Genomic DNA, 288,358 nt, shown 5'->3' on the forward strand with positions numbered 1-288,358 from the left:
ATACACCACATCCACAGCTTGACCCTCATCAACCTTACTAGTCACATCCTCAAAAAACTCGATAAGGTTTGTAAGGCATGACCTACCCCTCACAAAGCCGTGTTGACTGTATTTGATCAAGCCATGCTCTTCCAGATGGGAAATATGGTTGTGAACTGGACCTCAAATGAGGAGAACAATTACTAGCAAAAGCAGATAGACAGTATTGTCTGTAGGGCTCATCTCGCCCCATATAGAGAAGGCACATGAGAAAATGCCAAAATGATTTTCACTTTGGCACTTTATCAATATGAAGATGCTGACCAGTACATTTTATTTCAAAATAGTCAATCTGTTCTTCCCATCAGATTACTATGAAGATAAAAATCGTGAAAGATTTTTAACTCAGCTGCATTATTTTGCATTCTTAAGAGCCTGAAATCATGCCTTCTGTGTGTATTACTTTGCACAGTGTTTCTTGAACTCAAGTTTCAGGTACTAGTTGCAACATCACAGTTTAAGATTAGAAAGAAGTTTGTAAAATGTGGAAAAAGCACAATTTGCAATTCTACAATAATAGTAATTTAGTTGTTGTTCTCAATTGCTTAATCGTGCAAATGATGTTTTATCAGTGCTGATTTGCTGATATATTTCAGCACCATGTAAATAAACTTCACCTTGAATACCCTTTGTGGGAATGGGGGTACATTATTTAAATGTGGACAGCGCATGAGAGAGGATGTTAAACATAACCAGTAGATTTGTTTCTGAAAAGTTCTGCATCATAATGTTTGGTATGATCATGAGCCATTGAGTGGTCACTGCAAAGTTTTCTTTTTCTGGATGATCAGGGTTGGAGAAAATCTTCTTAAGTTCTGCTCAAAGCCAGGTCCAACGTACAGCAGTCCTGTTGGAACTAAATGTTTCAATATGGCACCCCTGCATCATCTGACATGACTTATGCACCGACAGCCATTTAGCTTTCGTGACGATACCTATGCATAAACAAGACACCAGAGGATTCATACTCTGTGTGGGATAATTCCTCACGGTTGTTAAAGAAGGGGAACAAAAAATACCTCACCAAAAATTACACAGTAAATTTGAAGGGTTTTTCAGGAGTAAAGTGAGCAGAGAAATTGTGCATCGATGTCTGCATCCTCCAGAAATGAATAAAAATATTTTACACACTGACTACTGTTACTACAGAAATTAGTACTCTCTACAGTAGGCTTTAAAAAGGCTTTTTGATGAGTAAATGGATAAGATTTCACCTTGAAAGCACTTTATGATTTACTAACCAGTATGATCATTCATTCATTTTACATCAAATGTATGCGTACATTTGTACAAATACTCTGGGAACCTTGAGAGTACAACTTGTTATTATATTTTTTCTGATTTTACACAATTGATGATTGAGAAGACACAATGTGCCATTCTGGTATTGGCGTATTTACATATTACCTAAACACTGGTGTACTGTTCATAAAAGTGCTAATATGGTTTAGTAAAGTAGAACCAATGCTGAAAATAATGTATTTGTATAGAGGAAGGATAACTAATGTTGGAAAAAGACCTTCATGTTGTAATTTGTGTTTTAGCAAAAATTCTTTAACAGTGACAGTAGTTTCACTGTGATTGTGTTTATGATTTGGCAATATAATTCTATGGTGTATTATAATTAATCCCATTGTTCTGTTCTAAGAAATAATCAGAAATATTGCAATGAATTTTCTAATCATTAAAGCAGATGACTAATTACAAGAGAAGGAAAGCAGCATTTGATGTCAGGATAACACAGTGTGGACCTGGAGAAACACAGCAAACCAGGCAGCATCACAGGAGCAGGAAAGCTGACGTTTCGGATCGGACCCTTCCGGCTCCTCTGATGCTGCCTGGCCTGCTCTGTTCCTCCAACTCCACACTGTGTTATCTCTGACTCCAGCATTGGTAGTTCTTACTATCTTTGTTGTCAGGATTCTGTTTTATTACAACATATTGCTGAATAAAAGCACATTACTAAGGGGAACAATCCAGAGATTTATTTTAAGTCTCTTGCAATTTCTGTTGAAAGTTGCAGAATATTTCTTCCTGCTTGTGAGGGTGATCCATTCAATTCACCATCGTCTAACAGTCTATGAATGTTCAAAGATTGGCTTTGCTAAGGGGATTTGTCTTTAAAGACTTTGCTTCTTGTATTCAAAACTGTGATTCAAATAAAACTCACTGGATAATTGTTAACAAAATAATCTCAGCAAAGTGTAGGAATTAATTGCTAACATTGAAACATGAACCTGAACTAAAATTTAATATTTTTATTGAATAGTGGTGTATGTTTTACCCCTTGTTGCAAATCTCCTTTGTACTTTAGCTATTTATCAGATTCCCTACAGTGTGGAAACAGGCCCTTCGGCCCAACAAGTCCACACTGCCTCTTGGAGCATCCCACCCAGACCCATTGCCCTACAACCCACACATCCCTGAACACTACGGGCAATTTAGCATGGCGGATTCAACTGGCCTGCACATCTTTGGACTGTAGGAGGAAACCTTACTAAAAAAAATTGCATAAGTGAATAAATGTACCTTTCTGAGCAGTGCATTGTTAAAATGCATTCATTTAATTAGCCCTGTTTTAGTAATTTATGAATATTATTCAGAAGAGAAGGGGCCTGGTTTTAATTGTTAAATTCACTTTTATCACTCGTTGATGCTTTACCTCCTTTGTTATTTGCTGTTCCAGTAGGTGAAATTCCATGCTTCTTGGGTTAATTTGGACTGTTAGCATGTTAATGTTATGCTGAATTCTCCCAATAGCCTTGCAATAGTTGTAAAAACAGTAAAATTCCCCACTGGTTTATGTTGTGGCTGTACTAAATTATTGGTGATATTCCATCTCTCTTGTTTGACTATACATAAGAATACTGTGAACGTTTTTGGTCCCCTGATCTAAGGAAAGATATGCTGGCTTTGGAAGCAGACCAGAGAAGGTTCACTAGGTTGATTCCAGGTATGGAGACATTTTCTGAGGAGGAGGAGTTGAATAGTTTAAGCCAATTCACATTGAGGTTTAGAAAAATTAGAAATGACCTTACTGAAACATACAAAATCTTTAGTTTGTTTCCTTTTGTGGGAGAGTCTAGGACCAGAGGGCGTAATGTCACCCATTTAGGGAAGACATGAGGAATGTCTTCTCTGAGGGAATAAACCTTAGGAATTCTTTGCCGCAGACATCTGTGGAGATTTGCTGTTTAAGGCTGAATTGGACGGATTTTCAACCAGTCACAGAATCGGGCAATGGGGAAAAGGCAGGAAAATAGAGTTGAGGATTATAAAATCAGCAATGACCTTTATTGAATGGCATGGGCTGAATGGCCTTCTGATCTTACTTATTATGAACATATCAATAGTTTACTTGGTTCATATAGAAATGTCCTTTATGAATAAAATGTATGAATTTATTATGTAACATGTCAAGTTTGAAATTTCACAAAATGCTAATTCCCTTCAGTACTGTATGCAAATTGACTGACTCCTTACAATTGCAGCCTATATTTACATTTACAATTAATATTACAATATACATTCAGATTTCAAATCAGATGTTTTCTGACAGGAATTTTATATCTGTTGCAACCCCTTGATATGTAATGGAGAAAGGATCTTGGTGGCCTTTGCAAGTTCAGCTTTAATACTACTATAATAAATGAATTTTCGCTTAACTGATTCTAAGTTTTAATCTGCAGTTTGAGAGGGAGAAGGGAGAATTGGAAGTGTCAGTATTGCAGTTGAATAAAGGGAACTATGGAGCTATGAGGGAAGATCTGGCCAAAGTTCAATGGTACAATACCCTGGCAGGGATGGCAGTGGAACAACAATGGCAGGTATTTCTGGATGTAATGCAGAAGGTGCAGGATCAGTTCATACCAAAGAGGAAGAAAGATCCTAAGGGGAGGCAGGGGTGGCCGTGGCTGATGAGGGAAGTGTTAGGGAGTGTATAAAGATAAAAGGGAAATATAACATAGTAAAGATGCCTGGGAAGCTTTTAAAGAGCAACAGCGCATAACTAAAAAGGCAATACACGGAGAAAAAAATGAGCTATGAAGGCAAACTGGCCAAAAATATAAAGGAGGATAGTAAAAGCTTTCTTAGGTATGTGAAAAGAAAAAATATGGTTACGACTAAAGTTGGGCCCTTGAAGTCAGAAACGGGTGAATTTATTATGGGGAACAAGGAAATGGCAGCAGAGTTGAATAGGTACTTTGTATCGGTCTGATGCAATAGTGGCTGAAGGACCTCGGGTAATGTACGAACTGAAGGGAATTTATATTAGGCAGGAAGTGGTGTTGGATAGACTGTTAGGTCTGAAGGCCGATAAGTCCCCGGGACCTGATAGTCTGCATCCCAGGGTACTTAAGGAAGTGTCTCTAGAAATTGTTGACGTGTTGGTAATTATTTTCCAAGTTTCTATAGATTCAGGATCAGTTCCTGCGGATTAGAGCGTGGCAAATGTTGTCCCACTTTTCAAGAAAGGAGGGAGAGAGAAAACAGGAAATTATAGACCGGTTAGCCTGACGTCAGTGGTGGGAAAGATGCTGAAGTCAATTATAAAAGATGAAATTACGACTCATTTGGATAGCAATAACAGAATAGGTCAGAGTCAGCATGGATTTACGAAGGGGAAATCGTGCTTGACTAATCTTCTGGAATTTTTTGAGGATGTATCTATGAAGATGGATAAGGGAGAACCAGTGGATGTCGTGTACCTGTACTTTCAGAAAGCCTTTGATAAAGTCCCGCATGGGAGATTGATGAACAAAATTAGGGCACATGGTATTGAGGGCAAAATACTGAGTTGGATTGAAAATTGGCTGGCTGACAGGAAACAAAGAGAAGTGATAAACGGGTCCCTTTCGGAATGGCAGGCAGTGACCAGTGGGGTACCACAAGGTTTGGTGCTGGGACCGCAGCCATTTACCATATATATTAATGATATAGACGAAGGCATTAGAAGTAATATTAGCAAATTTGCTGATAACACAAAGTTGGGTGGCAGTGTGAAATGTGAAGAGGATGTTATGAGAATACAGGGTGACTTGGACAGGCTAAGTGAGTGGACGGATGCATGGCAGATGCAGTTTAATGTGGATAAATGTGTGGTTATCCACTTTGGTGGCAGGAACAGGAAGGCAGATTACTATCTCAACTGAGTCAAGTTAGGTAAAGGGGAAGTACACTGAGATCTAGGTGTTCTTGTACATCAGTCAATGAAAGCAAGCATGCAGGTACAGCAGGCAGTGAAGAAAGCTAATGCCATGTTGGCCTTCATAACAAGAGGAATTGAGTATAGGAGCAAAGAGGTCCTTCTGCAGCTGTACAGGGCCCTGGTGAGACCACACCTGGAGTATTGTGTGCAGTTTTGGTCTCCAAATTTGAGGAAGGACATTCTGGCTATTGAGGGAGTGCAGCGTAGGTTCACGAGGTCAATTCCTGGAATGGCGGGACTATCATATGTTGAAAGATTGGAACGACTGGGCTTGTATACACTTGAGTTTAGAAGGATGAGAGGGGATCTGATTGAGGCGTATAAGATTATTAAGGAATTGGACACTCTGGAGGCAGGAAGCATGTTTCCGCTGATTTGGGAGTCCAGAACCAGAGGACACAGTTTAAAAATAAGGGGTAGGCCATTTAGAACTGAGTTGAGGAGAAACTTCTTCACCCAGACTGTGGTGGATATATGGAATGCTCTTCCCCAGAAGGCAGTGGAGGCCAACTCTCTGGATACTTTCAAGAAAGAGATAGATAGAGCTCTTAAAGATAGTGGAATCAAGGGTTATGGGGATAAGGCAGGAACAGGATACTGATTGTGGATGATCAGCCATGATCATAATGAATGGTGGTGCTGGTTTGAAGGGCCGAATGGCCTACTCCAGCATCTATTGTCAATTGATTCTGATCCTATCTTCATTTGATGACTGTGCAATTATTACTTTACCAGCACAGTTGCAGGCTAGTGATCAGCAATTTCTGTATTTCCTGTACTCAAAGGATGTTTAGTACTAGCCTGAGTTTGACTAGTGTAAAATTTAATGAGATGAGTTGCCATGTTTTTTTGAGCAATATACCATATAAGCATATGAATCAGGAAAATGAACAGGCAATTCATTCCAAGTTTGCCTGACCATTCAACAAGATTACAGCTTAATTGATTATAAACTTCTATTCAACTCTCCTGCCTACTTTGACAACCTTTCAACCCCTAATTTAACAGTAATCTATTTATCTCTGCCTCAGTAGTAGTCAAGGGTCCTGTTTCTCTCATTTTCAAGTTCAGGTTTCTAAAGACTTAAGACCCTCAGAGGGACAAAGAAAATTCCCAATCTTTGATTTAAACGGCCAGCTCCGATTTTTTAAAAGACGACCTCTAGTTCCAGATTATCTCGCAAGAGGAAACATCTTGTCAATATCTACACAGGCAAGATTGCTCAGGATTTTATATATTCCAATCAGGTTTCCTCTTTGTTCTTCTAAATTCAACATATACAAGCCTTGTATGTCCAACCTTTCCTAATTAAACAATTCACCCAGTTCAAGTATTAGGCTATTAAACAAGCCAAGCCTTTAGAACTCAAAGGGAAAATAGGATTGCATGCTTTCAGCTAAATTCTGACTTTACTTTGGGATTGGATAAATAAATTGGAAGCTTTATGCAGGTTGTTGACCTTCTGACATAATCAAACACACGATTCAAAAGTAATTTAAATTCTTCAAAATTATTTTCACAGAACTATTTTGCCAAATATGAATAATGCTTGTTTTGGAATTAATAGCTTCTGAAATTGGCCTGAATCAGGGTGCACACGTATCCCCTTGCAACCACATTTTGATTTAACCCACTCTCCCTCTCCCTACTACCCCCTCCTTTTGATGTTTTGCATTGCCATTCATGAGCTTTGCAGGCAAATCAATTGGAAAACATGAGTAATTTACTGGTGGTTAATAGAGAATGGAGAAAATACACCATAGCAATTTGTTGATGAGAGAAAAATGCTCAGTTGTGTGTAAGAGCATTTCTAGATATGAAAAAAACCATCTACTATCTGAATTTTTTTTAGCACAGAACATGTGGGTTATTCCCCAATTAGTTTTGATCTTTCACATGAATTATATTCATCAATTAATTTCTGCAGTTTTGCCTATCTGTAACTGATGTAGATTTTAGTAATTTAAAGTCATGTGATTCAGCTTAGCTCCACTTGACAAAGAAATATAACATGGAATTTCAAATGAATGAAGGTAACAACAGGCCTGAGATGCTGCTTGGCCTGCTGTGTTCATCCAGCTCCACACTTTGTTATCTTGGATTCTCCAGCATCTGCAGTTCCCATTATCACATGCTAGATGCCCCTGTTTAGCTCATTTCCATTTCACAGAATCAGATCTTGCAGATCATTAAAACTACTGGGGAAAATGTTGGTACTTTCAACAGAAGAAGGTAAGAGGAGAGTTACTGCGAGAAGGGAACAAAATAAAAGTTTGCAATTTTAGAAGATCAGCTAAATATTTGACTAAATCTAATCTTTGTGTTAGAGTTAACTTTGTAACAATAACTTTTTTAAGGTTGTAACTGTATAATCCTTTAGAATTATATCACTCATCACAATTTATTGTCTGAATATATAACGGATACCTCACTGTTTCACTCCTCATACACATTGAATAACTAAAGTATTACCTTTGCAATATGTTTGATCTCCTGTAGAATAGAATATCCTTTATTATTATGTATTGCGGTACAGGAGTACAGTGAAAAGTTTTTACAATGGCTGCCTCTTGGTGCCATCTTAGGTAAAAATCTTGGATGCCAAAGAGGAATGGAAGGAGAAGTAGTGGCATTACTTACAATGTCTAAAAAAAGTTAAAGTAAGATCCTGGAAGGGGGCAGCAGATTGGTGATGCTGATTGGCTGGCATGGGGAAGATTTGAACCAGTCACTGCTTCCAGGAGATGGTTTGCGGAGAGGCTGTCATCAGGTGACAGTATTTGCAGTGATAAGTAAGGGTAAGTGTTTAATAAATTTTCTATCCCAATAAAGCTGTTTAAGAAATGTCAGTCAGAGGGGTTAAGTGCTGCTTATAAGACATGGGAGATCCATGATGCTTCCAGTGTCTTGGACGACAACATCTGCAGGAAATGCACCCAATTGCAGCTCCCCACAGATCGCATGGATAGGTTGGAGCAGCAATTGGATGCACATAGGAGCATGAGGGTGATAGAAAGCCTCATAAGCAGTAGTTTTAGAGATGTGGTGATACTCGAGGTACAGACAAATAGATGGGAGATCAGCAGAAGGGGCAGGGAACCAGTGCAGGAATCCTCTGTGGTTGTTCCCGTTACTAACAAGTACACTGTTTTGGATACTGTTGGGGGATATGACCTATCGGGGATAATGGCAGCAGCAGCCAGACTGGTGGGGGCTGGCTCTGTTCTTAGTAAGGAAAGGACAAAGAGCATTAGAGCAGTAGTTGTATGGGACTCAATAGTTAGGGGTACAGATAGTCCCTTCTGTGGACAGAAAAGCGACTCCAGGATAGTATGTTGCCGCCCTGGTGCCAGGGTCCAAGGTCCAAGATGTCTCTGAATGGGCTGAAAGCATTCTGAAGGGAGAGGGTGAACAGCCAGAGGTTGGGTTACATATTGGTACTAACGACATAGGTAGGATGAGTGACGAGGTCCCGCAGCAGCTGTTTAGGGAGTTAGGTCAAAAGTTAAAAAGCAGGAAGTCCAAGGTTGTAATCTTGGTATCACGTGCCAGTGAGGCTAGAAATAGGAAGATAGTACAACTCAACACGTGGTGTAGGAGGGAGGGTTTCAGATATCTGGACCATTGGGATGTCCTCTGGGGCAGGTAAAACCTGTACAAGAAGAATGGGTTACATCTAAACTGGAGGGGCACAAATATTCTGGCTGAGAATTTGCTGGTGTCACTCGGGAGGATTTAAATGGACTTGGCGGGGGCTGGGAACCAAAGTAAAGGTGAATTGACTAAAAGGGAACTAGAGCAAAGGGCCAGTAAGACTCAGAGGAAGAGCAGGCAGGGTGTGGTTGCTGATCAAAGTGGGTCTGGTGGACCAAAGTGCATCTGTTTCAATGTGAGAAGTGTAACAGCTAAGGCAGATGAACTTAGAGCTTGGGTTAGTATTTGGAACTATGATGCTGTTGCTATTACAGAGACTTCGTTAAGGGAGGGACAGTATTGGCACCTTAACGTTCCAGGGTACAGATGTTTGTGGTGGGATAGAGGGGGATGTAAAAGCAGTGGGAGAGTTGCACTACTTGTTAAGGAGATAATCACAGCTGCACTGTGGGAGGACACCTTGGATGGCTCATACAGTGAGACAATGTGGGTAGAGCTCAGGAACAGGAAGTGTGCAAACACAATGTTTGGGGTTTACTATGATCTTCCCAACAGCCAATGGGAAATAGAGGATCAGATATTTAGGCAGATTTTGTTAAGATGTAAATGTAACAGGGTTGTTGTCGTGGATGATTTTAACTTCCCATACGTTGACTGGGACTCAATTAGTGCTTGGGGCATGGATGGGGCAGAATTTGTAAAGAGTATCCAGGAGGGCTTCTTGAAACACTATGTAGGTAGTCCAACTAGAAAAGGGGCCATACTGGAACTAGCCTGGTAGTGGAAATGAGCCTGGCCAGGTGCTTGACGTCTCAGTAGGGGAGCAACTTGGGAACAGTGATCTCAATTCAGTAAGCTTTAAGGCACTCTGAGATGATGGGAACTGCAGATGCTGGAGAATCCAAGACCACAAAGTGTGAAGCTGGATGAACACAGTAGGCCAAGCAGCATCTTAGGAGCACAAAAGCTGACATTTTGGGCCTAGACCCTTCATCCTGGGTCTAAGCCCGAAATGTCAGCTTTAGTGCTCCTAAGATGCTGCTTGGCCTGCTGTGTTCATCCAACTTTAAGGCACTGATGGATAGAGATGAGTGTAGTTGTCAGGTAAAGGTGCTAAATTGGGGAAGGCTAATTACAACAATATTAAGCAGGAACTGCAGAATGTAGATTGAGGCAGATATTTAAGGGCAAATCAACATCTGGTATGTTGGAAGCTTTCAAGTGTAAGTTGATAGGAACTCAGGCCCAGCATGTTCCTATAAGAATGAAGAATAAGTATAGCAATTTTAGGGAACCTTGGATAATGAGAGACATTGTGAGCATAGACAAAAAGGTAAAAAAAGCATTTGTCAAGGATAGGAGGCTGGAAATACACGAAGCAAGGAGTCAGGATCGCTAAAAGTGTCATAAAAAGTCATTGGCCAACAGGATTAAGGAAAATCCCAAGGATTTTTTTACATATCTAAAGAGCAAGAGGGTAGCCAAAGAGAGGGTTAACCCACTCAAAAACAGGGAAGGGAATTTTTGCACGGAGCCAGAGGAAGTGGGTGAGATATTAAATAAGTAATTTGCATCAGTATTCACCATAGAGAAGGACTTGGTGGATGATGAGTCTGGAGAAGGGTGTATAGATCATTTGGGTCATGTTGAAATCAAAATGGAGGAGCTACTGGGGATCTTGAAAAACATTAAGGTAGATAAATCCCCAGGGCCTGATGGGATCGATTCCAGAATACTGAAAGATGCAAGGGAAGAAATTGCTGGGGCCTTGAGAGAAATCTTTGTTTCCTCACTGGCTACAGGCAAGGTCCCAAAGGATTGGAGAATAGCCAGTATTGTTCTTTTGTTTAAGAAGGTTGGCAGGGATAATCCAGCTAATTACAGGCTGGCGAGCCTTATGTCGGTGGTAGAGAATTATTGGAGAGGATTCTTCGACAACAGGATTTACTCCCACCTGGAGATCAATGGGTATATTAGTGAGAGACAATATGGATTTGCGAAGGGAAGGCCGTGTCACTCTAACTTGGTTGAGCTTTTTGAGGAAATGACGAAGATGATCAATGAAGGTACGACTGTGGATGTTGTCTACATGGACTTCAGTAAGACCTTTGACAAGGTCCTTCATGGCAGACTGATATTGAAGATAAATTCGCACGAGGTCAGAGATAAGCTTGTAAGATGGATAAAGCTGGCTATTTCATAGAAGACCGAGGGTAGCAATGGAAGGGTACTTTTCTGAATCTGGGGCTGTGACTAGTGGCATTCCTCGGGGATCAGTGTTGGGACCATATGTTTGCAGACGACACGAGTTGGTGGAATTGTGGATAGCAATGAGGACCGTCAGAGGTTACAGCAGGATGTAAGATTGGTTGGTAACTTGGGTAGAGAGATGGCAGATGGAGTTTGAGCTGTAAAAATGTGAGGTAATGCATTTCAGAATGTCCAATCCAAATGAAAAATATACAGTAAATTGCAGAGCCCTTGTATCCGGATGTACAGGTATACAGGTCACTGAAAGTGGTAATGCAGGTGGAGAAGGTGGTCGACAAGGCATATGGCATGCATGCCTTTATCAGCCGAGGCAGTGAGTTTAAAAATTGGCAGTAATGTAGCTTTATAGAACCTTAGTTAGACCGCGTATGGAATATTGTGTTCAATTCTGGTCGCCACACTACCAGAAGGATGTGGTGGCTTTGGAGAAGGTACAGAAAAGATTTACCAGGATGTTGCCTGGTATGGAGGGCATTAACTATGAGGAGAGGTTGGAGAAACTTGAGTTATTGACGAATAAATGAATAGGATGGGAATAGAGGGATACGGTCCCTGGAAGGGTAGGGGGTTTTAGTTGCAATGAGTAGCATGTTGGTGCTGGCTTGGAGGACCAAAAGGCCTGTTCCTGTACTGTAATTTTCTTTGTTCTTTGTAGTTATAATGTAGTTAAAGGATTGACATTACAGTCCAGTAAAGAATTTCAGATCGATATTACATTGCAGCAGCTCAGAGGGCATGTGGTCTGACCACCCGCACCAGGCCCCAGTCCAACAACAGTCCCACTCTGCCAGACACTCAGTTGCACCAAAGCAAGCTACGCTGCTCTAGGCCTGGCTTTTCCTGCCATGGATCTCCAGGACTCGTTTCCTCTTGCACTGCTTCAAGGTTCGTTCCCGTCATGCTGCTACGGTACACGCTTCCCCTCATTGCTCTGGGACATGCTTCCCCTTGCACTGCTGTGAGGACTACTTACCTGAATGCTGCTCCACGCCTGCTAAAATGAGTAGGAAAAGAACAGGTGGAGCATGGCACTCTGCTGCCATCTTGCGAGAAGTATTAGTTTCGTGTAGTTCTGAAGTTATAAGCAATTTTTCTCCTATATTCTTTGTCTTAAAAAAAATCTTGTTCAAGGTCCCCTCAACTATAGAGAGAAAAACATTGTTTCATGGTTGATATCTAGAACATACTTTCACTGATGTGGGATTTTCACTTTATTTAACAAGGGACTGTCACCAAGTGCGTGAAAATTGAGATGCTGAGCTTGAAAATATCAATCGTGATAGATTCAGTAGATATCTTCCTATCCCAATCAAATGGACAAAGAAAATATTACATATCCTCTCAGAAAAGAGCCATAAAAATAAAAATGTTATGGACCAGACCAAACTGCCCTCAAACTATATTAAGAAGGTAGCCTAGACCCGAACTATTTTTTAATCTTAAAGATAAGTGTGAGGCATTGCATTCCAGAGGCAATATGACTGCTCAAATGAATCAACTTTAAGCAAAATGCACTTTTTTTATTTTTACACTTCAATTAAATTACAGACAAAATAGAAAAAAATTGGTCGTACTGTAACTCTATAGAAATGCTTAGCAAAATTATATATAAGTAACTAATACAAATTAACTGCTCCAATATAGTAACATCCCATAAACACACCCTTGGAAAAGGCAAATTCAGTAAACAAAAATCTCACATGTATTTCTAGCAGCTGGAAGAGAACCCAAGCATTCAGTTATAACAAAGAGAGGAATAAGAACTTATACATCCAGCTTCAAGACCCTGGTAACTACAGAAAACTAAAGCTAAAAATCCTGGTTCTATGGGAGCTTGACCCCACTCATTCAGGCTGCTTCTATTGTTCCAACATTTTTTTAAAAACCCAAGACCTCACAACTTGTTTACTTTGTCTTTGAGCAGACTGTTTGACACGTGTCTCAACCTTTCCTCGTTTAAAAAAAAGGACAAAATTCACTTCTTAAAGCCATAGCATCATCACACCTGCCCCTTTAAAAGAAAACCATCAATACACAAATACAGCTTCATTTTTAAAAACTTTAGCCTAATGCTATTAGTACACAACAATACATATACATTACATTGATTCTAAGCATGCAAAAGTTCATGGATGTATTCCTTCTTAGTCCAGTTTTTCCCACCACTGAACGCCTCTAGTTTCCTTCATTAAAGTCACAATAACACATTGGCAATTATGTTCTCTTGTCCTGCCATGTGTAAAGTTTTTAAGTGAATGCTGCGATAATGAGCTCCAACTAAACCGTCTGGTATTTGTCTCCATAAACTTTTAGGAGTAATGATCACTACGTACACTTGTCTCAGTTGCTCATCAACCACATTTTCAACTAGGCCATGATCACCATCGTCTAAATTGGTAAAGCTAGAAATAAAATATTCATTTACTACATCTGCAATATCCTTTGTTGCAGTGAGTAACTTATCCTCCTTTTTCCTTGTGGGACCTATCCTTCACTGATTTTGTACTATTAATATGTTTCGAAGAACATTTTACTATTTATTTTAACTCAGTCTGCCATCCTTTCTTCATGCTTCCTATTAGTCTTCCTTAATCCAGTCTTAACCTCTGTCTTGCATTTGAGATAATCTTCCTGATTTCTATTGCTACTATTATACCAGTATGCATCATAAGTCTCCTTTCTCTTTATTTTCTTATCAATAAACTCAGTCACTTTGAATACTCTAGCTTTCTCTATTTATTTCTTGTGTGTATATACCTAGCTTATACCCTATTCATCTTTCTTTTGAAATTCTTCCATTTTTCATCCACTGTTTTAACCTCCAAAATGCATTTTCAATTAATGTGCTCCAATTCAAATTTGGGCTCATAAAATCAACCCTATTCCAGTATGGGATCTCAATCATTGAGAGATTTTTATCCTTCTTCATCCTAATATTTAACATTATAATGTAATGATCACTATTTCCCAAATACTTCCCCACTGTGATGTTCTCCACTTGGCCTGCCTCATTTCCTAGGAAAAGATCCAGCAAAGCTCCCTTCCTGCTAGGATTGCACAAATATTGTTCCAAGCAGTTCTGTACCCATTGTAGGAAATACTCCCCTTTCTGTGCCCCACATTCTATCTTTTACCCAATCTTCTCCAGGGTAATTGAAAATCACCAACTATCACAACTCTACGGTCCGACAGATTTCCATAATCTGCCTACAAATGCTCTCTTATTAGTATTTTGAGGTCTATAATAAATACTCAACAATGTGCTTCCTTCTTGTTTTTTACCTCCAACCATATAGATCTTAATTCAGGAACTGCATCTCATTCGAGGGCAACAATACTATCTTTGACCAAGATTTGTTACACTTCCCCCCCTTTCTATCCATCCTGTTTCTGTTGAAAACCTTATAAAGAGGGATGTTAAGCATCCAGGCCTGTTCTAGTTTGAGCCACATTTCTGACAATGCTGATATGTCATATCCCCCTAGAACAATTTGAATTCCAGTTCCCCAACTTTTTTCACTATACTCCATTCATTGACATATACAATTGAACCCTGTCCTTATCTCTCTCTTGGTCTTTTAAAGGCTACTGTTCACTGTCAACACTGAAGCCTTCCTTCACTTCCTTTTCCTTATTCACATATTCTCTCTTTTGCCCTCATTAGCACATCCAAAATGAGGCCAATTAGTCAACCCACCCACCTGTCTTGAAGTTGAACTCCTCCCCACAACATTATTTACTCAATCAGCCAGGAGATCAGTTCAATTTCTGTTCAGGTGAAGCCCATCTCTTCTGGACTGCTTTCTCCTTTCCCAAACATAATCCCAAATTCCCAAACATTTCAATCCCTCCCTTCTACACCATCTCTTAAGCAAAGTATTTACCTGCCTGATCTGCCTTTCCCTAAATGGTGACACACGTAGCACAGGTTGTATTTCTGAGATTACTACCCTGGATGTCCTAAATTTCATTCTACTTCCTGACTCCTGAAACAGATCCTGTCAGACCCCCAAGCTGTGAACACAAACCACCCCATTCGCATCCCACATGCTGTTGGTTCACACATGAACCATAAGCACTTCTAATTCACCTCTTTCTAGACATTTATCCAGCCATTCTGTTATGTACTGAACTCGTATCTGAGAGGCACAGACCATACAAGACTCACGGTCTCAGCTGAAAACTAGATTTTCTATCTGTTCAATTTTTGAGTCACCCACCACTACTACATTACTAATCTGTCCGCCAGCCCCCTCTCTTTTTTCCCACAATAACATGTGACATCACAGTATTATGGTTTTGCTCAAGTCATCCCACCCCTCAACTCTGTTGTGTTGCTCATTAAATAGGCATGGAGAAAACCTGAATTTCTGATGAAGGGTCTAGGGCCGAAATGTCAGCTTTTGTGCTCCTAAGATGCTGCTTGGCCTGCTGTGTTCATCCAGCTCCACACTTTGTTATCTCGGATTCTCCAGCATCTGCAGTTCCCATTATCTCTGATCATCTTTAATTTGCTGTGCAGCTGGAGAAGCCACATCTTACATCTCCTGTCTTTTATTAAATGACGTTTTCAAATCTGCTGTTTTCCTAACTGTGCTGCAATTAATGAACATATTTTTAGAACTGCTGAAAAGTTCCTGTTGTTTCAGGCAGTGTTCATCGTTTGACAGTTGCCATTTTATAATTTGAATTCCATGAGTTCTATGTCTCATCACATGTGCATCATCACCTTCACTCTGTGTACTTCCTTGAAAGTCCCAGGGCTGTAACATGTAAGGAAGGAGCCTCATGATATAGTGGGTGAGTTGTCACTATTGTTACCAAAGGCAGCTGGGACTTCCAATGTAGTCCACATTCCACTTCAGTGGGAATAGAGATGCAGGGTCTGTGGAGACTAGCGGAGACAAAATGCTCCTAAGGGATGTAAAAGATTCCAGCTCATGAGCCATTAAAAAGGCAATTAAGACAAGTATCTAAGAATCATTATTGAAAAAAGTTTTTTTTTAAATTGGCTCATGAGTCTAAACAATGTCTACATTAACTGTTTTCTAAAGAAGGGTCCCAACCCGAAACATCAAATTTCCTGTTCTCTGATGATGCCTGACCTGCTGTATTCCTCCAGCTTCATACTGTGTTGTCTATAAATTAATCAAGCTCCTTCTTCAAATACACAATTGCTTTTTTGCAGGCTTCTGAAATGCAGTGTTAGCATTACCTATCTCTGAGTCAGAATATCCAGGTTCGAGTCCCATCTGCCCTCGAGGTATGTCATAGCACTATCAGATTGTTTAAAATAACTACAACTGACCTTTGAACTTTTTGCTAGTAGTTATGTGTGTTCTGCATACATGGCCATTTGGCAGGAAAATATTAGCAGCTCACGAAGCAAGGCTACTTCTTTCTCTCTCTCTCTCTCTCTCCCTTCCTCCTCTTAAGTTAGGGATCTGTCTGCTGAAACTTCATTATGCCACAGAAGATAGACAATTTCAAAGGAAGATGACATTTTATACAACTGCATTTTCAGAAACTGAAGATGCCAGCTGAGAACCTAAAGCTTTTGGATGTTTGCCTCCAGTCATCTGAACAAGCTGTGAACTGTTTTTTTTATTCTTCTTAAGGATTTTCATTTTGGCCAATATAACCTCTTTCATTCTGTAATTTGTATATTTGCATGTGTGTTTCAAATCAATGTGTGTTTGTGCAAGAAATTGCAAAATTTGGGTTGAATTTTTAATATATTTAGTATATTTACCTGACAAGTCATGTCAAGGATCTGCTATTGACCATTAAAAACATGTTTACCATGGATGAAAATAATATGAAAAATGTATTACAATACAATAATTAAAAATTCTTAAGTCTTAGTATAATCAGAGAATTACTAAAAAAAAAATCACTGGCATATGCACTATCACCATTTTACTTGTATATTGTTTCTTTTCTCCAAACAACTTCCTGACAAAATGTAATAATCTATTGTAAATATTTTGATCAATGTTTTGTTCTGAGATAATTGTACAGTTGAACTTTCTCAATAAAGCAGTAAGAATTTTTTCAGTGTAATGCATTTTATTGGTCATACTTTAATTCAGAGAGGATCCATTGCAAGAGACAGTTCCATTACTATAGGTTAAAGTGAAACAAGAACATCAGTTAGGATATATTTTAATTAGTAGTATCATAAAATTATATTTTTAAAAATCATCTTACCAAACAAAAGTTTATTTCACCGATGACAGCAGCAAAAGAATATTGCACAAGTAAGAGTACTTCATGACGTATGTCCATAACATTCAACATTAATTTATAAATCAGTTGTTAATATTTTGGGAAATAAGACAGGCAGCTGAATTAATTCATCATTCTAGCTGACTTCAATCTTGCCATTGAAGTATTAAAAAAGGTACGAGCCCGGAGTTTTGCTGAATTGGGATGAAACAGGATTGGCAAGGTGGATAGTCCAACAGGTCTTTATGCGTCATTCAGAGGGACAAAATAATGTTTTGATCAATTTGATCTTGATAAAACTTCAGTCAGAACTGGCTGAAGGAACAGAAGAGATGAAGAGAATGCAGACAGGAATTTATATGCTGGGGTTTCTATCCCTCAGTTCATTTTCATACGTGCAATGTGTGGTAAGCACACTTTGAAACTGTATTGTGAAGGCTGACAGTTCTCTGCACAAAGCTGAAGCGTCAATATATTTGGAGCCTCTGAAGTTGAAAACTTGCTCTGGCTTCAAGCAATATTTCATAAACTGCTTTGATGTGCTATTCTGCAAATTGTGAACATCAAAGAGGCAGTTAAACACAGCACTGATTTAAGGAATCAGTGTGAACTTTTCCTCAATGAATTGAATTGCTGTTTTAAGGACTGCAATCTTTATGTTTATGGTGATGCTAACTATGGCATACAAATAACAACTGGACTGAACACCAGTACTTCACCAGAGGTGCACTGACGATGTCAGCTAACAGGGTGATGAAACACCTGCAATCAAACACACCAGATTGGTGAGCAAGTCTACAATGTCATCCACAACCCAGGCTACAAATCTTCTCAAAAAGAATTGAAGTCTATTGTCCATCATTCACAAACAAAGGAACCTCTCTCAGGCTCTCAAAATCATGACTAAAGCATATTGTTGACTACCCTTGACTTTATCAAAACTTTTAAAAAGGCTAAAGACTTGGCACTAAGTGCAAACTTATTGCAATATGACAAATCAGGAATAAAGAACCACTGGGGTTTTTATCTAATAAACTAAACTTGTATCAGAGGAAGTACTCTGCAGTAGAAGAGGAGACTTTGGGATTATTTCTAACCCTTCAACAGATAAAAGTCTATGTTGTTAAGATTGTTCACATTGCTGGTAAAGCTAATATCATGGTAGGTGCATTCTCCAGAATGTAAAAGTGATTGAGTGCGTTAAGAATTTAGGGGAAATATGATAAAGATTATATAAAACTCTTATAAGAAATGTCTGCAGGTGAATAGTTTTACAGCATGGAAAGAGGCCTTTTGGCCCATGATATTCTCACTGGTCATATCTGCTCTAGTCCCATGTTCCAGCACTTGGGCTGTAGTCTTGTATGTTATTGTATTTCAAGTGTAAATTTAAACTCCAAATGTTGTGATGGTTTTTACCTCTTCCATCTTTACAGGCAGTGAGTTCCAGATATTCACTACCGTCAGGGCAAAAAAAAATTCTTCCTTAAATCCCTTCACAATCTCCTGCCTCTTACTTTAAATTGATTTATTTTGATTTGGTTTATTATTGTCACATGTACCTAGGCACAGTGAAAAGTTTTTTGTGTGCGGTATTGGCATATCTTATCCACAAAGTGCATTAGGGTAATGGAAAAGAGCTAAGAATATAATGTTACGGCCACAGAGAAATAGCACAAAGAGCGAGGTCAACATGAAATTAAAAATTTAAGTCTATTCAGAAGTCCAGTAACAGCGGAGAAGAAGCTGTTCTTGAATCTATTCATATGCGTATACAAACTTGTATATCATAAATCTATGCCTTCCAGTTATCGACTCTTCCACTAAGGGGAAAAGTTTCTTGCTACCTGCTTTATCTGTGCACATAATAATTCTGTATACTTCAGTCAGATCCCCACTCAGATGTCTCTGCTCTAAGGAGAACATACCCAGCCTTTCTAGTCTCTCTTCTTTTCTGGATCATTCCAGCCCAAGCAACATCCCGTTGAATCACCTTTGCACTCTCTCCAGAACAACGGTTTGGTGATCAGAACTGTACACAGTACTGTAAATGTGGCCTAACATCTTGTACAGCTCCAACATAACCTCCCCTGTACTTGTATTCAATATCTCAACCGATTTTAGACAAATATCCCATATGCTTTCTTAATCACTTTATCCAACTACTGTTGCCTTCAAGGATCTCCGAACATACATATTAAAGTCCCTCTGATCCTCTGCACTTTCTGAGTACCTACCATTTATCATCTACCCCCTTGCCTTATTAATCTTCCCAAAATGAATTACTCATTGTTCTGAACAGCTGCAAGTCTCATATTTTGCTGTCTATGTGTCACATTCCATGCATTTTGAAATGACATTTCAACTCTCCTAACAGTGAAGGGCATGTAAAGATAACATTTTTTGGGTGTAAACTAGAAAGTTGGGAAAGCTACCACTTTAAACCAAGAAAGCTGTGGAAGGAAACCTTTCAGCTTTAAAAACAAGTTACTGGAACTTGTTATGTCTACAATGTTGCTTCAGTCAACCAGTGGGAAGTGAATTTAGACTCATCACCTCAATATGTATATGCTCATGGCAATTATTTCCCAGAAAGTACTTTGATTAGTTTTTCAATCGGCCAGTTAGTTTCAGCATTGTAACAACTACTTGATCCATGCAGAAACATAGTTGTGGGGTCAGCATAGTAACTATCTTGATTTGTTCATATCACTTGTAATTATCACTTGATTAGTTTCTGGGCAAACGGTTATAGTCCCGTATGTACACAAAGAGCAGAAACATCTACTGCAAAGAGAATGCACATCAATCTCTCTCTCCCGCTCCTGTCTGGAGAAGTAACAGAAAATCCCCAGGCAGATGTTTTTCCTATGAATCCCTTGTAAACTGCTCTCACTGAAAACTGTCTGCTGAAAAGATAAAGAGGAAAACTCACTTTCAGAGACACTGAAAAGGGCAGATCCTCAATCAGTGAATGAAAGACAGCAACAGTGTGGAAACAACCTTCGCTCATCACCAAAGAAATGGAAGAATGAAAAAAAAATCTGTAAGCAAAACTTACTTACATCTGTGATCCATATTAGTATTATAACTGTGCTTCTCTCAATCCCAAACTCCATAAGACCATAAGACATAGGAGTGGAAGTAAGGCCATTCAGCCCATCATGTCCACTCTGCCATTTAAATCATGGCTGATGGGCATTTCAACTCCACTTCCCTGCACTCTCCCCGTAGCCCTTGATTGCTTCTGAGATCAAGAATTTGTCGATCTCTGCCTTGAAGACATCCAACGTCCCGGCCTCCACTGCACTCCGTGGCAATGAATTCCACAAGCCCACCACTCTCCAGCTGAAGAAATGTCGTCTCATTTCAATTTTAAATTTACCCCCTCTAATTTTAAGGCTGTGCCCACAGGTCCTAGTCTCCCTGCCTAATGGAAACAACTTCCTAGAGTCCACCCCATCTAAACCATACATTATCTTGGAAGTTTCTATTAGATCTCCCCTCAACCTTCTAAACTCTAATGAGTACAATCCCAGGATCCTTAGCCATTCATCATACGTTAAACCTACCATACCAGGGATCATCCGTGTGAATCTCCGCTGGACACGCTCCAGGGCTAGTATGTCCTTCCTGAGGTGTTGGGCCCAAAATTGGATGAAGTATTCTAAATGGGGCCTAACTAGAGCTTTATAAAGCCTCAGAAGCACATCGCTGCTTTTCTATTCCAACCCTCTTGAGATAAACAACAACATTACATTCGCTTTCTTAATCACGGACTCTACCTGCAAGTTAACCTTTAGAGTATCATGGACCAACACTCCCAGATCCCTTTGTACTTCTGCTTTGCAAATTTTCTCACCATTTAGAAAATAGTCCATGCCTGTATTCTTTTCTTCCAAAGTGCAAAACCTCACATTTACTCCATTGAATTTCATCAGCCATTTCCTGGACCACTCTCCTAAACAGTCTAAACCTCTCTGCAGCTTCCCCACCTCCTCAGTACTACCTGCCTGTCCATGTATCTTCGTTTCATCTGCAAACGTCGCCAGAATGCCCCCCGGTCCCTTCATCCAGATCATTAATAGACAAGGTGAACAGCTGCAGCCCCAACACTGAACCCTGCGGGACACCACTCGTCACCGGTTGCCATTCCAAAAAAGAGCCTTTTATCCCAACTCTCTGCCTTCTGTCAGACAGCCAAGCCTCAATCCAAGCCAGTAGCTCACCTCGAACACCATGGGCTCTCACCTTGCTCATCAGCCTCCCGTGAGACTCCGTATCAAAGGCCTTTTGGAAGTCTAGATAGATAACATCTACTGGGTTTCCCTGGTCTAACATACTTGTCACCTCTTCAAAGAATTCTAACAGGTTTGTCAGGCATTACCTCCCCTTACTAAATCCATGCTAACTTGTTCTAATCTGACCCTGCACTTCCAGGAATTTAGAAATCCCATCCTTGACAATGGATTCAAGAATTTTACCAACTACCGAGGTTAGGCTAATCGGCCTATAATTTTCCATCTTTTGCCTTGATCCTTTCTTAAACAAGGGGGATACAACAGCAATTTTCCAATCATCTGGGATTTTCCCTGACTCCAGTGACTTTTGAAAGATCACAACCAAAACCTCCACTATTTTCTCAGCCACCTCCCTCAGAACTCTAGGATGTAGCCCATCGGGGCCAGGAGATTTATCAATGTTTAGACCTTTTAGCTTTTCTAGCACCTTCTCTTTTGTAATGCCTACCATATTCAACTCTGCCCCCTGACTCTCCCTAATTGTTGGCATACTACTCATGTCTTCCACTGTGAAGACTGACGCAAAGTACTTATTAGGTTCTTCAGCTATTTCCCTATCTCCCATCACTAGCCTTCCAGCATCAATTTGGAGTGGCCCAATATCTACTTTCGCCTCTCATTTGTTTCTTATGTATTGAAAGAAGCTTTTACTATCATTTCTAATATTGCTAGCCAGCCTACCTTCATATTTGATCCTCTCCTTCCTTATTGCTCTCTTTGTTATCCTCTGTTTTTGTAGCCTTCCCAATCTTCTGATTTCCCAGTGCTCTTGGCCACTTTATAGGCTCTTTCTTTTTCTTTGATATATTTCCTGACTTCCTTTGTCAGCCATGGCTGTCTAATCCCACCCCGGATAATCTTTCTTTTCTTTGGGATGAACCTCTGTACTGAGTCCTCAATTACACGCAGAAACTCCTGCCATTATTGCTCTACTGTTTTCCCCGCTAGGCTCTGCTTCCAGTCAATTTTCGTCAATTCCTCTCTCATGCCCCTGTAATTACCATTATTTAACTGTAACACCATTACATCCGATTTTGCCTTCTCTCTTTCAAACTGCAGACTGAACTCACCGTTCCCACACCTGTAATACTTCTGATTTGTCTTGTCTCTCTGCATCTGTTTATATGAGCACAGGAACTTTAAAAAAGAACAGAATTTAAGGTATAGAATGATAACTTAGCAATTTGTTGTTCTTTCCTGCTGTTGATTAAAAATCGCTTGGTTATGATAAATACTTATTTTCTTGGAAAGAAAAAAATACCCTGCTGTGCACATTCTTTTAACCAGAATCAAGACAGTTGAGTAAAATTTGGTAGCACAGTGGTTTAATCAAGTTTTCACATTTGTGATGACTTTGAGCAGCGGGGCATTATTACCAATGTACTACCCTAGTGACACACAACAAAATAAACTGAAGCACACTTTTCGAAACAAAATAATTTAGTTAATAAATTGCAATCACCCTTAAGTGTGTATATAGATTTGCTTTGCAGAATATTTAGATTGAAAATCCTTTTGAAGCTATTATTGGCTCTTCGCAGTAAGTATATTGGTTTTGATACCTGAATTGTTAAAATCTCAAAACTACTTTCATTACATTGTTCATTTTTTAAAATGTATCCAGAAATGCTCTTACACAGAACTGAACATCTTTTTTTCATCATCAAATCACCTGTGGTTTTTTTTTCACCAATTAACCACCACCAGTAGATCACCCATATTTTCAATTGAATAATTTATGTACAAAGCCCTTTTAAGGGCAATATTCATTTGTTTTATTAATATTACATTTAATTGACATCATGTGGCAAATGTGGTGACCTGATTGCTACAAGCTTGGTGAACATTGAAATGCTATTGTACAATGTTGCTTCAAAAAGCAGTCTGAGCTGTTGAGCCTTCTTTGAGTTATTGAATTCCTCAGTCCAGAAGGCTAATATGAAATTTAAATGTTTCCCAAAATCTAAGGCATGGAACCTCAAACAACTCACTGAAGTCCTGTTCACACTTCTCTAAATTCTCTTAAGTTCCCTCTGATATCTCAGCAAATTGATATAAGCAATTTGAATCCTGCAGGTCATCACTACGTATGTACGGATGTGGGTGGTTGTGATGGGTAATGGACGTTCTTTAGCAGTTAATGTTTAAGAGACATGTTAGATGTAATGTAATAAATTATCTATTCCAGGTCATGTATAAGACAGACATACCAGTTATTTTTCCTGTGAAAGCAGAATTCTTCAACTATTAAAAAAGTAGAAAAATGAATCAATGATAAAATAATTTTATTGTCAATTCAATAAAAACTTACTTCAAATTAGTGTCTCAATTCCAGAGTGTTTCTCTGGAAGAAGAGGACAGATGAATTGAACTCGACATTTGTGAAAGTCAATAAGTAGTTTCAGATTCTGTTTTATCATGGAAGATTCTACCAATGTTTTGTCTGCTTGTTAGGGCATAACAAATAATTCAAAAAGACTTATAAATTTTAATTTGTGTATCTTGAAACCAAAATTGGATGTTTACATGCTATTCAGGATATTTGAATTTCTTTTGATTTCTACATAACATTGATTACAGGAATTAGGATGTCATGTTGTGGCTGTACTGAGTCCAGTTTTAGAATACTGCGTACTATTGCCTTTCTATAAGGAGCATGTTGTTAAGCTTGAGAAGATGCGGAAAAGATTTACAAAGATGGTGCCAAGACTGGAAGAATTGTGTTATAGGGAGAGACTCAAGAGGCTGAGTTTTTTGCCCCTGGAGAAACAGAGGCTGAGGGGTGAGCTTAGAGTGGTTAATAGAATCATGAGCGGCACGCATAGGGTGAAAGCGAAGGATTTTTTTCCAAGAGTGAGGAGTCCAAAGCTAGACAGCACAGGTTTAAAAGGTGAGACAGAAAAGATTTAAAAAGGACCCAAGGATGCATACAGACCGTAGTGTCTGTACAGAACGAGCTGGCAGAGGAAGTAGTGGAGGTGGGTACAATTACATCATTTAAAAGGCATCTGGATAGGTATACGAATAGAAATAGTTTAGAGGGATATGGGCCAAATGTTGACAAGGTCAGAATGGGATGTCTGGTTGGCAAGGTCGAGTTGGAGCGGAGGGCCTGTTTCCGTGCTGTATAACTCTGATTCTATAATGGCAACCACTGTCCACAATCCCCATCATCTGGGCAAAAGAGGAATTGCAAACCATTAATGATCTTTTGCAGAACTCATTCACTCATTTTACACACTAAATTACAAACATTTATACAGTATCAGGATTTCTTCTTTGAATTCAAAGACATCTTAAGATGATACTTGGATATTAATCCTTCCAATTTTCCAACAAGTTCTATTTTGAAGTAATTAAGTATAATTTTCCACAGGATTTAAGCAAGTTGATTTTTTGTGTTGACTCAGGAATACATTTTGAGACAACATACAGAAGCTTTATCAATGCAGAACAGAATGAGACAAGACTCAACAATGAAATATATTCTTTTGCTGAAACAATGGAAAATATGCAAAAGATAGTCAGGCTTATTTAATTGACACTGATTTTTGGGCATTCAAGTTTATATAATAAATTTAATTGGTATCCCAAATTTTGTCACCTCGTTATTTTGTGACAAGGGAAGAACTCAGTGTACAAACTGGTCAACCATCTTACTGATAGCACTGCTGCCTTTAGGTGTAGCAGGTTACGGATTCTCCTTGCTGTTTAATCTCCTGATTAATTGGAGATAAATCTTCCCAAGACTGAAAATGATTTTCTTAATCAACATAATGTAATTAAGTCACAAAATGCAGGATATAATTGAAGATCATGAATAAACCTACTTCATTGCATAATTTTTGTTGTTTCAGAAAAAGAACAAGATTTGTAGTTGATTCTCAACTAATTCCATCCTTCATTAACAAATTCACTTTTATATGGTTCCTTAGGACTTAACACAAAAACTCTTACTCTTCTAATAATGTTGTTGTTCAGTTACTTGAAGCTGTAAAATAGAACCTGCTAGAAAAATATTTGAATATTATTTTAAAACACATCCAACTTAAGAAATCCTGAATCAAATATTTGCATTATAAGAAGTAAAATGAGGAGCTCTTCTAAGGACAGGGACAATGTAGTGATGTTAGCAGCTTGAATGTCCTGCTATTTTACCTACGATTATGTGCTGAGGTCAGCCTCAAAGATCCAACATAATGCAGTTTCAGGGCAAGATTAAATTACCAGGATAATGATCATCACAAAGGCAGTCGATGATGAAACATCTTCGAAGGGAGTTCCAAATCTTCAATAACAATGAATTGGAATCTACTGTAAAGGAGACAAATTTTTAGTGAGATTTGGTGACCCACAAAGTCATTGCTATCTGGGGTGTTACTTAAAACCAAGATTGTGCCTTGACCATATATGCTTTGTCCAGTGTTTGATCATAGTTTGCCTCTTAACCCAGATTGAACTCATAATTCTGGGTGCTAGAACAGCTGTGTGTATGTAGACTGATCTACTTTTGGAAAAACCATAGAATATTGAGTTTTTTTCCCCCCCCTCCTAGTAAGTACCTGTCATCTCAAAAATCATTTACTGATCCCTAACCAGATCATAATACTAGTCACGGGTTTTCTTAAGTGGCTAGGGCTCAGATTTCAGTATATTTGGTTGGAAGCTGATTGCTCCTTCTTTGAATTTGTGAACAGGAGCAGCATCATCCAGAGTAAATAAATAAAGTTCACTCACCCAAAACTCTTAAGACATTTCACTCATGAAAGTAAAATGTATGACAAGTAAATTGAGATATTTGAGTCTAAACCATTTTTTAAATAAAGTAAAGGCTGATGTTCAACTCTATTTAGAATTTGCTGCACTATTACTGTCTTCAAAAGTCTACTGAATTCTGACTTCAACTGGTTTAACAAATTGAGGAGAGGAATTTGCGAGACTTACACCCGAGACATTTCTTCATTCATATCTCCTGTTTTTAAATGGTAATCTTTTATTTTGAGACTGTGACTCCTCACTGTAGATAGGCCAAACAGAAAATATTTCTCAGTATCAACCCTGTGAGTGGCTATGTAAACAGTGTAAAATTGTGAATTTGGGGTGACTGGAACTCTACTGTAAGTTCTCAAAGTTGAAATTTAGTTTAACATTTTAAAACATTTCTGAACAGTGTTCATGCTTGTCAATGTGAATGGTGAGTTACTCAGGTAATCACAGGCAACATTCTCCAGATTTTGATTGTATTTGAGTATTTTTAACGATAAAATTAGGATCAAGTCTTGACGCAGAACACACACTAACAGTATTAGCATTGACAGATGATAATATTAATGTGCACTGCTCAGTGTACTGGTTACATTGGTTACATGCTTTATGTCTAACAACAGCAACTAGAAATGAAAGTGGTCACCAATATATGGATTCTATAAATATGTAGCCCTCTTTAGCTATTAAAATAAATAATAAAAACCAATTCTATTGTACATTATCTAACACTGATTTTATTTGGTTATGCAAAAATTTTGACAATGAAACAGTTTCCAGTAAAAATGCATTTAAAATCAAGATTCCACAGAATACATCAAGCACATCCCTTATAAAGATATAAAACCAAACCAGGTGTTGTGTATGCATAACAACTGTGCTATTTTAATGCATAATGCATGTTTGACTATACTCTGTGGCACTAAATTACAAAACTAAAATTCAGAAAATAACTTTTTTGGCAAACAATTTTTTTCCTGTAGGAGCATTTAAAAGCAGCTACAAATTAAGGACTTTTCCATCCATTCTTATATAGGTAACAGCTGTTTTATAAAGACTATTAAAGTAGGCTTTTCTCCTTGTAAGAAAATGCCTTGAATTAGCTCTAGATGGATTAAAACATTCTGCAACTATACTGCTTTTGGGCTATACTTAGAATCTATATACAACCTCTTTTCTCTACAGTCCTCTCAGTAGTGTATGTATGCAGACTTACTGATTTTCCTGATTAAAAAAACAAGTCTGTTAAGATTTCAGTCAATATTCATTCTGAGGAACCTACATCCAGGTGTCTTCTTCCCAATTTAATCCAAAAAATTTGGCAGTGATGAAAGCCACTATGAATAGAAATGCTAATCTCTCAATTTTCACCATTATTAAGTACACAACTTTTTTAAAATCATGTTTTATTATTGAAAACAACTGAAAATTCTATGTTACCTCTTCATTTTAGCACAGCACAGTATGAAAATAAATAACAATTGGAAACACTTGTAAAATGTTACATAGAAATTTACCCAAACCATATAAAAGAGGAAGGAGCTATGCTCAATCCTGGAGTCTTGCTGACCTTGGTGAGTTAGCAGGTAATGTGCTACAAATGGATTCAGCACTCAGTTCTGGAAATGAGAAATAAAATTCAGATTGTTACCTAGTGAGTACAGCAGGAAGGTGCATATGAAGTTAAAACACTGGATTAAACTCCAGTGTTCTTCATTATCAAAAGGCCAGAGTTCACACATTATCAATACTGGCATGAGAGTTGTTACGTGCGAGATGTTGGAGTTCATGGAAATGTAACCAAATGTGAGTTATCATTAACAATGAAGGAAAGAAAGTAGGTTATTCTTTACGTTTTTACACACTGAAAATAAAGTATGTGTGCTTATTTGAAGATTAAATACAAAGTGTAAGAATAATGTAATAAAAAGGCACTAAGAAATTGTTACTGATATGCTTCAAGTATAATGATGAAAATAAAAGGAAAAATTTTTTTATAAAACCTTGAACCACATAGGTTTACATGTGCTTGAAAGTGGTCCTTAGTACGAAGCTCATCATCCCTGATGGAAGATAATTAAGCACCATTGCAAGAATGTTAAATAAAAATAAGTATGGACACTTCCATCTTGATACACAAATGCACATCCATCAGATTTACAAATTACAGTTTCCCAGAATTTTGAATTAAACAGAACATAAAACTATATCTACGGGGCATGATTACTTGTGCCAAATACTTTCAGGAGTTTGTGAAGAATATTCTACGAATTTCATTGGCCACTCATCATGGGATTACATTGCAAAACTAGCTATAATGGGATGGCATTTAGTGGTACCTAGTGATATTACAAACATTACAAATGTAGATTGCTGTGAAACTTCTGAGTTCAATCTACAGTTCCATTCATGGTTTAGTTAAGTTTAAAAAGGCTTTAAAATAAGAAGGATAAGACTAAACAGATGTTATACTACATTATCAAGTACTTTTTCCAGTCACGCAGAATGTTTGTCAGCAACAGAAATATAAAAATATTATTCAAATGTAACCTAAATGCAAATGACAAAATGTTGCAATGCCCTTAAAAATACAAAGTAAATACTTTTGTTTTACATTTTAGAGCCAGCAAATGACTAAAATTTGATTTAATTCACTCTTTATTTAGTACATTCAGAAATATATAAAAGGTTAATATACTTGTGACATTGTAACATGGAAGCTTTGCAGGGAGTGTGACAGATTCATAAATCATAATCACAACAAACAGTAATTACAGATATCTTTTACATAACTGAGAACACATAATGCACTTAAAAAGGTGCAATATTCTGTGAGTTTGTTTTAAAATACATTTGAAGTATCGTGTGGTGCAACTGTGAAGGAATAATCAACCAGCACTTAGTTTTACTGGGGTCAATGATCCAATTCTTGGACTGCAGAGTTATCACAAACACCCATAACATGAAGCTTAAGAACCTACTTCTCAGGTATAATTGACAGTGCCAAGTCATTTTAAACCTTAAGATCTAAGCAGGCATTAAGTATCAAAATCTCAACTCCAAGTTTTGTAGTAAGTTGAAACAGTTTGTAAATTATAGCTTATATTCTACTTTAAGGGGGGGAAGAAATGGTTGTTGAATAGATAATTTAATCTGGATCCACCAACTCCAGCAAAAATGCCTCAGTATGCAGCAAAATGAACTCTGTTTTTCATTCACTGATACATAATCACACTGTTCAGAACTGCATCATTTGAAGATTTTCTAAGAAACCAAAGTAACCCCGCATAATACAAGCGGTCTTCTTGAACGAAAAAAGGCATTCATTTTATTGGAAGCTGTTTTTTTTGTGGTGGGGTAAAGAGCAAATCTATTTGTAATTTTACACAACCAAGCCGTTTTCTAATATAGCCCTATGTTTTACAATCCTCCAGACTTCGACACATTTTGTGATCAGTTCTTGGATCTTCTGGCTCAAAATCTGTTTCATTAGGCTTTGTAAGCTGGAAGAAAATACAAGTTTGTTAACATCCCATTGAAAACTTTTTCATTATTTCAAATTATAGTACAAATAGTACCAGCCTTTGAATCCTGTGGCAAAGTAGACTATTCAGCCCAATGTTTCTGGACTAAGTCCTCAACACCCTGGCAAACCTGTCATTGAACAATAGGGTAATTTAATGACAAGGCTTGACAGCTATGCCAGTTCCTATTCTTGTTCAACATCTGTCCAGCACACTTTCTAGCAAAGGTCAGTGGACTATTGCCAATTTACAGATTAGTTCTCCAGATCTCAGGGTCACAGCTACAGTTGCGGCATCTATTTTCCTATTCCAAATGAGATCCTCACCATTGAACTTTTTTCTTACTTGGTGGTCTCTGAGCAAGTGACAACAAGGCAAAATCTGTCAACATTAAACCCAAATTTCAGAGCAATAAATTGATCATTTAAACAAGTTTTAATAAAAAAAAACATTTGAAGTCTAAAGTAGCAGACCAAACAAACAAAACCATTTTTTCCAGAAGACTTTTCAGTTAAGAAGCAGTTCTAGACAGAATCATAAAATCACCACAATGCAGGAACATAAGAACGTAAGAACTAGGAGGAGTAGGCCATCTGGGCCCTTGAGCCTGCCCCGCCATTTAATAAGATCATGGTTGATCTTTCTGAGGCTCAGCTCCACTTATCTGCCCACTCACCATAACCCTTAATTCCTTTACTGTTCAAAAATTCAGTGAGGTAGCTTTAACCGCTTCACTGGCCAGGGAATTCCACAGATTGACAACCCTTTGGGTGAGGAAGTTCCTCCTGACCTTAGTACTACATCTGCTTCCCTTTGTTTTCAGGCGATGTCCTCTAGTCCCAACAACCTCCCTGCCTCCACTTTATCTATTCCCTTCATAATCTTATGTTTCTAGAATATCTCCCCTCATTCTTCTGAATTCCAATGAGTATAATCCAAGTCTACTCAGTCTCTCCTCATAATCCAACCCTCTCAACTCTGGAATCAACCGAGTGAATCTCCTCTGCACTCCTCCAGTGCTAGTATATCTATCTCTTCTCAAGTAAGGAGACCAAAACTACACACAGTACTCCAGGTGTGGCCTCACCAGGACCCTATACAGCTGCAGCATAGACTCCCTGTTTTTAAACTCCATCCCTCGAACAATGGCAGACAAAATTCTATTTGCCTTTTTAATAACCTGCTGCATCTGCAATCCCACCTTCAGCGATTCATGCACAAGGACACCCAAGTTCCTCTGCACAGCAGCATGCTGTGATTTTTCACTTAATTTAATTTCATTTAAATTTAAAACATAGTCCAGTTTGCTGTTATTCCTACCAAAATGGATAACCTCACACTTATCAACATTGTACTCCATCTGCCAGACCTTTGCCCACTCACTTAGGCTATCTATATCCCTCTGCAGACTCTGTCTTCTGCACACTTTGTTCTACCACTCACCTTAGTGTCATCTGCAAATTTTGACACACCACACTTAGTCCCCAACTCCAAATCATCTTTGTAAATTGTAAAACAATTTAGATCCCAACACTGATCCCTGAGGCACACCACTAGTCACTGACTGCCAACCAGAAAACACCCATTTACCCCGACTCTTTGCTTTCTATTGGTCATCCAATCCTCTATCCATGCCAATACATTACCTGTAATACTGTGCAACTTTATACTATGCAGCAGCTTTTGGTGTGGCACCTTGTCAAATGCCTTCTGGAAATCCAGATACACCACATCCACAGGTTCCCCGCTGTCCATCATGCAAGAAATGTCCTCAAAAGAATTCCACGAAATTAGTTAAACATGACCTACCCTTCATGAACCCACGCTGGGTGTTCCCAATGGGACAATTTATATCCAGATATCTTACTAGTTCTTCCTTAATGATAGATTCAAGCATTTTCCCCACTATTGAAGTTAAGCTAACTGGCCTATAGTTACCTGCTTTTTGTCTACTTCCTTTTTTAAACAGTGGTGTCATATTGGCTGTTTTCCAATCTGCGGGAGCCACCCCAGAGTCCAGTGAATTTTGGTAAATAATTACTAGTGCATTTGCTCTTTCCCCCATCATCTCTTTTAGTACCCTAGGATGATTTCATCAGGGCCAGGAGACTTGAGTACCTTTAGCCCCATTAGCTTGCCCAGCGCTGCCTCCTTCATGACAATGATAGTTTCTAGGTCCTCACCTGCTATAACCTTCTTGCATCAGTTTTTGGCATGTTATTTATGTCTTCCACTTTGAAGACCGACTCGAAATAACTGTTTAATGTCCCAGCTATTTCCTCATTCCCAGTTATTAAACTGGCCTTCTCATCCTCTAAAGGACCAATGTTTACCTTCGCCACTCTTTTACGATTTACATATTTAAAGAAACGTTTGCTGCCTGTTTTTATATTCTGAGCTAGTTTACTCTCAATCTATCTTACATTTCTTTATAACTTTTTTTGTGGCTTTCTGTTGGCCTTTAAAGATTTCCCAGTCTGCTAGGTTCCTACTACTCATTGCTTTTCTGTATGTGTTTTTTTTTCAATCTGATATTTTCCTTTATTTCCTTAGACATCCATAGCTGGCTCTCTCTTTTCCTACAGTTCTTCCTTATCGCTGGAATATACTTCTGCTGAGCACTGAAAAATTCTTAAAGTCCTCCACTGTTCCTCAATTGACCCACCATAAAGGTTTTGCTTCCATTCTACTTCAGCTAACTTTTTCCTCATTCCTTCATAGTCTCCTTTGTTAAAGCACAGGATATAGGTACTGGATTTAACCTTCTCACGCTCCATCTGTATTTTAAATTCCAAAGGGACCCTTAGGTTCGTCAAGTCCACACCAACCCTCCAAAAGGGCATCCCACCCAGGCCCATATCCCCTCACATCTCCTTAACCTCACATGGGGTTTTTACTATAGCTAACCAACCTAACTGGCAAAGCAAATTAAAATAAAAACGGCCAAACCACTTAACCTGCACATCTTTGGACTGCCGGAGGAAACTGGAGCATCCAGAGGAAATCCATGCAGACATGGGGTGAACATTTAAACTCCACACAGACAACTGCCCAAGGCTGGAAAAAACCCAGGCCCTTGGCACTTTAAGGCAGCAGTGCTAACCACTCAGCCACCGTGCAGATGATGACAAATCCACTCACCTTGTCTACTAGGAAGGGTTGGCGAGACCCGGGCCAACTGAAGGTACATATAACAAACGTGGATCTTACATTTGACTCTGAAGATGCAGACTCTGAGATAGCCTCAGTGGAATTTCTATGCAAGTGGGGATAAGCAACAGGTGGCTATTCAACTTAGGATTCCTTTCTCCAACAGATGGCTATGCAGAAAACTTGGTGGTGAGGTGAGGAGACAGAAAACAGGAAAAGTGAAGACAGACAGAGAGGAGAAGGGTTCCTGCTACTGCTCTTGTGCTCCCTCTCCTTAACAAATTATCCGAAGCTGCACCTTCATCTGGCCCCTCTTCCTGACTCACGCCCTGGTTTGGTCGCTCTTTCCGAGCCATGCCTTGCCCTGTCACCACCCCAAAAGCCCACGCCTCACCTCGTGCCCCTCTTAACCCTCCTTACCATCACCTTGCCACTCGCACTCCCACTCCCCAAACCTCCAATACCACTACCGACCTGCCCCAACCATGATCTCTACCTGAACCAAAGCTGCAGTGCAGCACTCCTCCACTTTGACTACCTCCCAAGGAGGTGCAGGTATCCTACCCATTCAGGTTTCTTTTCTCTATCACTGTTGCTGTCATTGCTTCTAGCGCACAGACCTTGGGCTGAATGGAATGACTCAGGTTTGCACTGCTCTTTCATTCAAAGGCTGTTTCTCTCTTGCATTGGCTATTGATAGGGTTCCTAACAAAGCTGCCAATGATCAGATGGACAACTCCCTGCAGAGTCTGCCACTTCTAATTCCTGTATTTGGAACACGGGTCCTGAGCTGGATAGGAAGCACATAAGAAGGGCGGCCTGGTGGCTCAGCAGTCAGCGCTGCTGCCTCACAGCGCCAGGGACCCGGGTTTGATTCCAGCCTCGGGCGACCATGTGCAGTTTCAACATTTCTCCTCACGTTTGTGTGGGTTTCTTCTGGTTGCTCTTGTTTCCTCCTACAGTCCATAGACGTGCAGATTAGGTGGATTGGCTATGCTGAATTGGCCACAGTGTCCACGGATCTGCAGGCTAGTTGGATTAGCCGTGGAAAATTCAAGGTTACAATGATACAAAGGCAGGGGTGGTGGGAGGCTGGATTTGGGTGGGATGCTCTTCGGAAGTTTGGTGTTGGCTTGATGGGCTGAATAGCCTGCTTCCACACTGTAGGGATTCTATGAAGAACATAGCCAAATTTGCAGATGATAGAAGTATGAGAGAAATAAGCTGGAGGGAGATACAAACAATTTACAGAGATATTGATAGTGTGACAATACGGTGCCTTTAAGAAAGGTGTTCTGTGCTGTTTTCCTTGCAAAAGGGTATTGTCACAATGGTAGTGAAATGTATCCTTCAGACAGACAGTTGATGAACTGCTTTTGAGTTCTCTCTGGGTGTTTTGTAGACGAAAGAATCACGAGTGGGCAGAGTCACTGCTCACTGGAACCAAAAAGGCATTTAACTTTGCTTTCAGTTTGTGGATGAGAAAGTTTCTGCTAGCTGCTGGTGCTAAAAGTTCGAGTTCTCTGCTGCTACAGTGAAGTCTTAGTGAGATTTCCTCTTAAAATTAAAAAGGGACACATTGTTTTATTCTGCTAGACTGAGGAGAGACAGCATGAGATGACTAACTGTTTCGCTGAATTGCATTTTTTGCCGAAGCATGCATATATTGGATCCTGCCTAGGCTGGAACAGTTGGTGATTAGTGGTTAAATAATACGTTATCTTGTTATATATTTCAACAGAGTAAAGTTATATCAACTTTTCTTTTTTCTGTATTCTTACAACACAGTTAAAATGTACTTTGATTAAAGCTTAGTGGTGGACCAATCGAATCCTTTCTGGATTAAATTCTGGATTAAAAAGCCTGACACATGCTTTTTAAAATTACAAAAGTTAGGGTCTAAGCTATCTCTGTAATGGATCAGCATTGGCAGATGTTACCATAATAGTGGGGCTCCTGCAGCATAAAGAATCTACAATGAAGAGAAACAAAAGCCATTTGAAATTCTCTTGAAAATTTGCAACAATACAATCTCACAGCTCATAGGTACAAGCAGGTCTGGTATGGTCCATAAGAATGGCTTAAGTAAATGGGTAAAAAGTTGGTAAATGGAATATAATGTGGAAAAGGTGATGCTGTTCATCCTGAAAGTGAGAACCAAAAAAAAAACTATTTAAACAGAGAAAAAGGCGCAAAAATCTGCAACACAAACGGACTTGGGGGTACCTGTGCATGGAATACAGAAAGCTAGCACACAGGTGCAGCAGGTAATCAGGAAGGCTAATGGAATGTTGACCTTTATTTCAAGGGAGTTGTAATATAACAGTAGGGAAGTCTTAGTACAACTGTACAAAGTGTTGTGAGGTCAGATTGAGAGTACTTAGCAGGCCAAGCAGCATCTTAGGAGCACAAAAGCTAAGAGGCTGCTTGGCCTGCTGTATTCATCCAGCTCCACACTTTGCTATCTCGGATTCTCCAGCCTCTGCAGTTCCCATTATCTCTGAGAGTACTTGGTGCTGCTTCGGTCCCTTTATCTAAGGAAAGATTATTATTTCACTGGATACAGTTCAGAGAAGGTCCACTGGGTGATCGCTATTACAGAATAAAGGTTAACCGGGCTGGGACTCTGCTAATTGGAGTTAAGAAGAACAAGAAGTAACCCCATTAAACACAGGATTCCTAAGCAGCTTGACAGGATAAGTGCTCAGAGGATGTTTCCCCACATGGGAGAGCCTCGGACAAGAGGGCACAGTCTCAGAATAAAGGGCTTCCGATTTAAGACTGAAATGAGGAATTCCTTCTTTAAGGGTTGAGTGACTTTGAGCCGTGCACCACAGAGAGCTATGGGGGAAAAAGTCCTTGTGTATACTTAAAGCTGAGATAGATAAGTACATCCCCTTGTTCAGTCAGGAAATCAAGGGTTTTGAGGGAATCACAGGAAAGTGGTTGTGAGGAATGCTGGATAACCATAATTCTACCGCTCCTGTTCCTAATTCTTATGGTCTTATGGTTTTGTTTTGTTTGTGTTGTCAGTATTATCTCATCGTTCTATTTGTCAGTAGAATTATTGATGAGATTCAATTTTTAAGACAAATATACCTTCAGAAGCCTTAGACTTACCATATGTTGCTCTTCAGATGGATTTGCATCTACAGATGTTATCACAATAGTGGGATTTCTGCAGCATAAAGATTCTACATTGGAGAGAAAACAAGAAGATTAAAATTACTGCATTCACTTCCACAAACCTCCAATTTGCACTGCTGACTACATTACAGTCTCATAGGTCACAGGTACAGGAATGGTTTGTTTGAAGCCCTGGTGTTTTCCATAGGTTTCTAATTTTTTGACATGAACCCAGACAGTGAGTGCCAGCACAGAGTATTTACAGCACAGCATTTGAGCCTGAACCTCATGTATACACACTTACAAAGAGAGATTAGAAGATAGTGGATGGATCTCTGATGAGAAGTGGAAACCCACCTCCTTCTTTGCTAAACTCATCTAATTTAGCAATGGAGGGATTTAATAATTTTATTTAATATTTAACTTTATAATGTTTCCACTTCACTTCATGCAATTAAGCTGCTGAACAAAACTACTCTCACAAAACAATAAACCAAGCAATATGCCAATAAATGTCTTGGTTCAGTGGTAGCACACAGTGTTCTGAGTTAGAAGGTAGGGTTTCCAATCTTATTCCAATGCCTGATGTTAATTATATCAATTGAAATTGAGTACAGACAAGTGGAAGGTATTGATTGGACAGTTACTTGCACCCATAAAATGAGTTACTTCACTTTGCAAATAAATCAATTCCATGCAATTTCTTGTGTTTCTTCGTTTATCAAATGGATTTCAGGATTAAAATAGCTGACTACATAATCAAGACTGCTCAGTGCAGTAGCAAGGTAGTGCTTTCTCTGCAAAGATGCAACGCTTCGGATAAATCTTGAACCTGTCTTGATATACAAGAAAAAGGTACATTCGCCATGCAGATGGCCTAAAGGCCCTCCACTTCTTCCTGTCCCGCAGGCCCAACTAGTCCCCCTCCAGTGATACCCTCATCCACTTAGCCGAACTCTTCCTCACCCTCAACAACTTCTCTTTCAATTCCTCCCACTTCCTACAGAAAAAGGGGGTGGGCCATGGGTACTGACATGGGCCCAAGCTATGCCTGTCTCGCTGTGGGTTATGTGGAACTCTCCCTCTTCCGTAGCTGCACTGGCCCTAAACCCCACCTCTTCCTCCGTTACATTGATGACTGTATTGGCTCCACCTCGTGCTCCCACGCGGAACTTGAACAGTTTATTTATTTCACCAACACCTCTCATCCCAACCTTAAGTTCGCCTGGACCATCTCTGATACGCTCTCTCCTTCCTGGACATCTATTTCCATCTCCGGCAACCACATGGAAACCGATATCCCGTTCAAGCCCACCTACTCCCACAACTACCTCCCACCCACTTTCCTGCAAAAATGCCATCGCCTATTCCCAATTCCTTCGCCTCCACTGCATCTGCTCCCAGGATGAGGCATTCCACTCCCGTACTTGTCAGATGTCCTCGTTTTTCAAGGACCGCAACTTACTCCCCCCTCAGTGGTCGAGAATGCCCTTGACCATGTCTCCCACACTTCCTGCAACTCATCCCTCACACCCTCTCCCCACAATAACAACCAAAACAGAATTCCCCTCATCCTCACCGACCTCCGGATCCAACGCATCATCCTCTGGCACTTCCGCAATCTGCAATCTGACCCCACCACCAAAGACAATTTTCCCTCCCCACCCTTACAAGCTTTCCGGAGGGACCACTCTCTCCGGGACTCCCTTGTTCGTTCCACACTCCCCTCCAGCCCCACCACACCCAGCACTTTTCCCTGCAACCGCAGGAAGTGCTACACCTGCCCTTATGCCTAACCCCCTCACGTCCATCCCAGGCCTTAAGATGACTTAATACATCAAGCAGATGTTCACCTGCACATCTGCTAATGTGGTATACTGCATCCACTGTTCCTGTTGTGGCTTCCTCTACATCGGGGAAACGAAGCAGAGGCTTGGGGAGCGCTTTGTGGAACACCCATGCTTGGTTCACACTAAACAACTGCACCTCCCAGTTGCGAACCATGTCAACTCCCCCTCCCATTCCTCAGATGACATGTCCATCGTGGGCCTGCTGCAGTTCCACAACAGTGCTACCTGAAGGTTGCAGGAACAGAAACTCATATTCCGCTTGGAAACCCTGCAGCCCAATGGTCTCAATGTGGATTTCACAAGCTTCAAAATCTCCCCTTCCCCTACCACATCCCAAAACCAGCCCAGCTTGTCCCCACCTCCCTAACCTGTCTTTCCTCCCACCTATCCCCTCCTCCCACCTCAAGCCCCACTCCCTTGACCTATCCATCCTCCCTGGACTGACCTATCTCCTCCTCAACGCCCCATCTACACTCACCTTTACTGGCTCCTTCTCTGCCTCTTTGACCTGTCTGTCTCCTCTCCACATATCTTTTCCTCTATCCATCTTCTATCTGCCTCCCCCTCGCTCCCTATTTTTTTCAGAACTCCCTTCCCCTCTCCCATTTTTGAAGAGTCTCGGCCCGAAACATCAGCCTTCCTACGCTGATGCTGCTTGGCCTGCTTTGTTCATCCAGCTCTACATCTTGGTATCGACAGTTAACCCCATTTAAGGCACATTGCAATCATGTTGTAGGGATGTTCCCTGAATATTCTTGCTTTATGTCATTACTACCAAGGCTCTCTGGCCCTTCTGCTCATTTCTTTCTTCCATCAAGCAGCCACTTGCTGTTTCCATTCCTGACCATGCTGCTTGTCATGGGCATTGACAAAAACTGTGGTTTTTTTACCTTCTTGAGCTGCAGCCGTAAGGACTTCCTGTGCTGGGTGAAGGATGGTAATAACTGTTCAGCAGTGTACTTTCAGAATCAATTTGTTTAAGAAGTCATCCCTTGAGAATCAGCTTTTGTTGTAAATCACTTCCCAGCTTGGTCATATTTATGCCTGGGATTAAAAATTCAAGCCAAAAAAGCAAACTTTTGGCCAGTGTCAGGCCATCCAGCCCAAGTTAAATCTTTCTGGGACACACATTAATTCTATGAGAAGAACTGGTGTTGTCCCAGTGCAGTGTGAATATAATCAATGTTCCATTAAGGAAGTTAAATATCTCGTGTGAATTCATCCAGGTTATCAACTCCCATCAGTCATAATTAAATTTGAATGAGTATCACACTTTAATACTAGAAATCAGCATAGGTGGCATGCCTTACAGCACCAGGGATCCAGGTTCGATTCCATTCTTGGCCAGCTGATGGTCTGCATGTTCCCCTGTGTCTGTGCAGGTTTCCTCCTACAGTCCAAAGATGTGCAGGTCAAATGCACTGGCCATACTAAGTTGTCCAGTGTCTAGGGAAGTGTGGGATGGATGAATTAGCCATGGAAAATGCAGGGTTACAAGGACAGGTTTGGTTGTATAGGTTTGCTTGGGATGTGTGAACTCAAGGGACCAAATGGCCTGTGGGGATTTGATGATATTCTTCTATAGAGGCATCCATGCAGGAGGCGAGGCTGTATATCTCTACCATTGGCAGTTTAATTAGAGTGAAAATGCACAAATCTGGTCCTGACATGCAACAGCATTGAAGGTCTGAATGTTCAGGACGACATGAATTATTTCACTGTCACATGTATTTGGGAAAATACTATGGTAAGTGTTTTGTCACTACCCTCTGGTGCCGTTTTTGGGTTACAAAATGAATGATCTTCTGTTCAAGAGACAGAAAAACAAAGGCAGTAAAGTAAGAAATAATGCTCAACTTTACAGTCCTTCTTGTTAAGCACAGTTCCAAGTTTTCTTAAGATTTCCAGGTTGCCTTAAGGTGTTCCAGTTTCTGGGCTGCAACAAGTCACCAATCTAGGCCGCAGGAGATCCTGTCCCCACTGTGACACTGCTAAAGAGTCCTGATCCGGGTCCATCTCACAGTCAAAGCTGCAGCCTCGCCCGGAGTCCCTGTTCCGAGCCTACCACAATGGCTGCAGCTACTGTCTTTACCATGAGTCCCACTCCAGCCCTTTCTGTGATGACACTTCCTCCGCCGCAGAAAAGAAAAAAAAAGGAAGGAGAAAGAAGGATGCAGCTAACCTGAAGCAGACGGACTCGGGAGCCCAAATGCAACCTACCTTACAGGCACTGCTGATACCTTTCGTAGAAAATACAGCTCAAAAAAATTTTATTCTTACTTAGTGGATTAATGCAGTTTAATGTTAAAGCTGTTTATTTTACAATATGCATCAACTGGGCAACTTCAGAAATGCTGAGATGATATCCCTAAACAATGGTGAAGTCAGTCAAGTCTGTGTAGAAAGTTCCATGTGACCTGAAGATGTTTCTATTATTCTGCCAGATCGTTCACAATTCCTTAACAATGGTAATATCTAATCAGATTTAAGTATGAAAAAAATTTGCATTATGTATAAACTTAGTCAAAATGGTTTAGCAGTTATAAATGTATAATTGTCAGACTGTTGTACAACTCTAATTCAGACAGCAGCAATGTTTCTATGCCATAACATAAATACTTTACATAAGGTGTGTTTTATGACTTGGTCTTACAATTGTTCAAATGTGCACCATTAATGTGTTTAGAATTACAACAGTTTTAACACGCAGCTTTATTAGAGATTAATGATCAATCATAAATGCAAACATCCACACCCCTTAATCTTACACATTTAAAACTAAAAAGGATCAACAATCAAAATTGACTGACCTGTATTTTTTGGAGAGAGGCATTTATCAAGGAACAGGCAACACACCTCACTGGGGCAATTCTTCATGCTTCCTGCTTTGGATAGGAGAACCTGATTGGAACATATTAATTTTTCTTATAATCAAGAATTTAAACACATTTAGAACCATTCAAATCTGAAGCACACAACATGGTCATTCAGGCCACTGCATCAAGCTACCTTTTACCAGCACAAGCCAAAACAAAACCTACTGTTCTGGTTTCTTTCACATTGCTGTATCACCTGATGCTTCAAATACATATCTATCCCTAACTGAAAAATGGAGTGTTCTCCCCTTAGAGCATTACCAACGTTGCCAAATTCAAAAAAGAATTCTGAAGATGATGTCTGAAACATAATATATATGGGCCCTACTTTTTCAATTGATCAGTAGTTGAAATCTAATGGACATCCCACTCAAGTATGGACTGTCCGAGATAACTAGACAAGAGGAAAGGATATTTTGGCATTACTCATTCCTTGCAGATCAAACCAGTGGAATATAAAGAATAAAAAAGTGAATAATTCAAAATTGTGAAGCTGCAGTCTACATTCGTAGTAAAAGCAGAAAAAGATTACAGGGATGGAATGATTTGGCATATAGTGTCGTGTTACTATGGAAGAGAAGTCAGGATTATACTGGCCATGCCAACATCAGTTATACAAGAAACTAGGTTTAATAGGCTTGTGGCAGCTAAAGCTGACTACCTATTTGCAAGCTCCGTGCGTGGTGTGCACGGAGGAGTAGGTAAAACTTTTCCACGCAAGTACAATCTTTAAAGGCATTGGTGGTTACTCTTCTGCAGGTGTCTCCATATTTTGGCACTTGCTAACCTCTGCCTACGATTCTCTGTCTAGGGCTGCATGATGGCTCTGTAGTTAGCACTGCTGCCTCATGGTGCCAGGGACCTCAGTTCGATTCTATCCTCAGGTCTGTGTGCAAACACCACATTTTTCCTGTGTCTGAATGGGTTTCTTACAGGTGCTCGGATTTCCTTCCACAGTCCAAAGATGTGCAGGTAAGTGGATTGGCCATGCTAAGTTGCCCATTGTGACAAGGGATGTGCAGGACAGGTTGGTTAACCGTGGGAAATGCAGGGTTACAGGGACTGGGGACTTCTGGGTAGGAAGTTTTACAGTGGGTCAGAGTGGGCTTGGTGGGCTGAATGGCCTGCTTCCACACTGTAGGGATTCTATTTTCTAAATGGACTGTGTTCTGATGGCAAATTGTACAGTATTAGGTAAACTTCAGGCACAGATTGCTTAGTTCAGACTCAAATATGGGAGTAAGTCTTCCAAAATATATTGTGCCCAAAATGAAATGGAGAAATGGAAAAATACCTGGCAAAAGGTTGTCCTTCTCAAACTGGGGCAAAATGGGAACTGCTCTTACTTCACTCACCTAGCCTACATCTTATTTGAGAGTGATTAGCGCCAACACAGAAACAGTGTTGCTCTTCTCAGGACAAGCCTCACTTAAAAAAAACAAATTGAAGTTCGTTTTTAGTTTTAAATCTTTAGTTCCATTTCTGCGCTTCCTTGAATGCCGTGGTAAGCTACCAATAACTATAAAAGCAAATATACTGTAACAGGATATATAATAAATATAGTAAATCTCTAATAATTTAAACAAAGCAATTAAATAACCTTACAAAACAATATTTTTGTAAAAATGATTTTGACTTAATTTTAATTACACAATTTGGAAATGAATAGATTATATTTCAATTAGTAATTATTCAAAAACAATTTACTTATAATACTTTACATACCTCAGAATGTCTGACAGAGAAAGGACAACATTCAAGCTCATCGGCATTGTTCGTTTTGTCTTTTTCTAATGGCTGTTGGTCATCCTCCTCTTTCTTTCTTGTTTTGGAAGTACACACCTTATAATCTACAATTTGCTGAGGCATTTTTGAATGGTCATGCTCTGGACACAGATCTTTGAACTGTGACTGAAGAAAATTCAATTTATCTTCATTTGCATCCTGAGAAATTAAATTTGTTTTATCTAAACTAGTCTCTTTACATGGTTTTGACTCTAACTCTGCTTGAAGAATCTGCAAATCTTGTTTGAGGTTCTTTGGACCTAATGCAGAATTTGAACTTTCAGATAATCCACGCTGATCACTACAGATACTGTATTCTGGTTTTGGGACAATGTCCTCTAATCTTGTAAGAACCACTTCCTTTGTAAGTAATTGTCCAGAGACAGGATAAACAATGGATTGCTCTGACATTGTCATGCATTCTTGTGAACACAGTAATCTGTCATTGTGGGGAATTATTAAATCTGAACAGAGTTTTGATTTAGTCCTGGGTTGTTGATTCATATCACCAGTATTAGAATCTAACGGACTTGTTACAGTACATATTTGAGGAACAGGGGATTCAAAGGCGAGATCAAAGGGGAGATAGGAGCATTCTCTTGGTTCTGCAGAATCATTTAGATAATCAGTTAAATTTCCCCACAAATCATCAGGTAGGTCTATAGAAATGTCATTAATTATACTTTGCTCCTCTGTACCTTCTATGGGAACAGTGTGTTGCAAATCAGCCTTTATTAAAGACTTTGGATAAACATAAAAGTTGCTGGACTCGGAGGTGCTATGAGTGGATGCACTTTTCAGAAGGGTACTATCCGAAGATGAAAATTCACATTCGTTGTTACTTTGAGTCATTAAGAGTTTAATACATTTTGGAACAGAATCATCTGTCTCTTCAGAACCAATTTTCCACTCACTACCATGCTTTGATATATCAACATTCACTGAATCCAAAATTTGAGACTTTCCAAGTTGCTCGTCCCAGAAATTATTTCCTGAATTTTGCAGAAGACATTTCTGACAATCTGCAGGAGCCACTGGTTTCATAGATAGCTCTGTTCCTACAGAACTGCTATGGCATCTGGTGATTCCATCTTCTGAAAATGCTGTTTTATCCTCTCTTGGTGAGGCTTTCCATATTTCTTCAATTACTCTGGAACTTAAGTCATCCTTCTTTTCAGAAAGGCCCTCTTGACAAATTCCAAAAATGGGATTCCATTTTCCTGCTTTCATCTCATCTGTTTGAATACCATGTTTTGTTACCTCTAATTTTTCTTTTGAAGTCACGACAGGAAGTTCAATTAAAACACTATCATCCAACTGTAAATATTCACTACCAGGGAGCAAACTAAGAAGGTCATCTTCTGAACAAGCAGTTGGGATGTCTGTACTCATGTTTACACTCAGCTCTATAGGGTACGTTACTGTATCAACATTCCTAAAGTTACCAGATTTACATAATGAAGACCACGAATTACAATCTTTTCCAAACATGTTTGGAAAACAGGATTTATTTTCACCAGCATCATCACTTTTGGTGGCAATTAACTTAGAAGAATGAGGTGGTTCTAAAGAAACACGTTCTCCTTGTGAATTACTATCCCAATTAGTAGTTTCACCAGAAAATACAACGTCGTCTGGATTTTTTATAACTGAAAAATAAGACTCTCTCTCACTGATTTCTGAAAGTTCTTGCCAACACACACCTTTATCTGACAAATCTTTGGAAAGTGATTCTGCTCCTGTCTTACCAATTAATGATGATTCAGAAGTGGATGACAGCCAATGCTTAACTTGATTAGTGTTGAGTGGATTTGTGTAGGATATACTTGAAGTTAAAGCTTCCACTCCACCTGCTGTGGGGCCATCCTCCCATATATTCAACGGTACGCCATCCAACATTGCACTTCGTTCCCCTTCAAATCGGGTTAGATCTTCACCTTTGCTTCCAATAAGGTTTAGGATTCCACTGTCTTGTTTTAATTCAAAGGCACAAGAATCCATTATAGATTGATTCATATCTCCTTCACAGATTAGGTCTACTGATTTCTTAAGATTATCCAGGGAATCTAAATTTGATTTAGAACAATCTAAAATCTCATTTAATTCACCTTTATCAAGTAATGCTGGAATATCAACAAAGTGACCATCAACAAATGCACCCGTCCAGAGGTAATCTGTAGGACAAGTGTCGTCAATGCACAGATCTCTAATGGACACTGGCAATTTTTCTAACAGGTCAGTATCAAATGAAGGTACATTGCTCTTGTAAGCAGTTTCTAACTTACTTTTTAAATTGTTAGAGACGACATTGTCTGAAAGAGGCTCAGTATACCACTGAGGTTCTTCTTTAAATTCCTGTCCTTCATCTTTAAACTTCAACTCTGCTGCAGTGTTCAAATCAGCACTTTTTCTACTTACAACTTTGGTAGACCTTTTCCATCTTTTATTATTTCTTTGCTTGTTCAACCCGTTACCTTTGCCAGTATTTTTCCTTAATGAGGGTTTGTCAGTGGAGCACAGAGATGCTCTAATTTGATTCTCCTTTGATGTCTGGTTTCTTGCTACCATCCATCTCTTGCACTGGCTTTGTGGAAATTTGGAAGTTTTCATTTCCTCAGCGTTCTCGTAAAAGTCATTTTCAGCTTCGCTGGAGTCAGAGGAAATTGAACTTGAATGAGTTGGTGCTTGTACAGAATGACCCTGCATCGATTCTGCTTTGTCTAAGCCCAAGATACTGCTCATCATCTTCTTGGAAGATAACCAGGACTCAAAACAGACTGGTAAAAACAGACTTTGTTTCAACTTGGAGATATGTTCAATTTTATGCACAGGCTACAGAAGCATTTAGATTAGGGAAACACGCTTTGATTTTCGCAAATCACTTTTCCTTGCGATAGTGAAGAATTTTCTCAGTCTTGTGGAAAGACTTGAATACACCTAAAAATAAGCATTTGAATAAATATTAACTAGTGTTGCAGAATTTTACTGCAGTTTTTATTTTGTAGGGACACAGATCAGAAATATATTGGTAACAAGCAATTGAAAGAACTTGAAGAATCAAACCAGCTGGAGGAAATAAAACCTGATGTATTACCACTGTTGATGATGATTTTGACAACTGTGTGTTTCGGGTGTTGGCAAGGCCACACCTGGAAGGTCACATACAGTTTTAGTTCCAATATTTAAGAAATGCTGTTCTGCCTGACAACAGTTCAACAGAAATTCACTAGACTGATTCCTGGGATGAAGGGATTGTCTTATCAAGGATGACTAGGACTTTATTCATTACAGCTTAGAAGAAGAGGAACGATATAATTGAAACTTACATGATTCTGAGGGGGCTTGACAAGTTAGATGTTGAGAAGACACTTCCACTAATGGGCGAATCCCTAACTAGGAAACAACATTACGGAATAAGGGGACACTCATTTGAAACAAAAGGAATTTCCTCTGAGGGTAGTGATTGTCTGGAATTCTCCATCTGAAAAACCTGTGGAGGCTAACAAAAACAAATTGCTGGAGAAACTCAGCAGGTCTTGCAGCATTTGTGGAGAGTTAATGTTTTGAGTTTAGTGAACCTTCTTCAGAACTATACCTTTTGTTTCAGATTTCCAGCATCTGCAATTCTGTGTTTTATTTTAGTTGTGTAGGCAGATAGATATTTAAAATATCAGGATGCTCACAGGTTAGCAGATTAATCATGATTTTGTTCAGTGGTGGGCTAGCTTGAGGGTACTGAAAGGCCTACTCCTGTTCCTATTTCTTAAGTTATGCAAATAATATGAAGTTGAGGCTGTTATTGGGTCGTAATGGTAACAGTTGGCAGCTGAAGAGTCTATTTTCAAGATTCTTGGTTTCATAGGCTGATTAAAGTCCCTCTGTCCCAACTCCCTCTTTCAAATCTTTTGCAGCACTCAAGAGTAAAATACTCTTCCTTTACTTTTAAACCTGCACAAGATATTCTTATGCTGTGACTCTAGTCTTCAGCAGCCTAATAATAACACACAGGTTAGTGTTTGAGGGAATGTTCTCATTCTACAGATCAGTGACATGGCAAAACCAATTCAAGAGATTTTGATGAAGTTCACAACGTAATCACAATCTGCTGTTTAAACTACCTGAATCTATTTGATGTGATACTTTACCAACCCTTTACAATTATTGTTTCTTGGCTTTCTATTGAATTCTGCTCTCGCCTCAAAAATCACTAAGCTCTCAAAGTAGAAGCTTAGAAATTCTGATAGCTACAGAGTCACAGTAGCAATGTAGCCTTGAACTGCATGTCAGGACGATGCAGAATCCCTGATAGGGCTGACTTTGTGTGAATTGCCCGAGAAATTTACTTTCTGATAAGTAGACGGAACAGAATTGTTTAAGTACAAGATACAAAAACAGATATATACCAAACAGAATGTTACCATCCTTCTGTCATGATTCTGTCTCTCCAGAATCATACAATAAAACTTTAGAATAAACAATGGCAAAGGTCTCAATACAGCAATGCAAGCACAGGCTTACAGTTTAGGATCCACCATAACTACTCAAATGTGTTCTTAACTTGTACCATTTCATCTTTTATAATTGCTCAACCATTGCAAACTTCTTCAGCCACAAGCCTTAAGCTTCAATTTCCTTCCTAAGCCTGTCTTCAGTCTCTCTTTCTTACTTTAAGACAGTTCTTTAAAATTTCACTGACTTTAAATTCAAAGATTGCTCACCTCACATTCAGGACTGGATTAGCAGAAGTTTCCTCGGCTAAATTTTGAGAAAAGGTCACTTCCTGCTGTCAGTGACTTCTCCAAATTCAATTTTCTGGTCACCTACTCAATCCCTCTCCCTGTGAGCTGAGAGGCTTCACCAGGCCGTTCACAATAAATGTGGGACATGCATAGCCAGCCTTCATGTAAGCATATCTATAAATTTTACACTGGCCCAACCCTCACGGACACAAGTTCCACATGCTTACTAGCCAATAAAAGATTTCCCCAAATTCCTGATCGTAATTCTTGCTAACCACCATATTTCCCAGGACCTCAAATGTTGTTCTCCCTGCAGGTAGGAATACCTTTTATCTGGTCTATCAAAATCTGACAAACCTAAAATTATTTTACCAACTTAAAATAAGTTAGACCCTCAGCATTTTATTTTCAGCAGAAAGCTTCCCTGTATGTTCATCACTTCATCACAGATATTGTCTTGCACTTCTGGTAGCATCGTTTTAGGGGCAGTTGGCTCCAAAAATTAACACAAAACCCTACAATATTCCAACCTTGTTCCAAACAGACAAAACACCTAAATTCTAGTGGTGAGCCAAGAGTGACCACTCTTGACATCAAATAAGCAGCAATCAGGGAACACTCTCAAATGGCTGGAATCATAGCTTTTGAGAAAAAAAGACTACAGTTCTTGGAGACGAAACATCTTAGGCCCGAGGCAATGATGCAAGAGTTCCTCAATGGAGTGTCTTAAGCCCAGTCTTCAGTTGTTCCAATGAGAACCTTGCCTTGTGCATGTGATCGAAAGCAAAGATATAGAGCGATAATTGCATATCAGTTAACAGCACAGTGTTCAATACCATTTGTAAGCCCTCAAATCCAGAAGCAAGCCTCAACAACACAGGCTCGGACTTATAAGCAGCAATTAAGATTCATATCACAGAAGTGTCGAGGCAATGATCATCTCCACAAAGAGCAAATCTAACCACTACCTCTCAATGCTCAACGGCATTACCACTGCTAAATCTCTAAACACTTCTGACCATTGATCAGAAACAGAAAAGTGGTATAAATGGACTATCTGCATGAGTAGGTCAGAGGGACGGAATTCTATGGATAATAGCTAGCCTTTTACCTCCAAAAAAAAAGCTCATCCACTGTCTTTAAGGCACAAGTCAGGAGTGTGATGGAGTCCTCCTTGTCGCCTGTAGGAATCCAGTTCCAGGAAGTTTGATGTCATGTTGGATAAGCATTCGACCTGATCTGCACCCTGTTTCCACAGGCACACAATGGTAACAATGTATATGCGATGCAGAAATTTAACAAGGCTACGCTGACAGCAGTTTCCAATCTCATGACCTCAAGAAACTAAAACAGAAACTGCAGCAGGTGCATGAAAACATCACCACCTGCAAGATGTTTTCCCAACAGCAAACACCAACCTGACTTGGATATACGTCTCTCTTCCTCAGCACTGGGTTAAAAACCTGGAACTCTACTTTAATGGCATGGCTGGACTATCAATAGTACATAGACTTCAGGGATTCATGCAGTGGTTCATCAGCATCTTCAAGAGGAATGAGTAATAAACGCTGGTCTTGCCAGCAAAGGTAGATATCTCTTGAGTGAATGTGGAGGCGGTGGCCTAGTGGCATGGTAATCTAGAGACTCAGGCAATTTTTTGAGGAGCCTGGTTTGAATCCCACAATGGCAAATGGTGGAATTTGAATTCAATAAAACAAAAATTTGGAATTAAGAGTCTAACGATGATCATAAAGCTGTTGCCAACTGTCAGAAAATCACATCCATTTTATTAGTTATCTTTAGGAAGGAATCTGCCGTCCTCACCTGATCTGGCTTTCATGTGACTCCAGACACTCAGCAATGTAACTGTCTCCTAACTGCCCTCTAGGCAATTAGGGATGGACAATAAAATGCTGGTCTAGCCAGCGATCCCCACATCTCATGAAATCTATCTTCTGAATGCCTGTATATCCCTATAGCACGGTTGTCAGAACCGTGACCCGTACCTCAAATGTGGACTACGCAAGATTCCATACAGGCTTAGCACAATCTCTCTATTTTTTTAAATTCACTTCTCTAAAACTAAATGCTAGCCCTCAGCTTCAATTTTTTTTTTGTTTTTATTAAACTGAGTTATTTTTATTGATTTGTTTTCTTGTGGTTCCATTTACATACTTCTTTGCCAAGTAATATGTGATCTTTTGTACCAAATGCAATGTCTTATACTCATCTATGTTGAGATGAAGTTACTTACTTTATACTCAACCTGCAAGTTTATATATTGTGACGATACTGTGGTTTTAGGAGATGTATTTTGTCCTTTTTTAAAAAAAATGGAGAGAGCCAAGACAAATGTGACAAGCGGTCTGCTTAAAACCAATAAAGTAAAAAGCATGTGAGGCCTTGGGTATTTTAAAATTGGAATAGAAGCAACCTGAATGGACGGGGTTAAGCTTGCTTTCAGTAGATGTTGGGGTTACGAAATCTGCTACGCCTATCTCTCTCTGCCACAGCTCTCTTGCATTCTCTTCCCGCTGCCTGAATTGCACGCAAGACAATCTATTTTACCAAATCTGGTTTTGCCAATGGTGCGTTTGAGACGTTACTACATTAGAACAGTTGTTGTTTATGTAGTTAAATAATCTAATATTCTGTTAAGTTTTCCAATAGAGTTCAGTTATTACAATTCTTTATTTTGCCTGCTGCAAGCTGGTAGTTTGACCAATCTAATTGCATATGGAATGAGATACCTAAACACTTGCCTTTAAGAAAACAAGTTAGCCTAGATCATACCTCCTTGACGTGTTTGGAGGGGTTTTGGTCTGGTTCATAACAACTGTAATATTCCTTGTCAATATTGATGAAGCATTGTGATTTTGCATCATTTGCAACTTGGAAAACATGTTTTTCATTTCAAAGTCTAAGATGTTCTATAAAGCTTACAGCTTTTATGAAGCCTTTAGTCATCTTCCGTAATAATCTCTTAAGGGAACTTGGTATCAAAGTGTGTTTGATATTACTCCAATGAAGCAGCTTAGAACATACTGCATAAAAGTGCTATGTAAATTCAATTGGTTGTTATTGTAGCCTTTACCAGTTTTTCCACTCTAAACTTTAATGTCAGAATGAACATTGTTCAAATACCAAACCAAAATTGTGAACAGTATTAGCATTCCAATACAGCAATCTGATTAATGAAATACAAATGTGCACTGTAATATTTCGCTATATTTTAACTTGGAATGAAAGACTAAACTATTGAAAAGTTAAACTTCAAATTTCTACAAACACTAATAACATTTGGCTTTGATCTTTTTAAAAGATTCTCAAAACAATTGCTTCAACAAGATGTGAAAATAAAACCATGAAAATGTTGTCAGTTCCATAATAAAAAGTAAATTTTGGCTAACTTAAAGCTGTAAGTTTAAGCTGCAAGAAGAGAATACAGTGCATTAATTGAATAAAAAAACACATCGTATGAATAAACTCACCTCTCTATTAAACCTTTGACTGATGAAAAAGCTTTGCTTTCACCTTACTTGACTATGTTTGATTGAACTGTTTTTTGTTCCTCTGTAAGATACAAAGTGTAAGTTTGTAAATTATTACTTTTTTTGCAAAATAATTAATCCAGTTCTAAGAATTTTTTGGCAGTACTCAACATAACACAGGTAACTAAGTGGCACAGAAGCTCTTAAAATGCCTAATTCGATCTCTCAATTTTCACCACTAAACTGAATCAGTTACATAAATTTCATGAACGTTTAAAATAATACTTGGTGTTATAAGATGATAGTCCAGTAACACACTTGAACAACTGGATAAGTGTCGATAATTTTAAATTGCTTTTCAATAAAGTGGCAGACATTAATGGATATCTTTCAATTTGGCGCACAATTTATCAAACAAGATTTTAAAGACTGATCCTGTGAAGATGGACAACACCGGCACAAAATTACGTGCATTAGACTGGAAGAAATGCAAGACAGAAGAAAAAAAACTGTCACTTCAAAAAATATTAAAATTTTGTGAACTTTTGTATCTAATACTTTTGAAGTAGCTATAAACAATTCAGGAAGATGCATTTATGCCACAGAGATTCAACAAAAACTGAAGATGCCAAGTGTGCAATTTCTAAGCAGCAGCTCCACGTGTTTACCATGGTTAACTTAAATTTAGATTACATACCATATGCATGTTGAATAACTGATCACTTTGGTGTCTGAAAATTGGAAGCACCAATTAGGTGGGAGCTAAATATAATCATACTATGAATTTCAACAACTGAAATAAACAATTTGATCTTGGATGTCTCAACATGCCATATATTTTGTCACCAGGATACCAAACACCATTGTATGCGTAAAAGACTCAATCTTTCCTAATTAGTCTAATTTAGCTTATTTTCAAGCAGATAAAAATTACACAGAACAGCTTGACCTAGAATGAAAATGAAGTTAAATCTAATACACTTGCCAAATAGAAAATTAACATTTTTGAATTTAGTGCCAGAAGTAACAATTGGTGACTGGGAAACTACCTACCACTTTTAAACTGATGAAGTCTGGGTGTCACAAGTGTGACACAATTTCTAGTTTAAAAAAAGAATCAAGCAGAGCAATCAGTTGGCAGTGTAGTGATTAAATGTCAAATGAGCATGCCAAAAATAACTCCCAGTGTTTGTGCCAAATACAAGGGTATACATTTCTGCATTTGTCATGAGGCATTTAAAATGGTGTTCTTATAGATAAAGTAACACAGAAGTGAATTAGACTTTCACTGTAGCTTAACTGATGTGTCACAGCAACATATTGTTCCGCGGAACAAGTATAACAAAGAAAAATGTAGTAATTACTCAGTTACATAACATGTACTGCTTGTCCCTAACATAGGCAATGCAAAGAATTCTGCTTTTGCACGCTCCTTTTGGTGCTCCTCTCGTATCCAAATCCACGTTCTTTTGTTTTTGTTATGTCAGTTCATTTCTTGAAGTTGCTCGCGTATAGACATGCTGGCAAATTTGTGGCACCATTGATCTAACTTGTTTGAGAGATGCCTGCTTTGTGTAGAAAATCTGAAGTTCTTGTATCTGACCAAATACCATCAAAGTCATTCAAGCTAATGCCTCTTTAGAAAAATATTTCATACCCACCCTGTCTTTCACTCCTAATCTCTGCGTGACCATATAAGCATCATCATGCCTTCCACTCAGCCAAATCTTCATCGTACTCTAAAATCACCCTAGAGGGCAAAGACACCCCACAGTTGTTTCCTTCACAACTAAAAGCCCACTCAACCCTCACCTGCAACTTTGACACATTAACTACAAATGTTAACAGTTCAGATTTCTTTGTTTCCATGGTTGAGATCACCCATTCACCCACATAGCTGTGGTGAAAACATCAATTTTCGAAGTGCAAATTGACTGTAGTGCAGTATCATGGGAATTCCCAGTGTGGAGCTGCAATAATGTCACCAAGCTGTCTTCATGTAAGGTGGTGTTGGAATCTGAGCCAGGGGCTCATCCGCTCTGCCCACTTTTTCTTTTTCTAACCCAACCCCCAACCTTTACTGGTTCTGGTTTTCTTTTTTATCTCTTATTTCACTTATCGCTGGGTTGAAAAGCTCAGTTGTGGCAAAAGCATTGGCAGCAGTTAGTAAGCCCAACATGGACTCAAGTGGGCCCAGCACAAACTTGTGGTGGCTGAGAGTTTGGATTCTTGGCTTCTGAATTGACAAGGCGGTCCTAGCGCCAACTCATGGTTACTGCGGTGGTGGTGAGTCTGTGGTCCCAGCAGTGTTTGCACCCAGTGCAGACTCATGAAGGTGGGTGGCAGAGGAGAATTTGGGCCCAGTGTAAGACCTGATGACATTGACAGAGCCTGCATTATTGAGACAGGCTGGAAGAGGACTCATGGCAATGGCGGGCTTGGGTTTAAGCTGGTGCAGTACACAGCAACATTAGCGGTGTCTGCAACGGTGTGGTCCAACCAGGACTCTGTGGTGATGGCATCGGTGAAGACGAGATGGCACAGAAGAGTGTCAACTTCTGTTCCAGCAGTGGTGGCATGGCAAAGGGGAACTTGTGCCTGCTCAACAGGCCCATGGCACTGCACTTAAGAAAGGCTGTAAAGGTCAACACTTTTTGCTTTATTTTGCTTTTATTTTTCTGTGCTTTAAGATGACACCAGAGTGTGGTAACACTATACAACATTTTTCATTGTATTTTGGGACATTATACAAGTGATGATTTTTTTAAAAATTGAAACATTAGATTAGATTAGATTCCCTACAGTGTGGAAACAGGCCATTCAGCCTAACAAGTCCACACCACCCCTTGAAGTATCCCACCCAGACCCATTCACCTATAATCCACACACCCCTGAGCACTACAGGCAATTTAGCATGGCCAATCCACCTAGCCTACACATCTTTAGGCAGTGGGAGGAAACCGGAGCACCCAGAGGAAACCCACGCAGACACGGGGAGAATGTTCAAACTCCACACAGACAGTCGTCCGAGTCTGGAATTGAACCTGGATCCCTGGAGCTGTGAGCCTGCAGTGCTAACCACTGAGTCACCGTGCTGCCCCCTTAAATTTAGTTAAAAAGAACTCTCAGATGCCATGAAATGACAAGTATAATAATCAAAACCCATTTTAATCTTTTCATTAAAGTGAAATAAATGTTGGGAAATTTAAGGGAATGAAGTAATTGAAATATCATGAACAATCTGTAAATATGCTTTAAATCATTTAAAAAGAATAACCAATTATAATGGAGACATGTAGCAAAATTTAGCAAGCATAACTTATATTTTAACTGTTTACTGTCTGCACGGGAGCTATGCTGTCGTCATTCCTTACTGCACTGCCAAGGACAGCTGTAGCAGGTAGAATGGTTAGCTTGAGGATAGAGAAGGATATTTTCCTCCCTTGTTTGGTCCCTCACCACCTGCCCCAGAAACAGGCAGCTGTGCCCTAAAAAATTCCATCAGCATTAGCCCTACTTAACTATCCTTGGTGAAGCTGTTTCTATGCTCACCTCTGACTTAATATCATAAGATGTTTTAGGGTTAAGTACTAATATTGAGGTCACCCAGGCCAATGACTTCCTGAATGTACAAATCTCTGGTAGGTACACTCTGACACTGAGACATATTTAGGGTACTAGTGGTGCTTAGGAGATTGGCTGTTAAGTCAGGAGTCTGAGAGTATGACTTTATCAGTCCGTTGTTCAACTAGTCTATGGGACAGAGCTTCCAATTTTTGGTGCAAGCCAAATAAGGAGAACTTTGCAGACTTGACAAGGCCGGCTTTGCTGTTGTCTTTTTTGGTGCTTAGGTTGATGCTGGATGATGCTGGATAATGCATCTCGTTTCATTCCTTTTACATTTCAGAGCGGTTTGATACAATGGAGCAGTTACTCAGCCATTTCTGTTGCCATTTTACAGTTAGCCACATTGCTGTGGACCTGGAGTCAAAAGTAGGCCAGACCAGGGAAGGAAAATCAGTCATCCTTACCTAAAGTATGTCAGTGAACCAGATGGGTTTTTAGTGACACTTTACATTAGCTGCATGGTCACCATTAGAATAGATTTTGACTCCTTCATCTGAATTTAAATTCCATCAGTTACTATCATGGGCATTCAAAAGCAAAAGATCATTGAGGGAAGTGCAACAGCTACTGGGGCATCTAATCCTCAATGTTGCCAAGAAGCCCTTCACTGAACTATTCTAAGAAGGCTCCATGGACCAGACAAGAGGAGTAAAGGCAAAATATTCCAGATACCGGAAATCTGATGTAAAAACAGAATGCTAGAGAAACAATGTAGCGTCTGAGCACGTAGATCCAAAGTAAACAAGGGCTTCCATGTCAGCTTAAAGAGAAGTACAGAGAGCCACAGACTTCACTCTACCTTGCTTTGGTGAACTTTCATGAAAACATCTGACACTTTGAATGGGGCAGCTCTCAAATAGAAGTTAGAGAAAAAAGGTTTCCCCTCTCAAGGTATGTAGTTTCATACCATCCTACCATGGCATTAGTTTGACGGCTCCACTTTGAGTGGTATTGAAATTAAGGATGGAGTGAAACATGGCTGTGGTTTAGACCCTTCTGTTTTGTATCTTTTCATCTGCTCTCCAGACCTTTACCTTCCCTGCCAACAGCAGAGGAGTACATCTCCATTCACAGTCAACAAACTCCTCAACCTATCAACACAGTCAAGAAATATCCTGAATCCGAAATTTTCAGAATGCTGCTGTAGCACTGGTTCCCAAATAAAAGGCCAGCTCCAAAGCTCACGAATCATAATGCAATGTTTGCTTCAGATGCCCCCTCAAATTCCAGGCCAATATCCATATCAATGTATCTAATGTCCAGAAAAACACGTGTACCTAAATTCACTCTAGTTACTGGCCAATTCTCTGTTGATTTTAAATGCTTGTGAAAATCTAGCTCATGGTGACTGTTAATATTTTAGAAAAATGATGTTTAATTCTAGAAATATTGCAGTTGTAAAGGTAACACAATTAAAATACTGGGCTTTAGCAACTGCCAGCTTATCAAAAGAAATGGCAGTTCACAACGTTTCCCATGTTTGTTCAAGAGAGTCAGAATAGAAGAGATGCATTTTCAAAATAGCAAGTGGGCTTATTTAGTTGTACAAATTGTAAGTATGGGATAATTAGCTTATAAGGTCAATCTAAGGACGTCCCAGCGCAGGCTACTACCAGAAGATTGATGGAGCTTAGAAAGCATTGCCAATTTATCTGGGTTTGTAGATATTACGTTGTAGTTTGGTTCTTGTGTGGCATGGAGCTCACAGAGTGAGCAGAGAAGAGTACAGCACAGGAGTAGGCCCACCTGAAATGTGATGTCTTTCTAAACCAAAACCTTTTGCCTCTATGTGGTCTGTTTCCCTCCATTTCCATTTATTCATATATCTGCTAAGATGGCTCCTAAATGTTGCTACTGTATCTATCTGCACCAACTCCTTTGGCAGTGCATTCCAGGCACCTACCATCCTCTTTGTAAAATACCTGCCTCTCATATCTTGTTTAAAATTGCACCCTTTTAACTTTAACCAATGTCCCCCAGTAACTGATATTTCTACCATTGGAAAATGACTATCCATTCCATCAATGTCTCTCAATTTTGTAAACTTCTGTCAGGTCATCAGTCATCCTTCGACGTCAAGTGTAAACAGACCATATTTGCCCAATCTCTCCACATAGCTAATACCTTCCAAGTTGGGCCACTTCCTGGTAAACTATTTCTGTACCCCTCCCCAAGGCCTCCTCATGTTTCTTGTAGTGTGGTGGCCAGAACCGTACACAATATTGCAAATACGGCCTAACTAAATTTCTATACAGCTGCAACATAACTTGCAATTTTTACACCCTATAGCCTGATCAATGAAGGCAAGCATGCCATATGCCTTCTTAACCACTTAATCCACTTGTGTTTCAAGGGAAACACAGGGAACTCTGGGCCAAAAACAAAGTTGCTGGAAAAGCTCAGCAGGTCTGGCGGCATCTGTGGAGGAGAAAACAGAGTTAATGTTTTGGGTCTGGTGACCCCCCACCTCAGAACTGATGGCGGCTGGGAAAATGTCAGTTCACGTGCAGAAAACAGGGAAGTGGATGAGGTAGGGAGTAAACGATAAGATAGAGCCCAAAGAGAGAGAAAGACAGTTGGACAGACAAAGGAGTTGTTAATGATCAGGCTGGGAGGGTGATCAGTTGTTAGTGGGGAGTGTTAGTGACTAACAACAGGAGGGGTGTAGTGGCAGGCTATATGGTAACAAGGTCTGGTGTGTGGGGTGGGGGGCTAAGACACGGGAAAATTTAGGCCCTAAAATTATTGAACTCAATATTGAGTCTGGAGGGCTGTATGGTCCCCAAGTGGAAAATGAGGTGTTGTTCCTTCAGCTTGCACTGGGCTACATTGGAACACTGTAGCAAGCCCAAGACAGAGATATTGGCCAGGGAGCAAGGTGGTGCATTGAAGTGGTAGGCAACAGGTAGTTCAGGGTCTTTCTTGAGAGCAGAACATAGATGTTCTACGAAGTGGTCGCCAAGTCTATGCTTCATTTCCCCAATGTAGAGGAGACCATATTGTGAGCACTGGACCAATATGTCTAGACCCATCTATATATTGATGCCCCAGAGTGTTCTGGTATTTACTCCATACTTCGCTCCTGCATTAGACTTTCCAAAATGTATCACATCATATTTGATGGATTAAACTTCATCTGCCATTTCTGTACATAAGTCTCCAACATTAAATCACAAAATTAAGTGACAGTCAGGCCTGTACTGTAACTACAGTAAAACACTAGGTTCATCAATGATTTCATGGAAAGGAGTGGCTTAATCTTAATTTGAAATTTACGAAGAACAGAAACTAGAAAGATTGTAAGATTGCTTAGTCTGAAGCTACTGGGAGAATCAGGACTAGACTTCAAGACACCTCAAGTGTAAACACAAGTAATCAGAGCTACTTGAAAGTACTTAAAAAGTAAAGTAATCAGAGCAAGAGTCTGAGGCCTCCACATTCAAGACAAGGGAATTGAAAGTTTTATGAAGAGTATCTGAAATTGGGGAAAATATTCCAGAGGACATGGCATATTTCAAGTTATCTAGTTCTGCAGGATTCACTCTAAGACCTTGTGTCTTGTAAGGGAATTAGTGGGAATATACTAACAAGAGCAGGCCATTCAGCCTCAAAACAGCTGTCATTCAATAAGTTCACAGTTAACCTATAACTTTACACCTCCATGCTTAACGAGAATCCATCTAGCTCTGCCATTAAAATATTCAAGGACTCTAGAATTATCTTTTGGCAAATTTGTTGGAAGCAAAGCCTCATGATCCTTAAGAGAAAAAAAAGATTAGTCTTGTGTTTTAAATGGGTGACTCCTGATTTAAGAAGTGTTCTCAAGATCTAGATTCTCTGAAGAAACATCCTCATGACATCAATGCTGCCAAAACCTTCTTGATCTTACATTTCAGCTAAATCATGTCTTACTCTATAAAATTTCATTGATAGAAGCCTAGCTGGCTAAATCTTTCCTTATAAAATAACATTAGTTTGGTAATGGCCTTAGGGCAGGTTCTGGTGTATTTATATCTTCCTTAAAAGTGACCAATACGGTACATGTTACTCCAGGTGAGCTTCATATTTTTTTAATCAATTCTCCTTGGGATAAATGCCAACATTTCAATGGCTTTCCCCTCACTACTTGTTATACCTGTAAACTGATCTGAAGGTGTTGGTGAACTTGAGTGTACAGCGTATAAAGTGATAATCCATGTTAATTTTTTTTATACAATACAGATTATTTTGTCAAAAGTAAGCAAAATCTTGTGACATGGTTTTGTTGGTTAAAATTAAGTATTTGAGTTTCTTTTTCAATGTTAAAAGTCACTAAGCAGATCATAACACAAAGGAAATTATCTTTGGTATTAAGTAGAGAGAAACTGGTCAACTTGTGTCTGAAATTTGACATCACAAAATCACCACAGCAGATGGTGGAATTTGAATTCAATTAAAAAAAAGTCTGGAATTGAGAATCTACTAATGGCCATGAAATCATCGCCGATTGTCAGAAAAAACAATTTGGTTCATGAATGTCCTTCTGGGAGGAAATCTGCCGGCCTCACCTGGTCTGGCCTGCATGTGGTTCACTCTCAATTGTCCTCTGAAATGGCAAAGTAGACCATTCGGTTGTACCAATGGCTACCAAGTCTCAAAGAAATGCAACTGGAAGGATCACCTGGCATTGACTGAGACACCGGAAAAGGCAACAGCAGAAACAGTCCTGTCAACACTGCAAAGCATGCCTCACTAACATTTGGACGCTATTTGGGAGAGCTGTCTCACAGACTAGTCAAGCAACAGGCTGGCATTGTCTGTAAGGTATGGCTACATCCCAGACATCACCACCACTCCTGGATATGTCCTATCTCGCCAGCAGGACAGACCTAGCAGAAGTGGTGGAGGTCAGGAGAGTGTCGCTCTGGGAGTTCTCAACATTGACTCCAGACCCCATGAAGTCTCATGGCTTCAGGTTAAACATAGACAAGGAAACCTCCAGCTAATTACCACGCAGCTTCTTCCCTCAGATGACCAATCAGCGCTCCATGCTGAACAACACTTAGAGGGAGCACTAAAGATGGCAAAGGCACAAAATGTACTATAGGTGGGTGATTTCAATGTCCACCACCAAAAGTGGCACGGCAGCGGTACTACTTATTGAGCTGGTTGGGTCCTAAACAACCAGGGCTGTGGCAGATGGTGAGGGAACCAATAGGAAGGCAAAACATACTTGACTTCATCCTTACCAATCTGCCAGCTGCACGTACATCTGTCCATAACTGTACCAATAACAGCAACCACTGCACAGTCCTTATGGAGACAAAGGCCTGCCTTCACACTGAAAATAACGTTCTTTGTGCTGTGTAGCATTATCACTGTGCTAAATGGCACAAACTTCAAACAGATTTAGCAACTCAATACTGGGCATCCATGAGGTGCTGTGGGCCATTAACCAGCAGAAGTGTACTCCAGCACAATCTGCAACCTCAAAGACTGACATATCCCCCACCTCAACCATCATCATCAAGCCAGGTTCTATGGAGAGTGCAGCAGGGGATGCCAGGAGCAGTACTGGGCATACCTAAAGATGAGGTGTCAACCAGGTGAAGCCACCAAACAGGATTACTTGCATGCCAAACAGCAAAAGCAGCAAGTGATAGAGCTAAGCAATCTCACGACCAACGCATCCAATCTAAGCTCGGCAGTTCTGCCTCATCCAGACATGAATGGTGGTGGATGATTAAACAACACACTGGAGGAGAAGGCAGCTTCACAAATATCCCCATCCTAACGATGGGAGAGCCCAGCACATCAATGTGAAAGATAAGGCTAAAGTTTTCACAGCAATCTTCAGCCACAAGTGCCAAGTGGATGATCCATTTCAGCCTCCTTCAGTTGTTCCCAACATTACAGATACGAACCTTCGGCCAATTTGAAATCGGTCCATGGGGAGTCAAGGAACGGTTGGAGACACTGGATACTGCAAAGCCTATGGACCCTGACAATATTCCGGCAATAGTACTGAAGCTGTGCGTTCCAGAACTTGCCACTTCCCTTGCGAATCTGTTCCAGAGCAGTTACAACACTGGCATCTTCTGGACAATGCGGAAAATTACCCGGGTATGTCCTGTACATAAAAAGCAGGATAAATCCAAACTGACCAATTACCGCCCCATTAGTCTACTGTTGATCATCAGTATAGTGATCAAAGTTGTCATTAACAGTGCTATCAAGCAGCACCTGCTCAGCGACGCCCAGTTTGGGTTCCGCCAGGGCCACTCAGCTCCTGACCTCATTGAAGCCTTGGTTCAAACATGGACAAAAGAGCTGAATTCCAGAGGTGAGATGAAATCAACTGCCCTTGACATCAAAGCTGCATTTGACTGAGTGCGGCATCAAGAAACCCTAGCAAAACTGGAATCAATGGGTATCAGAGGCAAACTCTCTCGTGGTCACAGCCATATCTGATACACAGGAAAATGGTCATGGCTGTTGCAGGTCAATCATCTCAGCTCCAGCAGTGCCTCAGGGTAGTGCCTTAGGTCCAAACATCTTTAACTACTTCATCAGTGACCTTGCCTCCATCATAAGGTCAGAAATAGCAATGTTCACCAATAATTGTACAATATTCAGCACTGTTTATGACTCTTCAGATACTGAAACAGTCCATGTCCAAATGGAACAAGATCTAGACAATATCCAGGCTCTGGGCTACAAGTGGTAAGTAACATTTGCATGACACAAACGCCATGATCTAACCATCACCAATAAAAGAGACAATCTAACCACTGCCCCTTGACATTCAATGGTGTTACAATTCCCTGAATCCCCCACTATCAACATCCTGCGAGTTATCATTGATCAGAAACTCAACTGGACTCACCACGTAAATGTGGTGGCTACAGGAGCAGGTCAGAGGCTAGGAATATTGTGCCGAGTAACTGACCTCCTGACTCCTCCGCCGTCTACAAGATACAAGCCAGGAGTGTGATAGAATACTCCTCACTTGCCTGATGAGTGCAGCCCCAACAACACTCAAGAAGCTTGACACCATCCAGGACAAAGGCTGCTTGACTGGCACTGAATCCACTCCCAACACCACTGATACTCTCTATGTACCAGCTACTAGATGCATCTGTCCTCAGATCCTCAGACAACACCTTCCAAACCCACGACCACTTCCACCTAGAAGGACAAAGGCGGCAGATTATATGGGAACACCACCAACTCCAAGTTCCCCTACAAGCCACTCACCATCCTGACTTGGAAACATATCACCATTCCTTCACTGTCGCTGGGTCTAAATTCTGGAATTCCCTCCCTCATGGTATTATGGGTCAACCCGCAGCAGGTAGACTGCAGTGGTTCAAGGCGGCAGCTCAACACCACCATCTCAAGGTCAATAGGGACAGGCAACAAATGCTGGTTAGCCAGCAATGCCTACATCCCACAAAATGAATAAAGAACAAACTAAAACAAAAACAATTACAATTACACAAGCACTTGTCTATCAAACAGATGCATAACCCTCAACACACAGCACTGGAAGCAGTCCAAGGTCATTGCCTGCAAACTTACATACTAATTCATCACTTCTAAAGTAATAATAGTGTGAAAGACCACACCTGCAATGCTGTGAACAGTCTTCATCCCTTTATCAAAGGGAATATACATTGGCATTGGAGGCAACCCAAAGGTTTAGCTGGTTGATCCTTGATAATAGAGGGACTATCTTCTGAAGACAAGTTGAATAGGTTGGGTGTGCACTAAAAGAATGAAAGGCAACCTCTTGGAAACATATTTTTAGAGGGGTTGACAAGGTAGATGTGGAAAGATTGCTTCCCCTTGTGGAAGAGCTCATGAGCACATTCTTAGAATAAGGGGTCATCTATTCAAGACAGATGACAAGGATTTTTTTTCTTTTACAGGGAAGTGGATTTGTCAAATTCTTTACCACAGACAGCTGCTGAGGTTTGGTCACTAAATATATTCAATGATTTTTAATCAGTAAATGTATCAAGGGTTATGAGGAAAAGGCAGGAAAGTGGGGTTGTGGATTACCAACTCAGCCATGATCTCATTGCATGGCAGAGCAGACTTGAAGGGCCGAATGGCCTACTTCTGCTTAATGTCTTCTAACCCTACTGCAACATTAATGTAAACTGAATTAAGGTCTCCATTAACTAATCATAATGTATTCAGTTATTTCCTTTGGCATTGTTCATCTGGAGTCAGCAAAAGATTCTACAGAAAACCTTGTGTATAAATCAACAAGCATTATGAGATGCTACACATTTATTTACACTTCATTGTAATCTTAGTGAGCATTACGCTTTTGTGCTCTGCAAATGTTTTTGACAGTGAAAACCTTATCCGATACAAGAGTGACCTTTTGGCAAAAATTGCACTGTGACAACACCAGCAAATTTCTGAAAGTGATGAATTTGACTGAAACATTCTCTTAAGGCAAAAGTTTTCCAGCTGCCCACCTCTTGCCCATTGACATTAGGAGAACTGTTGATCTTAAGACAAATTATTTAAACGAAATGTCTCAAGAGAATGTTAGAACATTTTCTGCAAATGCCAATATGATTTATGTTCATCCTCTGGTGGGATACGTTGACTGGGTGCTTAATAATTGATTTGGAAAATAAAGGAACAATGAAAAGAGTTCATGTAAATTGTAGGCTGTGGGTGCCCTACCTTAAGTGGTTACATTAGAAGGCAGATTCAAATCAAGGGTGGAAAATGCATCACATTACATGCAGCAGATATCCAAATGTGAATTGCTAAATTTACTTCAACCCAACAAATAATGTGACAACATCTGTCAATCTAAAATCCACACAAACAAAAAGTAGCACATTAGATTCAGAAATTTGTTAGGAGACATTCATATACTGGATTACCTGTATGCACAATTTAGAAAACACACATTAACTGGTTTAAAAGCACTGAATTAAATTTTAGGTTTTTAACCACCTCTTTTTAATCTCCATTGAATATGTTAATTTTAAGTGCTGTTACGCATGCTGAACTTTAGAAGACAGAGAATTCCAGAAAAAGTACCTCTGAATAGATACAAGGGTAGAGAAACTGAAACCTAGAAGTGCTGGATGCCTATTTTAACATCTCTTCACAACATTCCAGAGCGAAAACAGCTGCTAAATAAGAAACTACTGCTGTGGGAAACAGATGGGAGTGTTTCATACTAATGTCCGAGGGGGATGCTCATGAAGTGTTTGGTTTTTGTTCAAAAGAAACAGAACAGGCAGAGGTCTTAAAAGACTTTAGGCACGCAGAGTTACCTATGTTTGTCGAGTTGATAATAAGCGTAGCTGTGAGACCTCAGGGTTAATGCACTGATTGCCGAAGGACCTGGAAATCTGATGCGACATTGTGGACAAAAGTGATGCTAGAGAATTGGGAGTGACAGTGGAACCATTCCCGTAATGCTGCTTATCTGCCAGGAGTGCACAGTGAAAACGTTTCATAAGAATTTTTTTGCTTGTATTACATAGTACAGGCCTACTATGAAACTGTAGGAAGTAATATTAGATAGTAATGATTTTTTTCCCTCATCTGTATCCAATCTGCGTGAAAAACAATTTCTGAGAGGCACTTTTTAAAAATCTCTAGGGCAAGTATGTGCTAATAAAATAACTCCCAGCAGCAAGCTGGGTTATTCAAGTTAGGAAAACAACCCTGATGGTAACAAAATACACTGATCTCACATTTTAAAAAAAACTGATCTTGAGAATAAGAAAACACAAACTGTCTGTGGCACTTCTTAATTCATGTTTGATCCATACTGATTTTAGTTTGTTACTGTAAAAATCTTGTCTTTCAGTTCTGAGCATTGCTAAGGAATTTCTCTGTTTTAAATGTTTGGGAGTCACTATGTGGATCCTAAATTCAAGGCTCTTGTAAAATTGACCCAGAGTTCACACGATCAGCATACAGGAATTTTGTATAGTTTTTAAACAAAAAAGATCTCACACTTTTGCAGTGTTCAATGAAAAGTTGACAAGACAGTTTGCATTGGTGAGATGCTTTTGGAAACGGATGACTTGTTTGTGGTTGTAATGCACTAACTAATAGAAGGTTATTTTGAATCATCTATTTGGCAGGAGGTCAACTTAAAAGGAGATGCTTAAAAACCGAAGTCTTTTTAAAAACCAAAGTCTACAAGAGCAAGATTTTGAATCTTAATAGTGAGAAAAGTTCATGCTGAGAGTATTCAGAATTAGTTGATCTTCAGTTACATAATCAACATGTTTGGTGCCAGAAAGAGCAAAACCTGAATTGGGAAAAGATAAAGGTTAAAAATGAGAAATCAGAAAATAAAAAGAAAGAATTGAAACAAGCAAAAGTTTGAACTCTAAAAAGAGAAATGAGAAAATTTGAAGTGAACAGGGAAAACCTTCTATTATGTATATAGTATTTGACAGTAAAATTTGAAAATGTCTTGGAATAAACTCTAAGTTTGATTTGGCAAGGAATATTACCTCAATATCTAAAATCAGTTGAGGAAGGAGGTGAATACATTGTCATGAATCTGTTATGGCCAAGAGACAAGTGGATTATTTTCCTGTCGGGTATGTTTTGGAGATTATACATGTTCTGGGTATCATCAGAAGCTGTTCTAAAGTCTATGAATGCAGTCACCAAACAAAGTACAAGACGTAAAAAAGAATGAGGGACTCATGGAGACCTTAGGAAACAGGAGAAACTGTGTATGATCCCCAAACACCCCCACCCCATCGCAAAAGGATGCTGTGGCTGACCATATCTAAGGCTGCAAAAGGGATGAGGAAGATTCATGTGCCATGCTCATCAGCACAGACTCAGTTTAAGTTGCCTACGTTGCCACAGAAATGCAAACCTGAATTGAGAGATTCAAACAGCAATGAAACACCGGGGGAGAAAAAGGTCAGAATGGAAATGGGAGGTAACATGTTCATGGAGTGTGAAGAGGAAAGGGAGGCTACAAGAGCGAGAGTGAGAGCGATGATGGGAAATAGAAGAAAAACCAGAGAAAGACATACATTAGCAAAATCCTTGTGTAGGCAGGCATTGAGAAAGTATGAAGTTGGTGGTGAGGGCTATGATAGTATTAATACAATCTATTGAGCTAAGTGATTAAGCAATTCAGAAGTCTCTCATTTTTACTTTTAGAGGCAAGAGTGAAAGAAGAAATAAGGATATTTTAAGTGTGAAACTCGAGGTAGGCTAGGGAAGGGCAGTACGCAAGGGATTTCAAAAGGAATGAGCAAATACATATGACTGACTGCAATCGTCTTCAACTAGAGAGGCAAATTCGTAAAATCGCAGATATCTTTAAGAATGATAGGATTGCAATGATGGCAGATTTTAACTTTCCAAACAGACTGGGACTGCCATAGTATTAAGGGTTTGGATGGAGATGTAGAAGAGAATTTTGATTTAGTGTGTGCATGCATCTACAAGAGAAGGAGCAAACCTGACCTTCCCTCGGGAAATGAGGCAGGACAGGTGACTGAGGTGTCAGTGGGCGAACATTCTGAGGCCAGTGATCATAATTCTATTAGTTTTACATTATGAAAAAGGATAGGCCTAATCTGAAAATTAAAGTTCTAAATTGGAATAAGGTTAATTTTGACAGTAATTACACAAGAATTTTCAGAAGTTGATTGATGGAGGCTATTCACAAGTAATAAGAGGTTGAAAAGTGGGAGGCCTTCAAAAATAGCGCAAGTCCAGAGGCAGTAGGCTGCTGTTATTGAGAGGGGCAAGGCTGGTGATGTAGGAAATGCTGGATGACTCAAAAATTGAGGCTCTGGTTAAGAGAAAGGCAGTGGCATGTGTCAAGTATCGACATCTTGGATCAAGTTAATCCATTGAGGAGTATAAGGCATTAGGAGTATACTCAAGAAGGGAAATCCAGAGGGTGAAAAGGGGAAATGAGATAGCTTTGGCAAACAGGGTTAAGGAGAATCCAAAGAAATTCTACAAATACATTAAGGGCAAAAGAGTAAGTAGGGAGAGAATAAGGCTGCTTAAAGTTCAACAAGACTGTCTATTTGTAGAACTGCAGGAGATGAATGAGATACTAAACGAGTACTTTGGTCAGTATTTACTGTGGAAAAGGATATGGAAGCTACAGGACTTGGGAGAAATAGTGATAGCTTGAAAAAAGTTCATATTACAGAGGTGGTGGTGCTAGAGGTCTTAAAACACATAATGGTCGACAAGTTCCCAGGACCTGATCAGGTGTATCCCAGAACTTTGAGGGAAGCTAGGGAAGTGATTGCTGGGTCCCTTGCTGAGATATTTGTATCACTGATAGCTATGGATGAGGAACTGGAAGCCTGGAGGGCGGCTAATGTAGTGCTATTATTTAAGAAAGGTGTAAGGAAAAAACCAGGGAACTATAGACGCTGATGTCAATGATAGGTAAGCTGATGGAGAGGATACTGAAGAACAGTGTTGATATGTATTTGGAAAGGCAAGAACTGATTAGGGATAGTTAACATGGCTTTGTGCGTGGGAAATCGTGTCTCACTAACTTGACTGAGTTTTTTGAAGAAGTGACAAAGATGATTCACGACGGCAGAGCAGTGACTATTATATAGATGGACTTTGGCAAGGTGTTCGACAAGGCTCCGTGTGGTAGACTGATTAGCAAGGTTAGATCACATGGAATCCAGAGGAAGCTAGCCATTTGGATGCAAACTGGCTTGAAGGTAGGAGACAAAGGGTGGTGGTGGAGGATTGGTTTTTGGACTGGAGGCCTGTGGCCAGTGGTGTGCTGTAAGGAGTGGTAGTGGGTCCAAAGATTTTTGTCATTTTATATAAACGATTTGGATTGAATGTTTATTAAGTTTGCAGGTGACACCAAAATTGGTGGTGTAGTGGGCAGTGAAGAAGATTACCTCAGAGTAAAATGGGACTTTGATCAGATGGGTCGATGGGCTAAACAGCAGCAGATGATGTTTCAAGGTGAGGTGTTGCATTTTGTTAAAGCAAATCAGGGTAGTACTTAGACACTTTATAGAACGGTCTGGAGTGTTGCCAAACAGAGACCTTGGGGTGCATGCTCATAGTTCCTTGAAGGTGGAGTCGCAGGCACACAGGGTAGTGAAGGCAGCATTTGGTACGCTTAACTTTATTGGTCGCTGCACTGTGTATGGAGCTGGGATGTCATGTTGTGACAGTACAGGACATTGGTTAGGCCACTTTAGATTCAATGATGGTCTCCCTGGTATAGGAAAGATGTTGTTAAACTTGAAAGGGGGCAGAAAAGATTTACAATGATGCTGCCAGGGTTGGAAAGTTTGAGCTAATAGGGAGAGGATGAATAGGCTGGAGCTTTGTTTCCCCTGAAGCGAAGGCTGAGGGGTGACCTTATAGATGTTTATGGAAGTACAAGGGTATGATTAGTACCAAACAACTGAGGTCTTTTTCCTTGGGGAGTCCAAAACTAGAAGGCATAAGGTTTAAGGTGGTTAAGATTTAAAAGGGGGCTACGGGGTAACTTTTTCATGCAGATGATGATATGTGTATGGAATGAGCTGCCAGAGGTAGTGCTAGGGGCTGGTACAATTACAACATTTTCAAGCCACCTGGATGGGTACTTGAATAGGAAAGTTTGCAGGGATATGGGCCAAATGCTGGCAAATGGGATTAGATTAATTTAGGATATCTGGTCAACATGAACATGTTGAACCGAAGGGTTTATTCCTATGCTATACAACTCTGACTCTAACTGCCAAACAGTCAATAATTTTGATTTTGTGTAGAAAAATGTTGCCAATTATATACACTCACTATTTTACTGTCTACGATAATTATTATGACAGCACTTCATCTCCCCTTTATTACAAATTAACATAATTGAATTAATAGTTTGGTATGTGTTCATCAATTCAAGTTATTGTTTTTAGGCTGTGTTACTCCACAATCGATTAGACATCATGCCAAGACAATATATACAGATGAAACTTTCAAATCCTGTTACTTATATTAAAGCAACGAGTTCAACCTAGATAATCCAGAAGTTAATCTCTCTGTACTTGTAAACATAATATTATTGTAACTTAGTTCAATCCTTTCAAATGGAATCTGAGAAATTCCTGGAAGACAGCTAATATTATTACTGGAAAGTTGAAGTTGTATGGAGAAAAACCCATATTAAGAAGAAATGCAGGTTGGAATGCATAAACCAAAATGAACAAAACTTGAGCACACATTACACTAAAATCAAGAGGTTGTTCCAGTAAGAGGTAATAATGAAAAACTAACCCATTGTTGCATTGTAACAGTTTAATTTCTAATTTTAGACCTCATCATTGACATCACAAATTTGACACTCATATATAAAAGCAAATGAAAGCAAGCATCCCTGACATAAATACAACACAGAACATCAGGACAAGGACAAAGTCAGACTTATATCTGATTATCAAACCACACACTTTCATTTGTTTTTCAGATTCATTATGACGGGTAATCACCCGGATAAGATATCAGAGAAAACCACAGCCAAAACAACCACACTGCAGTATTCCCCACTGCCTACAAAGGGGATAAATACAGGAAGAGAAGTTGAAAGAAGAAATAAAATTTGGAAAGTAAGCAACTATGTAAAAGTTTACATTGACTGAGATGCATTTTTCTCAAAAATGTTATTTAATGGACTGCTTTGCATTTACTCATAGTAAAGTTGTTTGAAGCAATACTTTATAGCAGATGCAGTACACAACACAATACTGCATTGCAAAGTTAGCCTCATTCTTCAGCTCACACTAACAGTGCAACTTTGCCAACACAAATTAAGTCATTGTTTCATGAGGAATGTTTGCAGAAATGCACATATTGCAAGTTTGGAATTAAATGTTAGAAAAAAATTGCACAAAATTGTTCAAAATTTAATGGATTATGCAGGACAGCTTAGAGTGAAATATATTTTTATTTCTTACCATCTTGGCCTTTTCTAAAAACAACCTGAAAGCATTTAAACTACAGTCCCAGGCTGCAGACATACTGTCTATAAAGGATCATTTAATAATTAGATAATCCTCAATGACTCTCAGCATAGAACGAACAATGGTTTATAAAAAAAAAAGGACAAAAACACTGCACTTTGGTCAACAAACATTACATCAGTCTTCTCTGCCACATGATTAAATACACTGAACATTTATCTATTTGTTAGACCTGAGCAAATTAACATACTTGATGACTTAATTAGCACCAAAGGTTTCACAAATTTAATGTTCATTGTTCGGTGTGAGATATTTTCTTCATTTTTAATAAGAGTTTAACTCTCTGAAAAAATGGATTCCGAAGCTAGCTATTCACCCTGTTAGTTGGTCGACAACTTGCATATATAAATGTTAACAACTTACGTCCATGAGACCTCACACCAGACTCTTAAATATAAACTCGTTTCCCTCTCCACAGATCCTGTCGGATCTTCTGAAATTCTCCAGCATTTTGTTTTTATTTTAAAGGGCTTCAAAGAAAGGCTAAAGATTCATCAATATAACGAATAACAGAATGTAATGTAAGAAATTGTGAAACTATCCATTTTGGCAGGATCAATAAAAAAAATTAAGCAGTGAGACTGCAGAGCTCCAAGATGCTAGTTGATCTAAATGCCCTAGAGATGAATTGCAGAAAGGTTAGTATGCAAGTCTAATAATTAGAAAAGCTAACAGAATGCTTATATTTAGAGTACAAACGCTAGTACAAAAGTGGGCAAGTTATCGAGGTATTGGATGATTATTAAAGTAGAAACGATGTGGTATGGGGAAGAGGCAGAATAATGGCATTAAGTCACAGTACGCATTTGGACGGCCAGTGTATAAACAATGGGCTGAGTGGGCTACTTCCGTGATTCTGTTATCATCTGATATACATGGCATTGGTAAGACTGATGAGTACTGATTGATGTCCTTATATAAAAAAGGAGGCTGTAAATGCATTGGAAGCAACTCACAGGAGGTTTGCTAGACAAATCCTTGGAATGAGCAGGTAGTCTTATGAGGAAAAGTTGGATAAGGTTTAAGTCTTCCGGTATTTTGAAAAGCAAGCAGCTACTTGTTGAAGAATAAGAGATCTTGAGGGTTCATGACAGAATGGTTGGGGAAAACCTGATTCGTCCTGTGACAGAATCTAGAATTAGGAGTCACTGCTTAAAATCAATGGGTTGCACATTTTAGATCTTTAGGAGGAGCCCTCAAATAAGAAACCTTGTGGCTTGCCTGTGATTTGAAGTACTTGTTTCACCAGACTCTATCATCTCTCCATGGTATCCACAGATGTCTCTGGCCAGTCCTCTGCAGCACTTTCCTGGATGTGTCATCTCTTATGTTGTCATTTACCTTGGTAGATGATGTCCAGGTTACACAACACATTCGTCCTCTTCCACATTTCACTGTCAAAGATTGCAGTTGGTACTATTAATGGTACAGAGTTAAAGCTTTATGGCTGTGTGCAGCCACTAGAAGACTAATGCTGCATTGCCAGTTCTTGTGTGGGTGTTAATTCCTACATCATTCTCCGTAGAGTTGCTGCATCCTACATTAGGTAGGTGGTCAACATCCTGCATAATCTGTTGTCCAACTGCAAAGGGTGGACCTTTTTTCCACCAATTCTCATTGTCTTGGTTTTCTCACAACTGACGCACATGCCAACCTCCATGTTGCCACGTTCAAAGTTTGTAGTCATGTTGTGGTGTGCACACAATTCTTCAGCCAGCATAGTGATGTGATCTAAGAAATTCAGGTCCACCATCTCATGATGTTGCTACAAGATACCAAAGTCTCCACTCTTCACTGCCTTTCTCACGATAAAAATCAATAACCAAGGGGAGAAAACAAAAACAACAGGAAGAGTCTCCACACTTGTCGTACTCCTGAGAAAATGTGGAGGAGTACATAGTACCTGTGCTAGTCCTGACATAGCTGGAAGCACAATACAAGGCTATGAAAATGTCAGCATACAGCTCCAGGGTATCTTGCTGTCATGATGGCTGATAGCTCTCAAGGCTGTCAATAGTATCTATGAAGTTGGCTTAAGATGTTTTTAAAAGATTAACTGGTGGGCATCGTGGCTGATCAACATTTACTGTGTGTTGCTAGTTGCTCTTGGGAAGTTGGTGGTGAGCTGCATCCTTGAAAAGCTGCAGCCTGCCTCCTATGGCTTGACCCACAATGTCATTAGGGAGAGAATTCCAAGATTTTGACCGAATCACAATGAAGGAACAGCAATTTTCAAGGCAGAACGGTGAGTGGCTTGAAGGTGGTTGCATTCCCACATATCAGCTACCCTTGTAGCTCTAGATGGCAGTTGTCATGGGTTTGGAAAGTGCTGTTGGAGGATTTTTGGTGAGTTTTTGTACTGCATCTTAAAGATAGTACACACTGCTAATACTCAGTGCCAGTGGTTGAGGGAGTGGAAATTTGTGGATGTGATGCCAGTCAAGTGGGCTGCTTTGTCCTGGATGGTATCAAGCTTAAGTGTCGTTGGAGGCACCCATCCAGACAAGCAGTCAGTATTCTATCACACTCCTGACTTGTTCCTTGTAGATGATGGACAGGCTTTGCGAGTCAGGAGATCAGTGACTTATCACAGTATTCTTAGCCTCTAATCTGCTGTTGTAGCCACTGAGTTTTGGGCAAGTCCCACTGAGTTTCTGGTCAATGGCATCCCCTAGATATTGATAGTGGGGAATTCAATGACAGCAACATCACTGAACATCAAGGGTTGATGGTGACATTTTCTCCTGTTGGAGACAGTCATTGCCTGCCATTTGTGTGTCATGCAAATGTTACTTGCCACCTATCAGCCCAAGCCTGGATATTGTCCAGGTCTTGTTGCATTTGGACATGAGCTGCTTCAGTGTCAGAGGAGTGGCCAATGGCGCTGAGCATTGTGCAATCATCAGCAAACATCCTCACTTGTGACATTATGATGGTGCAAGATCATTGACGAAGCATCTAAAGATGGTTGAGACTGGGGCACCACTCAGAGAGACCTGCGGAGATGCCCTGGAGCTGAGGTGACTGACCTCCAAAAACCACAACCATTCTCCTATGGACTCTTAGCTGGAACAGAGTGCATGTGCCTGATCCTCATTGATTCTGGTTTTGACCGGGCTCCTTGATGCCACACACAGTTGAATGCAGCCTTGATGTCAAGGGCTGGCATTCTTACATCACCTCTGAATTCAGCTCTTTTGTTCATGTTTGAACCAAGGCTGTAATGAGGTCAGGGGCCAAGCCCAGGCGGAACCCAAACTGGGTGTCACTGAACGGGTTATTGCTGAGCAGATGCTGTTTGATAGCACTGTTAATGACACCTTGCACCACTTCACTGATGGTCGAGAGTAGACTAATAGGACAGTTAATGTTAGGTTGGATTTGTCCTGCTTTTTATATATAGGACATGCCTGGGCAATTTTTCGCATTGCCAATGTTGTAACTGCACCAGGGGAGTGGCAAGTTCTGAGGCACAAGGCTTTCGTACTATTATCGGGATGTTGTCAAAGCCCATAGGCTTTGCAGAATCTACTGTCTCCAACATTCCTTGACATCACATGGAGTGAACTAAATTGGCTGAGGACCTGTAATTGTGGGAATCAATGGAGGAAGCCAAGATGGATCATTCACTCTGCACTTCTGGCTCAAGGTTGTTGTAAATGATTCAGCCCTATCTTTGGCATTGATGTGCTGGGCTCTTCCATCATTGAGGGTGGGGATATCTGTGGAACCTCCTCCTCTTCCACTGAGTTGTTTAATTGTCCATCACCATTCACGGCTGGATGTGGCAGCACTACGGAGCTTAGATCTGATCTGGTTGTGGGATGGCTTTAGCTCTGTCTATCATTTGCTGTTTATGCTATTTGACATGCAAGTTGTCCTGTTTGGTAGCTTCATCAGGTTGCTACCTCATTTTTAGGTATGATTGGTGCTGCTCCTGTAACGCCCTCCTGCACTCTTGATTAAACCAGGGTTGGTCCCTGGCTTGGTGGTAATGACTGAGTGGGGGTTATGTTGAACCATGGGGTTGCAGTTTGTGGAGTACAATATTCCTAAGCGTGAGGATCTTCTCAAAATACATGACGTCACCCTGGAAACTGGTTTGTTCTTCACTTATTTACCCAAGTCTTTTAATCTGTTGAGCAACACTATCCAAAAAAAAAACCCTGCTGGTATTGCCAGTAGTATTAAGCATCTCCAATTGCAGTAGTTAAGGTTCCTTTCTCGGGCAGCTTGTTTTTACTCCGTGTGTTCAGTAAGCGGGATGTTCTTTGCAGTTCAGACCTTGCTGATCAGATCATTGAAACCTGCTATGACGTCTTCTTGCCATGTTTTAATGGATCCCCTTGTACTGAATTCACCTTAGAAGCTGAATATCAACTTGGAAGAAACCGCTATATCAGATGTCCAAACAACCATCAAGAATGTTAAGAAAAAGACAACTGAAATCACTTAGATACTATGAAAGCTATACTGGGCAATTTTCCACAGTCAATGCTAGTGTTGTAGCAGTACTGGAACAGTGTGAATAGCAATACAGGTAGTTCTGAGCCATAACATCCTCAGCATTAAAGTCAAGATTTTATCAGGATCTATTACCTTTGCTGTTTTCAATGCCTTCAGCCATTTATTAACATGACAAGGAGTGAATCAAATTGATTACAGATCGGCACCTACACTGCTACCTATCTCAGGAAGGCGAAAGTTAATCGGAAGGGAAAATGCTTCAGAGAGTTTCTGGTATTTCTCATACATTCTGCTGTATACTTTTGCCTTTGGATAGTTGATGTTGCTGCCAGGTGACTTGTCCCAAATGTGTCCTCTTCACTTTCCCCTCCCTAGTACACCATCACTTTAAATGATAGTGGTAATTTGAAAACCCTTCAAACATTTGTCTTGTATTGTTTGTAGTATCTTAATTTTTCATCTGTCCTCAGTAACCTCATCTAAGCTTCCATGATTTTCACTGGCTACAGCTTCTTTGTATTAGGATCTTAATTGTGGCCAAGTTTCTGAACCATGTTTTACTACTTACTGAGGGCCAAAAAAACAGGAAACTCTAACACGGATCTCCACATATCCCATTTAATCCATTAAAAAAAAGTTAAACTAACAACCCAAGCTATTTATTATAAAAGATGCTACCACAACATCTCGGCAACTGTTTTTGTTAAGATGTTGTCCCCATGCAGCATGGTTTATATCACACATTCATCACACTAATGAAAATAAATATTAAAAGCCTTCTTCTAAATTTCAACCATATATACAAGTTTTGATTGGGTAGGAAAAAAATGGAAAATAAACAAATATTTTGAACAGTAGGGCTTAAAAGAAAAACACTTTCTTACTTTCTTAGATTCCCTACAGCGTGGAAACAGGCCCTTCGGCCCAACAAGTCCACATCGCCCCTTGAAGCATCCCACCCAGACCCACCCCCCTACAACCAACACACCCTGAACACTATGGGCAATTTTAGCATGGCCAATCCACCTAACCTGCACATATTTTTGGACTGTGAGAAGAAACCGGAGCACCCGGAGGAAACTCCACACAGACAGTTACCCGAGGCGGGAATTGAACCTGGGTCCCTGGCGCTGTGAGGCTGCAGTGCTAACCACTGAGCCAACATGCCGCCCCTACGTTCATTGTCTTATCAAAAAGTAATACAGCAGTACTGGAATTAGGTATCAATATTGCATCCTGAGTGCAAACAAGAACAGGTACAGACTGAACTTTCTTTCCTTAACAAGGGCACACACATTTTCCTTTACACGTTCCCTCTCTACATGAAATTATTTTCTAGTTTCAATAACATATTTAATCATTCCAGTTGTAGAGGCACTTAACACTTTGGTTGCAAGCTGCTACAATTACTGTTATGATCCTAGCTGACTGCAATACTGGGCGAGTCAGATCCCAGAGTGAAATGAGGCTTGACAGGCCACAAATTTTACTTTTGTAATTTGGCTACTAGCGGTCAGTCATTGAACAATTCTGCCAATGTACTCTGAATGAGAGGACAAAGTTTATCACAGAAGAATTAACAAGCTACATAACATTTTGAAAGGTTGTATAAGACAGTAAACACAATTCAACCCCTTTTCTAAACATCCTTTAGAAACAGTCAACCCTAGTAAAATATCACTGCTATGTTAACACTTTCATTTCTTACTTAATAGGCATGCTTCCAAGCTCTCCCTTTCAGATTTTTCTCCACACCTTTCCATCTTTCCAAGAAACACTAAAATATAGGCTATCCCACTGACTTCTCACATTAAACATGAACAGTAACTCTAGATTTTTCCCAACCTCTCTTTGGACTACTAAAAAAAAACCAAGAGTTCTTTCGAACCTAAATGCTTTCATGAACTAAACTACCCTAATGATGATATCGATGCCTTCAGCAGAAAGTAAAGTGCTAGCGTTCCCTGACCATCTGCTTCTCTGTAGATCATACATCCCAACTTTGTAAACATTTCATCAATTATGTCCCTAGGTAGTTTGCCAGTCATTTAGCGTAAGTCACATGCTTTCTTGGAAACAATTTTTGAACTCACTTTGAAAAAATGACTGAGCTCTTTAAAAAAGTCTTCTTCACAAAAATGAAACTAATGTCCCATTTCGCTCAATTTTAGAATCCACTTAATATTCTAATTAATATTTTATTAATCTTTATACATTATCTGCAAAAATTAGGATCCTTTAATCTGATCATTCCCATGATATTCTCAGGTCAAATAAAAATGTTTACTCTACTAAAACAGTTTTAAAAAACCAAATTTTAAGAGCTCATCTGAGGAAATAAGAGTTTATGTACATTAGCTTTTTTTAAAAAGTGTTGTGTGCTTGGCTATTGGGATGGGGATTAAGAGAAAGGAGGAGTGGAGTGAAGGTGTGTTTGGGTCAAGCAAGTGGGATGTAAAGGACAGCAACAATAAACAGAATGCATTTGTATCAGCTATAGTACATTTCCAGGAAGTAAGAACATGCATAGAGAAGCATATTGCTGGAGTATGCATATATGGTGCGAAGGAGACTTGGTACAATGGAAACCCGTTTGGACATGTTCTACAGGGATGTAGAACCAATGCTGAAAAATATGTTAAGAAATATACAATCAAGGCAGGGCATACGAGAACAAGTTAAGATTAGACTTCAAAGGCAGAATTAGAAATAATCAAATTATAATCAGTTTCAAGATTTCAAATGTCTCTGATTGGACTGTCTTTGCCAGCTTAACGCCAAAGTATGCTCCAGATGGTTAACACAACCTTGGGCCATGCAGGCATCAAGCAATCATCCCAATTATGATTTAAAATTAGATTATACTTTACATAGCCAATAAAAGGAGCAAGTGGTAATTGGAACAGCTGCTAGAGTAACCCTTTTAGTAATTCACCACTCCTGAAGCATTCATAGATAAGAAACAGATAAAACAGAACTGAAGTTTTATAGTATGACCCCTGCTATTGTAAAATGTTAATTCCTCTGATTAATAAAGTAATTCAATAGAAAATCCATGATGAATGTTAGAAAATGGTTACCCATGAATACACTGCCTATCACAATTCTTCTAACACGATATGTGGGATAGCTAAGATGTATAAAATGTGTCATATTTAGTCTGTGTGGAACGTTCTAAAAAAAATTCAAGGGATATGGGTGTCAATTATTTACCGTCTTGAGTTACCCTTGAAAGGATGACAGTGAGCTGCTTTCTTGAACTGCTGCAGTTCATGTCCTGTACATAAACCCACAATGCTGTTAAGGAGGGAGTTCAAGCGACCCTGAAGAAACAGTGAAATGTTCCAAATCAGGGCAGGGAGTGATTTGGAGGGGAATATGCAAGCAGCAGTGTTCCCATGTATCTGCTCTCCTTGCCCTTCAAGGTGCATATGGTTGTGAATTTGGAAGGTGCTGACTAAGTAGTAGTGGTGAATTTCGACATTGTATCTTGTAGATGGCACACTGTTGTTACTCGCATCAGTGGAGGAGAGAATGGATGTTTGTCTATGTGGCACCAATTAAGTGGCTACCTTACCCTGGATGGTGATTAGATTTTCAGTGTCGCTGGGGCTGCATGCAGGCCAAGCGGGAAGTATTCTTTGTCGACTGTAGGCAGACTCTGGAGAATCCAGAGGCAAGTTACTCACCACCGGATTCCTTCTCTCTGACCTCCTCTTGTAGCAACTGTTTTTATATGGCAAGTCTAGTTCAGTTTCTAGTCGATGGTAACCTCCAGAATGTGGATAGTGGGGAATCTGGTGATGGTAACATCAGTGAAATCATGGCACGATGGCAAGATTCTCTTTTGTTGGAGATGGGCATTGCCTGGCATGTGTTTGGTGTGAATGTTACTTGCCACTTATCAGCCCAAGCCCGAATACTGTCTTAGTCTTGCTGCATATGGACATGGACTGCTTCAGTACCGGAGAACTCACGAATGGTGGTGATGCGCCATCATAGAAAACGTTCCCACTTCTGACATTATGATGGAGGGCAGGTTGTTGATGAATCAGCTGAAAATGGTTGGGTTGAGGCGGCTACAGTGAGGAACGCCTGCAGAGATGTCCTGAAACTGAGATGACTGATGCCCACAAACCAAAAGTCTCTCTGGAAATCAGGTATAACTCTAAGCACTAAAGAGTTCTCCCTACCCCTAGCCCTGATTCCCATTTACTTCAATTTTGGCATTCCACTTCCAGCAAGCAGGATTCTTGAACCACTGATTCCTTCCTGCCACTGAATTAACTGACTACGCTTTCTTCAAAGTTGGGAATCTGATGGGGGTATTCTTGTCTGATCTTCCCAGTCCCTCTGCCACAGCAAACGTAATGGCAGCCTCAGCCAAAATCAGCTCACTGACTCCAATTCTGTATCCACCATTCAATAGTTAGACATCACATCAATCACAAAGAAAAGCAGGGAACAAGACTTACAGTGAACATACGAAATGTACAAAGCCTGAAAGACTAGTCAAGCTACTGAACCAATCAATTTACTCAGAATTGAATTTGGCCTTCCCTTAGATTCCATAAGCTAAAGTATGAACATAGAACATACTTTGTTCTGTTTAAATGAAAGCCATATCTGCACACAGGTAGAGATTTATTAAACATATTTAAAAGGCAAAAATGAACTTGGGTCCCTTAGAAAATAAGGGTGGGTAAATAAGGAACCAGGAAATGACTGAGACGTTGAAGGAATACTTTACATCAGTCTTCATGGTAGGAGACACTGGTCACTTTCCAAAAGTACTAAATAATCAAGTGGCAAAAGAGGGACAAGAAATAAATGCAATAACTAGACAACAGAAACGAACAGGGTTAAAAGTTGATAAGTCCCCTGGGCATGATGGGACACTAGGATTTTCAAGGGAATGGCTACAGAGGTAGTAGATATGCCTAAAGTAATTTTCTCAGGATCCTAAGATTCTGGAAAAGTCCTACAAGGTTGCAAACTTACAATATAACACAATCAAACAGAAAACGGGACAGCAAACAGGTACGTATAGGCCAGTTAGCTTAATGTGCGTTACTAGAAGATATTAGAATGTATTCTAAAGGATGTACTAGCAGAGCATTTGGAAATGCATATTAAAGTCAAGCAGAGCCAAAATGGCTTTATGAAGCAAAATCATACCTGTCAAATTTCTTGGAATTCTTTGAGATGATAACTCACAGGACAGACAAAAAGGAAGCAATGTAATATGTTTTGATTTCAATAACGTGTTTGATAAGGTACTGCATGTTAGGCTACATAAAACAACAGCACTGAGTGTTGGGGTAGTATATTAGCATGGACAGCAATATAGACATGGAAAACAGAGTAGAGATAAGAGGAGACATTCCCAGGATAGCAACTTGTAACTCATGGAATGCCGCAGCAATCAGTGTTGGCGCCACAATTATTTACAATATACATGAACGACATGAATGAGAGAAGTGAATACATTTAGTTGTATTTGCTGATGACATAAAAACAGGTGGGAAGGCAAGTGGTGAAGATGATAGTCTGCAGAGGGATTCAGAGAGGTTAAGTACTTGGACAAAATCTTGGACGATGAAATGTAATGCGAGAATTGTGTGGTTATGCACTTTGGCAGCAAGAACATAGGAGCTGCCTAATACTTAAATGGCGAAAGGCTGCAGACAGCTGCAGCATGGAAGCATTCGGGGGTCATTGTGCATAAGCCACAGAAAGCTAGCATACATGTTCAACAGGTAAAATGGAAAGCAAACAGGATGTTGGCCTTTATTCCAAAAAGGGAACGGAGGATTAAAATAGGATAGACTAGATAAAACTATAGAAAGGACTAGTAAGACCACAAGTGGAATAATGTGAAGTGTTTGTCCCCGTATTTAAGCGAAGATATACTGGCACTGGAAGCAGTCCAGAGAAGGTTCACTAGATTGATCCTAGGTATGGAGGGATATTCCGAAGAAGACCTAGTCGGTTGGGCTTGTACCCACCTGGCTGGAGTCCTGAACTAGGGGTCAGTCTTAAAATTAAGGGGGATTCTTTGTTCTTTCAAAGCACTGCAGATGTTTCCAAGTTTCTATTCCAGATGGCTGTGTCAATCTGCTGCCAGACACAAGGGTCCCCTGTTATAACTTCCACAGTATACATAGAGTCTTGGCCCACAGCCTCAACTTCCGGTGTCAACACAATTATGCTTCCAAGCCAAGTATATGCCTCTCTAATTTACTTCACCTTTAGTGCAGCAAAAACACAGGTCTTTTCTCTTCTCTACTTTACTAAATGCCAAGTATTGCAAAATCTGACTGTAATGATGCCAAATTCCAAGCTCTTCTCACCTTTTTGAATTCTAGGATTCTGTCTCCACAATACTGCTTAACCTCATGTTCCCTCAATGCTGAAAAATGTCAAGGTGCTCATCCAAATGTTACAGAAGAAAGGAAGCCATCCCAATTCAACAAAATTCCAGGAATACAGGACCATGTAAAGACCTCCAATCTATTTCAGCAAAATTACAAGAATTTCCAAATCACCCACCCAGTATTACTCAACCAAAAAACAAACAGCAAGGCTACCCACAACTTTGCTGATCTTGAAAACTGTAGGTGTATCACAATAGTGCTGCTAAATTTCAGCCTCAAAGACCAGTAGTTATCATTGTCTCCATGTTGTCAAATACCAAACCAACCTCTAAATTGGTACATTTCACTTAGGATCTTGTACTTTATTGGCAAATTTTCCAAGATATTAAATAACCTTTTTAAGCTTTAAATGCACAGGCAAAAGAAAACAATCAAGACCGCTCATTTGCAGCTTTCAAGAAGTGTGCAACTTGACTTCCAAAGCATTACCATAAATCTCCGAATACTGGATTATAAAAATGCAACCAGAATTGATTCTGTCAGTGAAATAAACACTCCTATTATTCTGAGAATATAAATTAATTCACCCCAAGCATCATGCGATCTTATATGGCATTCTGGCGCTCTCAACCAAGAGCTTAAGTATTAAAATTCCTTTTTTTTTGCCTACTTTGCCTCATAACAAACAGAAGAACACTTGATTATTTTAGGGTTAATTTACCCATGCATCTTTCATCAACTTAAAACATTTCATGGTACATGGAAGCCACATGCCTCAATCAGAAGTACTTATTCTACCAAAAATACATTTCTTTGAAGAACAAAAACTTAGTAAGATTCATCTGAGGAAGAGAAAGCAAGTTACAGAGGGTTAAATAAAATAGGCAAAGAATATTGCAAAGATAAGTAAGCCTGAGGACTGGGTGTGTTTTAGAAAGCAACAAAAGATGACAAATGCCTTGATTAAAATGAGAATAACAGAACCAGAAATAAATGAAAATATAAAAACGTGTTGTAAGAATCATTTCTAGTTAAGTAGGGAACCTAAGTTATTTAGTATTAGCAGACAGTGTAGTAAAAATACTTACGGAATGAAAATTCAACAAATCCCCAGAAACTAACTGGCCTTTTTACTGGGGCTTTCAAAACAAACTGCAGAAACTTTGGATCTACTGTCTGTAATTTTACAATATTCTTTGGTTTTGTCAAACAATTCCAATGGACTGTAAATTAGTTAATATAACACTATATTCAAGAACAGAGGGAGAGAAAAAAGGCACTAAAAAGGTTACACAGTGTGGGATGAGGAGCACAGCAGGCCAGGCAGCATTCTAGGAGCAGGAAAGCTGATATTTCGGGTCAGGACCCTTCTTCAGAATATTTTCAGAACAGTTTGGAATGATTTTCTAAAGAAGCGTCCTGATCCGAAACACCAACTTTCCTGCTCCTGTGATGCTGCCTGGTCTGTGTATTTCTCCAACTCCACACTGTTATTTCTGACTGCAGTATCAGCAGTTCTTACTATCACTAAAAAGGTTAGTTAGCTTCACACAATGCAGTTAGAAAATCATAGCAGGATCGAATGGTCAGATTTGACAAAAACAAACTAAGGCTTGACATTTTTATTAAGAGATTTTTTTGAGGATTATACGATTAGTAATTTGGGTTAAAAGGAAACCAGCACATGTACTATACTTGGAATTTGCAAAAGGCATTCAATAATGTGCTGTAGGAAAGGTTAATATGCAAGGCAAAAGTTCATGGAATTCGGATAATATGTTAGTATAGATTGAGGACTGGGTAACGCACAAGAAGAGTACAAATAAGCAGGATATTTTTAAGTTGGCAGGCTGTAAATACTGAAATGCTGCAACAATCAGTGTTGTGGCCTCAGGTCCTTACAACCTTTATGAATGACTTGGACAAACAGTAAGAGCAACATATTCAAGTTTGTTGATGATACAGAGCTAGTTGGGAGTGTTTGTTAAGAAACTGCAAACAGATACAGACAATTTAAGTGGGTGAACAACTGGGTGGCAAGAGTACATACTGTGCAAAGAGGGAGGCTATTCCCTTTGGTAGTGAGAATAGATTTTTGACGAGGTATAGAATTTCTAAACGTTGATGTATGGATAGATGCGGACTAATATAAGGAACTCAAAGTTGCATACTGACATAGCAAAAGCAGATTGGCCTTTACTGCAAAAAGACTACAGCAGTTACATAAGCAGGACTAGACTTGAAGCACTATGCGTAGTTTCAGTTTTCCTATTTAAGGATGCATTGGAGGCAGTATGGCAAAACATGACTAGACTGGTTCTTGGGATGGATTGGCATGTCCAGTGAAGAAAGGCTGAGTGAATCGTGCCTAAACATTCTGGATCCAACTGAAACATATAAAATTATGAAAGGATGTAGAGGAGACACTGAGAACTACTTTCCTTAGCTGGGGAAGTCTAAAACTTATGGCATAGAATCAGATTAAGGGTTGATCACTTAGGACTGAAAGGAGACTAAATGTCTTCTCAAAGGATTGTGAATCTTTAATTCTCTACCCTACTGGACATTCCAATGTTATTTAAGTCTGAGATGAATCATAAATCTATAAAGGAATCAAGACCAATAGGGAGCAGACTAGAAAGTAATGAAGAATGTCTGGACAGCATTGACAAGTTAGACTAAAGGGTCTGTTTCTGTACTGTATATCACCAGTACTCTAAAGTTGAGGTTGATAATTATACATAATTCTATTGAATGGCAGAATAGGCTTCAGGGATCATATGGTTTAATTCTGCTTCTTACATTTTGAACAGAGTGCAGAGGTTTAACAAGTAATTCTATGAAATGGCAGTGCTTACGGAGAGGGATATCTGATCGATAGCCCTAGGGATGGCATGTAGAATCTGTTGAGAGACAGCAAGACAGCGCTGGGGTTTCCAGGGTTTGTCAGTACTGGAGAGTGAAGGGTCCCAAGAGATAGCAACTCTCAGAAGGATGCTAAGGACTTGGCACAGAAACAAGTCTTGGTGGGTGCAGAACAATAGCATGAAAGCAAGTTCCAATTCAATCGGAATGAAAATCAAGACTGACTGCAACATCCAATGGGATTGAAAGGGTCAAATGATGCGGTTGAGTGAGAGGAAGCAGATGGTGAGCTAGAAAAGATGCAACTTTGACAGTAACTAACCGAAAAGGAATCTGTTCCAATAAGCTCCTATTCCAGTCACCTCGGTAACTGGTCGCATCCCACTCCTCAGGGCATGCACAGTTGCCAAATAGGGAATTAAACTGTACATGTCCGCTAAGTAGCAAGTTGGAGTAGAATGTGTTTGAAATGTTATGGCTAAGTCACAAACACTGCCAATAAGCATCATTACTTTTTGAACCTCCGTGTTTCACCTATTAGACTATTTTCACATAACTGTTATGCGTAGGTTTTATTTTGGTGTAATGAAACGTTGAGAAAGAAAATATGGTTAAAATTTCAAAACTGTTTTGAAATATTCAATGAGTTCAACAAGTCCTTTGAGGAATTTGCACATGACCATACTGCAAACAATAAATGTGCAATAAAATTACTGAATTTGTAGGAACGGATGAAGTTATTGAAATCTGTCAACAAGAGGTGTCTTGGAGACGATATTTGGAAGTTGTGTGATGAGAAAATTGCATCTACAAGATTTAATCATTACAGGGGCATGACATGAAGAAAAATGTCTACGTAGAGATGACTGAAAAAGGGTAAGAAATAAATATATTGAATGAATTGAACTCTACAAAATTAACAGCAATTTGAAATCTCTACCATGAGGGTATTTTAGTGCAATGTTGAATCCAATAAAAACTAGTACAGGATTTGCCCGAAAATTCCCTGAACTTGCTGACAGCTTAATAATTAGCAACAGCATTACATTCAATCCAAGTATGAGAATTAGAACACTGAAGGTAAGCAGATATGCAAGGTGCCAAAGAGGATTGATAAAGAAGATGTAGAGAGGATGTTTCAACATGTTGGGCAATCTAGAACAGTCATAGTTTCAGCAAAAGGCATAGCTGATTTACAACAGATGAAGAGAAATTACTTCTCTCAAAGGCTCATGAAACTGGGAAACATAGTACCCCGAATGGTGGACACCGGGACAATGAAAAAAATAAGAAGAAAGACAAATTTTTAATTAGGAATGGGTTGAAGGGTTATGGAGAGCAGGCAGGAAAGTGGAGTTGAGGCTGGGATGAAATCAGCCATGATCATACTAAATGGCAGAGTGGGCTAGAGAAGCTGGATTGCTTCCTCTTGCTCAGAGTTCTCATGGCTTACACCATCAACCTGTGCACATAGGTCACTGGCATCACACCAAGTCATCTATCGAGCTTAACTTACTGTAACTCCAGTCTAAAATGGCACACATCAACGCCCCACTTCCTTTGGCAGAAACTGGAATTACTCCAATACAATTCTTCTTCCTAGATCGAAAGAATACAATACGCATAAGGGATACAAGGGCCACAAAATGTACATGGCCAGGTTTAATAAACAAATGTTTGAGCAATGTGACAGAATTCTTAATATTAAAGATGATCTTTTGTTAGAATTTAGGTTTTAGTACATTCCTTTCCAGTTTCTAACTTTGCATGCACTAAAATTTTCCAACAAGATGATCTATTCACTTCATCCATAAGAAATTATTGCTAACCCTATCACACGTCTGAGGAATACAAAAAATGTATCTAGAGGTTTCATTTTTTTTAAAACAGCAAACTGTAAAGTCTATACCTAGGCAAAATGAAACACCATGACAATTTATGTTTGCTTCTCAATATCAACACACAAAGTTTGCTGACAGCTATAAACCTGCTCCTTGGTTATATACCTGCTGTTTTGGGTGAAATCCTTTCTTTGCAACACACTGAGAAATGTCAACTTTGCCCTTTTTGGGCAATCAAGTTGCAAAAACCTGAACTAAAAGAAACAGTGAACCTTGTAGAGTGGTATAGTTGTAAGGAGGAATATTGAAAGCACCCTTAATTCCTTAACTAACTTTCAGATCCTAAACCATGCTACTCACACTGCCTCGAGGTTTCTTCAATTCCAAGCTGAATTACGATACAGTGCAATTATGGTGTTTCACAAGATTATTGGCCAAGCGTTGCCAAAGCCTAAAATTTCAAGATTCAGATATTCATTGGATAACCTACTTATGAGAAGTCTCTTGATGAAAATCTCAAAAAGCGTAGGCTAGAAATACACCAACAAAAATTAGAGAAGAAATGTGTGATTAGTTGAAACACCACATTCTTCTTGCGAAGCTTAAACTTTTTTGGACTAACTCAAGCTTTATTCCATTAAGTTCCACAAATTTGGAAACAGTTAGTATATAAACGAGCTATGCCGTGAAAGTACATGGCATAGACATATATTCTTCCCCTATTGACTAAAGTCTGGTATTTGGGTTGAATATTTAGATAATTTACAATAGCTTTTATTTACATATCACCTCTCACTGAAACAAGCAACTAAGAGCAATTGATCGCCGCAAACTAGGTCAGGGGTACAAGAAAATGGGTGCAAAAAACAAACAAAAAACTGATTTTAAAAAAAGCTTTGGAAGAAGTTGCAGAGAAAAGTAGCTAGAATTGTAGGGGCGGGGGTTGGTTGAAGGGCGGGGGTTGGTTGAAGGACGGGGCGGGAAAAGGGTGGCGAGGGTTTTGGGGTAGACGGGGGTGACGATCGGGGACAGGAGAAAAGAATGGGTCGTGGGCATCAGCGGGGTGAGGGGGAGGAGAGGGGCAAGCAACTAGGTGGAGGAGTTGTCATCCCATTATGAGAGTGAGCGGGCCCTACCGCTTGAAACTCTCACGCAGACCTCAGAGGTGAGGATAGGGAGTGGGCGGGACTCCCAGCCCAGGCGGAGGCTCCAACCGTTAGCACCCACCCAGGCACTTCCAGCGGCCGGGGGGGAACCCGGTCGAGAGGTCCCACCTTCTCAGCCCAGGAGACCGTTAGCAGAAAGGGGTCCCGGCTCGGCCCCGCCCCAGGGGCCCAGCTGGGTCACTTCGCTTTACGCCGCGGCTTACGGGTCCAAGCGTGGCCCTGGCCCTGACACTAGGCCGGGCCAGTCCGGACTGACTGGCTCGCTCACTCACCCCTCTCTGTCTCTGCGGCTGCTGTCCGTTTGCGGCGCGCAGATCCGGCGATGGTGGAACACGGCGGCGGAATCGGCCTCACCGAGCACGTCACAATGCCCTCCGCTTCTTCAGCCAATTAGCGACCGAGCTCCGACAGCCTATTCCTCACCACCCCCCCCCCCCCCCACTCCCATAGACATTCCAGAGGGCGAGGCGAGCGAGGGGGTGGCAGCGCTTTGTGCTGGCACTCGGAGGGGTAACTCGCTGAGCTGGGTTAATGCAGCCAACGTGCACTTACAGCTTGCACAATTTAAATCCTCGATCTTCTTAGATTCTACCGCGAAACATGTCGACAAATGCTTCATTCATCTATGAAACACTGAAGCACTTGTCCAGAATGCATGATATAGTTGCAACAAAAAAAAAACTGGTGTAAATCGATTTAATTTTGATTTGGAAAAGCTTTTACTTGAATAACCAAGTGTTCAATATCATTATATACGGGCAGCTGGAAGTTTTTCTTATTTCGGAAACAATTATCATTCAGGGATAAACATGGTTACATTTTATGATTTTTTTTCTGTTCCTCGAGGGATTTGCATTACAATAACCAACTTTCCTCAATAGCGCAGAAGGTGGCCATTAGACTGGTCGTGCCTTTGCCAACCCTGCAATAGCATCTTTCCCTCCCATCCCGGTTCCTTCTCACGTAACTAATTCCGTTTCAGTTCAAAGACCACAATTGAATCAGTCTCTATCATTCTCAGGTGTTCAGTTTCAAATCCCAAACACTCAACTACATTAATAAAGATCTCACGACACTGTTGCCTCTTTTGCTGACCGTCTCCTTGGTTGAATAGGTTTTTCTTATCCCCCTATTCTAGGGAGAACTCACCACTGCAGTCCTTCTAACCTTGCAGGTAAGAGATGTACACGAGCCCCTTTCTCCAGGTCCCCACCCAGCTTCAGTGGCTGCTGCAGCCTTAAAAAGTCGAGTTTTTTTAAATGTGGCATGTAGTGACTCCATCGATTAGAAACCCCTCCCTTGACAGAAAGGATGCATCATCCTGTTTCTCTTGCACTAACCCTCCGCCACCTCACCAAATGTTCAGGGAGAACGAGAATGGATTAGTTTTGATAAAGAGCAATGGACATACACTTCATGATTCTAAAACAAAAACTGCAGTTGCTAGAAATCTGAAACAAAAAAAATGTCTGGAGAAACTCAACTGGTCTAGCAGCATCCAAAACAGATTTAACGTATTGCATCCAGTAACCCCTCTCCTTGTAGCGGTTCACTCCAAACCCAAGAACTGCCCAGCAAATGCTAAAGTGAGAAGTTTCCATCCGTTAATTTAGTTTCGCTGTCTCGCAAATTCGGTCAGATCTACTGTCAGTTTTTTTTTGACAGTCAACATCCGCAGTATTTTGTACTAAGATTTCCCGTTAGGTACTGAACAAAAAAATTACACAAAGTTTTGATAATCAGTTCTATTTCCTTAATTTCCCAGAACTGATTGCAGGGAGTGCAGTTTGCTTCTTTAACACAATTATATTAAATCCAGTCTCAACACCCCCTTTATTACCAGTATCTTCATTATTGCCACAGTACGTAGTATGTACGTCCAGTACAAAGGCAGGTTTTTTTACTACAATAGGCCTTATCTTTTTTCTGATTACTCTTTATATAACTTCACCAACATACTCTTATAATAATTTTGTCCTTTTCTTGATCTAGCTTCGGTTCAAATACAATTATTTTCGTCTCAATTGTTCTTTGTGGTAAAATTAGTCACATTCTAATCTTTATTTTTCTTTTCACTTCAGTCCCAGGTTACTGGGATTTCAAATCAGTGCTTCCTAAAACTTTTCCCAGGAAGTTTGAAAATTGTCACTACCTTTCAGAGAGAATTGAGAGAGCCTGTAGGGGCGCTGTGACAAAAGGAATCCATTAGAGGCGAGCACAGCTGCTACAACTTAGTGGGAGATGCAAAGCAGTCTTTGGTGCTTTCGAGCTTGCGCAACGTAGGTTCTGACTCGAGATTTTACAAGTCTTGTTCTAAACTTTTACCAGGGTTGTATGGTTGGCGGAGTTTGTTTTATTTTTTTCATGGCAGTAGAGGCTCAATGGCTAGGAATTTATTTCCCAACCTTAATTGAAAAGAAGGCAGTTAAGGGCCTGGAGTCAAATGTAAGTCAGACAAAGCAAAGATGGTAGACTTCCTTTTCTTAAGAGCATTAATGGACCAGAAGGGTTTTTATGACAGTTGATAATGATTACATGGTCACCATTACAGTGGCTATATATTTCAAACTTTGTGAATTCAAATTTCACCAGCTGCTACGATGGGATTTGAATCTATTTCACCAGAAAATTAGCTTGTGATTCTGGAGTATTTGTACAGTAACATTACCACTACCTCATTTCTAGCCTCAGTATGAATAAGATATGCCTCTTAAAATTGTCAGAGTAAATAATTCTAATTAATTGCCCATTGTTATTGAAATGCCAACCCACCTGTGTGGCCCAAAAATTAAATATTAAACTGTGGAGTTTGATCCCTTTGGGTAGCAAATTGTTCTTAGAATTTTTTTGTATTAATTTTCTCTCCCTTGCAATCCACTTTTTTGTTCTTCAGTATGTTCACTTTTAATTTGCCCTGCTCAGCTGTTTCATTTTTTTCCCCCATAACCTCAAATAACATTGGTTCAGGAGGTAACACTTGCCTTTTAGAGCTCCCACATGTCTCTGGCCCTTGACATATGTGCTAGTTTGCACTTACAGCAAGGTATGGAACAAATAATTTGAACAGAAATTTCCAAGTGCAATTGGGCACAGTGCAAGCTATCACCCTCCAACAAGATTGCTTTGTGACTCAGTGGTTAGCACTACCACTTCATAGTGCCAGTGACCCAGGTTTGATTCCAGCTTTGTTGTAACTGTGTGTGAAGTTTGCACATTGTCCAGATATCTGTGAGGGTTTCTTCCGACAGTCCAAAGATGTGTAGGTTAAGTGGATTGACGTTGGTATAGTGTAAAGGCTAAGTGATTAGCATGTGAAATTTAAGTTTGTGCCTGGGTGGGATGTCTTTGGAGTGTCAGTGAATTTGATGGGCTGAATGGCTTGCCTCTATATTGTGGGGATTCCATGAAGATTTGGCCTGATATTTCCAATCATGAGTGAGTAACAAAATAACATAATTTTAAGATACAGTAATTTAACAAAAGAAGGAGAGATTGGTATGCCAAGAAATGTTTTCTCCAGTAAGTTATGGCCTGGGATGTACTGCACAAAATGGTGATGTTTCAATAGTACCTTGCAAAAGTGAACTGTATGTAGAATTGGAAAAGATAATGCAGGGCTATAGTAAGGAACAGAGGACATAGACAAAATTGATTTCACAGCTGACAGAAGTAGAATGGACTGAATGACTTCCTTGCAAGTTTTATGCCTAAGCCACACATTGCTTTTAATAATTGAACCGTAGATGATGATCTGGTGTTCACTAGTAAGCTATCCACCTAGTAGTGGAAACAAGGTCAGATCCCGATGGTCAGAACATTTTTAGGTGTAACCTGTTAATTATTCTTTTTGGACATTTAGAAACAAAAATATTGCGCACCATAAATTGCCAGAGAAACTCATAACAGTATGGTGAACATTAGGGGGCACATAGGACCTTGGTGAATGGCAAGACTGATAGTGCATTTCATTGGCATATAATAATAGGATTGGGGAAAATAGTTTCTTTCCTGTTCATTTGTGGGATGTGGGCATTGCTGGCCGGTCAGCAATTCTTGCCTATCCCTAGGTGCCCTTGAGAAGGTGGTGGTGAGCTGCCTTCTTGAACTGGTGCAGTCCTCTTGGTGTAGGCTGACCCACAATACTATTAAGGAGAGAATGCCAGGATTTTGACGCAGCGACAGTGAAGGAGAGGCAATGTGTTTCCAGGTCAGGATGTTGAGTGGCATAGCGGGAACTTGAAGGTGGTGGTCTTCCTATATGTCTGCTGCCCTTGTCCTTCTACTTGGAAGTGGTCATGGGTTTGCAAAGTGCTGCCTGAGCATCTTTGATGAATTTCTGCAGTGCACCTTGTAGATAGAACACATTGCTGCTACTGGGTGTCGATAGTGGAGGGACTGGATGCTTGTGGATGTAGTGCCAATCAAGTGGGCAGCTTTGTCCTGGATGGTGTCAAGCTTGTTGAGTGTTGTTGGGACTGGACTCATCCAGACATGTGGGGAGTATTCCAGCACACTCCTGACTTCTGCCTTGTAGATGGTGAGCAGACTTTGAGGAGTCAGGAGGTGAGTAACTCTAAAGCTTTTGAGAAGGTTTGTAGCTCAGGTTGTGGATGAAGTTGTAGACTTGTTCGCTGAGCTGGTGTGTTTGATTGCAGATGTTTCATCACCCTGCTAGGTAACATCGTCAACGTGCCTCCAGTGAAGTGTTGGTGATCTTGTTATTTGTATGCCTTGGTTTGCTGGGGTGGTTGGCATTGCTTCCGGTTCTGTTTTTCTGTGGTTTGTATATAGTGTCTGGTTCAATGTGTTTTTGATGATGTTCTGGTTGAAATGCAAGGCCTCCAGGAATTCCCTGGATGTTTCAGTTTGGCTCAATGTATTATGGATGTGTTGTCACAGTCAAATTTGTATCCTACTTGTTTTTGTAAATAATGCTGTTATGTCAAAGAATATCATTATGTCCTCCTCTTCTAATTTGGTGTCCTTGATGTTGAGGAATTCTTGGGAGGAGTGGATGGTGTGGGTATTGTTGTCAACTAAGTATTTCAGTTTCTATTATACTTCTTTGGCTAGTCTATATGTTGGTGTGCCTGGTAGTGAGACAGTGGGTCTGAGGGGGACCCCCCACTTGTGTGTCTTAGCGAGTCCATAAAAGTGGGGTATGCTGGATTCCTCTGGCTTCATTTTTTGGTAGTCTGCCTTGCTGATATCTCCTGAGTTGTGTAATTTCTTCAGGATTGTTTTAATTCGGTTCTCTAACTGTGGTGTCGGGTCTATCGCCATCTATTGGTAGGAGTTTTTTTTTGCTGAGTTACTCGCACGGCATTAGTAGCTTCTGCCCTGCTCTTGTAGCCATTGTATTTATGTGGTGAATCCAGTTGAGTTTCTGGTCAATGATAACCCCCAGGCTGTTGATAATGGGGGATTCAGTGATGGTAATGCCATCGAACGTCAAGGGGCGGAGGTTAGATTGTCTCTTAATGGTAATGTTCATAGCCTGGCATTTGTGTGGCAATGAATGTCACTTGCCAATTGTCAGCACAAGCCTGGATATTATCCAGATCTTGTTGCATTTCAACATGGACACTCATTGTCTGAGGAGTCACGAATGGTGCTGAACATTGTGCAATCATTGGTGAACACCCTCACTTCTAACCTTATGATGGAGGGAAGGTCTACTTGAGAAACTCCTGCAGAGATGTCCTGGATCTGAGATGATTGACCTCCAACAACCATGACCATCGTCCTACATGTCAGGTATGACTCCAGCCACCAGAGAGTTTGCCCACTATTACCCATTGATTTCAGTTTTGCCAGGGCTCCTTGGTATCAAACTTGGTCGGACGCAGCCTTGACGTCACGGGCTGTCACTCTCACCTCACCACTGGAATTCCGCTTTTTTGTCCATGTTTGAATCAAGGCTGCAATGAGTTCAGGAGCTGAGTGGCCCTGGTGGAACCCAAACTGGGCGTCGCTGAGCAGGTGCTGCTTGATAGCACTGTTAATGAAAACTTCCGTCACTTTACTAATGATTGAGAGTACACTGATAGGGTGATGATTGGCCGGGTTGGATTTATCCTGCTTTTTGCATACAGGACATACTTGAGCAACATTCAACATTACTGGGTAGATGCCAGTGTTGTAACTGTGCTGGAATAGCTTGGCTAGGGGAGCGGCAAGTTGTGGAGCACAAAGCTTCAGTACAATTGCCAGAATGTGGTCAGGCCCGATAACCTTTGCAGTATCCAGTGTTTCCAACCATTCCTTGACATCATGTAGAGTGAATTGAATTGGCTGAAGACTGATATCTGTAATGCTGGGGACAACTGGAGGAGGCTGAATTAGATCATCCACTTGGCACTTCTGGCTGAAGATTGCTGTGCATGCTTCAGCCTTATTTTCGCACTAGGGCTCTTCCATCATTGAGGATCGAGATATTTGTGGAGTCTCCTCCTCCAGTAAGTAGTTTAATTGCCCATCACCATTTACGACTGGATGCGGCAGGACTGCAGAGCTTAGACCTGAACCGTTGGCTCTGGGATCACTTAGCTGTGTCTGTCACTTGCTGCTTTTGTTGTTTGACATGCAAGTAGCCCAGTTTGGTGGCTTCACCAGGTTGATACCTCATCTTCAGGTATACCTGGTGCTGCTCCTGGCATGCCCTCCTGCACTCTTCTTTGTACCAGGGTTGATCCCCTGGCTTGACGGTAATGGTTGGGTGGGGGATATGCCAGGCCATGGGATTGCAGATTATGCTGGAGAACAATTCTACTGCTGTTAGTGGCCCTCAGTGCCTCATGGATCGTCAGTCTTGAGTTGCCAGATCTGTGCAAAGTCTGTTCCATTTAGCACGGTGATGGTACCACACAACACGATGGAAGCTATTTTCAGTGTGAAGGTAGGACTTCATCTTCACAAGGACTGTGCGACGGTCTCTCTTACCAATACTGTCATGGACAGATGCATGTGCAGCTGGCAGCTCGGTAAGGATGAGGCCAAGTATGTCATTCCCTCTTGTTGTTTCCCTCGCCACCTGCTGCAGACCCAGTCTAGCAAACAAGTCCTATAAGACCCGACCAGCTCGATCAATAGTACTTTGCCAAGTCACTCTTGGTGGTAGACATTGAAATCCTCCAACCAGAGTACATTTTGTGCCCTTGCCATCCCTAGTGCTTCCTCTAAGTGTTGCTCAAAATAGAGGTGAACTGATTCATTAGCTGAGGGATGATGGTGTGTGCTAATCATTAGGAAGTTTCCTTGCCCATGTTTAACATGAAGCCATGAGGCTTCATGGGGTCCAGAATCAATGTTGAGCACTCCTACAGCAACACCCTCCTGACTGTATACGACTGTGCCACCACCTCTACTGGGTCTGTCCTGCTGGTGGAACAACACATACCCAGGGGTGGTTGTGGTGGTGTTTGGGACATTGTCTGTAAGGCCTGGTCTTGTGAGTATGACTATATTAGGCTGTTGCTTAACTAGGCTGTAAGACCGCTCTCCCAATTTTGGGACTAGCCCCCAAATGTTAGTGAGAAGGACTTTGCATGGTTGACCAGGCTCTTTCTGCCACTGTCTTTCCTGGTGTTTTGGTCAATGCAAGGTGATCTGTCCGGTTTCATTTCTTTGAAACTTTGTGGCGATTAGTAAAATTGAATGGCTTGCTAGGCCATTTCAGAGGGCAATTGAGAGTCAACCACATTGCTATGTGGTCTGGAGTCACATGCAGGCCAGGCCAGGCCAGGCCAGGTGAGGATGGCAAATTTCTTTCCCTGAAAGACATCAGTGAGCCAGATGGGATTTCTGACAATTGACAATGATTTCATCGTAATCAGTAGATTCTTAATTTAAAAGTTTTATTTTATTAAATTCTATTTCCACTGTCTGCTGTGGTGGATTTGAACCTGGGTCCCCAGAACTTAGCTGGGTTTCTTGAATTAATAGTCCAGCGCTAATAGCTGTAGGCCATCACTTGCCCTAATAATGTAGTAATAACCAATGAATCAATTTTTAAATGTACATTGGGAAACTAAGGTTGGTGGCCTACCTAGGTAAAATAAAGTAGTAAGTCGTTATGAGATCAGCAATATATATCTACCTTGTTTTGATTTATAGTTTTTTTAAAATATATCAGTACCTTTGAACATTCAGTCAACATGCTGCGCGCTTCTCATGCTTGTCCATTGCATGACAACTGGAAAGTGCTCCATCTGGTGACCACTTTGAAAAGTGCAAAGAAACTGCAGAAAAATTTAGCGTTCAGACTTGCATCTAATTTTACAACAATAGCTAAATAAATCATCCACTGTGAGCATAATATTGAGAAAACAGCCATTTTGTTTCCCAATTGTTGACTGTGAAAAATATTCAATAATGAGATGAGATTTCAGATTATGTGAATTCCAAGATATGTGAAACTGAATAAAAGAATTTTCTAAGTGGTTTCTGGATTACAGCATATGTTGTAAGCAAGACACTTTTGCTTCTGCAGAAACATTCCAAGTTGATGATGGTGGAGAACCTGACTTGTTTGAGCATTGCGTGTTTTTCAAATAATTAAATAACTCCCAAACCTCTGCAAGACAGCTTCTTAAAGTGCCAGTTGTGTGCTAATACAATAACATGACAAAACCAAATATAACTTAAATGTATTGTATTACATTATAATTATCTGCATTTCAAAGTTTTGCAGCCAAATGCATACGTGACATTGGATATCCATAAAATAGTATTCTTGTAATTACATTATTTAACATAATTCTGCTGCAGACCCCCAGGAACCTCCGGTGCTGTCCTTAATTCATTGATCAATAACTTTTCGATCAGAAAGGTTATCATTTTTTTGCAACTACGATACTTATCATTTGCTGGAGAAGCAACATACTTCTAATTTTTAATTGGTCCAAAACATGTACTTCCATTGTATGCTTCTGACAAGATAGTATCCTGAGGACCTGTTTAGAAAGTCAAACCTCTCTGGAATAGACCAGCATGCTGGTACTGCATGAGTATGTGCTACAGTTTTACAAATTCTTAAAGCATCAAGAATTAATCAGCAATGTCTCACTTATATGATAATTCTTTTCCATACATTGAGATATTTAATCAGTTAAGTCTACTGCTAAGACAAGTGGCCAGTAGAACACTTTTTATGTGGAATTAAAGTGTACACTATGCACCTATTAATAATGTTCAGAATACTTTATGCTTTATTGACTATTCTGTCCAGCTGTCCTGCCACCTTCAATGATCAGTGCACATGCACACCCAAGTCCTTCTTATTTTACATTGTCTGATTATGCCCTTCTGACCAAAATGCATCACTTCACTTTTCTCTGCATTGAACTTCGCTTGGCACCTATTCACCCACTCCACAAACTTGTCAATGTATTTTTGGAATTTTATAATTGTAATGGACCAGACCAAACCCCCTCAAAATATATTAAGAACATAGCCTGGGCCGTAATTTTTCTTATTTTAAAGGTTAGGTGTTATATTCCAGTTGTAATTCGATCAGTCAAACCAACAGATCTGAAGCAAAACGCACTTTGTAGTCAAAGTACAACAAAAGAAGGAAGAAATTGGAATAACAACTCTATTGGAAAACTTAACAGATTAACTGAATTACTTAACTACCAAACAGTAGCTGTTCCAATATAGTAACAATCCATGAACATACTCTGGACAAAGGCAAATTCAGTAAAACAGATGTCTCAAATGTAATTCTAGCACCAGGAAGTCCCTGCTTTTAGCTGGAACTGAGAGAGGCAAAACGGCTTCCATGTCCAGTTTCAAGACCCCAGCAGCTGCTACTGAAAATCAGAACTAAAAATCATGGTTCTGTAGGAGCTTACCTCACCCATTCAGGCTGCTTCTATTGTTCAAACTTTTAAAAAGAAACCTAAGGCCTCACAAGCTGTTTACTTTGAGCTTTCAATAGACAACTCATCACCTGTCTTAAAATCTCTCTTCAAAAATAAAGGATAGAATACACCTTTTAAAACCACAGTATTATTACACATTTTTGTTTTTTCCCAGTTTACAATATTGCTAGGTTTCATACCATTGCAACCTTTATTTCCTGTACATCAAGATCAAAATTGTTTATATAAATCAAGAAAAGCAAGGGCCCTAACAACAGCTCTGGGGAGCTCCACTACAAACCTTCCTCTAGCCTGAAAAATATTCATTGGCTGTTATCCTGTTTCCCAGCACTCGGCCAAGTTTGTATCCATGTTGCTACTGTCCCTTTTATTCTAAGAGCCATAACTGCTCTTGCTAGTATTTTGATGCCACTCTAGTTAATACCTTATGAACCTTATGGACACCACACTAGCATCATTGCCCTCATTCAGGCTTCCTGTTGCCTTTTCTACAAACTTCAGCTACACAATTTTCCCTTTCAAAATCTATGCTGACTCTTCACAATTTTTCCATGTGACTTTTAATTCAATCCCAGTTATGTTTTTTTTTCCCAGAAACTTCTCTATCACTAATATTAAACTGGCTGTCTGTAAATGCTGGGATTATCCATAAAATTTTTTTTGAACTAGGGAGTGATGCTTGCAATTCTCCGGTCTTCTGACACCTCTCCTGAGAGAAGACTGAAGCGTTGTAGCTTAAAATTTCTACTCTCACTTCTTCCAACACCCTTTAAATGCATCTCATCTGGTCCCAGTGCCTTGTCAACTTGAAGTACCATCTATTTGTATACTTATAGTACACTTTGAGACTCCTCTTTATGTTGACTGTCAGTCTTTTCCCATAATCTGCCTTTGCTTCTCTAATGTGCTTTTCCACCTGGCATCTGAACTTTCTGTATTTCTCTTGGTTTGTAACTGTATTTTCTACCTGAAACTTGTCATAAGCACACTTTTTCTTCTTTTATCTAAATTTCCATCTTGTTTGTCATCCAGGGAACACAGGATTTGTTCATTTTACCCTTCCCTTTTGAGGGAATGCACATTGACTGTACCCAAACCTTTTCCTTGTTGAATAAAGTCTGTTGCTTTGTTACATTTTATCTTGTCACCCTTTCATTCCAGTCTATCTAGCCAAGCTCTGTTCTTGCCCCGTTGAAATCAACTCACTGCCAATTGATTTCTCTTACTCTGATTGACCATTGTTTTTTCACAACATAATTCTGAACTTTATGAACAATGATTACTGTCTCCTAAATGTTTCCCCAATGACACTTGATCTACTTGGCCCACCTCATTTCCAAGATGCAAGTTGAAAAATGCATCCTTTCATGTTGGATTGGACACACTGCTGTAAGAAATTCTCCTGAACACAGCCTAAGAACACTTGCCTTTCATTGCCCCTTACACTATCGGTATTGCAGTTTATACTTGGGTAATTTAAATCCCCTTTATAACTCTACAATATTGGCATCTGGCTGTAACCTCTCTGCAGATTTGTTCCTATCTTTCTCACAGTTCATAGTCAATAGCCTACATTTGAGATTTGCAACTGTCCTCTTGTATTTCCTGACTCTAGCCAAATTTATCCTGCCATTGAACCTTCTGAGACATCTTCTTTCTCCAGAACTGCAATGCTCTCCTTATCTTTTCCTTCCTTTTCTATCTTTTACAAACACCATTTAACACATTCTGCCCTTCCTTGACCTGGGTCCCTGTTATTGTCACAACATCATGTATCCACATTGCAATGTGCACCTATAACTTCCCAATATTATTTACACTATTTTAAAGTATTCACGTATATGAAGAGAAACATTTATCTGGACTTCATTACATTCTCCCTTACTCTATTATTGATTTTCTATGCTGGTGCTGTCTGTCTCTTCAAGTATTTAGTGAAGCCTGTTATTCTTATCCGACATTCCCACTTTGTTCCGAGACTCTGCCAAAACCTAAACAAATAGCATGAGTAATTCGCCATGCAAGGAAATCAGTCCCAACAATGTCTAGGTGCAAACCACCTGGCTTGTAAGGATGTCCCCCCATAAATTAATTCTCTTAAAAGTGCACATTGTTAATTGTCCCCCTTCAGTTCATTAATTCACAAGAGAATTATGTTAATATGTTGAAATGGGAAACTAAGCTGAACTCCGAGATACTGCTTAGGAAAATTAGAAGAATCATCACCACGATGAAGATTGTCTTCAACATGAATTTGGATCAATTTGGAACTTACGTCACCTTATGTCAGATTAAAAATCATTCATGCTAGTAATTTCAATGTGGTGTTTTCTTCATTTTTGATGCTCATCTATTAGGAGTTTGCATGTTCCAAAGTTTCTTATAATTAGAAAGTCATTTACAAGGGCTCTTTGAAATTCTACCACTTTTCATTCATTGAGGATGTGGACTTATTGCCTATTTGCCGTTGCCCTTGAGAAGATGACAGTCGTGAACGACCTTCTTGAACCATTGCAGTACATCTGGTGTAGGCACATCACAACACAACACTGTTAAGGAGGGAATTCCACAATTTTGAGCCAGTGATAATGAAGGAACAGCAATATAGTTTGAAGTTAGGATGGTAAGTGGCTTGGAGGAACTTACAGGTAGTGTACCTGCTGCCCTTATTCTTCCAGATGGTGCGGTTGAGAGGTTTGGAAGGTGCAATTGAAGGTGGCTTGGTGAATTCTTATGATTCCTGCATCTTGTGGACGATAAGTACTTTTGCTATTGGGCATTGGTGGAGGAGAGAATAGATGTTTGTGGAAAATGGTGCCAATCAAATGGGGTATTGTGCTTTGGATGGTGTCAAGCTCGAGTGTTGTGGGGGCTGCACTCATGTAGATAAGTGGGGACTTTTCCAACACACTCCTGACGTGTCTTGCAAGTGGTAGGCAAACTTTGGGCAGTCAGGTGAGTCACTTACTACAGGATTCCAAACCACTTGATCCACTCCCATGGCTACTATATTTGTACAGCTAGTCCAGTAAATTTTCTGGTCAGTGAGAACGTGCTACCACCCATTGATTCTGGAGTATTTGGCTAATATATTGCCATTGATTTTCAATGTTCTGAGGAACAGATAATTTAAAATAGAGGTTCAAATTCTAAATGGGACATAGGAGCAGTAGAACTTGGGCATATATGTGCAACGATCATTGTAAGGGAAAGGACAGATGGCAAGAGCAGTAAATAAAACAGTATTTTCAGCTTTCTTGAAAGGGCAGAGTGTGGAGATCAATGTGTGTCAGGGCAGGTATGATGGATTGAATACAAATTGGTATGGGATAGCATGGGGTATTTGATAAACTGAAAGTGATGGAGGATGGATGATTGGAGGTAATTTTATTAGGGAATTTTTCAAAATATCTTTGGAGTTGCAGTGCAGGAAGATGGGATTGCCATACCATTTGTAATGTAGGAATTCCTTTATTATCGTACTGCTCAGACAGCCTTAGAAAATATAGCAGTTCTTGACTATGGTAAAAAGAGAATTAAGTTCTGTCTGAGATTCCTAGTGTTTTATCAACTTTACCAGAACTCTCTGGCACGTTTGGCCTCAGCAAACTTAAGATGTAATCAACTAAGAAGTTAAATATTCCTAACGTGAGTATTTACTACCATGATGGATTGGTTAAACATCTATAATTGAAAAGAAAACCAGAGTGAAAATGGGAAGGTTATTGGCTGTTACCTGCCTGACACATCCATTCATGATGAATTTTAACTGTTTGCCTTCTCAATGAAGATATTATTTGCTATACATTTTCAAGGATTTTCATAGAGATTAGCACAGATTTTACAAAGGAAAGGGTATCACATTCAGTGACTACAATGGAGCATGTTTGGACTACTTAAATTGTGTTGCTTTCTAGTATTCAAGCAAATCAAATGTCTGCTGCAACATAGATGGGAAATATAACTGTGAATTGTTTACTTAACAGTATTGAATCAACTTCTAAGCAGAAACACTGCTTTTGCCTATGTCAAAAGCTAATTTAGCTTCATGGAAAATGTTTACTGTTTTATATGTAACTTCAACTCAACACTTCCTTCTGTGCAAGAAGATGGAAGCTGTATTATTGGATAAGAATATATTCAGGCAATTACTAGAATATCCAAAATAAAAAAAATCTTTGAAATTTGACTTTATTTAGATGGTACTTTCCAGTTTCATCAAAATAATACACTTCCACTGATTGAAACACTTGCAAGACAGTATGACAATAGTTTCCTATTAAAACTGAATTCCTATATTCACAGCAATTTTAAGTCCTAAAGGCATTAGATAGCTAGGAATGTAAATTTTTAAGAACTTCCTTACAGAGCAACATTGAAGTTTTATTGCACAATTGTCAATGAGATATTAAATTTTAAAACCATAATGTCTGATCAGTTATCAATACTGTATTGTTTCAAGTATTTCATAGCTCACATCCTAGATATGCTATGCTTTATTCTCAATCTGGAGTCTAAACATTATTCAATTTCACAAGATATACAATTTACCTAACAATTATCTTCTGATGTTTTCACTCAATACTTCAACATATAATTTGAACTGAAACATTTAAGCTAACTCTAGTATAAATATGTTTATGATACTTAACACAGTCACAAGATTTATGTTCTGTTCCATTCTAATTAGCAAATAACTAAACACAGTACAAAAATAAACATTAAGGTGGAATGTAGTAAACACATACTTGAATTATAATAACCGTTTGTGCTGCGTCAGTTAACTGACAAGGCTCACTTTAGAATGGTACAAGTTATTTTAGAAACAGACTACTCAGACGTAGAGGGTGTAAACTGTTGCCTTTTTTATGCTACAACTGAACTAATATCAATTAGAATTACTTTAAATTAATTTTTTAAATCATTAAATATGCTTTTTGGAAAACTATGCAAAAATACAAATGAGTTAAGACAAAGTAAACCAGTTCTTTAATTTTGGCACACTGAACGCACTACAAATTAGATTGCTTGGTGTTTTATCTTCAGTTGTTTTGTGCTTTCACAATCCTTTGTTGAAGTAAATATATTCCACACCAGGATTGGCCTCTCGAACTTTGGCCTGAATGTCATGCTCAAGACGGCTCACAGACATAGAACTGTTTAAAAAAAAAACAAGACATCTAAGGACAGTTCAAATATACAGTTATCAGTCAGAAGTTAGCCAAAAGTCTAGATATATGTAATAAATCAGGAAGCTCAGCTGGAAAAGCACATCATTTATTTTTGAACACCAACATACAGCCACGATTTGTGGCCTATGACAGGCAGATCCACAGACGATCCCTGGATCTGCTGTTTTCTTTCTTCATCTGGAATGTTATCACACACACACCCAAATCCCATTCCCATCACCAAATCAGTGATTTTTTTTTTCCTTTTTAACTATTAACTGCCACCATTAATTCACCCATATAGCCAATTAGAAATTTACACACAAAGCCCATTACAGGCAATGCAGACCATCAAAGGTGGGGATGCTGTGCTGTGCGGAGAATTGGACTGGGTCTGCTTTTTATTTAAGCTAATTTTCTGAATCAATTTGTTCAGGAGATGTTATTACACACCTCTGGATCTTGCAGGCATTATCACATCCTTTCCCCTCAGAGCGTGAGGGTTCCTCCTCACTCCCATGATGATGGCGCCCCTTGCATTCCATTCCTTTTGTTTTCTGGGTCTGGTCAAGGTTGTACAGGTGAACAGCTCTTCCATGGAGACAGCTGAAGAGCCGCTCTGAGGGGCTCATCCTCAGTAGCGTGTCCGTGGAAGCAATAGTTTCTGTGAAGGGTTCCCACTGGAGATGGTTGACTTATTTTCCTTTTTTTGTGTGATGTTTTCCTTGATTTGACCATTTATGATAGTGGTCCCATTCCTCCTCCTCCCCCCTCCCCCCCCCCCCCCCCCCCCCCCCCCCCCCAAAAAGTGGATAACTCCTGGCATCCCTGGAGAGCCATCACCAAAGTTCTTTACAGGGACTGCATTTTCTCCTAGTACATAAGACCTGGGAAATCTTCAACACCACTGTTAAAGTTGCAGTCCCTTTTTATGGATTTCACCTTCTTTGACAGGGTATAGTCCATTCTTGTCAACTCTGTACCCTAGACACACTACCTTGTTTATCTGGAATACACATTTTTCCCTTTTTAACTAAATATTAGCTTCAGAAAAACACGCAAGACCTCCTCAAAATTCTCTAGATGTTTCTTTGCAGTCGCTGCTGAGATTAAAAATGTCATCCTGATCAACTGCTTGCCAGAGTGGCAGCCTGAGGATGTTCTCTATTTCGCTTCAAAAGATGACACAAACTGAAGACCCTCCAAAGAGAGCGCGTACTCAGAATACTTTTGAGTATTCATAATAACACACTCACTGGATGACCCCTCAAGCTCCAGGTGGACGTAGGCACAGCTTATTCAAATTAGGAAATGTGTCACACCAGTCAGCTTTTCATACAAGTTTTCCATGCATGGTATAGGGCATCGGTCTAAGCTCTCAATTCTGAGAGATAGACCAAGTTGTCAAGTTTTACAAGTGAGACTACTGGACAGCAGAATTAGCTGTATGATGCCGAATTCCTTAAAATGTTTCAATTCGGCCTCTACTTTGGTGCGCAAGGCATAAGGGATCTGTGCTTTGAAGTATTTAGGCTGGGCCTTTGGGTCTACGTAGTTCGTGGCCCCGGTGCATTTCATCTTCCCAAGTCCCTCTTACAGATCAGGATACTTCTCGAAGATTTCATCTAGATCACTGGTACCCATTTTGAAGAACTGTTGACAATCCGTTAGATTTTCTGTAGCCAGTACCTTTATAAAAGGTTTGGATCTGGCACTTGCACTACCGTTCAGGAGAGTCAGAACGTCTGTTGCCCATGTGTAAGTGGAGTTACAGTGGTCCCAATAATACATAATTCCCCAGTGGATATGGCCAGATCAAGCATTGGTGTCTTGAAGGTTTAAAGACAAATGACCCACTGGAGTTTCCTAAAGGTTTTCTCCCCAACAATAGATATGGCAGTACCTGTGTCTATCTCCATGTGTAAGGCATGGCCATTTATCTGGAGTTTTATCTTAATTGTGGCCATTGAGAACAGGGATGCAATTTAGCTGTATCACTTCCTCATCCTCTGGCTGATTTATATGCAAAGCCTTGTCTTGAGGTGGGCACACTATTCAGCCTGGGTGGTACACATTTCATCTGTTTCAGTAACCATGTCGGGGGTGAACACTATAACCACTAGTATGGCATGGATGTTGTTAGTTCTCACTGTATTGTGCAGAAGGTTTCTGCCCAGTCCTGGAACTTTGTTGCCAAGGAAGGGTGATTGGGGTCAGAGGCCGAAAACAGTAGTGTAAGTAGTATCCATTGAGGACTTAGCTTTGCAGTATCAGAGTTCCATAAGGTAGAGGACAGTATGATTCATGGACTCTAAGCTCCTAAGGCCCCTTCCCTGCATGTTCACAGGAAAAAGCCGGATTTATGACTTTCTTGAGCATCTGGTTTGGTCACTGGCTTCCTTGGGGTTGCAATATTATTAAATTCACAAACTAAGCAATCCCTTAACATTTCCTCAAGTACTGACCACTAGTGTTTCACCAGTTTCTTCAGTCTCATCAAGAATTTAGTAACTGGTTCCCCAGGAAGTCTATTTGCCATGTTAAACCTGTAATGCTGTAATTTTACAGATGATTTGGGGTCATAGTGGTCCGTGACCATAAATATCAGTTTGGCAAAAGATATTGATCCCAGAACTGCCAGGTAGGTTAAAGGACAAAGAACAGTACAGCACAGAAATAGGCCCTTTGGCCCACCAAACCTGGGTTGACACATGACACCTTTCTAAACTAAAAACCTTTCACTTCTTTGCAGTACACATCCCTCTATTCCCTGCCTATTCATATCTATTGAGATGCCTCTAAAAGGTTGCTATTGGACTGTCTTCTGGCAGCACATTTCAGGTACTTACCACTTTTGGAAAAAAAACTTGCCTCTTACATCTTTAAGCATTTCCTCTTTAAACTTAAACCCATGTCCACGAGCTTTTCGGTAGAAGAAACTGATGGACAATGCAAGCTCAAATGGTACAACTTTAAAAGGAGCAGAGGGACCTCAGGGGTTCAATTGCATCATTCTCTGAAGGTGGTCAGGCAAGTTGAAACAATTGGTAAGGTGGCTTATAATATTCTTACGTTTATAAACAGTGGCATAGAATACAAAGCAAGGAAGTGTATCTTATACCTCTATGCATCATTAGTCAGACTCCATTTGGCACACTGAATTCAGTTCTGGGTACCTTATGTAGGGAAGGATGGGAAAAGATTCCAGCTATCTGTTCTATCCATACCTCTCAATTTTGTAATTCTCTACCAGGTCACTTCTCATCACCTGGCATTTCAAGTGAAAACAAACCAAGTTTATCTAATCTCTCCTCCTAGCAATGCAAATAGATAAGGTGATCGAGAAGGCATATAGCATGCTTGCCTTCATCAGCAGGGGCACAGAGTATAAAAATTGGAAGTCAAGTTGCAGCTATATAGAACTTTAGCTCAGCTACATTTGCAATACTATTTACAGTTCTGGTTGCCATATTACCAGAAGGATGTGGAGGCTTTAAAGAGGATACAAAAGTGGTTTTACCAGAATGTTGCATGGTTTCAAGGGTATTAGCTCTGAGGAGGGATTAGACAAACTTGGTTTGTTTTCACTCGATGTCAAAGGCTGAGAGGGTGACCTAACAGAAGCTTAAAAAAATTATGACAGGCATGGATAGACAGGATAATCAGTGTCTTCTCCCCCAGATTTAAAGTAAAAGGGTAAAAGTTTAAAGGAGATGTGAAAGGCAGGTTTACTTTTTACATCGAGGGTAGTAAGTGCAGAAACATTCTGGCAGAGGGCATCTGAGAGGCACCTTGAGAGATATGAATAGGCAGGGAAGAGAGGAATCCAGACAGTGTGGAGGCAAAGGTTTTTAGTTCAGAAAAGCGCCTTATGTCGCTGCAGATTTGGTGGGCTGAAGGGCCTGTTCCAGTGTTCAGTTCTTTGTTCTTTATTTGTCACCACTAGCACCTTTGATGACATGCACTGGAACGCAGCAAAAAACAAACTAAAAGGTATTTCTAAGGTGTAGATTCTGTGATAAGACAACATGCTTTAAAAATTCATGACCTGATCTTTGAGTTTTCTGATGGTTGCATATTTAATTTTACAGATCACCAGGTCAGTCAGTAGAGTGTGACTTTTCATGAAGTAGACAAGCATGGCATTTATGCCATAGGAAAGAAGAGCTGTTATCTTGCAAAATAGGCCATCTTTTATTTAAGTGAATAGTTTCCAATTCAATAGGAAACAGTGATGCAAGCCTCGCACCATGAGTTATGGGTGTTGGAACTGGACTTAAAACTACCAGATAACATGGATTGCTTTTTTTAAAAAACATCTTTAATGAGCAGGAATAATATCAAATATCAAAAGACAAATAATGCTTGAATTGATTTCTTACCTTTTCTGTGGAAACAACGCACAGCAAAGTGGTGTAGCAAATACCAAACTGTAAAGAGGAAGATTACCAACAATAAAAATGTACAGCATGCAATATACTTCCTTTAAAATAGCTCAATATTTGTCAAACCATGTGGCATAAAAGTTCCATTTGAATTTTTTGACAATATTTGACACAAACATTTAAAATATATCTTTGAACAAATATTTGTTTGATTTATTCAAAAACATTGAAAATTAGTCTAATTTTTAATATTATCCTCGTAATTGCTTCATGCATTCTTAGCATGAGACATTTTCTGCAATATTACGAGAGGCCAGTTTAGCTGTGGTGCAAGACATCAGAGGTAAGCCAATTGCTATGCAATGTCATCGAGGATTTGCCAAGTGAAATGGAACAAGCGCCTTTGGGGATAGGGAATGGTGAAATGATCAGTCACAACAAAGAGTCCATTTAACACAGTCTATATCTAACAGAAGTCTCTACTGGCTATAATGACACAGGTCTGGCCTCTCAGAAGAGAGCAGAAATAACCCCTCAACGAGTTGCCTGAATCATGTGAAAATTTCTATCAGTTCTTTTTGGTTTATGAAGATGTCAAACTAATTTATCCTCAATCCTACATTTTTAAGGGTCTGGGGGCAGTTTGGCAGAAATCATATTACAACCTGTCACTTTAGAATACTTCTTTCAAAAATGATACACCTTTGAGTATAACAGCATCTATTTATCTTATGATTAATGCTTGCCTTTCTATAGACTATAATTCGACCCATGCAGAAACTTCTTCAAAATAGCTTTGCTTTCCTCTTATGATTTGGGCTGTTTGAAACTTCTTTTCTAGACAGAAGCCAAGAAAGAAAATGACAGTGACAATGGTGACCTAAAAATGTACAATAAATACCTTTCTGTAGGATTCCCAAAAACATCGAAGGGCAAAGTTACTACATATTACAAAAAGAGAGAAAGATGGATGATGGAAGAGAGACAGGAGGAAAAGATTGGAGTACAAGTGAGTTAGCCACATAGGGCAAGGAAGAAAAAGCGAAAAAGAGAAACATACATACTGAAAAAGTAAAACACACAGAAAGATAGAGAAAATGTGAAGAAGTATTGAAAGCTGCAAGTAGACAGCCAAGGAATTTGTTTTGTTTGAGTGTAACATCTTAAGATCATGGGAGATTACAGAACCAAAGCAGAACATATTTTTAAGAAAGTGTATTTAACACAAACAATTGGCAACATTGTAAAAATCTCAAAATGGAACATTTCCAAAGCAATTTGTTTTGTACTATGTGGTGAAATTGATAATTAAACTTTTTATTCTACACTCATTTCATCAAGCAAAACTGATATGTATTTACGAATACAGTTATACAATTATATGCCGAGGGAGTTCTTTTCAGCTATAACTTGGAGTCGTGCAGACTTCCTCACATGTTAGGCCCGTTAAGTAAAAAAAGGAGGAATAACAACATTAAGAGCTACCTATTTTTTCATAACTTGTTCCAACCTACTGATTTTCTCAAAACTGGATACAATTTTAAAATAAAAAGGAAACCCCTTTTTCTGTTTAAAATGTACTTGCAAAAGAGCTTTGCAGGTTGTTACAATTAGTTTGTGTTCAAATCAAGAGCAGAAACAGGTGTTGGAACATTCCAGAAGGATCTTTTACATGACATCCTGATTCACTCCTCAATCACCCTAAAAAGCTCCACCCTTTCCATGCAAAGCTATGAGATACATTACCTTCCCATTTTAACAGCTTCTTCTCAACATCCAAAAGGATCAAATATTCCTTGAAACTGAAAGTGATTTCTTGGTAACACTTCCATTTTAGCTTAATGTATTTGCTGCCAACTGTGCAGTCTCTTCAATGATTCCACAGAATAAGGAACTGTTTCTAGGAATGTCTGTTCATTATGAGACACGTTAGGGCTGGGGCAGAGGTAAAAATGGAATTGGATTAACATAAATGACATGCAACCAGAAGCTGTTTCTTTCCTCCATTATCCATTTTTTGCATTGCAACATGCGTTGTAATTTTGACTTTGATTTTTTCCCCCTTTTTCCATCTTGATATTTGCTTAAAAATAATGTTTATAAATACTTTGTTCTCAAGCGTTAACTTGGCTCCTGTCTCCACAGATGCTTGCCTAATCTGAGTATTTTCAGCATTTCTGTTTTTATTTTGAATAGTCAACGTGATGTTCTCTTCACCTCATTTTCATTTCCTCTTTACCCAAAACACATTGGTCTACATTCCAAAAATACAGACAACTCTCCAGTAGAAGTCCAAAACAGAGAATATCTAGGTCTGAACATTCACTTTAATCAAAGTTTACTGGCTAAGAACAAGATGACAGAATGCTATAGATCTCCACCTAAACAAGCAACACAAAGCAGTTTATGCTATGTCTATCACTATTCTAATGAAAAAATAGCTAAGTAAGCATTAAAATTGTGAAGTTCTTGGTTTGTGTGGCACAGACACATCGTAAGGTGTGTGTAACCTCAATCATTTAGAGGTATGCATACATTTATGTATTTTTTTTAGTGAATTTACAAATCAGAATTTTGTTGACACAAAATCAGCTTCTGATCTGTTAGTTCTGTAAAGCTGTTTGCAACATCTGATGAGGACGAGAGAATTAACTCTCATCTTCCTAAGTACCTCAATTGGCTATAATGAAGAGTTTTAACTCTTTTTAGCAACAAGCTCAAATCAAACTTCAAGTAAAAGTCAAAGTCAAAGTCAAATTGCTAGTTCAAAAATGAAGGGCCAATTACAAGGTTATCTGATTTTGACTGTAGGGATGAGGAATATTATTATTTACTACCTTTGGTTTGAGGAGTGTGGGACAGTAAGAAAAACATAGAAAATAGGAGCAGGTATAGACTGTTAAGCCTTTGAGACTGCTTCATCAATAGATATGATAATGGATGATCTTCCAATTCAGTGCATTGTTATCACTTGCTTCCCCATGCCTTTGATCCCTTTACCCCTGAGAACAATATCAATTAGTTCTTGAAAACATTCATTGTTTTGGCCACTTTGAGTGAAGAAATTTCTCATTAGTCCTAAATGGTCTACCCTGTATCATTAAATTGTGACCTTGGTTCTGGACTCTCCAGTGATCGAAAATATCCTTCCTGCATTTATCTTAGAGTTCTGTTAGAATTTTACAGGTTTCTAGGTGACCCTTGCATTCTTATAAGCTAGAGTGAATGTAGTGTCTAGGCCTGAAATGTCAGCTCTCCTGTTCCTATGATGCTGCTTGGCCTGTGTTCATCCAGCTCTACACCTTGTTATCTCTGTAGTCCTAACTAATCCAGTTTCTCTCCATACACCAGTCCTGCCATTCTCAGGAATTAGTCAGGCAAAGCTTTGTTGCAATCCTTCCATAGTCAGAACATCCTTTCTCAGATAAGGAAGCCAAAACTTCAGATAATACTGCAGGCGTGGTCTCCCTAAGGCCCTATATAGTTGCAGCAAAATATCACTGCTCAAGTATTTGAATCCTCTCACTATGAAGGCCAAAACACACGGACACATGAAGTTTAAGACAGCGCGAGAGTCTAGTTTAAACACGATTATCAAGAATACGCAGTTTAAAAAGTCCTTAGAATTGTTGAGGTGTGTAGTTTAATCCAAAATGGGATAGTTAATTAATTATTTGTGTCCTCCACAGTAGCAAAGTTTATAGACATTCTTAGGTTCTCGGTAAATAGAAATTTCTCATCTGCTTTTCACCAGACATATCAAGTTAAAAAGAGAATTGGGATGGTGGTGGGATTGGAGTGCATAATCTTTCAGTTCTGCTATTATAAATCCATCATTCTCTCGCTGTTCTGCTCAAAAGCTGATGCCTGAACTACATGAGGGCTGCTGGAGATCAGACACCTGCTCACCCTAAGCAGACAAGCCCCTGTTTCTGGCTTTCAACGACTTGGTCAAAATTGCAGAAACCAACATAGGAACATCAGGCAGGTTTGCCAGAAGTTAGTGGACTCCTTCATCCTTTGATTCAACTAACGACATCAGCACTGTGCCAGCTCCAGCAATGGGTGTGTCTGGTTGACTCCAAGATCAGTTTCATGAGTCCTTTGAGGAATCAGGTCTAGCAGAATGGTCTAGATATGCATAGCTCCTCCACGTGAAGTATACAGAAGGTGGCATCCTCTAAGTGCAAAGTCAGTGAGCATTAGGAAAGCAAGCAAACAGTCATTAGATACATTTTATCCAGATATGAGATTCATGTGTTTCTGCATCCAAATGATCTGGCACAAACGTGCAAGCCACAGGTGTCCTTGAGATTTACAGTATTGAAGGGCTCAAGTGACGTGGGAATTGTACCTGACATTAGGCATGATGTTCTGAGGCGGTTAGTTTTCCCATACTGATATTGCAAAGCAGCATTTTAATGATGGTTGGTTTAACCTTTTGGCAAGTTATGCCTCCAGGTACCTGCTCTGGTTTACATGTTGGCTTTCCAGTTTCTCAGTAGAGGAAGAGAGAACTAGAAGTAGCACATAAAAAGATGCATGGAAATAAGCTGAGAATTTGTTATTTTTTCCTTGTATTTTTTCCCGTGTTGTCCTTCTCAGCACTACTCACATCATACCAGGGAGGGGTAAATTCCACTAATGTGACATTTTAAGATGTATTTGAAAAATAGTTCTACTCAAAATTATCACATTTAAAAAAATGTGATGTGTACATTTGTTGTGATCTACCGCACATTACCTGAAAAGGGTGAGAGAAGCATATTCGTGAGTGATTTTAGAAGACAATTGGATAAATACTTGAAGGGCAAAAAAAACCGCTGAGTTACACGGAAAGAAGGGAGTCTGATTAATTGGATAGCTTACCAAGTCAAATGGCATAATTCTGTGCTGGATCATTCTCCAGATTATAACCTACAAATTATGCTGTTCATGAAAAATGACTAATGCCAAACTTTTGTGTAGGGTCTTTTACTTTCTGGATGAGTGATAAATCTATACAGCATTTCTAATAATTAAAACTGTTAGAATAGGGCTGCTTCCAATTTACAACTACTCTAGCTAATGATGTGACAGTAGAGAGATTTCAAAACATACTCACCAGACTCCTACCAAGCCCACTTGAATTGGTGCACCCATCCATGGGAATCGCTATAATAATGCAAAAATCATTATTTAAATTTCATTAATTTGAGATACTGTAGTAATTCTGATATTTCTTTCACTAGCCCCACCTATACGTTAAGATGATAGATAAATTTTGCATTGACAACAGTTTTATGTGTCAAACAAACTGAATCTTGATGAGTTTTGTAAACTTTGATAAGAGCTGGTCAGTTAAATATACTTCCAAGCATACTCAATGCAGTCAACCTAAGCAGCTCGTTTCTGGAAATGTCACCTTTTCCTTGCTGATACTTTCTACTTCTGATGATAGTGACCCTTCTAAAATAGTATTCCCTGCGTTATGGCATGGATGTGTGATTAGATCCGTACCCCAGGATCAAATAAGTGGAAACTGTCTGGATCATCCAAAGAGAGTTGAGTGAGAGGAACAGAACTGCTGGTTAGGGAATGGAGTTCATTAACAGCATTGGGATGATCGATATCCTGGGTTTTCCTTAATGAACAAAAGTGGAGACCGAGGTGATGCATGGACTACTCAAAGCTAATAGCTTGTGAAGCCTTGGGCTTTTCTAAAAAAAAACTTAACAATAGAAGCACCCTGAACAGGAGGGGTCAAGCTCCCATAGAATCAGGATTTTTAGTTTTAGCTTTCAGCAGTTGTTTGGGGTCTTGAAGCTGGATGAGGAAGTTCTTATTCCCCTCTCTGTTACAGATAACAGCTGGGGTACTCTTCCTATTGCCAGAATTGCATGTGAGACAATCTCATTTACTGAATTTGTCTTTGCCAGGATGTGTTTCTGGAATGTGACTATATTACATAATTAAATAGTAGTGGTTAATATGTATAATTAATTTGTTAAACATTTGATAACTATAGTTAAACCAATTCTTTTATTTTTATTTTGTCTGTATTTTAACACTATAGTGTTAAAATAAAGAGTGTATTTTGCTTAAAGTTGATAGTTTGACTGATCAAATTGCATCTGGAACATAACGCCTTACACTCACCTTTAAAATAGAAAAAACAAACAAACATTCTGCTCTAGGATATCTTTTCAGTATATTTTGAGGGGATTTAGTCTGGTCCGTAACACTACTTAAACCCACCAGTATTATGCTGCTCCCATAAATATATTTTTATGCTGTTTTTCCTGTCAGAGTTGACTAGCAGGTATTCATCAGGCCCATTAATTTCTCAGTGTGTTGATTATAACTACATGGCTTTTGGATCAGTTAAAATATGACCTTCTGTATCTCAATAATTTATTTGCCCTCAATCATTTTAATTTGCTTGTCTATAGCATTTTGAATAAACTGTGAAGTATTCATGCACAGCTTTTGTTTTTCTTTAGTTTGTTACAACATTTGATACATTTTAAGAATAAAACATTAATTGTATTGAACTGATAGCCTCATTTTTAAAAAAAATATATAGGAGGCAACGTGCCTATTTTTGGATACTAGCACCATGAGATTGGTTCCATGAAAAGAAATATTAAAAATTCAAAAGTATCAAAGGTTTACCTTTAGGAAGGCTTTCCTTTCCAAGGTATTCATTATAAATGGAGGGATAGCTAAAAATAAACTTCATTTAATAAGTTGACAATATAATCAATTAAAACATAAAACAAACAAGTATATTTAGTAACATAGCAGTTTTAGTGTTTTGGATTCTAGTCCAATGCAATGACTATCTGAATATTTAGAAATGTCATTTACACAGATGATCTTGAATTCCATTTAAAAATAACAGTACTTTAACTTTCTAGCATTCTGTAAATATTCAGTAAAATGAAGAAATTTCTAACAAATTATCAAGGCAAAATTTCTGGATTTCCAAATTTTACTTGTCAGTAAAAGATATTGCCAATATTAATTCCTGAAACTTACAGGACATCTAAGAGCCATAAGATCTCAAAGATTGTACTTGAATTGAAATTTGACTAATCTAGTACTTTGAGATTGTGAAATGGTTTTATATTTTCCCCCAATGGGCAACTAAGTTACAAGTTGTACTGAAATCATTTGCTTCCCCACTGTTTACATTAGCTTTCCCCAATAGATTTTGTGACCTTGAATAAGTAAGATATTAGAAGAGAGATCACTAGACTCAAAACGATAACTCTGCTTTCTCGCCACAGATATGGTTAGACCTGCTGAATTTCTTTGGCAGTTTCTGTTTTTGTTTCTGATTTCCAGTATTCACAATTCTTTGGTTTGTTTTTTGAATATGTAATGAACCAGATTCTTAACCGAATTGAATTTATATTTGCTGTAAGCTGTATAACTAATCTCCTTGGTCTTTTGCGCACAGCCAGTGGTATGTGTGCTGTAATCTGGAATATAATCTTGTAAGTACATTTTAAATGCAGCAATGCTACACTTAGCAGGTATTAGGAAGAATATTCCCATTTTCATTTTTATTTAGTAGTTCTCAAAACCACAAATCTACATTTCTGTACACAATTCCAACATCCTCCTCTACTTTAGAATACTAATTCCAGACAGTCTTCTTTTAGGCTGCAGAGCTATGAATGTCTCAGTGGTGCTTGCCAAAGCTAATCCATATTTTTTGGAAGTCCATGTTTTTACAGTCAGTGATGGACACCAAAATATATAAAAGTTTGCTTCTCCGTTCAAAGTAATATCTTTCTACATCAGGCTGTCTCTCAAATCAAGCCAAGAAACGTTTGCATCCACTCTTAGAAACTAATGCAGTTTGAATGACAGGTAAATTGGGCCTCCTGAGTTCCATTATGATAGCCACTTGCAAATCATAACTCTGCCAACGAATGCTAAATGTAGCACATTCTGTCTGAACTTTGTACTCAATAAAACATACAAGGGTCAAAAATAATTGGTTAAAAAATATCTGCTTAAAAATATCTGCTTTAATCAAACAAATTGAATTAGTTTGTAGACCATAACTGAAATGCAAATATACAAATGATTTATTATCATGACAAATACCTTCAGTAAATTTGGAATAGATGTGTTTCCAACAACAAAAGAAAACACTGGAAACCTATTAACAACAAAACCAGATTTGGCATCCACCTGGCAACACTGTATTATATAATAGACTCGAGGCAGAAGTTTGCTTAACAAGAGTAACTCAGGAAGTCAGACATTTAGAACTACAAACCCATGCCAGGAGCAGCCATGAGAATCCTGGATATGACCACTTGTATAATGGCCTGTTGAGCAGCTTTTGTTGATTCTCCTAATCGGTTGCCATTCTCATCTGTTATTGGTATTCCATGTTTCAACTCTCTGCAGAGCAAAAGCAAACCAGTGATTTCTGGAATGGTTAAACCTAATGTTGCAAACGCCAAAATGACTCATTTCCTAGCTGAAAGGTTCATTTATTGGGATGAATTTTAGCTGATAACATTTCCTATGCTCCAGGTAAACCAGCACTTCTCTGCTTATTTATTAGAAATTAACAGCTCCATTCTGTAAATTTAAACTGCATAACTTTTGAAAAAGATTTATTTTCTGAAAATGGGCTGAAAACACCAAGTTCTCTTTTCAGAGGACGTCACCTATAGAAAGCAAAGGTAAATAGTACTGCTTTCAATATTCCACTATTCTATAATAATTCTGTTCTCTAATAATGAGTCTTGCAGAGATAGTTCAGTGTGACTGGCACTTGATCTTACAGGAATAACTAAATTATGCTTGAAATCTCCCACTGCAGAAATGTTGGAATTGGATAACCTACTCTGTAGTGCACCATGTCTTCTCTAGGATTATTTCATTCCGAAATCTACTTTTTACTGGAATTCAGACAGTAAAGGAAAACTTACCTCTGCCTCATTAAAGGGATATTTATACAATTGGCAGCAGCTACTGCAGCAAATGGAACAAAACGTCCTATCAGAGGTGTCACACGCTGAAAAGAAGAAATGGATCATTAATTACTTCCTTTACAAGAATAGCTAAATGAGTCAGTCCAAACCTTCATTATTACATACATGAAAGTGTCTAAACAGTACTAATTTTTCCCAAATGTTATCCTTTAACCACATACTACTAACATGTTGTTAGTAATGAAGCTCATTATGTTGTCTCTTATCAAGTGGAGAAGACAAAGTAATAAATAATTCAAAACCTAAATCCTTAGAACTGCAGATGGAATATGCCTTGTCTCATTCTCAGAGTTCCGAACAAAACAGACTGACTTAATTTCTTTAATTCAAAGGAAGACAGAGCTAAAAAGGAAAATTTTAATATTTAAAGTAACTGAAGCGCATTCATTTCAGAACAAAACACCTATTTTGTGCTTAATGTGGAAGTGTGTTGTGTGAAATACAGAATGCAGAAATCTTTATGCTCAATCCCAGATAGTCTCTGCAAGAAATAACATGGGGATCCAATCGTCAGTTTCAGTATTTCTGCACTGGGGAGGAGTAAAGTTATCCAGGGTTCCGTTCTTGACTTTTATAGAACCTTTCACTAAAACTTGTCAGTTTGTGTGCACTTAAGATCAAATTATCTCTGAACCACCTGTTCGAGTCTTGGACCAGTGGATTTTGCTCCTTGGATACTAAACTACTTCTTGCATAGTAAACCATTCATCAATGGTACCTTCTTTAAATCAGCAATACACCTTTGCATTGTTCATCCATGGACTAAAACATACATGTTTCAAAAATTAACGATACCTTGGTTAGAGAATTAAGGCCGAGAGCTGTTGCTACTGCACCCGTTGTGGCAGAGATGTAAGCTGTACCGAGCTGACTGCAATTTTAACAGAAAGTGAAATATGAAATCATTATAGTAATTATTTACTGGATACTTCCGGAACAAAATTTAAACAGTGTTAACTGAAGTGACCACTGACGTTGTAGTAGTGGCGGTAAATATACACAACAACTTCTACTGGAGAAGTTAATACATGTAAAATAAATCCCATTCTTCAGACGACATGTCCATCACGGGCCTCCTGCAGTGCCACAAGGATGTCACCCGAAGGTTGCAGGAACAGCAACTCATATTCCGCTTGGGAACCCTGCAGCCCAATGGTATCAATGTGGACTTCACCAGTTTCAAAATCTCCCCTTCCCCCACCGCATCCCAAAACCAGCCCAGTTCGTCCCCTCCCCCCACTGCACCACACAACCAGCCCAGCTCTTCCCCTCCCCCCACTGCATCCCAAAACCAGTCCAGCCTGTCTCTGCCTCCCTAACCTGTTCTTCCACTCACCCATACCTTCCTCCCACCCCAAGCCGCACCTCCATTTCCTACCTACTAACCTCATCCCACCTCCTTGACCTGTCAGTCTTCCCTGGATTGACCTATCCCCTCCCTACCTCCCCACCTTCTTTTCTTTCCATCTTTGGTCCGCCTCCCCCCCTCTCCCTATTTATTCCAGAACCCTCTTCCCCCTCCCCATTTCTGATGAAGGGTCTAGGCCCGAAACGTCAGCTTTTGTGCTCCCGAGATGCTGCTTGGCCTGCTGTGTTCATCCAGCTCCACACTTTGTTATCTTATATATGGAAGTTTTGTTCTGTTTACATTCATTTACATTGAAAAACAAAAATCAGTTGGCTGTCAGTATATGAAATATAATTCAAAATGCCTTACAGTCTTATTAGAAGTACAACCTACCCTACGGTTATTGGAGCATCTCCACTTCTGTTAGTATAGTTCACAATAGCATTGAAGGACTGATTAATCCACTGCCAGAAAACCACAGCTGGAGTAGTTCTAAAATCAAATCAGTTGGACACATTACATTTGCTGTACAGAGTCATGAAAACAACACTTTGAACAATTTGCCTATTAATTTACCAAAGTCCACATTGGATCACAATTGTCTCTATGCTTGTATTTTTAATCTTCATTTCATCTGCGTTAAAGGTAAGCAGAGAAATAATGATGATTTTAAATGAAAAAGAAAACAAAGCAATTGTCAAGGCTCAGTTGGAAATCACTAAGACTGATGATAGTCTATGAACCAGCGATCATGAAGTTTTCAAGTCAAAAGACTGTAATAAGATGGAGGATGGCAGGGTAATCGTTTGGGTAAGAAATGAGATGGATTAGGAAACAAGTTTAGATTTCTACATAGTAAAAGATATAGGAATTTGTATACTGGAATTCTAATCTGGAAAGAAAAGCAGAGTAAATGTAAGAGAAACACTGAACAATTTGGCACAACACATATGGTCCAGGTGAGAGTCTGTTATATTGTAACAACAATTATCCATGCCTTGGTTTGTAGTAATATGGTAGAAGCAAGTTTTCTTGAACATATTCAAAATTAAGAATTGAATAATCTCCAAACTATGGAGATATTGATCACATTAACACCACAGGAAGAGGCTATATGATATCATGAAAAAATTTTAACCAAGTTATTTTACCTATATAGCCTTGTCCCATTAGTACATTTGCACAAAAATGTGGGTAATATTGAAATGCCCCAAAGGCAAACTGACATTTACTTTTCTTCAAAACTACACAACAGCAGCATTAATATAGCCATTTTGATGCAACAAATGCCCCAAGGAACTGCACAGGAATGTTTTAATAATATTGAGTCACAAAAGGAGATGTTATTGCTGATGACTAAAGGTGACAGAGCAAGGAGTATTTTAAATCATGAAATAAAGCTAGAGAGGTGAAGGGGCTTATAATACAGGGAATGCTTTACATCCTCCAACAACTGTTTATCAAGCAATGAGCAGGATGGATAAAAGGGAACCAGAAGATGTATTTGCCTGCCACTTCAACGCACCCAAATGTTCCTATGCCAGCATTTCAGTCTCAGGCCTGTTGCTGTATGGAGGAGAGTCTCAGCGCAAGCTTAAAAGTAGAATACCATTTCATCTTTCGCTTGGGGTTCTGTAGCCTTTTGGAAATTTTTCTCACTTTTGCAGTGAAAGTGGAGGATTCCCACCTTTTGGGACTAAAATGGAAGACTTGTGCATTTCATGGCTGAATAAAAAATTCTAATTCTCTTACTGGATTTCAGATCTACTGAATAAATCCTGCTGCCTGTAATTTTCAAGATGAATCCCATTTGCTCAACAGCATTCCCTAGACAAGTAATGCTGACCATGTTCTTCGAATAATGCCTGTTATCTAACAACTCTAAAAAAAGTCCCTTGAACAACTTCTCCAAATTAATTGCAATTCCTTTGCCCTTAATAAAGTCTTCCTGCCTTTCCACAACTTCAACAGTGAATCTCCTGCTCTTATTATGACCTCTATTGGCTCCATATTTTCTTCTGCTAGAACATTGTGTCTTAGGCTTCTAAATTGCTATGTTATCTCTATTTCTGGCTTTGCAACATTACTGATGCTGTGGCGTTGGTTTAAATTACATCTATGGCCATCATTTTCTTTACTGCAGCATTGCCTCACGATGTCTGTCCTCTGCAACGGTTATGTTAGTTCTGCATTGTAAGTATTTAGATGGATGATAGGAAAATGTAGGGTATGCAGGGTAGTTTGATCTTAAGAGTAGGACAGTAGTGGGCTGAAAGGCCTATACTGTTCTATGTTCAATGTTGCTTACTTCTCACTTTGTCAGCCTGAAAGTGTACTGTTTTGGGTGTCAGAGTCATACAGCACAAACAGATTCTTCAGCCCAAATCGTCTGTGCCAACCAGATTTCCTAAACTGAATTTTAACCTGTTCACCAGGAAGTTCAACTCTACTCATGGCGATCCCATATCTGTTCAATCTGTGGCTGAATTTATAATTGCGGCTGCTCCAACTGTTGCAACCTGTAACTGCCAGGCATGACTAATGTGTCTGCTCCACGTAGCTTCTGGTTCATCCTTGCTTCTGTGCTTCTCATACCATGTTTAAACTGCTTTTAGCATTGACTGTGGATTCTTCTTTATTGAATTTTACCATGAGTTTATCGACTGTAGTTTCTTGATCATCCGTTTCTTCTACTACCAATAGTCTGACTCAGGCAGACTAATCTTGCAACAGTATTGGAAATTTCTTCTGGGTTCACTAGCATTCGCTTTGTACAGCTAAACTGAATTTCAATCAGCGCTGTTGCACACTGTATTATACCGGTGTGAACACATTAAATCTTCAGACAATACCATTGGTACCATGTTGTAGGAGCTGGCTTAATTCTTGTTTACCATAAGGTACATTTGTTACCGTCACTCTGCTTTAAGATACAATGTCTGCCTTGTCTAGTATGGCAGAGAAAAACAAAGTAATCTAAGAAGAGGAGGTTCTCGTCTTGAACAAGATGAAATTTACAGCATGACAAAAATCAGGTACAGGCTACATTGATACACTTCAAAAATTATAAGCAGACCTCAAGATGTTGGGCCTTCACATCTGGAGCTGTTCAGCCTTCCCTTACTCAAGTCCTTGTGACATCATCAGATTGGGTGGAGCTTAATGCTGTCTTCAGCAATAATCCTTTCAGAACCATTACCATACACATCATGACTCAGTCTGGTTTCTATCTTATTAATAAGACTTGAGATCCTCCTGGTGCAAATCTTCAGTAATATGGCACATAATCTCTCTCATGTCCTCTACAGCTGTGGTTTGTAACATGCAACTCCTGCAATAACTGCTCTTTCCAAGAGTTTCAACAGTACATCAAAACCCTGAAACATCTACTCTACCTTCTCCTTCCCTCTGACCTGCTCAGTTTTAGGTATTCTCCGTTTCTAAATTAAACAAACAGATAAGTTTTATAATTGACGGAGAAAATATTTCATGTAAAACTCATTCAGCTATATCACAAATTCAGAAACTATTAATTTATAATATACAAAGGATCAGCAAAACTCAGTAGCTATTCTAAAATGTTCTAACAAAGAACACTGACCCGAATTGCTAACTGTGTTGTCTCTCCACTCATGCCACTTGACTATTTCTAGAGATTTTTTGTTTGTATTAAAAGCATACATTATTATTGCTACACGGTTTCTTTATTTTGTTCCCGTTTCATACATTGTCAGCTAAATCTAGCATGGCCATCCACCTAGCCTGCACATCTTTGGACTGTAGAAGGAAACTAGAGCATCTGGAGGAAATCCACAGAGACACAAGGAGAATGTGCAAACTCCACACAAACAGTCACTCAAGGGTGGAATTGAACCTGGGCCCCTGGTGCTGTGAGACAGCAGTGCTAACCACTGAGCCACTGTGCCACCCTTACCTACCTTCAATTTTTCACCAATTTCCACCAGTTTTTCTTTTCCCAGCATATTGACTTAAATTGTTATTCTTTTCCCTATATGGTATTTACCCTGATTCTGCAGGCTCATTTCAACTCACTTGTTTACTTCCCTGGCCCTGGCCTTTTGTGCATTTTCACCACTACTGAAAGAAAGTCAGTTATCTGGTGTGTTGGAGCTTCCATCCTATACCTCCTATGGATTTCAAATGTATCCTCAGAACTTACTGAAAGCAAAGGCACCTACACTAAAATGGTCCCTCTGAAGAGCTGCTCAGTTGCTCAAAACTGCTTTGTACCATATCTTGGATCGATTCTATAGAAGTATGGCATTATATAGGTTTCTGAGCCATCAAGATAGCTTTATTTTTTACATTGCCTCAACATTCTTCAGAAGAATCTATTTTATATTTTAAAAATCTTGTACTTGTATGACTTCCTGATGTGTAACACGTATTTTCTGTCCAGATCACACCTGTATCATGCTATTTGTCATGCTATCTCCATGGTACCTGGATATCATGCTACCACTTTTACACCTGTGAAAGTTATGTATAAAGGTATTTTTAGTCCTGCCAGCACAACAGAAGTAGAATTTTGTAGAAATGCAACATGATAAAAATGTTGCTTAGTCAACAGCCTATTCACACTGGTGTTTATCCCTGAAATCAGCACTAATCCAATACCATTTGCTTGCCTTTATTCGCTTTTCCTTCAACCTTCTCCATAATCTGTTCTTGGGCATTGACGACACTAGGTAGTGCTAATGCTTCTCCAAACTATATCCTAGATCCATTTCTACAGGTAGTGGTAGAAGCAGTGTGGAAAATTCTACAATATCTGTTCCCCTGCCTTTCAGGAGATCTTTACCTTACATTCATGTTTTACTTTATATTTATGTGCAACCTTGGGGCTTAATTGTGATACAGTGTCAGCTCTTTACCCATGCTTACCTAGATGAGATTTTGCTGTCATTGGCCCCTGACCTACCTTGTCCCATTCAGCCTCTTACTTGCCCACCTTTACTGCTGCAGAGTTAGTCACATCTTCAGTACTGCTATCTCATCATACAAGGCACCTTTATTATCAGATATATTGTATAATCTTCAATGCCATGAACGCGAGATCTGTTCTGTCTTGGTTCAGAACAAAATTAAAGATCCAGTGTCAGATTTATGAGGCTGAGCAGAAATGCAAGATTCATGGGGAAAGCTCTGCAGGGAAAATGAAAAGCTATGTGGGAGAATGTTTGAACTGTAAAAATGGGACAGGCAGAGGCAAAGGAACAGTCAAAAAATAGATAATACGAGGCAGACAGGAAATAATGCTAAAGTTAAGGGTGACTAGAGGAGAAGGTGTAGAAGAGCTGGTTAGGGGAACAATGCAAAATAATAGGGCAAAGAAACAAAAAAGTAGAGAGGGGAAAAATGTAAAATAAAACGTCACAAGAAAGAACATAATTGGTAAAGCAGCACAACAAATGGACATTAAGAAGAGATAATACACAACAGACAGGGGGGAAAGAAAACACAAAGGGTGCAGGCTCCATAATCACATCTTCTCGTCACTCAGAACTCAAAAAGAGGGAAAATGAAAAAGACAGATGAAGAAAAGCTGAGAGACATCTAGAAAACAATGTTAAGATGAAAGAACCACAAGCAGATATTGTTATAGTATATATGGATTATTAACTTTTAAAAGTCTCATTAACTTAAAAACCAAGAACTTTATGGTTGAGAACAAAAAATAGTCAACAGCAAGATGGGACACCTTTTAAATGGCTGTCAAAGTCACCTGATCCAGAAGAAAACTCTCAGGAACACATACTGGGATATATGATAGCTGGAATCAACTACGAAACTCAGAAAAGGCTACCCAAGGGGATAATTACTTGGACATTATAGTCATTTTCCAGGCCATATAGTTCACAAATGTAACATTGAACTGTATCTGCACGGGAATGATTTGACTACAGGTATTACTGGAACAAAATGTTTGAATCAAAAGCTCATCATGTAAAGAGTAGGACTGAAATTCTCCCTAATTGTAGATAATGAGTGTACAGATAATAGGGAATCCTTGACAATGGATTAATGAAACCTTTTTGCAAAAATGGATTGTTTTGCCATGAGAAATCAACAGCTAAGTTTTCAGGTATCAAAAGCAAACATGATCTCACAAAGTCAGTAACAAATGCAAAGTAGCGGATGTGGACACAATTGCTAACACAGACACAGCCACCCAAACAGCCTTTTGGAAATAGACACTAGAAGTAGTACTTAAAAAAGGAGGTTCCGAGTGAACTTTGGGGATAGTTGGAAAGAAACTGCTGGCTGCAGTTTCTTCAGAGGGTGGTGGCATCCAGTTCCCATAGAAAGAGCTAGAGGAAAATTGAGGAACTGATCATTTTCAATAAGTGCAAAATTCTCTATAACCGATTGCATCCAGGAAACAAACTAATCAACAATCAGCCTCAGATTAAAACCTTGCAATTCAAACACAACAAGGACTCCAAATTATATATTCTTTTATTTTTCTTTGTACTGCACACTAATTCTCCTTAAACTTTGTGTGAGTGTGTGCGCGCCCAAATAACTGCAAAAATGGTCAAATGCTTGATGTTGTCCTACTATTTATTTCTGGTTTAACAACGAATAAGTGTGCTGTTTCTTTGGGTCAAGAAAACATTGATGAATTACTCTTTACTTCTCATAGCAAAAGTAGCTACAATTTTATTTGGAGAAAGGTATAGCTTTATGCAAAAAGAGCATTAACCTTTGTTGTGATCAAACATGGTGGATGAAAAGACGGAGCCAGTTCACATCATTTCACATGGTTGTAACCAGAGTTATACTATGAGAAACACAATGACTGACCAATAACACACAACCTATGTAGAACAATGACTTGAGAGCTCCATTAGTATTTAAAAAAAAACACACTATGTTGTCTGGGAAGTCCAGCATTCACTATTTAATCAGGAAAAAAAAAATAGGGATTTACTTAATCTCCCAAGACTGCCCACAGCACAATTTATCTTTGACACTTCAAAGTCAATATCATGCTCAAGAAATGTGAAATACATACACAAAAATCAACTTGACAGGGCAAACTTACACATTGTGCCCTGCAAACATTTTTTTGTTATGATTCAAAATTTAAAAAGATATACTTTTGGTCATTGGGGCATTGCAGCCCCTAATTTTTCCCTAAACACTGCAAAAAAAGTTTCCAATTTTGGGGATGAGAGTGGTAGTTTTTATTGCATGATGTTTAAAACATTTCAGTTTCAAAAAGAAAAGCCTAAGTTGATGCTGCTAAAGAAGATCATGGTTTATTTTTGAAGAAGCATGAAATTAGAAAATGTATTTCTTAATCCTGACAGTCCTTCTGTCTTCCACTGTTTCTGGATCAGATAAATTGACGAATAATGCAGAGTTTAACGCTTCTCCAGAAACATAGTCATGCAGCAAGTAGGCAGAACATGCAACTGTGCAAATTGGTTATCTTATATGTCCATTAATAACCAATCACCCCAATATGCTTTATCCAGTTGAAAAAAATCACGAGGAAAACTCCAACATTTAAAACATATTTACTCACTTATAGAAGGTCATCATACATCCAGTAATTGTCATGTTCATTGGCACCTGAGCTGACATTCGGCCAATAAGAATCATTTTTTCTCCCGTATCTGGGTGAAATGCAGAATCGTAGACATACTTTGCCTTCCAAAGTTCATCTTCTGTAAGCTCAGGAGCTACAATACCTTGCCTAAGATATAAAAACTTAAATGTAATTATCTTCCACTAGGATAAGCAACCAATAAACCAAAAAACCTCCCATATTAAAAAAAATGTAGGTTAAATTCACACTAAAGATACAAATGGTAAACTGGTCAAGTTCTTTTTTGTATCCTCAAGTCTAAATATTTAAGACAATAGTGTTCATACTTTAAAAAAGTTATTCACTTATCCCATAAGAGCTGGTATACATCACCGCCCCTGGTAATAGCGCATTGATAACATGAATACTTTTAAAAATACAGAAAGTTAGATTGTTAAACCGTATTTGAAATTACAATCAATAATTGTTAAATACTGCCAATAAATCTCTCTTGTATGGAAATTAACTATTGCAAGAACAGAACCACATTTCTTTAGAAATTAATTCCTGTTGTAGATTTAAAGTTTGAGCCAAAAAAAACTTTCTATTTCTAAATTCAATCTTATTTTCTCTTTTTCCTTTCTCCAATTCACTTGAGTGTTTCCATTTCAGCCCTTGAGCGGTTTGAAGTCTGGAAATCCAGTGGTGCTTATTTTATTACAATGAATTAACTAAAACTTAGGATATCCATTCAGAATTGAGACAAACTGGCCAAAATCTTACATCTTTGTAGCTGTGTCTGAGTTGCACCAAATTTTATGGTGGGATCCAAGCCAGAGGCTTTACAGATTCTCTTGATGTATATTACCAAACTTGCCTTATTCGCTACTTACCTACGGCATGCATCAATTTCAATTCCAGTCCCATCCAGCCATATATCGTTCCCAAAAAAATTTACCAGTGAATATTTTGGAATTCACTGACATCCCTTGCACCTGCATCATCTTTAAAAATCTGTTGTGCACTGAGACAAGAACTATCAGCCTGGAGGTGCCCTGCACAGTTCCTAACATTTGCCTTAGACATGGTAAACTGGGAGAAATCAACATCCTTCTTGTGCATGAAGGGCCTCATTTGTGCTAAACAGTATGATTCACAAGTGGGATGATTTCTTCTCAAAGGACCAGCAGTGAAAACCACACACACCAGACCACGTCAGTCTGATCAGTGCTTGCCAAGCAGATTAAAGCAGTCTCACCATCTGGAGAAATGCACAGCAAAGTAGGAAGAAAGTTATGTTCTTAGCCACTCCACCAGTTTAAGTGCCCCAATGCCTCACTCATGATTTCTACTCCCAGCAAGGCAAATGTTCTACCGCTCACACAAATACTTGCAACATCTTCCTTCAATTACTGTCACCAAACCAAACCTCCAATACCGCTATCCCTGCTTGCTGTCTAATCACTCACTCAGGACATCTCTCCACCTGCACCAAAAGTAGCAACATTGCCATCCATTTTCATTACCCTTAATGTCTACTCTCTCTCAATCCAGGAGGAAAATAGCCACCAGTGGACAGAAAGAGTCAAGACGGCTGCTGGCAGTCAGCTCCTCATCCCTTATGTGGACAATATCCTGACTCTGATCACCTCAAATAACAGACTGATTGATTCGAAGTTCCCAGACTGGTACCAGAGCTACCCTTGTCTTACTGTGTCAGGACTCCCGAGTACAACCTATTCTCCTGACTTGTCAGAGGCTTGCTGACAACTCTAACAAGCTTCTTTACTTTGTCTCGTCATTCAGGACAGAGACAAAGTTCAGAATGAGTATACACTAAGCCAGCAGTCAAACAGACTGGAGACATGGCCTGTCTGGTCCATGACCTGGACACATCTTCCTGCATGCATACTGTCCTTGCTGCAGCATCACAATGATAGTTGCTGGGTACAATGTTGAAATGCAGAAAACGTCCTTCAAGCTTAGAGGCTGGCACATGTTGGATGCCAATTTCCATGGGATGAATGCATCCAGTGAGCATGGTGCATACAGAAATTTTGATGCCTGGAGTTCAATATGGAGGTCCTTTGAAATAGGAGAGCAGAATTTGCCAGGTACCCACATTGCTTTCATGATATATTTAGCTTATTTGAGGAGTATGCTAAGATGGAAAGCTAAATGTTAATGGATAAGTTGTGCTGTTAAGTCGGCATTTATTAGGAAATAAACTCCCTAAATGAGAAACTTCTTGTTGTCTTATGAGAAGCTCACCATGCCAATTCTGGAAAGCCTAAAAGCTGGAGCGTTATGCTCCCAAAGTAGAAATAAGCCTTGTCGGATCTCTTGTCCAATTCTGCCACAAATCTCACCATAGCCCACGTTGGTCAGACCCCAAGCAAAACAAACAAATAGATTATATTTTTCTGTTAATAGAATTTTGATACTTTTAAGGGTCAGCAGTTAGAGAGGGTTTTGCTCAAACCAACTTCCAAGACAGTAATTCAACCATTTGGCTTCAAATTAACATGAGCTTGTAGGAATGATAGCATTGAATGTTGTTTGGGTTGAGAGCATTCTGAAGCTAATGCATGCAAACTGAAAATTGTGTTTTATAACTAAATTATCTTTCTTGCATTTATTTATTTATTTGTCATAATTACCTATGATTTAAGATTAAGTCAAACTTTTTTTGATATCTATAGATGGTGGAGAGAAGACATGTTATAATGATTACAGTCATGAGGGATTTTAGTTCTATGGAGAGAACATAATAGATGAATTGAGCAGGGAGTTACCTTATGCCCTATTGAGCCTGTTCTGCCACTGAACTGTTAGGGCAGATCTTTGACAACCACTCCTCCTTTTCTGCCTGCTCTACATATCCGTTAAATCCTTGGATACTAAAAATCTGCATATTTCAGCATTAAATATTTCTATTTCTATCCACAAAATGACTCCAAGCTTCCAACTGCTTGTCATTTCAACACACCACCATATTCCATGACCGACATCTGTGGGCCTGTTGCAGCGCTCCAGTGTGGCTCATTGTAAGCTGGCAAAACAGTATCTCATTTTCCGCTTGGGTCTCTGCATTCTTCAGGACTCAGAAAAGAGTTCAATAGTTTTAGAATCTGAACACCACCTTCTATGCCCTTTCCACATCCCTACATCCCCTACATTATTATGACATGGGCTGCTTTCAGCACAGCCAGCCCTTATGGACCCCTTTGTCAACTTTTCTAATTGCCTAACTATCTTTCTATTTCTATTTATTATTTAACTCCTTTTAACCTGTTGCCATCTTCAGATATGACCCTTTCCTAGCTACTAATACTTCTGAAGTTGGATCACTGGAACCAAAATGTTAACTCTACAAAAAGATATAGTTTGGTTAAGTGAATGGGCAGATGTCTAGCAAACGAAACATCATCCGAGAACATGTGGAACTGTCCGTTTGTCCAGAAGATTAAAAAGCATATCACCAAAATGATAAGAGATTACAAAGCTCTGAGATGCAAAGGGATGTGGGCGACCTTGTGCAAGAATCACAAGAGGTTAGCATGCAGACATAGCAAGTAATTAGAAAAGCTAATAATGTTAACATTTATCACGATGGCAACCGAATACAAAAGGAGGTCATGTTTCGGTTAAATAGTGAGATCACATCTAAAATACCACGCACAGTGCTGGTCACCTTACTTAAGGAGCTATGTAAATACATTGCAGGCAGTTCAGAGAAGGTTTACCAAAGTAATATCTAAACTGAATAAGTTGTCTATTGAGGAAAGGTTGGGCAGGTCAGGGTTGTTTCAATGGAATTTGGAAGAGTAAGGGGCGACTTACAACATAAAAATTAAAAGAACTGCAAATGCTGTAAATCAGAAACAAAAACAAAGTTGCTGGAAAAGCTCAGCTGGTCTGGTAGTATCTGTGGAAAAAAAATTCAGAGTTAATGTTTCGGGTTTGGTGACCTTTCCTCAGAAAGGAGTGTGCGTGTGCGCAAGAGGCAACTCGTCTGAAACTTAGAGAGATCCTGAAGGGTTTTGAGATTTTTGGATGTTTCGTCCAATCTAGAAGAATCTAGAAGTAGGGTTCATTGTTTTAAATGGCAACACCTGATTTTTAAACAGAGATTCAGCAAACTATTTTCTTTCAGATGGTTATTAGTCTTTGGGGGAGTCTCTTCCTGATAAGATATGGAAGCAGAGTCCTTGAATACTTTTAAGATGGGAATAATAAATTTTTGTTAGGCATGCAGTTGAAAAGTTATCTGGATAGGTGGGAATGTGGATTTGAGGTTATAATCAAATCAGCCATGATCTTCTGCAATGGTGGAGCAGACTCAAGGGGCTGAATAACTTACTTCAGCTCCCAATTCTTATGTTCCTCCAACAAAAATTTCATCTCAGCTCTAAACGTCTGACTTCTTTTCCTGAGACAGTTCTAAGCATTCTAGCTTCAAGTTTTGAAATAACCCAGAGCATTTAAATTGCTGTTGTATGATTGACTTATAGCAAACTCACCTTTTATGGATTTTATCCAAGCTATATTTTATATCGAAACAACTAAACTGAAGTCAGACTAGCGGCATTTTCCAACTTTGAATCAAATACACAAGATGCGAGCAGAACTTAGCATGCATAATTTGTCAACATTTTATGACCAGATATCAGACAGTAAATTTTATAAATCGGCCCCAAGTTAGGGGATGAGGTAACATATCTAAACTGAATAAGTAAATACAGTCTGTCCAGAAGGGTTAAAGGCAGGCTCTCATTTATTCAAACTGAATTTGACAAAAATAATACAGTATGATTTAAATATTGAAAAAAATTATCAGGCCCCATGAATTAGAATCAGCTTTTCACAGAACTCCCAGAGTGTGGAAGGAGGCCATTTGGCCCATCAAGTCCACACTGACCCTCTAAAGAGCATCCCACCCAGACCTAGCCCCCCATCCTATCCTCAGAAACTTGCATTAACCGTGGCTAATGTACCAAAAATTTAAAACAGAATTAAAGAAGAAGAACTTCAAAGTCAAGTTATCAATTAGGCTTTTGCTGGTATAACAGTTAAGAAACCAACAATCAAACATTTCCAATTTACGTATTCTTATCCATCTTGTTCCAAACAAATTATTTGAGACCTTATAAAGCTCTAGTTAGGCCCCATTTAGAATACTGTGTCCAATTTTGGACCCCACACCTCAGGAAGGGCATACTAGCCCTGGAGCGTGTCCAGCAGAGATTCACACGGATGATCCCTGGAATGGTAGGTTTAAAGTACGATAAATGGCTAAGGATCCTGGGATTGTACTCAAGAGTTTAGAAGGTTGAGGGGAGATCTAATTGAAACTTACAAGATAATGTATGGCTTAGATGGGGTGGACGCTGGGAAGTTGTTTCCATTAGGTAGGGAGACTAGGACCCATGGGCACAGCCTTAAAATTAGGAGGGGGCGAATTTAAAACAGAAATGAGACGACATTTCTTCAGCCAGAGAGTGGTGGGCTTGTGGAATTCATTGCCACGGAGTGCAGTGGAGGCCAGGACGTTAGATGCCTTCAAAACAGAGATCGACAAATTCTTGATCTCAGAAGGAATCAAGGGCTATGGGGAGAGTTCAGGGAAGTGGAGTTGAAATGCCCATCAGCCATGATTTAAATGGCAGAGTGGACTTTATGGGCCGAATGGCCTTACTTCCACTCCTACGTCTTATGGTCTTAACAATTGGAAAAAAACCTGTTAAATCACATGTTATTAAGAGATTTTAGCTGAGGACTGTCTACAGCAAGACTGGGCTAATCTTTCTAGGCTCTAGTTCTGCTTTAGAATTGCTAAATTTTATAAACTTTTCATTGCTTAGTATTTGTTTTGTGAAGGTATTTTGTTGCTATTACTCTACTTTCACAATACTCATTTTTTCTTGAAAAGAAATGCGTTCAACTTACAAATGCATTTAAATAAGAGGTGAAATCAGATAGTGTTAAAATTGAAGGGCTTCAGATGTATAACATCAAATAAAAAATAAAAATAGGGTTACAATATCATTAGAGTTCTGGCATACTATACCTGTAGTCATGTATTATCTTTCTAGCATTCTCCAATTGTGAATTTGATAGAAGAATGTTCCTCGGGTCAGTAACTGTGAAAAAGTGTTTTGCCCTCCCAATAAAAGTACCCTGGTCCCATCGAGGTTCTCTGGTATTGATGTTCAAGGGCACATTTGCAGTCATTTTATACGGTCTATAACAAACATAAAACATGACCATTAGAACATAATAGAAGAAATCAGAATAGTAAGACTGTGTGGCTCACTGAGCTCTCTCTGCCATTCAAAATATTCTTGGCTGATCTTTGGCTTCGACTCTACTTCCATGCATGTTCCCCATATACCTTAATCCTCTTTAGGACCAAACATCTGTCTAGTTTACCTTTAAATATGTTCAACTATGGTGTATCCATAACCCCCTGGATTTAAGTAAAGGCATTTTTCATCTTTTTCCTAAATGATCAGTACCTTATCATCAAAACTATGCACGTTTGTTCTCAATTCCCCTGCCATGGGAAACAACTTATCAAGCCTCTTCATAATCTTGAATGTTTGAGATCAGAGTTCAATCACTTCTCATTCTCCTAAACACCAGAGAATATACGCTGATTAAACAGGGTTCATTTTAGGGCAACCTTCTCGTCCTACGAACTAATCTGGTCAACTTTTGCTGTACTGCCACCGATATAAACACATCTACCAAAGTCCCATACAATTATAGCAAGTCTTTTTCAATGTTGTACTCCAAACGTCCTGAAATAAAGATCAATGTGCTTTTGCTTTCCCAATTGCTTACTTCATGCAGACTATGTTCCTTCTGTAAGTACACACATGAATGTTGATGTTCTGAGAGACAAGTTTGAACTTGAAAAAATATTACGCTTTTCTATTCTTATACCAAATGAATAACCTCACACATACTCACATTATGGTCCAATCACTTAACCTATTTCCATCTCTTTGTATCAGATATAACGGGAACTGCAGATGCTGGAGAATCCGAGATAACAAAGCATGGAGCTGGATGAACACAGCAGGCCAAGCAGCAGAGCCATCAGATGAAGGATCTAGGCCCAAAATGTCAGCTTTTGTACTCCTAAGATGCTGCTTGGCCTGCTGTGTTCATCCAGCTCCACTCTTTGTTATCTCCATCTCTTTGTAGTCACTTTGTGTCGTCTTCACATCTTATATTCCTACCTTGTATCATGTCTCTTTGTCTGTGTTAGTAGCATAGAATGCAACCGTTTTAAATTCGAGCACTGATTCTCGTGGTACTCCACCAGCCGCAGACTGCCGATTTAAAAGTGTTCATTCAGCCCTACTCTTTGCTTTATGCATACAATTAAATCTTGTATCCATTCTAACTCTATCCATTCTTCTTACATCTGTGTAGCACCAAAATAGAATGCTTTTGCAGTTCCAGATATATTACATTGACTGATTTACATATAAATTGCTGGTTAAATCCCAAAAAATATTTATTAAAAAGAATTAGCATACAGAATTTTTTTTTGTGGTTAGCATAGCTATGAAACCCACCTGATCAATGTTCCTTGGGAATGAAATTCTTATTGGTTACTTCAAGACCTCAGCTGTGTGGTTCATTTTTAACATCTCTGACCTGGTCCATCAAGAGTTAAAAACCTGCTTGGACCACTTGGCATAGAAGACAATGCAAAGACGTGCCCAGCCCAATGAATCTGTCATCCATCCTCACTAATATGTAGGATGAAGTGAAAGCTTCTTCTTGTAAAGGCCAATTGCCATGAAAATGCTGCAGATTTTAAAGGCATTTAAATTGGGTGTGTGCCACAATTTGCACACCCATCTCTTCCCCCCACCAACAGATGGGGACATGTGCAAATTTTCGGAGAACTGCCAGTTACAACCAAGTCCAGATATATTCCTCTATTCTCACTCTTCAAGATGCTATAACAGTTGTGAACTTTTTAAAATGTGTCTCCCCTGCACCCCCCCCACCCAACTTAAAATGCACATGAACATTGTCTATTACAATTGCAGCTGATGTTAATACCAGACAATTCAGATCCCAGAATGAAGCATGACTCAATATATCAACAGTTTAATTTGCGCCTTTTGGGTACCTTGGTGATATTAATCACTGGAACATATAAAACGCTGCAAGTATTCTTCGAAAAAAGAAGACGTGAGCTTATTCCAGGAAAGGAAAAAAAAGCTTTTATACTGTATGCGTGTGTGCATGCGCATGTGCGCGTGTAAATATATAGAGAAAGATTAACTGCAAAACAAAGTTTTACCTTTGTCACAGCACCTGCATTTACTCATTCCTGGAGGAATATCAGTACCATGTTAACTCTTTAATCTCTTACTTAACTGACATTTCTCAGTTTACCTCCTCAGGCTGTGAAGATGGAAATAAGTTAGAGAACTTAATTGGCTAGAGTGAACTGTTTTTCAATTCTGATAGCTGAAACATTCTGACAATTGGAACATTTCTACACAAATTTTGCTGCTGGGAAGCTTCAAAATTAAAATCGCTTCTGTTAGGGGGATCAGATCTTTCAATTGAACACTTGATCCTCCTGGCAGGAGGAAACAGTTCTCCCATCTGAACTGAGCTAAACTAATGGCCTCTGATTTGTCATAAACTCAGTAATATCAACCTTCTATCCATTAACACTACAGGTGTCATGACACCTGTGCCTTCTTGGCAATGATCACTGAATCCCTACAGTGTACAAAGCAGGCCATTTGGCCCATTAAGTCCCTGCTGACCCTCAAGACCATCGCACCCAGACTCAACCACATCCCTCCCCACCATGGCCAATCCACCTAGCCTACACATCTTTGTACTGTGGGAGGAAGCCGATGCAGAGAATATGCAAACTCCAGACAGACAGACAGTCTAAAGGTAGAATTGAATCCAGATCCCTGGTGCCGTGAGGCAGAAGTGCTAAATTAGAGCTACTATTCTGTCATAGTTAGAAATATATATATACGGTGTTTCACTCCAAATAAGTCTGACTGTTTAAATAAATATTTTCACAGAACTGAAAACACACAACTACATCTATTTTAATATTCCGTCATAATAATATACAGTAAACATTGAACATCGAAAAGTACCGCACAGTACAGGCCCTTCGGCCCACGATGTTGTGCCGTGGAATAATCCTAATCCAAAAATAAAATAACCTAACCTACATTCCCCTCAATTCACTGCTGTCCATGTTCATGTCCAGCAGTTGCTTAAATGTCGCTAATGACTCCGCTTCCACGACTACCACTGGTAAACTATTCCATGCACTCACAACTCTCTGGGTGAAGAGCCTCCCCTCCGACGTCTTCTCTATACCTTCCTCCTAACACCTTAAAACTATGACCCCTCGTGGCAGTCAATCCTGCCCTGCACATGCATTAAAATTGAGGAATTCACCAGACAGATCTATTTTAAATCAGAATTAAGGAATTAATTTGTTGAAAGCCACTCAAATGAAGTATCAAATATATTTAAAAGGGTGTATTTCATTTCTTACTTTGTTTTCAAATTCCAAACACATTGCTATTTGATAGCTACAGAATACCAGAAAACACAAGACTGAACACTGTCACAAGTGCAAATAACAGGCAGTTTGCAATAAAAAGGCAACACTTAAAGAAACTTAATGGACCAGAAATTAACAAATTACAGGACATGAAGACCTACCTTCTATCATTCTAAAAAAAGGTAAATACAGACATAATAATTGTGCTGGGTTATGATTTTCCAAAACTCCTTCAATTCTTGAATGATCACAGAGATTTCAAGTTAGCAAATGCAACATTGTTGTTCAATAAGGGAAGAGTAAAGAAAGAAGTGAAGTCAACCAGTCACACTTAGTAAAATCAGTTAGGAAAATGTTGAAAGCTAATTAGGAAGCTTTAATAATGCACTTAGTAAATCATAGTACGCTGAGACAAAGGCAACATGGTTTCATGAAAGGAAAAACCAAAAAGAACTGCGGATGCTGTAAATCAGGAACAAAAACAAAGTTGCTGGGAAAGCTCAGCAGGTTTGTTTTTGTTTATGAAAGGGAAAGTGTGTTTGATGCAATTCATTTATTTTAGAGGGTGTAATTGGTATGGATCTATAAAAAGGGATCAGCGGATGTAGTATACTTGGCTTTCCAAATATAACAGATAAGGACTCATGGAGTTGGAAGTTATATTTATGTCAGACATTTGTTAATGAATATGAAATGAGAGGGGAGATAAATAGAATGCCACAAGGAGTATGCTGGAGCATCATCCATTCACAATCTACTTCAATGACTTTGGTACATTAGTCCCTGAAATTATTGTACATTAAAAGTTTGTTTAGAATAAAAGTCATGAAGAGGATACAAAAGTTGCAAAGAGATATGGATGGGCAAATTAAATGAGTATCAAGATGGCAGCATAATATGCAAAACAGAGGGGTTGGGGAGAGATAATAGGAACTGCAGATGCTGGAGAATCCGAGAATAACAAGGTGTAGAGCTGGATGAACACAGCAGGCCAAGCAGCATCTTAGGAGCAGGAAAGCTGATGTTTTGGGCCTAGACCCTTCATCAGAAATGGGGGTGGGGAAAGAGTGTTCTGAAATAAATAGGGAGAGGAGGAGGAGGAGACGGCAGCGGACAGAAGATGGATAGAGAAGATAGGTGGAGAGGAGACAAGTTAAATAGGCCGGGATGGAGCCAGCAAAGGCAAATGTAGGAAGGAGATAGGTCAGTCCAGGGAGGACAGACACTTAAGGAGACTGGATGAGGCTAGTAGGTAGGAAATGGAGGTGCGACTTGAGGTGGGAGGAGAGGATAGGTGAGAAGAACAGGTTAGGGAGGTGCGGACAAGCTGGGCTGGCTTTGGAATGCGGTAGGGGAGATTTTGAAGCTTGTGAAATCCAGATCGAGACCATTGTGTTGCAGGGTTCCCAAGTGGATTACAAGTTTCTGTTCCTGCAACCTTTGCGTGGCATTGTTGTGGCACTGCAGGAGGGCCAGGATGGACAGGTCGTCGGAGGAACGGGAGGGGGAGTTGGAATGTTTCGCGACTGGGAGGTGCAGTTGTTTATTGTAAACCGAGCGTAGGTGTTCTGCAAAGTGGTCCCCAAGCCTCCGCTTGGTTTCCCCGATGTAGAGGTGGCCACAACAGCTATAGCAGATGCAGTATACCACATTAGCAGATGTGGAGGTGAACATCTGCTTGATGTGGAAAGTCTTCTTGGGGCCTAGGATGGGGGTGAGGGAGGTGGTGGTGTGCGGGCAGGTGTAGCACTTCCTGCGGTTGCAGAGAAAAGTGCAGGACGTGGTGGGGCTGGAAGTGCGTGTGCGTTGACAAGGGAGTCATGGAGACAGTGATCCCTCTGGAAAGCAGACGAGGGTGGGGAGGGATAAGTGTCTTCGGTGGTGGGGTCGGATTGCAGATGGCAGAAGTGTCAGAGGATGATGCGTTGGATCCAGAGGTTGGTGGGGTGGTACGTGAGGATGAGCGGGATTCTTCTTTCGTTGTTACTGCGGGGACGGGGTGTGAAGGATGAATTGCGGGAAATGCAGGAGACACGAGAACGCCCTTGACCGACTCCTGAGTCAGGGGATGTTGCGGTCCTTGAAAAAATGAGGGCTGAGATGTACAGGAGTGGAATGCCTCATCCTGGGAGCGGAGGTGAAGGAATTGGAAATTTGCAGGAAGGTGGGAGGGAGGAGGTGTATCCTAGGCAGCTGCGGGAGTCAGTGGGCTTGAAATGGATATCTGTTTCTAGGTGGTTGCTGGAGATGGAGAGAGGTGAGGTTATTCACTTTAGTATTAAGAATAGAAAAATATTTCTCTCAAAAAAGACTTCTAAATGTTGAAGCTCAGAGACTAGAGTGCTCTCAGACAAAAAGCACCAAGTTAGCATGCAGTCAGGAGAGCTAATGGCATATTGATCTTCAACATAAGCTTAAAGAAGAGTTGATACAATTTCACAGGCCTCTGCTAAGATCACATCTGGAGAACTGTACATTGTTTTAAGCTCTAAATTTAAGAAAAGAAATTCCTGAGATGTGGTCCAGCAAACGTTTGCCCTGTTGACTTTGGGGATGAAAGGCTATCACTGTATGAAAATTCTGAGCAAACTGACCCCACATTCCCTAAAGTTTAGAGGAATGAGAGATGATCTCAGGTGAAATATCGTAGCCGGACAGGATCAACACAGAGTGTATGTCCTGAAGTAAAGAATTTAAAAATAAGGATACAGTCTCAGGATAAGGGCTAATCATTTAGGAGATTGGAAGAAATTTCTTCACCAAAAAGGTTGTGAATCTTTGAAAATTCTGACAGAGGATTGTCTACGCTCCCTGTTGCATATAATTAAGGATGAGAGGCAGATTTTTGATCCCTCAAGGATTATGGAGTGTGGACTTGAAAGGGGAATTGAAGTCAAAGATCAAAGATTGCACAGAATAGCAATCCAAATGCAGTCCATTCCAACTTATATTTCAAACATACTAACATAGTATTAAGAAATAAAACAAGGGAGTTCAGAAGAAACTTTAGACACAGAATGAGGGACTCAGGAGATGCTGAAGCAAATAGTACAGGATGCATCCAAGGGAAGGATATTCACTATCACATTACTTTGCTGTGGCCCTTCTTATTACTTCTGCCCCCTTTTTGTATTATACTATAATGAAGTAACTGCCTCAGCCAGATTTTCCCAGATTTTTTGAGGTCATGACCTCACAAACAATTAAGAGTTCGACGTCCCTCCTTTCATGAGGCAGCAGTACCAAATGTAAAGCAGAGACAGTAGCAGGATAAACTTGCATTGGCTCCAAGTCTCCATGACATATGCATGCATATCTTATTTCTTGCCATTGTATGGAGTGAATGCCCTATGCAAATGAGCTCCAAGACCTTAGCACTGCCTTGGTGTAAAATTATTGGAAAATAAACATTGCTTCCCACTTGTTTTCAACCCAAGTTCACAACTGGCCCTCACTATTCTTCTGGAAATTACCAATGATTTAAGGGGAGGTCAGTTTAGTTGATAAAAACAAATGGAATTAAGAATATACTGAGAGTTAAATAAATGAAGATAAGAGGAGACTTGAGTGGAGCATAATCAGTATTATACAGTAATCAGGTATAACAGCCTAGATAATAAAATGTGAGGCTGGATGAACACAGCAGGCCAAGCAGCATCTCAGGAGCACAAAAGCTGACGTTTCGGGCCTAGACCCTTCATCAGAGAATCTGAAGAAGAGTCTAGGCCTGAAACGTCAGCTTTTGTGCTCCTGAGATGCTGCTTGGCCTGCTGTGTTCATCCAGCCTCACATTTTATTATCTTGGAATTCTCCAGCATCTGCAGTTCCCATTATCTCAGGTATAACAGCCTGTTTGTTTGCAGTATATCCTATATAAAACTCTATGTAGAGACTGTGAATGCTAGACTTCAACGGGGTAAAGCATAAAATAAGGTGATGGTGAAGGTCAGGTTTTAAGTGAATTCCTAAAGACTGTAATTTAGGTGACTATAAAAGGGAGACAGAAGAAACATGTTAGGATTTATTAGGAGAAAAATTAACAACGGTAATTCTATCTTAGTAGTCACCAGCTGCATGTATTTAAACCACGTACCTAGTTCTTAGTAACAGAAGATTCCTGTTTAACAGTTTGTACATTGAATTGAAATAGGATAAGAATGGACAAAGTCTGAAAGTGTCGCTGAATATGAAGTCAAAATGGGAATTTGCACAAAAACAGGCTAGTATTGCTTCACAGTTTGTTAAGGTAGTCTGCAAAACTCTAATCTTTCACTGACACCTATAAGTAGACTTTGTCCTATGATTCTAAAAGTGCAACTTTTCAAGAATTTATCAGTACAGCTGTGTAACAAAGATTATCTATTACCCCACTAGCAGTGATTATATTCAATCCAGGAAACCAGATTAGATTAGATTCCCTACAGTGTGGAAACAGGCCCTTCAGCCAAACAAGTCCACATCGCCCTTTGGAGCATCCCACCCAGACCCATCCCCCTATAACCCACACACACCTGAACACCACGGGCAATTTAGCATGGCTGTGTTATGTATATGGATTCACTTTAGGTGGACAAAAGATAAAGCAAAGGTTTTACAGATTAACAATAAAAAAAAGTATAGTAAATACAACACAATAAAAATTCTGCCTATTCTTCCCAGCTTTTCAATCTCGAGTGGAACTAAACTGTGATTTATATAATATCAGGGTCATATTATGAAGTCCTATGATCAAACCTCTTAACTCAATCAACTGCTGAATGTTAAAACTGTTCTGGAAAAGTTACAATTTATCTGCTAGAGTAATGAACGATGTTTGCTATCAGATTAGAATACAGAATTATTGTTCCACCCTTTAGGTAAATTCCTGTAAGGGAAGATAGATCAGGCTTAACGTTACTTGACCACAGAAGTGAAAATACCTTCTACTACTATTTGGGGAATCAAAGTATCCACAGAAGCCAAAATAATTTTGGCATAGTGGTAGTTTCTCCTTTGACCTCCTTTATCCCTTGATCCGAAGATGTGTCATATACACTCTTGCTCTCAAGGTTCATTTCTTTCTGGAGGAAGATGTTTTGGGGAGTGCAAGAGACCACAAGAGTATTTATCGCACAATGGTACTGCAGAACTCCATCTGATTGACACAGGCACCTGATTAGCAACTTCAGAAGCCTGTACACCAGCTCAATAGCCTTCATGTGTAAATGGTTGTCATGCCACTGTGTGCAGTAAATGAATAAGTAGTCAGCTTTGCAAGTGATAATTCTTGTTTCATTTGGACAGGGGGTGGGGAGGTGGATTGAAGTAATGTGGTAGCTGTGAATGGTAAACGATGAAGGAGTCATGGCAGATGGCAGGAAAATGAGGTTACAAATGCAGGAAGCCTATTTTCTGGGTGCAGACCTGCTGAATATTGATGGAGTGGAAGCCCTTCCTATTGAAAAATCTAACAGGACAGTCACTCAATTTCTTGATGGCCAAAAATGATGCAGCTGGAGGAATTCAGTGTTTTAGGCTCACCTTTTTTGCCTGAGAGAACCTAATCTGTCTGGAATTAAACAAAGCTCTTACAAACAGGGTACCAGAGGTTCACAAGATACCATTATGAGCATCTTGTTGCAAAATACAGGCAGGGTCATTTCTGATCCTTGGAAGGAGCTAGAGGTAAAAGTAGGTCAAAGTCAGATTGATGTTGATGACTAGCAGTGTTGAGTTGTGAAGTCTTCCAAAATAAAATCAAAAATCTCAATGACCAAGCATAGACTCCTGCAACACTGCTGCTTTGACATATTCAGGTATTCTGTCTTTGACCGTAAGTCCAATAGTGATGGTTCTCTTTTTGCGCTTGCCCCTCTCCAGTAGCCTCCTCTCATACTTTTAGTGAGGATGTTGTGCTTTTCTGTCTTTAGACCCAAAATCAGACAGCTGCAGTCCTATTGCCAGTTATTGCCTCATTCAGCTCAGATGGACTCGATATTGCATGTGGATGCCTTACTCCTTTCTCTTCTGCCCATGTCAGAAGGGTCATGGCACTCTGTACACCGAAGTACCCAAAGAATACTCTCCCTACAACCTGCCCACATTCAGTGTTTCCTTTTATAAGTCCACTGAAGGTGATGGCATGACACTAACTGTCTGTCTAGTATGTTATTCAGGAATCTGGTCTGCCCAAGATCTAGAGTATAATCCAGATGCCTCCACCAATATTTTCAAGCAAGCCCTCGACAAACTTTCAATGAGTCCTTTAACTACTCAGTTTAACCCTTTGTACAACTGGGCAGTTACAGGATCTGCCTTACTCCATTACGATCAAACTTGTTATTAGTAGGAACAGTGACAAGAAACCAATTGTCATGAAGATGGCAGCAATATTCTTGGTGAATTCTCATTCAGTTCCTTCACCCACTGAAATCCAAAAGTCCTGCACCCTTAAATTTACTTTCAGTTTTTTTTGGAAGGGCACAAGTTTAAAAAGAATATATTAAGGCTACACTTACACTGGAGTTTAAGTCACAAATTCCACAAAAATGAACTTTAAGATAATTTTACCTTGCTTTTTGTAGCTGAAATTCAAATTATTTTATAAAGATACTGGTTTTCTGCCAAACAAACTTAAACCAACAAAAAAATGCTGCAGTCTTGATGTTTAGTCATAGCAGATGCATAACGTTAACGTTACACTAAAAATAACTGCATGATTATTGAACGAAACATAATAGTTGCAGGTTGTATTAATAATTCAGTTGATAATACTTAAATTCTGAAACTTCCCTTCATTGATTTCGAAAGAATATATTAAATATTTTCAGAACTATTTGCACAAATGTTTTAATAAAAATTGTGCACATATTGATTAAACAAACAGTTGCCTGTTGTCCTGTGTGCAATGTACTTCTAAAAGAGCAAGGGATTTCTCACATTGTAACCAAACCATTATGTAAATAGCAACCACTAGGGGCAAAACATGCCTAAATCAGTGATAAAATGGCACTCAAAAGAACCAGAAACTGAAAGCATTGTTTAAAACAACACAACAGGCCCGGAGGAGTTAACAGTTTCTTCATTCAGGAAAAAAAAAATCAAAGGAACAGCTGATAAATATTATCTACTCAATGACAACTGTGGTATATTAGAAAGCTTGTATCAAAACCTGCAGTTATGACTTAATTAGCTTTTATGAACTGTATTAAGAATTACTTACTGGGAGCAATTTTTAATGACTTTCTTCATCATCTAAGGTGGAATTTAGGCTCTGTAAGCTTGCATGTTGAATTTTAATTGGGGAATATAAAAACACGGTTTTAATTCCCACTTTATCTTCAAATTACAAACATTGAAAATACATTACATGTATTGAAAATTGTACAAGTTTCATGGTAAAACAATATCATCTCTTCCCAACCTCTTACTGTAGCCTCTGACATTGTAAGAGGCTGTGAAGAGGCGATATTATTCCCTACAGTTAAAAATGGAAGTATGGAATAGGTAAGGCAGTCTCACTTTAGATCATAAAATAAATGAGCAGAATTAGGCCACTCGGCCCATTCAAGTCTGCTTCACCATCCTGTCATGGCTGATATGTTTCTCAATCCAATTCTGCTGATGACGGCCTATCCTGGACTTCCCACGTAAATGCGACAGTCAAGAAGGCACAACAATACCTGTTCTTCCTCAGGCAGCTCTGGAAATTTGGCATGTCCATTAGGTCCCTCAGCAACTTCTACAGATGCACCATTGAAAACATACCGTCTGCTTGCATAACGGCCTGGTAAGGCAACTGCTCCGCCCAGGACCATAAGAAAGCACAGAAGGTGGTGTGTCTTGCCCAGACCATTATGGAAGCCAACCTTTCATCCATAGACTCTTTACATGGCTTGCTGCCATAGGAAAGTAGTCAACATCAAAGACTCATTGCACCCTGGTAATGACCTCCTACTACCTCTTCCATCAGGCAGAAGATACAGAAGCCTGAGCACATGTACAAGCAGGTTCAGGAACAGTTTCTTTCCGGCCATTAACAGACTATTGAATTGACTCTAGCCTCAAACAAAAATAAATGTAACTTGCATGCTTCTAAGTCTTTTTGATCTGTACATCCTTTGCTTGCTGTAATCGACCTGTACTGCTCATAAACAAAGCTTTTCACTGTATTTCAGTATACGTGACAATAAATCAATTAATTCTCCCCATAACTCTTGATCCCCTTACTAATCAAGAACCCAGATACCTCTGTATTTAAGACAGTCAGTCAGTGACCTGGCTTCCACAGGCTTCTGTGGCAATAAGTTCCACAAATTCACCATCCTCTAGGTGAAGAAATTCCTTCTTATCTCACTTTTAAAGTGTCAACCCTTTATGGATGTGAATTTGCTTGCTGAGCTGGAAGGTTAGTTTTCAGATGTTTCGTCACCATTCTAGGGAACATCATCAGTGAGCCTCCGAAGAAGCGCTGGTGTTATGTCCCGCTTTCTAATTATGTGTTTAGGTTTCCTTGGGTTGGTGATGTCATTTCCTGTTTTTTTCTCAAGCTAGTGGACCTATGCCTTACCACCCACTTCACTTTCAATAACAAAACCTACAGACAAACCAACGATACACCCATGGGATTTCCAATATCAGGGTTCTTAGCAGAGGCAGTAATGCAGAGACTCGAACAAACAGCTCTGCCAATCATCCAACCCAAACCTTGGGTCCGCTACGTGGAGGACACCTTTGTCATCACTAAACAAAACAAATTAGAGGAAACCTTCAAGACCATCAATAATACCCTTACTGGCATAACATTCACAAAAGAGGAGGAAAACAACAAACTGCCATTCCTAGATGTCACAGTAGAGCGAACAGTCAATGGGGAACTTCAAACCAGCGTCTACAGGAAAACAACACATACGGACCAAATACTGAAGTATAGGAGCAACCATCCCAACACCCACAAACGAAGCTGCATTAGAACATTATTCCAACGAGCCACCACACACTGCAGCACAGAGGAACTACGCAGAGCAGAAGAAAATCACCTATACAGCGTATTCAAAAAGAACGGGTACCCTATGAACACAGTCTGCCGATTCCTCAGCAACAAACCCAAACAAACAGACAAAACGGGCCCAGAAACCATAACCACTCTCCCCAACATCAAAGACATTTCCGAAATGACTGCCAGACTACTTGGACCTCTTGGCATCAGGGTAGCCCACAAACCCACCAACACACTAAAACAGCAGCTAATGAACTTAAAAGACCCTAAACAGACAACAAGCAAAACGAACGTCATCTACAAAATACCTTGTAAGAACTGTGACAAACACTACATTGGATAAACAGGCAGAAAGCTAGCCACCAGGATACATGAACATCATCCAGCCACAAAATGACATGACCACTATCACTCGTATCCTTACATACAATGAGGAAGGACACCACTTTGATTGGGACAACACATCCATCCTAGGACAAGCCAAACAGAGACACGCACGAGAATTCCTAGAAGCATGGCATTCCAACCGGAACTCCATCAACACACACACTGGCTCCAAATCAATCTACCGTTCTCTAAGAGAACAGGAAATGACATCACCAACCCAAGGAAACCTAAACAGATAAATAGAAAGCGGGACATAACACCATTGCTTCGTCGGAGGCTCACTGATGATGTTACCTAGAATGGTGACGAAACATCTGGGAACAAACCTTCCAGCTCAGTGAACCAGCTTACATCTGGAACAAGATAAAGTCCCACTCTTTGGTGGACCGAGAGGAGGAGAGCACTGTGTTGGAGGTGGAAGGAAGACGTCGGGTTGGCTGTGCACCCTTGCAACCGGTGGATATTAATGCTGGTTCAGGGGAGCAGCCAACCTGCAACGATGGCTGCGGCAAGTGCTCGTGCCCCAGGTCAGGGGGTCCAGAACACCATCCGTGTTTCCATGAAGAAGGTGGATGAAGGTGCACCCGTGGACTGCACCATCTTTGTGAAGAGGGTCCTGTTGGACTGTTGTGGCTTCGCTGCTGCGGACATTTACTGCCTGCAGAATTTCCCCGGAGGAGGTTTTTACGATGTAACCTTCAGGAGTGCCAAGCTTTGCGAGTGCTTCCTGGAGGTTTTCAAGGAGAAAGGAGGGGAGGGCCCCCTCTCTGTATTGACCGCTGTCCCGCTGTTCGTGATGCCAGCGCAGAAGAGCCGTGTGGTGACTGTACACATGTACAACCCGCATGTGCCAGCAGTTGATGTCCTGACCTTCCTTGGAAGGTACGTGAAGGTGGAAGGGGATCTAACCGACATCATGGACCCCTTTGGCATCTGGACCATTAAGAGGCAGGTCAAGGTGACGCTGAGGAGGGGCGTGGATGGGAACATTGTACACCCACCGTCCAGCTTCGCGATCGGCAGGAGCAAGGGCTACCTGACCTACGCAGGGCAACCTAAAGTCTGCCATGACTGTGGTAGGTCAGGTCGCATGGCGGCCGACTGCAAAGCCACCATCTGCAGGAACTGCAAGGAGGAGGGACACCTTGCAAAGGATTGCCCACAGGAAAAAAGCTGCAACCTTTGCAGGGAAGCGGGCCACCTCTATAGGGCATGCCTGCGGCGGGGGACCACCTACGCCCAGGTCGCCGGCAGGGGCAATGTGGGGCCAGCCGCCCCACCCCCCGGAGAAGAGGAAGGCACCAGGGCCCTGCAAGGACCCCAATAACGTGCAGGAGAGCCAGGTCATGCAGGAGGGCCCGGCCCCGCAGGATGGGCCCGAGGCCAGCAAAGCGCCCCTCCAGATTCCGCTCCCCACCCCGCCCCCCCCCGACAAACCGGAGTCGATGGAGGCGGCGACAGGCGACCCAGGGGATGGACGACGGTCCGGAAAGTGAGGAGGAAGGTGCGTCGGCGGGCCCAGGAACCACAACTATCAGGCGGGAAGAGACAGCTACAGGGGGGCTATAAGTGCTCCTCTGACGAGGGAGATCCGGAGGGGGCCCGCCCAAAGTAGAAGCTAAAGATCTCAAGGAAAGCAGCACCCCACTTCCAGGTGACGGGAGGCGTCCTGAAGCTCCCTCCGACACCCAGTCACGTGCCCCGGGGCACTGGAGGCACCTCCCCGGAACTTCCAGGCGGGAAGGAGGAAAGAGCGCATCCCCAGCCTGACCCAGAGCCGGACTCTCCTGCCTCCGTACCCCCGACGGGGGATGCCACCCAGAAGGCAGCATGGACGGTTTCCTGAACCCGGACAGCGTCCAGCAGTTAGCCCAGGCAATGGGCATGAAGGGACAGATGGAGGGGCTGGACCTTGGACTTGGGGAGGGTACTGCGGTCACTGCCCACAACGGGGGTACGAGTTGCGAGCAATAATGTGCGCAGCGTCAAGTCCACCGCAAGATGTGTCCCCACGTTAGCCTACCTGACCACCGTTTCGGCGGACCTCCTGTTTCTGCAGGAGTGCAGGATACCGCACCTCAGCAGGTACGGGAAATGGTCCGGCGCCTGGACCTGTGGGCCTTCGATCTGGTCAGGGGTAACGACTGTCGCTCCTCGGGCCTGGCTATTCTGCTGCAGGGGCGCAACTTCACCATCTCTCAAATTCAGGAGGTGGTGGAGGGGCGCCTCCTAGTGGCTGACGTCACCTACTGGAATGCTCCCGAGGCTGATCAACGTGTACGTCCCAGCAGTACGGAGTGAGCGGTTGGCCGTCCTGCAGCGGCTTCCACCCCTGCTGGCTACGTCCAGGCCGGTCATCCTAGGCGGACACTTCAACTGCATCATCGATGCAGACGGAAGATCTGGCGTGGGGACAGCGGGTGGGGGGGCAGTCAACTGGACGTCACGTCCAGATTCCTGATGGGCACGGTGAAGGACGCCAAGCTGCTCGACGTCTTCAGCACCCCTGCAGACGGAGCGCAGCAGAGGTACACCTGGTCGCGGCCAGACGGGTCTATTTGCTCAAGGACAGACTTCCTGTGTGTGTCACGGGCGTTCTCGGTCAGGTCCACCGGCGTCGAGCCGGTGTTCTTCTCTGACCACTGCCTCCTGCTGACCGACTGTCACTTACAGGATGACCAGCCGGCCGGCAAGGGGACGTGGAAGCTCAACACGACTCTGTTGACCCCAGAGAACGTCGAGGAGCTTAAGAGGGAGTACACCAGTTGGAGAACTGTGAAACCCCTCTGAGTCTCCGGGTGACTGGTGGGAGACAGTGAAGGAGAACATCAAGAGGTTCTTTGTCCTCAAGAGTGTTTGGAAGGCGAGAGAGGTGGGGAAAGCTGTCATGACTCCAGAAAAGGGTGCAGAACCTGCTCCTTCTGCAGTTGATGGGGGTCGATGTCACGGAGGACCTTCGCAAGGTGAGGGGCCAGCAAGCCTCGCTCATCGCCGCGGAGGCCTCCAGGATAATCTTCCGGTCCAGGGTCCGCTCCGTGGAATAGGACGAGACGTGCTCGCGTTTCTTCTTTCAGAAGGTGCACAAAGAGAGCTCTGTGCTTAGCCGGCTGAAGGAGGACGACGGCTCGGTGACGTCATCTCGGCCCAACATTTTGAGGATCAGCAGATCCTTCTATGCCGGACTGTACGACACGAAGCCCAAGGACAGCACGGCCTCCAAGTCGTTCCTGTCGTCTATCACCGAGGTCTTAGACAATGGCACGAGGGAGTGGCTGGACCGGCTGATATCCCTGGATGAGCTGACCAGAGCCCTCAAGTCCTTGGAGAGGAAGACGACTCCCCGGAGTGATGGCTTACCGGTCGAGCTGTATTCCGCTCGGTGGGACATGGTCGGCCAGGACCTGATGGAGGTGTACGATAGTGCGCTTCGGGCAGGGGAAACGTGCAAGTCCATGAGGAAAGGCATCATCACCCTCATTTACAATAGGAAAGGGTGGGGGGGGGGGGGGGAAAGAGGGAAGAAGGTAAGAATTGACGTCCCATTTCAATATTGAACGTGGACTACAAAATCCTGGCCAAGGTCATAGCCAACCGGGTCAGGTCTGTCCTGGAGTCCCTGATTCACCCTGACCAAACCTGTGCTGTGCCAGGCAGGAAGATCTCAGAGAGCCTCACGCTCATCGGGGATACGATCGCCTACGTGCAGGACAGGCGGGTGGACACCTGCCTCGTCAGCCTGGACCAGGAGAAGGCCTTCGACAGGGTCTCTCATGCTTACATGAGGGACATCCTCTCCAAATTGGGGTTCGGGGAGGGCATCCGCAATTGGATCCAGCTGCTCTACGCCAACATCGTTAGCGCAGTCTCGATCAACGGGTGGGAATCGGACAATTTTCCTGTTAGATCTGGAGTCAGGCAGGGCTGCCCACTCTCTCCTGCCTTGTTTGGATGCTGTGTGGAGCCATTCGCCGCATCCATCAGGAAGGACGTGAGCCAGAAGGGCGTGACTATCCCAGGCAGCGGAGGCCTTCAGGTCAAGACCTCCCTGTACATGGACGATGTCACCATCTTCTGCACCGATCGTTGGTCGGTGAGTAGGCTGTTGGACATCTGCAGCCAGTTTGAACTGGCCTCGGGTGCCAAAGTCAATAGGGGTAAGAGCAAGGCCACGTTCTTCGGGAACTGGGACGACCCCTCCTTCATCCCCTTCACCATCAGGACAGACTGCCTGAAGGTGCTGGGTGTTTGGTTCGGTGGAGCTGCGGCGTGCACTAAGACTTGGGAGGAACATATCACCAAACTGAAGCAGAAGCTGGGCAGGTGGACGCTCCGGTCCCTCTCCATCGCGGGTAAGAACCTGGTTGTCAGGTGCAAGGGGCTTTTGGTACTGTTGTATGTGGCGCAGGCCTGGCCTATTCCCTGGACCTGCGCCGCTGCGGTCACTCGGGCCATCTTCCACTTCATTTGGGGGTTGAGGATGGACCGGATCTGCAGGGACACCACGTACAAAGACCTGGAAAATGGGGGAAGGGCGTACCGAACGCCACCCTCACCCTGACGGCTACCTTTGTGTGCGGCTGCATCAAGCTGTGTGTAGATCCTCAGTACGCAAACACCAAGTGTCACTACTTACTGAGGTTCTACCTGTCCCTGGTGTTGTGAAGGATGGGCCTGGACTCGTTGCCGTGGAACGCTCCGAGTAGTTGGACCGTCCCGTACCACCTGTCCTTCGTGGAGAAATTTTTGAAAGGAAACACCTTTGACCACAAGGCCGTCAGGCAGTGGTCAGCGCGTAGTATCCTCAAGACCCTTCGGGAAAAGGAGGGGGTGGATCTTGTTGTGTGCTTCCCCATGCAGACTGCCAAAGTCGTTTGGCAGAATGCCTCATCGCCAGAACTTTCAAACAAGCACAAGGACATTGCTTGGCTGGCGGCGAGAGGAGCTCTGCCAGTGAGATCCTTTATGCATGCCCGGAATCTCTGCGCCACCGCATGCTGCCCTCGAGGCGGCTGCGGGGGGGGAACGAGACTGTCGAACACCTCCTTCTGGAGCGTGCCTATGCACAGGAGGTCTGGAGGGGGATGCAGTGGTATTTGTCGAGGTTTGTCCCGAGCAGCTCTGTGACGCGGGACTCCGTGCTCTATGGGCTGTTTCTCGGGACGCACACCGAGACCAACATCAACTGCGCCTGGAGGACCATCAATGCGGTGAAAGACGCTCTTTGGTCTGCCTGCAACTTGCTGGTCTGCCAGCTGAAAGAACTGACCCTGACCGAGTGTTGCAGACTGGCGCACTCCAAGGTCCAGGACTACGTGCCAAGGGACGCGCTAAAGCTTGGGGCAGCCGCCGCCAAGGCGCGGTGGGGAAAGACTACGGTATGAAACCCCTCGTCCAGAATGTAAAAAAGGGCCCTATCTGGTAACTGGGCCCAGCTGGTGCCTTCCCCAACTGGTCAGGGGGCCAACGGGGACTGTGCGGGGAGACGGCTGCCGGGGTATTTTCTTTGCTTTGTTTTTTTTTCCCTTTAGTTAGTGTACGTACCCCTGGGTAACCCAGAGCGGCTTGCATGACTGGGTAGGTGTAAAATATGTTTTAGTTTTTCTGCATCTTATGAATAGAGTATATTTTTTCAAATAAAAAAAGGTGACGAAACATCTGAAAACTAACCTTCTAGCTCAGCGAGCAAACTCACATCCAGAACCTCAACCTGAGCTACAAATCTTCTCAAAACCCGCTGTCAACCCTTTACTCTGAGGTTCTACCCTTGGGTCTTAGCCTGTCCAACTAGAGGAAACATCATCTTCATATTCACTGTATCCAGGGATTTTAGCATTTTATGTTTCAATAATACTTTCACTCTCACGCCCACACCTCCCCAATCATTTGTTGAGCATTCAAGAAAAGCACTGGACGAGGATTGTGTGGTCAATTGTCAAATATCAAGCAACATGAAGATTAGTACACCACAACAAAAGTCAATAAGAATGGCATTTGTGACTTTTTTCAAGGGTGTGTTTCTGCCACAAAGGAGTGGAAAATTAATTGGTGAAAGTCAAACGCTTTGTTGAAAGAAGATGGGTATGGACTTGTTCAATTATGTTGTGGAGGCACGAGAGCTTAAAGATTATGTGACAATTTGAAGGTCAGAGAGGTTTTGTTTAACTGGGAAGGAATAGTGTCAGTTTTGTACCTCATGGGAAAGGTACCAAAGGACATAAGGACCACTTATGATGTGGGCTATGGAGATTTGATGAGCACCTAGTTGGAAACAAAGCCAAGGCAGCAGAAAGTGGGTTTCATGGACAAGGTTGGCTTAAAAACATGTATGGGCAAGGAAAACAATAAAACTATGGATTCAGGGATAGGGATCTGGGACCCCAGAGGGTAAAGCTGCCCATGGTGGAACTGATCCAGGGAGTTGACTGAGAAGACAACAGAAAAGTGCCCTGTCTTAGTGAAAAGTAAATTTATAATCCATTGCATTACAAAGCAGGTCAGAAACAATTTTGAGGGCTGCCTCAGGAAGAAATATGAGATGGCCAAGTGAAAAACTGTACCAATTTGAATATTTAATCATTTTAAAGATAAGCAGGGAGCATGGCATGAAAAAAAACCTGTATACTACTGGTTGGTGGAAAGTATAGAGGGGATGTCAGAGGCAGGTTCTTTACGCAGAGAGTTGAGAGAGCATGGAATGCGTTGCCAGCAGCAGTTGTGGAAGCAAGGTCATTGGGGTCATTTAAGAGACTGCTGGACATGTATATGGTCACAGAAATTTGAGGGTGCATACATGAGGATCAATGGTCGGCACAACATTGTGGGCTGAAGGGCCTGTTCTGTGCTGTACTGTTCTATGTTCTATGTTCTATACTAGTATTCCTGATTAAAGTCCACTGGACATTTGGAAATATATAGTCTACTTTTTCCTTAAAAACAGAATTTACAGATTATTTTAGTCTCCTTTTGTTGTACTGTCAGGTGGCTGTGCATTGGATGTGAAAATATTAGTCAAGATCTCCTGCATTTTATTGACAAGAAACTTCCTATAAATCCTGGAGAGATTTTGGAGTTACAGTCCATACAGGTGATCTGCAGTAAATAATACACTAAAAGGAAAATGCACTTAATGATCACACTTCAGATAAGTAATAACTTGGAAGAATGAACAATGGAAAAATAGCATGATAAGAATAATAAGTGCAAGTTATACAACATTAAGAATAAGCAAAAGAGAAAGCAAATATTTAGACAGTTAACTTTGTGCAGTATTAGCAATCCAAGTGTTAACAGTTACACTCTGAAGGATCCAATATTTGTTACATATAGGTTTCTTGTTTCCTTGTTCTCAAAACAATATTGTTACCACCCATGTGTACCTCAAACTATTTGTATTTTGCACAGATCCCAGTATCTGGCAGTTAGTAACGAAGAGAGAAAATCAAGTACCTCAAGTAAATACTTTTAAGCGTTCAATTGGTTACAGTAGTAAAAAGCAAACTAAACAAAGCTTAATTTTCAAAACTGCTTTTGAAGTACAAGCATTCTACTGGGATTTTGAACTTTTCAACATGTACTTTTTGATACCTGCTTGCAGGAAGACCAACTAAGGCTCAAGGAAAGACAATTAAGGTGATGCTCACCCAGGATTTGAGATGAATAAAGGAGCAGATTTTATGATTTATTGAAGACTGCACTTTTCATAAAAGGCAAATAATCTAGCTTCCATATATGCAGTCTGCCTTATTTACCTCAGTCATCAGATTCTGTAGCATTCAAACAAGCTGAATGTGTGAAAGTGTTATTGTGCTATGCTGATCTAATTCATAATTTTTACTTGTTTGTAGAATGTGGCCACCATTTCTTGCCCATCTCTAATTCTAATTTGAAAATGTTCAATGGCGAGTAAGCTGAAGAACTGTGTACATTAAGCAAATGCAGACAGTGTTGTTTTCAGTAATAACTATACACAAGTCATCCAGAACTGAATTTTGTCTCCAAAATGGAGAATGGGTACTAGAAGGACCTGGGGCAATTGTCTTTAGAAATAGTAGGAAACAGAGGTTGCCAAGCATGGAGGTGAGCAGATTAAAAAGATTGCCTCAGATCTGGGATTTTGTGCTGGTATAATAAACACAAAAGTCATCTACCCTTGAGCTGTCACACACATCGCAGCATCCCCTCCACCACCCCTTCCTCCATAGCCCCTTGTATCCTCTAATCTAAACCGTACCCCTCTAGCCTACTATCACAGCCCCTACTAAACCCTATGTCAACCTAGGTTCCAATCTGTAATTCCATGAACTCATTCAAGAATGCTAAACCACAATACCCCATTCATCCCCATGGCCTTTTCTAGCTCTGACGCCAACTGTGTCAAGACACACTATAACAAAGCCCTTTGCCCTCACACCTACTCTGCCAACTCACCCAATAACCATGATAGGCAGAGCTAAAGGGCCAAGGTGAAATACAGATTAACATTGAAGTCTGAGACTGACATTATTATGAGCTAATAAACATTAACTTCATTGACTTTGGACTTTCGGTTGAAATGCCAAAAACTGCTATAAACATAGTAGTACAGCTCTGACTTTGAAATGCAAGATAAGTAAGTAATTTTCCCTTCCTGATTTTTGCTGTTCTTTTTTAAAAGGAATAATGATGTTACCTTTTATTTCAGGTGCATGTCAGAGCATTGGTGCTGCTCTACCTGCTAAGACACAGAATTCCAGTTTTCTGCTGTGGAAATTTTTTTTTTGTCTGTTTCAACTGCTCAGTGAATGCCTAATACATAACACTACTACCTGCAATAAAACTTTCAAATCTTTCAGTGATAATTCTCTTCCCCTGTCAAACCCAGATTTCTCTATTTTGAGACATATACATTAAATTTACAATCTATCTAGAAAAGACAGGTTGTTACCTCCATCACAAAATAGCCTCTAATATAATGTGGACTTCACCAGTTTCAAAATCTCCCCATCCCTGGCATCATCTTATCACCTAGCCTCCCTCCTTGACATGACACAACCTGTCCATCTACTCTCCCACAAATCCACTCCTGCTACTTCACTGACCAATCCCCACCACTGCCTATCTGCACTCACCTATCACCATCCCACCTACCTTCCCCAGCCCACACCCCTATTTATTTCAGAGCTCCGTTCCCCCTCCATCATTTCTGAAGAAGGGTCCCAAGCTGAAACGGCAACTTCCCTGCTCCTCTGATGCTGCCTGGCCCACTGTGCCCCTCCAGCTCCGCGCTGTTGTCTCTGTACTGTTATCCAGTAGTTCTTATTATCACTAATATAAAAATGTTTTCAATTTAAACTTGCATTCTTATTTACAAGCCAATATTAAAAATGATAAAAATGTACGTATTATAACATCCCATCTCAAAAGAATCTCGTAGAATAACATATAGTTAGAGGATTTAGAAGATTTATAATGATTCAAAGAGGTTGCTTTGATTCAGTACTATTACTTCTAGATTATAAGACCTGGATTCAAATCCCATCTGCTCCAGAAATGTGTCGTAACATTTCTGAACAGATTGATTTAAAGAAAACGTGAATGAAATCTTCTCTCTCGCAGGATAGAATCAGTGTCAAGTTTGTTCTGACTTGTTTTAAATATCTTCACTTCACTGGTTATACTTATGATAGTTTGCTGCTTGTTGAGCACTTTGGAAACTTTCCAGGTGTAATAAGGCACTATATAAATTGTACTATGATCTTCAGTTCCAAGCTGCAAAATCTAAAAACATACAATTTTGAAAAGCAGTGAAATTATGTATCTAAATGGTGTACAGGACATAAATCTCAGAAGAAAAAGTCTGAGCATTGATCCATGATAAATTAATTTGATATATTAAAGACTAGAATCTGCACAGAATTAACTCAAATAATATCTATAATACACAAGGCTATTCAATGCAGCAATGTTAGAATATTAAGCGCAATGCAGCATGTTCTTTGAATATAGAGGAAGGCTGGGTCAGTCAATCAAACATATATACAAACACATAGCAGCTTTATGACCTATCTGACTACCCAAGATGGAGCTATAATGTCACACATTATCTCTTATGCTTGTGGCAGAATGCCATGAATTATAAACTAAATCCAGCAGCTAGATTCACATCTGTCACCATCTGGATCAAAGGTAATTCAAGACTAAGTAAAAACCAAAAGAATTGCGAATGCTGTAAATCAGGAACTAAAACAAAGTTGCTGCAAAAGCTTAGCAGGTCTGGCAGCATCTGCGGAGGAGAAAACAGAGTTAACGTTTCAGGTTTGGTGACTCTTCCTCAGAACTGACGTTTTCCCAGCCACCATCAGTTCTGAGGAAAGGTCACCGGACCCAAAACGTTAACTGTTTTCTCCTCCACAGATGCTGCCAGACCTGCTGAGCTTTTCCAAGACAAAACTGCTTATTCAAAGTGCCTTCATTGCAAGCTAAATAAAACTAATAGAGAAGGATCTTTGAGAGTGCTTACTATGTAGAAAGCCATAAATCCCTGAAATTCTCTCAGTTATTTTCATTTAATTATTTAATTTGAACCCTATTTATTGTTTCCTTGTCTTCACCATGTTATCATCTGAGTTGGAAATGTCTCCAGATCAAGCTAATACCATTTGAGATTTGATAACAATTGGAAAGAGGCTGATACAGCGGCTAGCACTGCTGCTTCACAGTGGCAGTGACTCAGGTTTAATTAACCTCAGGTGACTGACTTTGTGGAGTTTGCAAGTGCTCTGTTGCTGCGTGGGTTTCCTCTGGGTGCTCTGTTTATCTCAGACAGCCCAAAGAGGTGCCAGTTAGGTGGATGGGCCACGCTAAGTTGCCGCATGGTCTCCAGAGTTGTGCAGGTTAGCTGGATTAGCCATGGAAAATGCTGGGTTCCAGGTATAGGGTGGGTGGATGGGTCTGGTTGGATGTTCTTTGGAGGGGCAGTATGGACTCATTGGGCTGAATGGCCTGCTTCTATACTGTAAGGATTTTATGAATCTAAGGATAGAAATCAAAATTCTGGGAAGTGATGAGGTAGCTAATCTAAAATATTTGCTCAAAGTCAGTGTTGCAGGCTGAACCAGAATGCTCATATTCTAGGTCTCCAACTTGAGCTAAATTCTAACATTAAATGTCCTGAATTTCAAAGACTATTTTAATCTCTATCAATACCTATCTCCTACCAGACATAGTCCATTTGTTACTAAAGCTGTACTTGTGTTGCCTTCAAAGTCAACTATTCCACTGCTGTCCTGGCCAGCGTTGCACTATTCAATTTTTAAACTCAGGAGTGACAGGAACTGGTGGAAAGGATAAAGGAAATGGCAAGCAACTAGAAGATTGGGGTCATTTGCCACTTCAATAAACCATCTTGCTTCCATGTCAACATCTTGCAGTGTTTCAGTGGAGCTCAATGCAAGCTTGATGAACAGTAAGTGCACTGTCCTCCTCTCCAACCTTGTAGCAGCATGTAACATGCTCATAAGTGCTGCCCTTCAAAATACCACCACCTCTTGCATCTCTGGTTCTGCTCACTGGAACAGCTTTGTTTGTTCAATATAAATTTATTAGCCAAACTGAATGATTATGAAAACAAAGACAATATATTTAAATTCCACCAAAACTAATAAAATGTCCTTGCAGCTTTTAATGTCTAAAAATCAATGACTTTCTTAAATATTTTCAATGACTTGGCCATCACCACCTTATGTGATGGAGAATTCCACAGGGTTATCACTCTGTGCTCCAAGTTTAATTTTCTTACCTAAAACAGAAAATGTTGGAAATGCTCAGCACTTGTGGAGAGAGAAGTAGAATTAATGTTTCAGGATGTGGCTTTTCATCGTACAATCAGAATTGTTACTACTGCACAGATGATGGTAGATTGGCCTATTGTACCTCTGCTGGCCTTCCTGAAGAGAAATTCACCTGGTATCACAGTCCATGTGAACTTGCACATTCCTCATTTTCAAATAATCCAACTCCCCCTTGAAAACTATTAGAATCTGCCTTCATGCTACGAGGTTGTGCATTCCAGATCCAATTCAACACGATCAAGTTTTTCCTCTTCTAGCCATTGCCTCATTTACTAATTGTTTAATAATTTAACTTAAACTAATTTAATAATCTGTGCCTGTTTACCAATCCTTCTACCAACAGCAACAATTTCCCCTATCTACTGGGTCCAAACAGCTCAATTCAGAGGGGGTCATGAGAATAGTCCCAGGAATGGAAAGCTTAACATATGAGGAACATTTGAGGACGCTGGACTATCCTCATTGGAGTTGAGGAGGAGGACGGAGGGACCTAATTGAACCTTTCGAAATACTGTATGGCCTGGACAAAGTGGACGTTGGGAAGATGCTTCCATTGGTAGGACAGTCTCAGACCCGAGAGCACAGCCTTAGAATAAAGGGGCGGCCTTATAGAACGGAGATAAGGAGTAACTTCTTCAGCCAGAAAGCGGTGAATCTATGGAATTCACTGCCACAGAAGGCTGTGGAGGCCAGGTCATTGAGTACATTTAAGACTGAGATAGACAGGTTTTTGTTATCAAAGGGATCAATTGTTACAGGGAAAAAGCAGCAGAATGGGGTTGAGGAACTTATCAGCCATGATTGAATGGCAGAGCAGACTCAATGGGCTGAATGGCCTAATTTCTGCTCTTATGTCTAAGGTCTTAAAGAAAAAGTTAAGCAGACATTTCCATAATGAAATCAGTTCTAACTTCTCCAATCTTTCCAAATAACTGAACTCTTCATTTCTGTATCCTCTCTACGGTCTTTACATTTTTTCTAAAGTGTGGACCGGAGACCTGCGTGTTGTTCTCCAACTGTATGGAATGGAACAAGGAGTGTTCCATATACAGCCCAAACAGTAGGCATAGCTAGGATTCATGTGGGTACACATAGCATCAACTTCTTTTTACTTAACTCTTCTCATTTAATTCAAAGTTGTTCAACGAAAGAACAAGTTCTGCATGGTGGAGAAACGGGTGATGAATGGAAACTGATTGGACTTCCATTCAAGGAAGAAGCGGAAATACTTTAGGTTATCTTGGTGGAGGATGGAAGCATGGAGAAATTGCATATCCATGGTGAAGGGGGGGAGGGATTGTTAGGTTATCAGAAAGTCACAGATGTTGAGTGGGGAGGAGACTGAACAAGGAAAGGAAATACAGTCATGAAAGGAAGAACTCAAGTATAGCAGGAGCAAGCTAAAACAAAAAGGATCACACAGGCAGTCTTGGGAGTTTAAAGCAGGCTGTTCAGAACTGAAGGATTATGAGTTGGATGCTTGATGGGAAGAGATGAAATGAATAAATGTTCTGGAAAAACTGATTTTATCTTGTCTTTGTCTTCACTAATATGCTTGGTTTTACTATCTCCAGTCCAAAGATTAGCGAGTGGCTAAGGTTTAAAGTTTGTAGTGGAAATTAGGCCAACAAAACTAACTTAAGTCTTCCCAGTGATTAATTGGAAAAATTGGAAATTGTTGTAGTTCATCCAGGAGTGGAAATTGGACAAGCAGGTTGACAATGAAAGATAACAGAGGAACCAAGAGATCAGGTGGCATTGGGTGTTGTCAATGCATACATGACATTTCTTCACAATGTAGCTGAGAATGAGCATATAGTTTAAAAATAGGAGCACCATGAAAATCCTTAAATTCTAGAAATAATATTTTTGGATGAGGAAGAAAAGACAGGAGTTAATGGATTAAATTTGTAAATAAAATAGAACAAAAGGAGGCAGTCCAATATGTTAGATTAAAAAGGAGGCATTTCTGAAGAAAGGGGCGGGCCTGAAACGTCAGCTTTCCTGCTCGGTCTGCAGTGCTCATCCAGCTCTACCCCTTGTTATCTCAGATTCTCCAGCATCTGCAGTTCCTACTATCTCTGAACCACATTTACGTAAATCTCTTCAGCATGGACATTAGCTTGTCAAAACAAAATACAGAAGCTATATCTTAAAATCGGGGGATATTTAAAAAGCAAAAATCACATTGTAGAGAGAACATAATGATTGGCTAGAAATTACTATTCCCCATTCGTCTTTATCTTGAATCAGTATATAAATTAAGAAAAATGGTCCATATTTAAAAAGTTACTTGTAGTGGAAATTAGGCCAACAAAACTGACTTAAGTCTTCCCAGCGATTAATTGGAAAAATTGGCAATTGTAGTTCATCCAGGAGTGGATATTGGACAAGCAGATTGACAATGACTGTTTAAGCACCAAATTTCAATCTTACATTGTTGATTTTCTTGCTTGATTTAACGCATTGGATTTTTTGATTAACTGAATGCCGTTATTCAATGTTTTCAACAGAAATACACTATAAAGCACACCCATAAATAACAAGCCATTCGTGGGAGCACCGCAGACTTTAATTCATGAGTTTCTGGTTAATGTTTAATTTAACGCTGATTATAGAAGAGCCAAACTTGTTTAGTCAGCAATCTGCTTGTCAGTACAGTATAAGTAGTTATAATGATACAGGTGTTCAGAGCTATCGAATAAGTCCCTCACTTTGAAACACGTACAGAAACTGCGCGAGAATTTCATTTGAAACGCAAATGCAGTGCTGCCTCCCGGAATATACTTTGGAAACAGAAGTACTAATATGACACCAACTACCGCAAACTGTAAAGCTCAAGCCAACTGTACATTTTTAAATAAAACCTTCCCAACATAACGTATAAACCTCAAGGATTAATGCTTCCCCCAGGTACAACCATCTTTGGGGCAAGTCAAGGAATCTCCTCACCAGAACTATTTAAAATAAGTGATGTGCACTTCTATCCCTGAGGGAAATTCTTTAGTCAGCATGTATTTCTGCGACACGTATGCAATCTCCATATGAATGCTGGTGACACGCGTTAAAGTTAAATTGCCTGAACGGTTTCTGCCAGTCACATGTTTTATTACAACTGCCTACTGCCCGGACTATCAGATGATGCCTTGCTCAGCTTTAACATGCAAAAAAAAAACACCCCGGAGCCATGCAGTTAATCTTTATCACACAGACACAAGAGAGAAAGCTGCATTAACTCTGCAACCAGAGAAATCAAAGCAGCGGGAAACCCTGGGGTAATGGCTCGTTCGATTTATTGACTGCACCGTTAGGGATCGACTTCAGTGACAATCAATCCCCAGCTCAGCTACCTTTTAGACCCAGAACACGCTCGGGGTTGGGGGGGGGCGGGGGGGAAAGAGTCTTCACGAAAGAACCGGTTCCCCGGGAGACTGAGCTCCCACTTCTCGTTCCCCCCCGCCCCAACCAGCCATCAATCAATCACCCACTAAGTGTTGGCGAACTCCCCTTCCCCTGCCTTTTCTCCTCATGACCTCGGGAATATCTGTTCATCCCACCCAAACCGACTACTTGCTCCGCGGCCAGGGGATGCCCCACTCTCACTCACTGACTCCGTCCGTCGGTCGCCTGGCTCCAGCTCGAGAACGCGCTTCACCCGGAAGTGTTGCAGCTGACAGCGCGCGAGCCCCACCTCCTTGCAAACACGTGACACCAATGGCTGCAGCTACCTGAAATCCCACATGCCTGAAGGTGCTTCGCGGGGGGAATGTTAACTGTCCAGCTTTGACAAACAACGCTGGGTACCCGAGCGAATTAATGCTTGGGAAGGAGAACAGAGTTTTAAAGTTGGGATGTTTTTGCTGTAGCTGTAGAGTACGTCGGAATTACCATACCTGAAATTTTCTTGTATGCTGTGTGTTCCAAGGCTTGTGTGGGATCAGTCACTCCCAACTAATGAGTACCACCATCAAATGTAGTTTTAAAATAAAAATCAACCAGTTCAAACGTGTTATGGAATACGTGAGAATTGAACCTATGATAACAAGGTGTAGAGCCGGATGAACACAGCAGGCCAAGCAGCATGAGAGGAGCCGGAAGCCTGACGTTTCGGTCTAAACCCTTCTTCAGAAATGAACCTAAGTTGTATTCCTTATGGGATCAACCACACCCAACCAATGTTTCGGTAGAATACTGCTGCCAACTGTCCTCCCTAACTTTTTTAAAAAAGGTACAATTTGCACTCATCTGGAGTCTTGGCTTAAAGGTCACTGCCACTATGCCAAAAGATCCCTAATCTTCCAGCCCACACCAAGTCTAAGGGCAGGATTGTGCAAAAGTGGTAGTCAGTTAACTGAAGCAGTTATGAATCTTAACAAGATGTTGTTTATTACATTTAGCAATAAATACAAGTTACTTTGGCTAGTTAGATACTACTATCAGGAGACAGGGATCACATTGTCTGACACCATCAGGATCTTGCTGGATTCCACCATTCTCTGCAAACAAGACTGCATGATATAATCAAGTGTGGGGCTGGATGATCAGAGCAGGCCAAGCAGCATCTTAGGAGCAGAAAAGCTTTTGTGCTCCTAAGATGCTGCTTGGCCTGCTGTGTTCATCCAGCTCCACACTTTGTTATCTGGGATTCTCCAGCATCTGCAGTTCACATTATCTCTGCATGATATAATCAATTTGGTGGAGTTTAATTTCAGAATCCTCACCTTATGTAACATTTTGGTGGTCTTGTTTTGTGGTGCAGTGGTAGTGCCTCTACCCCTGGACTGGGAGGCCTGTGTTGAATAGAAAAATAGATTAAATAAAACAAAATGGAAATGTACTCAAGACATTTTAGAGAAGTTTCACTGAACTGATCCCTGGCATGGGTGGATTATGTTGTGGAGAGAGGTTGGACTGGCTGTGCCGATATCAGTTAGGGTCTAGAAGAATAAGAGACAATCTTACCGAGATATGCAAGATCCTGGGAGCACTGGACAAGCTAAGTGCTAAACCTATGTATCCCATTCTAGGAGAGACTAGAAGTAGAAAACGCTTAAATCAGTGATCTTCCATTTAAAATGGAGATTAAGAGATTTTATTTTGAGAGTCATAGTCTTTGGAACTCTTCGTTGAAGAGTGGTGAAGGCAGATTCATTGAGTGCTTTTTAGGCAGAGGTAGATAATGTTAGATTCCCTTGTTAGTCAATGATCAACTAGAAGTATGACGGAATGTGAAATTGAGGCCAGAATCCACTAATTTGGATGTTGTGTGCTTTTAAAAAAAACACTTTCAGATGTAGTGGGAATCAGTTGTTCAGATAACTAGTTAGATTTGGTCCTGTAGACAGCACTGACTGCTATCTTTGTTTGGTATTGTTGAACTTGATTGAGGCAGTGATATGAAATACTGAAATCTAGGAATTGAGTAAGTGAGTGATTTTGATGTAGTGGGGCAAGAAGTTATTTCTGGCATATTCTTTTTAAAAAAAACTAAAAGGAGGCTCCCAAGAGACAGATAGCCTGGAGCAGCAAGGGCTGAAGAACTCAGAGACATTAATTAGGTGTGTGGAAAGGTGATTAGTCAGTCCTAAAACATGAAACTGGGGCACTAGTTTAAACTAGGGAAATGTGTGCATTAACATATAGTGTAACTAGTTGAAACTCACTGCACATAACTGTTGAACACTATTCAAGTTAAAACTTTATTAGTTAAAACTGTTACATGGGTCTCGTCCAAGGTCTCGTCCAGGGAGTGCAAAAAGCATGTAATCTGAACAGCTCCGCCCTAGCAGTGCTCACCATAAAGCAACAGACACAGCTGCCTTCCAACCAATAGGATAGTCTACTGAACCAATCCTTGGGCATTCAGTGAAGCATTAGTGCCAGGTGGGGGATGGGGTGGAAGTGACGCTTTGTTATGCTGGTACTGCTCTTTCTCTTCTGCTCCTGCCTCCAAAGACCAAATTCAGCCCATGGTGAGGAGCTGCCTGGCTGCAGTGGAGAATGGCAAGTGTTAGTTACATGGCCTTGCCTTGTTATGACTAGACCCAAGGGGAAGACAAGATTTTCCATGCTGTTATTTCTAGACTCTCAAAATTCTTCAGCTTTTGAGGCAGTGAGCTGGCTCCCTGCTATTCTCCCATTCCCCTGGTTAGGCATAATGAGGTTATTTTAAAAAGGATCCCTTCTCTAGTTCCCAGACCCAAATGAATTTGCTTTAAACTGAGTGAATTTAACCAGCCATTCTTAAATGAACAAAGTTAGTTTATTAATTAGTAAATGTGAGAAGAGTTGGTAATGCAGTACGGATGCACACAGATTAGAAATGAGTCTAAAAATATAAAAGCGAAAAGAGCAGATGTATTGATTGTGGTCTGATCTATTTGCAAAGTAGGGTAGTTGCATAGAGCATTATGGCCATTGCAGTGGTGGTTACTGGTAATCTTGATAGGTGAATAAGTTGGCTTCACAAACCTTAGTTTTGCACATTGGTTGAGGTTTTTATTTTAAATAGCTTTTGATGTGATTGAATCCCAACATTCATCATGTGTGAGAGAAGGAGAGCTTTATTGTCCTATTTTCTTTTTGAGTGGTTTGCAGCACTGGGGTGAGAGGATGTTTCCCACTGGCCCTAGGTAAATAGGCGATAGTTCTTTGATTGGAAATGTCAACTTTCCTGCTCTTCTGATGCTGCCTGGCTTGTGGTGCTCCTCTAGCTCTCTACCGTGTTATCTCTGACTCCAGCATTGGCAGTTCTTACTATCTCTGATAGCTCTGTGACTTTGACTTTTATATCACACTAGTACTGAAACCCATGTAGATCCACGAGTATTCAGTCTCATTAGTCCAGTCCAGTCAAGTTGAAACTGACTTTTTAACACTGTCCTTTTGTAATCCTGGGAGGTGAAGCCAAGAGATAACATGGTGTGAAACCAAGAGGTGGCTTTCTGACAGGAGGGATGAGAGAACCTTCTCTATCTCTTCTTTGTTCAGTCCTTCCATGTTTAAAGTTTTCCTGACAATTTGCATGTGCTCCATTCCATTGGCTAAACACAGGACTTTGCTAGACAGTCACTAAATTTAAATCCTGTCTTTCTGTCTTGGTCCTTTTTAAAAAATATGGTTTTGAATTAAAAGTGAAATAACAATACTTTGGGGTTCTGATCCATCTTCATGACAGCCCATTCTCCTAGTTTTGGGCCTTGCTTTTGCCTTTGCCAATTCTCCCAGATTCTCAATTCCTGCTTTCTCCAAACATGTAGAACTTTGGCCTCAGTTGTAACATATGCGCACTTGCAACCGGTGAGGCATTGAACACACACGCACAGATTAATTCTGGTTTAAGGACATCAATAAAGACAATATGGCTTCATGTCAGAGAAATCATACATTGAATCATGGAATCATAGAGTCATACAGCATGGAAACAGACCCTTCGGTTCAACTAGTCCACACTGACTATGTTCTCAAACTAAACTAGTCCCAAATGTCTGCATTTGGCTTGTATCCCTCCAACACTTGCCTGTTCATGTGTTTATCCAAATATCTTTTAAATGTTGTTACTGTACCTGCATCCATCACTTCATCTGGCTGTTCATCCAGATGTGAACCATTGTGCTTTTTAAAAAATAAGTTGCCACTCGTTTTAAAACTTTCTCCCACTCTAGGGAAAAGACCACAGTCATTCACCTTATTTATGTTCCTTGTGATTTTGTCAACCTCTATAAGGTCAACTCTCAATCTCCTATGCTCCAATGGAAAAATGTCCCAGCCTATCCAGCCTATTTTTATAACTCAAATCCTCTATTCCTGGCAACAGTCTGGTAAATCCTTTCTGAACCTTCTCCAATTTAATAATATTCTTTCTATTGCAGGGTGACCAGACTGCACACACAGTACTCCAGAAGAGGCCTCAACAACGACGCATACAACCTCAGCATGGTGTTCCAACTGTCATATTCGAAGATCTGAGCAATGAAAGAAAGCTTAGCATGAATCCTTGTGATCTAACATTACTAATTAATCTACCATGCAGAACCATGTTAAAGGCTTTACTGAAGTCCGTGTAAATAACATCTGCTGCTCTGCCTTTGTCAGCCTTTTTGGATGCTTCCTCAAAAAACTCAATCAAATCCATGAGATATGGTTTCCCTGGCACAAAACCATGCAGATTATCTCTAGTCAGTCCTCATGACTTCAAATGCACATAAACCCTGTGGTTGCTTCGCATGCCGAACTGGTTCGTTACTTTGCAGACATTTCATTACCCTGCTATGTAACATCATCAGTGCAGCCTCTGATGAAGCGCTGTTGTGTTTTCCTGCCTGATATTTAAAATCTGGGGTCCATTGGAGTTGATTACCTCATTTCCAGTATTTCCTAGCAGTGGTGTATATATAGAGTCTAATTCTACGTGTTTATTGATGGCCTTCTTTTTGTCCTTCTAGACCACTAGAAATTCCAATGCTTGCCTCTGTTTGGTCTGTCCTAGGATCCTGATGTTGTCACAATTATCTGTGTGAATGGAGTTGAGTGAATATTGGTTGTGTATTTGCTGCTAGTTCGTGTTCATGTATTCGTGTGGCAAGTTTCCTGCCCATCTGTCCAATGTAATGTTTGTCGTAGTCCTTGCATGGAATCTTGTATATGCCATTGGTTCTTCTTTGGTTTGGGGTAAGGGGTCTTTGGTTCGAGTTAGCAGTTGGCGTAGGTTTCTGTGCCACTCTGATGCCCAGTGGTCGTAGGAGTATTGTGGTCAGTTCAGATATGTCCTTCAGATACAGTAAGAGGATGAGTGCCTCAGGGCGTACTGTGTCTTCCTGTTGTTGTTTGTGTGACAGGCATTGTGGACCCAGATGTTCAGGTGTCCGTTGTCCTTAAATACTTGGTAGAGGTATTCTTCTTTGTTTTGGCATAGTTTCGGGTTGCTGCAGTGTATTTTCGCTTGTTTAAATAGTGTTTACATGCAACTTTGTTTGTGGGTGTTGCAGTGGTTACTGTTGAAATTCAGGATTTGATCTGTGTGTTTGGCCTTTCTGTGCACCTTAGTCAGAAATTCACCATTGGCCCTGCCTTCTACCATGACATCTAGAAATGGGAGCTGTTTGGTCTTTTCGTCTCCCCTGGTGAATTTGATGGCAGTGACAGTATTGTTTATTAGTTGCTGTGTCTCCTCTAGTTTAGTCCATTTGATGATGACGAAAGTGTCATCCACATGTCATATCCATAGTTTAGGTTGTATCTGTGGAAGTGCCATGCTTTTATGCCTCTGCATCGCTGCTTCTGCTAATAGTCTGGAGATAGGTGACTCCATTGATGTCCTGTTGATTAGTTCATAGTTGTGGCCATTAAAGGTAAAGTGGGTTGTGAGGCATAGGTTTTGAGACGTCCTTAACCCTGGCACCAGGAAGGCACCTTACTATCCTAGATTCATGCTCATGGCCACAGAGTCTCCTGTCTGTGCCCGTGACAGGAGACTCCTATATAACAATTACTCTTTTAAACCTTGACAAACCTAGCTTAACATAAGATTAATTCGTAGTATCCAAGATCTGACTGCCGTTTCTATTTCTTCTTTCCTTTCAACAATACCCAAAACATAATAGCCACATCAAGCTCCTCAACTACCTTCTTGCCTTTCCTGACGGTCTCTGGTCTATCTGACTGATCCTGCTGTGTAACCACTGCTCTAAATCTACGAACCATCACACTCTGTGTCTCTTGAATGCCTCGGTGACATTAAGCCTCAAAAGAGAAGCTCTTAAAATTACCTTGTGATTTAAATTTAAATTTAAAATCACATTTAAAAAAAACCTACCATTCCTTATTTACAGATTTTAGAGTACCTTAGCAATCTTGCTGCATGCATCTCTAATATCCTGCTAAATGCTATTTGTACCTTACCATTACTGATTGGAGGCCTACTGAAAACTCTTCCTAATGTTTCTTACCTCTTGTTGATTCTTAGCTCTACCTAGCCTGATTCTGTCTAGATTTTCTGAGCCAGTATCCTTATTCACTTGTACACTGATTTCATCTCTCACTAAAAATGCAACCCCTCCACCTACCGCCTTTTATCTTTTTCCCTTTCCTTCCCAAAGACTGAACACCCTCGATGTTTAGTTCCTAATCCTGGTGGCTCTGCGGCCAATTTTCTATAAGTGCATCATATTGTACTTGATTACAGTTATTTGCATTGTTAATGTGTCAACTTCATTGCAAATTCACCACGCATTCAAATATTGATTATATTAGATTTGTCTTCTTCAGATTTTTTTTGTACCACAGCCCAATTTGCTGCCTGTCCTTGTTTCCTCTGTCTTCCACTTTCGCTTTTTATTTCTATAATCTTGCATTTCATTGGTAGAGATGAGAACACGTAATCTAGGAGGAGTAAAGGCTAACCCTAACCCTACTCATATTCAAAAAGGCTGATGGAACTGATGACCATGGAAATTAGAGAGCTAACTGGTAGGTAATGAATAATTTGCATTTCTCCATTTTATAACTGCATATAGGAAAATTAGAAGTTCTAGTATAGGAGAAATTACGATATAGATGGGCTGATCAGTGGCTAATATATTTGACAAGCTTTATAATTCTTTTTTGATGATGTAACAAAGAGTGGATAAATGGGAACCAGTAGGTGTAGCACATTTGACCTTCCAACAGGCAAAAAGACAATAAAAAGATAGCAGTGTTTGTTAAAGCGGCTAAAGGGGAACCAGTAGGTGTAGCACATTTGACTTTCCAAAAGGTAAAAAGGCAATAAAAAGATAGCAGTGTTCGTTAAAACCGGCAAATATGGACAGCTATGCATGTATGCTCATTTGGGAGCACTTTAGTGCATGGTTCCAAAAATACATTTGCACATTTGTGTGTGTCATCATGTGCAAATTTAGTATTGCGCACATGCAGTTAAGTGCACGTGATTTTGAACTGGGCTTTAGTCGGGGAGAGAGAGGAGCTGGCCAGTTTTAGACTGGACACAAAACAGAGTGAGAAGGGAAGTGGGGTTCGAGAAGTAGTTGGGGTGGGGTCCCTTCTTCTGCACTTCTGATTGGGTCCAATTCCATCCATCCATCCCTCCTAGTACCAATCTCAAACTTGACAACCCCACCCCATGTCTCCACTACCTGGGTCACGTGCCCCTGCGACTCATTGTTTGCACACATGTGGTTTAAAATGGCATGTAGCATACATGAGCTGGTGTCAACAAACACATCCTGAAAATTTACTACTCAAATTCATGGTGTACTGAGGTGATGCATTGGCATAGATAAAGGATTATTTAAGTAACATGAAACAGGATAACTGGAGCATTGTCAGTTTGGCAAACTAAAACTAGTGGTGTGCTACATGGATCCCTTCTTGACCTCAACCGTATTAATCTATATTAACGAGTTTATATGAAGTCATGATCTATATTGTAAGAACAATTGCTGACTGTACAAAATTGGTTAGAAACTCAAATGGAGGAAGAAACAGTCTGTATTGGGATACGGATATTTTCAGTGAGTGGGTAGAAAGCTGACAGTAGAATATGGGAAAATGTCATTGTAAGGAGAAGGGCAGCAGAATGGCACAGTACAGGGATTAAGTGACACTGCACCCTATTTAACAATGACTTGCTGAACATTTTCACTTTTGTCATTATTGTTGACATGCATTTAATGTTGGTTGCCACAAACTTGTACTACTTTGGCCAACTGCATGCTTGATTTTTCCTGCAGTCCTTCCACCCTCACTTATTTCCTCTTTCCCCTAAGTCAGGTGAGTCGAAAAGAAAACAACCATCTTAGATCCTGTGAGTCTAGCATCACTTTTAGTTACTTAAGATGATACGAGACCCAATATGAATGGAGGTTATTGTCTAATTCCTTTATCAATCACAACTGGATTTGCTGATGTAAATGACTGGAAGCTAGTTTGTGCACATGTTTGTATTCTGTAATTATCCTCCATTCACTCCATCTAATGGAGAAACAAATCTGTCTTTATCGAGACATTTAGCTTGCTTTAATTCTAGAGACTAGATGATTTATATTGAGTGAATTAACTTGGTCTGCTGTCAGATTTGCTATTGGTCTTCCTCTGTATCCAGCTAATTGGTTAGCATAATGGTGCCAACATCCCCGATAATGTTTTAGTATGTAGCTTCCACAAAATTATAAACCTATAAACATGTGAATAAAATATTATGTAAAAGATTTTATAAAATAAAACTTTGTAATACCTGACAATACTTTGCAATATTTATATATTATAACCTTATAGTGTAGTAAGGCTCTTCAGTTAAATCTGTTAGCACCAGGAATGTTCCTCCTTAACCATAGCAATAACTTACTCTCCACTGGGTGTAAACTCTCAACTAAGCTTCAGTCACTCTGATTATTTAAGCTTGGAAGGCGCAGCTTGTTTGAATGCTGAAGTGCAGTTATCAGAATAAAAGCAAGGTAAAATTTAATGTGGAAGTGGAGCACCTGTAAGAAATCATAAAGTGTGAAAGCTTATTATGAATTGTCTGCATTTTTCACAGATGTTCTCCTTCTAATTGAAGGAGTATTAATTTACTTATTGCCTAACTGCACTGCTTCCTTAGATATAACATTGCAAGACTGTCTCTGTAGCTTAGTTCCTACAAACAGATTGCTATGCTGACATACACATTATTCTATGGACATTAATTTGAAATATATCTTCTTGAACTGATAGTTAAGACATGACCTTGTCTTTTTACTTGTAGCCGAGTGATGCTGATGTACCTCCATGTATTTTTTTCCTAGTGGAGAGAATATCAACATGCTGCTTCATCAACTCTGGAATGACACCTAGCTGTCATAAAGATGGCATGCACTCCTACTTCCCTTTGAAGCTGAATAGATAAATTAGATAGGGGCTTATGCTATCTCATACTCAGACTGAATGATCTGAAGGCCTTTTTTTAATGGATTGTTAGTATTTAAAAGTAATTTAAACTACTCTTGCTATGAGACCAGCTGCCAGATTTTAACCTAATTTTCCTGTCAGGGAACTACTGATGTTGGGAACAAATGTTTAATTAGTCTGCTTAATGTTACTATCCATTGAAGTTTGTAATTTTAAAGACCATAAAACTGGTATTCTACCCAATCTCCTTTTCCCAGTCAGAGAGTTACTTTAAATTTGCCTCATACTATTTTGTTCTATTCATTCTTGGTGTGTGACTTCATTTCTTGAACTGCTGCAGTCAATGTGGTATAACATAACTAGGGAGGAAGTTCTAGATCAAATGGTGACAGCACTCTTAATTTTGGCAGAAATCCCCCCGATTTTTGTGGGAAGGTTGTTGCCTGGTCAACTGGGTTGTGGTTTTGTAGTTTCCAATGCCTAAATTAATGCTGGGGTGGCCCAACCTGTTTTATTCCGTGAATTTTCTGTGGGTCATTTGATACAACATTGATGCAGTTAAATAATCAGACATACTGCTGTTGGTCTGAAGTTGCATGTAGACCAAGTAAGAACAACAGATTTCATCCACCAAAGAACATTAATGAACCGCATGGGGGTTTTAAAGCCATCCCCTAGTTTCATGACAACCGTTATTAAGATTAACTTTTTATTCCAGGGATTCATAAACTCTACTAGTTGCATGTCTCTGGAGTATTAGCTTGGGCCTCTACTGGCCCAGTAACAATGTCATTATCCTATTTTAATTCAGCATCTATTGTTCACTATATTAAACACACAGTGCAGGAAACCTGTCCTGCGATTACATTTTCATCCTATATTTTTTATTTTGATATCAGATTCTAGGCAATTGTTTTCAAAATCCTATAATGTTTCCATGTCTACATCCTGCGGTTCCTCTTGCAGTTCCACATACTGGTATACAAGCCATACTTCCATTCTTCTGTCCTTTCTTGATAATTGTTTCAACTGTCTACCAGGCTAGAATTCACTGCTTCACTACCTTGATTGCTATCATAATCATGGTTATCTACCTCTGACTGTGCATTTTATTTCTATATTTCTTGTCTTGATTGTCTTTTCTTTCTGCCTCTCAGGCACTAGAGTATATGCTTTAAAAATACAAGCAACTGTGGTTCTTTAGCTGGATGGAGTAGAGAGGAGAGATATTAAAAGATTGAAAAGTGAGGTGGAAACGGTCATGGATTTGGATGTATTTCTTAAAAATGTTGTGCCAAATTTGAGGATGGCACTTTCGGTTTTTATTCAGGGATGGCTTATTTTATTTTCTCTATAAGGTTATATAAGTACAAAAGTTTTTTTTAAACTTTCTAAAGAGTTTTTTTTTAATTGTGGAGTAGAGTTCTTTTTTAAGAAAAGGAGTTGTGTTTACGGAGCTTTTGGAGAAGCCTACATATGTACAGCTTTGGAGTGAGACCTTTTTTTATCAGAAGATTGAAAGCTGTCTGCTGAACCCCTTGAGCAGAAAGGATATTATTAAATTGGGAGACGGTTCAGAAGAGATTTACCAGGGTGTTGCTGGGAATGGAGGGTTTGAGTTATAAGGAGAGGCTAGATAGATTGTGACTTTTTTCATGACAGCGTAAGAGGTTGCGAGGTGACTTTAAAGAGGTTTATAGAATAATGAGGTATATAGATAAAGTGAATGGCAGGTGTTTTTCCCTGGGGTGGGGTTTTCAAGGCTAGAGTGCATATTTTTAAAGTGAGAGGAGAAAGATTTAAAAAAGACATGAGAAGCAATTTTTTTTACACTGAGTGATTCATATGGGGAATGATCTTCCAGAGGAAGTGGTGGATGTGGCTACAGTTACATGTTTAAAAGAAATTTAGATAAATCCATGAATAGGAAATATTTGGAGGCATATGGGCCAGATGCAGGCAGGTGGGACTAGTTTAGTTTGGGATAATGGTCAGCCATGGACTGGTTGGACCAAAGGGTCTGTCTCCATCCTGTATGACTGTACAACTCTATGATTGCTACTCCCTGCTGTGTTACAACAGTTCTGACAGGAGATTCTGAGCAGGGTTTCTTCAGAAGTTCAGAACCGTATTTCCATTCTGATAGTTCTCTCTTGGCGTGGAAAAGTCGCATGAAGAAACATCACACTTTTTCCTCATACAACTTTGCTGTTGTATTCTGTAATTTTAAAGCCCAGCATGGCAGACAGTTGATTTGAAAGTTCCTGTGAAAGGTTCAGTGTGAGCTTATGGTGCTAGGTAGGTAAAGATGGGGTATCAGGTGGATAGTGCAGTGGGTGTTGTCGTGTGCTAGATACGTATAGTGCCAGAGTACAAGGTGAGAAGGGGAAGTGTTGAGGGTAAGTAGAGATGGGTTGATACTGGATCATGGTGGAATGCTTGATGGGCTTGGCAGTGTGGCAAGGGACAGTGCTGAGTCCAATAGTATGGGACCATCAAAAATCTTAAATTCTTCTGAAATCTTATGCTGGGGTCATCACGGGATCCCCATGCACTATCCTGATCTGCACTTCAGAAGCATTAATCTAGCCAGATCCTGTTCATTATTTATGCATTTTGTTTGACTGTGATTAATGAGTGAATGCAAATTACTCCTTCATTATACTTTAATCATAAAGTTTCTCACCATAAAGTACCCCTCTGACCCATCATGTCCACATATGTTACCAGGCACTGATCCTCCTATTCCCTATGTTGTGGCATTTCAAGTTTTTAACTAATTACTTCTTACATGTTGACAGTTTCTGCCTCTACCACCCTTCAGGGTGTCTTCAGGTGTCTGTGGGTGAAATCTTTTCCTCAAATTTCCTCTAAACTTCCTGCCCCATACCTTGAATTTATTGATCCTTCTGCTAAAGGGGCAATATCTACTCTATCATTGCCTCTCATAACTTTGTACACCCCAAAAAGGTCTTCTCTCTCAGCTTTCACCTCTCTGAAGAAAATAGCCCAGTCTAATTAGTGTCTCCTCATAGCGGAAACATTCCAGCCGAGGTAACATCCTGGTGAATCTTCTCTGCATCTGCTCTAGTACAATCACATCCTTCCTGTAGTACAATGACCAGAACCACGTACAGTGTTCCAAGTGTAGCTTAAGTAACGTTTTATACATGTCCATTGTAACCTTCCTGCTCTTCTAACCATTGCTTTGACTAATAAAGGGAAGAATCCCAAATGCATTCTTAACCATATTGTGCAGCTATCTGCCTTCAAGGATCTATGGACATGGTTCCTCTGATCCTCTGTACTTCCTAGGGTATACCATTCATTGTACATTGCCTTGCTTGTTAGTCCTCCCAAAATGCATCACTTCTTATTTTTCAGTTAGGTTCCACTTGGCCAACTGTATTATCCTGTAATCTAAGGTTCCCCCTTGTTATTTACTGCATTACCAATTCTCTTGTCATCTGTGAACTTACTGATACCCCTATATTCACAACTAGATCACTAATGTACACAACAAACAGTGAGCGACCCAGCATTAAATACTGAGATATACCACTGGACACAGGCTTTCAGTCACAAAATCAATCTTGACTAGCACCTTCTGCCTTCTTCTGCTGAGAAAACTTTGGCTGTAATTTGACAAATTGTCCTGGTTCCATGGTTGTTCCTTTTTTCAGTTGGTCTTCCATGTAAGACGTTGTCAAAAACCTTATTAAAGTCTATAAACTATAAGACTGCACGATCCTCATCCACACACCTAGTCACTTCTCAAAATTCAATCAAATTTCTCAGATATGATCTCCCCTTGACAAAGCCGTACTGAATATCCTTGATTAAACTTTTTGAGTGGAGATTACTTTTGTGCCTTCGATCTGTTTTTCCAAAAGTTTACTGGTCGCTAACTCATTGGTCCACAGTTTTATGATTTATCCCTACCAACCCTTTCAATTATGCTGTGATACTGTAAACTTCAAAACTTTTTAACAACTTCAGGGATTGATAGAATCAGCAACAACTCTTTCTGGAATGAACTGTTTCTTGAAATGAAAGGGACAAAGAGCACTTATTATAAAGGAATTGAAAGTTATAAGCCAATTAACCATCTCTGGGAAAGAGTTGTGGAAACAATATAAATAAGCTGGCACTGGAGGAGGCCCAGGATGGACATGCCATCCGAGGAGTGGGAGGGGGAGTTGAAGTGCTTCACGACAGGGAGGTGCGGTCGTTTGTCACGAACTGAGCATGGTGTTCCACAAAGCAGTCTCCAAGCCCCTCCCAGAGGGCATCCTCCAGTGCCAAAACAATGCCATCCGAAGTTGCAGGAACAGCATCTCATATTTCGCTTGGGAACCCTGCAGCCCAATGGTATCAATGTGGACTTCACAAGCTTCAAAATCTTCTCACCCCCAACTGCATCCCAAAACCAGCCCAGTTCGTCCCCGCCTCCCTAACCTGTCTGACTTTTCTCCCACCTATCCACTCCTCCCACCTCCTACCCACCACCATCATCCCCGCCTCCTTGACCTGTCCGTCTTCCCTGGACTGACCAACCTCCACCCTAACTCCCCACCTTTAGTCACCTTCAGTGGCTCCATCCCCTCTCCTTGACTTGTCCGTCTCCGCTCCACCTATCTGCTCCTTTATCCATCTTCCATCTGCCTCCCCCTCTCTCTCTATTTACTTCGTAATCCCCTTCCCCTCCCCCATTTCTGAAGAAGGGTTCAGACCCAAAGTGTCAGCTTTCCTGCTCCTCTGATGTTGCTTGGCCTGTTGTGTTCATCTAGCTCTACACCTTGTTATATCACACTCCCCTTCCCTGATATCTAAACCCATTCCAAACCTAATCTAAACCTTATCCATAATGAATACACATGCAAAGTACTAAAACTTCACCTTCATCGTCTTTTTCCATACACAGATTGCAACTTTGATCCCTGGTGGACCCTGGTCCTCCCTTGGTTATTTTCTTGCCCGCAAAATACTTAGAAAGTGTCTTTGGATTTTCCTTTACTAGTCTGAGTTTTCAATGTCCCCTCTTTGCTGTCTTAATTTCTTACAGTAAGTAGCCCTCTGCACTTATGTTCCTGTTTTGTGCCCTTGGTATTTGCCATAAGCTTCTCTTACTTTCCTTGTCCAATGTAATAGATCCTTTTGACTTCCAAGTTCTTTGGACTTGATGATTCCAACCTTCTTCTTTCTGGAAACATGTTTGTCCTGCAGTCTCTCTCCAATTTCCAATGACTCCCCGCTCTGATATAGCTTTTCCTACAAGTAGCTACTTCTAGTCTACTTCAGTCAAATCTTGTCTTATTAAAATCAATTTTCCTCAAATTCAGAACTTTTATTTCTGGTCTGTCTTTATTCTTTAACAATAGTTACCTAAAATATTACTGAGTTATACTCATTATCACTGGAATATTTTCCCACTGACACTTCTACTACTTGTCTAGCTTTGTTCACTAAACTTAATTCCAGCTTCTTCATTCCTATTACTTTTTGCATTTTTTTTCTATTTTTCGTGATTGTCTTTAAGGGTCTATAGTTTGTATTGCAATGCCATCTTCTATCCCTCCTCCCCAGCTTCATATCAGAGGTATCTGTGACTTGTTGATCACCGAAGTCATATTGTTGGGAAGATCTTACATAGTGTGGTATGTCTGAGTCAAGCACTGGTCATGAATCATCAGGGTAGGAGTGGCATAGGTCAGTGATTGATGCATATTACTCAAAATCAGAGTCTTCTTTTCTGACAGGTAAGTCTCAAAGGTGAGAGAATTGCTTTTGGAAGGGTTGGGTACGTTTTTAAATCTCATCTCTTGCTCGAAATGTATGTTGTAAATTTGCTTGGAAATATGCTGAATGGTTGGATGGGTGAATATAAATGGTATTCTGTAGAAGTGAATTCCAATGGATTTCTGTTTTGTTTTTGTTCTCTTGGAAGCCCTCCTTGAGATCACAAATTTTGGCTTGGAATATTAGGCTACCAAAGATCGTCGACGCCACTGTCAAGACAGCAGTCACAGAGATCACATCCCCACTCAGAACTGTGGCGAGCTAAGAAGGAATAGAAAAACCCATACACATCTCTTACTTCTCATTTATAAATTATCTATGATATTTAAATGAGCACTTGTGGCCAAGTCTTCACATGTTGCAAATATCTTCCTTCCCCTTTAAGAGGAAAAAAAGGTGTCACGGTGATGCAGCCTGTGGTGAATGAGAAAACCTCAGAAAGGGACAAGGTGCATAAGACCTTAAAAACATGCTTGCTTGAAAGCTGATGCCAGCTTCTTAGTTCAAGTGGATAGAAAATCAAGTCCTTCCAAGTCATAGGAGGTGCTTGAGACACTAACTCACCCACAGCTGTGATTGAAACAAGAACAGAAACATCTGGAAAAGCTCAGCAGTTCAGGCAGCATTGGTGGAGAGAAAGTGGAGTTAACATTTCGGCTCCAGTCACCCTTCAGAACTGAGCAGTGAATACAGTAGATTAGATTGAGTGAAGTGCAGGTAAATTACTGCTTCAACTGAAAGATGTGTCTGGGGCCTTGGCTAATGAAGAGGGAGGCAGGTGTTACACCTGCAGTGATTGCAAGAGTAGGTGCCTTGGGTGTGAGGAGGTGTTGGAAGTAGACAAAAGTGCCCTGGAGGAGCGGTCCCTGCAAAAAGTTGGCAAAGGGGTGGGGAATGTGTTTCTGGAGTTGACAGAAATGGCAGCTAGTGATCCTTTGAATGTGAACACTGGTAGGGTGATAAGTGAGGACCAGAGGACCCCATCGCTATTGTGGGAGAGAAGAGAAGGGATGAGGACTTAACTGCAGGAGACTGGTTGGACATAGTGGAGGGCTCTGTGCACCATGGTGATGGGAAGTCCTTAGTTGAGGAAGTGGCTGGATGTTTCAGAAGCCCATTTGTAGAAGTTAGCATCGTTGGAACAGATGTAACGGAAAATGGAAGACTGGAATAATCTTTACAGAAAACAGAGTGTGAGGATATATAGTCAAGGTAACTGGGAGGTGGTAGGTTTATACTGGATATTAGTAATCTGCCTATTCCAATAAATAGAAAAATATGTCAAGGGAAGGAGGAATCAGGTAAAAGAAATGAGAGCAGGGAGGAAACTGGAAATCACATTGATAAACGTTTCCCATTCCGGATGAGAGAGGAAAGCAGCACCGATAATGTCATCAATATAGCAGAGAAAGTTGTGGTGGGCCCGAATAGGACTGAAATAAATAATGTTCCATGTACCCCACAAAGAGATGAGCATAATTGGGACCCACGCAGGTACCTATGGCCACACCTTTGACTTGCAGGAAGTGAGAGAAATTAGCCGAGAAGTTGCTTAAAATGAGGATGAGCTTGCCAGGCAGAGGATGGGAATGGCTCCGGCTTTCAAGGAAGAAGTGGACAGCCCTGAGACTGACATTGCATGTCCATGTGAAGAGGTAGTAGGAAAGGGGAAATTGTAAACACAACAGCCAGGTGTTTACTAGTGGCATTGTGGTCCAGGGAGAGATAAGAAATGGTGTACATGAGCTGGCTCTCCGCTTCTGCTGTGTAGAGGTTGCTGCATGAGATAACGACGCCATGCTTGTCTGCACACTTGATGGCAATGTCAGACTTGGATCTGAGCATGGAATGCAGTCAGTTCAGAGGAAGGTAGGTTTGAATGGATAAAGAGGCAGGGAAATTGAGGCGACCAGTGTCATGTTGACTGTTTGTAATGAACAGGTTGAGTGCAGGTAAAAAGCAGAAGGAGGGGTCCAAATGGAGGAAGAGTATTGGAGGCAGGTGAAGGCATCTGAGGGACAGGCAGAGGTGACAGAAGAAATGTTCAATGTCATTATATCAATTCCTGTGCTGTGTGGTAGTTCTTGGAATGGTGGAATTTGCGATACTTGCCACTGCCACGTCTTTGATGTGGCTTAAATGAATTTCTTATAGACATTCTTTCCAACTAACTCTCTTAGTTTTCATGGCCCTCACTTCTGCTGTGTTGATTCTAGACATATATCTGTGATTTTGGGGAGCTTCCTCTATACTGATAGTTTTCCACAATTTGACCACTATGGTCCAGAAATACCTGTGCCCCTGTAAAATGGTGCACTGGTTTAACTACAGCAGCTTAAATATTCTTTCCTTTCAAAGGGTATAACTAGAATCATAGAATCCCTACAGTATGAAAGCAGGCAGTTTGGCCCACTGAGTTCACACTGACCCTCCATACAGCATCTCATCCAGACCCACCCTGCCACTCTGTCCCTGTACCCTTCATTTCCCCAGGCTAATCCACCTAGCCTGCACATCCCTACACACTACTGGCAATTTAGCATGGCCAAATGGTATTATGGTTTCAAGACCACCTGGTGGTACAAGAGTTTCAGAGAAGTTAGGAATGGGTCTTTGTGACACTCACTGCATTAGCAAACAGGAGGAAAATTCAGCTGAATAAAATAATCGGTTAGCATGAGTTAATACTGGAGATACACAAGGTCCATGTCAATTTATTACTTCAAAATGAATTGCAGTAAATCAGATTTAAATGTACTTTAATATTAATTTGGTCTGTATAGCAAACAAATGCTCCATTAGGAGACTTCTTTTGTAACCCTTATTTGCTCATTAAAGTGGCCCAATGTCACTTTCATTTGGGCACATATGCCTACTAATTAGAATGTTTTCATTCACATGTAAGTGCAATAATTTTACAATTTTAGTTTATTTTTAAAGTAGCAATGGCGTCACAGCCTATTCAAGAGGCCGGATTATGAAGACATATGCAAAAAATTCAAACTGGCAAAGGAGTCAGCAGTTTTAATTTTCTTCCTGTTTCTGTTAATTTTCTGCTTAATTCCAAGTTGAAAGTCATTCCCTTCATTACTGTGGCAAATCTCCTTCACTTCAGGAACTTTTAAAAAAAAAATTGTTCAAGGGGATGTGGGCTTTGCTGCCTCGGTCAGCGTTTATTACTCATACCTAACTGCCAAAGGTGGTGGTAAAGCTGCCAATGCCTTTGCAAATGTTAAATTTCTGAAATCCAGTAAATTTTTTTTTACATGAGATGCAATTTCTTCAGAACTCTCCTTTGTGCTCTTCCTGTCTCCACCAAACATTCAAGATTGCTTTGGTGCCCTGTACTTCAGTATTAAACACTGAACTTCTGTTATTTTCATTTTTGCCGACTATGATAAATCTTCCATGCTACAGCAGATTAAGTTGTTTACAGGCCTCATTCTCAAATACCAATTTGGTCTTGTTGCACGCTATCTTGATCTCATGCAGGGCTGCAAGAAAAAGACCTGTAATAATGACAGGATAATCAAATGTGAGGCTGGATGAACACAGCAGGCCAAGTAGCATCTCAGGAGCACAAAAGCTGACGTTTCGGGCCTAGACCCTTCATCAGAGAGGGGGATGGGGAGAGGGAGCTGGAATAAATAGGGAGAGAGGGGGAGGCGGACCGAAGATGGAGAGTAAAGAAGATAGGTGGAGAGAGTATAGGTGGGGAGGTAGGGAGGGGATAGGTCAGTCCAGGGAAGACGGATAGGTCAAGGAGGTGGGATGAGGTTAGTAGGTAGCTGGGGGTGCGGCTTGGTGTGGGAGGAAGGGATGGGTGAGAGGAAGAACCGGTTAGGGAGGCAGAGACAGGTTGGACTGGTTTTGGGATGCAGTGGGTGGGGGGGAAGAGCTGGGCTGGTTGTGTGGTGCAGTGGGGGGAGGGGAGATTTTGAAACTGGTGAAGTCCACGTTGATACCATATGGCTGCAGGGTTCCCAGGCGGAATATGAGTTGCTGTTCCTGCAACCTTCGGGTGGCATCATTGTGGCAGTGCAGGAGGCCCATGATGGACATGTCATCTAGAGAATGGGAGGGGGAATGGAAATGGTTTGCGACTGGGAGGTGCAGTTGTTTGTTGCGAACTGAGCGGAGGTGTTCTGCAAAGCGGTCCCCAAGCCTCCGCTTGGTTTCCCCAATGTAGAGGAAGCCGCACCGGGTACAATGGATGCAGTATACCACATTGGCAGATGTGCAGGTGAACCTCTGCTTAATGTGGAAAGTCATCTTGGGGCCTGCGATAGGGGTGAGGGAGGAGGTGTGGGGACAAGTGTAGCATTTCCTGCGGTTGCAGGGGAAGGTGCCGGGTGTGGTGGGGTTGGAGGGCAGTGTGGAGCGAACAAGGGAGTCACGGAGAGAGTGGTCTCTCCGGAAAGCAGACAGGGGAGGGGATGGAAAAATGTCTTGGGTGGTGGGGTCGGATTGTAAATGGCGGAAGTGTCGGAGGATGATGCGTTGTATCCGGAGGTTGGTAGGGTGGTGTGTGAGAACGAGGGGGATCCTCTTGGGGCGGTTGTGGCGGGGGCGGGGTGTGAGGGATGTGTTGCGGGAAATACGGGAGACGCGGTCAAGGGCGTTCTCGATCACTGTGGGGGGAAAGTTGCGGTCCTTAAAGAACTTGGACATCTGGGATGTGCGGGAGTGGAATGTCTTATCGTGGGAGCAGATGCGGCGGAGGCGGAGGAATTGGGAGTAGGGGATGGAATTTTTGCAGGAGGGTGGGTGGGAGTCGGTGGGCTACTAGGTAGCTGTGGGAGTCGGTGGGCTAGCCCACCGACTCCCACAGCTACCTAGAATAGGTCATTCGGCCCATCCAGTCTGCTCTGCCATTCAATCATGGCTGATAAGTTCCTCAACCCTATTCTTCCGCTTTCGCTCCATAACCCTTGATCCCCTTGATAATCAAGAACCTATCTATCTCCGTCTTAAATATACACAGTGACCAGGCCTCCACAGCCTTCTGTGGCAGTGAATTTCATAGATTCACCACTCTCTGGCTGAAGATGTTTCTCTTTATCTCCGTTCTGAAAGGTCTACCCTTTACTCTAAGGCTGTGCCTTCGGGTCCTAGTCTCTCCTACCAATGGAAGTATCTTCCCAACATCCACTCTGTCCATGCCATTTGGTATTCTGAAAGTTTCAATTAGATCCCCCCTCATCCCTCTAAACTCCAATGAGTACAGTCCCAGGGTCCTCAAACATTCCTCATATGTTAAGCTTTTCATTCCTGGGACCATTCTTGTGAACCTCCTCTAAACCTGTGCCAGGGCTAGAATATCCTTCCTGAGATATGGGGCCCAAAACTGCACACAATACTCCAAATACGGCCTGACTAGAGCCTTGTAAAGCCTCAGTAGTACATCCCCTCTTTTACATTCAAATCATCTCAAAATAAATGCCAACATTGCATTTGCCTTCCTGACTACTGACTTGACCTGCAAGTTTACCTTGAGAGAATCCTGGACTAGAATTCTTTGCATTTCAGACTTCTGAATTTTCTCCCCATTTAGAAAATAGTCCATGCTTTTATTCTTCTTACCACAGTCCGTGACCTCACACTTTCCCACATTGTACTACATCCGTTACTTCTTTGCCCACTGTCCTAACCTGTCCAAATCTTTATGCAGTCCTCCCACCTTAATACTACCTGTCCCTCCACCTATCTTTGTATCATCTGCAAACGTAGCCAGAATGCTCGCAGTTCCTTCATCTAGATCATTAATGTATAAAGTGAAGAGTTGTGTTCCCAACACTGACCCTTGCGGAACACCATTTGGCACTGGCTGCCATCCTGAGAAAGACCCTTTCATCCCCACTCTCTGCTTTCTGCCAGACAGCCAATCTTCTATCCATGCTAGCACCTTGCCTCTGACACCACAGGCCCTTATCTTACTCAGCAGCCTCCTGTGTGGCAATCCATTGGCTCTCCTCGGTCTACCCTGCTTGTTACTTCTTCAAAGTATTCAATCAGATTTGTCAGGCATTACCTCCCCTTGATGAAGCCATGCTGACTTTGCCCTATTTTACCACGGACTTCCAAATATTCAGAAATCTCAACCTTTACAATGGACTCAAATCTTACCCACGAATGAGTTTAGGCTAATCGGCCTGTAATTTTCTTGTCTTTTGCCTTACTCCCTTTTTAAACAGGGGTGCCATTGTTAGCTGAATCACTATTTTTGATAGGACCATTTGATGTAATATTTGCATTATGCAATACCTTTAGTTTGTTTCTTTCTTGTGTGTAATAAATTTTAAAACTACATCGGCAGCCGCTTCTAGCTACATATAGTACAAAGAACAAAGAACAGTACGGCACAGGAACAGGCCTCCCAGCCCTCCAAGCCTCACCTGCCACATTTTGCCCTTCTGTAGTAAAGCCATAGAATACAAGAGCAGAGATTACAGCTACAGCAGTGCTAAGGCTCTGGTCAAACGGCATTTGTAATATTGTGAGTAGTTTTGGATCCAATATATAAGGAACAATGCGCTGGTATTGGACAGGGTCCAGAGGAGGTTTACACAAATGATCCTGGGTATGGACAAGTGGTTGAAGACTCTGTGTCTGCACCTGATGGAGTTTGAACGATGAGAGAGGATCTCATTTGAAACTTATAGAATGCTGAGAGGCCTGGATAAAATGGATGAGGAAATGATGTTTCCATTAGTAGGAAAGACTAGGACCTGAGGACACAGCCTCAAAGAAGGGATGACCCTTTGTAACTGTGAGGAGGAATTTTGTCTGTAAGAGGTTGGAGAATCTGTGGAACTCATTGCTGCAGAGGGCAGTGGACACCAAGTGATTGAGTGTATTTAAGAGAAGTCCTTGATTAGTTAGGGGGATCGAGGGAGTAGAGGGAGAGGGCAGGGGAATGAGGTTGAGAAACATATCAGCCATGATTGAATGGTGGTGCACACTGGATGGGCTGAATAGCCTAATTCAGCTCCTATATCTTATGGTAAACAAATAGCAAAAATATCAAGCCAGGTCTAACTCAAGTATCTGACTTGTCCAGCATTATCATCAGCTGGGGATCATAACAGCAAGAATTACTCTGCATAATCTGGCCTTTTGAGTGTGACTGATCAAGCCAGTTGTTTGACAAATAGAGCCTACATCCACTGTATGTTAGAGATAATGGGAACTGCAGATGCTGGAGAATTCCAAGATAATAAAATGTGAGGCTGGATGAACACAGCAGGCCAAGCAGCATCTCAGGAGCACAAAAGCTGACGTTTCGGGCCTAGACCCTTCATCAGAGAGGCTCTGCTGAAGGGTCTAGGCCCGAAACGTCAGCTTTTGTGCTCCTGAGATGCTGCTTGGCCTGCTGTGTTCATCCAGCCTCACATTTTATTATCCACTGTATGTTGTCTCTTTCCTAGAGTAGTGTGCACATTGAATGTCAGGATATGTTCAACTGTGGGCTATCTTTGAATATCTCTTGGCCTTGTCAGTTAGAAATTCAGATCCCACTAAGGCTCAAACAGATCAGTTCCAAAAATGATTGAGAGCCGGTGCTCTCATTTGACTTTTGTTTTAGACTGAAATATTCACCCATTGGAGTGCTTTTGTTTAAACCGAAAATCCTTTTCAGTTATTTGTAAAATCTTTTATTGAGCTTTTGGTTGCACTTCAGACCTATGGTCCTGACCAGTGGTAGCGTTCCTATCTCTAAGGCAGGAGACCTCGGTTCTAGTTCACCCATTGCATTGGTTTGTAATAAAGTGTCTGAATCAAATTGGTTAGTAAAATATGTAGACTGAAACATTGACACCACTTTAGTATCAAACAAGGACAAAGTATTTCATGTTTTTTGACAAATGAAAATGAAGTTCATTATTGGGGCGCTTGTGGTACAGTGGTAGTGTCCCTACCTCTGAGCCAGAAGGCTTTAGTTCAAATTCCAACTGCCTCAGAGGTGTGTTAAAACAGATTGATTTAGAAATGAAGATGTAGCCAGAGTCTTTTCCAGCGGGGTGCTTGTCGCACTCCACGTGACCCCACCATTCTATACACTCTCTCACACACATACTCATTCACACAAACACATTCTCACACACACATACACACACACACTCTCCCACACCTACACTCTCTCCCTCTACAGCACACACGGACACACGCACACACGCACGCACACACGCACACACACTTTCTCTCAAAGCCAGAAGCCACACCACACCAGGTTATAGTCCAACAGGTTTATTTGAAATTACAAGCTTTCGGAGCGTAGCCCCTTCGTCAAGTGAAGTGATTTTGAATAAATTTGAAAAAGGGGCTATGCTCCAAAAGCTTGTGATTTCACATAAACCTGTTGGACTATAACCTGATGTCGTGTGGCTTCTGATTTGTCCACCCCAGTCCAACACTGCCACCTCCACATCAAGAAAGAAGCAAGGTATGGCTTTGGCTTTATTCCGAACAGGAAAGATTTAAAGTAGAAATATAATATTTTGGGAACTGAATGTTACAGACCTGGGCAATCAAAGAGGAACTGAAAATTCAAATATGATTTAAAGACAGAGTTTACATAAAAGGCCTTCAAGACATGGTCAATATTTCATAAATTTAATAAGCTGAAAAGTCAGCCGAAGGAAGAATACATCATGAGTTGGAGAAGTTATATGACGGATTAAAGAAATTCATTCTAGATGTTCTGGAGTCTGTGTTGGTGTTTAAACTGCACAAATCCAGTACATAGAATTCTTCTTTTGATGGGTGCTCAACATCGTAGTAAATAGTCTCTTATTTAAATAAATAACTATTGTCTCCAAGAAACGTTTTAAGACTACAATCGTTTTAGCTACTTTTTTCAGAACATGTTGGGAGTTCTGAAGTGATACAGAGAATAGAATGCATTAATTACTGGCTCTCAATGTCAGATGGCCTAGTTGCAGTTGTCCATATATAAATGGAATTGCTGAAAAAGATTTTACGTGGGGATTCATAACTTTTGAATTAGAGATCTATCGAAGTAAAATTCAGGATTAGGTTGACAGCTGATGAGAAATGAATCCCAGAAATCCTTGGAGTTAAATGTTTCCAGTGTGACTCCAAGTTATCACTCTCAGGAATTGCCTAAGGAAATGGAGAAAAGTATTTGAAGTAACTTTTGGAACAGATTATTCAGAGGGTGAATACGATGAGGATGACAAGAAAATATTATGTAAGTAACCAAAGACTTAATTCAGCCTATCTTAGTTGCATAAGCATTCAATTCTGCCATAGTTAATCATGACTGTACCGCAATAATGTGTGGCATCAATTGGCAGAAATGTTATCCAGAAACCCTTGCCAAAGCAGGCCCATAGTATAATTGGCTAAACAATTTCTACAAACAAGGCTTGATGGTATGAAAAGAGACCAAGGTTACTACAGGGCTGAAGCCAACAGGACCAGCCCAAAGCTGCATTGCATTTTGAACAACTGGAGAGAAATTATGACCTGAAATTCGTTAAGAGGTACTTTGCTAGAAGAGTAAGTAGAGATATTGTTTATGTATTCTTCAGTTTCAGCTAGGCGCCTTGGCGCCATGAGTTGATCAAATTTGGAAAGGGAATGGGTACACCTAAGATTGAGTACTGTGACCCCATTGGTTGAAGTTACAAAATTCCAGAAGAGCTCAGAAAGGGGGGGAAAGAAGAGGGAGCATCTGTCAGCCATTCCCTCATTGAATAGTCTGTGCAAGATCCACCATTGTACTAAGAAAACCCTCAGTGCTCTATTAATGGAGTGCAGTGAGTTGGATCTAGTAACCCAATTAAAAGTTCACCAGAGCAGAAAGTATGTGCATTTTACAGGTAGTCGGCCTAGTTTGGAACACGAACAAAACTGAAGCATCTTTGGACCCAGCATGCTAACTCTGCTTTTCTTCAACAGATTTTGCCAGACCCACTGAGTTTCTCCAGCAATTTGTTTTTATTTCATATAAAAATAGGGTAAAGAAATGAAAGCGTTATCAGCGTTTAGGACTTAATAATTTTCTTATTCTGTAATTTTGATTGTAGCTTGAAATGGGAAAGGGACTTCTTTTGAAATCAAGGATTGTGGATGGGATTGCTATGCTTTTTGTAAGGTTCCTGCCGGTGATTGTTAAGTGCTGTTTATACTTGTTTGTTCAACCAGTGTGAAAAGGTTAGATTCAGACAAACTGGTACTAGGGAACACACAGAAGGTGAGATCCTGCTGTTGATAAGTAATTGGTTGTTCTGTTGACTGGTGGCCAGTTGTCAGTGACAAAAGCCTTCTGACTGCCAACAACTGTGATTTGCTCCCAGGGAGCTGAACAATTTGAGACTGTGAACAAGAAAGCCAGAAGACTTCTGACCTCGGGTGGTGTTCTGCAATTTTTCAAAACATTTCAAGCCTGAAGAAAGCCAGGTTGTTTCCCCCTCACCAGTTGTTATAAGCTATTGATTTTGACCAGTAAGAGTTGTTGTTGTGAACTATATACTTTGTGCCTCTTGCAAGCAAATGAAAGTACCTGCAAAAGAGAGCTTGCTGAACAGCACGTCTTGGCAAGTCACAAAGATCATCTTGGTGAACTCCGTGGGCAAGGGCCATGGAACTGCCTTCCCAGCTTTCCCTCAACATACAGACAAAAACATGTCTTGCAGCAGAGTTAGACTTTTAATTAGCATTGTTATGTCAATAGTTCATAGTTTATTTTTGCCTGTGGCTACTTATTTGCAATAGATTTTTTAAATACAGAAACCTGGTCTATACTTTGTTAACCTGGGTTTGAAAAGAGAGTTAAAGTCAAATGTTTGCATAATTTTAGAAAACCTTTTAACTTTTGAGATGACTCTGGAATGCTCGGTTTAGATTTCCAGTATGCTGTCCTGATGAGGCATGAGTGGTAGAGTGGTACTTGCATGTGACATTGCAGGAATGTATTACCTCACGAGCATTGACATCATTCAGTGACATTATTACTGAATCTTCAAATGAAGAAAGCACAAATGTGTTTGGACATGGAGAATGTTAAAGCATTTTTATTTGGTAAAGTAGTAAACTTTTACTTTGTGTGATTCAGGCATTGCTGCATTCTATTGAGCAAATCTGGAGTTTCTCATCAAAAAGTTTACTGCGGTGCATAGGTGCCTATCTAATAAAAAGATTACATAGAAATTGCAAACAATTTACTCCTCCTCCTTCACGAAATTTAAAGCTACTGTTAAAGGATGCCAGAATTATGAACTAAATATGAATGCCTTGCAGAATAGATTGAATTACAATGTGATAATACGTATTAAAACGATAAAGTTGCCATAGTCCCCGGGACCATAGGGCTGCTCTCTCATTAGAGAGAGATAACTGGTGGTGATTTAACCTGAGGTTCACCATGACTCAGCGTAATGTTGAAAAGGTGGGACCTTCATAGTGACCCTCATTTAGTCCAGGAATTGAACCCATGCTGTTGCTTTTACTAGTTTGTGTTCCTTTAGCCTGGTAATTAAATGAAATGATAGCCACAGACTTAAAGATATGGGACAAAGATCAGAGAATCTACAGAGTAGATTATACAGGCTTAACATATCCACAGTGATTAAAAAAACAGTATACATGGACAATAATGGGCAATGTCATGAAAGGGTGGATTGGCATAGGTTTGCGTCACGAACAACATTCCCAACAGCTAACTGAGGTAAACTTGCGAATGACGAATTTCAGAACATGTAAGAACTTGCTTATTACAGTTATTACCACTGAAGAAAGACTGTTCAGCTTCTGTGAAAGAAAGCATTCAATAATTCATGAGATGTTGCACAAAATTTGGACAGATCAGCCTAACTGTAAGTTGCAAACAACATTGGCGCAGGTACTGCATGTAAAAATTCTTTACAGATGGCTGGGGATTATAGTCCATACCATTTAGTCTATACCGAAACCCAAAATTGTTGTCAATACTTCATGACAATCCTCCACCAATAGAAAAAGCAATAATCAGTTTTTTTTTATTTGCACTGAGATAAATGCATTACGTACAAGTAGAAAACCGTTGATTAAAGTAGAAACATCAGAAATGAGTAGAAGAACATTGAGGCATTGCATTGGAGTGTTGCTGGGGGAGGTTTTAGATTTTATAACATGATTTTCTGTAAGAGAGTGGTAGATAAGGATTGGAAAAGGCCAGAAAAATTATTGGACATAATGGGAAAGCTTTTGAAGTATGACATGAGAATGAGACATTAAAAGCGCATTTCTCACAAGTAGTGGACATGAGTTATGAATTTTCAGACTTTGTGAGCATGAGAAGGTATTGATGAGAAAGTACCATGTACCCATGAGTTCTAAAATTTTGAGTAGAGGGACAAAACTTAACTGACAAGGAAGGACATGCCAATACACGTACTGATCATAAGAAACAATCTCACAGGAATCATTTCCTAAAAGTATGTACATGCCAACAGAGTCAAATGAGAAAATATAAAATCTGGCTAAATGAACAAAATGAGAAGCATGGATAAACAGCGGGGCGAGTGAGAGTTGACAACCAGAATATGCAGCCTGAATACTGATTCAGGGGTACATTTGAAAAATTCATGTATAGTAGAGAGGCTTTCTAGCAAACATCCTGATAGGTGTAGTTCAGTGAGATCTCAACATGAGGCAGCAGCCAGCAAGGTGACCAGATAAGACCATTAGGCCGTAAGACATAGGAGTGGAAGTAAGGCCATTCAGCCCATCAAGTCCACTCCGCCATTTAAATCATGGCTGATGGGCATTTCAACTCCACTTCCCTACACTCTCCCCATAGCCCTTGATTCCTTGTGAGATCAAGAATTTGTCGATCTCTGCCTTGAAGGTATCCAACATCCCGGCCTCCATTGATGATAGCATGGGTATTGGCGAGTCTTCTCAGACAACAGATAAAAATGATCAGAAATGTTTGTGGCTACTTGTAGGATGGAAGATAGCATGGTAAGAACTGGAAAGAATGGAGAATATTTCAGAAGTTGATAATAGAGAACAACCTGCTTTGTCACACAAGTGGATTTGTACGGAAGAGGTCATACCATATGGGCATATAAGGCAAACGTTGTTAGCTAGACGGTCTGAGGAATGTTTGGAGGAAGTGAGAGATTAGGATAGATACTCCTACTGTTGGGAAGATAATTTTGAACATATTTTTAACAACCTTTTCTTGGAAGTGTCATTGTCTAGATATCAAAATATTATTCTTTCAGGGTTATGTGCTTGAAATGGAAATGTTCTTCTTACCCCCAAAAGAAGCATGAAGAATAGAAAGGGAATTCTGGAAATTAATGTTTTTATGGGTTAAATGATGCTTCTCAGTTGTTGTATTTTTGACGATGGGCAGTTCTGTTAATGTTGGGTTCTTCACAACTGATTGTGGACCTGAGATAGTAGGAACTGCCAATGCTGGAGGATCTGAGATAACAAAGTGTTGAACTGGATGAACACAGCAGGCCAAGCAGCGTCAGAGGAGCAGGAAAGCTGATGTTTCGGGAAAATTTCAGAAAATTTTCCGAGTGTCCAGACCCGAAACATCAGCTTTCCTGCTCCTCTGATGCTGCTTGGCCTGCTGTGTTCATCCAGCTCTACACCTGATTGTGGACCTGATGATTTTATATTGGCATCTTTCCATGATGCATTGCGATAGCATTTTTGAGTGGAGGTGGGTACCAATGAAAGTTATCAGCTAAATTATAACGGGATTTACAACTGGCAGCACTGTTTTGACAAAGGGCCACTCAACACAAAACATTAACTCGGATTTCTCTCTACAGATGCTGCTAGACGTGCTCAGCTTCTCCAGCAATTTCTATTTTTGCCAGTCAAGCTTCTGGAGCTTTTAAATATATGAGATTGGAAATTATGCAGATTAAGTCAAATGTAATCTTACACTAAAAACCTTAGTTATTAAATGTCAATTCTACTCCAATTGGTTGCACCAAATCTGGACAGAAAGATGAGACTGCTCCCAAGGATAGGATGGAAAAGTTGAGGAATTTCATTGGGCAGTTCTGCAGGTTAGCCACGCAGACCAGCTGTGAGTTTTTATGGGCTGAATATATATTCTGACAGTGAAACATTCAAAGACAGAAAATCTCTTGAGAAGAAATAAAACTTGGAAAAAATATTGAAAATGAGGAAGATTTATGATGGAGTTCAAAGCTTTGGGTGTTCCCAAAAATATGACATTAATCATTTTTTATGATACTTTGCATAAAAATCATAGCAATGGATATTCCAGTGCAAAGATTTTGTGATGTTTCTTGTGGGAGAAAATGGAACATGTTACCCCTTGTCTCGGAAGGCAAAGAAGAGTGGTGTCAAGCACATTAACCACTGAATATTTGGCTCTCATTGATGCTGTTGACAGTGTTCTGTTCGTCTATGATCTTGGAGTTAATACTATGTGCAAAAAAGACAAACAGCAGTACCTATAGAATATCACATAAATAATCAGACTTTGTGGATTAGTGTAATTCTACAAAAAGTTAGATCGCCACTAAACTATATATGGAGCCATATAAAGTAGAGGTTGGAGATGAAAGAAATCTCTAGGCCGAGATGAGGATTCTAGTCATCAACTATCAGATTGTTTCATAAGAGGAATGCTTCTATAGAAAAATTGTGAAGAATCTGGAAGATATTCACTATGTAATAGTGGGAATATGAAATTGTTTTCTTTTGTATATGTATCATTTGTATAAATAGATTTTTAAGAGAGTTAGAAATACAACTCTAGAGCTGGTTGAGATCAGATGGCAGTTATTTGACTTGTGTACTTGAGGTGAGATTTATACTGTCCTGAGTGAGCAGTGTTTATTGTTCGTTAATTGCTAATCTGGAAAATTGACAACAAGATGGTGGATTTCTAAAATTAGAAAAAGAGCTGCGTTGTTAATGAATGTCATGCAGTGGGTAGCATCCAGTGTCTGAGCTAGAAACTCTGTATTCAAGTCCTAATCCAGGCAAATCATGGATGGTGCATTAAGAACACAATCAAAATAGGTTGATTATCAGCCTGTATATCTTTTGCACTATGCCTAATAGCAGGAGGTAAAAGTGGGACAGTCTTATGGTTGGCCATGCTTCATTAGAAGCAGTGAAGTCATATTGACAGAACTCATTTCTTCTAACTTTGACTCAGTCGTCTCTTCCCAGGTCCAGTCCTTGCCCATGATTCCTCTGATGCCTTATGCCAGTTTCAAAACTTCCAGTTTGTAGATTCCAGCTGTCTCCTCTTTACTATGGATGTGCAATCCCTTTACACATCCATTCCCCACCTGGAGAGTCTTAGGGCTCTCTGTTTCTTCCTGGAGCAAAGACCTGAACCATCCCCACCCACCACCACCCTCCTCTGCTTGGCTGAGCTTGTCTTCACCCTCAACAACTTCTCTTTTAACTCCTCTCATTTTCTTCAGGTAAGAGGGGTTGCCTTGGGCACCCGCATGGGCCCTAGTTATGCCTGTCCCTTCATGGGGTGTGTTGTTCCAGTCCTATTCTGGCCCCCACCCACAACTCTTTCTCTGATACATTGATGATGTCATTGTATATGTTAGATGAGGCCAACTTCGACAAAGGAGCCTCTGAAATGTCCATCTTCTTCCTCAACCGAGGATTCCCCTGCACCGTTGTCAACTGGGTCCTCAAAATGTGTCCATTCCATTTCCCACAATTCTGCCCTCACCCCTTCTCTTCCGTCCTGCAACAGCGACAGGGTTCCCTTTTTTCTTACCTACTATCCTACCAGCATCCACATCCAGAAGATCATCTGACACAATTTCTGCCCCCTCCAGTGAGGTGCCACCACCAGACACATGTTCCCCTCCCCTCCCTGGTCTGCCGTCCGCAGGGTCCATTCCCTCTGGACACCCTGGTCCACACTTCCTTCGCCCACAACACCTTCCCCTGTAACTGGCGAAGGCGCAACACTTGCCCATTTACCTCCTCCCTCCCCACTATCCAAGGGCCAAAACATACCTGGACTTCCCAAATCCAGCCTACTGCATTCACTGCTCACAATGTGGTCTCTTTTACACTGGGGAAACAAAGCATAGATTAGATGACCGCTTCGCAGAACATCTACATTCTGCTTGCAAAAAAACTCCTGAACTATCTGTTGCCTGCAACTTCATAATGTATGGCTTAGAAGGGGTGGACGCTAGGAAGTTGTTTCCGTTAGGCCGGGAGACTAGGACTCATGGGCACAGCCTTAAAATTAGAGGGGGTAAATTTAAAACGGAAATGAGAAGACATTTCTTCAGCCAGAGAGTGGTGGGCTTGTGGAATTCATTGCCACGGAATGCAGTGGAGGCCAGGACGTTAGATGCCTTCAAGGCAGAGATCGACAAATTCTTGATCTCAGGAGGAATCAAGGGCTACGGGGAGAGTGCAGGGAAATGGAGTTGAAATGCCCATCAGCCATGATTTAAATGGTGGAGTGGACTTGATGGGCCAAATAGCCTTACTTCCACTCCTATGTCTTATGGTCTTATGGTCTTCAACACACAACCCTATTCTCTGGCCACCATTTCTGTCTTTGGTTTGCTGCAGTGTTCCAGTGAAGCTCAACGCAAGCTGGAAGGACAACCTTTCATTTTCCACTTGGGGACCTGCAGCCCTCCAGAGTCAAGTGCAATAATTTTGCCAGCTCCCTACCCCACACACCAGGCCTTGTTATCACATAGCCTGCCATTACACACTACCTGTTGTTAGTCACCACCAGTTGCCATTAGTAACTATTCACTCTCCCAGCCTGATCGTTATCAGCTCATTTGTCTGTCCAACCAATCTTCTCTCTCTTTACGTTCTATCCTATCATTTACTCTCTACCCCACTCACCTCCTTATTTTCTGCATATAAACTGATGTTTTCCCAGCCACTATCAGTGCTGAGGAAGGGTCACCGGACTTGAAATATTGACTCTGTTCTTTTTCTTCACAGATGCTACCAGATCTGCTGAGCTTTTCCAGCAACTTTGTTTTTGTTCCTGAAGTCATATTGATGCTAGACTAATAGTCAAAAAAGCAGACAATGTCTGGGACACAGTTTTGAATCCAACCATGGCAGATGATGAAATATGAATTAATAAAAATCTGGAATTTAAACTCTAATGACCATGAAACTATAGTCAAAACTGCTGTGTAAATAACTGAGTTATTCCCTAATGCAGATAGGTTTCTGAAAAAGGTCCAGAATGGAAAGATGAAAGGTTTGTCCTTTTTAATATTGTGTATTTTAATAATTTTAAATGGAATCATTTAATTCTCTTAAAAGTTGTTCCTTCCTAATTCAACACATTGTTATCCGTGTATTAAATGGATTTGACCCAGATGAATTGCTAGGAATTGTATTCGACGCTCCCTTTCCCTCAACTTACTTGATGTTGCTCTCTTCCCTGAGCAGTGCTGAGATAATGTATTATGCAAACACCACGACTTATAAATTTCCTTCTAAGCCATTCATATCACCATTTCTTTAGTTTCTCTCAAGCATAATCCTGAAACTCCCTCCCTAATAGAATTGTCAGCATACCTACAACAAATAGAGTGCTGTGGCACAAGAAGACGGCTCACCATCATCTTCAAGCCTAATTAGGGATGGGCACACACTTTGGCCCAGTCAGCGAAACCCACGTACCATGAATGAGTGTAAAAAAAAACTTATTGATTCTTACTCTATTCAAAGGATTGTTCCGAGCAAAGGCCTTAAACTCTAAAGTAAGTAATAAAGAACATTTCCAAATATAAGCAATTTAACTACTTTCATGGACAGAATGTGTCCACTTTACTGCACATGATTAGATCTTATTGTGAATTAGAGCTGAGTTCTTATTGTCCCCAAGGAAAGATTCACAACTAAATTATTGCGGCAGAAGGCCGTTGTGATTAGAAAAAGTTAATTTGTTTTCATTCACTCACCCCAAAAATAGTATAACATTACTCGTTTAATTTCTAACTCAGAAGCACACTTTAGTTACAGGTAAAGATAGAACACTTCTATCATGCTTTCTCCAGTCTCCAATTTGCCATCTTCTGTCTCCCAGATGGCAGGCATGTTTCCTTGAATGAAGTTGGGGCTTTGAAGTTGAAATCACTTTTACGATTTGAGAGTCCATGAATGTTCATGCATCACAAAAGCCTAGCAATCAAGTTCAAAGGGTAATTGGAGAAGCAAACGGAATGTTGGCCTTTATTTCAATGGGAGTACTGCACAGAAGTTGCAGTGTGGAGCTGGAGGAATACAACAGGTCTGGCAGCATCAGTGGAGCGGGAAAGTTGACATTTCAGGTTAGGACACTTCTTCAGAAATGGGGAGGGGGAAGGAGCTCAGAATTAAATAGAGAGGAGGGGGGTGCTGGGGAATGTAGGTGGGATGGTGATAGGTGAATGCAGGTAAGGAGTGGTGGGGATTGGTCAGTGAGGTGGGAGTGGCAGATAGGTTGGAGAGAAGATAGACAGGTTGTGTCAGGTCACGGAGGCAGGGATGAGAGGGAGGGTTGACATGGGATGAGGACGGGAGTGGGGAGATTTTAAAACTGGTGAAGTCCATATTTAGGCCATTGGGCTGTAAGCTGCCGAGGTGAAATGTAAGGTGCTGCTTTTCCAGTTTGCCGGTGGTGTCCTTTGTGACACTGGAGAAGGCTGAGGATGGACATGTCACCAGGGAGCTGGGGGGGAGTTAAAATGGTTTGGGTCCAGAAGGTGTTGCTGTTTGTTGTGTACCGAGTGCAGACGCTCTACAAAATGGTCTCCAAATATCCACTAGGTCTCAGCGATGTAGAGGAGGACGCATCGAGAGCAGAGGATGCAAAGACCAAGTTGACAGATGTGCAGGTGAACCCTCATCTAATATGGAAGAGCGGATGAGGGAGTGATAGAGAGTGGTCCCTATGAAAGGCAGATAGGGATGGGGAGGGAAATTTCTCTTTGGTTGTTGGGTCGGATTGTAGGAGGCAGAGAATGATACATTGGACGCGGAGGTTGGTGGAGTGATATGTGGGAAAAAGGGGAATTCTGTGGCAAACGTAGGAGATGCGGTTGAGAACAGTTTTAAACACTGAAGGAGAGAAGTTACCGTCTTTAAAATAAGAGGACACCTGGGATGCGCCTACTTTCCCCAGCATACCCCTCCTATTTATTTCTGAGGTCCCTTCCCCCTCCCCATTTCTGAAGAAGAGTTCTGACTTGAAATGTCAACTTTCCTGCTCCTCTAATGTTGCCTGGCCTGCTGTGTTCCTCCAGCTCCACACTGTGTTATCTCTGACTCCAGCATCTGCAGTCCTTGTTATCTCTCACTGTATAGAAGTCACAAAGTTTTGCTAAAACTACACAAAGCTCTAGTCAGACTACAACTGAAATGTTATGAACAGTTTTAGGCCCTTTATCTAAAGAAATACTGGCACTGGAAGCAGTCCAGTGAAGGTTCACTAGACTGATACAGGGTATAGAAGGACTGTCTTATGAGGATAGGTTGAGTAGTTTGGGCCCGTAACCATTGGAATATAAGTAAGTGACAGGTTGACTCTATTGAAACATATAAGATTGTTAGGGGACTTCCCCTTATGGGACAATCAAGGACCAGAGGCATAATCTCAGAATATGGAGTCACACATTTAAATCAGAGATGAGGAGGAATTTCTTCTCTCAGATCTCAGATGCTAGTCAATCTGCGAAATTCTTTAATGCAGAGAGCTGCCAAGACTGAGATGTTAAGTATATTCAAATCTGAGATAGAATTTTAATCATACGTGAATCAATGGTTCCAGAGCAACAGCAGAAGAGTTGAGGATTGTCATATGAGCCATAATTTAACCGAACAGCAGCGCAAACTTGATGGACTGAATAGTTTAGTTCTGCTCCTACATCTTATGGTCTTATCCTCTTATGATTCTTACTGTCAATATCATTAGAACACATAGTGCATCAATTTGAACTTTTTCATTTCCCTTAAAAGGAATCCTTTTGGTATTACTTGAAGCTTATTCATACTGAATCATTAACATGAGTATTTGAGACAGGATAGACATTTTTTTACACCTAATGGACATTAATGTAAACATTTAGGAATGAAGATCCTAAGCTGAATTAAAATTCATGAATCAGTCGTTCTCAACTTTGGTTCATGTGATATTTTTTGTGACTAAGCTACAATGAAAATGTAATTTGGAGTGATTGATTACTCAATGTTGTACTGGATGGGTATAATAGAGATAGTAGCACTGAAGTAATTATATGACAAATCCAATATTGTTGCATGTGCAGCTTGTTAAAATAATTTATCTCTGAAAAGATTGAATTTTTTCAAACATCTTGTTCTATTTATTGTATAGCTGAAGCTGAGACAAGAATAATTCTGATTGCTCACTGATGTTTAAGTAATCTTTATTATCTTTAATAGCATTTAATTGATTTTGATCATTATTTATTACTAAGGGTGTTGGACTTCAACTAATTATGTCATCTACTTGTTCTTTCTCAAAGGTTTGTTCTGTTTAATCATATTCATCTCAGCAAGATGAAATAGGAAATATTATGAAAAATAGAAAATACCAGGAATTGTGAAAGGTAGACTGAAGTTAAAATGGATTGAAGTTGCTTATTATAATGATAAGCACAAAAGACAAACATCCTTAATAGCACTGACATTAAGTTGCCAGACCAATTGTCAGGTTGTCTTCAGGCTAGCGTGGATTATTGATACCCTGTCACAGAAAAGTTAAACACTTCTCTGAAGCTTTATTCATTTTGTGAATCTTGTTTTACTTCCAGGAAGGATTGTTCACTGTTTCTATATTGCATTATGTAAAGACATTTTTTACTTGGTGACTTTTCAATGGAGGTTAACATTGACAAAGTATATCACATACAAGTAAATTTTCAACACCATAATATTTTCCCCGTGCACATTGTTTACTCCCCTTCTTTTAGTGAAATTAAATTATCTCATTGGCCATGTCAATATGGCTCTTTCACTACTTGAATAAATTAGAAAATAGCCTAGACTGGTGCATTCATTGATTCTTTTTCCTTGACCTCACTGCTTATCTTTACTTTATGCTACATTTGTGCGCTTGGAATTTATGGCATAAATAATCACAGAATTTAACATACAGCCTGTAAAATGGTTGGGACTACCAAGATGTTGAACAACCTAGAATGTTTGTGTTATAATACCACTAACACGAGGATAAATAGTTTTGTATTATTTTCTACCTACAGGCCCTCATATATGTTCACAATTGCATGGGATTGTGCAGGAAAGCAAATCTTTTGCCACCACCTGGTGGATATTTACTGTGTGCAAATTGGTTTCCACATTTCCCTATATTTCAATAGTGACTATATATCATAGAATCCGTAGAATATCTACATTGTGGAAATGGACCCTACAGCCCAACAGGTCCATGCCAACCCTCACAGCATTCCACCCAGACCCATTCCCCTCTAACCCACCTAACCTACACATCACTGAATACTATGAGCAATTTAGCATGGCCAATCTACCTGGCCTGCACATCTTTAGACTATGGAAGGAAACTCACGCAGATATGGGGAGAATTTGCAAACTCCATGCAGACAGTTGCCTAAGGGTGCAATCAAACCCGGGTTCCTGGCACTGTGAGGTAGCAGTACTAACTATTGAGCCACAGTACTGTCAAAAGATGAGATAACCTGTGACAATGAAATGTATTACGTAAATATAAGTTTCTTCTTTGTTTTAGAGTGTACTCCTAGAAGGGGCTAACATTTTTTGTGCTGTGGTGATCTACAGTGCTGTCAATAGCAAGAACTGTTGGGAACTGTCGTAACAAATGTGATTTGTGCTCTTGGAAGCAGTACTGCTGGTGCCAAAATTAGTAGACAGGTTATTTTTCATCTCAAAAGTGAATAGCATGATCTCAAATTTAATTTAGTGCATACACAGCAAGACAGTTATTTTGGAACTCATTTTTGACATTTTTTAAAAATTACAACCTCTGCAACACTTTTCAAATGTGTAAACATCAACAACATATTGGCACAACTGTTAAATATTTAGATTTCTCATGCAAGTATGTTCATTTCAGGATACAGTGTGGCTCCATTTAGCTCTCAGATGGTTTTCCACATTAAAGCTTGCTCACTGTCATCCAAATGCTGTTTTCAATTTTAATAGTGGTAAAGAGTTGATGAGGACTATTCCAATTCAGTCTCACTTTAGATGAGTTTACGCTTAATGTTGTATACATCATAATGCATGAAGTAAGCTGAGATGGTGTGTCCTGGATGAACAGCAAAGCCTTTCTATTCTTCTTGAATTTCGCATAGGATTTACATTGTGTTTCACACCACTTCAGGGGCTAGTTAATATTAACTATATTAGGTATCTTTCCTCTGAAGAGACCTACTAAACAGGTTTATTCACAAAGGGAAAAAAATGAAGTGGGTAGTAAAACTACAGTGCTGAAAACAATCCTGAAACAAATAATCTGAAACCAGTTCCGGGAGGGTTAAGTGAATAAATCAGACAGCTGAGCATCATTGAAAGCTTTCTTATAAAATACGATGCAATACATGAGACATAATATTGATAGTATCACCACAATCATGCCCATTCTGTCCTCTAGTGTTAACCCATGTCAAAGTATGCAGGTCATTGGGAGGCCATCTCATGCGCATGAAACTTGTGGAAAACTATGTCAGTGTGGTTGTGTCATGACCACTTGTTTGCCTTACACAACAGGAAAATCCTAACCATTGCCTGCTACTTGGTGTGGGGTTGTCCCTGGAAACATGACTTATAGTCCTCTTATAAAAGAGCTTGATAAGAGTATTTTTTAATCATCTTCACTGTGAACGTTGGCACCGAGGCTGTACTTGTCACCTTAGACACTTTAGGTGATAGAGCAAAGGTTGGCAAAGGGAGAATTGCTAGACTGAAAGACAGCTTTTCTACTCAAAGTTCTTTTTAAATCAATACTAAATGTGACGACAATTGAAAAATCTGGATTAGAATAACAAGAGCACTATAAATTTTATTACAATGGAAGTATATAGAAGGTATCATAACCTTGAAATGTTAATATATTTTAACCTATCCCTTTGGAATGTTTTTTCTGGAACGTGGCCACAATAGTCTTTCTTATCCTTTGTACATATATGTCATATCTCTGGTTGCAGAATTTATAATGATACATGTTTACAGTACAGAAAAGACCCTTACCATCTATTATTTGACAGCCAGCTCTTTGATAAAGCAATCTCAAGACATCTGACTGTTCCAATCTCCCCTGAGATTCCTGTTTTCTTTGTTGCTTGATTTATTTTAAATTCTACTTTTCTTTTAAATATTAAATCGTCTCTGTCTTAATCACGCCCTATGGCTAAATATTCCATACTTTAAAAAAAAGACAGCATAAAATACCTTCGAACATCTCCTGTTTGTCTCAGTAACAATTTTAAACTGACTACCTTTATTCCCGACTCTCAAAACAGAGGAAATAGTCTTCTGCTGTTTATTAAATCAATTTTTTTCATATTTTTAAAACTTGTATTCAAATTTTTTCAGCCTTTTTTTGCTACAGTGGCAATTATTCCTTTATCTCAAATTTCTTCTGATAACTGTAGTTTTTTTAAAAAAGAATTCTGATATTATCAAGATGAATCAATATCAGATGGCTTTCATACAGACTTTCTATTATTGGCATCAAAAACTACACAAAATAATAAACCATTGCCTAGTACAAATTTATTATGATTGGAGCACCTAAGTTCAAAGAAATACTGAATGACTGAAGCCGTGATTGAATTCAGTTTCAGCAAGTAATACAAAATATTAAAATAAATTGGCAGCATGTTGATACATCTGGTAGTTTTTCTCATTATCTCAGTTGTTACTTTCTATAGATGCCCCACCCCACCCCCGCCTAAATGAACTGGATATTCAAATAAAAGCACAGGTTTTATGCAATCTGACTAACCCACAAGAGTCTCAATTAAATGTTCTGCTGAGTCCTCAGCTCAATTCCCACCTGTTCTTTGGAGCTGTTGCTGTGGGACATGAGACTTTTGAGAGGGGAGAGGGTGCAAGATCAAAGAGTTAGGGAAATGACTGCAATTTTGGATTTTATGATGCTTGTGGAGATCAATAATATGAATAACCTGAATTTAACAAACAACCCAATGGAGGAAGTTAATTGACAAGATCCTACTTTTTTAGAGTTTTACACTAGCAATCAAACCAAAGTCAATACAAGTCTATGATAAAGTGTGTTCAATAGAGATTATAAATTGAAGTGTAACTGGCTGATATAACAAAAATAGATCTTACAGATTGACTTGCAGCTCCTTTGGCATACATGACATTAATCTCAGCTATACAGTCTTTCAAAACTCTGTTTTAGCCAGGCAGAGGTTCAGTTCTCTTATTCCTGCAAGAGTTAGACTTGAAGCCCCAACTGACAACAGTTTTATTACATCCAATTTCCATGAGTTTAGTAAACAATTTTCCAAATCCCCCTCAGCTCTACTCATGGAGACAACAATTTTAACTTTCCTTTCCAACGTGTCAGAACTTCCTTCCCTAGCTCCTTCACACATACAATTTCCCCCAGATGAAGAAAGAGAACTTCAAGGGTCCTATAATTTAAAAAAACAAATGATGCAGCTGTTGGGAAGTCTGAAATAAGAACCAAAAATGCAAGAAACTCAGTAGGTCTAGCAGCTCCTGTGGAGAGAAAAACAGAGTTAATATTTTAAGTCCAGGATGACTCTTCTTCAGAACTCCAGTATTTTCTGTTTTGTTTTTAAGAGCCCGCATTTGTTCTCATCACTAGCTGAAATGTAATGTCTCAGTTTAGTGCTTCTTCCTCCCTCCAATCAGCTTCTGTTTACCTAGCAACTTAAACCATCTGCTGGTTTCTCAAAACTTGTGTTACTGCCAGAAATTCAGTTACAGATTACCTCAAAATATCCACAGGCTTTGATACCAAGGTCAGTGCAAATGTGTAGGTTTCATTACACTGGATTCAAATTAGTCTGAGGCAATTAAGATGCCACAGGTTTCAATACAATTGCCTCCAATAAATAATATTTTTTCTGTATTTTTTTATTAACACTTTACTTTAGCCATCTACAATATCCAAAACATTGAATCAAGTGACTGCCGCCTTTTAATATTGACTATTTGTTTAATACAAGCATTCTTAGCATTTGGTGTTCCATTAATGATGAATATGTGCCTTATAATGTCATTATGTCATAATCAACAAATGTAAGTATTTCTGCTGAAACATTCATAAGCCTAAAAGACTGTTAAAGGTCCACAGTTAGAATTTTCTTCCCCTGCTCATTCCATTATCACTGCAAATCAAGGAGAAAGACAAAATGAAAATCCCGCATTATGTCTCTAAAAGCTGTACCATGTTGGATATAATTTTAACCTCAATAATACTGTTTTGATGCTGGTAATGTAAGGTGTGTAGCATATCCTTGCTACAGTTAACAAGGTGAGAGACTGTGAAATGATAGCAAAGTTTCACTTTACGTATGTAAGCTTAGGTGCTAAAAATGTAGGAAAAGTGTTTACTTGCTAAGAGGAAAACGGTGTTCTAATATTTTAAATTGATATAAAATCACGATCGTAATCAGAATCAAAATTATTGACAATATTAATAAGAGAGTAACAGTAGTTTACGCTCCTTGGGGATATAGCCAACACATAGCCTGTGGTCGCTGTGTAACCGGAAAAGGAAGCAAAAGAAAGTAAAATGTTTATTTCCCGTATTGACTGCTCTAAACCAAACAGCCCAAAGAAAACTGTAATGTGATCAGGTGATGATGGGTGAATTGGCTGCCCTTTTTCAACTTCCCTGGTTGGTCACAACAAAGAATAAAGTAAAATATAATTAATTAATTAATTTCTATTTTAGCAGCAAGAAGCCAATTACAAGATTTTCTTGAATGAAAGAAAGAGCAATTTTATCATCAGCCAACCCAGAGAGAAAGTAAGACACAATGTCAAGGATGACAAAGTGTGGAGCTGGATGAACACAGCAGGCCAAGCAGCATCTTAGGAGCACAAAAACTGACATTTCGGGCCTAGACCCTTTATCAGAAAAGTGTGCATACATTACTTATACAAACTTAAACAAGGACAGGGTCCAATACAAAAAGAAGATAAAAGGAATATACAATTTAAAGTGCTTAGGGTGTTTTTAAAGTGTAGATTTTAATTCTGAGACCACAGTTGGTTGGTTACGGTCCCGAATCATCAGCAGTAGTGAATAGTAGGAGGACTGCAGCGGTTCAAAAAGGCAGCTCACCACCACCTTCTCAAGGGCAACTAGGGATGGACAAGAAATGCTGGCCAGCCAGCTAAGCTCACATCCCACAAATGAATTTTAAAAATTTCAGTTATCATTTAAATTCTTGATGTTCTGATGTTACTTTTAAACCTGTCTTGTCACTTGTAACATTTTTTTCTTGAGAGACAGGGAACTTTCTTCAGTTACATTCTGCAGTCCCCTGCTAGGTTCTGCTTGAAGTACAATTTAGTTTGTTTATTCTGTCTGCAAATATTATGTGTTTTCTTTTGCTGATTGTAGGTGGGCTATCATCTCCAGTATATGAAAATTACCATAAAGTTATAAGTTGAAATTGGAAAAGAGGACCTTTTCAAGCCTGATGGGGTAGACTGGTTTCAGTGTCTTTGATAAATTGCTAACTTCAGTTCAGTTTGATTATTTTGTTTATTCCATGTTGGTTTCATTAAGTTTGGCTAAATTGTGTTGTCAGGTGATTGCTGTGGCCATTTTATATCAGTAGCTATGATACTATGAGTAGTATGCTTCTTTTCCAATAAAGCCTTGCATCAATGCCATGACCACCCAATATAAATCACAATGAGACCAAACAGATTTATTTAAGTCAAATATTTGTTCTTTTTCTAACAGCAGTTTTTACTGGTAGCTTTGCCTTCCATGTCGTTATCTTCAAGTCTGATCTGCGGTCAGCTTCCTTTTCCATATTTAGAAGCTGAACCTCTGATGAATCCTAATCATTGGGAATCAAGTCCCACATGCTCTACTGAGACTCATTTCTACCTTTCCACCATAACTTTTAACTCTACCCCATTTGTTGTGTGCATTAATTTAAGTGAGCCAGAACAGCTTCAAGTTGTCATTAAGAGAAGCTGAAGCAAATGCATTTTCCTTCAAAATGTCATAACCTGCATCCAACTTCATATGGCTAAACATGCACAACCTTCGTTTCCTTGTCAACTGAGTACAACATCAAATGTAATATTCTATTTATTAACCAAAACATTTACTTCCACTTTGTGACAATATTGTGGCTTTAAGAGGTGTAATTTGTCCTGGTTTCTCTTAAGAGAGATTTTAAGGCAGAGGCACCAAGCTGGCCAGTGGAAGTCTATAAAGTAAATAGCTTGGGAGGCCTTGGGTTCTTTTTTTAAGTTGGAACAATAGAAGCAGTCTGGATGGTTGTGGCCAGCTCCCATGGACCAGGAGTTCTAGTTTTTAGTTTTTGAGCTTTGAGATTCAGCATCAGTTTCTGTTGAAGTCTCAACAAGCCTGGAAGCTGCAATAAATGTCTCCTGGCTGCTACTCCCACTGAAGTGTCTGTTTATGTTTTTCCTTCTCGATTGCTGGTGTTACCTGTGAGACACACCTATTTTCTGAATTTTGCAAAAGGTCATTTTACTAAATTTGAACAGTTAATAAGTAATAGTTAGTGGATCTATGATTATGTTAAGTTTTTCAGTAGAGTTGTTATTCTAAGTTCTTTTTTCTTTTGTTATATTTTTAACAGTAGTGTTTGAATAAATTGTGTTTTCCATAATGCCAAGTACAGTTTGACCAGTTGAATTGCACCTGGAACACCGTACTTTACATTTGCCTTCAAAATAAGAAAAAGTTAGGTTCTCTGCTACCTTCTTAAAGTATTTTGAGGGGATCTGGTGTGGTCCATAATAGCATTCACAACAAAAGCTACCTCAGCTTTTCCCTCATTGTACCAGCAGTAAAATTCTTGAATGAGTATGTTAGAGCTGCAGACATTTGTTCATATGAATATAACTCCTTTTCTTATCATAAAATGTTTACAAATGCCTCTTTAAAAAATCTGCCATCCTCACTTGTCTAGCTGACATGTGACCCCAGGCCCACAGCAATACGGTTGACTCTTAAATTGTCTTCTCGGCAATAAGAGATAACCAATAAACACTGGCACATCCAGTGTTGCCCACATCCCGTGAATGAATAAAAAATGATATTGATATCCATTTTGGGACAGGAAATACAGCCTTCAATGTATTTGTAATATGCTTATGTAATGGATCTCGTAAGATCTTACAGAAGTGCCCAAGGCTGGGAAGACCTTTGTTTTCATTGCTTATTTTCTGTTTTTATTTCTGTTGATGGGAAAATAAAGTAAAAAAAATAAATTATGTTACCTTTCAGGCGCCCGGTAGTTAAAAATGACAAAATATTAAGTCAATATTAGCTGGTGTTCTTGAAAGTATGTCAGCATTTTCAGTCAGTTTCTCACACAGGAAAATTTGAAAATCATGACTCTAAACTTATTTTGTTCACTTTTATACAGGAGGTTGAGTTTTTCTTTGTCTTTCTAGTGAGCATAAATTCTTCGATACATTATATATTTTCTTGAAGAATATATATTGTGGCCACACATTTTCTCTGAGCTCAATGAAACATATGGAGATTTTTCACCAATATTTGTGTTTATCCCTCCCTCCCCCTCTATTTAAATTTTGTGTAAGCACATTTCAGTCTGTAACTTGTTCATCTGATTAATGTGTACTTGTATCTGTCAATTTGCATTTGTTTCAACCTGTCTCTCTATGGTAGTCAGAGCCCATCTTCAAGATTCTCCTTAGCTGAAGTCCATACCAGTAGATTCTTCAATCAGTCACTTCATTTATTCAACACAACTGGATTTGCTGGTCAATATAATTTATTGCAATAAGGATAGTGCATAAAAAATAGGTGCAGGAGTAGGACATTTGCTCCCTCAAACCTGTCTACCATTTTGTAAAATCTGTGCTGATTTGTCCCAGGTCTTGATTCATTTTAAATACTTTCAGTGATCTAGCCTCTACTACTCTAAGACAGAGAATTCTGAATGTTCAGTACTCACTGAGAGAAGAAATTCCTTTGCAACTCAGTTTTAAATGCATATCCACTTAATCTGTAGCTATGTCCCCTAGTTCAAGATTCCTCCACTAGTAGAAACATATTCTCAACATGTACACTGTCCTCCACGAGTAGAAACATATTCTCAACATGTACACTGTTGAGATCCCTCAAAATCTTGTATGTTTCAGAGAGACAACCCCTCATTCTTTTAAACTCAAATTAAATAAAAGCCCAACCTGTTTAGCCATTCTTGATAAATCCCTTCCTCCCAAGAATCAGCAAAGTGTATCTTTTGAATATCTCCAATGCCAGTATTTTGTTTCTTAAATACAGGGGCCAAACTGTACTTAGTGCTCTTGGTGTAGCTTCACCAATATGCCTTAGAGCTGTAACAAGACTTCTCCATATTTAAACTTGAAACCCCTAGCATTAAAAGCCAAAATTCCATTTACCTTCTTAATTACTTACGCGAAAAAGGCATGATAACTGTTTGTGTTTCATGCACAAGAACACTACGGTCCCTCTGTGCTATGCTTTTTTGGAGGCTCTCTTCATTTAAATAATAGTCTGCATTTTGATTCTTCTTATCAAAGTACATGACCTCACACTTTCCTACTTTAAAATTCATTTGCCAAGTTTTTGCCCATTCACTCAATTCACTGCATATCCTCTTGCGGATTCGTAATGTTCTTATTACAACGTATCATCTCAACTATTTTTCTACAGGAATTTGGATACATTCAACTCTGCCCCCTCCTCCATTTCATTAACATAGATGGTAAATAATCAAGGCCCTAGGATTGACTCTTGTGGTGCTCCATTAGTTATATATTTCTGAAAAAAATAATCCATTAATCCTGATTTTTGGTCTTCTGTGTGTTAACCAATCCTCAATACGTTAACCCAATTCAGTGAATTCCTATCTTGTGCAATAATTATTTATGTAGCACCTTACTGAATTCCTTAATTGAATGGCTTAACCCACAAAATTCACATAATCTAGCCTGACCAAAATTGGAATAATAGTACATTAAATATCTATGCAGCTTCTACTGTCATTTTGCCTTTTTCCTTTAACAGAAACAAAGAAGATAGGAGCAGGAGTAAGTCATTCAACTCTTCAAGCCTGCTCCATTATTTAAAATGATCAATGCTGATCATTAAACTCAAAACCCTAATCCCGCCTGCTCACCATATCCTTTGACTCTTTTAGACACAAGAGATATATCTACATCCTTCTTGAAAACACATAATGTTTTAGCCTGGACTGCTTTCTGTGACATTGAATTCCATAGGATCATCACTCTCCGAGTGAAGAAATTTCTTCTCAACTCAGTCCTCCTTTATCCTTAAACAATGACCTCTTGTCTGGACTTCCCCACTTTTGGGAACATCTGTCCTGCATCTAACGTAGCTAGTCCTGTTAGAATTTTATAGGTTTCTATGAGATCTGCCTTCATTCTTCTAAACTCCAGTGAGTACAATCTTAACTGATTCAATCTCTCCCCATATGTTAGTCCTGCCATCCCAGGAATCAATGTGGTAAATCTTTGCTGCACTCCTTGCATAGCAAGAACATCTTCCTGAGATAAGGAGACCAAAACTGCATACAATATTCTAGGCGTGGTGTCACCAATGCCCTGAGTAATTGCAGCAAGACATTCTTGTCCCTGTACTTGAATCTTCTCTTGATGAAGGCCAAAATACGGATGCTTTCTTTCTGCTGGCTGTAACTGGTGCACGAGGACATCCAGGTCCCATGGAACATACCCCTCTCTCAATTTACAGCCAAATAATAATTCCATCCTATCCCTAGCATTCTAATGCCCCCGCCCTCAAAGCCTGAATTCTTCATTGTGCTTATTTCTTTCACGAGGCTGACTTGATCCATTTAATCATTTCACTCAACTTTTGACCAGTTATATTTCTCTTTTGGCTTTCATTTTCATTAATATTGTTAATGGTACAATTTGCTTAGGTATTGTCTCCCAGATTTTAAAACATGAATTAAGGCAATGACCAGACCCAGGACAAGATTCCCAATCCATTATGATTCATATTGGATACCTCAATCTGATAAACTCTTGGGTAAAGAGGGCTGGACTGGCTTCCCTTCTTTATTCATCCACTCCTCATTTGATTGCAGCAAAGTAAATTTATAAAGGATCACTTCCCTTGCAGATATCTTGCTCACTGACCCATATGAGCTTTTTTTAAAATGAACCAATTAAATCAGATTTTCCCTAATTAACAAATAAAGTGAATTTATTAATTACAAAACACACGACACAGATAGAGACTAGAAGTAAGAGTGGAATCCAAAAAGATAAAAGTTAATATGTACATAGCAATGCTTGAATTGTGCATGAAAAGTGGTTAGTTGAGCATTGCTGCTGTTGCATTGGAGGTTACCAGTAGTGTTGACATTGTCATTCGAACAGATTATTTTTGAGATTCTTTGTTTTGTTAGCTGAATGAAGTTCCTTTGTACTTATTCCATTTCAAACTGGCTACAACACTTAGAATCAAAAAGCTCTTTCTTTGCCTGCAACAAAGGGTGAAAAAAGATTGTTGTTTGACTGTGGCCTTCACAGTGTGCTCACTCTTGAATACAGACTGGAACATATGAGAATGTTCAGTTCCGCTAGCAGAGTTGAAGCAGTTTTTTTAACCCTTGATCATTTATATTCTTCAAAGGCAAAAATGCAAAATATGTCTGCAGTTTGAAGCATAACCTCAATGTGAGCACAGTGGCTCAGTGGTTAGCACTACTACCTCACAGCACCAGGGACCTGGTTTGATTCCAGTCTCAGGTGACTATCTGTGTGGAGTTTGCTCATTCTCCTTGTGTCTTTGTGGGTTTCCTCTGGGCCATCTGGGTTTCCTCCCACAGTCCAATGATGAGCAATTTAGGTGGATTGGCCATGGTAAATTACCCTGTAGTATTCAGGGATGTACAAGCTAGGTGGACTAACCATGTTAAATGCAGGGATATGGGGATAGAATGAGGGGTACATTTGAGTGGGATGCCCTACAGAGGGTTACTGCAGAGTCAATTGGTTGAATGGCCTCATTCTACACTGTGGGGATTCTAATCCACAGGAGTGGATTGTTCTTAGGTAGGACATCATCAGATACCTTTTGTTGCATTCCTCAGTCCCACACACAATCTAATGCATGCTTGCAGTTGTATCTGTAACAGTTCTCTTTAAAAACAGCACATTTTGGAATTATAGGTAAAATTGTCCATAGTACTTTGGCATTCTGACCCATGGTCATGATAATTATCATACCTCCTTTAATTAACTCTGTCCCCATTTTCAGTCTTCCTTTGGTTTCTTTTGCACAGTTTTTGAATATGTGACAGCCTCCCAATTCCTTGGGCATTTCTATCTTCTCCCCTAACTACCTACTCAGTTAAACCAGACCTTGCTAAACCTTGATAATAAAATGTGAGGCTGGATGAACACAGCAGGCCCAGCAGCATCTCAGGAGCACAAAAGCTGACGTTTCGGGCCTAGACCCTTCACCAGACCTTGCTAAACCTTGGCAGTTCATGAAAATCAGTGCTGAGCTGTAAACCCTACATCCTAACCATCACCAAGCACACTCGCTTTCACTTTGACAGCCAGGCTTATGCCTCACTTCATCACTCCTCTGATGAACCCCTTCTTCATTCATTTCCACCTTAAAACTCAATTACTGTGATGCATTCTTTGCATTCTGTAACTTTTATAAATGTCAAGTGTTTCTTTAATACTTGGTGTTAAAAGAATGGACAATAATTATTTGGTTAATTCATTAATTATTTGATTAAAAAGGATAAAAGGATAACCATGTAAAACCAGAATAATGAGAAATTCGGCCAGTGATATACCCTGAAAAGCATTGAGGAATTTTGTTTAATACAATATTGGTAGGATATGGTTTTACTAAGAGAATGGGAAAGATGTAGGAGTAGAAGAGCTGGACATATCTTTCCTCATTTGCTCAGTACCCTCTCCTCATTAATCCACATCAGCACCCTATATTTTCCAAACAAAACTGAAGCCCTTGCACTCAGCTTCATATCCTTCCACAGCCTTGTTCCAACATATCTCTAGCCTATATTACCTACCACATTCTTTCAGCCCTGACTCTGACCCCTCCCCTCACTTTACTCCACTGTTCATAACAAAGCTCTTCTGTTAGTTCCAAATTCTGGATTCATCCTCCAAACCCTTCACCTCACTTCTTCTCTCCCCCACTCAAAACACAACAATTTGATCAAATTTTGAATCATTCAATCTTAGCCTCAGTACATTATTTAACTTCTGTTCACTTAGAAATTTCATAGTGATACCTTTGTTTTCTTTAATGTTAAGAATCTAAATCAATGTTCACTGTAATGTGACTACTGGACTAGGCATTCAGAGACAGGAACTAACAAGCTTTACAACAAGAATCCAAATTTTACCACAACAATTTGAGAACTTTAGTTCAATTTTGACAATCCATACATAAATATTGGCATCAGTAAGAAGCTGTTGGGCTGCCTTAAACTCAGTTTTAATGAAGGAAACTGACCATCCTTACCTGATTTGGCCTGTAGATCTATCCCATGTGCTTTCTGAAGGGTCTCAGCAAGTCATTCAATTTTATCACGTTTAGAAAAGACCATTATGTTGAGTGGTTTTAGATTTTCAACATAGTCATTTTAAAATCAAGTATTAAAATACAAAAAGAATAGAATTAATTGTTTTGTTAAAAAAAGGATCCTTTTGTACAAATTAAAGAAGATGAGAAATTAGGCCAATGATATACCCTGAAAAGCATTGTGGAATTTTGTTTGATACAGTGCTAGCTGGATATATTTCAATAAGAGAATGGGTAAGGAGTGACTGCAAAACCATATGATGTAGAAGTGGGCTCTTCAGCCCTATTGAGACTGTTCCACCATTCAATGAGATCATTATTGATCTGATAATTTTCAACTTCACTTTCCTGTCTTTTCCCAAACCTTGATTCCCTCACCGATTAAAAATCCAACTATCTCAGAATGTACTTAATGACGCAGTCTCAAAAGCTGTCCGCTATACAGGATTCCAAAGATTCAGACTGTACCATCTGACAGAAGGTTTTCCTCCTTATCTCTGTCTTAAATTCCACTACCCCTTATTTTGAGATTATGTCCTCTGGTCCCAAACTGTTCCACAAAGGGAAATAACCTCTTTGCACATACCCAGTCAAGGCTCTGAAATATTTTGAATATTTCATTTAAGTCCCTTCCCAGTCTTCTAAATTCCTACAAATATAGACTCAATCTACTCAACCTCTTTTTATAAGATAGTCCTTGCATACCTGGTATCAATCTAGTGGACCTTTTCAGGGAATAATTCTGAGGCAGAGGACTAATCTGCTGAAGAAGAGCCAGGGATTAATCAAGCATAGTTTTGTTAAGGTGACGTAATATCTATGATGGTCTAGTTCCTTTGAAATAAAGGCCAAAATTCCATTGTTCTTGCCTATTATTTTCTAAACCTTTTAGTTTTTTTCTGATTCATGAATGAGGACTACCTAATCTGTCTATTTTGTAGTTTTCTGCAGTCTTTCTCCATTTAAGGAAAATTCAGATCCTCTATTCTTCCAGGCCCAGGATTCGTCTATTCCGTTTGTCTATTGTTTCTTCTGTTCTCGTTTTTTTTTCTTTATTTTTAGTTTTTTAGTTTGTTTTCTTTCCTTACCTTCTGGAGAGAAGTCAGGGTACAGAGCGTGGTAAAAACTGAGTCTCCAGTGGAACTTTTGCACTCGGCAATGTGGCAGCTGGATTTCTCAGCTGCGTTGCGGCATCAAGGTCTGGAGCAGTCAATGGTGATGTGGCTGGTGAGCTGTCAGCAGCGAGATTGAAGCACAGGGGAGAGATCACATCCAGCATGGAGAGAGAAATGAACCCAGTGTAGTGTAGAGATTGAGTCCAGTATGGGGAGCGATCAGTCCCTTATGGGAAAGTGCAGCATGGAGCAACTGCACGCCCATGGCCAAAGTAGAACTGTAATGCTGGGCTTTAAAATTTAACTTTTTTTTACTTTGTAAGAAGAACTGTAATCATGAACTTTTACCTTATTTCTTTATTTTTCTACTTTGTATCTAAGATTTTGTACCTCGGTACCCTTGTACCTAAGATGGAACTAAGAATGGAGACTTTGTACACTTTTCATTGTATTCCTGTGTCTCAGACTTGAGTACATGTGACAATAAAACCAAATTCTAACTCTAATCCTAATTAAAACTATGTAACCTCTCATTTTCCCACATTCTCTTCCCACTGCCATGATCTTATCCACTTGCTTAACCTACCTGTATTCTTCTGCAGATAATAAAATGTGAGGCTGGATGAACACAGCAGGCCAAGCAGCATCTCAGGAGCACAAAAGCTGACGTTTCGGGCCTAGACCCTTCATCAGAGAGGGTTCATCCAGCCTCACATTTTATTATCTTGGAATCTCCAGCATCTGCAGTTCCCATTATCTCTGTATTCTTCTGCAGCCTGTTTGTGTCATTTTCACCACTTGCCTTCCCAACTATTTTTGTGTCCTCTGCAAATTTGGATATAGAACATTCATTTTCCTCATATAAGTCATTCATATAGGAAACAACTGTGGCCCCAACCACTGTTTCTTATGGCGTTCCTCGGTGTGTCAGCAAGACTGATTTTGGTAAGAATTTAAGTTAGAAAATAACTATAGTGTTGTCTTAATCCTTGACCTTGTGTTCTGAACAAGGAATGTCAAAAATCTACAGCCTCCTCAGGACAATTGACAATAACTGGCACCAGTCTCACTAACAATATATACAACCAAAGAAGGAGTTTGAAATGAAGTTGTTGAAAAAAGGAAAAATGTCACTGCCTAACAAATGGAAATGATGTAAAATTACTCATACCAGAGTATTCAAAAGCTGAAAGAAAATAAGGTCAAGACAACAAAACAGAGGTTTAGTAGATTTAAAAAAGGGTGTAACTGAGGTTTGAGTGCTGCATTCTGTGGGTGGGTTCAACCCTTTTGATGCAGAACAGCACGGTGTTTACCGTTCATTACTCGATCACACAATTGGATTTACATTACTAGTACTAGTTCAATTTAAAAAGGAACTGCTTCAGATTCTTTTTAAATAGCCTGCCCGATGCTTATTAAAAGTTATCATTTATCACGTTTACTTTAAAAGAACTATAAATTTGCATTTTTCTTAAGATTTTACTTCGCGATCTTTAATTTTAATGGAGCAGTGCTGTCGGATTATTGTAAAGGAATGCGTTAATGCAAACTAAGGTAATCTTCATTCTCTCAGAAGGTAATAAGATTGTGAAGCATTTTTTATCTTTGGAGAAGATTTCTCCGGGCAGAATACTGTTCAGATTTATGAAGTTCGATTTACGTGAGTTAAATTTGCATTTGTGGCGTAAGAAATATTGAAATAAAAACAATGAAAAATAAATATGGTGGGCACAGGTTCGAGCCCCCTTTAAAGTAGCGAGCGTTTTGTTTCCTTATTACTGAAAAGGGGACCCGGGTTGCTAATTTACTAGCTTTTGGTCATATGCTAACTGTGGATTGGGAATGATAATTTGGCAGGGCGATTTTAAGGAGTCGTCGCCTTCCTGAAAAAAGGACACTTGGCAAATAGATTTCGTTAATCTGATGTACACATTTGTGTCAACTATTCTGAAGAACACTCCGTACCTGATCGTGAAAGTCAGCGGTTCGAAATTAAAACCCTTACCACTTTACATTTCAAAAAAATAATTTAAATTACAACCTCCCTTTGCAAATGATGGAGAAAGCTAGGTGGACCAGACTTGATTTCACGTTGTCGTAGTGATGGACAGCCATTGCCACAGGAGGCAGAATTAATCCGAGATCTGTTTTTTATCAAAATGTAACATTTGACCTTGTTATAAACAGCTAAAATGCCGGGTAATTGTTTTCGATATTTAAGATTTTGCTTAAACATTATTGTCTGGCATAAGAACCGAAAGAAATGCGGACGTTGTAAATCAGGAACAAAGACAGAAGAGATAGAAGTTGCAGGTCTGGCAGCATTTGTGAAGAAAAAGCAGTTAACGTTTCGGGTCCGCTGACCCTTCCTCAGAACATCTTGCCCTTGGAAACATGGTTCCAAAGTTCGTTAAACGTTTCCTGTTATTAATTATTTGCCTGCATTCGAATTTTCCAAGTGCACCCGAAAGAATTACCTTAAATTGGGAACAAATTAAGCATCCCCTTGCCTTGACAGACGTGGAGCGTTTGTCACTTGCTGCCCTCGCTGTTTAGGTGGTCGGAAGAGCTTTTAGCATCAAGCGCAATTCACGGGCAGCAACTGCGTGTTTGAGCGGTCGCTGAAACTCTCCCGTCTCTTGAACAACAGCGTTCACAATCCGCGCGGTGGCGCAACAAGCTCACGTCCAGTCTTATGAGATTTTGGGGAATTCATTAACAAGGGAGCGAGGTAAAGAGGCAACAGAGCTCGGAAGATTTACTGTGAAGCGCTATATTTTGTCAATGACGACACATGCACCTATAGCCAGCCACTGAACTGTGATAAACATTTATGTTGTCGGACTATTGAGCATAGCAATAAAGCTACAGCACGTTTTTGGACATTTTATTCTCGTTTTGGAGGTGAACGTTGTGCCGACAGTCTTTATCCGCTTTAAAATGAGTGTAGGACTAATGCTCAACCGACCCGTCAACACTGCACTTTCGTGAGAATAAGAGGGTGAAGTGCTGAATCGTTTCAAAACGGACTGGGGTACACGGTTTTGCGATCGTGCCTGCTTCATAAACAGAGCTTGGGACAATCTCAGTGAGTACTTGCAGATAACCGCTGAACGTCAGGCAGGGTGTGCAGGTGAGATGTAGGAACCGCAATGTGAACTGCTATCTCGGGGAGACTGCACCGTCCTCACAGGCTCAAAACTCACTGCATTGTGGCGACTAGAAAGTTGCTGAACATTTTTTTTGGGAGGAGGGAATGGTAGACGTGGAGTAACTATTAACTTTAAGTTACGACTTCCTCGCGGGAGAACAAAACCCAAAATGCAGCGCACATTGGAAATCTGTTCTGGCGGACAATCTGTGGAACTTTAAATTTAACCCTGGCATCCTTTCTCTACAGACACTGCCTGATCGGCTGAGTGTTTCCAGAATGCTGTGTACCTCATCTCGTTATAATAATTCTGGCTGTAAATGCGATCCACCAGTGATCACACTTGCAATGGGACTCGGGAGTGTAGTAAATGCTTAATAATTTGAGAATGACATTCACACTAGTTGTGTGGCTATTTAAAGGTGACATTATTTGCTTCATTTCTGATCTCTTTAAATTTCCAAGGAACGTTGAATGGATGGCGGGGTGCGGGATATGCGGATTTTGTAACTAGAGGCACGGACAGCTTGGAGTGAAAAGTTCCGTCAGAGAAGCTGTCGAAAAAAAACGAGAAATTTTCATCCCCCTACTGTGTAAAGTGGATTCACACGCTCTCCAGGATACCAGGGAGGACAATTAAGCAGGAATACTTACAGGAGATTGATCATTTGGTAGTATGCAATGTAAGTGCATTGCAGAATTTTGCACCTCTGCAACAGGGGACGGGGCAATGTTGAGAGTTGCTCTTTTTCGGGACATTGAGGTAAAGATGTTTAACGGCAACACATCATGGAGCTAAAGTTAAACCTAACTCGTGGGAAAAGGCATTGATTAAAGTTAAGACCAGGTAGAGATGGATTGAAGGTAGGCCCTTTCTTTGGTCGGGAGACGAGATATTGCCATGACCGCCGTGTGGTCGGCGGGTTCCCTGTGATTTGCGGGAACGGGTCTGAGTGTGACACAGGAGGACGGGTGGACACTGTATCCAAGGGCTCGTTTCTTTTTGCGGCTGTGGGGAATGAGGCTGAACACCACCACCATGGATGGCAGCTCGCTGGCTGCTGAGCAGGACTCCTCGTTCCGAGTGCTCACGGGCTGCTTCCTCTCGCTGCTGATCCTCTCCACGCTGCTCGGCAACACCCTGGTCTGCGTGGCGGTCATCCGCTTTCGCCACCTGCGGACGAAGGTCACCAACTTCTTTGTGATCTCGCTGGCCGTCTCCGACCTGTTGGTGGCGGTGCTGGTGATGCCCTGGAAGGCGGTGAGCGAGATCGCGGGCTTTTGGCCCTTCGGCCCCTTCTGCAACGTGTGGGTGGCCTTCGACATCATGTGCTCCACCGCCTCGATTCTCAACCTGTGCGTGATCAGCGTGGACAGGTACTGGGCCATCTCCAGCCCCTTCCGCTACGAGCGGAAAATGACACCCAAAGTGGCTTTCGTGATGATCAGTGCGGCGTGGAGCCTTTCGCTGCTGATCTCCTTCATCCCCGTTCAACTCGATTGGCACAAGGCGAGAGCCCCGAATGGGCTACGTGGCAATGCCAGCTCCCAGCGCCGAGGGGACAACTGCGATTCCAGCCTCAATAGGACGTACGCCATCTCCTCGTCCCTCATCAGCTTCTACATCCCCGTGGCCATTATGATTGTCACCTACACCCGCATTTACCGGATTGCCCAGAAACAGATCCGGCGTATCTCGGCCCTGGAGAGAGCCGCGGTGCACGCCAAGAACTGCCAGAGTGACCGGAGCAGCGCCAGCACCGCTGACATCCAGCCCGAGAGCTCCTTCAAGATGTCCTTCAAGCGGGAGACCAAAGTGCTCAAGACCCTGTCGGTGATCATGGGCGTCTTCGTGTGCTGCTGGCTGCCCTTCTTCATCCTCAATTGCATGGTGCCGTTCTGTGAGAGTCACGCCAGCCCGCCGCCCCTGCCCTGTGTCAGCGGCAGCACCTTCGATGTCTTTGTCTGGTTCGGCTGGGCCAACTCCTCCCTCAACCCCATCATCTATGCCTTCAATGCAGACTTCCGCAAAGCTTTCTCCACCCTGCTGGGCTGCGACACTCTGTGCGCCAGCAACGCGGTGGAGACGGTCACCATCCACAACGGAGTCTCCTCGTACCATCCCGGGCCATCCCTGGATAAAGCGGAGAACAGTGTCTACCTGATCCCCCATTCGGTGTGCTGCCCTCCAGAAACCCCGACCGACCCCAACCGCAGCGCAAAGCTCTCGCCCATTTCCCAGCACGGGGCGGTTAGCCTTCTGTCCAGCAATGGGGACTATGAGACAGACGTGTCCTTGGAAAAGATCATTCCCATTACCCAAAACGGCCAACACAACACCTGACCGCACCGGAAGAAAAGCTGCTTTTCTATGTAGTAGAGCCAACATACATGCCAACTAGTGTCAAACGTTTTACACTCGGTTTGCCCATTACTAACAAAACACTGCTTAGTGTAGTTACTTGAACTTCAAGTTACATATAACAGAGTCCTTCATTTACCCCTATTTAATATTGGACTTTTAATGAAATTAAGTGAGAAAGGTTCTGTAATTCCTTCTGGATAGATGGCATTCATTCCTATATTCAGTATTGAAGCCTGTGCAGTACAGTGGCTACAAAACACCAGTCCTATTTTGTAATATCACCTGCGACTGTATTGGAACAGAAACCGGCTTCATGCACAGCTGATAACTGTGAAACAATGGGTGAATGTGGCCCAGTAATCAGTGTGGAATATTGCTGCAGCCTTTAAAATGATTTGCAAAACATTCATTAGGTGGAGTTTTAATACATTTTTGTTACCTGTTAATTCCCAGTTGCAGCCACATTGTAATTGTAAGATTGACAACAAACATTGAGTGAGTCCTGTCTTCAACTCAGTACTAAACAATCCCAACCTGAAAAACCAGTAAGAATTGGGATTATGGTCTGCCTTTGCTGGCACCACCTTTAAGTTCCAGTGACATTCCCTGCTGCAGAAAAGACATACAATTTCCCTATAGTCATGATAGGATGGGAATGATGTGGGAAGGCTCATGACGCTATCAATTTCTAAAGTTTGAAAACTGTATTCAACATAGAACTATTTATTAACTGATTTAACATCACAACTTGTAGTGGTATACAGCAAATGTGGGGCTGTAACTAGTATTTAGATTTCTCCCCCCTGAAAAAACTCAATGGATTTCAACATGCTGAAACGTGCGTGAGTTGTATTGTCAGACAGTAAAGAGTTTCCTCCTTACTTGTTGAGAACTAAACTTACTGCACATATCTGTGTGTCATAATACATTCTGTGCTTATTCCTCTACTGAAATGCTGTCACACCCATTCTAATTTTATACATTCTTGTTCTATGTACTGATCATTTATGAAAATTGTATATGGTGTGTATTTTCAAAATGGCAGTGATTGCCCCTCTATTAATTGTCTTAACCATCCCCCAACCCTTTCCATTATTGATAAATTTCCTGTCTTCTCCTCATGCGCTCTTCCTTTTGTTTCTTGTATTGACAAACCAGTAATCATACATAGGAACTGCCCATTGTGTGCTGTTTGGTACAATACTGTGCACAAGTGTGAAAGCTTGGAAAATTGTGTTATGTATGGTTTGTCTTCTTTGCTTACCTCAGAACTAGCTAATTTGAAAAAAAAGTCACTCTGTGCCTGTGTTATTTTAACCTGAACTCTCAAATAATCCTGCACCATGGTGAACTGAGAAACAAACATGGATCAGATGCCAAAAGCCTGGTGTTTTCAGGTTTTCTGATCACTGAGACTGTTTTGTCAAAGGGCCGAGCAATTCAGATACCGATAGTGAATGTACAACTGAATGTCATATAATTAAATGTTCAGTTCAATAATGTACAGTGATGCTGATCATGTTGCTCCTGTTAAAGTGAATGTCCTGGAATTTGTTTTCATTTACAGGTGTTGGGAATATGTAAGCTATTTTAGTGGCAGTAGCTGAACAATGTACAGTCCTGTGGTATAGGCCTGTCACATTAGCTTTCAATATTCATCGCCAGTAGACCAAAAAAACTTGTAAAATCTATTATATGGATTGGGTACCTGTCATGTGGATGAAACAGAAAATTGGATCCAGAGGATGCCTTCTCTGCAGGCATTAATTACTGTTGCAGTGGAGGATCAGATATAAACATCAAGTAATAGCTGAACACCACAGCTTCTATTCATCCATCTCACAATTTGCAAGCTAGATTAAGCATAATTAGATGTAATGTTCAAAAACTTTGCAACATCATCTTTGTAAGAATTAGAAGCATTGACAGGTCTGACAGCATCTGTGGATTTAGAAACAGAGTTAATATTAGAGGTTGGTGACCATTTATCAGTAATAACTCAGTTGGTAGTTGGACCTAGTTGAGAAGGGGAAGGAACAAGTTGAGTTATGTTATGAGACGTGTTTTGGGCTAGTAGCAGTCAGGTTGGTTTGGGAGGGAATTGAAGGGTCTGGTGGGATTTGGATAAAGAAATTGCATCAGATGGGAGACCGTGGGGGCAGGGTGGATTTGGAGGTCTCGGAGGGAAGTTGAGAGTCAGATAGTGTTGGAAGACTTGAAGAGTTGGGTGATCAAGGGTGTTGGGGGAGTCAATTGTTCAGTGAGCAGTATGTGCTGGGATGGGGATTCAGATGTATCGTTATTCAGAAGTGGCACACTTTTAATCTATCTAATGTTTCCTTGGTAACTGTCCAAGTTAGATCTCTTCAAAAGTGCAGGGAGATGGAGAATTGTTTTCCAGAAGTTTAAGCTTCCAGGGATTCCTGTGGACAGTGCATTGACACTTTCAACTATCTGAAGACTGAAAAGAAGATATGGGCCATAAAAACATCTCAAGGCACATCATAGAAGTATGAAAAAACAAAATTTGATGTTGAGCCGTATAATGAGATAAAATGGCAGATAAGAGAAAGCTTGGTCAAAGAGCTGGTTAAGATGTGATTTAAAGAAGGAAAGAGAGGTAAAAAGGCAGAGAAATTTACAAAGAATTTCATGATGTGAGATTTTGGCAGTTGAAGGCACAGTCACCAATGATAGAGTGATTTAAATCGGCAATAATCAAGAGTCTGGAAATAGAGGAGAGCAGGTATCAAAGGATTGTGGGGGAAGTTACAAAGATTGGGAGGATGCTGGGAGCAAAAATGCGTGGTAATGTCACAAGTAAAGAGAACAGGATCAGGAGGAGGTGTAAATGGTTTCACAGAATGGTTATAGCAGAATGGTTATAACCAATATTTGCTGACCATGTAAATGTGAAAGGTGGAATATTCAGAACTCATTGTTTAGGTTGCAAGCCTGTAAAGTGCCTATTATGTAATGAGATGCTACTCCTCGAGTTTACATTGAGATTAGTCTCCTTCCACTATTCTCTCAGGTTGAACTTGGACATTGTACTCAAGCCCACTGACAAGAGAAACATCATTGTTGATTGGTGAACAGTGGAATCGGAAATGGAAACTCCAACACTTTGCCCCTCCTCCTGTATCACAATCCATCTGCTGATCATCCATCAATTATTTCCAAACACCTTATGTTCTCTGAAGGTATTTTGTGACAGCTACCAACCTTTTGATTCCAAACTCAGACAGGATCCGTTTCGGATATGTTATATCACTTTAACATTTCCAGTTTATAAGCCCTGTATTTTCATCCTTTATTTCCCATACAACCATCCCCTGACATGACAGTTTGCAGCCCCCTCTGCTTCTCCCTTGAACAAAGACCTAAGCAATCCCTGTCAATCACTACCCACCTTCTCTTTGTAGTCCTGTTCTTTTAACTCCACTCACTTTCTTCAAATAATAGATATTGCTATGGGAATTCATATGATTCCTGGTTCTGCCTGACATTCTGTGGGATATATGGATTTGTTCCAGTTGGACATAGTTTGCCTCCTTAACTCTTTTTCCTGTATATTGAAAATTATATTGGTTCACTTCCAGTTTACCTCCTGAATTGGATAATTTATTTTACTCCCAGTTTTGTCATCTTATGGTTCATCTCTGTTTCTTCCATTTCCTTCCTCAACTTCTTTATCTCCATAGCTGGAGATAGGCTGTCTACCAATATTAATCATAAGTTCACTGACTCTCACAGCTACCTTGTTTACACTTTTTCCCAGCTCCCCTTCCTTTAAACATTCTATTCTATCAGTTCCTGTCTCCATCACATTTGTAACGATATTGCTATTTTACAGACCAATGCTTTCAAAATATCTTCTTAATTAGGATGGTTGGTAGAGCACCCAATTCTACCTGTTCTATTACTCTCACTCTTTCTCCTCCTAACAGTATTTTTTGACCTTTGTTTTGCTGCTAACAATACTTCACTTCTTCTCAAATGTTACCACTCCCTTTGCATTTTGTTCTATAATGCCTTTGATCTCCAACCTGTTTCACTCTCTTTCCTGGAGTGTCATCATTTTTTCATTCACCCCTCCTCTCTTTTAACGAGAACAAAAGATGTAGGAGCTATTTGGTCCATCGAGTCTACTCCACCATTCAATGAGATTGTGGAGACACCATGGCAGATCTGATAATCCTCATCTCTACTTTCCTATCTATTCCACACACCCCTTGATTCCATTACTGTCTGAGAGTTTGCTGTCTCAGCCTTGAATATTCTTAATGACTCAGCCTTGACTGCTCTCTGAAATAAAGAATTCCATAAATTCACCACCCTCAGAGAAGGATCTCCTCTTCATCTCTGTCAAACATGGGTGATCCTCTTATTCTGATCTCCCAAAACAGGAAATATCTCTGAATCAATCCCGTCAAGTTTTTTCAGAATCGTATGTGCTTCGATAAAGTCTTCACATTTTTCTAAATTACAATGTGTTCAAGCCCCATCTACTCAACTTCTCTTCATTAGAAAATCTCTCTATACCTCAAATCAACCCAATGAATCTTCTCTGGATTTCCTCCAATGCCTGTATATCTTTCTTTATGTAAGAGGCCCAAAATTGTTCAGATTATTGTAGGTGTGGTCTTACTGGTGCCAGATAGTATAGTGAGTTTGTTGACTTGCTCACCGAGTAGGCTTGTTCTCATTCACATGTTTTATCACCATGCTAAGTAACGTCATCAGTGGAGCTTCTGATGAAGCGATGTTATTCTCCTCTGCTTGGAATTTATACTGTCTAGTCCATTGTGGTGAGTAGTGTCATTTCCTGTTTTGATCCAAATGAGTTTGTATATGGGGTCCAATTCTATATGTTTGTTGATTGCATTACTGGTGAAGAACCGTGCCTCTAGGAATTCCTGTACGTGTCTCTGTTTGGCTTGGGCTACTATGGTTTTTCTATGGAAATTATATGGGCCTTCCTAGAGACATGGTTCTCCACTTGTAATGCAATCATCAAACATATAGAATTGGACCCATATGCAAACCCATACAGATCAAAACGGGAAATGGCACTACTCACCAAATGGACCAGACAATATAAATTCCAAGTGGAGTAGAATAACATCGCTTCATCGGAGTCTCCACTGATGATGTCACCGAGCATGATGATGAAATGTCTGAACAAGAACAAGCCAGCGTGGTGAGCAAGTCAACAAAGTCACCCACAACCTGAGCTAGAGATCTTTGCCAAAACTTCAAAAACTAGTATAGTTTTAACAAGACGTCCCCTTTCTTTATGTTTCATTCCCATTGAAATAAAGGCCAACAGATCATTTGCCTTCCCTATTACCTACTGAACTTAGATGCTAGCTTTTGAATATTCATACAGAATGACTCCCAGATTCCTCTGTGCTGCGACTTTATGTAGTCTCTCTCTATTTAAATAACATTCAGCTCTCCTATTTTTCCTGCCAAAGTGCATTACCTCAAATTTTCCCACATTATATTCCATCTTCCAAGTTTTTTTCCCACTCATCTAACCTGTCTATATCCCTCTGACACTTTGAGTCATCTTCGCGACTTCCTATCTGTTCATTAGCATAAAGCTCATTACACTTCTACCTCTACATTTGAAGAAGAATCATATTGGGCTTAAAACATTCACTGTTTGTATCTCCACACATGCTATCAAACCTGCTGAACAAAGTATTTTCTATTTTTCTTGCAAATTTCCAGCATTTGGAGTATTTTGCATTTATTTTGGTATGTTGTTTGGGTTTGTTCAAACTTTTATAATCGCTGCTCATAAACTAACCTCCTTCACAGATCGGGAGGCCAAATGCAGATTGGGTTAGACCTTTCTGAATACCTGTGTCTACTCCACAAATGTGATCCTGAATATTTGGTCATTTGCTGCTTTAATCTAATCTCAGTCTGAATTTTCTGTCTTCAGTTTTCTACACTATTCTATTGAAACTTGAAGTAAGATCACAGGACAGCATCTCATTTTTCAGTAGGTACTTCACAGTTCTGTAGTCTCAAGACTGAGTTGAATAGCTACCACTCATTTCTCAGACAGCAGATGCAAGTAAAACATGAGTAAAGTACTGTGATTCCTATAAACCTGAAATAAACCAAAAAAAATGCTGGAAAAGTTCCGCGGACTGGCTGCATTTGTGGAGAAAGAAATGGTTAATATCCCTTCGTAAAATTAGTTCTGACAAAGGGTCCTTGACCTAAAACGTTAACTCTGTTTTTGTTTTTTCCATTTACACTGATAATAGTTCTGCTGTTGCAACCTACATTCCTCTTAGATTCACCCTTTGTTTCTTGTGACGTTACTATCTTCATCTGAGTGGTTGATCCTTCATTTAATTGTGTATGTCTCACACCCTATCACAGTTGATTGTCTTTACTCTTTTGTCTTTCCAGTTGCCCCCTTTCTCCAAGTCTCACAACTATGTTACCTTTTCTCTGACTTTGTGCTTTCTTAAATACTTTTAAATCTTTAGCTTCTTCCAGTTAGGATGAAAGGTCACTCAGCTAAGGGATTAATCCTGTTATTCTCTTCACAGATTTTTCCTGGCATCTGAAGTATATCCAGCATTTTATAGATTTCGTTTCTTTCCATTAGAGGTCACTGCAGTGTAGTATAGATGAAGAATCTAAGTTGATATTTTCCCTTCCTACTTCAGGGCTGCTGAGACCTATTTTGGTGCTCCAGCTGTTACCCTGACTGTGATCATCTCATTCTTGGAAATCAAAGTTGTGACTTTCTCGTTTACTTGGCTTAGTGCTGCACCAGGTGGTGCTTTTACTGGATGAGACAACACAAGAGCTTCAAACAAAAAAGAAGCTATTTTTAGTTAGGAACAAATTACTGCAGATGCTAGAATCTGTACTGAAAACAACAGATACTGGAGATCACTGCAGGTCAGACAGCATCCACTGGAGACAGAGCAAGTTAACATTTTGAGTCTAGATGACCCTTCATTGGAGCTGAAATGGAGGGGGCAGCATTTATGCAATAGTTTGGGGAGGTTGGGGAGTAGGGGTAGTGGGTGTAGAGTGTTGGTGGAGAAGATACATTGATAGTTCAGTCTAAATGATTGGAGTGTGAGAATGACGGAACAATGGTGAGTCTCCTGTCAGACTTGAAAGGACAGTAACTGGGAAGGGGGATTGGGGTGAGGGGAGGACATGATAACAAGCTAAAGGAAAGGAAAAATTTGGTTCACAGATTAAGGGTGTTGACCTCAATATTAAGCCCAGAAGGCTGTAAAGTGCCTTGTCTGCAGGTGAGATGTTGTTGCTCCAGTTTGTGCTGTGATTCAGTGGAACACTGCAGCATGCCGAGGACAGACATGTGGGCATGCGAGCAGGGTGCTGTGTTAAAATTTTTAGTTCATTTTTTGATGACTTTTGTTTAAACATTAAGACTGAAAGACACCAACAAATGGGATAGCTGAGAACCCAATTATACAAATATGATTGATTGTCTAAAGGCTGTACATTACTCTTGAAAAATTACCCTTGGTTAATTATTATAGTTCTATGGGCATTACATTAGCAAACTTTTACTGCTCTATTTTAAGGTTTAGTAATTCCTCGTGTCTAAAGTGACCGCATCTTGCGCACATCAATTGGTAATTAAACAAATTGTAAAAAGGCAAAAAGAAAGGCAAAAATGATATTTTTGTTATATTGAAATTCATTGTTCCAATTCATCTAATTTTGAGTCTCCTTTAAACCAGTAACCTAAAAAGATTTCCTATCATTATGAATTGCATTGAACACATTAGAGCTAATTTTAACTTGCTGATGCAAAATGGGCAAAACTGGCATCAGGTTTCTTACTGTCCTATTCATCCAATCACACAGACAAGTCTTTTGACGGTGGTTAGAATTTCCTCCTTTTTCAGATGGTAAGTCATTGGTAGTATATATTTACATGCTGTATCACAAGTGGATAGAGGATGTATTGTACATGTGCAGGAAAGTTTTTTAAAAATTCTCTTGGCCCAGGAAGGGCCAGGGCATCCACAAAAAAATAGCTTTGAGCTCCTGTCAACCCATCCGAGTCCATTTGGAATTATACTCAATACCTTAGAATCCAACTACCCAACCCCCTCATCGGTTTTAACTTACGGTGGGGTGTCCATTTAATGCCCACACTCCCTGGCAAAATATAAATAGGTTGAGCTTCATGTGCATCGTGAATAGACTGTTGGATAGGTATATTTCACCATTTTCCTATATAACTGGCCCTACTATCGCAGGAAAACTCAACATTTTTATTTGAGGCATCCCTCATGGTAAACCTGTCGAGCAAATCTAGACATGCCACAGTGTTCCTGCATGTCACAGTGCACCTGGGAAAAGGGCTAGTTTATATTGAGGCCCTCTTCATATGTAAGAATGTATATACAACCTTGTTGTTACTTTTATTGATCTTTAAGTTCAACATTGAGCACAGATCACACTATCAAAGGTTTGAAAAATGAATGGTTGAATTGACAACATGAAGGAGTTGAGTTGATCGCTGAAGCTGCAGCATTCTGGGTTAATGACTACACTTTCACTGATGTTAGTTCAGCTTTAGAATATTACTGAGCTCAATAACCCCTTCAAGCTAATTTCCATTAGCATTCATTGTATGGTTAATAATATTGACCAGACAACAGCGCCTAGAGATAAAGTAAATGATAATTTACTGCATTTTTAAAAAAAATGTTTCAGTAATTCTATAATATCAGTTATTTCTTTTCCTGCTTCCTTTTTGCCAAAAAGAATCGTATTTATATTATAGGGAGCTTGGGCACATTCTGAGCATAACAATGTGAAAGGATTGAAATGACAAAAGTGGTCCCCAACCCAGTGTGTTTCAGTGCTTGTGAAAAACCACTGCTGTGTGTTTATTCATCCTCTTTAAGCTTGAGCAACTTGTCCAGCTATTTAATCAGTTAAAAAGGTGATAAAACAATAAAAACTAAAACGTTAACATTATCTTCAATTCTCTATGTCGTATATTTTCAAAAAGTGGTGATCACGATTCATGTAATGATAATATGATTACTTTTTTATGCTGTTTACAATTGCATTGAAGTGCTTTTAACAGTAATTGTAAAATGTAAATGCTTGCATATCACCCTTGAGTATCGATTGGTGACAAACTGTTAGAACAGAATGAAAATCATCTAGATGCAACCAAACTAATGACTTGAATCATTGAAAGAGAAACTGATCAGTTTTAATCCAGCTGCTCAACAATATCAGATATAATAGTACTTAGAAAAGAAAGAAAGACATGCATTCACAGTAGAGTCAATCACCTCTTTCAAAAACATCTTGTTCGATTTTGCATGCAGTGACTATCATTATGAAAGCAAATAAACACATTTAAGAATAAATAAAAAGTGTCATGGTGAATGACCAGTTACTTTGTTTTGAGTGGTGATGATTGCAGGGATATTTTGAATTTACTCTGCTGAATCACCCATTTAGACTCTACGTTGGAGACCATACACAACAGATAAAGTTTCATAGATTAAAAACGGAAAGAACTGCAATTGCTGTAAATCAGCAACAAAAAACAAAGTTGCTGGAAAAGCTCAGCAAGCCTGGCAGCATCTGTGAAGGAAAAAGCAGGGTTAATGTTTCAGGTCCAGTGACCCACTCTCAGAACTCAGAAGGTTCACTGCACCTGAAACGTTAACTCTGTTATTAGCTTCACAGATGCTGCCAAACCTGCTGAGCATTTCCAGCGACTTTGTTTTTGTTCAATGTTTCAGAGATTATCTAACCAACTTGCTTTTTTCTCAGAATAAAAGTACCAAGAATCAAATAAATTGTAAGTTAAGAAGAAAAATAACCTACTAGCAATGCACAGCAAGTTCATCATCATTTGAATAAAGGAAAGCCGGGCTAATGTTTTTGTTAAAATCTTCAATGTTTTTACTTTTAAAATAGATACATTTCTTTTTCTTAGTTCCAGTGTATTTTGTTAGCGCACAGTTTGTGCCTGATTCTTATCATTGATCAGAAATTGAGTAAGCAATATTGAATCTGCTTTCCTGGTACAAGTTGTGAACTGATGCTATCTAATGACGTTGGCTTGGATTTTGCAGTCAGTAGTGAAGGACTGATGCTTGCTGCTTACCTTGGGAATTGAATAGAATTGAATAGAGTAGAAATTTATCGTCACACATATTTTTACATGAAAAATACAGTGAAAAGTTTTATAAGTCATCACACCATGGAGCCTTTATCAATGACAGAAGTTATACATAATAAAGGATGTAAAATTAAGACAAATACTATCACCAATCAGTTAATGGTTTCTGGACTTGGGGAAAGCTGATTTAGGAATGATGGAATGCCCTGAAGATGCAGCCGGGATGAGACCACCACGCCAGGCCACTGACACTAGGCTGGAAGCCTCTGCCAAAGAAGACCACTGTGCCAGACCGACTATGCCACTCGTGGACCAGACTGCCTGCCAGGCCACTGGAATGCCTGAAAGCTATAGACGCAGGACACCTCTACATGGGAACAAGACCTCAATGTTGGGACAAGATGGATACGATGAGAGAAGATTGCCATGCCTGTAGAATATTGCCACACCAGAAACTGACACACAGGGACACCACCACACCGGGATACTGCCACATAGGGAGAGCACCATGCTGGACTGAGAGCACTTTTTGGCTCTTTCAGGCACCTGGGCCTAGTTGCAGACCTGGAACCTCAGCCCAGCCTGTGAGTCTGGGCGGGGGATTTAGCCTGGGGCCTGTTCCCTGCTCATCAGGAGATCCCAGGCTGGGGTGGAATCGTGTGTTCAGCTCATTGTTGTTGTTGCTGCTACTGCTGGAATATTAAAAGAAAATGAAGAAGAAAAAAAGAAAGAAAAGAGCGAAAGTTTAAAATGTAGAAAGGGGAAAAAAAGGGAAAGAAAGCTGACGAGAGTACACAAACCCCAGGCACAGAACCCTATTCAACCGCCATCTGAAGGATGTAGCAGGCCCCATGAGACATTGGATCTGGCATCATCTATGTGAGATTTGTAGTGTCCAGCAAAAGTGAAGTCATTGGCAAGGGTGACCAGCCTGCAAGTTTAAAGAACTCTACAAGATAGCAAACCAAGCTTACATAATAATTCATAGTTTAAACATTTTACATAAATCACAATCAAGACTGGGACATACAAATAGACTGAAAGTAGAAAATGAATTACCGTAAATTTTAAAAAAAACCCTCTTTATGATATATAAATTATTCAGTTTTAAAATGTTATTGTGAAGCAATGATATTTTACACTTCCAACATTAGTTTTTGAAGGTGGGAGAGATTGTTCACAATTATTCATAGCATTAACTAGGAATAATGGCACAGAAACAGGCTGTTCAGGCTAACCAGTCCATCCTAGTGTTGCTGCTCCACTCAAGCCTCCTCCCATAATTTTTCATCGAAAGCTACCATTGAGGCACATGCCTCATATGCGTCCCTTAGAGACATCAACCACACTGTGTGATACCATGTTCCACATTTTTATTGCTGTTTGGGTGAAAAAGTTCCCCAGAAGTTCCTATTGGATTTATCGGAGATTATCATATATTAATGACCTTTAGTTATGCTCTTCTCCACATGAGGAATTATTCTGTCTGTACCCACTCTATCAAAACATTCATAATTTTAAATTTCTCTCTTTAGTCAACCTTCAGCTTTCTACCTTTCAAGAAACAGGAGGACCATACTGTCAAGCCTTTCCTGATATGTATGCCTACATAGTTCTAGCACCAACCATGTTAGCCTTCTGTTGTACATTTTCTAGTATATCTATATTCTTTTCATAACCTGGTGAGTTGAACTGCATGCAGCACTCTTAAGTGCAGTCTAACTGAGTTCAATGCAAATTTAGCATAACTTCCCTTGTTTTAAATTTTATTGCACTAAAAACAAAGCTTAGTGCATGGTTTGATTTTTGTCTTACAGCCTTGCTAACCTGTGGCACAAGTTTTAGTGATTAATGATTTGTATTCAAGATCCCTTTGTTCCTATACTCCCAATCAATCTTCAAGCAATAAGCTTTTAATGAAAGCATACAACCTCACATACTTCATTTGCCAATTATTTGTTCATTCTGCAAGCTTATTAATAGCCTCCTGTCATTTGTTGTAATTCTCCTCAGTATTGACTATCCCCATCACACAATTTTTTTTTGTTTTCAGTTTTATACATTACACTGTAAAATCATTGAGCCCCGAAAGTTTCTGTGTCATGCCAGCCACATTTTCTGGGTCATTGATGCTCTGAAAAATATTGAGTCAGAGGTAACTGTAATTGATGAATTAGTGTGCCCACCATTCATTAGACCTGTCCTTGCCAATTCAAGTTTTGTGAGCTTTTGTACTGGAAGTTGCTGTAAGTTATTGGCTCCAAACCATTAAGAGGTGCCTATAGGATGCCTGCAACATATGTGAAAAGGACAAGCATGCGTGTTACTGGCTGCCGAACAATTCGTATTCAAGCAGTGTTAATGACTAGTACAGAGTTTGAATGAGCTTGTGAGAGTTAGATCAACTAGTGCGATGCCAAACACAATTCTAAAAGTGAAATAAAGGGAAGAAAAAAATAGAAAGAAAGTAAACAAATTTTATTCTAAATTTTCAATACTTGCCAAAGAAGGCATGAGGCTTCATTACTGCAAAAAATGTTTTTCTGGAGCTGAAAAGTTGCTTGACAGTGATTAAAATTTAGGATGGTGTTGAAAATTGTATTTAATCTGAAATCGCAAGTCATAACTTTCTGTGGCAAATTTGATCCATTTGTACCATGAAAGTGTTGAACCTCATGCACCACCATTTAAAAGAGGAGCAGGCATTGAATTGATATTTTCACAATTTATAGTTAAGTACCACGTCTTAAACGGCAACTTCCAGATTTTCTTGTTTACTTTGTTATGTCCATTTGCCTGCAGTTGCACTGTGATTTCCACATAATAACAAAAAATGTGTTACTTGTGCCTATTATTTTTGCAGTAAATTCTTGCTAAATTCACTTATAAATGTAGCAGATGTTTGACAGAAAGGATTTCCCATTATAATTTAATGAGAAAGTAAACATTATGAATTTTTATTTTGAGTGTTTTTAAGGTTTTCGTCTAAGAACATCAGAGCTTTCATAGTTGATCAGAAAAATATATAAGCCATGTAAATTTCATTTACTTGGCATTAAAACAACTAAAAAAATCAAACATTCTAGATAAATGTAAGCTGCTTTTTAGTTCAGCAAAGTGTAACTATTCTGTTATTTTTAATATTTGCAACTTCATTAGTTCCTAGATTGTCAGAAATACCTCACAGAAATGTTGGTGAAAACATAGTATTCAGCATATGGTCATTTAAGAAAGCGCAATAAACATTTTTTTCTGGTAAGTGTTATTTTGTCAGGGTTCTTATTTTTGAAACTTAACATAGATACCCTTTGTAAGATAATTGGAGATTGATCTCTAATGGATCGCTACACATTTTTAGAATTGATCAGACATCTTTGTACATATGGCTGTGTGTGCATACAGAAATGCCAAAATTGTTGCTCTGTCCATGTTCTGTAATTTCAAAGGCAACTGTCAAGGCCTGCCACTGAAAATGTATTGATACTCAGTATTAATTGTTAGCTAAAGATCTGTATGAGTTGCGGACATACATGTAGGAATGCAAATGATGTTGACATTTTCTTTTCCATTACAAATCTCCTTCTCTGACTTCTCTCTCTCTCCCACATCTTCCATTCTCACCTCAAGGTTTCAAAGACAATGCCGTCCAATTACTGTCTCTATCTCCTCCAGCCTTTTCACTTTATTCATGGTCTTTCTCTAAATTCTTTCCTGATTCTTCCTGTACACTATAACATCTCTCCCATGCCACACACTGACAGCAGAGATAACAAGGTGTAGAGCTGGATGAACACAGCAGGCCAAACAGCATCATAGGAGTAGGAAAGCCGACATTTCAGGCCTAGACTCTTCTTCAGAAATTTTAACCACAGTGACAGCTCACAGTGAACCCTCTTTAAGCTCCATGTTTATTTTTTCACATTACATTCTCTCCAATCCAGTTTCAGATTCATCCAGAGCACTGAGAATGCTTTGGTTAACGACAGCAAGAACACCTTGTGCAACTGTATATTGTATTCCTCATTTGTGTCAGTTTAGAAAAATTGAATGTTTCGTTCTCAAGTCCCTGTGGTTCTTATTCTGTAAACTTCTTGGCTTTCTTCTCTAACTAAATTCTGCACTCAGTATCTGCTTTGTTTCGGATCTTCACGTCACCTTTTTAGCCCACACGTGCTTTGTTACCAGATTTAAGTTTTCCTGGAATATTGTAACATATGCCCCTACTGCTGTTGAATTCCTAATCCATGCCTCCAATAACTTTGTAAATTAACTTCAACCTTGTCCTTACTAGAATTTTTATTTTCACTCCCTAGAAACTATAGGTGATTCAATACTTTACAGCCTTTATCCTTTCCTTTACAATGTCTCATACACCAATTTCACAATTTTACTAAGTTTCGCTAGTCTTCTGGACATGAGCAAATCAATTTCATGATAATTTGCTGTCACATTCAAATCCTTTTGTAACCTTATTCCACTTGCCTGAAGTAACTTTTACAAAAACATCCCCAATGCCGACAGCCTTTTCTCTTTTAGTTCAGATTTAACTGCTTATTATATTTGCATCTGATCCAGTACCCAAGGTTAATCAATCAGATTTTGTACAACAGCCCTTTGGAACTTTACTTCAACAGCAACAATTAGTTTTATAGCACTTTGTGATACATCTTGTGATACATCATAAAGCACTTTACAGGAGCATTTCAAATCCTTTCACCTTGTTATTTATCTTCATACTGTTAAAATTCTCTTTGTATTTCTTGCCAAGACTTTTTGATTTCTGCCCCATCACATCCGCTTCACAGTCCAACTTTCCTTTGTTTCCCACTCAATCTACACATCACGATTTCTCCAAACAATTATTCCAGATGTGCTGTATGAAAAAACGTGCAAGTCATAGCTACTCGCTGCCTCAAATTATGAGAACTAAGTTTGCTTGTAATGCTTCATAAGCCTTTCACTAAAAGCAAGTTCAACATCATGACATTTATTGAAATAAAATAGACAGGAAGATTTCCTCTGTGCATTATATAATGAAACCATGAATCCATTTGTAAAGAAAAGGCTTATGATTATGTTAAATGTAGTGCAGAGAAAAAAAATCTCCTCTCTTGATCCTTAGTAGAGGCATACATCTTCGTGCATGCTTTAACATGAAAAATGTGAGATCATTTGTGAATTTATTTTTCTGATGTGAAGAAATTGATTACTATTTACATTTCTGGCACCACATGGACACTAATCTACATTACTAATGTTTCTCATTGAAGTGGGAAATTCATAAAGTTTTGCAGAATGATAGGCAAGAAAACATTTTGAAAACTTGTCCATATTACAGTAATAGAAGTTGATGGCTGATTATTGGATGAATTTGCCATACATGTACAATATTCCACATAATTTTGGTTTTATTTTAGAGTCAGAGAAACTGAAAATAACATAAGACCCGAAATTCGTCCAATGTGATTTTATTGTAATGCTCTGTAATGCTTCCACATCTGTATAGAGAAGTTTCAAATTAGGAAGAGTGTAGATAATTTGAATTTTTATTCATTCATGGGATGCGGGGTTGCTGGCTAGGCCAACATTTATTTTCATCTCTAATTGCCCTTAAGACAGTGTTGGAGAGTTGCCTTCTTGAACCAATGCCATCACATGCTGTAGATCGACCCAAAATACTGTAAGGGAGGGAGTTCCAGGATGTTGACTCAGTGACATTGAAGGAATAGTGATACATTTCAAAGTCAGGATTGTGGGTATATTGGAGGGGAACTTGCCACTGGTGGTGTTCCCATGTATTAGCTGCACTTGTCCTTCTGGATGTAAATAATCATTTGGAAGATGATATCTAAGTAGCTTTGGTGAATTTATGCAGATGGGACCCACTGCTGCTTCTGAGCATCAGTCGTGGAGGCAGTGGGTGCTTGTGGATATGGTGCCAATCAGTGGCTTCTTTGTCCTGCATGGTGTCAGGCTTCCTCAGTGTTGTTGGAACTACACTCAATCAGGCAAGTGGGAGTTTCCATCACATCCATGATTTATACCTTGTAGATGGTGAATAGGCTTTGAGGAGCCAGGAAGAAAATGGCTCAATTAGCTCAGTTAGCTGTATGGCTGGTTTGGGATGCAGAGTGAGGCCAACAACATTGGTTCAATTTCTGTACTGGCTAAGGTCTCCATGAAGACTCTGCTTTCTCAACTCAGCTGAAGTATGGTGACTGTTAGATTAAATGACTATCAGTTGTATTTCTCTAATGAGAGAGAGGGACTATGGAAACTTTACCTTCAGCCTGTTGTAGGATTTCTGGCCTTTGACCTGCTTTTATAACCAGTGTGTTTATATGGTTAGTCTGGTTCAGTTTCTGGTCAATGGTAACCCCCAGGTTGATGATAGTATAGGAATGTAGTGATAGCAATGCCATTAAATATCAAGGGATAATGGTTAGATTCTCTGTTGTTGAAGATACTCATTGCCTGACATTTGTGTACTGTGAATGTTACTTGCCACTTTCAGCTCAAGCCTGGATATTGTCGAGATCTTGCAGCATTTGGACCTGAACTGCTTCTGTTTTTGAGGAACATTGTGCAGTTATCAGCAAGCATCACCACATCTGATTTTATGATGGAGGGAACGTCACTTATGACGCAGCTGAAGATGGTTACGCTCAGGGCACAGTCCTGAGGAAGTCCTGTAGAGAAGGAACTGAGATGACGGACCTCCAACAACCACAATCATGTTGTTTTGTGCTAGGTATGACTCCAACCAGTGAAAATTTTCCCCAATTTCCAGAGACTGTGGTTTTTCTTGGGCTCCTTGATGCCACACCTTTTCAAATGTGGCCTTGATGTCAAGGGCAGTCACTCTCCTCATTTCTGAACTCAGCTTTTTTGGCCATGTTTGAATCAAAGCTGTAATAAAGTCAGGAGATAAGTGGTTGTGGTAAAACCTAAACTGGGTATCAGTTAGATTTATCCTGTTTCTTAATGTACCTGGGCAATTTTCCACATTGTAAAGTAGATACCAGTGGTGTAGCTGTATTGGAACAGCTTGGCTAGTGTGTGGCAAGTTCTGGAGCATAAAGTTTCAGTATTATTGTCGGGGCTCATAAGACTTTACAGTATCCAGCGTTTCTAACTATTTCTTGATATCACATTGAATAAATCCAATTGGCTGAAGACTAGCATCTGTGATGCTGGGAATCTCTGGAGGAGTTCTCGCAGACCCAGTCTAACAGTTATGTCCTTAAGGACCTGAGAAGCTTGATTAGTTGTACTACTGGGCTACTAGATGGTGGGTATTGAAGTCCCTCAACGAGAGTACATTCTGCAGCACCTTAGTGCTTCCTCCAAGTGGTATTCAACATGGAGGAGTCCAGCTTCCTCAACTGGTGGAAGTAGGTCCTGGTGCTATGAGACTTAGTGGTGTCCAGTTTCGATGTTCACTACTCCAGTGTAACCCCTTTCAAGTGTGCACCACTGTGTCACCATTTCCACTGGGTCTGACCTGCCGGCAGGACAGGATATACTCAGAGCTGGTAATTGTGGTGCCTGGAATAATGTCTGTACATTATGATTCTATGAGAATGACTATGTTGGCTGTCGCGGTTATTTAAGATTGCAAAGGAATCTTGATTAATTGGGCCAATTGGGGCTGAAGAATGGAATATGGGATTTAATTTAGATAAATGGGGGGTATTTCATTTTGGTAAAACAAACAAGGGCAGGACTTATACAGCTAATGGGAGGGCCCTGGGTAATGTTGTTTAGCATAAAGATGTAAGGGTTCAGGCACAAGTTCTTTGAAAGTTGCATTATAGATAGACGGAGTGGTTAAGAAGGCATTTAGCACAATTACCTTTATCACTCAGACCATTGTTTATAGGAGTTGAGACATCATATTGAGGTTGTGCAGGCCTTTGGTGAGACCACTTTTGGAGTACAGTGTACAGTTCTGATTTTCCTGATGCGGGAAGAATATTATTAAATTGGAGAGGGTTCAGAAAGGATGTCACTGGCACTAGAGGGGTTGAGTTATAAGGAAAGGCTTAATAGAGTGTGACTGTTTTCACTGGAGTCTAGGAGGTTGAGGGGTGTCCTTATAGGGTTTATAAAATCTTGAAGGCCACAGACAGGGTGAAGAGCAAAGGTATTTTTCCTAGGCTGGACGAGTTCAAACTGAGGAGCATACATTTCAGGTGAGAGGAGAAAAAATTAAAAGGGCAATTTTTTCCACACAGAGGGTAGTTCATATATGGAATGAATTGTCAGAGGAAGTGGTAAATGCAGATACAGTTACAACATTTAAAATACATTTGGAAAAGCACATGAGTAGGCAAGGTTTAGAGGGATATGAGTAAAATGCAGGCAAATGGGACAAGTTTAGTTTGGGAAATCTGGTCAGCTTGGACGAGTTGGATAAAAGTGTCTATTTCTGTGTTGTATGATAAAATGACTTTATGACAAATAAAGAGACTCTCTGGTGATAGAGTTGGCATCTATACAATAATAATGATTCGCTTTGTGAATAAATCTAAAACAGAGTAAAAGTTACTTCCTCGTCTCCACCATGGCTTCTAGAAGTTTACCAAAGAAACAAAGAATGGTTGCCTAAAGATATGCAATGGAAACAAAGAGGAACACAGCAGGTCAGGCCAACAGCAGAGGAGCAGGAAAGCTAACATTTTGAAACGTCAGCTTTCCTGCCCCTCTGATGCCGCCTGACTTGTTGTGTTCCTCCAGCTCCACACTGTGTTATCTCGGACTCCAGCATTGGCAGTTCTTACTATCTCTGAGTGGAAGCAAATGATCTTTTCCAGACAGAAATTTACAATCTGTGCTGCTCCATTGAATTAGATAATGTCGGATCTGTCAATCCCTTAACTCCACTTTCCTGCCTTTTCCCATAACCCTTGAATCTCTTATTGATTAAAAGTCTGTTTATCTCAGCTCGGAATATCCTTAACGGCTCAGCCTTGACATCCCTCTGTGGGAAACAATTCTAGAGATTCACAGTACTCAGAGAAGAAATTCCTTCCCATCTCCTGTTTTAAGTGGATGATTTCTTCATCTGAGATTATGCCCTCTGGTCCTAGATTTGCCCTTGATCGAAAGCAACCTCTTTGCGTCTACACTGTCAAGTCCCCTAAGAATCTTATATGTTTCAATGAGCTCATCTATCATTCTCCTAAACTCCGATAAGAACTGGCCCAATCTTCACAATATCCCCTCATAACAAAACCATAAATAAATAAAATCATGAAAAACGGATGAGCTTACCAATTCAATGAGTATTTAATTGTTTACCTCTTGTGACTGTAAAACGTACACATATTTGCTTGTAAATGCTAAAAGAATAGTGTTGTAATAAGGTAAAAGTTCTAAAGGGGACTTATAAAACTTGATGTTTACACTGTGGGTGGAGACAAGTTCTATTCTGGCTTTTGTTGGGAGCATATCTTCCGACCAGATCCCTAAGGCCCTTGCAATTATGCCTGATCAAATATAATTGTATTTATTAATCATGCAGTAAATCTTCTTATTATCAAAGAACAATGCTCCGTGGTGGTGTATCCTCCGCCACTAATCGTTGGTTAGGCATAAGACAAAGCAAAGAGCAAGGAGGATCGATAGCAGTGAACTACTTCAACAATCCTTATCCTGTACCACATATTGGTAGAGGTGGCAAATAGTAAAACATGCCAGTAGGGGTCATATGGGAAAATATCATAAATACTATCTATTACTACTTTTAGCCTTATATAAAAAAATCACTTTTTTCTTTTACACATACATACACCACCAAGTGAGTTATGCCCTTATAGGCTGATGACTGGACTGTTTCTGTCTGAGCACAACGATTCTTCTGGATTCGGTGTTACAAAAATTTACATGAATTGATGGATGATTTCTCTGCTTTCATGAAATCAATAGCTGCTTGGTTAATTTTCAAAGCTCTGCCTGTAACTTGTTGATAACCAAACAGCAGACAAGTCTCATTGAAGGGAGAGAGAGAGAGAAGCCCAAATCAGAGACCCTGCTTAAATAAAAACTGAAAAGACTGTGGATACTGTAAATCAGGAACAAAAATGGAATTTGTTGGAAAAGTTCAGCAGGTCTGGCAGCATCTGTGAAGAAAAAATCAGAGTTAACATTTTGGGTCTGGCAACCCATCCTCAGAACTGATGGTGGCTGGAAAATGTTGTTTTATATTGCAGAAAATAGGGAGGGGAATGGTATAGGGAGTAAACGATCCGATAGAACCCAATAAGAGAGAGAAGAGCAATTGGACAGACAAAGCAGTTGGCAACAATTTGGCCGGGAGGGTGAATAGTTGTTAATGGGCGCTGTTAGTGACTAACAATAGGTAGTGTGTAATGGCAGGCTATGTGAAAACAAGGCCTCATGTGTGGAATATTGGGCTGGCACATGGGAGAGTTTAGGTCCTTAAATTATTGAACTCAGTATTGAGTCTGGAGGGCTGCAGGTCCCCAAGTGGAAAATGAAATGTTGTCTTTCCAGCTTGCGTTGAGCTTCACTGGAACACTGCAGCAAACCAGAGGCAGAGATGGTGGCCGTGGAACAGGGTGGTGTGTTAAATTGGCGGGCAGCTGGTAGCTCAGGGCCTTTTTTGCGAGCAGAACGTAGATGTTCTGTGAAGCGGCCACCCAATCTACACTTCCTTTCTCCAATGTAGAAGAGACTACATTGTGAGCAGCAAATGCAGTAGACTAGATTCTGGGAAGTGCAGGTGAGATGTTGCTTCACTTGGAAGGTATGTTTGGGTCCTTGGATACTGGAGATTGAGGAGGTAAATGGACAGGTGTTGTACTTTTGCCAGTTACAGTGGAAGGTGCTTTAGGGCTGTGGGGGGTGGGGGTGTTCGGGATGAAGGAAGTGTGGACCAGGGTGTCTCGGAGGGAATGGGCCCTGCAGAAGGCAGACAAGGGAGGGGAAGGGAATATGTGTCTGGTAATAGCATCGCACTGGAAGTGGTGGAAATAATGTCAGGAGACCTTCTGGATGTGGATGCTGGTGGGATGGCAGGTGAAGATAAGGAGAACCCTATTGCTGTTGCAGGAGCGACGAGAAGGGGTGAGGGTGAACATATGAGAGATGGGTTGGACCTGGTTGAGGGGCCTGTCAACAATGGACCTAGGGAATCCTCGGTTGAGGATGAGGGTAGACATTTTGGAGGCTTCCCTGTCGAAGATAGCCTCGACTGAACATGCGACAGATACGGAGGAACTGAGAGAATGGGATGGAGTCTTTACAGGAAGCAGAGTGCGAGGATATATAGCCCAGGCAGCTGTGAGAGTCAATGGGTTTGTAGTGGATATTAGTGGCCAGTCTATCCCCAAAAACTGAAACAGAGATGTCTAGGAAGGGAAGGGAGGAGTTAGAGATAGACTCGGTGAAAGTGAGGGCAGGGTGGAAATTGGAAGCAAAATCAATGAACTTTTCTAATTCTGGATGAGAGGGAAGCAGCGCCGATGACATCATCCATGTATTGGAGAAAGAGTTGTGAGTGGGGCAGGAATAAGACTGGAAGAAGGAATGTTCCACATACCCCATGAAGAGGCAGGCATAACTGGGGCCCATGCGAGTACCCATGGCCACCCCTCGGACCTGAAGAAAATGAGATGAGTTAAAAGGAATGTTGTTGTGGGTGATGACGAGCTTGGCCAAGTGGAGGAGGTTGCTGGTGGATGGGGCCGGTTCACACCTTTGCTCCAGGAAGAGGTAGAGATCCCTAAGACGCTCCAGGTGGGGAATAGATGTGTAAAGGGATTGCCCATCCATGATAGAGAGGAGGCAGCTTGAATCTGCAAACTGGAAGTTTTGAAACTGGCTGAAAATGTCACAGGAATCACGGATGTACGTGGGCAGGGATTGAACCAGGGTAGAGAAGACTGAGTCAAGGTAGGAAGAGATGGGTTCTGTAGGTCAGGAGCAGGTTGGAACAATAGGCCTGCCCAGACAGTCCTATTTGTGGATTTTTGGAAGGAGGTAGAAGTGAGCTATGTGGAGCTTGGGGACTATCAACTTGGAAGCAGCACCATAAGGGGTGGGTGCGGTCAGCAAATGAAATGAGATCAGTTACAACGGTAGATACAATAGCCTGATGCGTCACGGTGGGGTCATGGTCCAGGCAAGATAGGAGGAGGTGTCTGAGAGCTGGTGCTCAGCCTCTGGAATGTAGAAGTCAGTACACCAGACTACCTCAGCATCACCTTTATCGGCAGGCTTAATAACAAAGTCAGGGTTAGATCTAAGCGCTTGGAGGGCAGTCAGTTTGGAAGGAGATAGGTTGGGTTTTATGAGGGGTGGTGGGGTTAGAGAAATTGAGGTGACTGATATCATGTCAACAGTTCTCAGTGAATAGATCAAGTGCAGGTAAAAGACCAGAGGGAGTGATCCAGGTGGAGCCAGAGTGTTGGAATTGGGCAAAGGGATCTGTGAGACGGGGAAAGGACTCTTGTCCAAATAAATGAGCACAGAGGTGAAGCTGGCGGAAGATGAGTTCAACATTATGTTGTGCCCTAAATTTATTAAGGGGGGACATAGAGGAATAAACTTGAGGCCTTCACTAAGTACAGAACATTCAGCATTGGAGAGTGGAAGGTTAGGAGGGATGGTGAATGCACGACAGGAGATGGGGTTGGGAGAGGGTAGGGGATAAAGTCATAGGGAAGGGGAGGAGAGGAAGGTTCCAGAAGGCCGTGGGTATCTTACAGTTGTTACATCTTGTGGGCCTTGATGCCTGAAAGGAAAAGAAAATGTTTCTTGCTAGCACAAGGAATGAGCGGAAGGATGAAGTGGAACTGTGGAGTTGCGCAATCCTGAGCCAGTGTGTTGCGATGCTGTTGGAGAGAAAAGTCGAGAGTGTGCATATGATGCCATATGGTGCTGAGTGTGGGTCTCTGGATGCGGCGAGAGCAGCTGTCCGTAGAACGTTGAACATCATGGAGATATCTGTAATCGTGGGAGGATTCAGAACATGAGGGAAGTAACTTAAGTTGGAATCCGCGTGGGGTGAGTCTGAGCCAGAGGCGGTGTGAGATTCTGCTTGTTCAAAAACATTTCTGCTTCTGTCTTTTTCGTGGCCTGAATTAAAACAATTTCTAAATGACAAAAGAGGTTTAACTGGCTTGTCAAACAATCATTTCACTTCTGATTGACAACTGACCCATATATTGTCACAGTCGAATGCTTTTGCTGAAGTGATTACGCCCAGTACCTTGTTGCTCACTTATCTAGATGTTCTGTGAATAGTTTAAATAGATGTAACTTATTCAGATTCCTCTCAGCTAATTATATTTGATGAGTTTTCACAGATATGATTGACTCCATGTTTTAGTGTTTTTGGAATTCTTTTGGTCTTGTGATGCAAATGTTCAGCTTTCATTAGAAATTCATATATTAAAACTCAGTCAGTGGTTTACTGTCAGTAAGCACACAATTTTGCACATAATGTTGGTCCTGATAACACTTTTGTGAAGAATGGCTGAAAGCAATTGTAAATTGTTAAAATATGATTACCCAGGATGTGGACAAGGGAAGAGTGAGGTGGATTTGTGGACATGGGTTATATCCTTATCTAGAAGGAAACAAGGAATGGCCTTGGTACTGCCACTTCCTGACAGAAGTAAAATTAGAAGCAAAGTATCTTGTGAGCTGGATGCCTGTTATTTGGATACAGTTAAAGACTAAGATCTTCTATGAATTTTTATGGATGAAATTAGTTGGAAAGTTGATCTTAGCAAATGCCATTGAGCCACAGTCAGACATTGATGGATTTTGAAAGACAAATAATAATTCCATGGAAGAATATATTATGAACTTCTAGCAGAGTGTATAAATGAAATGAGACACTTGGTTTGGAGATTCCTTGTTGAGCCTGTGTATTTTAATTGCTGGATTGTGCTAAGTTGTCACATATAAATAGGCCTTTGTCTTAACTGATGTTCAGTTCTTGGAAAAGGACTCTCCTTTGGAGCAGATGTCTGCAATCATGAAACAAACTCCAAAGGAAGTGGTCATTTCCAGAAGCCTTGACGCACAATTAGAACATTCTATGGCATAACAAATGAAGAAGGACTCAATGGCTATGGCATTCTGAGATTGTCCAGATACCAGCCACAGGTGCTATTTCAAAGGAATAGTTTCAGTCAGCAACATAAAAGCAGTTTTAGCAGATCTGGATAACGCACCAAATGACAGACTTGGAGCAATATTAAGAGGTAAATGAACTCCAGGAATGCCTGGAGACAGTTAATGGATGCTATATCTATGACTCAAAACACAGCCAGGAAATGAATTGCCTGAAGTGAAACAGCAGAGTTTTTGAAATGGCACATAGCATGGAAAACTTAGAGGGCAAAACTAATAATATTGATCAATCTGAGGGCAATGCATTGGTCATACAGTGCAATAGTCCAATGACAAGTATATCAGTTGTAAATTCATTTAATTGTGCAGTGTGAGGTAGTAGTTATAATTAGGCAGTAAGTGGGACATCTGTCTAATGTGCTAATTAGCTTCATTCAGTGTTGAGGTTCAGAGGTCAGAGAATATGAAAATGGCCATGTTATTCCTGTCTCTTCATGGGTGCATGAAATATTCCTTGTTTCAGTACTATTCTGGCTCCCACCCACAACTCTTTCTCTGATATTTCGATGATATCATCGGTGCTGTTTCCCTCTCTTGTCTGGAATTGGAAAAGTTCATTGATTTTGCTTCCAATTCCACCCTGCCCTAATTTTCACCTGATCTATCTCTAACTCCTCCCTTCCCTTCCTTGACATCTCTGTTTCAGTTTTTGGGGATAGACTGACCACTAATATTCTCTGTAAACCCATTGACACCGACAGTCACCTGGACCATATATCCTTCCACCCTGTATCCTGTAAAGACTCCATCCCATTCTCTCAGTTCCTCTGTCTTCATTGCATATGCTCAGATGAGGCCAACTTCGACAATGGGGTCTCTGAAATGTCCACCTTCTTCCTCAACCGAGGATTCCCCAGCACAGTTGTCAACAGTGGCCCTCAACCAGGTCTGACCCATCTCCCGCACTTCTGTCCTCACCCCCTGTCATCCCTCCCGCAACAGCAATTGTGTTCCCCTTGTCCTTACTTATCATCTCACCAGCGTCCACATTCAGAAGATCATCAGCCACCATTTCTGCCATCTCCAGCGAGATGCCACCACCAGACACATATTCCCCTCCCTCCCTTGTCCGCCTTCTGCAGGGGCCATTCCCTCTGGGTCACTCTGGTCCACTCTTCACACCCAATACCACCCCACAGCCCCACAGCAACTTCCCCGGCAACCATCAAAGGTGTAACACCTGCTCATTTGCCTCCTCTCTCCCCACTATCCAAGGGCTAAACATACCTTCCAAGTCAAGCAGCACTTTACCTGCAGTTCCCACAGTCTAGCCCAGTGCACTTGCTGCTTACAATGTGGTCTCCTCTGCACTGGGGCAATGAAGCATAGACTGGGTGACTGCTTTGCAGAACATCAACATTCTGTCAGCCAAAATGATCCTGAACTTGCAGTGATAATGGGAACTGCAGATGCTGGAAAATCCAAGATAACAAAGTTTGGAGCACCAAATGAAGGGTCTAGGCCCGAAACGTCAGCTTTTGTGCTTCTGAGATGCTGCTTGGCCTGCTGTGTTCATCCAGCTCCACACTTTGTTATCCTGAACTTGCAGTGCCTGCCACTTTAACATAGCACCCTGTTCCTTGGCCAACATATCTGTCTCATGCTTGTTGCAGTTTTCTAGTGAAGTTCAACTCAAACTGGAGGAACAACACCTCATTTTCTGCTTGGGGACCCTGCAGCTCTCCGGACTCAATATCAAATTCAATAATTTTAGAGCATGAACTCTCCAATGACCTAGCCTCCTACTCCACACACTAGGCCTTTTTATCACATGGCCAGCAATTATGCTAACCCATTGTTAGTCACTAACAGTCTCCATTAATAACTATTTGCCCGCCTACCTAGATCATTATCAACTCCTTTGTCTGCCCAACTGTTCTTCTGTCTCTTTGGCCTCTATCCCCACCTATTGTTTACTCCTTGCCCCCTACTCCAACCCCATATCTTCTGCATATGAACTGACAATTTTCTAGCTATCATCAATTCGCAGGAAGGGTCACCAGACCTGAAACGTTAGGTCTGATTTTTCTTCACAAATGTTGCCAGACCTGCTGAGATTTTCCAGCAACTTCTGTTTTTGTTCCTGGTTTACAGCATCTGCAGTTTTTCTGAAAATTCTATTTGTTTTAAATTTGGGGATGATAACATATTGAGGTAATAAAAAGAATGGTGATTTCATGCACAATGTTAGAGCATCTGCTAGTTACCCAAATCAGGCTTTAATGCATACCATAAACAAAATCTGACATTTCTAATCAGAATGTTAGAGAAACATTAATGTCATTGGGGGATAAGAATGAGATATAGAAAGAATGCAAATGGTTTTAAATTTGTATAGATAATTCATACATCCTTCTTGTTAAACATTAAAAATACTGATAAATTATCCAGGGTGGTAGAAGAGGACAATATGAGGCTCATCGAAGAAAATATAAAATTATGAAAAATTCCAAAAGTACTGGAGAATACCACGCATTGTATTCTAAGCCTTACATTGGTGAGTGATATTCATGAGATACTTGCTATCAATCTATTTTATCGAACAAGTTTATGGGCATGGCAACCAGATTTAGAAATTCTGTAGGTCTATATGCTAAGGAAAGAAATGAGATTATGGATAAAGTCATGGAGAAATGACAAGGGCCAAACTTGAGACACCTACTACATTTCTAATTGATTATGGAGGGAAATTGCTGATGACAAATTTAGAGAACTGTGTGCAAGTCTTTTCAACAATGAACTCTGAAAAGAATCATGCGATGATAGATGAAATGCAGCATAAAATCCTTTAGTCCATAGGTGGAATCCTAAATTGCCTCTGATGGATGATAATCCTTTCCTAGAAGGGATGATGACTAATTCAAGTTTGTTTTTCCACATTTGAATGTTTTACATGCAAGGAAAAGGGTTCTCAACAAGATAGTGGTGTCAGAGAAAATTCAGAGAGGTCTCAGGAATATGCAGGCAATATTCTACTTCCTGAACCAGTGAGAGCAATGGTGAGCATGACTTAACCAGGTGAGGGTTCAGCAATCAGATTCTTGTCATCAAGATAAACTTTCATAATTAAGCCCTTCCTACTTAGATGGTGAGATGACTTTCTTGCTCTCAGGAGGTGATAAGCCTATCTGTATCTCATTAATTGCGCAATTTGCTGAAATTAACTTCTGCTTCCCAAGTAAAATGTTGCTAAATTAGATACTTAATACTTCAGAAATATGTCTGATTAAGCCAATCACATATCTCATGTTTGGTCTTCTGCCTCCAGTCCCAGTGAGTCTATCACTTTGGCAAGTCTTTAGCAAAATCTTTGCAAAAAGATCTTGTCTTTAATTTCACTATAACCTCTAAAACTGCAGTAAGAACCTTTATGGGGACTAAGGCAGGACGTAGTCTTGGTCCATCACAGAACACAACTGAAAAATGGCAACATAATGATATGTGAGGCTGGATGAACACAGCAGGCCCAGCAGCATCTCAGGAGCACAAGAGCTGACGTTTCGGGCCTAGACCCTTCATCAGAGAGGGGGATGGGGTGAGGGTTCTGGAATAAAGAGGGAGCGAGGGGGAGGTGGACCGAAGATGGAGAGAAAAGAAGATAGGTGGAGAGGAGAGTATAGGTGGGGAGGTAGGGAGGGGATACGTCAGTCCAGGGAAGACGGACAGGTCAAGGAGGTGGGATGAGGTTAGTAGGCAGGAGATGGAGGTGCGGATTGGGGTGGGAGGAAGACATGGGTGAGAAGAAGAAGAGGTTGGGGAGGCAGAGACAGTTGGACTGGTTTTGGGATGCAGTGGGTGGAGGGGAAGAGCTGGGCTGGTTGTGTGGTGCAGTGGGGGGAGGGGACGAACTGGGCTGGTATTGGGATGCGATTGGGGAAGGGGAGATTTTGAAGCTGGTGAAGTCCACATTGATACCATTGGACTGCAGGGTTCCCAAGCGGAATATGAGTTGCTGTTCCTGCAACCTTCGGGTGGCATCATTGTGGCAGTGCAGGAGGCCCATGATGGACATGTCATCTAAAGAATGGGAGGGGGAGTGGAAATGGTTTGCGGCTGGGAGTTGCAGTTGTTTATTGCAAACCAAGTGGAGGTGTTCTGCAAAGCGGTCCCCAAGCCTCTGCTTGGTTTCCCCAATGTAGAGGAAGCCACACCGGGTACAATGGATGCAGTATACCACATTGGCAGATGTGCAGGTGAACCTCTGCTTAATGTGGAAAGTCATCTTGGGGCCTGGGATAGGGGTGAGGGAGGAGGTGTGGGGGCAAGAGTAGCATTTCCTGCGGTTGCAGAGGAAGGTGCCGGGTGTGGTGGGGTTGGAGGGCAGTGTGGAGCGAACAAGGGAGTCACGGAGAGAGTGGTCTCTCTGGAAAGCAGACAGGGGTGGGGATGGAAAAATGTCTTGGGTGGTGGGGTCGGATTGTAGATGCCCTCCACCTCCTCCAGGACTTCCAATTCCCTGGCCCCCAACACCTCATTTTCACCATGGACGTCCAGTCCCTATACACCTGTATTCCGCATGCAGATGGCCTCAAGGCCCTGCGCTTCTTCCTGTCCCGCAGGCCCGACCAGTCCGCCTCCACCAACACCCTCATCCGCCTAACGGAACTTGTCCTCACCCTCAACAACCTCTCTTTCGATTCCTCCCACTTCCTACAGACTAAGGGGGTGGCCATGGGCACTCGCATGGGCCCCAGCTATGTCTGCCTCTTTGTAGGTTACATGGACCAGTCCCTCTTCCGCACCTACACAGGCCCCAAACCCCACCTCTTCCTCCGTTACATTGATGACTGTATCGGCGCCGCCTCTTGCTCCTCAGGGGAGCTCGAACAGTTCATCCACTTCACCAACACCTTCCACCCCAACCTTCAGTTCACCTGGGCCATCTCCAGCACATCTCTCTCCTTCCTGGACCTCTCAGTCTCCATCTCAGGCAACCAGCTTGTAACTGATGTCCATTTCAAGCCCGAGAATACACCTCCTCCCACCCACCCTCCTGCAAAAATTCCATCCCCTATTCCCAATTCCTCCGCCTCCGCCGCATCTGCTCCCACGATGAGGCATTCCACTCCCGCACATCCCAGATGTCCAAGTGCTTCAAGGACGGCAACTTTTCCCCCACAGTGGTCGAGAACTCCCTTGACCGCGTCTTCCGCATTTCCCGCAACACATCCCTCACACCCCGCCCCCGCCACAACCCGCCCAAAGAGGATCTCCCTCGTTCTCACACACCACCCCACCAACCTCCGGATACAACGCATCATCCTCCGACACTTCCGCCATCTACAATCCGACCCCACCACCCAAGACATTTTTCCATCCCCACGCCTGTCTGCTTTCCGGAGAGTCCACTCTCTCCATGACTCCCTTGTTCGCTCCACACTGCCCTCCAACCCCACCACACCCGGCACCTTCCCCTGCAACCGCAGGAAATGCTACACTTGTCCCCACACCTCCTCCCTCACCCCTGTGCCAGGCCCCAAGATGACTTTCCACATTAAGCAGAGGTTCACCTGCACATCTGCCAATGTGGTATACTGCATCCACTGTACTCGGTGTGGCTTCCTCTACATTGGGGAAACCAAGCGGAGGCTTGGGGACCGCTTTGCAGAACACCTCCGCTCGGTTCGCAATAAACAACTGCACCTCCCAGTCGCAAACCATTTCCACTCCCCCTCCCATTCTTTAGATGACATGTCCATCATGGGCCTCCTGCAGTGCCACAATGATGCCACCCGAAGGTTGCAGGAACAGCAATTCATATTCCGCTTGGGAACCCTGCAGCCAAATGGTATCAATGTGGACTTCACCAGCTTCAAAATCTCCCCTTCCCCCACCGCATCCCAATACCAGCCCAGTTCGTCCCCTCCCCTCACTGCAGCACACAACCAGCCCAGCTCTTCCCCTCCACCCACTGCATCCCAAAACCAGTCCAACCTGTCTCTGCCTCCCTAACCTCTTCTTCTTCTCACCCATCCCCTCCTCCCACCCCAAGCCACACCTCCATCTCCTACATACTAACCTCATCCCACCTCCTTGACCTGTCCCTCTTCCCTGGACTGACGTATCCCCTCCCTACCTCCCCACCTATACTCTCCTCTCCACCTATCTTCTTTTCTCTCCATCTTCGGTCCGCCTCCCCCTCTCTCCCTATTTATTCCAGAACCCTCACCCCATCCCCCTCTCTGATGAAGGGTCTAGGCCTGAAACGTCAGCTTTTGTGTTTCTGAGATGCTGCTGGGCCTGCTGTGTTCATCCAGCCTCACATTTCATTATCTTGGATTCTCCAGCATCTGCAGTTCCCATTATCACTGAAAAATGGCAACATGCCTGTTTCTGTTTCACAAATGGCAGCTTAAAGCACAGTCAGGCAGCAGCATTTTTTTTCACTGGTGGCACTTTAGTGAAGAAAGCAAGTCAGCAATTGAAGGTAGCAAGGGACACTTAGTGCAGAAGCAAAGGCAGTATCATATTGTCGGTAACAGTGAAGTGCCAATATGAAAGCAGGAGTTATATTTCACTCAGGGAATGGTGTTGCATCAGTGTCAGAGGTGATGCATGTCATAGAATCTACTGCATTGAAAAAATGGTCTTCAGCCCATTGAGTGTGTGCCAGTCAAAAACAACCACCTAACTATTCTAATCCCACTTTCCAGCACTTGGTCCATTGTCTTGCATATCTTGACATAGCAAGTGAACATGTTATGAGGAATATTATGAGGATTTCTGCTTCTATCACCCTATTATGAGTTCCAGATTCCCACACCACTCTGGATAATAAAGTTTTTCCTCACACCCCCACTAAACCTTTGCCCTTTACCTTAAATCTATGCCCTTTAGCTGTTGATTCACTCTATTAAAGGGAAAAGTTTCTTACTGACCACCCGATGTATGCCCCTCATAATTTTTCTGCATTTTGATCATGTTCCTTTTCAATCTGCTCATCTCTAAGGAAAACAACCTTTGTATAATCTCTCTGCATATCTGGAAATCTCCAGCCATTCACCATCCTGGTAAATATGCTCTGCACCCTCATCGGTGCTATCATATCCCTCCTATGAATGTGGATTCCAGAACTGTGCATAATACTCTAGCTGTGGCCTAACCAAAGTTTGATACAGCTCTAGCATAACCTCCCTGCTCTTAAATTCTGTGCCTCAACTTATAAAGGCAGGCATCCCAAATACATTCTTAACCACATTACTTGTCCTGACACTTTGAAGAACCAGTGTGCATGTATGTCACGGCCCCTCTGATCGTCACAGCATCCCAGAGACCTATACTGTAGCTTCACCATTTCACATCTCAGTTTTAGGTGTGCCTGGTGCTGATCGTGGCCTACTGCACTCTTCACTGAATGAGAGTTGATTCCCTGGCTTGATGGTAATAGTAGAGTGGAAGATATGCCAACCATGAATGCCGGCAGCCTGTCCAACCATCTATAAGGCACAGTCAGGTGTGTGATGGATTACTCCGCACTTGTACTGACGAGGGCAACTCCAACTGCACTCAAGCGCATGACACCATTGAACATGAAGCAAACCATTTGATTGGCACCACATTCACCAACCTTCACTCCCTCCACCATTAGTAGCAGCAGTGTGTACAATCTACACACCCAGTTAGTGCCATCCAGATCACTTGAACTAATTAAAAATAATCAATTATCTGATTGTTTCCCTATAAGAATTTTTTTTTGCCAGAAGTATTACTGGGGGGGCTTAGAAGAGGGATGTCTTATAATTTAATGCTGTGTGGAAATATGGCAAATCATTTTATATATTTGTTTTCTTTTGAAATATTGATTGTGAATATTATTTACCAGAGGTTTAACAGCCAGCATAAGGATAGACTCTGTCATTTTGAATTCTAACATACCTTTCCAAGAAAAGATAAGGATATTTGTTTGAAGCCAATGAAGATTGGAATCTGATTGCAGTTAGAACCGTGGACTATACAGGGAAGCCATCATGAGCCTTTCTCCCAGTGAAGGCAGCAGGAAGAAAATATCAGACTAGAAGTGTTGCAAACAGAATTTCTTGTGTTATTTTCTTTGTCATATCAGGAAAACCAGCATAATGATTCTGTTAGTCCCACAGAAAAGTTTAGACTAGGCTTTACAAGTGCAATCCTCTTTCCGCCAGCTACTCTGAATCCTGCTTGAAATATCCTTGCAGAAATTTGCAACTCTTGCCTTGAAGAACAGGATTACTTTGCCTTCCCCCAACTAACCTGCATGAAGGGAGTACAGTTAGTTTTAAAATATGCTCTCAATTCATGATGGAACTGATACCGGAATCCTCTGTTTGAAATGCAGAGCTCTGTGTTCATTGAAAAAGGCAGGAGCTGAGTAGTGACATTGCCATTCCTTCGAAAATCCAGTCCATTCTATCATGGTGAACATGCTCAGAGATGGTTTTTGACTCTCTTGCCATACTTCCTGACTGCATAGTAAGTGGTAACCATTTTCATCTCGTACACTTTATTTGAGTCAGAAAGGTTCTGCAATGGCTAAAAGCTCGATCACAAGACTTGAAATATTGTAGACTGATCCCTTTGTTTAGCATTGTGGGGGTCTATACTGCCAAAATGCCACTCTTGGCCTGAGAATTTCAAACAAAGCTTGTGTTCCAGTTTTGAATGTCCATGTGGATTCAGAATATTCTATATCAGTGTTCAAACAAGAGGTAAAGCATTCTCTCACTGTTGTGGCCAGCATTTCTCCTTAATCAGGTCAATTTTTAGGCATTTTTTTAATCTTGTTTGTCTGCCCAAGAAGCATTATCAACTTGAGTATCAAAAGAAAGTAGTACAATTTAGATTGAAAGCTCATTAATTTGAACAATGACTTTTTACATATGACTGGCTGGTGGTGGTATCCCACTCTCAGATGCAGTGAATCACGAGGCAACCCATAAGCAATCACTTGGTGATATTATTTGATTTTATTTTCACTTTATTCAAAATATTTTTCTGGACCATAACTTTGATATGGTAAACAATGGACATGATGTGCAATGACTTCTCAAATTGTAATCCGCTACAGTTTATCTTAATTCTAGTTTAAGGTGATTTATATTAAGAAGAGTGATTTCTTTGGAGTGACCTCCATTAAAATCCATAGTGGATTTACAAATTGTATCTAACGAATACATTTATTCATGTCACTGGCTTATAATGCTGATATTTTTTTCCATATGTCCGTTAAAAAATTGATTTGACAGGTCCTCCATGTTGTGCGTGTAAAAAGAAAGTGTCTTAGCCGTTAATCTTTGTGTAAGAATGGTATTTCATATCATAGACTGAGATCGCACTGACAGTTGGCATGTCAACTGACAGCTGCTGGCAGTACAAAAATTGGCCAAAAACCAAATGAAATCCTTATCCCAATGTTTCAACATTTTATTTATAGCAACAAATGTTGGCCATCGCACACAACATAACAATTTAATCCAATGATTTAAATAATGACTTTTGTGATCTATGTCGGATTCTGTAAATGAAAAGTTTTTTTTTGTTAATCGCTCTTAAGTATTCTCTATATAAAATAGACCACATTCTACAATGCATCTTATATATATTTGATGTATTTGTTTAATCATTCCTGTACTCAGAAATGGAAGGGAATCTATTTAGGAGAATAATCCATAACTAAGCAATTTTTAATTGCTTTCTTTCCATAAGTTCCAATATAAAAGTAACTTATATAAATTTCATTTTCTTAGAAGACACTTTTTTGCAGTGCTGTATCTAAATACAATACATAAAACCCTTAGTGAAAACCAATTTCACAATTTTCACAGTAATTTCCAGGTGCCCACCTGATTTAATTTTTGTTTTGCAGCACAAGTGATTATTACTCTAATGAGTCATTAAATTTGGTCTCTCTTGGCTTGTTCAGGTGACATTATGAAAACATTATGTCCCAGACAATTATTCTCTGCCAGCTGCCACCACAAATGCAGATTAACTGGGTCATTTATAGAAACTAAATTCACAGGATCTAAGTGTTGCTAGCAAGGTCAGTACTTACTGCCCAACTTTAATTGTCTTGGAGAAGCTGGTGGCCAACTGCCTTCTTGAACCAGTGCAGTCCTTGTGATGCAGGTACACATGGTACTGTTAGGAATGGATTAGATTAGATTAGATTAGATTAGATTACCCACAGTGTGGAAACAGGCCCTTCGGCCCAACAAGTCCACATCACCTCTTGGAACCTCCCACCCAGACCCATCCCTCTATAACTCACACACCCCTGAACACTACGGGCAATTTAGCATGGCCAATCCACCTAGCCTGCACATCTTTGGACTGTGGGAAGAAACTGGAGCACCTGGAGGAAAACCACGCTGACACGGGGAGAATGTGCAAACTCCACACAGACAGTTACCCAAGGCTGGAATCCCGGGTCCTTGGCACTGTGAGGCTGCAGTGCTAACCACTGAGCCACCGTGCCAGTTCCAGGATTTTGACCCAGTGACACTGAGGAACACCAAAATATTTCAAAGCCAGGATGGATGAAACTTGGAGGGGAACATACAGATGGTGATGTTTCCACATATCTGTTGTGCTTGTTCCTCCACTTGGTAGAAGTAACAAATTAGGAAGATGCTGTCTTTGGAACCTTGGTGAGTTGCTACAGTGCATCTTATGAATGGTACACACTGCTATCACTGTGTGCCTGTGCTATAGGGAATAAACTTTGAAAATATTAGATGGAGTGCCAACCAAGTGGTTTGCTTTGCGCTGGATAGTTTGAGATTTTTAAGTATTGTTGAAACAAATAAAATGGCGTGTATTTCATTATACTGCTGACTTGTGCCTTGCAAATTGCAGACAGGCTTTGAAGAGTCAGGAAGTGAGTGGGGGATTCAGAAATAGTAATGTTATTGAATATCAAGGGGTGATGGTTGGATTCTGTCTTGTTGGAGATGTCATTGCCTGTCACTTAAGAGTTACTTTTGTCAAGACTGTCCAGATTTTTCCATATTTTTAATTGTGGACTGAAATGAGAGAAGTACTGTTTTAAAACAAAGGATCGCTGGAAGATTTCTGCATGTTTTGAAAGCAAGCACCCTGACGGTCACTGTATACGCTGTTTACACAGCTGCTGGTTCCAGCAGTAGATGGTGGAGTTTGTAGTCAAACCAGACCCAAAGAATGATGTACAAATGGAGTATTTGTTAGCAATAAGTAGAATTTAGTTTTCCCCCAAGAGATGTCAATGGAAGCCACAATGTGGTAAATGGGATAGGTGGTGAGCATATCCCAGTTCCATTGTACAAAAGGTCCATTTGGAGTGTGACTTGTTACCTGAAGGAGTGGTATTTTGGGTAGTTAAGAAATTATCTGCAGATGGAGTTGATTTCCTTGAGGGGCATGATTTGGCAGAAGTAGATGTAATAGATTTGCTTCTTTCATGGTAAGTCCAGTTGGAGCTAAGGAATGGAATAATTGCAGGAAAATGTTCTGAGTGTTTTTCCATTGTGTGTAATGGTAAGAACAATGGCTAACCAAAGTCCTTCGCAGTCAGAAATACCACAGCAGCTGTTAAGGTAGCTGAAAACCCTGTTTAAGAATGGTGATAGTTCAATCGAAATGTTTGCCATGTGTTTCATTAATTGAAAACACAAGCTTTCAGAGCCTCATTCTTTCTCAGGTATTAGTGAGAGAGGTAGCATCTACACAGAATTTCTAAGTAAAAGATCAAAGGTTCATACCATTGATGAGAATGGACTAAACAAACCTAAGATGCTGTTAAATCTTTAATCAGTTAGAAGGCTTTAATTGATTCATATGAGTATGTAAATCCTCAAATTCCTTTCAAGTCACGGTCCTGAGACAAGTAATGGTTTTATCAGTGTAAAGAGGAGGTGACATTTTAGGTCAGATAATGCCTGTTAGGTGTGAGACCTTGTTTAGAATCTGTTTGTGTTTTAGTTTGGAGTCAGACTGGTTTTATTTTTAAAGCAGGAATTTATAAAATGTCATATTGACTGACTGTCTACAAATTGTGTGCTTTTTGATCAAAATAACACAAATTCACCCCATAAATACAAGTATGTGTGTGTGCCTGTGTCTGTGTAAGAGTGATGGGGAGAGAGAGTGTGTGAATGAGGGCAGAGAGACAGTGTGCGTGTGAGGGGGGAGCGTGTTTGTGTGTGCGTGTGCGCATGTATGTGAGATTGGATGGTATGATGGGGTCACCTGTAGTGCAACATGAACCCATGGTCTCGGGTGAGGCCGTTCTTGTGGGTACCGAGCTTGGCTATCAGCCTCTGCTCGGTGATTCTGCGTTGTTGTGTATCCCAAAGTCTGCTTTGAGGGATGTTTACCCAAAGACTCAAGACTGAATGTCCTCTACTGCTGAAGTGTTCCCCCACTGGGAGGGAACATCCCTGTCTGGTGTTTGTTGCATGGTGTCCATTCATCCATTGTCATAGTGTCTGCAAGCTTTCGCCAATGTACCATGCCTCCAGGCGTTCTTGTCTGCAGCATATTGAAATAGACAATGTTGGCTGGGTCACATGAGTATCTGCTGTGCACGTGGTGGGTGGTGTTCGCTCGTGTGATGGTAGTGTCCATGTCGAAAATCTGACGTGTCTTGCGGTGGTTGCCTTGAAAGTATTGTAAAGCATTGTGGTCGATGTTGTCCTGAAGACTGGGTGGTTTTCTACGAACAATGGTCTGTTTAATGTTTAGTAGTCGTTTGAAGGTGAGAAGTGGAGGCATGGGGAAGATCTTGGTGAGGTACTCATGATGCTGCACCTCTCTAGCTTCCACCCTAAGCATATTAAAATAGCTATCCCCTACGGACAGGCCCTACGCATACACAGGATTTGTTCAGATCAGGATGAACGAGACAGACACCCGAAAGTCTTGAAGGACACCCTCATAGGAATAGGATACGATGCTCAACTCACCGATTGCCAGTTCCAATGTGCCACGAGAAACCATAATGACCTCCTCAGAAGACAGACATCTATAGGGTACCCTTCATTGTCCAGTACTTCCCAGGAGTGGAGAAATTGCACCATGTTCTGCTCAACCTTCAACACGTTATCGATGACGAGGAGCTTTTGATGTTCTTTTCGTACAATCTACTTTTTTCCCGTGTTACAATGTGACAGGAAGAATGTGCTGACAATCAAGTCCTATGACATCACCAGTCTCACCATTAGTAAAAATTTGTTAATGCAATTACCAAAATGACAAATTCCATTCTTCCCTGTTGCTCAAAATAAAAGAAACATTGAGTAGGTTTCTTAAACAATTGTCAAATAATCTGTTTATTATGAACCAAAATTATCCTTTAAGCAAATAACAACTACTGATTAACTCTTAAACTATGAACAGGAATCATAACTGTATCCCGTTAATGCCATACCAAGCACATTCACAGAATGAGGCAAGATGAGTCTGCAGAGAGTCTGAGTTTTTAGAAATCAAACAAAATTGGGCTAAGAAACTGCCTCCTATGGCAAGAGTTTGGAGACAAAGGGTAAATTGTGGTAACTTCTCATGTCTCCAGCTGAATTGCTGATAGCTATAAACTGATGACAAATGCCCAACTCTGATTCCATCAACCTGAATTTGAATTGTTAAGAGTTTGTCACTGCTTCCGGCCTTTCACTTTGAAAAGCATTTGAAAATCTATTAAATTCCCAAGACTTCTCAGGGAAATTGTAACTTCTGATGTGTCTTCTTCACTCATTTTTGTTCTGCAACACAGACCTCGCAGATAAGAGGAAATCGTTTGTAAACAATTAGCATAAATTCCTAGTCCTGTCAAACCTGTTTATTTTACATTCATTGCACAATAAAACCTGATGACTTATTCTTTAAATATAAGCTTCCCTGTTCTTTCGAATTCGACTGGTTGCCAGTTTTAAAAGCAGGTGATTTACAGCACACATTAAACTTCTGACTTCTGTAGTCAACAGATGGGTCACAGATTACACATTGCTGAACACAATTTCAAGAAAAAATATGATTCTATTCAATCCAGAAAAATGTTCAAATAAATTCATCCCTTCCTACTTCCTTCACATTGTCCTTAAATATAGATTTCTATATCCAAATTCAGTGTGTGTTTTAAAATATTATTTATTGCTCTTTCTCGTTTGTTACCTTTTGTTTCCATCTATATGATTTATTCTGTGTTAAGAAAAAATAATAGCTTTAACATGAATTTGCAGTTTATAGTGTGTGCAGTAAAGCGGTATGGGTAAGTGGCTTTGGGGACATGGTTTAGGTTCATTCTGTAGGACTACTTTGGACTTGGTGTTGAAGAGTCTGTAGGCTTGTTTTATTTATATGTATTTTAAAGAAGTTTAAAACTCTTAAGGTGAACAATTCAGTGCCTGTAAAAAAAAGGGTAGAAAAACACTGCAACAGGCTCCCAGGGGGCGTATGTAGAGAATGGTAGGACAATCGAAAAAGCCAGTTTCTGTGAGTGTCAGAGAGTGAATATAAAGCTTCTAGACACTGTGTTTAAGACTCTTTTGCATTTTCCTTAAAGTTAATGTTATTTTGAGCTCATTTGTAGCTAATTTTGGGGCCTCATGGATAGATACTGACTGACAGAAAAGAGCGTCAGTGACTACTCAGAAATTCACAAAAGGAAACAGATTGCAGCTGTACAACTTGAGTCAGAACAAGGAGTTTTAATGAGGAAATAATGGTGTTTGTAAGAATATTTCTTGGATAAATGGCATTGTATGAATTTTAAACCTTTTATTATTTGCAATGAAATCTTTCTAACATCTGGTTTTGTACAGTGTAATATAGTTCATATTTTTCTTGTTTAAAACCTTTTATTCTTTGTGTTATGGGTACACCGGCAGACTGTTGTGAATATGTTCAGTAACTGACTTACATGATTAAAAAAAAAGTTAGCATCTAACAAGACAGATTTTACTCTGGGGATCTGATTTCTTCATTATTAATGTGAAATAAATTGTAACCTGTAAAGCCCAATATAGCCTCTTGCAAAATTACATATAGAACTATCTATTCATTCATCCAAGTTACTAAAGGTGAAAATAATAAGATGCCAATGCCGGTCACTGGGCAGCATCACTTGTTACTTCTTGGTAATCAGAACGTTCGCTTCTGCCCAAGCTCCTGTCCTCTAAATCTCAGTCAATTACTGCAGTAATCCAAATATACATTTGCTTTATTCTTTGGTGATAACAGTAATAATAATAATAATGATAATGATAATTTTCTTCCCTAAATCTTACAAAATGCTTTCTGATGCATCATATATGAGACGTCCACTGTTACTGTTCTATATACCTTTCCAGCTATCTACTTAAGAAAAGTCAAATAAATCAGCCAGATATTATCTATGTTTCACACACTATATTGTAAGTCTGATCATATTTTCTAGTCTAATTGCTCAGTTATTCTGTCCCTGATGATAGAGTCAATTAACTTTCAGACAGCTAATGTCAAAGTTAATAGTGTTTAATTACCTTATTTTTTCTTTCCTCCCTTCTAAAATAGTGGACTGACATTTCAAATGTTTAATCATAGGCAAAGTTCCTAAATATGAGAACTTTTGAAAAATAGAGACGACTGCATCTATGATATTGCCACTATTTAAAGCCCTGTGATAGAAATTGTTGCATCTTGGAGATTTGCCTATTTTGAGTGCAATTACTTTTCTTATGATGATTTATTTTAATTATTCTAAATCCACTAAGTTACTCAGTTTGAACATATTTTCCTGTCTCCTTGTACTGTTGACATGTTGCCTTCTTCATCTATTTGTAAACGAATGTATGCAAAATATGCATTTCATATGTCTGCCACTTTCTTTTTAGACATTATAGTCTCATGTGTATTTATCCTTAATAGGTTCATGTGAAAATTATTCTTTTCACATACTTATAAAAACCATTGATGTTACCTAAAATATTGCTTGCAAGAATTCTTTTTTATAATCACTTAAATCCACTGAGTTTCCAATTTATTTTTTCTTCTATTCAGTAGGCTGGTTGACAACTGCCTGCAGCCAATACATCACACAAGCAGGCGAAGACCATTTGTTTTTTAAGCAGCCTTGCTGCGAAAGCCAGACTGTCACATCAACATCAAACATGTAGATAACTGGGACATAAAAATCAAGATTGAATAAATTGGTGCACATGAATTATAAAATGCTCTTTGGTTCAATGCATTTTTCTAGTCATTCTACATAACGTTCAGAAATTTATTCATGCAGGTATTGTATGAAAGAAAATCATTCAGAAAGTTACTGAAGTCTTTCAAGTGTACATAAAAAATACATTATGAGCTTCCTGGGTTATGAATATCCTTTTTGTAGGTGAAGGGTGAAACAAAAGTGAGGTATTAAGCATATTAATTTAACTAAAAAAAGTCTGTTGTGCGGTGCAGTTAGTGAGTAATTGACTGTGAGAATTATGAGAGTCACGGAAAATGTACTATTTTTCTCAAAGTTGTAAAGACTGAATTAATTCAGAATGATGCCCTTATTATCTATATTATGTCACAGAGTGCATTGGCACAAGATGACATTGATTTCACTGATTAATTGTAATTTTTTGAAGTGCTTAGATTAACTGTGAGTGGAGGCATTGACTTCTTTCAAATGATAACGCAACATTTTTTTAGAAATCTATCCATCATATATCAATAGTCTGACAACTGTGAGCATTCTCAAATGTTTTAATTTTTTTTGTATAGTATCTGTTGTAATCTCCAATGTTTGCAAGTTTAACAGAAACTCCATCAGGAACTTAGGATTCGGTGAAATCTGGCCACTGGTTTCCTGCAATTCTTTCAAAATCTTCCTGACAGTTATTTCCTTAGTAACTGAAATTTCTAATGTTTGATGAAAAGTTTTGGCTAAAATTAAAATTGGACATGGGTCCAGAGAAAAAAGGCTATCAACTTCTATAATTTTTCAGAACTTCCATGGGTAGTGACAACTTGTACGTCGACATTGGTCCAGGATGGGGGTTCATTTTGATATTGTGACAGATTGTTGGCAAATCAGTAATAGATATTCGAATTGCCCCACTACATATTTGCCACTGGGAGGAAACCTCAATCAATGCATAAAGGAATGATGGTATGATATTGGTCTATTAAACAAACAAACAAATATTTTATCAAAATTCTTACAGGATTTAATTCAGATCACAATTTTTAATTCAACAGAATGATTTTGACCAATGAAAGAAAAAGTAATTTAGTGGCAGGCATGGACAACTAGGGATGGGCAGTAAATGATCATCTAGCTGGTGAGGTCCATGTTTCATGTGTTCATTAAAAAGAAAGCACAAGACCCAAATTTTCCAATATGGGTACAGCTACTGACCAAGATGAGATGAGAAATTGCTCAGTTACCTTTAGGGTTTTCTGTCCGAACTGTTGGGCCTAGAGCTTTCCTAGCCGAAACAATGCAGTTCAGTACAGGAATCCAAGTAGGTAGCATTGGAATGGATTAGTGCTGATTCAATGAACTGACCCTTTTGCAGTAACAGCTGCCATATTTCATAAGTCATAGGATGTAAAGTCAATTTGACAGTTTCTGTGAGAATATAAGTCTGTAGGGTAAGTGAAGGATAGAGTGGCAAGAAAGTGGAAGAGCTGGCTGCTAAGTGGATGAAGCAGGTTGGTGGTGGAGACTCCTCAGATTGGGCAGCTTTGGTTTGAGAGGAAATTAGGAGATTAGCATCCTGGAGACTGGGGAGAATATTGGCCCAGAGGTGTACTGTTGCTGGTCAGGTCAGGACAGAGTGTCCTTGGCCCTGGGGAAGTCAGAACTTGAGCTGGTTGTTTTTGGGAAGTGGTCAGAGGGAGTCATGAAGCATCAGGTGGTCCATGATAGATTGGGCAGGGGGTGTTTGCCATCAGCTATTAATTTATTTATTCATAGAATTCCCTACAGTGTGGAAACAGGCCATTCAGCCCAACAAGTCCACATTGACCCTCCAAAAAGCATCCCACCCAGACCCATTCCCCTACCCTATCCCTGTAACCCAGCATTTCCTGTGACTAATGCATCTAGCCTACACTATGGGCAATTTAGCATGGCCAATCCACCTAACTTGCACATCTTTGGAATGATGGGAGGAAACTGGACCACCTGAAAGAAACTCACATAAACACAGGGAGAACATACAAACTCCATACAGACAGTCACCCAAGGTTGGACTTAAACCCAGCTCCCTGGCACTGTGAGGCAACAGTGCTAACCACTGTGCCACTGTGCCAGAGTTGGAGTGAAGTCAGTCTAATGGTAAGTCAAGAGTTAAAGCAAGTTTTAATTCTTTCAATTTATCATAGCTAATTATTAAGACTAGTAAGTCGTACACCGCCAAAGTTTCTAATTCAGCTCAGGGCTGGGGACTTTCTCAGAGGTTTCCAAATGCCTGGTACTTGCCAATCAGAAGCATCAAAGTTCTAGAAATTCCTGTAGCATCATTAGGTTGGCACTTCACCTGGTGCCAATGCAGAACTCCAGTCCATACTTCAGCAATGATTATCTTCTATCGGATGACCTGATCTTTTGAGATGGAGTAAAGCGGGTGAAATGCCATATTCACAATCAAGGATTAAAAATTCAAAGTATGATATTTCCATCAATTTTGCTTGTTGTGGTTAGATATTTTTTGATATTTGAAACCATGGGGATAACTTTGTAATTTCTCTTACAGAAATGTGTACTGATCCAAGGAAATACCAATCTGGAAATGCTTCTCTCTATATTGATCAATTTACTCTAAAAATCAAAATTCTAAACACAAATCTTAACAGGCTTGATAAGAATGGATAATCAAAACATTATCTCTCTGATATCATTGGTGAATTAAATTTTCTTTGTCACTGCATCATTTCCTGAGTGATATATTTTCCATTGGAAATAACTGGATTACAGCATTTGTGCAATTTCTGGTAAGAAAGCTCAAAAGATACATCAGTTGATTTAAATCATTTATCTGTTGAAAAAGGCCAAACATAATGAAATCAATTCTGAAGTGACTTGTGGAAATAGCTTAGTTAGCACTGCTGACTTTATTATGAAAATTCCATCTGTGCTCTGACTGTCAGTAGTCATGTGTATTTTCCTTATAAAAGCTGCCATTTAATTGATTCTGCCAGATGTGCAAAGTGAAAGAAAAGCTGCTTAATAAAATAATCTGATGCCCTGAAAACACCAAAGACTCATTTGTCTGACAAATTTATGTAGAACACAATTGTTTAGTTAATGGACAACACGAGTAAGCTTGTCAACTTATATTAATTACTTGATGTCACGAATACAACTATTTAAAAATTATAGTCCCTTTAAAGTTAGGAAGAAAGAAAAACACAACCATGCACATTTTAGATATTTTAGTGCATAGTCAAAAATATAAACAGCAGTTAGGGGTACATGAAAACAATGGAAAAAAATCATTGTTGTGTTACATTTTACACATTGATGAACATCGAGGTTTTTTTCCCTATATGGAGCATAGCAATTCACATCAACAACTTTTATTTTAACTGATGCTTAATGCAATTTCTATGTAATATATCTTTGCTCAGGCATTACATATTTAATTTTTATAAATTTAGAACTGTAAAATTTACACACACAGGAATGTAACACAAGAACGCTAAGAATTCATATGTGGATTATAGCCTTTGCAGATTAGAATCATATTATGAAACAGCAAAAACAAAGGCCATTTCATCTGTTGGATTTGCATAGCCTCTTTTGAAGAGTTGTATTATTTTTACTATTATTTGGTGGTTCGGTTCTGTGTTCTTTCTTTATTCTTTCAGATTTTATAACAAAGACAGTTATGCTTCAGTTGTACAGATTCACATTCATATCCTTTCTAGTGAACCTACACAGCACCATCTCACTTGCTCCACCTCTGGATGGTTATATTTACTTTCAGGACTTGGGGGAGGTGCAGCTGTACAGTTTTTAGAATTATACAACTATGAAGATAGGTTACATAAACTAGGCTTACGTTCCCCTGAGAAGAACTTTAAAAAGACGTATAGAGTACAAAAGAAAGAAAATATGCTAAATGTTAATAAAACAGCTGAGGAACCAGCTGAAGTATTGTGTTCAATAGCATAGAATCAGCCAGATAGATTTTCAGTTAATGCTATCAGAAACTTAGATTGACCAAGGAAGCAATGACATGACAAATTTAACAGTAGAGGTTCGCAAATCCAGTCCTTTTTTACAAGGAAAAGGGAAATAGCTGTATTTCAGAATTATGAAAGATGGCAAGAACTTCTCACAAGATAACAAAGTGTGGAGCTGGATGAACACAGCAGGCCAAGCAGCATCTCAGGAGCACAAAAGCTGACGTTTCGGGCCTAGACCCTTCATCAGAGAAAGGGATGGGGAGAGGGAACTGGAATAAATAGGGAGAGTGGGGAGGCGGACCGAAGATGGAGAGAAAACAAGATAGGTAGAGAGGAGAGTATAGGAGGGGAGGTAGGGAGGGGATAGGTCAGTTCAGGGAAGATGGACAGGTCAATGAGGTGGAATGAGGTGGTAGGTAGGAAATGGAGGTGCGGCTTGAGGTGGGAGGAAGGGATGGGTAAGAGGAAGGACAGGTTAGGGAAGCAGAGACAGGCTGGGCTGGTTTTGGGATGCAGTGCGGGGAGGGGACAAGTTGGGCTGGTTTTGTGATGCAGTGGGGGGAGGGGAAGAACTGGGCTGGTTTTGAGATGCAGTAGGGGAAGGGGAGATTTTGAAGCTTGTGAAGTCCACGTTGATACCATTGGGCTGCAGGGTTCCCAAGCGGAATATGAGTTGCTGTTCCTCCCCTTCCCCTCCTGCATCCCAAAGCCAGCCCAGTTCTTCCCCTCCCCCCACTGCAGCACAAAACCAGCCCAGCTTGTCCCCTCCCCCCACTGCATCCCAAAACCAGCCCAGCCTGTCTCTGCTTCCCTAACCTGTTCTTCCTCTCACCCATCCCTTCCTCTCACCTCAAGCCGCACCTCCATTTCCTACCTACCACCTCATCCCGCCTCCTTGACCTGTCCATCTTTCCTGGACTGACCTATCCCCTCCCTACCTCCCCACCTATACACTCTTCTCTACCTATCTTGTTTTCTGTCCATCTTCGGTCCGCCTCCCCCTCTCTCCGTATTTATTCCAGTTCCATCCCCCTCTCTTCCATCCCCCTCTCTGATGAAGGGTCTAGGCCTGAAACATCAGCTTTTGTGCTCCTGAGATGCTGCTTGGCCTGCTGTGTTCATCCAGCTCCACACTTTGTTATCTTGGCTTTTCTAGCGTCTGCAGTTCCCATTATTACTGATACAAGAACTTCTCACAAAAATGGTTATTTTCATTGATAATGGGAACTGCAGATGCTGGAGAATTCCAAGATAATAAAATGTGAGGCTGGATGAACACAGCAGGCCAAGCGGCATCTCAGGAGCACAAAAGCTGATGTTTCGGGCCTAGACCCTTCATCAGAGAGGGGGATGGGGAGAGGGAGCTGGAATAAATAGGGAGAGAGGGGGAGGCGGACCGAAGATGGAGAGTAAAGAAGATAGGTGGAGAGAGTATAGGTGGGGAGGTAGGGAGGGGATAGGTCAGTCCAGGGAAGACGGACAGGTCAAGGAGGTGGGATGAGGTTAGTAGGTAGCTGGGGGTGCGGCTTGGTGTGGGAGGAAGGGATGGGTGAGAGGAAGAACCGGTTAGGGAGGCAGAGACAGGTTGGACTGGTTTTGGGATGCAGTAGGTGGGGGGGAAGAGCTGGGCTGGTTGTGTGGTGCAGTGGGGGGAGGGGACGAACTGGGCTGGTTTTGGGATGCAGTAGGGGAAGGGGAGATTTTGAAACTGGTGAAGTCCACATTGATACCATATGGCTGCAGGGTTCCCAGGCGGAATATGAGTTGCTGTTCCTGCAACCTTCGGGTGGCATCATTGTGGCAGTGCAGGAGGCCCATGATGGACATGTCATCTAGAGAATGGGAGGGGGAGTGGAAATGGTTTGCGACTGGGAGGTGCAGTTGTTTGTTGCGAACTGATGCCACCCGAAGGTTGCAGGAACAGCAACTCATATTCCGCCTGGGAACCCTGCAGCCATATGGTATCAATGTGGACTTCACCAGTTTCAAAATCTCCCCTTCCCCTACTGCATCCCTAAACCAGCCTAGTTCGTCCCCTCCCCCCACTGCACCACACAACCAGCCCAGCTCTTCCCCCCCACCCACTGCATCCCAAAACCAGTCCAACCTGTCTCTGCCTCCCTAACCGGTTCTTCCTCTCACCCATCCCTTCCTCCCACACCAAGCCGCACCCCCAGCTACCTACTAACCTCATCCCACCTCCTTGACCTGTCCGTCTTCCCTGGACTGACCTATCCCCTCCCTACCTCCCCACTTATACTCTCTCCACCTATCTTCTTTACTCCCCATCTTCGGTCCGCCTCCCCCTCTCTCCCTATTTATTCCAGCTCCCTCTCCCCATTCCCCTCTCTGATGAAGGGTCTAGGCCCGAAACGTCAGCTTTTGTGCTCCTGAGATGCTGCTTGGCCTGCTGTGTTTATCCAGCCTCACATTTTATTATCTTGGTTATTTTCATTTACTGCTATTATGAATATTCACGACTCTGCTCCTTAGTCACCAAACAACACTGCCTGGTCGACAGTAACACTGATCTGGATATTGTGGTCAGTGGCAGAATTACAGTACTCATTTTAGAAGGAATTTTCAAATGCTATTTTAGAAGGATGATGCCTATAAAAATCTAATGATTCCCGTGTTCTAGATTTCACATTTTCTGATGACAGTTTTATTCTGGTATCAGCTCGAGTGGTCTGCCAGTGTTCAGTGCCAGTGATGTCTCGTAGCAGACAATTATGTTGAAGAACATTCAGGTACCAACATGAGTACTGCAACTGATCCAGTGAAGGATACAACTGCTGTAGGCAATCTGGGGTTGTAGTAAACTAATACATTTGAAGAGAATAACTTCTCCTGGATTATGAGCCCAATGATATTACAGCAAACTAGACCACCAATTTTGTCATTAAATTTGAGTCCATCTTAGTTGAGAAACAGAGCAGCTGAGTTGTTTTTTTCAGTTTCCTTGGAGGTGGTATATCTATATTGGGGGATTCTGGAAAAACAAAACAAAATTGAGCAAGTAACTTTCTTATCTTTTTGTTTGTGATGTTGAGCTGTTCTGTTGTTACTCTCACTGTTAATTGTAGTAAAGTAATTAACATGTCTCCTCCCCTGACTGTTCTATAATCAATTGTGAATAAGAATTTCCTGGATTAATAACAGCTTTTCCTTTCTTTGTCATTTGGACGATACATTGGCCTGGATTTAGTTGTTGTGGTAACGGTAGAAGTTTCATAATTATAAATGAAACTGACAGTAATTTCTTGCATGCTGAACATGCATGGCCAAAGATGGAATCATGATTCCCTGCTGCTTGAAAACCTTAGAAATTACTTGAAGTGAAATTGATGTCAGTTCTATCCTTTTAGGCTTACTGTAAAAACCCTGAAATATTAAGCCTTGTGGAGTGAGAAGTAACCGGGTCTTTAATTTTGTATTCAATTCACAATTGCTGCTAAACAAAATCTTTGGCCCCGAAAACCTCGTCTTACATATCTGTGGAATGTCGATTATAATTTTCATTAAACTAATATGTTGGCTTCTACCCCTTAATCTCAGTTATGTGTCCCAGTTTTTATTTTAATGCATATAAAATTATTTAAATAGACAGCGGGCATCTCAATACATTTCACAGCCAATGAAGTACTTTAAAGTGTAGGGCCTGTTTTAATATAGGAAACATACAAGTTAAAGTGAAATGTTGCAGATGCTGGGGAGAACGAAAAATTCTGAAAATGGTCAACAGGTCAGGCAACTTCTGATGAAAGATTATCAACATGAAACATTAGTTCAGTTTCTCTTTGCAGATGCTTTTTGTCAGTGTTTTTATTTCTGTTTACTTGTTTGTTGGTACCTGAACGTTCTTCAACATAATTGTCTGCTACGAGACATCACTGGCAGACCACTCGAGCTGATACCAGAATAAATAATTCTGAAATACTGCTATTCCCCTTTTCCTTGTAAAAAAGGACTGGATTTGCGAACCTCTACTGTTAAATTTGTCATGTCATTGCTTCCTGGGTCAATCTAAGTTTCTGATAGCATTAACTAAAAATCTATCTGGCTCATTCTATGCTATTGAACACAATACTTCAGCTGGTTCCTCAGCTGTTTTATTAACATTTAGCATATTTTCTTTCTTTTGTACTCTATACGTCTTTTTAAAGTTCTGCTCATTATTAATAGTCTTTTCAACAGGTCTTACTGTGTTCAAAGATTTACATAGATATAAACTAAGTTTTTATGCTTTCACCACTTTTGAAAGTATTTTTTAGTTTATAATGACTGTCCTAATCCTGCCTTGAAACCACATTAATTTCAGTGCAAACAAGTGTGAAATAATCTTCCACAACAAAAACAGAAGTTGCTGGAAAAGAGATAGTAGGAACTGCAGATGCTGGAGAATCTGAGATGATAAGATGTAGAGCTAGATGAACACAGCATGCCAAGCAGCATCAGAGGAGCAGGAAAGTTGACGTTTCGGGTCTTGACCCTTCTTCAGAAATGGAAAAGCTGTAAAAGCTCAACAGGTCTGGCAGCATCTGTGAAAAAAAATTCAGAGTTAATCAGAACTGTTCTGAGGAAGGGTCATCAGACCTGAAACATTAACTCTGATTATTTCTTTACAGATGTTGCCAGACTGGCTGTGCTTTTTCCAGAAATTCCTGGTTCTCTTCCTGATTTACAACATCCACAGTTCTTTCAGTTTTTATTTGAAATAATTTTCCATTGTCTATGTCCTCCTGAAGCCTGTTGTTGTTCTTTTCTTTATTATTTCATTTGAAAACCTAGAAATGAGAATGCATTAAATGCAAGCAATAAACTTGACAAACAACCATTCACCATTACTCTTTGCTCTGCTGCTTTGGCAATTTTGTAACTAAGGTGCAACTGCCTCTCTGGCAGCGGCATAACATGGGCTAGGAAGCCTGGAGTGCGACCGCAGCAGCAGAGAAGGAAAGGTCTGATTCTCCTTCAATTACCTTTCTTTATTTTTTAATTTTAAGTTAATGTGAATTATGCCTATACATGGCAATGGTACACAGTTTTCACTGTATATCACATTGAATACGTGACAATAAATGATTCAATTCAATAATTCTATGAGCTTTAGAAACGTTAACAAAATAGTACAAAAGTACATGTAGTACTGTTCCTGAACTATTCCTGAACTACTTCTTTTAACCAGAAGCATAATAGACATATAACACTAAAAGCATGTAATTACAAATGTTCAGCCCAACAAAGTACACTAATTTATATGGATTCATAGCAACATAGAAAGTAAGAACTGGAATAAGCTATTCTGATTTTTTTGAGCTAGCTCTGTCATTTACTGTTATCATGAATGGTCATCTAACTCAAAAACCTGTTCCTGTTTTCTCCCCAGATCCTTTGATCCCTTTAGCCTTGAGAAATATATGTAACTCTTTCTTGAAAACATTCAATGTTTTTGGCCACAATGAACTAAGGCAAAAAAATCCATATGCTCACCACGCTCTGGGTGAAAAAAATTCTCCTCATCTCAGTACGTAATATAATTGTAATTGTATAAAACTAAACATATCTGTTGTGCTTTTTAAAATGATGTTTTGACCCTCAAGAATATTTCTTTGCATGATATTTTATGTATAAAATTGTTCTGATAACAATATATCTACATGCCTTAACTTCACTTTAGAGATAATGCTGTTATATGCAAATTGATACTTCATTTGTAAATAAATAAACTATTGCAATGTACAATGATCTACAATGCCTGCAGGCTCTTAATTGAGTTTTCCACAAACAAAGTCAATTCTAATGGCAAGGTCACCTAGTAATTAATGATTAGATGAACTCTAAGCGTTCACTTATCAATTTGACTTTTGCAGCCTCAAAGGAACACATGATATTCTAATCTTCCTGTCTTATAAAGCAGTAAATCTCTACCTCAACATGAGCAGTTCCCCATTCCCAATTCCTTAGCCTCCGCCGCATCTGCTCCCAGGATGAGGCATTACACTCCCGCACATCTCAGATGTCCTCGTTTTTCAAGGACTGCAACATCCCCCCCTCAGTGGTCGACCGTGTCTCCCGCATTTCCCGCAACTCATCTCTCACACCCCCTCCCTGCAATAACACCCAAAACAGAATCCCCCTCATCCTCACGTACCACCCCACCAAAATCCAGATCCAACACATCATCCTCCGACACTTCTGCCATCTGCAATCCAACCCCATCACCAAAGACATTTTTCCCTCCCCACCCTTATCTGCTTTCTGGAGGGACCACTCTCTCTGTGACTCCCTTGTCTGCTCCACACTCCCCTCCAGCCCCACCACACCCGGCACTTTTCCCTGCAACTGCAGGAAGTGCTACATCTGCCCCTGCCTCCCCCCTCACTCCCATCCCAGGCCCCAAGAAGACTCTCTACATCAAGCAGATGTTTACCTGCACATCTGCTAATGTGTTATACTGCATCCGCTAATCCCGTTGTCGCCTTCTCTACGTCAGGGAAAACAAGCAGAGGCTTGAGGACAGCTTTGCAGAACACATACACTCAGTTCGCACTAAACAACTGCACCTCCCAGTCGCGAACCATTTCAACTCCCTCTCCCATTCCTCAGATGACATGTCCATCCTGTGCCTCCTGCATTGGCACAATGATGCTACCCAAAGGTTGCAGGAACGGCAACTCATATTCTGCTCGGGAACCCTGCAGCCCAATGGTATCAATGTGGACTTCACAAGCTTCAAAATCTCCCTTCCCACTACCACATCCCAAAACCAGCCCAGCTCATCCCCGCCTCCCTAACCTGTCCTTCATCCCACCTATTCCCTTCTCCCATCTCAAGCCTCAACCCCATCACCAACCTACTAACCTCATCCCGCCCCCTTGACCTGTCTGACCTCCCTGGACTGACCTATCTTCTCCCTACCTCCCCACTTACACTCACCTTTACTGGCTCTGTTCCCGCCTCTTTGACCTGTTTGCCTAGTCTCCAACTATCCTCTTCTCTATTCATCTATCTGCCTTCTCCTCTCTCCCTATTCATTTCAGAACCCCCTTCCCCTCCCCCATTTCTGAAGAAGGGTCTCGGCCTGAAACATCAGCCTTCCTGCTCCTCTGATGCTGCTTGGCTGCCGTGTTGATCCAGCTCTACGCCTTGTTGTCTCCTGTTTTCTTGTGTTTTGATCATGAATTTCTCAGTTTAAATGTAAAATTTTGGAACTCACAATTTGGTGTAACTTGCTCAAATTAAGAATGAACTAAATTTTATTTACCTTTATTCTTTGCAAAACCGGGATGACTTTTAAGAGTAAAATAAAAACAGCTGAGTTCTTCTACACAAAGAAACAATTTAGGAATAAACCTCTCTTGACTGGTGTGAGACTTATGGATGATTTAAGGAACTATTGAAAAGAGGCATGACTTTTTTGAATGCAAACATTTAATAGGAAATGGACAACAATCAAGGCAAAGGGTTTAAAAGATTTTGTAAATGGGTGCTCAAGGACACTGCAGTTAGGGATAAATTGATCAGTTGCCAATTACAGAGCTGCATACAGCTGATGCAGCATTGATAACTCAAGTACATATACATTGGAGGTTTTTGTTTGTAGTTCCCTGAGCTGTCCAAAACTCTACGATTTGGGCCTTAATTTTCATTAAGTTCTGCTCTCTTATCACGCCTGTGTTCGCTGACCTATAATGATTCACATTAAGTAATATCTTGACTTTAAAATTCTCACCTTGGTGTTCAAATCCCTCCATTGCTTTGCTTTCCTTACCACTGTAATCTCCAACAATGTCACAAACCCTTCAATATATCCATCTTCCTCTGATTCTGACTTTTCGAGCAACTCAATTATAGTTGCTCCAGCTGTGGCCCTGACTTCAATGGCCTAACCTCCAAGATCTGGCATTCCCACCCCAAACTTCTCTACCTTGCTTTGCTCCTTTAAAGGCACTTTGCAGAACCTATACCTTTGAACAAATTTTTGGTTGCTTGACCTAACATCTCCTTTTGTGGTGAGGTGTCATACTTTTGTTTCATAATTCTTCAAAATTCCTTGGTGATGCACTTACATTACAATAAACTTTATAAATATACAATTGTTGTTTCTACAGTTGAACATTTTCTTTACAAAAGCTCTCTAGTGAATATCATATTCCATGCAACATAGAAAAGTTCAATTTTATTTGAAGTATTGCAGTGGTGTTTCAGGTCATTATATAAAACTCTGCAGTTTTTTACGGTCCTCTGCTTTTCAAAATCAATCATTTAGCTAATTTGAATCCTCAACAATGCTATTGTTTGTCATTTAGCTTGAAGCAAATCAAACTATGTCGCATAAGTTGAAAACAAAAAGTGCTGGAGATCACAGTGGGTCAAGAGTCATCTAGACTCGATATGTTAGGTAACTAAGTGTGGAGCTGGGTGAACACAGCAGGCCAAGCAGCATCTTAGGAGCTTTTGTGCTCCTAAGATGCTGCTTGGCCTACTGTGTTCATCCAGCTCCACACTTTGTTATCTTGGATTCTCCAGTATCTGCAGTTCCCATTATCTCGATATGTTAGCTTGCTTTCTCTTCATGGATGCTGCCTGACTTGCTGTGATCTTTATCATTCTTTGTTCTCAGTACAGATTCCAGCATCTACAGTAGTTTACTCCTACTTCATGTCACATCATGTGTTGTTTCTAGTTTACCTGCTAGCAACAATCCCTTCGCAAAACATTGAACAGTTAAGCAAAGATTATACAGCTAGTTCCATTGTTCTTTCAGAAATGTTACTTGCATGGTTTTGGTCCCTGGGATATCATGTTAGGCTTAATTCAAAGTCAGAAAATTTTAACTGTGTCCAGTACAATACTAATATTCAAAGGACTGTTTACTTATGTTTTAAGAAAGAGATTCCAGCAAATTTACAACCAGAGTTGAATGTTTCAATTTAATTGGTAAAAATGCCACAATTTGCCAAATTAGGTAATTAAAAGATGAACTTATTTTCGGATTCATCCAAATGCAACCCAAAATGTGAAAAACAAATGCCATTTTGTCAGCTGAGAAGCAAACTTTAATTTTGTGTATATATAGAGCATAAAATTTGGACTTTATCCCCTTAAACTTATCAGATATTGAATTTGCATTGTATTTTTTCAAATATATTTACAATATGTCTTTGGCTTGTACAAGTTCTATGTTAACTAACATTGAAATTGATGTGGAGGTGCCAGTGTTGGACTGGGGTGGACAAGATCAGAAATCATTTGTGATTTCAAATGAATATGTTGGACTACAACCTAGTGTTGTGTGACTTCTAACATTAAATTTGCTAGAGGATAGAAGAGGAGATTGTTGTGTATTAGCATCACATAGATTATAAAGCATCGTGAAAATTAAGGACTATTACATGCCCCTATACCAAACAAAATTTATTGGGTGAAGGGAACTCCCATCCTCAGAGCAGCCCCAGGTGGTGGTGGGCAGAGGTGTGATGGACATGAACCTCGACGGACCCACTTTTTCTGCCTGAGGAGGGTAACTGCTGAGCCTCCACCTAGTCTGTGAACTGCTGTCACTGGCTCCATGCTTCAACAGCGGTAGGGATTGTAGGGTTCTGCTTTGCAATCAGTTATTTTCCTGATCTTTAAGCAGTTTGAATGAATCCTGGATTCCTGTTTCTGGACACTAGACTTATTTATGGGGATGTGAAATGAAGAGGCAATTGACAGATGTTTAAGGGCAAAAGAATTTCTGCATTTATTTAAGGTACTAAAAGTTAACTATAATAGAAGAAAATAGGTATTGCAATAAATCAAGAAAGTTAACACAATTAATACATGTGAGAACAGTAGTACTTTAATATACATCATTAATTAGATTACCACTATTAGGAACTATCTTACTGACACATAGAAAACAACACAGTTTAATTTCAGACTCTTTATCAGAATTTCTACCTGTAGGGTGCAGATGGACTGGCACCACCCACCTTCCCCTCCCTGCTAGCTATGTTGGAACTCTGGGCTCTTGGGGGTTAGTGCACACCACTTAGAATGTGATTTTGAAATGTTACAGGCTGTTATGGCTTGCTGTACCCAGAGCCTGGATGAAGACTTCAGACTGCATGAAGCTTTTCAGTTTGGTTTGAGTCCACTGATGTAGAAAGGTGCATATTGGATCTACCGAGTAAGTACCTGGTTTTCTTTACTTTCTGCTCATTTGGTGGGCCTGATTTTCACCTCAGGTTGTGTCTGAGCACTTGTGGTGCCAGTTGAGTCAAATGTTTCTCTGGATTATAGGTCTCTACTTCTGATGGTTGTGGTTGGTTGCTGAGGTTCTTGCCGTCAGTGTTCTTGTTTCGGAAGAGGGCCATGTCTGGAAGATCTTGTTCCTATAGCATTCGGCCTCTCCTGTTGTGGATCTGTTGGTTGGCGTCATTCTCTGGGGCGTCTTTCATTCTGATGATGCCCTTGGTTCAGCTTTGTGATTCAGCTTCTCTATTCGGCGTCTCAAATTGGTTTCTCTTGAGTCTTGGATCAGAAGCTGCTTGTTGTAGATGAAAGCCTGTGGGGAAGCTATTTGTGCAGAAGCTTGTTGTTGGAAAAGGCTACCCCTCAGCTGAGGCCAGGGAATATCTGTTATAACTTGATTTTCTCTTCTGAAGTTAATTGACTTTCCACTGGTTAGAATATGTGTGAATGGGTTTTGATCAATATGAATATCCAGCATTTCTGTAGGTCCCATACTACCTGCACTGTGTAACCCAAGGTGTAGAAGCTGTCTCAGGCTAGGGCCAATGATAGTAAGAACTGCAGATGCAGGAGTCAGAGGTAACACAGTGTGGAACTGGAGGAACACAGGAGGCCAGGCAGCATAAGAGGAGCAGGAAAGTTGATGTCTCGGGTCTGTTGTTTTAGGTCAATTGTTTTTTTAGAGAGGACATGTAAATTGGGATTCCAGGCTGAACAATAGTCCCAGTCAGCAATCCCTATTCTTAGGCTTGCTGATTGTGTTGTGCATTTTCTGCACACTCAGTGCAGCTGCCCATTTTATTTAAAAGTTTTGGAAGTCCAGGGTTTTGTCCATATGTTATAACATTGAGCATTTTTGCGCAATCTCATAGGATGGGTATGATAAGGTTAGGGTTATCATCCTAGGCTCCCTTTAAAACAGTGGTCAGTTAGTGGACAAGATGGGCACTCGGTGATTCGATAGGCTCCATTACCTGCAAACATGTTGGCAGGGTTTTAGGCTACAATTTAAACAAACCCTAATATTTATTTGCTTATTTGGAACTTGAAACCAACAAGGCAACTGGAGACAATCTGGTGCAGTATCTCAGGAAGATATGCAAAAGTTATAAAGTAATACTTGTCAAAGCAAGGCACTGACTTTTACAGGTGTTCTGAGTTCTTGCTTTCAGAGTAAGCTTGGGGTACAGGATTAACACTTGTTCTCTCATCTCTGTCCAGCGCCTCTGGGGTCTTCTGCTTCTAGGTGCACAGCAGGATCTACTAACTTCAGGTTCAAGTTTAGTCTGCAACTTTTTCACTGAAAACTGTTGTTTAGTAGCCCTTCCCAAGCCACAATGGTCAATTATGTCATTATATTCCGATTGACCTGGGTGAGGGCAGGCTAATTTCTGTTTAGTTTAAGGTTTGTGTGTAAGGGATGCTTCTTCACCATAATGTGCAATCCCCCGCATACCTGTCCCCCATCAGGAGGATCTGAGACTCTCTGCTTCTTCCTTGAAATAAAGAAAGAACAGTTCGCATCAGCAACAACCTATTTTGCTTTGCAGATCTTCTCCTTCAACTAAACTCACTTTCTCCAAGTCAAAAGGAGTGGCAATGGATCTCCATATAGGTTCCAATTATGCCTGTCTCTTTGGGGTTTCTAAAGCAATCCTTGTTCCATCCTTTTTGGGCAGCCACCCATAAGTCCTTTTGATGCACTGATGATTCACCAGTGCTGCCTCCTGCTCTCATCTAGATGTGGAAGAATTGAAATATTGAGTTCAAGAAGTTGTGAAGAGAAGAGAAAAATGAGATACTGTTGCTCTGGCTTGTGTGGATCTTCACTGAACCACAGTAGCAGACCAATGATGGAAATATTGGCATAGGTGCAAAGTGGTTTCTTAGAATGGCAACAGCCAGGAGGTTAGAGTTCTTCCTATAGCTTGACAGATAGCAAAAGTGGGCTGCAAAACAATAACACACTCTGTGTTTGGTCTCATTAGTGTAAAAATGACTGTATTGTGAATATTGAATAGAGTAAACTAGATTAAAAGCAGTATAAGTAAAATGCTCCTTTATCTTTAAGGTATGTTGGTGCTTTTAATAGTGAGGAGGGAAGAGGTGATGGGCACATTATACACCTTCCGTGATAACATGAGAAGGCACAACTGGGGACTGCGGAAGTGTTAGGACTGGCAGAAGAGTAAACAAGTGAAGAGAACAGTCACAATGGAATACTGAGAAGATGTGTTTGGGGGTGGTACCCAAAGGAGGTGGTGGAAGAAGATCCTATCAATGCAGAAACTGCAGGTGTGGAAAGTGCCGGAAAGGACTAAGGGAAATCCTGTCATGTTTCATGGAGGGAAGGGAAGAAGTGTGAGGGATGGATTGAAAATGTTTGAGGGACCAGTCAACAACAGTGTTGGTGGATCTTCCTGGGGAGAAAGGAAGGCATGTCAGAAGCAGCCTAGTGGAAAGTGACATAATCAGAACAGATAAAATGGAAGTGGAAAAATTGGAAAAATGGAGCAGAATCCTTGCAGAAAGCAGGGTGTGAGGAAGTGTAATGAGGTAACAGTGGGAGTCAGTGGTTTTGTAGTGGATAGTAATGGGTGGCCTATTTCTGGAGATAGAAACAGTAAGGTCAAGGGAGGGAAGGGCAGAATCTGAGATGGACCGAGTAAAGGTGGAAGAAAAATGGGCATGGAAGATTTCAAGATAACAAAGTGTGAAGCTGGATGAACACAGCAGGCCAAGCAGCATCTCAGGAGCAGAAAAACTGACGTTCCGGAAGGGTCTAGGCCCGGAACAACAAAGGCAAGCAGCTGGAATATCATAATGAATATAATTGCATACAAATCAGAAGTTGCTTAGAAAATGCAAGAGGAAAATTGGAAAATAAAATAGTTGTTTGCTTTTCTCTTAACTCCACTCTCTTTCCTTGGAGATCATGGTTATATAAAACTGCAAGGCACTTAGTCCTATGCAGTGGAAGGATTTTAAATGCTTCAATAATCTATAGAAACTATCTGTAGAAAGGTTGGCTGATACACATCTATGGGACTCCTGATGTCAGTCCAAAATCTAGAGGTGGAATGTCAGTCTTCACTAGATGAAACTGTCTGAAATGAGCTTTGATCGCTCACTGTCTAATTCTGGCTCCATCCCCACCTTCTTGACCTGTCCATCTCCTCTCCATCTATCTGCTCCTTTATCCAACTTTCATCTGCCTCCCCTTCACTCTATTTATTTCAGAATCCCCTTCCCCTCCTCCATTTCTGAAGAAGGGCCCAGACCTGAAACGTCAGCCTTTCTGCTCCTCCGATGCTTGGTCTGCTTTGTTCATCCAGCTCTACACCTTGCTATCCCATGTCTAATTTTGGGGATTTTTCACTACATCACTAAACAAGGATCTTTGATTTTTTTCTTCTTTGTTCAGTCATGGAGTGAGGGACGTCACTGTCTAGGCAGTATTAATTGCTCATCAAGCAGTTAAGAGTCAACCACATTGCTGTGGGTCTGGGTCACATGTAGGCCAGACCAGGTAAGGAGGGTAGTTTCCTTCCCTAAAGGGCATTAGAACCAGATGGGTTTTTACGCAATCGACAATGGATTCACAGTCATCATTAGATTCTTAAATCCAGATATTTATTGAATACCATTTGCTGTGGTGGGGTTCGAACCTGGGTCCCCAGAACATTATTTGGGCCTTTGCATTAACAGTCCAGTGATAGGCCATTGCCTCCCCTGATTTATTTACAATGTAAATGTTTAAATATAAATTTCAAGGAGTCAGACTTGATTAAACTGGATCATGCTGAAACATGCAGAGTTTGCAGTGTGCCTTTAATCTGCATTGTCTGCGATGCAGGCAAAATTTTAAATTTGTTCTTCTCGATTATTTAAATGATAACTATTTGTAACCAGAGCATCTTACATTGTTCAGTGACTGCATGCATCAGCAGGCATACAGTTGTAAATGTGCTAGGAATTGTTTCAAGTGTTAATCTGTCCTGTGAAAGAAGGAAAAATGGCTGATTATTATAAACAGCATACCCCAAGGTTTTCTGCTAATGGAAGAGGTGGACTGGAGGAGAGGTGTTTTGTATGGACAGAAAATTGCAGAAGGCCATTCAGACATATGTTCAGGGGGCATAGAGGAGTACAGGATTGGAGGGCAAACTCAGGGATATTATTTTTTGATCATGGATGCAATACAGAAAGAAACCTAATGATATCAGTGGGAATTGTCGAGGTGAACAACCTCATTTTCAAATGAAATTCTCGTCACTCACCTCCTAAAAATCTCTATCACTAAGGACTTATCCCTAATATTTATGTACCTCACTTCACCCATATCACACTGTTGGTATGCATTGTTCCAAGCCATGCCACGATATTTTATAGTTTGTACACTGCAGCTATGAAACTATGGCAGCCACATCACCAAACATACTGCATAACACTTCCCTCTTCTTTGCAGGGTAAGCTGATGTAAAATAGCAAACAGCAGCAAAGATGCGGAGACGTGGAACATGCCTGTATATTTCAACATTCATAGAGTATTGATCCATCTCTGACACCATGGAAACTGGTTGATTGAGGGCTTCCTGCATCTAATCTTTCTTCTCTCGTCCAACTTCTACCTCATTCCTCAATTAATTTTGACTGAGAAGCTGAGGAGAATGCAAACATTCCCAATGGCATTCTTCTCTCCCTTCACCTTGACTCTTTACTATTTCAGATACCCAAGAATGATGATTTGCTTACAAGGCAGAGGGAGGTGATGGAGACATTGAAGCTGAACAGACATTACCACTTGAAGGTGACCAATGCTGGAACTGACACTTTATAGCCTAAAATAATGGAGGATTCCACACTTGGTAAGACATGAAGCACATCTACAAGAGCTTGTGACTGAAAGTTTAAAAGAATACAGGTGCCAGCTCCTTGGAGGTCAAAGTGGAACATTAGTTTAATTGCTGAGGCATCAGATGATGATTTTGATGCGCTAAGCTACAAAAAAGTTGATCAATGAAAATATCCAAATCCTTGGTGTAACAAAATGGCTGTCAGAAAGCAGTATTCAATGCCAAGGAGCATGGAGAACTCTGAATGATATATGTTTGTGCAGAAAACACATATCAGAGCTGGAGATAGAGGCTTTACTCTGAATTTGAAATAGGCACTGATAGGGAGTAATTGGCTAGATTGGGTTTACAGGGCTTTTAGTGTACAGTTCATACCTGGCCAATTTTGCACATTGTCAGGTAGATGCCATTGTTGCTATATTGGAACAGCTTGGCAGGCGAGGTCTGGTGGGTGGGGGGTCACAAATTCTGAAGCATATGTCTTCAGCACAATTGCCAGGGTGGTACGGTGGCTCAGTCATTAGTACTGCTGACTCACAGTGCCAGGGACCTGGGTTTGATTCCACCTTCAGGCGACTGTCTGTGTGGAGTATGTACATTCTCCCTGTGTCTGCATGGGTTTCCTCCGTGTGCCCAGTTTTCTCCAACAGTCCAAAGATAGCCAGGCTAAATTGCCCATAGTGTTCAGGGATGTGTAGAATAGGTGGGTTATAGGAGGATGGTTCTGGGTGGGATGCTCTGAGGGTTAGTGTGGACTTGTTGGGCTGAAGGGCCTGTTTCCGCACTGTTGGGATTCTATGTTCCCAGATTCCACTGCCTTTTCCACGTCCAATGACTTCAGCTGTTTTTTGATATCATTTGGAGTGTTTCAAATTGGTTGAAGAGTGGCATCGGTGATGTTGAATGCTTTTGAAGAAGGCTGAGATGAATCATCCACTTGGCACTTCTGGCTGAAGATTTTTGCCTTATCATTTGCACTGATTGGGATGGTAATTGGTTGCACTGCATTTGTCTGGATTTGGATGTGGATTTATGGCCATAATCAAATCAGTCATGACTTTAAAAATTGGTGATCCATTCTCAAGCAGCAAAATAACCTTTTCCAGTTCCTATTTACTATTATTTTGTAAATAAATTCCAAGAGTTAGAGTCATCAATATGGTTACAAATAAATTCAATAAATGATAATAAATACCCAGACTCCTGTAACTATTATTGTAACTAGCTGGACATTGTAATTGATGGATCCTTGATTTGGAATCTTGGATTTCAACAAAGTCAGAACCATTAATTGGGTTTTTAATAGGGTTATAATATTCTACCTGAACAAATTTGAACATCAAAAATAGTAGAATGACCAGGACAGCCAATTACTTTAGTGTTTAAACACTGAAGCATCTCTCTCCTTCTTATTTCCTAACTATCCAGGAAAGTAGAGAGGAAGTGATCTTAAAATTATTAAACAAATGCTAACATATACAGAACAGAGAACAAAATCCTTAGGACTCCATTGTAAACAACTATTTAATTGTCCTATGAGAGACATTAATAATTACCTCGCACAGAACTGTTAAGCTGCCCATTGACACATTCTTGATAAGTTGCTATGAACTGTAAAGTAAGCCATTATGTAGGCAGGTGACAGTAATTGCTGTGACTGTCAAGTTACTATGGATGATTAAGTAGCCGTGGGTGATAATAGGAATTATAAAGACAAAAAAGTCATGCCTAACAATGCAGGTTGTAAGTTTCTTCAGTTTTTACTTTACATCATATTTTATAGAATGGTGTTAATCTCAATTACCTCCAGATATGTGAATCGATTTAAGCAACTGTCACGTAGATCTTGTGAACTTGAACCGTAAATTTCTCTTATGAATGATTAGTGGATCAGAAAAAAAACATGCATCTATATTTCATGATGCAAGTTATCTAACTATAAATGCATCTTGTCTACACAAATGGATCACCTAGTTAGGCTGTGCTGTCTGGACAAATAATAAACTAAAGCAGGATACAGTTGGAACACAATTTATACATCTCCACATGCTGGAGTTTCATAAATGAACAGAGGAATTCAAGTTATAATGAGCTATAATGAGGCATATGACAAAGCTAGGTTTATTAATGCAAAGAACACTCAGGAAAATATTGTGACAGCCTGTATTTTATGATTTATACATTGCTACAGCTATTGTGAGCTTTCATTTGCAATATGGCATTGATATGGATGTTATGTTACCTCGTGTTTTATATTGTTATTCGGTGGATAACTGAAAAATCTAGGTTTTGAAATACAGTAGAGAATTTTTGAATACCCGAAATAGGAGAGCATTGAACAGGGGTTAAGCCGGTCAAAATTTGAAAACTGACACTTATTCACTGTGAAAGTGCTTACTTGCAATTTAACTGTGTAGGATTAGGGAATCTAGTAGTAACTAATTCTGGAGTAGTGGACTGGTGGCTATATTGTGTAAATAAGTTTCCATTGGTGAGATTTTGCCACCCATTTTAATTTGACATTTGCTGCCTGGCTTTGTCACGGAGACAAGAGAGGCCTGATTCAATAAAATGCCTTTCCATTTCTCCTGATGATCTAACAGCAGGACTGTTTTAGTGGCTGCTCAAACAACTTTTCTACAGCAAAAAAACACAGTCATTGCTGGTGAAACTCAGCAGGTCTGGAGGCATCTGTAGAAAGAAAGCAGAATTAACTCTGGTGAATCTTACACAGCAATCTCAACCTCAGTTTGATGGGCCAAGCCTTCCCTGTGACCTTTCACCTGCTGCACTCTGAACGCTCCCTCTCAACATGCTTTGATTCAATTAACAAGCTGCCATTTATTTCAGTTTAGCAATGAGTTACAGATCATATTGATATGATAGAAAATGCTGCAAGAACTTTGAGGAAGGCCAGATTTGAGGACTCACTCTTTCCATACCCTCAGCTGTTCTGTCCCCAAGTCCATCAACACATTGGATGCTTCATAGTGGCTCATGCTTTTGCCACTCCTCAGTATTAACCTTTCTCGGCCTCTGTAGAACATCTCCTTCCAAGCTATGCTTCTAATATTGTTAATATTGTATGTTGTAGATTTAATTAAAACTACCACAACAACATCACTTGAGGTGTTTTGGACATTTCACTGTTCTCCTGAGGACATAAATGTGTGTGGAGCATGACATGAACCCAGGATCACAGTTGTGGCTTAACTCATGGGTATGGAACTTGGCTATCAGCCTCTGCACAGTGATTTTGCGCTGTTGTGTATTAACACACACACGTATACACACACACACACACACACACACACACACACACTCTCTCTCTTTTGCTTTCTCTCTCTCTCAAACCTACACAACACACACGCACTCATGCATACACACTCGGGCCTAGACCCTTCATCAGAAGGGAATTAAATAAATAGGGAGAGAGGGGGAGGCGGATCAAACATTGATAGAGGAGAAGGTAGGTGGAGAGGAGACAGACAAGTTGAAGGGTGGGGATGGAGCCTATCGAGGTGAGTGTAGGTGGGGAGGTAAGGAGGTCAGTCCGGGGCGGACGGACAGGTCAAGGGGGCGGGATGAGGTTAGAAGGTAGGAAATTGAGTTGCGGCTTGAGATGGGAGGAGGGAATAGGTGAGAGGAAGAACAGGTTAGGGGGGGCGGGGACAAGCTGGGCTGGTTTTGGTATGCTGTGGGGGGAGGGGAGATTTTGAAGCTTGAGAAATCCACATTGATACCATTGGGCTGCAGGGTTCCCAAGCGGACTATGAAGTGCTGTTTTTGCAACCTTTCAGTGACATCGTTGTGGCAATGCAGGAGGCCCAGGATGGACATGTCGTCTAAGGAATAGGAGGGGGAGTTGAAATGGTTTGCAAGTGGGAGGTGCAGTTGTTTATTGCGAAAGGAGCATAGGTGTTCTGCAAAGCGGCCCCCAAGCCTCCGCTAGTTTCCCCAATGTAGACGAAGTCACAATGGGTACAGCAGATGCAGGATAAACATTTAATTATCTTGGAGCAATGACTTGAAAGAAATTTTGGGACTTACATTTTAATCAATAGAAACCTGTGTCCCCTTTCAACCTGATTAAAGATTAAACAGGAAGTGGTCAGCGAGCTATTTTTAGGGTTGTTACCTTTCTGCTTATAAATTCTGTGTCAATATACCTCCTCTTTCACACTACACCTGAGGAAGGAGCAGGGCTCGGAAAGCTAGTGTTTTCATATAAACCTGTTGGAGTATAACCTGATATTGTGTGATTTTCAACCTTGTCCACCCCAGTCTAACACTGGCAATTCCACATCCTATATGCCAGGTATTACCCTCGCCAGCAGACAGTTTGCCCCCTGATTCCCATTGATTCCAGTTTTTGTAGCACTCCTTTATACCACAGTCAGTCAAATGTGGCCTTGAAGTCAGGGGCTATCATTCTCACCTCACCTGTGGAATTTAGCCTTCTTGTCCATATTTGACTCAAGGCTGTAATAATGTCAGGAGCTGAGTGGCTTTGACGGAACCCAAGCTGAGTGTCAGTGAGAAGGTTAGTGCTGAGCAGGTACTGTTTGACATCACTGTTAATGACACCTTCTATCATTTTATTGATGATTGAGAGTAGACTGTCAAGGAAGTGATTGGCTGGGTTGGATTTGTCCTGCTTTTTGTGTATGGGATGTAACTGGGCAATTTTCCACATTGTTGGGTAGCTGCCAGTGTTGTAATTGTACTGGCATAGACTGGCTAGGGAAATGGCATGTTCTGGAGCCCAAATCTTCACTGGCTTCACTGCTGTGGGTGTTCAGTACACGGGTGCAGATAAGAAATCAAGGAAGATTGCTGTATGAATCCATATACTGGTTTGGCATTTTAAAGGGCATCAATTAAATCAGATGAAACAGGTCAATTCTATCAACCACAAGAATTCAGAAAACCTCCCCTTCTACATGTGATTCCTTCTGAGCTGTGAGGCAAGATTGTGACCAATATTTTTCATGCCCAAGGACATGATTATATTCTAGTGACCAAATATTTCACCAAATTTCATTTGTACAACAAGTCCAGAATATACTAGTGTGATGGCTGTTGATGTATTAACTGCCATATTCAGTACATTAAGAGTACCTCAACAAATTGTGCCCAACAATGACCTGCACTACATTTGTGCAGGATATGGGGAGTTCAGCACTTCTCACTACCCTCAGTGGAAAAAATTTTGGGAATGCATTATTCATATTGTAAAATCCATAATCATTATATGTACAATGCCTTGCCAAGATTTTCAGGGAGCTATGTTAAATCTACATATTGCTCTGCTGGGGAATGTTTAACCTTCACTGGTTTCTCTCATATTGTAGAGGTGGATCCTCACAGATTTTCCTTCTCGCACTCTAACTACCCACCACATTTATTTGCCATTTTGTTGGAGAGAAGGGAGAAAATGGTACAAGGGTTTGATTAAAAAGCATTCAGAATGTTATCCCAATTTGAACCAGGACAAAGAGTATGAACTGCTGAAAAGATACTTTGTTGTTAAGTCCAACCTGGGTTATATGACATTTAATTAAGAATAGTTAAGGTCAAAGAACCAGCTGACATATCCAAACAGTATATCATCAACCTCCCCTCACCCTGGAGGATTACTCTGATATCATGCCAGACCATCACCACTCACTGTATGCAAAGATTCTTTCCATATTAGTTTTGTCTGTTTGTCAATTTAAATATATGACCACCCCTCCACAAGAAGAACTTCCGTTTCCCTATTTGATCTGTGTAAATCGCTCAGGATTTTGAATACCTCTTTTGGACCCCTTCCTTTTGGCCTTTTGTAATGATTTGGGGAGAGGGATCCTCTTTCACTTAATGTTGCAGGTGAATTTTCTTCTGAAGAATGTTTGGTTGTTTATTTCTGTTGGATTGTTATTATGTGATGGGTTAAGAAAGACAAATCTTGTCATCGAACAATCTTCTTGACAATGTTGCAGAGGTGAGGTCAACATCTTTCTGATAATTAAAACAAAAACACCCAGTGAAGCTCGCCTTGCCTCATAATCTACTAAAGGAAATGTGAAATGTGGTATAACCTGCCTCTCACCTCCCTATCTGTTATTAGGGAGAGGTGAAATAAAATGAACTCCTGACAATCACTGTATTGGCAACAAGTAATAATTTATTTATCTAACTCTAATAGCCAATAAATTAACACAATAACTAAAATTAACTACTAACAAACCAGCCAATTTTTCTGAAGAAGGGTCCAGGCCTGAAACGCCAGCTTTCCTGCACCTTTGATGCTGCTTGGCCAGCTGTGTTCATCTAGCTCCACACCTTGTTATCCCCCTTAACTACTAACTGTTCCCAAATAAAACAAAATTCTATGGTATACTGATACAATAGAGACAAATCCCATGTATATAAACCAAATTAATAACAAAAAAATCTTAGTCTCTCAAAATTACAGTGAGGATAATTCTTCCGGAATGTTCTTTGCCTTCTCTCCGTCATCCAGTCAGGAACACCTTTCTCCATCGAATTCCTCTGCCAGGAACGTCTTCCTCTGTTAAATCTTTGTGTCAGAAATGCTAGCTAAGAGTGCTGTAGTGCCTTTATTTAGATGGTGCTTACTCGGAAAATTTAGAGATTTCCATGAGAGACAGTAAGTTTCTCTTCAGATGACAGATCACTCTCCCACCAATTTTCAAATACCCTCTTCTTTTACAGACTTGATTACTTATCAATTTCTTACAATAGGATTGGTCCTGGGTTGTGAAAACCATCAAATTTAAATTTAGTTGGGTTTTAGTCTCTAAGAAATTATTTCTGAAGAAGGGTCCCAACCTGAAATGTCAACTTTGCTGTTCCTCTGATACCGCCTGTGTTCCTCCAGCTTTACTTCTGTATTAACTTTGGCTCCAGCATTTTCAGATCTTGCTATCTCTGACATTCAAACTGGTTGCCTTGCAAAACAAGACAAGACTGTGGCTTCTTTTTCTAACCATACAGCCTTGAATATAAATGTTTCAATTTTGTGAATTCTCTGTGCATCTGCAGACATTTTTTAAAAATTCTCCAAGCCTAGAAAAGCACATCACTTTTTAAAGGGACCACACACTCTCTCCCCTCCCCTCTCATTTTATAGACAAATTCTTATGTCCTGCCTTTCAATCCACTTTGCAACAGTAATAAGTTCTCAAGCAATTCTTGGAAGAAGGGTTAAGCTGAAGATTTTTTAAGATAGGTCTGTTATCTTTTAAGCTTTTAGAATTCTCTAACTGCAACATTCACCTCAAAACTGCAAATAAGTTAAGCTAAGCTATCTTTAATCACTGTGATTAATTGCTTTTTATTTCATGTTAGGAATGCAAGTTTAATAATTAATGTGAAGTTGAAAATTTAGCTCCTTATTAATAAATCAACAGTTCTCTCTGATTTTCTTGAAAATTTAGTAATTTGCTTTGTAAAATTACATGCATCTTGCACATAATCAGTTACCTTGTCATGATCTTTATTCCCCATAACATTGTCAAAAATTGATATATTTTTAAAATAAGTTTTAAGTTGCATTATTCTGAGAATTGTTTGCAATGAAGAATGAATAGTAAGAATTTGCGACCATTCAATTTGGATCTGATACAATATTGAAGTACAACTCAAAGATGCTATCGATTTATTAAACTGAATTTGATTATAAGTTGAGGAGATACATGTGTAAAGTAATTGTACTTAAAACCCCAGAATGGGCAAACAAAATCTGCCTCTCTGCACTCAATTTAACAACTATAAAGACATATATTTTTGGTCAATTTATGAATAACAGAAATGGAAGATATAAGAGCAAAGGATTCTGAGGAAGGGTCACCAGACCCGAAATGTGAGCTCTTTTTTACCTTCATAGGTGCTGCCAGACCTGCTAGGTTTTTCCAGCAACTTTGTTTCTGCACAAATTAATAATTATACATTTCCAAACATTCCTGCCATTTAATCCATCTGGACACATACACACAAATAAAAAATAAAAAACAAGAGTCAAATGGTAATATATCCTTCAGATATACTTTATGTTAGACTTAATCCACTGGACATTCAGTTTTAAGCCAAGGACAATCACTTAATTTAATAAAACTAAGTTTAACACATAACTGGCTCAAGTTTGAATTTTCTAAATGGTCATATCCTACAGGAACAAGCACATTACACTTGATATTACATTGTCGAGGCTGTTTTCTGACATACAGTTGTTTGATTCCATATGACCATGGACATGTCAGCAGAACTGAATAATTTATCTCATCAAGCCTGCTCTGCCATTCAATGAGATCATTGTTGATCTGATAATCCTCAACTCCACTTTCCTGCCTATTCCCATAACCTTTGATACCCTTACTGATTAAACATATGTCCATATTAGCTTTGAATATACTTAATGATCCAGCCTCAACAGCTCTCTCTGGTAAAGAATTCCAGAGATTCACTACCCTCTGACAGAGAGAAAAAAAATCTTCTCACCTCTGTCTTAAGTTCACAGCCCCTTATTTTGAAATTATGCTTCCGATTCTAGACTTTTCCATAAGAGGAAACAATCGGTTCACATTGACCCTGCCAAGTTTTCTACGAATATTGAATATTTCAACAGTCATCTCGTTCCATACCTAATTGCAGTTTCAAAACTTCTTTCTGAATGAAATGAAAATTCCTTATTTGAAGAGGATCTCCTGGTCTGGAGTTGGGAAGGGAATATAATTAGGTTGGGGTTGTAGTGTACCAGAATCCTGCCACCTTTTCACCTCTGCTGGAATTAAGTTCTGGGCAGAAAGCCCCAAGATCCACCCTCATGCTCCATTGACTTAAATCGTCAAGTCATAGGCACTTAATGACCTATTCCTGCCTGGACAATTATATTTCAGCCTCAAGCAGGGTGAGAAAGAGTCTGCTTATATGATTTCTCAACCAGCTGCCGGTAGCCTGACTCTGGTGGGGACAAGTCTGCTCCCTCAATTTGTACTATTCTGCCAAGGTCATGGGATTAGATATGGGATATGGGCATGGCCACTGAGAAACAATCCCTGCCTTTGCTTCTAATAACCGTGATCCTCAATTCTTGGTAAGTCGCAGCCCAAAAACCACACAAACAGCAGCCTCTGCCACATCTTCCTCCCAAATAGTCCTGATATTTTTTTCCCTAGCTAGCTGCTCTTAGTGGGCAGGACATCTCCATACTGAGTTTTATTATCCATTGAAAGCCCATTGACTTTAAATCAGTTAGCTGATTGTTGGAAAATCTGTTGGGTTTTCACCTCCTGACGGGCTACATGTTCCTCCACTCAAACCTCACTCACTTTTAGATTCAGCCCACGAACAGGACAGACTGTCTTTTAACTTTTCCTCTGCCATCTTCATAAGTAATCAATTTCCATTCTATCCGCTTTATTTAAAGTAATTCCATTTTGTAGTTGAGTGTTAGAAAAGACTAAATATTATTTTGATATATTTTCCACATCCTGCAAAATTTGAGGTTTTAATCAAGAACAAATTAGTACTAAAAACTGAAGGAATTGCTGTAAATTAGAAACTAAAATAAAGTTGCTGGAAAAGTCCAGCAGGTCGGGCAGCATCTGTGTAGAAAAAGTCAGAGTTAACATTTCTGGTGCGGTGACCCTTCCTCAGATCAAAGGATTCTTTTTTACTTTCACAGATGCTGCCAGTCCCGCTGGGCTTTTCCAGCAACTTTGTTTCTGAACAAATTAATAATTCTACATCTCAAAAACATTCCTGCCATTTAATCCCTCTGGACACGTGCACACAATTAAATAAGTATGTTCAAAGAGTCAAATGGGAATATATCCTTCGGATATACTTTATGTTAGACTTAATCCACCGGACATTCAGTTTTAAGCCAAGGACAAACACTTAATTTAATAAAACTAAGTTTAATACATAACTGGCTCAAGCTTGAATTTTCTAAATGGTCATATCCTACAGGAACAAGCACATTACACTTAATATTACATTTTAAAAATTTCCCCCCGTTCTTAGGTTTAATTGGATGGAAAATTGATATAATGGCAAGAAAGTTTTTTTGAAATACCATGAAGAAGTCTATGTTGATTAAATTCACATGGTGCTTTGCAGTTCAGTACAATGTTAGCTGAAAGTGAGTCACAGAAATCACAATCTTTACCATGGCTGATATAATGGATGAAAATTAATTGTTTCAATGTATGGCCTTATTGATATCCTGTCTTTTGATAATTGAATTATTCCATTAGTCAACATGACTCATCAGATCAACATTCCTGTTGTAATGTATTACTTTGATTTGGAAAGAAGACAGAAAAGGATACTGTATACCCTAATTATATGACATATGTGGAAAAAGCTGGCAGCAGACATCATGTTCGATACTTTGTTCAGACTTTCTCTACAGATAAGCTGAACAGATCCTATACCACATCGACAAGTTTGACATTTTTTCAAAGAGTTTCTCGATAGAATTTTTATTTTATCTCAGGATATAGTTCTGTCAAAGTAAAATTTGTTAATCCAAATCAGAAAAAAGAGGGCAATCTTGTGAACTAAAAGAGATCTGTTGTATGTTAATTCTAGATTTCTTTAAGAAAAATATCACAAAATAGTGGACAAAGAAAAATTTCAAATAAGTTTAATTTTTAACAGTGCAATAAATACTCAAGAACAAACTGTTAATCATTGAACATTGATAATTTTAGCCATTAATGGATTTAGTAGGTTTCCAAATATTTGACAATGAACTGATGTGACTGTGGTTGCAGAACTATTAAGCCAATTTCTGTACATGCCAGCAATTTAAGCAAATTAAGTAGCTTGTCACTTAAATGTTTTTTGTGAGAATTCACATGGCAGGAGGCTTCATTATAGTTAATCCCTAGATTTTTAAAGATTCTGGATAAGTACAGTGAAATATGAAATGCACATATTGAATTTAACAGGCATTTTGAAAAATATTCTCAGTTAAACCGCATCTTTCAAGATCTTAAGAGATCTCAAAGTGCTACGCAACCATTTTTTAAAAACTGCGGTGTAATGAAGGGTGCTAGGTGACTAGTTACATAAAGGTCCCACAAGCAGCAACAAAATAGATTGCATATGTGGAACTGGGAAAATATGTGCCTTATGTTCAAAGATCTTAACTGCCCCCAACCATCATGATTGCAGAGATCTCGGGGGTCAGCCCAGCAGTCAACTCTATGGACTTACCTGTTCAGCAGCAGCCGATTTCTGCCACTTTCACTGACTTCTCACCCTGATCAGAAGGAAGTGGGTGACATTTTATTGGAAATTGAAACATGTGGGCCTCGATCATTCCAACAGGATTGACTTTTAAATTTGCCTCAGAAACTGCCCCAACTTAAAATCAGAGCTTTTAAAAAAAAATTGATTACCACCCTTAACTCAGATAAATTATTTAAGCCTCTTTCACATTTTATCCTGAGATAAAGTAAAAATTCTATTGAGAATCTGTTAATGTTTTCTTTCCGTCAGGTGATTTTCATTTGTGAGATATGCCCCATAGGTACTTTGACAAAACCATTGATGTCACTTTAATCATTACCATGCTGTGTAATGTCAATTTTCTTAATGAGAATTAAATGCCACTCTGTAAATCTATTTTTATGGTCATATGGGAAGCATCCTTTAAAAATGCTGTACTTGTCTTCAGTGAGGATACTGCAATTGTTGCATTGTTTTCATGGAAGTTGGTTCTGATAGAATTGAGTGCAAAAAATGGCTTAGACATGTGGCTATGCAACTATCTCGTTGCAGAAATGACAAATTGTTCAACAAATTTCTCAAACTTTAATTGCTTTTTATTTGTACATGGCCTGACTTTCCTGACATTGTGGAAACCTGGAACTGAGGCCTGACCAGTGCAGGATCAGGACCTGACCCCATGGAGACCTAACATTGAGGAGGCCCGACCGAAACAACCACAAGACCACACCCCACCGGAATTTCAAGAGCATGAGTGGTGCCCAGGACCCCTTGGGAGCGCATACCTTTCGGAGCTGCAGACTTCCTCAGTGATGCTTAAGTTCACCCAGGAGAACTACCTACCCAGGAAACATGGGAGATGCATTGGACTTCAGGTGAGACTGAAGCTTTGGGGTTTCAAGTGCCCCCTCTCCAGCATGTGCCTGGTAAATGTCCATGCCATTGAGAACAAGGTGGGTGAATTTTAAGCTTGACTCACATTCCAAAGCGAATTGAGAGATTGCTGTGCGGTCTGTTTTACAGATACAGAGCTCACTCCTGCTACACCTGACCTTGCCTTACCACCTGAGGGTTTCTCAGTTGACTGATTGGATCGCTGGGTGTCCTCAAGAAAGGCAAGAGACAGTGGGTTTTGCATCCTAATCAACACCTCCTGATGCTCAGACGCGGCGATCCTAGCAAATTTCTGCTCCCAAGACCTAGAATATCTTGCAGTAAAATGCTGCCCATACTATCTACAGTATGTGTTCACTTCCACTGTCCTGACAGCAGTCTACATTCCACCCAATGTGGAAGTGAAGAGTGCACTTGGTGTAGTATACATCACAATAAACAGTCTTGAGACAGAGTACTCCAAGGCATTGTTCATTGATAGAGATTTTAACTGGACCAACCACAAGAACATGCTACCAAAATATCATCAGCATGTCTCCTGTTCCACCAGAGGTCTGAACATCCTTGACCATTGCAATGCAACCATCAAAGATGCCTACCGCTTCATCCCCCATCTGCAGTTTGGAAAATCAGGTCACAACGCTGTGTTCCTCCTCCCAGTTTATAAATGGAAATTGAAGCATGAGGATTCAGTACATAAAGTAGTGCAATGTTGGTCTGAGGCAGTGGAAGGGCTTCTATGGGACTTGGAGTCAGTGTACTTGTTCATATTCAAGAATTCAGTGGCCAACCTAAACAAGTAGGCTACTATAATCACACACTTCATCAACATGTGTGGCGAAGACTGCATGCTGAAGAAGTTAATCCAAAGAATGCTCTCCAACCGAAAACCATGGAAGAACTAAAAGATCCATCCCTACTGATGTCCAGGTCTGAGGTGGTTAAGCCAGGCAACCCTGACCTATATAAGAAATCAGGGTATGACCTGTGTAAGGCAATCAGAGATGCCAAGAAGCAATATCAAACAAAGCCTGAGACCTAGACCAACCACATGGAAACCTGTTTTTTGTAGCAATGCCATAATGGGCTACAAAGTCAGTGAAATTGTTACCAGTTCCAAAAACTTCACATACACATATGTCCACAGTCACCACCACAGATGTTAGATTGGCATTCTTGAGAATGATCCATGGAAGGCAACTGATCCAGATGGAGTCCCTGGCCATGCCCTCAGATCCTGCATGGACCAGCTGGCTGGAGTATTTGCAGGTATCTTTAACCCCCTCCTTACTCCGATCTGATCTGATCCACCTGCTTCAAGAAGACCACTAACATACTGGCACGAAAGAAAAGTCATGCAGTGTGCCTTAATGACTATTCCCCAGTGACTCTGACATCCATCATTATGAAGTCCTTTGAGAGGTTGGTCATGGCTCACATTAACTCCAGCCTACAAAGCTGTCTTGATCCTTTGCAATTCTCCTACCAACGCAACAGGTCTCACAGCCGACGCCATCTCCTTAGCCCTATTATTGGAACGTCTGGATAACAAGGATATGTACATCAGGCCCCTACTTATTGACTACAGCTCCACTTTCAACACCATAACTCCAAACAAACTCATCTCTAAACTCCAAGACCTAGGTCTCAGCCCCACCACTGTGGAACTCGATCCTCAACTTCCTGACGGCTAGACTGCAATCAGTAAGAATGGGTGACAGCACCTCTTCCACCATAATCCTCAACACCAGTGCCAACCATGCCTGCAAGTTCAGCCCCTACTAAACTCCTTATATACACATGACTGTGTGGCCACATTCTGCCCCAGCTCCATTTACAAGATTGTTGATGACACCACCATTGTATGTTGGATCTCAAACAGCAATAAAACAAAATATAGGAAAGAGATAGAGCGCTTAGTGGAATGATATAAGGACAACAATATCTCTATTAACATCAGCAAAACTATGGAGCTGGTCATTGACTTCAGGAAGTAGACCGAGGGCACATCCCTGTCTGAATCAATGGTGCTGAGGTGGAGATGGTTGACAGCATCAGGTTCCTGGAGTGATGTTCAACAACAATCTGTCCTGGTCCATCCACATTGATGCAATAGTCAAGAAAGCGCAACAAAGTCTCTATTTCCTCAGGAGGCTAAGGAAATTCAGCATGCCCACAAGCACTCTTACCAATTTTTATAGATGCACCATAAAAAGCATCCTATCTGGATACATCATAGTGTATATGGCAAACCGCTCCTCCCAAGACCAAAAAACAACAGAAAGTCATGAACGCAGCCCAGTAAATAACCCAAACTAGTATTTCATCCATTGACTCCATCTATACTTCCCACTGCCTCAGGAAAGCAGCCAACATAATCAAAGGCCCCTCTCCCTTGGCTATATGCTCTTCCATCCTCTTCCATTGGGCAGAAGATATTAAAGTTTGAATACACATACAAATAGATTCAAGACCTGCTGTTATCAGACTTTTGAAAAGACGCTTCAAACGTTAATTTGGATCCCTCCCTGCAGCTGTAACATTGTATTCTGCACTCTGTTCTGCTTTTCTGATACACTTTTTATGGTACAATTTACCTGCATAGCATACCAAAACAATACTTTTCACTGTACCTTGGTACATGTGACAACAATAAATCAAACTCAAGCTCAATAAAATGTTAGAAAACAATTGCATGAATTTTTTAGTCCCCAGTGAACCATGGACATAAAGAAAGGTGCCCACAGTGGTGTAACCATTTCTGTAGCCCAGACATCCTCTTCCTAAATCATAGTTTCACTCATTGGCAGCAGAGATGCCATCAAGAGGATAAGCAATCAATTATATCCATGTATGATTGAGTCATAACATTGAAGAAGAGACCCTTTGGTCCAACTAGTCCATGCTGACCAGGTTTCCCGTATATCCAGTATAACTCAAACCCACCAAGTCTCAACAATGTTCTGATAAACGTTGTTTGAATCCTCTCCAATTTAATAATATCCTTTCTATTGCAGGGTGACCAGAAATGTAGGCAGTATG

General features: G+C 40.4%; 3 protein-coding genes across 7 annotated transcripts; 1 reads left to right on the plus strand and 2 right to left on the minus strand.

Annotated features, from left to right (window-relative positions):
- Positions 1 to 29,106: 29,106 nt before the first annotated feature.
- Positions 29,107 to 86,736, minus strand: LOC125458231 (uncharacterized protein KIAA0232-like). Its single transcript, XM_048543310.2, has 7 exons — positions 86,631 to 86,736; positions 84,868 to 84,950; positions 51,008 to 51,089; positions 42,718 to 45,714; positions 40,927 to 41,017; positions 36,261 to 36,334; positions 29,107 to 29,969 (listed from the first exon to the last, which is right to left on the minus strand). Exons 4-7 carry the CDS (start codon positions 45,520 to 45,522, stop codon positions 29,880 to 29,882), a joined length of 3,060 nt encoding a protein of 1,019 aa, XP_048399267.1. The 5' UTR covers positions 45,523 to 45,714; positions 51,008 to 51,089; positions 84,868 to 84,950; positions 86,631 to 86,736; the 3' UTR covers positions 29,107 to 29,879.
- Positions 86,737 to 100,417: 13,681 nt separating this feature from the next.
- LOC125458237 (sideroflexin-1) lies at positions 100,418 to 210,583 on the minus strand. 4 transcript variants are annotated; one of them, XM_048543319.2, is made up of 11 exons: positions 159,197 to 159,265; positions 129,777 to 129,950; positions 123,704 to 123,874; positions 116,542 to 116,640; positions 115,596 to 115,671; positions 114,738 to 114,823; positions 114,074 to 114,201; positions 112,453 to 112,502; positions 110,903 to 110,952; positions 105,796 to 105,843; positions 100,418 to 101,398 (listed from the first exon to the last, which is right to left on the minus strand). In XM_048543319.2, the coding sequence occupies exons 2-11, from the start codon at positions 129,938 to 129,940 to the stop codon at positions 101,302 to 101,304; spliced, it is 969 nt and encodes a 322-aa protein (XP_048399276.1). In that variant the 5' UTR covers positions 129,941 to 129,950; positions 159,197 to 159,265; the 3' UTR covers positions 100,418 to 101,301. The 4 variants fall into 4 exon arrangements, with proteins under 4 accessions (XP_048399276.1, XP_048399275.1, XP_059506731.1 ...); XM_048543318.1 differs by lacking the exon at positions 159,197 to 159,265 and adding an exon at positions 158,083 to 158,165; XM_059650748.1 differs by lacking the exon at positions 159,197 to 159,265 and adding an exon at positions 158,087 to 158,120.
- A 106-nt stretch (positions 210,584 to 210,689) lies between these two features.
- LOC125458236 (D(1) dopamine receptor-like) lies at positions 210,690 to 218,344 on the plus strand. Of its 2 annotated transcripts, none has more exons than XM_048543316.2 (2): positions 210,690 to 211,179; positions 211,708 to 218,344. In XM_048543316.2, the coding sequence occupies exon 2, from the start codon at positions 212,261 to 212,263 to the stop codon at positions 213,584 to 213,586; it is 1,326 nt and encodes a 441-aa protein (XP_048399273.1). In that variant the 5' UTR covers positions 210,690 to 211,179; positions 211,708 to 212,260; the 3' UTR covers positions 213,587 to 218,344. The 2 variants fall into 2 exon arrangements, with proteins under 2 accessions (XP_048399273.1, XP_048399274.1); XM_048543317.2 differs by lacking the exon at positions 210,690 to 211,179 and adding an exon at positions 211,181 to 211,224.
- Positions 218,345 to 288,358: the final 70,014 nt, after the last annotated feature.

The sequence above is a fragment of the Stegostoma tigrinum genome, chromosome 13 (genome assembly GCF_030684315.1).
Source record: "Stegostoma tigrinum isolate sSteTig4 chromosome 13, sSteTig4.hap1, whole genome shotgun sequence".
In the NCBI taxonomy this organism is placed as follows: Eukaryota; Metazoa; Chordata; class Chondrichthyes; order Orectolobiformes; family Stegostomatidae; genus Stegostoma; species Stegostoma tigrinum.

Excerpts from the sequence above, each read along its gene's own strand:
- LOC125458231 (XM_048543310.2), bottom strand. The coding sequence starts at position 45,522 with ATGATGAGCAGTATCTTGGGCTTAGACAAAGCAGAATCGATGCAGGGT. Across the intron at positions 36,335-40,926 it reads CCTCTCTCCAAAAAATACAG|AATCTTTATGCTGCAGAAAT; the intron begins GTCAGTCAATTT and ends TCTCCAATGTAG. Across the intron at positions 29,970-36,260 it reads CATCTGAAGAGCAACATATG|CTTACAAAGCCTAATGAAAC; the intron begins GTAAGTCTAAGG and ends ATTTTCTTCCAG.
- LOC125458237 (XM_048543319.2), bottom strand. The coding sequence starts at position 129,940 with ATGACTGCAAATGTGCCCTTGAACATCAATACCAGAGAACCTCGATGG. Across the intron at positions 110,953-112,452 it reads AAAGGAAAGCCTTCCTAAAG|CGATTCCCATGGATGGGTGC; the intron begins GTAAACCTTTGA and ends GCATTATTATAG. Across the intron at positions 105,844-110,902 it reads GTGGGCTTGGTAGGAGTCTG|TTTGGTATTTGCTACACCAC; the intron begins GTGAGTATGTTT and ends TCCTCTTTACAG.
- LOC125458236 (XM_048543316.2), top strand. The coding sequence starts at position 212,261 with ATGAGGCTGAACACCACCACCATGGATGGCAGCTCGCTGGCTGCTGAG.